The 283,279-nt window shown below is 39.8% G+C and overlaps 23 protein-coding genes across 45 annotated transcripts in view; 8 read left to right on the forward strand and 15 right to left on the reverse strand.

The window, feature by feature from the left end:
- LOC104922979 (ADP-ribosylation factor-like protein 15) overlaps positions 1-5,481 on the forward strand; it is a 94,188-nt gene extending 88,707 nt beyond the window's left edge. For both annotated transcript variants that reach the window (XM_010735947.3, XM_010735946.3), the window contains exon 5: positions 3,510-5,481. In XM_010735947.3, the coding sequence (XP_010734249.1) occupies positions 3,510-3,662 (153 nt within the window). In that variant the 3' untranslated portion in view covers positions 3,663-5,481. The remainder of the gene's footprint in view (positions 1-3,509) is intronic.
- A 14,500-nt stretch (positions 5,482-19,981) lies between these two features.
- Positions 19,982-35,852, reverse strand: ndufs4 (NADH:ubiquinone oxidoreductase subunit S4). Its single transcript, XM_010735945.3, has 5 exons — positions 35,685-35,852; positions 32,175-32,253; positions 21,472-21,644; positions 21,179-21,252; positions 19,982-20,189 (listed from the first exon to the last, which is right to left on the reverse strand). The coding sequence occupies exons 1-5, from the start codon at positions 35,768-35,770 to the stop codon at positions 20,086-20,088; spliced, it is 516 nt and encodes a 171-aa protein (XP_010734247.1). The 5' UTR covers positions 35,771-35,852; the 3' UTR covers positions 19,982-20,085.
- Positions 35,853-39,726: 3,874 nt separating this feature from the next.
- On the reverse strand, positions 39,727-42,919 carry fsta (follistatin a; the record flags this gene model as incomplete). The annotated part of the gene is given in 5 exon segments (NM_001303338.1): positions 39,727-39,980; positions 40,610-40,834; positions 40,966-41,184; positions 41,381-41,578; positions 42,744-42,919. Coding segments are annotated over 5 exon segments (972 nt in total). The 3' UTR covers positions 39,727-39,741.
- A 3,251-nt stretch (positions 42,920-46,170) lies between these two features.
- On the reverse strand, positions 46,171-61,504 carry itga2.2 (integrin, alpha 2 (CD49B, alpha 2 subunit of VLA-2 receptor), tandem duplicate 2). The gene is made up of 30 exons (XM_010735942.3): positions 61,291-61,504; positions 59,930-60,053; positions 58,246-58,355; positions 57,892-57,983; positions 57,299-57,413; positions 56,709-56,836; positions 56,464-56,612; positions 56,157-56,307; positions 55,619-55,784; positions 55,406-55,482; positions 54,809-54,947; positions 54,264-54,409; positions 54,000-54,143; positions 53,547-53,750; positions 53,247-53,377; positions 52,925-53,088; positions 52,418-52,569; positions 52,170-52,280; positions 51,745-51,830; positions 50,284-50,425; positions 49,874-49,957; positions 49,695-49,771; positions 49,520-49,603; positions 49,305-49,407; positions 49,101-49,208; positions 48,859-48,969; positions 48,294-48,407; positions 48,111-48,200; positions 47,752-47,868; positions 46,171-47,614 (listed from the first exon to the last, which is right to left on the reverse strand). The coding sequence occupies exons 1-30, from the start codon at positions 61,334-61,336 to the stop codon at positions 47,525-47,527; spliced, it is 3,555 nt and encodes a 1,184-aa protein (XP_010734244.3). The 5' UTR covers positions 61,337-61,504; the 3' UTR covers positions 46,171-47,524.
- A 6,984-nt stretch (positions 61,505-68,488) lies between these two features.
- On the reverse strand, positions 68,489-75,021 carry paip1 (poly(A) binding protein interacting protein 1). Its single transcript, XM_010735941.3, has 11 exons — positions 74,621-75,021; positions 73,172-73,314; positions 72,867-73,064; positions 72,610-72,722; positions 72,290-72,401; positions 71,767-71,892; positions 71,573-71,679; positions 71,089-71,206; positions 70,935-70,989; positions 70,300-70,378; positions 68,489-69,562 (listed from the first exon to the last, which is right to left on the reverse strand). The coding sequence occupies exons 1-11, from the start codon at positions 74,817-74,819 to the stop codon at positions 69,457-69,459; spliced, it is 1,356 nt and encodes a 451-aa protein (XP_010734243.2). The 5' UTR covers positions 74,820-75,021; the 3' UTR covers positions 68,489-69,456.
- A 3,818-nt stretch (positions 75,022-78,839) lies between these two features.
- fgf10b (fibroblast growth factor 10b) lies at positions 78,840-86,343 on the reverse strand. The gene is made up of 3 exons (XM_010735975.3): positions 84,963-86,343; positions 79,973-80,076; positions 78,840-79,616 (listed from the first exon to the last, which is right to left on the reverse strand). Exons 1-3 carry the CDS (start codon positions 85,420-85,422, stop codon positions 79,425-79,427), a joined length of 756 nt encoding a protein of 251 aa, XP_010734277.3. The 5' UTR covers positions 85,423-86,343; the 3' UTR covers positions 78,840-79,424.
- Positions 86,344-92,004: 5,661 nt separating this feature from the next.
- Positions 92,005-109,979, reverse strand: adamts12 (ADAM metallopeptidase with thrombospondin type 1 motif, 12). The gene is made up of 24 exons (XM_010735974.3): positions 109,586-109,979; positions 109,093-109,451; positions 104,082-104,259; positions 103,736-103,944; positions 103,544-103,627; positions 102,795-102,919; positions 102,515-102,664; positions 101,491-101,634; positions 100,445-100,589; positions 100,269-100,361; positions 99,952-100,097; positions 99,629-99,798; positions 99,091-99,224; positions 98,766-98,886; positions 97,602-97,846; positions 97,086-97,227; positions 96,875-97,001; positions 96,396-96,606; positions 95,081-96,283; positions 94,253-94,405; positions 93,912-94,088; positions 93,537-93,683; positions 93,251-93,404; positions 92,005-93,120 (listed from the first exon to the last, which is right to left on the reverse strand). Exons 1-24 carry the CDS (start codon positions 109,701-109,703, stop codon positions 93,005-93,007), a joined length of 4,851 nt encoding a protein of 1,616 aa, XP_010734276.3. The 5' UTR covers positions 109,704-109,979; the 3' UTR covers positions 92,005-93,004.
- A 3,035-nt stretch (positions 109,980-113,014) lies between these two features.
- agpat9l (1-acylglycerol-3-phosphate O-acyltransferase 9, like) lies at positions 113,015-120,811 on the forward strand. 3 transcript variants are annotated; one of them, XR_003462321.1, is made up of 16 exons: positions 113,015-113,111; positions 113,444-113,646; positions 113,735-113,801; positions 115,066-115,214; positions 115,362-115,507; positions 115,816-115,890; positions 115,991-116,080; positions 116,170-116,263; positions 116,481-116,596; positions 116,975-117,030; positions 117,255-117,340; positions 117,438-117,566; positions 117,694-117,773; positions 118,451-118,891; positions 119,909-119,949; positions 120,641-120,811. XR_003462321.1 is itself a non-coding variant. In XM_027278257.1 (14 exons), the coding sequence occupies exons 2-14, from the start codon at positions 113,503-113,505 to the stop codon at positions 118,557-118,559; spliced, it is 1,341 nt and encodes a 446-aa protein (XP_027134058.1). In that variant the 5' UTR covers positions 113,015-113,111; positions 113,444-113,502; the 3' UTR covers positions 118,560-119,026. The 3 variants fall into 3 exon arrangements, 1 of the variants encoding a protein (XP_027134058.1); XR_003462322.1 differs by lacking the exon at positions 119,909-119,949; XM_027278257.1 differs by lacking the exons at positions 119,909-119,949; positions 120,641-120,811 and having other exon boundaries at positions 118,451-119,026.
- Positions 120,812-122,041: 1,230 nt separating this feature from the next.
- Positions 122,042-124,013, reverse strand: myl7 (myosin, light chain 7, regulatory). The gene is made up of 7 exons (XM_010735935.1): positions 123,927-124,013; positions 123,626-123,727; positions 123,022-123,097; positions 122,821-122,925; positions 122,657-122,735; positions 122,497-122,545; positions 122,042-122,407 (listed from the first exon to the last, which is right to left on the reverse strand). The coding sequence occupies exons 1-7, from the start codon at positions 123,927-123,929 to the stop codon at positions 122,303-122,305; spliced, it is 519 nt and encodes a 172-aa protein (XP_010734237.1). The 5' UTR covers positions 123,930-124,013; the 3' UTR covers positions 122,042-122,302.
- An 875-nt stretch (positions 124,014-124,888) lies between these two features.
- On the reverse strand, positions 124,889-131,893 carry gck (glucokinase (hexokinase 4)). 2 transcript variants are annotated; one of them, XM_010735934.3, is made up of 10 exons: positions 129,096-129,176; positions 128,538-128,700; positions 128,281-128,435; positions 128,002-128,121; positions 127,793-127,888; positions 127,571-127,670; positions 127,298-127,481; positions 126,557-126,712; positions 125,899-126,132; positions 124,889-125,560 (listed from the first exon to the last, which is right to left on the reverse strand). In XM_010735934.3, the coding sequence occupies exons 1-10, from the start codon at positions 129,174-129,176 to the stop codon at positions 125,413-125,415; spliced, it is 1,437 nt and encodes a 478-aa protein (XP_010734236.1). In that variant the 3' UTR covers positions 124,889-125,412. The 2 variants fall into 2 exon arrangements, with proteins under 2 accessions (XP_010734236.1, XP_019120025.1); XM_019264480.2 differs by lacking the exon at positions 129,096-129,176 and adding an exon at positions 131,283-131,893 and having other exon boundaries at positions 125,413-125,560.
- Positions 131,894-132,365: 472 nt separating this feature from the next.
- Positions 132,366-137,690, forward strand: ykt6 (YKT6 v-SNARE homolog (S. cerevisiae)). 2 transcript variants are annotated; one of them, XM_019264526.2, is made up of 8 exons: positions 132,366-132,603; positions 132,932-133,101; positions 133,549-133,631; positions 134,226-134,326; positions 134,427-134,531; positions 135,259-135,324; positions 135,592-135,693; positions 135,798-137,690. In XM_019264526.2, exons 2-8 carry the CDS (start codon positions 132,998-133,000, stop codon positions 135,831-135,833), a joined length of 597 nt encoding a protein of 198 aa, XP_019120071.1. In that variant the 5' UTR covers positions 132,366-132,603; positions 132,932-132,997; the 3' UTR covers positions 135,834-137,690. The 2 variants fall into 2 exon arrangements, with proteins under 2 accessions (XP_019120071.1, XP_027133366.1); XM_027277565.1 differs by lacking the exon at positions 132,366-132,603 and adding an exon at positions 132,665-132,812.
- Positions 137,691-141,626: 3,936 nt separating this feature from the next.
- Positions 141,627-153,146, reverse strand: osmr (oncostatin M receptor). Of its 5 annotated transcripts, none has more exons than XM_027277554.1 (17): positions 153,009-153,144; positions 152,775-152,932; positions 152,466-152,619; positions 151,040-151,312; positions 150,789-150,918; positions 150,259-150,407; positions 149,980-150,113; positions 149,728-149,869; positions 149,273-149,358; positions 148,915-149,128; positions 148,445-148,633; positions 148,271-148,372; positions 145,236-145,403; positions 144,951-145,103; positions 144,717-144,798; positions 144,555-144,639; positions 141,627-144,183 (listed from the first exon to the last, which is right to left on the reverse strand). In XM_027277554.1, the coding sequence occupies exons 1-17, from the start codon at positions 153,097-153,099 to the stop codon at positions 143,842-143,844; spliced, it is 2,652 nt and encodes an 883-aa protein (XP_027133355.1). In that variant the 5' UTR covers positions 153,100-153,144; the 3' UTR covers positions 141,627-143,841. The 5 variants fall into 5 exon arrangements, with proteins under 5 accessions (XP_027133355.1, XP_027133356.1, XP_027133359.1 ...); XM_027277555.1 differs by having other exon boundaries at positions 144,717-144,795; positions 153,009-153,143; XM_027277558.1 differs by having other exon boundaries at positions 152,775-152,926; positions 153,009-153,139.
- Positions 153,147-153,230: 84 nt separating this feature from the next.
- Positions 153,231-190,700, reverse strand: LOC104922999 (rho guanine nucleotide exchange factor 28-like). Of its 8 annotated transcripts, none has more exons than XM_027277550.1 (40): positions 190,412-190,700; positions 189,591-189,634; positions 185,654-185,795; positions 184,832-184,941; positions 184,281-184,467; positions 181,607-181,790; positions 180,558-180,759; positions 180,233-180,308; positions 179,044-179,090; positions 178,292-178,364; positions 169,934-170,055; positions 169,362-169,744; positions 168,513-168,687; positions 167,958-168,069; positions 167,646-167,726; positions 166,654-166,696; positions 165,685-165,774; positions 164,969-165,092; positions 164,060-164,204; positions 163,738-163,793; positions 162,814-162,871; positions 162,087-162,213; positions 161,707-161,837; positions 161,472-161,612; positions 160,670-160,920; positions 160,466-160,591; positions 160,250-160,367; positions 159,889-160,143; positions 159,739-159,815; positions 159,479-159,657; positions 159,289-159,386; positions 159,009-159,200; positions 157,765-157,896; positions 157,472-157,605; positions 157,335-157,382; positions 156,817-156,921; positions 156,409-156,573; positions 154,960-155,211; positions 154,456-154,750; positions 153,231-154,327 (listed from the first exon to the last, which is right to left on the reverse strand). In XM_027277550.1, exons 2-40 carry the CDS (start codon positions 189,621-189,623, stop codon positions 154,137-154,139), a joined length of 5,460 nt encoding a protein of 1,819 aa, XP_027133351.1. In that variant the 5' UTR covers positions 189,624-189,634; positions 190,412-190,700; the 3' UTR covers positions 153,231-154,136. The 8 variants fall into 8 exon arrangements, with proteins under 8 accessions (XP_027133351.1, XP_027133350.1, XP_027133349.1 ...); XM_027277549.1 differs by having other exon boundaries at positions 153,231-154,324; positions 154,456-154,834; positions 190,412-190,698; XM_027277548.1 differs by having other exon boundaries at positions 154,456-154,834; positions 157,765-157,893; positions 190,412-190,697.
- A 114-nt stretch (positions 190,701-190,814) lies between these two features.
- utp15 (UTP15 small subunit processome component) lies at positions 190,815-202,510 on the reverse strand. 3 transcript variants are annotated; one of them, XM_027277561.1, is made up of 12 exons: positions 202,327-202,510; positions 195,291-195,410; positions 195,089-195,181; positions 194,785-194,969; positions 193,843-194,021; positions 193,489-193,614; positions 193,183-193,318; positions 192,975-193,059; positions 192,274-192,429; positions 191,952-192,053; positions 191,708-191,841; positions 190,815-191,590 (listed from the first exon to the last, which is right to left on the reverse strand). In XM_027277561.1, the coding sequence occupies exons 1-12, from the start codon at positions 202,444-202,446 to the stop codon at positions 191,290-191,292; spliced, it is 1,737 nt and encodes a 578-aa protein (XP_027133362.1). In that variant the 5' UTR covers positions 202,447-202,510; the 3' UTR covers positions 190,815-191,289. The 3 variants fall into 3 exon arrangements, with proteins under 3 accessions (XP_027133362.1, XP_027133364.1, XP_027133363.1); XM_027277563.1 differs by lacking the exon at positions 202,327-202,510 and adding an exon at positions 196,366-196,620; XM_027277562.1 differs by lacking the exon at positions 202,327-202,510 and adding an exon at positions 196,434-196,619.
- On the forward strand, positions 196,933-199,532 carry LOC104922967 (transcription factor BTF3). Of its 2 annotated transcripts, none has more exons than XM_010735931.3 (6): positions 196,933-197,021; positions 197,731-197,799; positions 197,905-198,018; positions 198,492-198,693; positions 198,777-198,833; positions 199,159-199,532. In XM_010735931.3, exons 2-6 carry the CDS (start codon positions 197,731-197,733, stop codon positions 199,203-199,205), a joined length of 489 nt encoding a protein of 162 aa, XP_010734233.1. In that variant the 5' UTR covers positions 196,933-197,021; the 3' UTR covers positions 199,206-199,532. The 2 variants fall into 2 exon arrangements, with proteins under 2 accessions (XP_010734233.1, XP_027133369.1); XM_027277568.1 differs by lacking the exon at positions 196,933-197,021 and adding an exon at positions 197,054-197,134.
- il12b2 (interleukin 12B 2) lies at positions 202,445-203,987 on the forward strand. The gene is made up of 6 exons (XM_027273305.1): positions 202,445-202,532; positions 202,805-202,907; positions 202,993-203,180; positions 203,467-203,615; positions 203,738-203,848; positions 203,964-203,987. The coding sequence occupies exons 1-6, from the start codon at positions 202,445-202,447 to the stop codon at positions 203,985-203,987; spliced, it is 663 nt and encodes a 220-aa protein (XP_027129106.1).
- Positions 203,988-207,678: 3,691 nt separating this feature from the next.
- Positions 207,679-210,968, forward strand: LOC104921673 (protease-associated domain-containing protein 1). Of its 2 annotated transcripts, none has more exons than XM_010734277.3 (5): positions 207,679-207,906; positions 208,101-208,201; positions 208,306-208,415; positions 210,064-210,231; positions 210,334-210,968. In XM_010734277.3, exons 1-5 carry the CDS (start codon positions 207,837-207,839, stop codon positions 210,452-210,454), a joined length of 570 nt encoding a protein of 189 aa, XP_010732579.1. In that variant the 5' UTR covers positions 207,679-207,836; the 3' UTR covers positions 210,455-210,968. The 2 variants fall into 2 exon arrangements, with proteins under 2 accessions (XP_010732579.1, XP_027133368.1); XM_027277567.1 differs by lacking the exon at positions 207,679-207,906 and adding an exon at positions 207,981-208,026.
- Positions 210,969-215,023: 4,055 nt separating this feature from the next.
- LOC113745616 (eukaryotic translation initiation factor 3 subunit A-like) lies at positions 215,024-216,853 on the reverse strand. Its single transcript, XM_027277564.1, has 2 exons — positions 216,431-216,853; positions 215,024-216,390 (listed from the first exon to the last, which is right to left on the reverse strand). Exons 1-2 carry the CDS (start codon positions 216,765-216,767, stop codon positions 215,327-215,329), a joined length of 1,401 nt encoding a protein of 466 aa, XP_027133365.1. The 5' UTR covers positions 216,768-216,853; the 3' UTR covers positions 215,024-215,326.
- Positions 216,854-222,465: 5,612 nt separating this feature from the next.
- On the forward strand, positions 222,466-227,149 carry LOC109139790 (uncharacterized). The gene is made up of 10 exons (XM_027278246.1): positions 222,466-222,590; positions 223,036-223,119; positions 223,296-224,463; positions 224,558-224,777; positions 225,339-225,504; positions 225,600-225,682; positions 225,818-225,994; positions 226,345-226,452; positions 226,547-226,680; positions 226,985-227,149. Exons 3-9 carry the CDS (start codon positions 223,982-223,984, stop codon positions 226,652-226,654), a joined length of 1,344 nt encoding a protein of 447 aa, XP_027134047.1. The 5' UTR covers positions 222,466-222,590; positions 223,036-223,119; positions 223,296-223,981; the 3' UTR covers positions 226,655-226,680; positions 226,985-227,149.
- A 4,041-nt stretch (positions 227,150-231,190) lies between these two features.
- Positions 231,191-234,985, reverse strand: LOC104930139 (betaine--homocysteine S-methyltransferase 1). Its single transcript, XM_010744855.2, has 8 exons — positions 234,895-234,985; positions 233,808-233,940; positions 233,539-233,651; positions 233,100-233,291; positions 232,866-233,013; positions 232,244-232,426; positions 231,795-232,023; positions 231,191-231,688 (listed from the first exon to the last, which is right to left on the reverse strand). The coding sequence occupies exons 1-8, from the start codon at positions 234,910-234,912 to the stop codon at positions 231,511-231,513; spliced, it is 1,194 nt and encodes a 397-aa protein (XP_010743157.1). The 5' UTR covers positions 234,913-234,985; the 3' UTR covers positions 231,191-231,510.
- Positions 234,986-235,378: 393 nt separating this feature from the next.
- Positions 235,379-238,050, reverse strand: LOC104930138 (betaine--homocysteine S-methyltransferase 1). The gene is made up of 8 exons (XM_010744853.3): positions 237,943-238,050; positions 237,311-237,443; positions 237,073-237,185; positions 236,716-236,907; positions 236,453-236,600; positions 236,176-236,358; positions 235,844-236,072; positions 235,379-235,754 (listed from the first exon to the last, which is right to left on the reverse strand). The coding sequence occupies exons 1-8, from the start codon at positions 237,958-237,960 to the stop codon at positions 235,565-235,567; spliced, it is 1,206 nt and encodes a 401-aa protein (XP_010743155.1). The 5' UTR covers positions 237,961-238,050; the 3' UTR covers positions 235,379-235,564.
- Positions 238,051-247,979: 9,929 nt separating this feature from the next.
- Positions 247,980-259,865, forward strand: LOC104930137 (LHFPL tetraspan subfamily member 2a protein). 2 transcript variants are annotated; one of them, XM_010744852.3, is made up of 3 exons: positions 247,980-248,304; positions 256,436-257,175; positions 258,129-259,865. In XM_010744852.3, the coding sequence occupies exons 2-3, from the start codon at positions 256,764-256,766 to the stop codon at positions 258,383-258,385; spliced, it is 669 nt and encodes a 222-aa protein (XP_010743154.1). In that variant the 5' UTR covers positions 247,980-248,304; positions 256,436-256,763; the 3' UTR covers positions 258,386-259,865. The 2 variants fall into 2 exon arrangements, with proteins under 2 accessions (XP_010743154.1, XP_027133450.1); XM_027277649.1 differs by lacking the exon at positions 247,980-248,304 and adding an exon at positions 253,201-253,331.
- A 364-nt stretch (positions 259,866-260,229) lies between these two features.
- Positions 260,230-266,874, reverse strand: LOC104930136 (secretory carrier-associated membrane protein 1). Of its 2 annotated transcripts, XM_027277648.1 has the most exons (10): positions 266,674-266,874; positions 265,642-265,722; positions 265,290-265,400; positions 264,766-264,777; positions 264,329-264,440; positions 263,937-264,065; positions 263,652-263,811; positions 263,392-263,493; positions 263,185-263,302; positions 260,230-263,031 (listed from the first exon to the last, which is right to left on the reverse strand). In XM_027277648.1, the coding sequence occupies exons 1-10, from the start codon at positions 266,728-266,730 to the stop codon at positions 262,870-262,872; spliced, it is 1,044 nt and encodes a 347-aa protein (XP_027133449.1). In that variant the 5' UTR covers positions 266,731-266,874; the 3' UTR covers positions 260,230-262,869. The 2 variants fall into 2 exon arrangements, with proteins under 2 accessions (XP_027133449.1, XP_010743153.1); XM_010744851.3 differs by lacking the exon at positions 264,766-264,777.
- Between the last annotated feature and the right edge of the window lie 16,405 nt (positions 266,875-283,279).

A 283,279-nucleotide genomic window follows, 5' to 3' on the forward strand; every position in this document is an offset into this window, starting at 1 on the left:
AGGCAAAGACCAAGCAAGAGGCTGTCGGACAAGAGTAAATCTGGGACTGACTTTAAGTCACTGGTGAGAGCTTTGTGAAATGAAATCTGAAAGACAGACACCGTGCTGGGCTTCTTCCTGTTGGACTAGTAAATAATGTCAGCTGGCTGCTATGTCTTGCTTCAAGCAAAGTTGTTGATTCACTAGTTTTTGATTATAAGTAATGGAATCTTAAGAAATCTATGTACAGTTGTTTATATTTACAGCACTGGTATTGCACTCTGGAACTGTGGGTGCTAAATCTCAAAATACCAATTTCTGTGCAAGTTTCCTTTAAATAAATGTACCTAGAAATTGCGTATATATACACTTTACCACCCTGACTGATTCCCCCACCTTTCCTCCATTTAATAATTAAATCACTTGCATACTTGAACTCTAATTCATATCTTCCATCATAAATCAGTTTGTCAAATCGTACTTACAGCTTCGTGGAAATAATTGTTAAAACCAACTGCAAGCCATTCTGTGGAGAAATTATTCACCTTACATTCTTTGTGTGTGAACACATCAGATGTTTGCACCAGGGGCCAAGAGTCATAGTTTAATCCCAAGGTGGAACTCCTCGCTGGACCTCCTGCATAATTTTACAACATTGTTAGAAGCCGTCCACAAACACAGAGAATGGGTGTCATCTTTTTATATTCAGGAGGTGAGACCAGGATTTCACTGATGTAGTATGACAAATCTCAGATTAAACCTCAATTCAAAAAAAACTTATAAAACAATTTTTTATTTGTGTGTCTTTTGAAAGTGGACCAATAGGTGTGATTGAGCACTCTTCCACCTTGTTAAAATTGGTGATAAATTTCTGTTATTCGGTTATTCTTATTCTCTTATTCTTAGAATAAGACAATACATATAAAAACCATTCAAGTTATCAGTCTTTGCACTATACAATTTGCACATCTAGTCAGACTCAAAAGTCATTGAAAGTATTCAGGCCTGTTGCCAAAGAGTTCTTCTTTCCTGAGTTTTATGGCTCTCCCCACATTAGTATACCCTGGTGCCTAGCGTGGCTGGATTCCAGCAGCGGGAATACAGTTGACACAGACACAGGTGATTAAAGATTTTTTGACACCCTTATGCATCTATAAGCCGCTTTCTCCCATGCAAAATACATGGCCCCCAGTCTGTATGACCTAGAAGAAGCTAGACTGGATGACCCAGTGGTCATCCTAGGAGCCATCTGGCAACCCACGTCTTGTGTGGCTTACCCTTCCCACTGCCTCACGCAATTCCTTAAGCAAGCATAAGTGTGCTTAGGAGGACTTAATCTCAGAGAAACTGGTTTGGGCCACACTGTTGACTGCCAGTGTGGATGCTCCCGGCTGTTCATGGGTCATGGGGTTCCTTTGGTCATGTAACACTGAGACAGAGCATTTGGTGACGTATCCTGTCCAACTGTTGTATGATTAAAATCTCTGGATTGGATCTGCCCTGTCAATGTAATGTGGCCCGTAGGAAGGAGCTCATTCCAACTAGGTATTAAATAAATGGGGGATTCTTTGGTATGTAACAATCATACTCATGTCATCTTGACTGCACAACTGCAAAGCTGCAATGAAAACTTGATAAGTCATCTGGTATCAGACAACTGATCTGACCAACGATAGAAGGCATCTGCCACACTGTGAGAAGCCCCTGGGTGTGTTCTGTTGGCCCGTGAGGAAAGGAGGGGAAGTGAGAGAAGATTGAGCCTGTCTGCACTTGCACAGAGGTCACTGCTGGCCTTTTGACTGTCTGCCAGTGCAGGGGCCAGAGTCTTCCAGAAGAGGGCCTTGGCTACAGGCAGACAAGTGAGCCAGCCAGCCAGACAGGCAGCCAGCCGCATCGTCTGCAGTCTAGGTCTTGAGCTAGAGCCTGGACTAGGGCAGCTCAAGTTACCCAGACAGATTTGTTAACACTGTTTGGGTCCGCTCGGCTTTCTAGCCAGGCCTCTGAGCCAAACGTGGCTGAGGTGACTTAATCTGTCATTACACTCACATTACACCCGGACAGAGACTCTGCTCAGGGGCAGAGACACCGCTCGCTCTCCCACTCACTGGCATGGCTGGCTGGATTTGAGCAGACACAAAGAATACCCACCCTCCTCTCCTCCTCCTTCTCTTCCTCCACCCCCCTCCCCATCCTCTTCATGCCACACACCATGGCACAGCTAGACAGCCCAGCACGGTCTAGACAAAAGCAATTTCACTTGAAGTTGAAAAGTCATTTGACTGCGTGACGGGCACCTGTGTGGATCTGGTGGTGTTTACAGGGTGCACAGATGCATTTGTCTCTTGTATTGGAAAAGACAGAATACTGAGGCTGTCATTGTTTAATCATTAGTCTTTGTTTGCAGAAATATGCAGAGACATTATCTGAACAGATTGTGATTAAATTCATAACTGCCAGTCATCTAATGTTTTACAAGGCTTTCAGCACTGTTATTTCTGCAGTGATTCATGAATGTCCCCTTTCCAATACTCAATGTGAAATCCAGATTACAGTAATCAGTACAAGAAACCAGCAGGATTTCGAAATGCATCGTCAAGCTCCATATAATTTACCAGGTGAAGATGAGGAAATAGTTTGGATTTCAGTGTCTTCATCACCTTCTTAAAGGAGGAATACTTCTACTTAACACGTCCATATTCTTAATTCAACTGTTTATTGTCATGTATATGATAAAACATGAAACTGATAAATATAAATCAATATGCATGACATTGTACTTCTGTTGCATCAGAGACATTATTAGCATTGTGATTTTTTCTCAGAGCTGCTGACAGTACACATTTGTCTCTGTACATTCTTCACTGGCTATCAGACAAACAGGAGGAGATGGCTGAACTTTGTTCACATCGGGCAAACGAAATTGCTTCCATTACTCTCAGCTTGAAAATGTCAGAAACCCTAACAACCTGCAGTACCTTCAGTGGAGGTCTAAAACATCGTTTCCCTCTGTTGAGATTTGTTTTCACGTAACAGCTGGTTCTGGTTCTCTCCTCAACCGGACTGTCATGAGCTGCTAAAAGCCTGCATATGAACTTTATAACTATAACAAAGAAGTGTCATGCCAACAAAAGTTCTTAGATAAGAAGACTGTTTTCTTTGATTTCGTTTTATATATTTGTTTATTTCTTAACTTCGGATGTGTTCTGGACACAAAGCTGTTTTCGGACAACGTAATGGCTGTGCTTTCATGTATTTGTGAGTGATTATGTGAAGGGAACACATGGAAAACTGAAATGTTGGAAGTGATGATGCACAGAGCCCTTGCCAATAACATTACGAAGAGCCCGGCCTGTAAATACTTAAATGTCTTTTAAAACCAGGGCTTTTCTTCACTGATATTGCTGTTAATTTATTTGAACTTCATGAAAACGTAATTGCTGATATTTATTTTTTCCCACGTAAATACGATTAAACATATATATTTAATGTTAATGTTTTGACTGACTGCATTCTCGTTTTATTTGCGACAGGTCAAGAAGTACTTTGAGCTGGAGCCACTTGCTAGAGGGAAGCGGTGGATCCTGGAGGGCAGCACTGCTGACAACATGGAGGCAGTGAAGGAGATCTTTGGTCAATTCATTAGCCTGTTGGAGGACAAAGACACAGAGCCTGCAAGGATATGATGCTAACGCTGCTAATGCTAAAGAGACATCAGCGGCTGACGACGAAGAAACGCCACATCCTGCTGGTGCCCATGTACACACACTCATGCACAGACACAAACACACGAGAAAATACCGCAGCTGTTGTCCTCTCTCTTTGAGAAGTGTGTTGTCATTGTATGTTATCCTCCCTTCACTGCACACGCTCTCGTTTTTCAAAATTGTAAGAGTGTGCACAAGCAACGGTCAGCCACTACAACCTGACAGAGGAGAGCTGCCATTAAACCCACCTGATGTAACGCAGATTGTCAAGAAAAATCATCGAACTTTGCCAGAAATGGAAATCTTGTTTACTACTGTCTGTGCCATTGTGATTAAATCAGTGGCATGTGGGACATTTGGCATTCCTTCAGTCATGATTGGACACTAACACACACACACACACACACACACACACACACAAAGTGGAGCCCAGGTTGTCTGTAGATATGTTTAACATCTCTAGTAATTACTTTACAGGATGTTTGGGTGGGCACTGTTGATGTTCTTTCTGAGAAGTACTGTATGACTGTCAAGTGTGCTTCTCCTTTTGACTCGGTAACAACAAATGTCGTTGTGTGATTGAAGTGCTTAGTCCAAAGCCTTGTGTTATGTACGGTAGTTACATATCGGTGTGTCACACCGTGTCTGAATATCTAATCTGAATAGTATAGTCTGAGTATCTCCATGGAGTATTATGTACATGCAAACAAGCATACTGCTGTGTACCCTCCTGTGCAGCCATACACAAGTACTACTAATCCTGTGACTTAGTGCTATGTGATTTTATGGAGATGTGAGTCCGTTTGGAGAAAGTGGGAACAAGTCTGAATGCTTTTATAAATGTGCAACTTAGGATATATTTTATAGCTCTGTATGTTAACTCGTAGAGCTCCGTTCAGATTTTTTATATATCATACCACACTTATGAATTCTTTCAAATCAAAGACCAAAAAATCAAAAAAACAAAAAAACACAACCGCGATGATTGACCAGGCTGGATGTAGCCACAAGATAGAGAAATGTGATGGATTTAGTTTTATTTCAGTGTTAAGTAAATGTCTTTTTTTTGTTTGTTTGTTTTTCTACATTTCTTTTTTCTGTTGACATAATCTCAACGCTGGCAAGCGACTCCAGCCTCCCATCAGGGTGGAATACAAACTCTATCAATCAGCTGCAGCAACAGCTGCATCTGACAAGTCCCTGTCCGACACCCTAATGCCTTCCAACTGTCTGTGAAGACCCCTCCCTGTCTGCTGTTTATCGCAGACCCCCACCCCACCTCATCCAGCCAGTCCCAACCAACACTGCCCCTCCACTCCAGCTACACTCCCTGTCCTCATTACTGCATGAAGTTTTTATCCCACATCCCATCTTTCAAGCCCGGCTGGCCTTGTGTGGACTCCACACACCTCTAAAACAAGTCATACTGATTGTGCCACAGGTGTGTCGTCATCCTCGAGACGTGTTTTCCAGTAATGTACAATGTTCACACCTCCTGTCTTGTTTTGTTCAGCATATTGCCAGATTTTCTTTAGAGGTTTAATCACTTTTGTATCTGATGTGAGATCTGCCAGGTAGTTTTTTACAATCTGGATGAACAGAAGCATTCAGTGTCTTGAATGCAAACTAAGTCCATCAGCTACAAATTATACCAATGTTTTTGCATATCATCTCCTCGCACATAGGTTTTTGAAACATTCACTGCAGCCTGTTTTTTTTTTCTTTATGTATTTTTGTTTTGTTTTTTTGTTTTTCAATTATGTGCATTGTTTAAAATGGCAATTAAAGTTATAAAAATGTGAATATTGTCTTTGTTTTTTATATTTTGAATACTTGCTTGCTTGTTAAAATGACACTGAATGCCATAGTGGGTCTACTTTTTATGTGTAACCTTATCATGAGTATGGATTAAGGTTAGGTTAAACCATATTAAGGGTTTCTGTCTCCGCAGAATAATTAGTGAATTATGTAGCTCGTATCTGTGGCATTTTATCTCTTTGTGAAAGTAGAAATTCAGTCAGACCAGGTTTGAATTTCCAGGTATGACATGTATGACGAGTTAAGTGTTTGCATCCAGTTCTGGAAACATTTTTCTGACACTGTCTCTGATTTTGACCTGAAAGATAATCTGGAAAACCCAGATGAGCCAGTGAAGGTTGAGGCAAAAAAAAAAAAAAAGCTCTCATAGTCTAGCAGCTGAAGAAAGTTTTGAGTGGAAAGTTAACCGAGTGAGACAGGAGTTCCTGATAAATATACTCTACTCTGTGCTACCTCTACCTCCCCTTTTCTTCTCCTTTTGCCCTTCTTCCATCTCTTTCAAATTAACCGTGTGGCTTTAATACAATGTGTGTCATGCAGGTTGCCCTGGCGACTCTTTGATCCTGTTTTCCAGTCTCTGCCTCTGGGGCAGACGTGCTTCTCTTCAGTCTGCTGCACACCAGCTCTGGAAGCTGCTGCAGCCCTGAGACAAACCATGGGCTGCTGCGCTCGTCTCGCTCCCCCCTTCTTCTTCCTGTCGCTCTCACTTTCTCTCTGTTATTTTATTTTTTTTTTTTTTTGGAGTCCTCTCTATCTTTCTCTCTTCTTACTGTTTCTTTTTTCCTCAGGTTCTCTCCTTCTCTCTGTCTCTCTCTTACTCGCTCTGCTTCCCTTTGGTCACGCCAAAGCAGCCCTCCCTCAGCATGGGCATCCAGGATGCCCAAGGGAAGGGAAGAGGCCAGGACCTCAGTGAAGCAGCGAGAGAGAGACGGGACCGTCTTCCACTCTGCCACCCCCACCCCCTCCCCCCTTCTCTCTCTCTCTCTCTCTCTCTCTCTCTCTCTCTCTCTCTCTCTCTCTCTCTCTCTCTCTGCCTGTACAGTTGATTTTATTTCCCCTGAAAAGATGCAGCCAGTCCTCTCCTCCCACGCTGAACCTTTACCTGCTCTACCTGTTTAATTGCTGATGTCTGGCTGTGGTGTTGAGGGAGTTTTTTCTCCTTTTCATGTTGGCGGCAGATCCTCTGTGTGGCTTACAGATAAGAAGAAAGTTATACTGTTGTTGTTGTTGTGTGGTAATACAGTCCAGACTTTTCCAATCTGCCTGCGCTCAGTTTCATTACCAAGCAACAGTAATGGAGACTTGATGTTTACTGTGATGGATACAGTATCTCAAGAAACTTTCAAGTCTCAGCAAGTTGATTTTTATAATTCACTGAAATGAATGGTAATTAATGACTGCCTGGAAGGGAGGAAAAACACTACGAGGAATATAGAAAACTATGGCAAGTCTAATTGTCGTCAGCAATATAAAGTGTGATTTGTTTAAAAAAAAACATGCAGATATCCCAGAGCGGTGCTTTTTAAGATTCTGCATGTACAGAATGACCCCACACTAAAAGCAAACTAAACTTACAGCAGCAGAGTTCAAACCTGCCAACCACAAACGGTTCCTCCAACATTCAAAGCTGCAGCCTCCAGCATAGTTTTTTTAATCGTTTGTGTTTTTGGTTTTGATTTTCTGACAAAGAGTTCTGCATTCACGTCATAACTGATCTTTGTTTCACAATCTAGTTACAGTGTGTGCACATGTCGCTGAGAGCACGGGGGAATCGTATTTAAACATGGTCTGTGTTCATTTTAGGATTAAAACTAACAGAATGAATGAAGCCATGTGCGATTTTTTATATCTTATTCTCGTACATATTTCCACTGTTTATCTTTTCACTCTCTGCATGCCTCCTTAAAAAGTAAAGTAGTAGATGCCTGTGTGTGTGTTGTCACTGCTGTTTGCATTTATGTCCCCCAATAATCACAAAATGGATGCATTATGTATTATCTGCTATCTGATAGCTGTATTTCAAGCCGTATGTGATGATCAACCAAAGCAAATAGAAGAATAGTGTGTGAGACCAGACCTGACCTGCCAGAAACAATAACCATCTATCAACAAAAACTAGTATTATTGTATTGGCAGTATCAAACTGTTCTATGACAGACTTGTGGAAACATTTCTTAAGTAAATATTAACACATTCAAAAAGTTGCAGTTGTAGCTGTGCAAACGACAAATGTCCAAATATTTAGCATTTTTTAAATATTTGACAGAAGGTTTAATTTAACTGACTTGACTTCACTTTAAATTTGTATTGGCCCCGCTGTTGTGTGAGCATTAATGAAAAGATGATGTAGCACAACAACCTACCAGAAGCATAAACAAATGTGATCACACACAATGAAATGAACCCTGTGAGCTTTGTGAAATGCAAATGCGCGACCCGACAGGGAACCTAACTTTCGTTTACATGACAAACAAAAGCAGGCATGTTTTCTTAAACTCTGCAAAGAATGCCATTTTCCCTCTGTCTTCTCTCTTCTCCCGTCCAGTGTGTGTGGCAGCACTTCTGCTGATAAGACCCAGCCAGGAGGTGGAACAGATGTTGCCCTGACATCCATCTGGGCCTTGTACCCCTGCTCTGCCTCCCGCGGCCGATGCTCCATGCAGGGCACCCCAAGTTCCCGGCCCCTTACAGCGAGGGGCTGCTCCCCTCCTTGAGGTCCTCGAGCAGTGACACAGGACAGACATCGATGCTGCTTTCATTCATGTTACATGTGTGTGTGTGTGTGTCAGAGAGAGAGAGAGATACCAGGCAGTTATCAGACGGGACCACTGGGTTCATTCAAGGTGTTTCCTCTTTGTTTCAACACATCCCTGACTTCATGACTCTCTCACACACGCACACCCCTTTTCAAAACAAACACAAATGGCGGAAATGCATTGATATGTTGTAAGCTAGTGAAGAAATGTTCCCTGGACCAAAATTATTTCCAGATATGTGAGGCCATGATTCCAACAAGTCACAAAATGTGCAGCACTCCTTTGACATCCTGACGTGGGTCACTCCATGTGTTTTAATTTATTTGAATTGACCAGAAAACTGGTAGTTTTGTTTATGCTGAAAGTGTGAGAGCGAAGTTGTCCAGTTAGTGTCAACCTCAAATGTCAAACTTACTTTAATTTGATGGATTAATACAAAGCAGCTGTGGATAAACAGTTTTCTTCACTCTTTGGAGTGCCACATTATTAGGATCTTCTACTTAAATGGGCAGTTTGTGTTATTAATATAAATCTACTTTTATTAGATGATTAGACGGTGATTCAACTTTCAAAGCACTCACGAAAGCCAAACACATATGAGGCTCAAAGTAATAAAAGTAAAATGTTTTGTTTAATGTTGTAAATAATTGATTTTTTTCTTCTCACCACAGCAAAAAAAAAAAAACTTATGCAAATATTAAGTCATCACCAGTCTTGTTGTTGCTTGTAAATCCCAGTAACTTACAGGTGTTTTTTTCCACCAGCTTTGTGTTTTCAGATGTGCAGCAGGAGATTCCTCAGAGCTGACGCCCCTGACGCTGAGTGTATAGGCAGCATGTGATCCTGCAGGTTTGTGGTCAAGCTGTAAAACTAATGAACGTCTCAAACCTGATAGAATCTTAACAGGTTTCTCTCCTGCCAAGCGGTGAGCGATTGCACTTTACAGCGACATGCCACAATCATTCTTAACCACTAATTAATATTCCACTTGATTTTTCCTTCATGAGTCACTAATGTTTTGTTTTTTTCCCCTTGTGAACCAAACCCTTCAGTCTAACCTTAATTACACTTTGGTTCACCTAAGGTTATACCTGCTGTAAACTTCAATGTTTTACTTGTCCCTGCATACTTTTTCAGCATCATTATGTCTGATATGAAGATCATGATACACGAGAACATTCGAGAAAATAAAATTAGTCTGAATATATTCAAGTAATTTAATCAGAAGTGGAAATTGAGGATATTGGTCACTGAACCAGACAGCTGCCACAGTCATTTCTTTCTAATCAATCCCATTAGTCTAGTAGTCTGGTAGCACAGACTTTCCTATTATTACTTAACGTAACATTTTTCTCAGTGCATAATGCATAAAACATTTGTCTACTTCTAAAACAGATTTTTTGTAGAACTTCTGGATTTATCTGTTTTTCTGGTCCTACATGAGCGCAATGAAAACTTTTTATTATCGAACTTTAAACAGGCAGGAGAAGTATTCAGATCGTGAGTAAAAATATCAACACCACAAGGTAAAATCACTCCTCTAGAAGAGAAAGACCTTAAGTAGAAGTACAGACATGCCAAGCTGCTAAACATACTGACAGAGTTATTAGTAAAAGTCATTAGATAGCAGAATGATCCCTGTATATAATTACTGGATTATTAATATAGATGCATTATTGTTTATGCAGCATTTAATGCTGTGGCTATTTAAAGTAAATATAATTTAAACTATTTAATATATTGTTATTAATGTTATAATATGTATGTCAAATCTTATGAGGTATATATTTTAAACGTTAAGTTTTAAAGTAACTATAGCTCTCAAATGAAAGTAGTGGACTAGCAAGTATACTATTTGCACCTGAATTGTTGTGATGTAGCGTAAAAAAGTAAAAATATTTGAGTAAATGTCTTTTAAGAACCTTGGTAATTTTCAACATAGGATCAGTTTTTGACTCTTTGTGATTTTGAGATGATGTGAATATGATGCCTTTGGGTACGTTTGGATATGATGGGACTTTTGTTGTTTGTTGGGTGACTTCCGTGGGATTCCAGCAGGCTTGTCACTCAGATTGTTTGTCCTGGGGACGAGATCCGTGTGAGTCCTGTTTCTCTTCCTCTCTCCTCGACCCGAGTGCTGATGGAGACCCGCATCCCAGGTGGCCCACACATCAAAACAAGAGGGATCGCAGCTCTTGGTTTTCAGACAAACATCACTCACTTTCTTTGTTGTCTGAGGGACAGGGGGCATGGCGGTTTATCTCCAGAGGATCTCCCCCGCTATCGCCTTCCACCAGCCCACCGCCCCATCCCACAGGAGCCGCTAAAAGCAAATGTCAGTCAAGGAGAAGGCGTTGCATTCCTTCAAGAGGTCAATTAGTGGTGGCCACTGGCAGATCTGTTGCATGTTTAAGAAGACTATTTAAAAAAAATCTTAGATTTATTTCCATGCCACCGGGTAATCTGTCTTCTCTATTTGAAAGCCTGCTATATGATGACACCTCTGTCACATTGCAGTCCATGTTTTGAAGATAACTCCCTGCATACCTACCGCACACACCCCGGTTTACAGTTTACACCACAGTCTACTGTGAGTTGTTTGAAGCTCAGCCTGATTCACGATGTGCCGCATATGAAACCTATTGCTCTCCCAGGCCGTGTGATGGGGGCCCAGTAGCAGCTTGCAGAGGAGTGGCTCCTGACGCATCTGTGCAGGTGATTCCTGCTCTGGCTCTTGCCCTCCAGGCCTATAAGGAGCAACCGTGTCTAGGGGACTTTTATGAGCGTGACCTTAACATGCCCGTCTCGAGTGGTCTAGACTCAGTGCTCTGTTTACTAGAGTCCCCTGATGTCCACTGATGGCTATCAGACTTTTACCAGTGATTCTCTCTTGTCATAACTCTTTGAAGATAGTCCGACGTGAAGCCTTGACCATCCATTTTGTGGATCTTTGTAGAATTTACCTCCACAGAGTTAGATGAACATATGCAGGGTACAGCTGACAAGGTGGTGAGGCTTTCACGTAGTGCAGCTTTGAATTGATGAAGTGCGAGCATCAGGAAGAACGAATCTGGGTGGAAAAGTGTGGATTACACTACGTTACCATTACACAAGTGATATGTCTCTTAGCGTTTTTAATCATGGTTTTTCTGAACCTTGGCCTTTGATAACGAGGTGACGCAGTGAATGTTTCGTAAGAAGTGATTAATGTAGTAAATATTTTAATGTTGTCCATAAATGTTGGCTTTTATACATTATGGTCTGTTTGGTGTGCTGCGTGGCACCAAGCCAAACACTGTAGGTGGATTAGCTCATTGAATCCAAACAGTTTACGCGGAAAGCAGCTCCAGTGACGACACTATGTGGGCAGCTTGCAGCTCTCAAAATACAAACGTTCCGTGTGAAAGCGAAAAAAAGGAGAAAAAGTGAGTCTTTCACAGGAACAATCTAGTAAACACGGTCAGCGCGCAGAGAGAGAACACCTGTGTTTTACCAAAGTTTTGGGATGGAGCAGTTTGATCACTGCCAGAGCCATATTTGGTCGAGTGCAAATTTAATGTTGCCCTTACAGCGATGACAAAACGCACCCTGAGTCACGCAGGAAACTGCAAAGTCAGTCACAAATAAGATCTGAGTGGACAACAGAAACAGGAGAAGGTGAACAGCGTGGTGCTGAGATGATTCAGCTTTGCAGGAATAGCAGGCTGCAGAAACAAACACAGGTTAGATAAGCTTAGAGCTGATGCCAGAAATAGTGTTTAAGGTGTGGAGGATTAGGGTTAAATGTCAGAAAGGTCAAGTAAGAGACCAGTTTAGATTGGCTTAGAGTGGTCAGCTGCCAGCTATGCTAACCAATGGTATACAGTGCATTTTCCATGTAATGACCCCGTCCTCCTTTTTTACAATTCCCAAACAAAATTCAATGTAGCTTTTTTTGCCTCAATGTAAATATAAATTCAGCAAGTCAAATATATTAAACATATTTATCTAAACACTTACAAAACCGATAAAGCGCATCACAAAATAAACCTTTAAAAAGCTTCAAAGCATCAGATGTATAGTAATAAACGGTCTCCACATGACATCGGGTTCTTCAGTCAGTCAGTTTGAGAATTGACTGGTGTTTTGGGATCACGTGGGACTGCTTCCTTTCTGTTTACTGTTGAGGATTAAGCCTCAACATCCTCTAAATGGATTAGCCAACAGGAGAAACCCTCAAGAAGAAACTATGTTTACCTGCCAAAAAGTAACCCACTGACCAACAACTGTGTCGACAAAACAAGTTCATAGTTTAACCCCAAACCATTCATTTTCAATACAATCCAGTGATATTTTCACAATAAAAGGATTTATTATTTTAGATCTATAATATATTAAATATATTTTTAACAAATTATTTTTGGTTCTTTTCAATCTTTAATTTAAAGATTAGACTAAATAACTGGACATAATAAGGGATGCACATAGTCCATATGTATATTTTTGTATGTATATTTTTTAGAACCATATGTTCTTCATCCTCAGAGTTTATTCGATTCTGTGGACATAATAAGGGATGCACATAGTCCATATGTATATTTTTGTATGTATATTTTTTAGAACCATATGTTCTTCATCCTCAGAGTTTATTCGATTCTGTTTATACTGTCTCACCATTTTTACCTCATGCCTGTATATAGTGTTCTGTGCTACTGTGTTACTTGTAATGATGCTGCAACAAAAGAATTTCTCTTCAGGGATCAATAAAGTACTTGATCTAATATATCTAATGAAACGTCCAGCCAACAGCTTCAAAGTTCAGGTTTAAAAATGTTAGATTGTTTTTTCAATTTAGTCACAAGCAAACACCAGGAAGTAAAAGTCTTTAGATTAAACTCTAAACATCAAATCTCCAAACATTAAACATTCATTAATACATTTGTGACAATCAAAGTAAATCAAATTTCTTAAGGTAGGTTTTATTAAGAGGACTGTGTGTAGAATTTTATTGAAATATTGTGAAATCGTGATTGGTTCGAAGACATTTGTGACATAAGTTGGGGTTTTTTTTACATCATAGTCCCACCTACATAAAACCAATAAAAAGAGCCCAGAGAAAAACAGAAATCGTCCTGACACACAAATGTTCTGACTTTGTCAGAACATTTGTGTGTTCGCGTAGAACTTCATCACTCATAGTAATAAGCAGATTGAGAAAACAAGTTTTCTTTAATTTCACATTTCAAAGTTGCTTTAAGGTTGGAAAAATCATCTTATTCCACGCTGTCTGACAGAATCACATATCACAGTTCTTCATTTAGCCTTTTTAACATTTACACTAATTGAAAAACTCAAACCCAAGACTCCATGTTTTTTTATGGTTGCATCATCCATCATATATTATTCTGGATGTTTTGTGCATCAGTTTATACACATTTCCCCAGAATTCAGCCTTTTATTGTGATAGGAGAGGATAAAAAGAATACTATCTGTAAATGTAGGTATTTGTACTTGTGGTTAGCAACAGTGGTGTAATGTAAGTACATTTACTCACTGTATTGTAGTACTGTACTTAAGTACAACGTTGAGGTATTTAAAATACCATTATAGAATAAACTGACCATATATAGTATTTAAAGTATCAGCTAAACTACAGCAGTATACTGTTACTGTTACATTAATGCATCAGTAATCCCAAAATATGGTACGTTTCTACATTATTACTACTTTAGTTTTGATACTTTCAGTATATTTAGCTAATAATACTTACACATTTTTACTTAATATTTTACATCTAGACTTTTACATGTAATGGAGTATTTTTACTTGTGTAGGATCTGAATATTTAGTGGAGGAACAGTAAAATATTTACTGTACATTATATTTTAGTCACTTCAGACCAAGGAATTTACCATGATTTCGTTCCAGAAATTCTTGCAGGTTATTTACAGTATATAACTCACATAACTGATTCATGCTAACAGTCATTAATAACCTGCCAGGTCAACCACATAACTGAATATTATATTAGATCCAAACAAACTGTAAAATCAGTTCTAAATGTGCAACAAGCAACACAACAAAGTTCTACAAAGAATTAAAATAAACTGAATTGAATTTAATACGTTTCTTCTTTTTTTTCTCCACCTGGACAAAATAAAAAGAAATGAGCTGCCGAAGGAGTGACATTCTTGCATTCTTCTCAGTCTGTCTCTCCTGTTGCTGCCAAGCGGACAGCCCCCCAGCCCCTCTGAATCTGCCTGGTTCACATACACAAGATTAAGTAGCAAAAGTGACATCCAAGACCAATCGGGCCACCCAAGAGAACCGCAACCAGCGGAGAGGCTGTCAGAGCCCCCTTTTGCAACATTAATCTTCAAGCCTCTCCTGCACTGCCAACTCACATCTCCTTCAAACAGGACAGGGAGGTAGAAAACTGAACTTTTCCCTCCCTGAAGGTTTTCTCCTCTCCATCAATTAACTCTTTGGGGGACAATTCATCGTCACCCGCCATGTGCCAGACAACTTCAAACACAGGCAAAATGAATTACTTTTCCAGACATTTTTAAAACTTGTCTTTAATTTGGCAACAAGGAGATTAGTGTGGACGTTAGTTCAATTTGTAATCGCCCTAAATGCCTTCACAAAGACATATGAGGTAGAAATTACACAAGAAATCGTGCTTTAAAGTGATTTGTGCCTTGGAAAACTACATTTAACTTGTCTGTTTAGGACTGTAGAGACATTTCTATGGTCTGTTCCCCCCATTAATAAGATGTTAACATCCAGTAATGGAATTTGTCTTAGACGCCAGCGGGCCGTTAAAATAGACATCGAGGGATCAGCATGCTAACTGAGCTGCAGCTAACCCTTTTGTCTTCTTTGCTGACCAATAGCATCTTTGATCTCTTTCAGGAAGATAACTCTATAGTGTGTGTGTGTGTGGTGGGGGTTAGGCTGACCTTCTGAGGGGTTGGTGTCACGTCCAACCTGATAGCGGTGTGAATGGGAAAACAGAAAAGATGAATACAGCAATTGCTAAATAGCGGAACATGAGTGTGTTATGCTGTGGATGCCTTCAGTCCCAGGAGAGGGCCTTCCTAACCCCAACCTTTCTTCTGGCCGAGACCTGAGAAGCAAAGGGGGACGTCGCGCCATCTAACAGCGTCCCTTTGAAGAGAGCAACGCTGAAATCAAGCAGCATGCCTCAAATACTTTCTGCAAGTTTTTGTTGAGACTCTTTGCACATGGCTGGAAACCTAATCTATTGAAATATATCTACTTTAAAGGAGGGGTGGTGTTTTTTTATTTTTCTTATTGTCAACAAAGTTCATGAAAAGACCAAATGAATTAGTCCTACTATCAAATATTATCTGTGCACCCGAAGCCTGTTGCATGTGGTGACATGTTCCTTTATTATGTTGAACACATGTTATGTTGTAGGTTATTTTGATTCAATCCCCCATACACCCTCCTGCCGCTCATTTGTGCAGCTGAAAATAGTTCCCGGCAAAATGCACTTTTTACCCCAGTTTGAGTAACATGTCCTAAAAACTAAAAAATTTTATTTTTGAAAAAAACATCAGTGACAACCTTTTTAAAGAATTAGTCTTCAAGTGAAACCAGATAGAGAAGAAGGGATTAATACATCGCTGGATTGTCGGCAATAAGAAAGATATAAAATATCGTCAGACTGTAACACCTGTTTGACAACTTTGTTCTGTGTAACTGGATCATCATTTGCGTACCACAAATTAAACTTTGTTGACGTCCGCTGTTTTGTAATGGGAGCAGAAAGATGAAATTAAAGACGAGAGCAAATAAAACCACAATCATCTACGCGAATAGATACCACCAGACAGGAATATCTGTTTTTGTTTAATCTAAATTAAATACCTGTCACGTTAGAAACATCACCTTGTTGTGAAACCAAATGTGAATCCAAATAAATCAGTCCTGCGCAATGATTTAAAGAGCTCATACACCCAGATATCTTTCAGTAAAAGGCACCACGTTATAAACCGACTGTAAGAAAATGTTAGCTTTTAGGTGTCATCTGTGGTTACTTTTTAAAAGCTTCATTATATAAAAAATTAAGATTTAAAGATAATACTGACTCACTGTACAGAGGGTAATAAATGATACAAGAATGATAAACAGTACAGTTTAGGTAAACAGGTTCTTTTTGGTGTTGGTTGCTATGAGCTTTTGCTTGGATAACCAGAAGTCATCATCAATCTGTGATCTCTCCCCTTCAAAACAAGCTCCAGTCCACAAACACACAAACACACACCCACCCACCCACACACACACACAGGGGAAGCAGGTCTTTGGCTGCAGACATGCAGGGTTGCGTGCCTCATCGCCCAGGTTGGGGAGTTCACAGTAGTGAGCAACCACAGACAGCAGTGTGCATTAGGTCATCGTGGGCCAGTAAGCAGTTTGCGTGAGTGAAGGTATGTGTGTGTTATTTAGAGAAGCACATTTAACAAACATCTAATCATCTTGGTACGTGTTCAAGGTAAAACTTTCATGTTAGGTCTTCTTTCCAGCTGCTGAGTCAAAGCAGGATTCACAGCTTGATAACGTGTTCCAGTGTTGGAGTGTGTAGGAATAGTTTTAATAACACACAAGGCTGAACTCTCTTTTCAACTAAATAAAATGATGGATTAAGATTTCTTCCTCAGTGAGAAACATTATTTGTAGACCCAGAACCTACTACAGGAACTCCTGTGCTAAATGGACTATGCTGCTTTTTTTTTTTTTTTTTAAATAAGAGAATTTTTTGCAAAAACATTTTACTCCTGGGAACTACATTTCTCTGTCAGCTCTATAAAATCTGAATGCATAATTGAATGACATGCAATACTGCTCAACTGAGTTTATTGTATCTTCCAGATGGTGAGGCTAATTATTACTTAACCCATAAAACAATAAAACATTATGACACTCGTAGTGACTGAAAGTGCTATAAAACACTGTAGTAACGAGCAGGTGCTGCACTGTATTTTGCACGTATCAGTTGTGGCAAATCCTACAAGTACAGTCTCCGAATCTACTCCGCACACATGAAATCTATAGTATGTGCTATATGTAAGTATGTTAAAGCAAATAAACAAACAACCTGGTAAAAGCAACACAGTGCTTGTCAAACACACTTTTCTCATAGGAACTTGTTCCGTACAATGTTGTAAGAGCAGTTTGGTAGTGAAAGCTATTTTTCTACACTGAGGGGGCACCAAGGGCTGTCTGACAGCAGAGTACAGTGGTAAGAATATGTTCACTATTCTACCAACTACCAAGCGTCAACCTCTGTGGCTGTGAAATGAAGCCAAAAGCTGCAGTTCATTGAAAAGTCCACTTGAGGCTGGCTACAGAACATGTCAATCTCCATAAGCGTCCATCTTAAAATTCCCAACTTCACAGCAGAAATAAACATATTTCCCTGTTAATGACAACTGTACTGAGTCTACATTCCTGCTTAAAATATGTTAAGGCTTAAGTTCTGCATAAACAACAGATAGCTTGATGATAATCCACGTCTTTGCTGATTTTTTAAATCAGCCAGGAGGCGGCAGAGGCAGGACTGCCAAGATGACAGCATCCATTCTTTATACTTTCAATATCACTAACCGTCTTTAATCCTCTTTATAGTGTTAAATTTCTTGTTGCTCAGCGTTAATTTTAAAACACTTTAGCAGCGACAACTCTTTTCAGAATCACTGTCTCCGTTGAAGAGCTTTCACACCCAAAGTGCAGGTACAACATTGTGCAGGAAAAGTCCATTATTTCCAATGTTAAGGATAACTCTGTGAGCCACAGTGGTAAGCACTATGTTGATTTTCTACCAGGTTGTGCAACAAAAGTTCAGCAACTTGAACTCTGACCCTGAACACGCTGACCTCCACAGCACGCTTCTGATTGGATTCTGGCATTGAAAGTAGGCAGCAGTTACGGCAGTGACAATTAAACTGGCCAGGGCAAAAGAGGAAAAGTTCATTTGTTCATCCCTGAATATCCAGAGTTATGTAAATCACTGCTTTTCATATTGAGCTCAAACCATTACCGCTGAGCACACACAGTCTTTTTGTAGTTAAAGTGACCCTTTACATACACTGAACTCGTTACCAGTAAATTGTCAAAAAGTGATGCATGCTTTATAAGTGATATATGTATTGCAATAATGATGTTTTTAGATAGCATCACTGCTATGGCCATTAAACCATCAGGTTACCAAACACTCAAAGTCGGGTGTGTATGTCCTGACTGATCACAGCAGTTGATCACTGACGTTCACCTTAACGATGATTTTGAACAATGCCATTGCCACAATTCTCATTTCACATACATAACTGAGCTTATACGCCAAGACGGGCGGAATGCTTTTAACTTTTATGATACAAAGTTGTGCCAAGGGTGTTTTTTTCCCTGCTGCATTTTTCTGAGGGAATTTCAAAGGGGAAAGGCAACACATGCTGTCATTCATGTCCTGCCGTTCAGATGCACCATTACGCTCATATCAGATGGGCTCTTTTGATGTGCCGAGTGACACAACAAAATAAATAGCGAGCGCAAGGCTGTGAAAGCTTTGCAATGCAGTGCGTTAATTAACAAAGGGCTATACCAATTAGGCACCCATGATTAGTGTGTGAATATCAGCGCAGTCACGCAGTTTGGGACTCAGGGCAGAGTAACACCACTGTTTACTGAACACAAAGAACATAAACAAGCACTGGCAACAAGTACACTGCCAAGTGTGAATAGATGGAATTTTCAAAGAGTTTATGTCTTTTTTGCAACGATCGGAAAATCGTGTAAAATTGTTTCATCCACTTACTGGGAAATGTAGGACAATACGATTTGGAGTCTTGCTTCATATTAAACATGCCCACATTAAAGCAGACTAATTCTGATTAATAGCCTCACAGTTTTCTTCATTTAACTTGGAATTCAACTATAAACGTATGTGGAAAAAAAACAAAAAAACATCTAGACTTTTAAACTTGGCCCCAATGAGCTAAAACTGACTAGAACATTTAAAAAGAACCGGTAACATTTAAGTATTTCAGAAATTGTCACTTGAGAGGATTTACATATTTTCTGTGTTGTATGTAATAATTAACATAATATTTTTTTTTATTTGGGACTGTTGGTCGGACAACACAAACAATATGAAGATGTTAAGTTGGCATTTTTTTCTTTTTTTAGATTTTACAGACGAAACAATAAATTGATTATTCAAGAAAATAATTAGCAGATTAAAGAGTTGTGGAAGTAATCGTTGCAGCTCATGTATTAGTGTTGCTCAATTTAAAACATCCAGTACTTCCTGATAAAAAAGGTACCAAAGTGTTACTAAACAAATGAAAATCACATGTTAATGTCACGTCTCACTAAAGAAAAGGTAGTGAAGGTTGACATGTCAGGATACCACTCATAAAAAAAAAAACACTAACCTCACCTCACAGATGTTTCAGTTGTTCTTATATAAACTTTCCACATTTCCAGTTAGCTCTCCAAACAACAATAAACAAAAAACACTCACGTAGGAAAAATGGTACTGGTTTTGGCCAACAGATATATTTACCCTGTGTTTAAACAGGTTCCAATTGTAATAATATGTTCCCTTTTGTTTTTCTGTTGCACAGAGAACAGCGAACAAACACTTCATTAATCGAGGAGACCACATTAGGTAGTCAGTAATGAGGTGAGTGCTTGAAGAATAAAGTGATAATGACTCAAATGTTTTGGTTCATACGTATATAATTAAGTATTTATTCACAAGAACGATACAGGTCTTCCGTGGGACAAACTGAGGTCAAGCCAACTAACAGATGGGCGTCTTCAGTTTACTTAGCAGACCTCCTGGTCCTCTTGTCCCAGGAGAAGTTTGCTCCGTAGGATTTCACCCGGGGCTTTGAGGTCCTCTTCTCCGTTACGTCATAGCTCCAACCTGAAGGACAAACATCAGAGTAAGTGATGGGGGCGAGAACGTCACGTATATTCACTTTGGATGAGTTCCAACCTCAATGAGGTGTTTTGGAGACATCAACAGGCTGTGTGTAGTCAGAACTGCACTAATCACTTTCATGGTGCAATAAACAGAGTAAGCCAGTTTCCTTTGCTTAGTTTCAACAAACTCTCCCAGATGGTTCAGTTCTCTGAGTGAAGTGAACTTTCTGTTCGACTGATCATCAGATCAGCTTACACTGGACTGTTTTGAATTATCTAATGATCAAAAGTATTCGCTTCATGTTTTATTACTAGTTTAGTTAGGAGGCCAGTATGTTGCCATAAAGGTATTTTAACAAGTGTTGTTCACCAATGCTGTAATCAACTGTTTACATACGAAGTCGATACACAGACGTGAATCCCAAAACCCGGAGGATTCTGCTTCAGAACCAGGAGGACAGCTCAGAGTTTAGTTTTTGAACTTTTGGGATTAAAACGTGGATTTATAATCAATCAGGTTTATTAACCTGTGTGCAGCAGCAAGCAACGAAAATGTCAACCGCCTGTTAGAGGGCTCTGGGCTCCCAGAGCTCTATGAAGATACTAAAAAACAGTAGACTGCTTGGAGAAAAGTAAGCAAGGAAGTTTAACTACCTGATCATTTCTCACAATATCTGCTGTGACTTGATTTCAGCTATCAGTTACACTTTACTGTGAACCGTGTTAGCATACAGCCCTGATCGCTCTGAACTTTCAAAAAAAAAAAAAAAAAAAAAAATCGGTCTCTGTGCCAAGAGTCTGATTACTGATGAATCTTTCCTGAGGATAAACTGAAGCACATCGCATTTGTTTAAACTGACTGGCTAGTGATTAGTGGAGGCATGAGTTAAATTTTGTTTCATACAAAAGTCTTGCTTCAAATGGTAAGACTGATGTTCCATTTAAAAGCTTGGAAAAGTCTTTTTATTTTGATTTTATTAATTGTCTTACCATTTTTCTCAGCAAAAGCAATGGCGTCTTCCTTGGAGGAGAAACTGAGCATCATGTTGGATAAGGGGTCAGCACTGAAAGACAGAAAAAAGTCACAATAGTCATTTGAGTGGAAGCAAATATCGGAGAATAAGAGATACTTTATGAGGAAGTATGCAGATACAGAATAAGTATGCAGATTTATTAATCCCCCTTAATATAATCATGAAAAAAAGTCTTTTCATGACAGAAAAGTAATCTGATTTCAGTTTCGGTGCTTTATAAATTGGCAGGTACAGGTAGGCGGTTCTTACGTTGAGGCCCAGCCCATCAGTGGGTTCTCCCAGCGCTCTCTGGTATCAAAGTCCATCTTCCACTTTTTGGTGCTGTTGATTCCGGACTGCATGGCCGATTTGGCGGGCACAAAGATGTGGACTTTACGCGTTTTGATGTGCTCCTCTGGGACCCCTGTCAGAGAAGTGATGTCCTAAGAGACAGACAGAAATAAAAGCAGTTAATATGCATTTCAGACTGGAGAATGCCATGAATTTAAAACCTATGTATACTGCAGCTATCATAACCACCACCTCAAAGTCTTTAAAGTAACCATTCTTCCAGAAACATTCTGACTTTCATTTGACTTTGTGACCGATGTCACTTTTTCCCCTGCAGAGATCATGCAAAGATATATGTGTGTGCTTGTTGAGAAAGGTCATCCGAAAGTTACTGTAGCACGCAGGTGTTAAAAAAAATACAACCTTAAGCTCTGACAACATGTTCTCAGTGGCAGAAAAATGGGATTAAGAAAATTACTTCACTTTTTTGTACCTCACATTAAACTGTGGAGATTTATCTTCTCTTTTAAATATCGGGGTCAAAGAAAAGCTCCAATACATCTTCAGTGTCAAAGAACAATAAAATATGAAACATTTAAATAGTGAGCACTCTTCACAGACACAATAAAATGAACTCAAAGTTTGGATTGTGTTTTTATTGTTTCTATGATCTGATGTCCGCTCAGTGGGCATTTCTGTCTCTTCCAGCACAACTATGAATCTTTCCAGTGCAGAATTGTTCTGTGATTTCTTATTTTGTGATATATAACTCATAAATGTCCAACAGCATTCAATGGACCTCCCTTATGCAAGAGTTTAAACGTGTAAATTTTTAGTAAAACTGAATAACAGCATTATAAAAACAAAACCATAGCTCACATATGTGAAAGGTTCAATACTGGATTTACAGGACAAAAAGAAAAGATGACTGTAACAGCCATCTTTATACTGGTTTTCATACTCTTTTCTCATACTCTACTTTTGCATCGATGTGGATGAAATTAATGCCCAATACTTGAGGTGATTTATTCCAGACCATCAGAAAGTAGGCCAGTGCGACAAGAGAAGGAGGAGGGGCCTTTGGGTGTACTAAATGCATATTCCTGAGCAACTGGAGCCCCTTCAAGCTCCTATCAAGGATCTGGTCCAATTCTTCAGGGAATTAGCAAACAAGCAATGGGAAGTCGGCGACAAAACACAGACGAACCTCCCAGCACGCAGGCACCAGCCACCCAAGACTGAGGACTTTCCAGGGTGCTCTCCTTTCAATACAAGAATTTTACACATTTCAATGGCCATTACAACTTCAAAGAATCAAATTTTCATCATTGTCTGTCATCTCCCAGTTGATTTGTAGAAAGGGGGTCGTTTTGCATGAACTCCACACAAAAGCCCGCCTTTCCTTTGGCAAAGGAGCTTCAAATGGTATTTAAGCCTAGCAAATTACAGGTCCAACTGCTAAACTACTGCTTGTTCCAGTGAAACATCTTTTGCCATGCTCAGAGGCAAGACCGGTCTGAATTTAATCATAAACAAGATCTGCACATTAAAAAGATTGTTAAAATGAAAGGGAAAAGACGAACAAAGGGGGTGGAGGGGGGTGTTGGGGGACTTCACAAGTGCTTGGTAATTATTTCCGGCTGCCCTATCTACTTAACCTTAACAATTCCTTCTTGTCACAGAGAGGAAGAAAACATGTTCTTTCACCCAAAGGGGGTAATGGTGGATGGTTCATGACACAATAACACACAAGACAGTGTGAGAAAGAGAGAGCACCAAAATAAGATACCAGGGTTTGTTTTCATCCTGGAGCCTGCAGCAGGTGAGACAATGTTTTAAAATGTTGCCGCGTTCTTAATTTTTCGATGCGAAGTGTTCCAAAAGAATGGAAAGAAACTCCAGAAGCAAGAGATAAGAAATAAAAAAAAATAAAAAAAACTTCATGGCAGTTTTGGAGAAAACACAAAAATGATTAAAATGCTTTGTACACAGTGAAGCACAACACACTTGGGAGTGAGAATTAAGAGAAAGATGTACAAAAAGTATCTTTTGAGTTGAAGTAAATCAAATTTGCAGTCCAAAACATTTAGCAGTTGGTCCGGTCTGTTCTGTTCTGGGGTATAGATGCATGAAAATCCGTCTCCAAGACGCATTACAAATTATGCCCTTGGGATTAGCAGGCCAGACTATGGTTACGCGCATGTACGTTACATAAACCATAACTGACACATGAGGCCCATGTATGGTAAACTGGTGCAATAATTTGTCCAGATGTAGCAGACCTTAAATCACATCTTAGGCGTGGATGAGCACAAAAGGTCCTTCATGAATGAGGGAGGATGTGTCAAAACAAAAGCTCTGCCAAATCACTGAAAACACTCTGCTCATTATCTGGCATTGTTTGCAAAAATACGAGTCTAGACTTCTATGATACGTGCATGCATTACACTGAAAGCTAAGAGGGTTATCGGCATAACAGACTCACCCACAATACCCGAATTCACAAAGGGAATGATTGTGGCTGGAATGTGGTGTGTTCCCAGGAAGACTAGAGAGGGCCATCACAAAAGGAAAACCCACACGGTGGGCACTTTTTCTTCTACCATGTACAGGAAGCAAAATGAGAACTATCAAGTTTGACACTATTCACAGGGCCTTCACGGGGCCCTACAATACCTGGCTGGGCAGGCAGAATGCCGGGCTTAAGAAAGGGGGGAAAAAGGCTGGCAAAGTCTCCGTCACGTGAAAGCGTGTCGATATTTCTGACACCTCCAGGCTACGAGCCAAATAAAGAGCATAGAGGCTGCTGGGCCCACCAGAATGCTGAAAGCTGGTACCCCTAATGCTCCAACAGAGACCTGGGATGGAAGACTTCTTTGTAAACAAGATTCAAAGATTCAAAGATCTCGATATGCTGAAATGGCAAAAACCAAACGTAAATAATGAGATATGAAAAACAAGAACAGAAAAAAAAGAATAGTAGGAAAGACAGATAAGGTGTGAAATGGCTTTAAATTCAAACATTTGTCGACTAAACTGAAATAAAATCATGTGTCGATCAGAAAAGTATTTTTATGTTGGCAAGATGTGATGCCTGTAACGATGATAATTCCCTTTTGTGTCACATCAGTATTCAAACATTTTCTTCATGTCAGCATGACCTTCTGTTCAGGCTGTTTTTCCACCCTAACGAATAAACAGTGAGGAACATTTTTACCCATGATATGATTTACAACGTTAAAGAAATGTGAATGATTTAACGGCACAGTTGGACATTTTGTAAAATGTGCTTACTGCCTTTCGAAGCTGGAGTTAGATGAGAAGATGTCTCTCTGTTAAATGTGAAATTAGAGTCAGGAAACAAAGCTTGGCGTAAAGTCTGGAAACAGCTGTCCAAAAAAAAAAAAAAAAAAAAAAAAAAAAACTTTAACACTTTAAAGTTTTTAATCGTTTTATCCCGTCTCATTTAAAAATCAATGAAAAGTTGTGGTTTTGTGTCGACCTACTTCTTGCCCGGGAGCAGTGACTTCCTAGGGTCTTGTTGTCACGTTGAGGTTGCCAGGCAACCAGCGAACAGCGTAGTCGTTATTTTTGTAAGTCAAACAACCTGTATAACTGGGTCAATCTCATTTATGCTTGTCAAAAATATCGTAGTCATTTCTCTGGTTATGGCACACGGGGGGGGGTGACGTCCTTATTCTTAACTCCACCTACGAGGCTGTGATTGGATCGCAGCCGTCAGTGAGCACCACACCAAACTGAATCAGTGAAAGAAACTGGAGATGTGTCTGGCTTATTCAATAACTCTAAATGTTCTTTGCTGGCTCTTAAACTGTCTTCCAGCCACAACTGTCCCTATATCATTTAACACGTCTTGTCAGTTTTAGATGATTTGCAGGTGAATGTTGACATTCCCTGCAGTCCAAAAGTGATTTGCCAGTAAAGAAAAAAAATATTGCTAAATAATGAAATTCAGACATCACTTTTGGATGCATGTTTGAGAAAATGATTAAGTAATGCAACACAAATCACATGAATGTTTTTAAGCAGACCGTTTTGATGAAAATATCACTTGCATGGGGAGGTTTGAACGGCATTCATAGCGGGGGGCTCAAAGCATCCTGGGGTTTGGCAAAAATGTAGAGGACTTAAAAAGAGATAAGTATAGGGACCTTGTCTTCTGAACACATTACTGTTCATTCACTTAGTGAACTGAATAGCTCTGTCTTTTTCCACTCAATCACTTGATACTCCCTTTGTGCTTTTTTTAAGAAAAAAAGAGGATTATTTTAAACCTAAAAAGGAAATTTACATCTGTTCTCACAATGATCCTGGACGGCTCAATTATTAGTCATGAAACTGATCAACTCTCTATTAAACCACATCTAAGGGACATTTTTTTCACTATTTCCTGACATTTTGTAGACAAACTAAAATATTTATAATAAAAAAAACAAAAAAACAATGAACACACGCATCGATACTAAAAATCATTAGTTGCGTACAAGAGTCTTCCAATCGTGAACACATTGTTACTGGCGGTCCTATTTTTAAGACTTGTTAGGATTTACAAATGTAAACTGAGACAGAGTGTGTTTTCCTGTTAGTACAGTAACCAAACAGACAAACAAATAAACAAAGGATGTCTGTGCATGACTGGTTCAGACAAAACATTTCTAGTAATGGCGGACACTGTGACAGCCATGACACAAGTACGGTCCAGCCTATCATAGCACGAATGCCCGTTTGCCAAAACTGCAGCTCGGCAGCCAGGAGAGGTCACAAGGTCGGCCGAGCTGAATCATGTTGAGTCAGCATGTGGTGAAAGCCCAAACACATCACCCTTAACCCCCCACTGTCCAGCCCACACCCAGACCAAGAGCCTCACTCATCGGCCTCCGCCGGTTCCCACCTTCAGACGTCTTTGAAGTGGAGAAAGCGTGCCAATTACTGATTGGACATAGGAGGCGTCTCTAATAGAAACAAATATTATGTTGCTTGCTCATGTGTGGGAGTGGTTCAACACTGGAGAACGAGAAGCAGCTGGAATGAGGGTCATCTCGAATCTCACATTACACATACCGGTGAGGATCGGAAGGAGAGGATAGAGGAGGGGGGTCATTTATGAATATGCCGGATGCAGACACGTCTGTTTGTGTACGGCATCTCAAAAATAAATGTCTTTATAAATAACACAAAACTAAGTTATTAAGCAGAAATGATGTGCTCATTTTCTCTGTTTTACATCACTGGAACCTGAATATCTTTGAGCTTTGGACTGCTGGTCGGACTAAACAGAAGCTCTGGGGACTTGTACCTGCCATTTGTGGTTTAATTTTATACAATTTTATATTGTGCAATTTTTCCCCACACATACATGTCAAGTATCTGTCCATCTAATCCAAATATAGTCAATAGATTAATTAGACAGCCCAGAATCAGTACAACAGGCTGTAAATAATGGTTATTTTTATTAGCCATTTTTTTTCTTTATTAGTTCATTCATTGTTAAGTCCACGGGATGTCAGAAAATGCCCATAACAACTTCCCGAAGCCCCCCGGTGATGTCAACAAATGTCTGGTTTTGTCTGGCCAACAGTCAAAAACCAAAGTGATATTCGGTGTACGTCATAGATGATGTGATTAAGAAAAATAAAACACAATAAACAACAATTAACAATTATGCTTGTTGTTATGGTAAACAGACTAAAGAGACAAAAAGAACATTAGGAACCAGACGTATAGCGACACCAAAACTAGTTTGTAAAATTTCAAAAACAACTGCCAGCTCACAATGATGAATAAACGGAAGTGCAGACAAACAGGAGGACCCTTTTTTTTTTATCCGCTCTGCAAATACAACACTTAGCAGCTAGACACTTCCTAAAACTACCCAGCACTGACAGGGCTGAGGAGTCCTCTTAAGAGGCTTAGTCTCTATGGAAGAGAGTGTTAATGAATGAAATACTATTTAGTGGATGATACATAATAAAGCCTCTTGTCTGGCACTCTTCAAAGACCAACATCCTCTGACCCACTACTCCAAACTTGAGCTGCGAGATTTTTTGCATAAGCACGCCGTATGAGAGGGCAACCAGACAAAACAGACACTTAAGTTGTCTATGTGTGAGGGAGGGAGGAAGGGTGGGAGAGGAGGATGAGAGGCAGAGGAAGGGGGGTGGGGTGGTGAATGTGGTTTGCTCCACTGTAGGTCACTGTGTGTCTGAGGCTAGACAGGCTTAGAGAATATACACCCCTGTACTGCAGACTTAAACTGCTTGTGCTAAATATATCCTCATAGTTTGGATGGCTGGATTTTTATTGCGATCTGTGTCTTCGTTGTCCTACATGCCGACCGTCTTGCGATCTCAAAATGTGAAAGCAAATAGCTTGTTCGAGGTCGCAGTGGTTGAAGATACTCTGCCCAATGACACTCTGAAACACGTGTTCAATTCTGCGGAAATTGAGATCTCGAGTGTCAAAAGCAACTGCTGTGTCCAATTGAATAGCCTGAACGGTGCAGTGAGATGATCTTGCGTTAACCAGCTGCCTTTGAGTGCCCTCTGTATCGAAAATGTTTCCGATATCTCTGTATGACAAATCTTGACCTACAGTCTCAGAGTCTTTGGATCTGGCTTCAACTTAGGTCTTTCAAAACAACCAACAACCTGCCTTTAGTCTCAGCTACAGCAATCAAACACCACATCTTTTGTCCAGATGTGACATTAGCTGCCAAGCGAGCCATGTGCTCTAATTTCGCAAGAAACCAAAGATTTCAAATTAGCAAACTTAACATGCCAAGCATCAAATGGTCCTACCAATTTAATACTCTCTTCCTCTCCCCGTCTTCCTCCCTCCTTCCCCATCAATTCCCCACACTCTAATAACTGTCCTCCTCTGTCTCGTAAAACCCTAGTGCCTTTAGAGAACTCTATAACAAGGCTTCACAAGCGCTTTAAGATTATGGTGTTGTCTTTATGTGGAGAGAGGGAGCGCACTTGGCCCCAGCTACAGCTGGAGCAGACACTCAGGCATAAGTGGGAGATATTGTATTATCGTATATTGAAGCAGCTGCTAAGGTTATAACCGCAGTTGTTTCTGCTAAGGGTTAGAGAGTACAGGACTGACTCTAATTGATGGAGGTCGCAGACATTCCGTGTAAAGCTGCGTATCAGTGGCCAGCCAGCCGGACCCTGGGAGCTGCCCAGCATGCTTAATCAAACAGTAATTACAAACAAAAGCAGGTCGGCATGGGCACTGCAGGGAACACTGGAGCTCCATCACGCAGGTCCTTTTATTTGGCATGATTTCTGAAATTCAGACGCCTTCAAAGAGTTTGCTCATAAAAAGCTCAAACTTTATGCAGGCTTTCCTTTTGTGTGAACGAGAGATTCACAGCAGGGCTGCAACAAATGATTTCATTTCATTATTTAATCTGCGGATTAGGGTCAAAATAGTTGCTCGGCCCAAAAAGAAAATAGTAAAACGATACAGGTGACATCATCGTATTGTGTTTTTTGTCCGTCCAACAGTCCAAAAAATTACACTCAATTTATTATCACCTGAGACAAACAAAAAGGAGGAAATCTTCACACTTTGGAAGCAAGAACGAGGAAATGTTTGGCATTAAAAACAAACACTGACTGATATTGCCACTTGGGGGCAGTGAAAAAAAAAAGCTGTTTAAAATCAAACCCGATGAGAGCTGTGAAAGTGAACCGACACATTTGCAAATCGGAAAAAACGAAACAATGAGCAAGGCGCTTTAAAGCTCAGAAATGTAGCGCCGGGTGACATTTGTCGTTGCGAGCGACACCTGTCACATTACACGTGGTCCAATGTGACATTTTGTTATTAGTTTTAATGACGCATAAGTTCAGATCAAAACAGCATCATTTGTCTGTCTGCAGCTTCCGGCAAATTCTTCACAAATGCCATTAAAAATCTCTCTCCCCGGGATGGGTTCATATATTTGACCTGCACGAGATTCTTGCCCTTCCTCGCCTAAATTTGCCTGTAATGGAGATGGCCAAACAAACTGCAGAGACGCAAGTTCCTGTAAGGTTTGCATTTTTTGGACAGACGAGAACTAAGGACAAGATAATGAGTGTCACACAAACATTCAGACAGAGTTTTTGGAGTGCGTTCAAAATATCATTTGCAAAAATGCAACCTCATCTACACGAGGTTATTCGGAAATGTTCACTACAGAACAAGCAGCACACCACTTTCTCCTCAGGCTGCGAGAGCGGGGGGAGAGGGGGATAGAGAGAGAGAGAGAGAGAGGGGGAGAGACAGCGTGCGAACCCAACATAACCTCTCAGTGGATCGAGACCTTTGTTTGATTGGTCTAACCAGAAAGCAATTCACACTTATTGACAGCCTGATGAATGACTAGCGTGCTGATATATGCTGAATGCCCAAAAGGGAGAGTGCTCTCATTGCCCTCTTCCATGTGAGACGGAGGCCACTGTACTGTAAACAGCTGAGGGCCTCTCTTTTTGGCCTGTCTGGGTGAGCATTAGAGTACTTCCCGCCGTCGCCAGCAACAGCATGCCACAAAGGAAGCTCTGTGGCCGACAACACTGAAGTGGCCACTGTCTTTTTCGTGAGTCTCAGGGTGTCTCACAAACTTTTTTCCATGCAAGCTTCTTTTCTTTCACCCCCTCCCCATTTTTTAGAGGCCCTTATTTTCCTCTCCTCTGCTGTTCCTCTCAGTGGCCCCTACTGAGAGGACAGAGACAGACACTCCGCCCAGCCAAAGGTTTGTCTGCCAGTATGGTCAGCTTGGTCTGGAACAAAAGCGCACTGACGCTGCCCACACACAGCAAACCCCCCCAAACAAGTCCACAACAGACTCCCACATTCTCCCCAAACTCCCTCTTTCTCCGTTATCTACTATCTCCTTCGTCTTTTAATGACAAAGCATTCACTTCAAAAGATCCTTCTTTGTTTTGTACAGTTGGTACATTGCTAACCTTGGCCACTTTAAACGCATGCTTATTGCTGTTTAGGCTATGCTACAGCACCAAAGACTCTGTCTGATGAAATATAAAGCTAAATACAGCTGTACCACATACTTAAACATAGAACAGGTCATTCTGAACAATGACTTCATAGTCACCCGTTGACCTGTGAACTAGTTTTGATTATACATTTTTACTGCTCTAACCTGCTCTTCAAGTGCTTTTGGAGCTACGTTGTGTGCCCAAACCACACCAGCTGCGTACAGAATGTCATGAAATAAAGTCGTAGATGTATTCTGCAACTGCTAAATGGAGAGAAATAAGCCATTATAGCTCAACAGAGATTTTATTATAGAGTACATTTACATGCACATAACTGGGTTTTTGCAGTTGCCTTCATCAACATAATGCACATGAGTAACTGAGAAACCTGGTTTCCATAATTGGTGTTGGGGATTAGAGAAACCTGATTCTCCGAGCAAAATCTTCCTGGAGAAAGTTGATTTCTCTGCCATGTTTCCAGTTATGCAGCAGAGCTTTTTTTTTATCATTGATTAATCAGGCAATCATATTATTAATTGTTATTGTTTGCAGAATTTTTTGATAGCCCAAATGTCAAAAAAAAGAAAATACCCATCACAATTGAATGTTTTTTAAATGCTTGTTTTCTGTTGACCTGCTCCAAAATCCAAAGACAAAAAAATAAAAAATCGCAATGAAAGTGCAGGACCTGACTTTGATTTAGGGATGCACAATATGCGATACCGATAATTGATAATGACCTGCTCCTTATGGCTGATAGAGGCAAGATAACAGATAAGGATGAAGCTAAGCTGTAGTGAGCAAAGAAGGTTTTTTCTGAGCCAAAACAGAGTTAGATTAAAAAAAAACTCTAAAGTATGCAAGGTGTGTCATGTCAACAGACGCAATACAACTAAAATGCAAATCAACCTTGTTACAGACGCCAAACTGAGAACCCTCAAGTGTTTAAGTGTCAAAGTTTCACGCTTGAGAAAAAGAGAGAAATAAATCACCAGTGGAACTGAAAATGATAACTGTAAGTATTTTATCACCAATAATTTTGGTTCACCACTGGGGCTAAGATACAACACGCCTGTCAAACTAAACTGGAAATAATGTGACCTCAACTGATTTATTAATGCTGCTCGGAAAAAGCATGCATTTAATTGGCAAATCAAAAGCAGCACAAGCTTGAAAATGTTTTTTTTTTTTGTTGAAAATGTTGACAGGGTGGACAGAATATTAGAAAATGTAACTTTAACTGGTGGATCTGGTCAGTGGAGATAATTCTTTAAAAGTACAATATGCAAATCTATTAACTATGATCGTATCCTTTGTTGGTCCATACCCCTCAAATTATGTTGTTTGTTTGAGTTTCCTTATAAATCAATGCAGCATCACACACTGTCATATCAAAATATTTTAGGTAGTAAGTTCTACAATACCTCAAAATCAAAAGTTAGAAGGAGTGCTAAGAGCGGATTAATGGAAGCTGTGAGCGTGCACACAGAACTACCGGTGATAACATTTGGCGTTATTATCATATTGTTACAAAAGCCTACTGTCTAATACGAGCTCAGTTTGGCAGCGGAATAGAAGAGTTTTTTTAAACATTTTTCCAGGAAAATAATTGGAAGACAGCAGATCAGACAAACACCAATCCGTGTGTCACGTTGAACAGGGAGGGATCCTTACCAATTTCTCATCAACTGTAATAAGTTGCGTGTCTTGTCCTGTTTTCTCTGCCAGCCTCGATGTTGATGTGCTCGCAGACCTGAAAACCATTAGGTACACATTATATGCAAAGTAGAACCCACTAAAGTCAGACAATCAACAAAGAGGTCAATTTTACAAGCAAGTTACACTGACTATCTTGGAGGAAGTGTTGCAGCAAGGATACAGTGCAAAGGAAGAGACAAGGAGGGAATCCCCCCCGCCACCTATTAGTTCTGTCTGGTGCATCTCTGGCAGACTCTCGCTCTCATCCTAATGACAGGACGTGCTTAATGTTGGCTGTGGTCAACTGTCAGGCGAGGACTGTGTAGCTCTTTGTGAATGTGCAGCCGTGTTCGGTTACAAAACAGCAATGTGCCATCATGGCTCAGCCAGGGAACGACTTCTCCAGATTGTCCAGATTGAATTTTACATTTATTTCAGTTATATGATTTGTACAGTAAGAACACTGTCTCATATTTCAATTAAAGATAAAGAAGAAACCAACGGTTTCAAATGTTCAAGGTAGATGTATTTATATAAATAAATAAATAAATAAATAAATAAATTTTTATCTTATGTAATTTAATTTTTCTTTTGTCTTTCTTTCTGGACCTTATGTTTCCATGTTTCTGTGCTTAAATGGGGACAACAATTTTTGTAATTGCTCCAGTATTGAATGAGAGCGCTGCATCCTTATGGCCAATAGCACACCGTCCACTGGGCTCAGAGTGCTATTACGAGTGACGACGTTATGGATAGGACCCTGCAGAAATAGATCTTTTTGTATCTAAGAGTAAGATCCTTTCTGTTAAACTAGAAACGACAGTTAGATCTGTGTGCAAAGCTGAAGCTAAAGACAAAAACAGTCATTTATACTCGTAACATTGTTAAACATCAATCGAACTTGACAGAGTTCACTGAGTCCATGTCAATGAAGTCTGGTCCCTTTCAGCACAGTGATATAACTGTTGTTTCTGGTAAAAGGTCTATACCTGTAGGGATACTTTCCATAATGTTATTTCAACAATCAGTGGCACAAAAAGCACTTTAACGGACGTACTTTGAAGGTGCAAAGCGGCCATAAGGATTATGTTGCAGCTAGTTCCACTTTTGCTGGCTGCAGCGCTCTCGCTCAATACTGGGACAGTTTCAAAAAATTCCTGTTCCCTCTAGTCACTTAGATACAAAAACATAGAAAAATAGGGTGCAGGTTGAAAAATACTCAAGTTACCCTTTATGTAATCACTTAAATGAGGCTCTGCAGACTGCGGTCACTTGCTTCATGAAACAGATTAGTCAATGTATTAAAAATAAATAGATAACTGATTATTATTTTTAGTAATTTTTCAAGTGAAAGTGCCAAAACTTGGTTGATTTCAGCTTCATAAACAAGAGTTCAATTTCAACATATCATAAATTAAATACTTGGACGGAAGTGCATCTAAATTTAGAAAGATATTTATAACATTTGACAAAGCACACATTTACATCTACAGTCGACTGATCAGTAAATAATAAATCGTTTTTTGGGGGGGCGAGCCTCACTAAAGAATTTTTGTTTCATGAGCCAAATTTCTTATCCAACAAAATGTCTTAGCAATCAAAGGCAAGTATTTCTTATCTTCAGTATTTTTGTTAAATTGTGTTTAGGTCATAAAATGAAGTCCCAAGTTAACAACTCAACTTTCACTTGGACAACATTGTTTATCTTCTGGTTAAGCAATGCAATCAAACCTGTCATCTATTATTTAGTGACCTCATTGTGTGCATGGTGAAGCCAGTGTCTAAAAGCTAAGCTGTCCATCACGTGCACTGTGAATATCTCACATCTTTTCATTCTGTAAAGTAAAACACTTAAACCTGCTCTAGGTTAACATGCTCTACCTAAAGAACAGCAAACACCGAACGCTTAAGCATAAATCCATGAATATAAATCACGTCATGTGATGTCTCCTTGGGCACATGCTTAATTAGAGATACTGAGAAAATAAAATTCTTGCGTCAGTGCCTCCAACAAACATGGTTAACGTCATCGCTATAGTGTTTGTGTCAACATTTCATTAAGATTAAACGCTAATTATGTGAACGGCAACTAAACTCATTCATGAAGCTTGTAAAATGGGAAAATCTGAATTTAACTTCAGACCTCACTGGCAGTAAAACATAACATTGCTCACAATGACAGATAGTGTCTGTCATATTGGAAGATCCAGGGGCAAAGCAGTTGATACAAAGTGATTAATTGATGAGTAATGTAAATGGTAAATGGACTGTACTTATATAGCGCCTTTCGAGTCTTCCGACCACTCAAAGCGCTTACACTACATATCTCATTCACCCCATTCACACACTGATGGCATTGGCTACCATGCAAGGTGCCAACTGCTCATCAGTTTGAGGATCTAACCATTCATACACATTCACACACCGATGGCACAGCCTTCGGGAGCAATTTGGGGTTCAGTTCTTGCCCAAGGACACTCGACATGCAGACCGGAGGAGCCGGGGATCGAACCGTCGTCTGATTAGTGGACGACCCGCTCTGCCTGTGAGCCACAGCCGCCATCATTTAAAAAAGGAGATTTTACCCAGATTAACCTGCCACTGCACCCATGTTGTATGTAATGTAAAGGTGCATCTCTGGGCTCTGCTCTTTACAGCAGCTGATTACTGGGTGTATTGATGAAAAAACGTTGTTTATGACATTATAGAAGATTGGATAAGATTTTACTGAATGAACACTGTGGTGGAAAGGGAATGGGGGACAAGTCAAAACAACAACAACAAAAAAATCAACTCATTTGTGCAGGAAAAATAAAATCAGATTTGTGCAGAGATCACACACATCTTGTGTGTGCAGTGCAAAGCAGCTCACAAAGCAGCATAATGCAGATTAAATGCACATTGTGAACGTGAAGAGAGCAGCGTGTGTCCAGTGATGTGACGTTTAAACTTATGATGCTGAGGTTTGTCTAAATTAGCTGACTGTGCGCTTTAGCTCAGTCAGTGATGTTGCCTTTTTTTTTTTTTTTACAGTGAGGTCTGTTAAATCAAATCAAGATCCCGTCTCGCCGAGTATTATCAGTGGCATGCAGCAGAGATGTCGTGTGATCCGGTGAGCAGCGTTTAATTGCGTTAGCTCTTAAACTGATTTCTAGCTAGACTTGCTAAAATTAGCTAATTAACTGGCTAGCCGTGTGCTGAGAGGACACCGGATAACATTGACATTATCTACCAACCCAAACACTTTGAAGGTTACATGTCTGAGCAGGGGTGTGGTTAAGTGTGTAAACTCACGTAGCATGTCCAATAAATTACTAAAATCCTTGAACAGACTGTTTTTAAGACGTGTTGCCTCACGCTGGCTAGCTCACTATCCGGCCTCCTGCCTTCGTCTTTAGTCGACTTGGAGTTGAATATTTCAAACAAAAAGAAACTCACAGCACCACGCCTGAAGAGTTAACTACTAAACAATGAATTTGCAGTTACCTGATGGGGTTCAGGGCCAGTTTAGAGGCCGCATTGATGACAGACAGACGTCCCAAGCCGAGCAGTGACATTGAGGCCGCCATCATTGTTGTCAACAATGTCGTACGGCGTCCGCGAAGGAACAAACCGCACGGACAGAGCAGGTGACGGAGACAGCTGGCCAAAGAGATGGAGGACTGATGCCAGCGACTAAAATTACTGTACAGGGATGTGTTACACAGAGAGAGACATGTCCAGACATATCTAGCGTCTATTTACGCCGCTGATGTTTGTTTCATGTCACAAATAACGATGCTGATGGTGTTAATGGAAAGAAACTCAGCACATCCAGAGGAACTTGCCTTTCCTTTTGGCGTCTAGTAATTGCTGCATACTCATAGAGGATTATATTTCCCGTCTTTATTTCCTTTCTTCCGTTTTACTTGACAGGATTATAAATATCAGGTGTATTATGTAGCTATCACATTCACATTTGGCTAAACTGTTCTTAAAATATGATCCAATGGTTTTATTAAACTTGTTATTCAAATGATGATGAGCTATCCCATATTGTTGTGACTGTTTCAATGGGTTTAATTGTTTGTAACAAGTTTCTACAATTTCAAATGCATATTCACAGTTTATGGAGTGACTTTCGTGGTTTAAACGTAAAAGTTACATGTGTGTTCAGTCGGTGTTTTAATTGAACTTATTTGAGGTAGGCATGTAGTTTTCTCTTGAAATATTGTACATCATGATATGGAAAAGTTTCTGGCAAATCATTTCAGAAACCAAGAGGAATGTTTGTTTTTGGCTTATCAAACAATCCAAAAATCATATAGAAGTCTATGTCTACCTACACCAGCCTAATACCCCCAGAGATATTAAACAGATTTGTTGACAGATAATGGTGTCTTATCTCACATATAGTATATATATTATTCAATTGCCCAACACTATACTCTATGTAAGAACTTATTTTAGATCCAACTTCTCCTTTGAATTAAACACATGCATTGATGTCTAATGTTTAACTCGATGTTACTCACAAATCAGTGATACAGCAGAGTCAGAAGTATAAGGAAAAAAAAACTTTTATTGTTTCACTCTTCATATCTGTACAAATACCATCAAACTTTGTATGTACATATGACATTTACATAAAAAATACAAAACTATATATTCATAACAGAATTTTGTATTTCTCTTGTGATGTTTGAAAATAAAAATGCATTCTGAGAAAAAAAAAAAAAAAGAAAACAAACAAAAAGAAACAAAGTGATGAAGTCTGATATAGTGTTGAGTACTGCGGTACGTTAGTCCTGTTTTAGCTCTGCGAGAGCAATATGGAGCACATTGGCAAAAAGACAGCACAAATGTTAATGGCACATTGTTTCCAAAATAATCAAGTATCGTCCAAAACTTACCTCTGCTCTAATGTGGTGAGACAAAGTAAATGCTATTGAATATTGTCTAGAGTTGTCATCTCCATGTGGAATCAAATATAAAGGGCTAAAACTGAAGAGTAACCAAAAAATAAGAAAAGAAAAACAAATGGCTCTTTTTTTCTCTTCCATTTCATCACTGCTGTGTTGCAAATTTTACAATGCTCTTTTGTAAAACCATTGAGAGAATCCCTTTGGTCAGTTATTATGAGTTGTAAACAAACCAGAAACACTTCTGTACATAAAATGATTGATATATTCCCAATAAATAAACACACAGCCTAAACATGCATTTACGTATGTGTGACATAAACATCTGTGATAGAGATTTAACAGAAACAAGCAGATTTTTACAGCTCAGGGAATGCAATTTACAGCTTGTAGAGGACTTATACTTACACGGTAACAGGACAAATAAATAACACTGCTTCTCTTTGGACAAATATATTTCTTCATGATAAAAAAAGAAAGTAAAAGGGACAACAACAAAAGGGGGAAAATGAGTGGTAACACAATATATCATGGTAGATAGTAAGCCTGACATTGTAAATGTATAAATTATAAAACACAAAATAGTATAAATAAACATCTAGCAGACTGAACTATATGTATACTTCCTTTTTCTTTAAAAAATAAATAAGCATACACATAATGTACAGTATGGACATGATTCCTTGCCCTAGGACTGTTCCCCTAGTGATGGGGGCCTATCCGTCCAGTATAGAAGATATATGGACATAGGCCATGTAGTCTGAGTCCTCATCTTCCTCATCCTCCTCCTGGTCTTCTGTAATGGCTATGTGGGAGAATATATGGTAGCTGTTGTATGAATATGGACCACAAAGGCGCAGAATATCACTGAATATTCTCAAAAAAAAAGAAAGAAAATTTAAAAAAAAGCTCACAGCAAAGCCACTGGCACACAGCCTCCCTTTTCTTTTCTTTCTTTTTTTTGTGTGTGTACATGTTAATGTTTGTGTGTATGCATCTGTATGTGTGTGAGGAAGGGTCTGTGTCACTTGGCATCAACTATTACTGTAGCATCCCCAATTATGGGGGTGGGGGGTGTAGGAGGGGATCACAAGGTAGGTTAGAGGTGGGGTGGCAAGGGAGGGGCTCTAGGGGCACTGATGGTTCCAGTGGCTCAGGTCTCTTTTGGGCAGATTCCTGAAAGCAGACACACATAACACTAAAAAGTGCTCTTGTGTTTTCGGATTTTCTTTGTTCTGATTATTATTTTAGTTTCTGGCTCAAACATACAGGGAGGGAGGACTCTGTGTCACAGCCTGGCCTTAGCAAGCAGGTCAGAGATCATCAACACAGTTCTGAGGTATTTTCTTTTTACAGAAGAGATTTACGTCGGACACGTAATTTAAAAAAAAAGCACACAAGAGCAAGAGTGACAATACAAAAAAAAAAAGAAAAAAAAAGACAGGCAGCCCCTCATCAATCCGAGTGGATTTGTAATTTCTGATACATATTCTGGTAGATAACACATTCACTGGAAACAGCACGAACAATAAAGGTTAGCTGATAAATGTTAACTTTTCTTCTAATGATGAGATGAGAAGTAAGAGAGCGCAGTTCTACAAGTCTCGTACGCTTATGCTGCACACTGTGAAGTAGCACATTTATATTTAGCTCATGAGGTGATCATAAAGTTGGTCCCTTGGATTCCATTGCATACCTTAGGCACATCACATTAAGGTATTCAGTCAGGAGAAAGAAACTAACAAGGAGACACTCTTCTTCTTGGAATGTAAATTTGATACTTCCTTGAGGGTATTGTTCAATTTGACAGATTTGTGCACACATGAATGGCTCTACAGAGTAGTCTACATGAATATCAGCGTTAAAATCCTCGTCATTATCACTAACATGGCACCAATGTTACAATCACCTTATGCACATCATATGAGTAAAAGTATTTTGTTCTTATAGACATGTTGGCAGTGTGGTGTATGTCACAAGAGGCAGTGCATTTTGAATTGATTGATTACAGCCAAAAGCAACAAAAAGAAAAATAATACAAAAACACAAATATACCAATAACTTGAAATCAGCAACGTGACCATGGAATTTACATGCTGTAAAGATATGACCACTGTCATAGAAAATAAACTGATTACAATAAAAACTGCATGAGATTTAAGGCAACCTGCTCCTGCAGGTCACTAGCATGACCATAAACTTAACTATACTTTTAAATATCAGGATTGTTCCGCTGCAAACAAAATTAGTCTCCTTTATTATTTGTGTTAGTTTAATGGAGTTAGCTTTTCCCAGACTCTTAGATGGAGTCTGCTGATGTATACTGATGCTTCTTTCTGTTATTTTGCTTTGCAGAAGAATTGAAAAAAGTAAAGTAAAAAAGAAAAAAAAAGAAGAACACAGGAACAAAAGCCAGCGACAAAGACAACGTCATGCAAGTTCTTCTATTCCCAAGTCCTTTTTGCTTGCTTAAGCTGTGCTTGGTGGTGTGGCTAGGGTGGGAGTTTGGGGAAAGTTGGGGTGGGGGGGCTTTTAGGGGAGGTTTTTGTTTGGGAAGCAACAAGGAATATTGTCTTTTGCTTGGAGAGGGAGGAGGGTGTTTTGTTTTTTGTTATTTTTTTTTCATATTTTGCTTTTGTTGTTTACTTACAGTTGCAAGATCCTGAGTGCTTGACTTCCAGCAGCACCCCCATAGAACAAGCAGCTTGTTTCATGGCACATTCGCTGGGATATGTGGTGTTGTCGCTGGCACACACCGCCTCATCCGTCCTGCTCTCCGGACAGGTCTCATCACACAGCGAGCAGCGGCCCCGACTCATCCTTGCATCCCAGAGACACTTTTTCCCTGCGCTGCACTGGATGTCCTCACACGACTTGGCCTCTAGAAGGAGAGGGAAGAAATCAGCACAGGGGAAATCTTTGATTAGATGGATTATCATGAATGCTTTTCAAGCAGGATCAGATGGCCTGTGAGTTTTAGGAGAACCAAGCTAGGAATAGAAAGTAAATCCTGTTTTATGGTGTTAGATCTTGGCCGGAAAAGAAAAAAGTCATGTTTTAATTAGAATTTTTAAGACTACATGACTTATATTGACTGCTTTCTGGATAAGAATCCATCTGACTCAAATATTAACTTGAAGCATGCCTTCATGGCCCCCAGCACTTCCCTGTTTCGCTCTTTTTCTCCCTCCCCCTCTCCTTCCCCTTTTCCCATATGGGATAGTGCTGCCAACATCAGGAAATAATAAGATGTCTATCATTTCTTGAGCAAACACAAGCAACTACCAAACACACACACACACTCTCTCTCTCTCTCTCTCTCTCCCTCTCTCTCTCTCTCTCTCTCTCTCTCTAAGACCCCCTCCTCAGTGGAATGTTGGCAAAAATGAGCAGTGAATAACTGCAGAGCTGGCCAGGAAGAAAATGCACTCAAACAATATTCAGAGTCAGTGGCTGGAGGCACTCTCAAAGTAAAGTCACACACTCTCACGTCTCTAGTTGCAGACTTACTGATGCATTTTCCCTCATATGCCACTCCAATAGACCTGCCGAGGAGACATGTAGCTCTTCTCAGGTGACACGCACTGGCATAGATGATCCCGTCGTTTCCACACAGGTACTGCTCAGGCGACGTCACCTCAGGGCAAATCCGATTACACGTCACACAATATGCGTTATTTGTCTGGTCCACGACGCATGTGGAGCTGCCGGGGCACAAGACGTCACGGCACGTTTCTGTCGAAACAAAGAAATTTGAAGATTTGGTGAAAAATGACACGAAAAATTAGAACAACCCTGTGGTTTCTTGGCACATGCAGCCTTGAGAAACGTGAAAACAGGGCAGATTTGAAATAATATTTACTTACTCTTGCACTTTCCCTGGTACTGCACGTCCAGGTCGGGGTGGCCTTTGCATTTAGCCTTCAGCAGTGCGCATTCGTCTTTGTAGGTCTTTCCATCTGAGCCGCAGACCGGTCCCTTCCAGGTGATGTTTGAGCAGTCTGGTGCGCACACGCAGCGCGGCTTACTTCTTCTGTTCATCTTGCACCTCTTCCCAGGCCCACAGTCAACATTATCGCAGGTTTCTAAAATAAAAGGTCTGTGTTATGTGATGCTGGTGAAAATGTTGGCCTTGTGCGTAAAATTACTCTTACGCAGAAAGTACACATTAGAGGGATCGTTTACGCACTTCGGTTTGCGTAAATCAGGTCAACACTAGGATTTATGAAACGAAACGACTGAGGATATGTATTATGAGAAAACGAAGGGAAATGAGTGCACCTCCACCTTTGCAAGGTATGCAATTGGGGGCTCCGCCATTGAAGATCATCCACCTAAAGAGCGTGCTATTGGGGACGTCCTCCTCGGTCCAGGACGTCCCCAGTCTTCCACTCCGACAGCACTCCTCCCTGCTCATCCCGGGCATGTAGAGCACCTGGCACCTCCCGTTCTTCCCCTGCTGCAACCAGCAGTTCCCAGCTGTAAACAGACAAACAAAAAAAAGCTCGAATGTCGCATGTTGAACGTCTAAAACCGCTGACCCAGACGCACTAGACACACACGCAGCCTGTATTATCTGAGACGCCCCCTCCCCTTTCGCCCTCCCGGCAGTATTTTGTCTGATTTTTTTTTCTTTTTTTTTGTTTTGTTGCGAGACTGTTAACAGTTGCCTATCCCATCTGTGACTGACAGTCCTTACAATGCGGCCACAAACCAAAAAAGTAAGAAAAATCTTTACAGGGGGGTTGTTCTTTATTCCGAGAGCCTCCTTGTTATCACTGGTCAGAAAGTGGAGCGTCTAGACAGTGTTAAATAGCAGCCAATCTCCTTCAGAAAACCACGGTCTTTAGCAAAACACACCACCGTCTTCAACGCCTCAGAACAATATCCTAGACATGCACTCACCAGACAACGTCTTGATTATTGACAAACCAGTGAAAAGTTGATTTTAAACATATAGAAATAAAAAACAGAATAGTTATCCACAAAAAATATCCCTTGCTCCAGACAACAGCAGGATGTCTACAGCGACTCAGACACACATGAAGTGTTTGAACTGGTGTGTTTGTTCAATTAAAGACACATTTCTATTGGAACTATAAGCTCTCAATCAAAAACTGTCTCTAGCTTTATTTTTTGTCATAACTACAGACGTAAAATTGCAAAAATAAAAATCTATTTTTTTTCTTCTTTTTTTTGGACACAATGGGTGCGTGCGGGAAATATATAAATAACACGCCCATAAACTCACAGTGGATATTGTGAAGTTTGTTACAGGTTTGACGCCAACATCGTGAGACGCGACACGCTCATACAAAAGTATCAGAATATGCTCAGGTATTATGGAAAGCTGAGGCTGCCACCAACCAACACGGCGTGGCGGCTTAAGTGTGTGCGCCTGGCGAGGGCTGCAAAACTTGCCATATAGTCTCACTTTGAAGTGTCCCATACGGCACCTGTTTTATGGACGCTTTACGCACGCACTGTCTGATGCAGAGAGAGAGTTTTATCAGCGGGGAAACAATAAAAGAAACTGACTTTGAAAAGTTTCTCGGTTGCAGCAAGTATTCGACACTCGGTCTGACAGCAGTCGAAGTTTTTCAAAAACGGAAAGAATAAAAGAAAACTGATGAAGAGAGCTTACCTTGAACTTTTTGATGTTCCATGAGGTGACAAAGCCATATGAACAAGAGAAAAATGCCCGGGTGCAGATGGTGTTTCAGCATCCTAAACATGATGGAGAGGCAAAGTGAACTACGTATTTGACACGGGCAGCGCAAAAGTAATCTGCTTACGGTGGCAGTGTTGAATAAGTGTCAGTCTGAGAATGCAGCCTCTCTTTTTAAATCTATAAGGGGTCTGAGGTTGACTGTCTCTGGTGGGCGGTCTCCTCTTCTGTGGGGGTGGGGAGATTTTTTTTTTCTTACCAAAGTTCTTTCAATCCTAATCAGGTGACATCGTTCCAAGCAACTTTCTCTCGCCACAGTAATCAAAGAATATGAAAATATGACTATATTTGTGATAAACTTCAGAAATGTGCAGTCAAAACAAAACGCAAACAGCAGATCAGACCAAATGTGTCAGCTGATATGAATTTGGTTTGATGGAGAATATGAATGTTAATGTTTCATTTTAACCCTTTTAGATTTCTCAACACATCATACCAGTGCGTTTTTACGCAGGGCTCCTTTAGACACAGAGCTTCTTTAAATTAGTAACAACAACAATAATAACAACAACAACAATAATAATAATATTAATAATAATAATAATTATTATTATTATCATTATTATAATGGCCACTGTTGCTCATGTATGAAGGCCTTTATTGCTGTATAATCAAACAGGCCCACAGCCAACATACCTATCCGGACATACCATCAGTCCTTCAAATTAAGGGTACTACTTGGTGGTAACTGATATTTTTTCCACCAACTGCAGACAAAAGTGTAAATCTTTTGATGAGAGTTGCCTTTTGGAACATATCCGAGCCCAGACAATAATAGAATTCATAGTAGTCCGCAGCCGCACTGCTAATATTAGAACAGACAGTTGTTTGGGTTTCTCTCCCGGGTCAAGCTTTTAAATATAATCAAACCTGTTTGAGAGGCTTCAGACAGAGGAGCGGGGTGTTGCGTTTCATTGAATGAAACGCACACACACACCAACTCTCTCTCTCTCTCTCTCTCTCTCTCTCTCTCTCTCTCACACACACACACACACACACACACACACACACACACACGCACAGCCCTCCACTCACTGACGCACTAGACTCCCTCAGAAGTCCTTGCGCGACCTCTTCAGCGGAACTCTGGTTACAGCTCTCCAGAGCAAAGAGCAAAGTGTCCACTGTGTGTGAATCAGACACCAGGGAGTTAATCATCTTTCGTCCAGGAAAAGGACACTGTAATCTTTTCTTTAATTCCAGTAAAATACCACTTATAAGTATCCAGATATCCAGATATTTTGTATCCAGAAAATATGACATATCCCATATCCAGAGCTGAAAGTGTGGCTGAAACAGTGTGTGCATTTGCCTTCTATTAATGTATGTCTTATGACAACTACAAGCTGTTTTTACGGTTATAATATGATCATACTATTAATCATATTTTTCTTCTCATTTTTTGAGGTTCATGTTCCTACTTTTATTATTCTTTTACAACTTTTGCATTTCTATAACATACACAGAATTTACTCTGCCAAAGATCATCTTCATCAGGTTCTTATAGTATTATTTATGACATGCCCCTTTTTTGTGGATCAGTGATGAAGTTCTTGCTAAACAGCTGTATTCAAAAAGAGGAGAAAGAATGGTCACATGTTACCTGCATTAAATTATAACCAGCAGTCAGTTGGAAGTCTTAAAGGATTCAATAACATTTTTTAAATGGTGCTAAATACCCAGAATATGAAACTAATATGACACATTCTGTATTTATGAGCATTATTTCCTGGTCTTATCACAGTGACAACATGCAGTCACCACATACTGTACTTCTAGTATTGCGGAGTGATTATTCTACTGGCTGATCACTATGATTTCTAGCTTATGATGATAATGATTATATGAGTCAATTAAACAATGTAAAATCACGAAATTTAAGTTGTTTTTTATTTTTATTTTAGTCCAGTCTGAACATTTTACCCAGTTTTCATGAGATGAAAGGCAAAGTGAGATAGTAAACCTGCCTGAGGGGCACATTAAGATGGTCTTCCCTTATATTTAGCTATTTGCAATTTTAATGAGCAGAGTAAACAACTTGGTTATAAAAACTGAAAGATTTGTAGTGAATCAAGAGTCTGATTAATTTCACAACGATCTACTGCGGTCATATTAGTAGATACGGCCATTTAGACTATTTTTATTTGAAATGAGCCAAAGTTGAAAGTTGCATATAAACCTTAAAGTATACCACTTGTTTAGTGCACAAGAATAAAAGTGCAAAAGCAGCATTTGAGACTTCTTTCAACAAATCTGAATATGTTCCGGATATTGAGTTATGTTTGGCAAATCATTCAGTGTCTGGTGTGCGTGATTTGTGAGATCAGAGTCTTTGAAGACTTGAAGCTACCAAAACTTTTCCTGACATGCAAGTACATTTCTGCCCTGCTGTATCAACTTTAAAGTGCTGGCTGTTGTCCTGAAGACATTAATGGCATCAGCAGAGGGGAGACCAGTGCTCCTTGTCCCAGGCTCTTAGCTGAATCTGGTTGAAACAGACTCAAGCAGCTGAACTAAAATCATCACTGTCATAGTATGCGGCATGCCAGCTCATCAGTGATTTGTAGAAGTAAATGAAAACCCTCTTCTTAAAAGTAGTTACAGTGAAACTAACAAGGATTACAGCCAATACTTATGTAACACTCAAAGACCTACAAAGTCCAAAAAAGGCCAGCAGTTATCGAATAATTTGCTATGACATCATTTTTGATTTACAACAACATTGCAGCAATTTGTGAGCAATCCTGCAGGGTCAGTTGTTTGCCTGTAGCTGCCAATCAACTGCAGGAATTCCTAGAGGGATGGATTTACAAAGGTGTTCAAACACTTTCACTGTATCTCATTTCATCAACTATTTCCACATAGCTCCCTGCACACATATACATATAATCCAAAGGCTGTTTCACAACACCGTAGCGAATGAGTAATGGTGTAACAGAGCAGTTCGATCATTTATCAAACTCAATATATCCCCTCCAACAAGAAAAGCTTGAGCCCAGGCTCTCAAAAAATATGCTACTTATTAGAGACAAATAGCATATTCCACCTTGCCAAATCCAAAGAAATGAATGCTAAAAACTCTGCTGGGTGCTGGAGTTGGCCCATTCGATAGGAAAACAGTCAGAAACACATTCCAAAACAGTCCAGGGACAGAGTAACCTATGAGTGGGAGAACATGGCAGTCAAGAATGTGAGAGGAAATTAATTGAGTTTGAGGGAGAATTTCAATTGTACTGATATTTGGAGGGAAGTGAGCCAAGTAAGGCTGCCTGCAAGGTCAGGTTTTCTAAAGGTTTTCCAACAAGAGAGGAGAGATAACACATGACAAGAGAGGACAACAATCCAAAATGGGTCATAAATTATGATGTATTAATTGATATTGGAGTATTCAAGTCATCAACAGAACAGAGTGAGAAAATTAAGACCAGTGCCAACATGTATATCATGCTGCCATCTTGTGGCAAAATTGTGCCAATACACATTCAGCTCCCACGGGATTAGCTTTGATCAAACCTCAAAGGTTCTTACTGCAAGTAAAAAACAAAGGAGTGGACTGAGTGTATTCATGAACCATCTCAGCTGCATTTCTGAGTGCTTTGTTGATGTAGGGCATTGTGTTATTTTGCCCTACAGATGAACAACACTAGAGCTAGTAATCAGCCAATTAATCAATTAGCTGATCAATAGAAAATGTGCAATTATTTTGATAATCGGTTTAACAGTTTGAACAGAAAAAAAAATTAAAAAACATTGCTGGTTCAAGCTTTTTTGTCTTATATGACAGTAATGTGAATATCTTTCAGTTTTGGATTGTATATTGGACAAATCCAACTATTTGAAAACACCACACTGGAACCTGGGAACTATTTTCTAAAAAACACTAATCAATCTATTAATTGATCAATCGAGAAAATAATCAAAAGATTATTCTTTTGAAAATAATGGACATTTGCAGACATAAGAAATATGCTATTGGATATTCATACCTGACAAGATGTGCTAAGAGTGGTGAAAAACAAAATATCATCGTCACAAATATCACAAATATCAACACAAGTAGCTACTCCATGGACCCATATTGCCATAAATGTTTTCATAAAACCAAATATGAAAGATCATATGTTTATCTTACAGTATTTACAGTACAAACAGAGTAATGACAGATTTAATCTTTTCCAAGATATCTCATGTTTCCCGAATCTTAACCACTGATCTCAAAAGTCCAAGAAAAGTCCTGAGTGCCAGAGGTGAAAGAGGATGTCAAGGGAGTTTATGCTAGAGACTGACGGGCTACCGGGTATGTCAGTGTTTTGACAAATGAGCTATATTCATGATTTGTCAACTATGTTGCCCAGAATTTGTAAAAACAAAAGGCTATGCATAACTTGATGTCTTTACAGTGTAAAACTCATGATGGCAAAGCCAAAGAAACGCTTTGTTAAATGTTCTGTCATATTTACATTATTCAAAGTCAGTGCATAATAACAAACAGTCAATGTACAATTCACACAGCTCGAAAATAAAGACTCATCTGTAAAACGTTATCCAAAAACTGAACAGCTTCTCTTTGATTAAAATGCTAGACTTCCAGTGATTGAGCCAAAGTCCATTTGCACTTTACAAGAACCAGTGACAAGTACCAGTATCCGTACTGGGAACAATCCAGTGAAGAAAGAAAAGTGTTTTTTCTCTTCAGTTCACAGCACTTCATCGATGTGTGCGTGACTCTGCCCGTCTTCATCATCCTCCCTCTGAAGCTGCTTGTATTTTCTTTTGAAAAACCCAAACTAGAAAGAGAGATTATTAGGTACAGTATTATTATGGTACATATTCTACATTCAGATGTATAGTAGGTAAAGTATCGATATTTCCTTTAAATCTCTTATACAAAGCTGCACATTTCCATGAAAGTACAGACACTTACCTTCCACAGGAGTCCAACAGCTAGAGCCAATAGCAGCAGTCCAGCAATGACGCTGCCAGCTATCACTCCCACTGGAACATCACCTTTCTCTCCAGGTTTACTGATTGTCACCTCCACCTGGACAGCAGGAGGACAGGAGAGGTCATTTTATGGTCGGTCTTACTTGGATATGGTATGACAAAAATAAATAAAAAAGCATGCTCTTGACACGTGAGACTATGCTTTACATACAAAGATTCAACAATGGAAACTGGGATTTGGTTACAGATAAAATCTGTTTAGTAAAAGATATAAACTCTCTTCTACCTCCAATTTCTTTACACGAGGCATCAAATCAAAATATTGATATGTGATCTTACTGGAAGCTGTTTGAGGCCGATAATGAGCAGATCAGGGTCGGAGGTCTTGACATCAACAGTGGAGGTCAGCACAATGGCTTGATAGGTGGCCTATCATGACAAATATATAAAATTTAAAGCATCAGAAAAGAAATGGTAATAAAAGCAGACAACAAGTATACAAAATTCTTTATTTATGTTTACCGAAATAAACGTGCCGCTCCAGATCCTTGTTTTAACTTTGACAAAGTAGTCGCTCTTAACTTCAGTGTCTTTGAGGATACATGTGATATACTTGCAATTTGCACTCTTGCAGTCCTGTCAGTTAAAACAACAACATTAACAAAAAGAGATCAGCAACACAGAATATCAGTTCAAATTCAAATTTAATTTACCTAAATTTCTTTTGCATCTGGGTTATTTCTCAAAACAAACGTGTATGTTAGTTACAACTTGAGTTGAGCTGTTAAATTTAAAGAGTAAATTCAGAGATATAAAGCACAGTACAATATAAATATAAAACAAAATATATTATTCAAAAATACAAAATAGATAAAACATTAAATTCTAAATATCATCTGAATATGTAGTTTGTAGCTTCATAAAAGATAATAAGCTACATGAATGAAGTCACAAATACACACACACACACACACACACACATATATATATATAGCTTTCTTAGATGCAAGTGGAAATGCTACACATCCTATGAAACATCTAAGAAAGTTGACATACAGTGTCCAAAGAGAAAAAAGAGCTGACTGACCAGTTTATCCGTGCCTCGGAGGTTCTCCTCAGAGAACGATACTACATGGCTCTTCACACCGATCTTCAGTGGATCAACCAGGTCGGTAGTATCACAGGTGACAGACCCTCCCTGCAGGTGAAGAAGATTTGGTTCAATTTATTGATTATTATATTAATTTATTCTTTGATTATCATACCCAAAATCATACAGTAAGAATCAAAAAAGAAATTTGCCCTACTACGTGATAACTGAGTACTCACTTGTGTGTCCACTTTGGTAACATAGAGGAGCTTGTTTCCACCTTTAGTGGTCATTGGCAGAGCAATGGTCAGATACAGGAGGTTGACAGGGAAGTTACCAGTTGAAACCTTTAAATACAATTTGTTTTGATAAGTATTTTTTTAGAATCAACAGAATGAGAAAATAGAAAATGATATTTTAAGAGAAAGATTCATCAATTGCACCTTCATTGTAAAGTTAAACTCTGGGCCGATGTCATCTAGAGTTTTCACTGTTGTTACCACTGGAGTGGCGGTGTCTGCCACGTAGAAATTTATATTCGACTGCCTAGGACAAAGAAACCACAAAACTTGATGCATTTGTCATCATTAACTGTAAATCTCACACTGCACGATCAAACTTAAAAACATCATGTTAAAGTAACAAAAATTTAAATCACCTAGATAGAACAACCCCTGAATCATATTGAATGGGAATGGATAAGTCCACCTTGTTGTCTGCAGGTCTTTCCTCTTTACCATCACTGTAAAGACGAAAAGGGTCCAGAACAATAAAACACATCATTCATTTTCATTAAGAGTCATAAATTTAAGTTTCTAATTAATTCAGCATACCTCTTGGCCTCAAATTTCACCACAGCTTGGTTTTGCAGTTGTTCAAAATTGTAATCAAAATTGATCTGAAATTTCATCTGTAATAAAATAACATGATGTTTTGCATTACTTACTATAACTAGCCAAACAAAGAGATTTGTATTGACAGTAGAGAAATGGATTTCTTCTCTTGTGCTTACCTCTTCGTCTTTTTTTAATGCTGGGTATCCCACTTGGCAGGTGACAGTTTGAGTTTGTGTTGAAGTACATTTGACTCCATCTGTCTGTAAATGTATACATAATTCAGAATAGTAGATCACTGCTATTGGGCTTCATCACACTGACATTACATAATTAAATATCAGATTATTCAGCAGCACAGAGATTAAAATAAAGAAAACATTCATAGAGCTCACACTTTTTGTGTCAATAAATGTAATAAATGTTGGGGTTGCTAATTGAAATAAATGTATTTAATGATTTTATGACGTTGATGATAGTGACCATTATGTTAAAATATCAAAAAAGTGTATTCAGAAAAGAGTATATGGCTTTTTCACATAAGCATCATGTCAATATAAACAGCCTTCAGTTGACTTTTGTCACTCACAGGAGGGAAGACGGAAGAGTAGTAGAGGTTGCTGGAGTACGTGACCAACACCTGTGTGTTGTATGCATTTTCCTTTTTGTTCTTCACAACAACTTCGAATGACAGTTCTCGGTTATTAGCGCTGACCAGAACGGGAGCAGAGCTGCAACACAAGAGCTCAGATTAGTTAGAAGTGATCCTTCCCATATTTTAACTAAAATATGGGAACTACTGTAAGTTGTGGGTGTTTCTCATTGTTCCTTAAGATTTATAAATACCTAGTATGTTGTAACCATCTCCACCTTAAAATGCACAATACATTGTTTATATAGGAATGAATCACAGTGCCCTCATCAAGATTAAGAAGCGCAAAAAGCGGCATGCATCTCAGCCAAGTCTGCAGAAATAAAAATCAATAGCATCTGTATGTAATCAAATGTGTCTGAATATGGGAAAGTATTTTAAAAAGTGTTGTATGGTCTCTGTAAAAGCCTTGTTAATATACTTTCATCTGAGTTAAGTCAGTGAGCGTGTAGCACCAACACTTTGTTGTTGTTTTTTTCCAAGCTCACAAGTCTGACCCAACCATTTTATGGGCTATGAAGTTTCTGTATACACTGAAGAACTCTAATTTGTGCAGCTATTAGCAATTAAACTAGACTAATAAAACAGAAAATAGAAAATGGTGTAATGGTTGTTAGGAGTTACCAGGGCATAACATTAAACAGAGAATGAGCCATTTTGCCAAATTTGGTCGGATCTTAACACAAATCTTTCTTCTCTGTTGTATAAATGTATACACCACTAAAGGCTGCCTTTATGTGGCAGCATAACTATTTCACTGTCACGGTGAAAAAAATAAAAAATACAGGTAGGTACATGTCAGTAGGTGAGTTCAGTGCAGCCTCCAGGGGCTGCTAGAGACACCTTCACATAGTCCTGTTTACAGATATGACACATGGATATATACCACAATGTACCATAACAGCAGAAGTATGTGAGAAACGCAGTGTCATTGAGAATTAATCATTATAGTCACTGAATAGGCTGTAAAAATATTTTCCACATGTTCACATCACAGGATTAAAGCCCCAGAAAAAAAGTCACAACATTAAATATTCATCATTAAGAGACAAAAGTCAAAAGTTTAAGTTCAGAAAGAACTTGTTTAACTGGCAAAAATGTGTTTCTCTTTGTGTACTGTAAGGCACCATTACTTATAGTAAGAAGCTGAATAAAAGAATTGGTCTACAAGGCCTTTCAGATTGCTCAATTTACAAATGACTCATAATAAGGGAAGACTCGCCCAAGCTTGTTCTGACAGTATTATTTTGACTTTAAGCTTTAAGTCTAAATTAACAACAAATGTCTTTATCCTGAGCATACCATCACATGTCAAGTGAAAACATGAAACAGAGGTTTTATAAAAAATTCTAAAAAATTCTGTACTATACAATGACAAGACAGATCAGTGATTCTTACCTGGACGCCTTTGTGTCTGTCTTCACACTCAGCACCAGATCACTGACACACACGTCATCAGAGCCACAGTCTTTTGTGAAGGGTATCTGAAACAATAACAGAGCAGGATGCAGCTTTTTTCTACTCTTCTCTCTTAATATATACATTTATTACATTTTTACTGCATTGTATGAACTTTAATCTTGTTGTTGGGAAAACATGGAGCGTGTAAATCTGAGAACTTGCGTGACTTAGTAAAACACTTGAGTTTTAAAAGCCAGTAATCATCCCACGCACACACACTGTCATTTTAAATGACTGTACGGTGCAAACAGCTCTGCAAAATAACATGTATGTCTAACCTCTTCTGTTACCTTATCTGTTTCCTGTAAATCTTTGAAGACCAAAGGCTAAAAAACACAGATTCAGAGGTATTAGTCACTTACAAAGAACTCCCAGGCACTTGGAGAAAATGTATCGAGGACAGGGTTCACATCGGCATTCTGCTGCTCAATTTCTACTTTCAGACTAAGGGAATTGACGAAATCTGGGGCCTCCTGTTGAAGAAAACACATATGGACAAATCAGATCATTTTCAAAATACTTAGTATGAAATACTTTTAGAAAAAAACATGTACAAAACAATACGAAGTAATCTCTACAAGCCTTATCACATCAAGGCAAAGTTTTTTACCTGAACATAAACCTGAAAGTCTTTACACAGGGGTGCAGATGATATTTTTGCCTTTTCTGTGAGAAAGCGTTCGTTGTTTTTAGTGAAAAGTCCTCTTGACGTCACTCGTGAAGCTTGCAAGTCAGCATCCAGAGTCAAATTGTAGGATATAGCTGAAAGAAGTGGAGACAGAACTTTATATGACACACTCTCACTCTGACATCTGGGTACAATATGATATGGATGGGATTTTAATATTTCTGAGAATTAGATAAGAAGAATGATACCACTCAAGTTTGCACGTTAAATATAGGGCTACAGCCAGCAGCCAGTTGACTTAGCTTATGCATAAAAACTGGAAGCACCTAAAGACACAGTTTTGTCCACTTTTTTGTGTGAAGCTAAGCTAACTACTGGCTGTAGCTTCATATTTACCATACGGACATAGTATTTTCTTATGTAACTATCAGCAGGAGGCTCCAAATTCAGTTTAAGTAACAGCTCGAGAACAACAGGTAATCAATTTACCAATGGGTCCAACAGGATTCTTTGGCCTAAATGCAGCATTGAAACAGAGGTTGATGTTGAAACATGTAAGCTTGCGTCCATTAATGTCACAGGGTTTGTTGAAAATATTGATTTTATTGGGGTTGAAAGAAGCTTTAGCACTGACAGACGCCACACCTCTGGACCTGAAAAACAAGTGCAACACTTTTAAATTATTACTAGCCTTGTTGAATTCATAAATAATGGGTTTATTTACTGAAATTGCCAATCATTGTGCAATTTACTCAATTTTTTATCATTCATAGCGTTTATCATTCCCACATATTGTGATGGTTAAACTTACCAGAGCTGCACCACTTTGCCGTATGCACCAATTGAGATGTCGGGGAGTGAATCATCATTCAGATCCTTAAAGCTATCTAGGGACCTTCCAAAATACTGCAACTGAGGATCCAGTTTGGAGCCGAGGATCCTCTAAAAAAGATAATCAGCATTGCTCTTATTATTTCAGTTTAAAGAACTACATGATATATTTATTTGTCATATGAAAGACAAAAAATAATTCAGCTAAAACTAACACCAACAACTTCCAAAACAACTTTCTCTCTCAGCTAGATATTTAACATAACAATTTAGTTAGTACCTGTGAGAACTCCTTGTTTAATGTCTTCTTGTCCCCGTTGTAGATGTAGATGACACCTTTTCCTTTGTCCTCTAGCGGGGCTCCAACTACAACATCATTGTAACCGTCAAGGTCTAAGTCTGGAATGGCAGAGATGGCCATCCCAAAACGTGCGTTCTCAGCTGAGTACGGACCACTGAGGAATCCCTGCTCGTTCAGTATACCCTACACATCATAAGACAGAGAATGTACTGTATGTGGTGAGTTCCTCTAAATTTAAGAAACTTTCTACTAGAAAAGCTTATTTTCAATGCTTTAAGGGTTGTTTTGGAGTTTAGAAATGAAATATATAACAGAATATCTGTGCATTTCTGGTTTCCCATCTTTATCTTTATGCCTCAGTGTGATGATCATATCCTTGTTCACTATTCCTCAGAAAATCCAGAGCACTCAATGTTGTGACATTTGTTTTACCTTTGTGACAGAGAAGAGGTAGACCTTGCCTTCTTCTCTCTTCTGCTCACTCATGAACATTGGTGCACCGACCAGTAGGAGGTCTGTCACCCCGTCTTTATCCACATCCAGGGAGCACAGGACGCTTCCAAAGTATGACCCAATCTAGGAAAAAAGCTGGCAGCTGTTTACCGATGATCAATACATTTGTTTAGGCTACACATTACATGTATACAATAGGTTTCTGCGGCAAAATGTCAATACCATATCTTCTAATCTCAGTACCTGTTTCCCTCTTTCTGAATCTATGATAGTAGATTGCTTCTGGGCATTGACAGTGTAGACAATAACTTGTCCGGAGTGGTTGGAGCGAGGTGCACCAGCCACAAAGTATTCTGTAGGCCCATCGCTCAGTGTGGTGACAGAGTAACCTGGAAATGACCACAAGTAACACATTTACTAGTTAACATCTGAGCTCATCCAAGCTGACATTGGCCGAGAAGCCAGGTACATCCTGGATAGGTCGAGACATTCACGCTCACATTCACACCTATGTTCAATTTAGAGTCACCAATTAACCTGCATATCTTGAACTATTAGAGGAATCCAGATCTTCTCGAGAGATCTTCCCAGCCAGCTGGCAGATTTGAACCACAGGCCAGAGGACATCTATTATGGCAGTCAAAGCAGGGAACCTGCAGTGTTTACATCTCAGTGAACAACTATGTTACACTCACATTCCTGTACTGTTTCATGCAAAGATCGAAAGTAACAGAATCAAAACTTAATATAGGGTTGGTCAGAGTTAGCAGGAAACTGTAAATACCTACCCAGTAATGAGCTGTGGTTTCTGTCTTGAAGTGTTCTCTCAAAGGCTGAGAAAGGTAGAATATCTGCATTTGACCCTTTTTGATGGACGACGGTCCCGCTCCAAGCATAGGCTCCCACTGCTCCCAGCATCATCACACCCTTAGGCAGCACAGGCCAAAGACCAGTCAAAAGATAGCATAGAAATACTACAAAGCATTTACATCTTTGCCCTGTCTTGCAGACTTGAAACACAAAGGGCATATAGTGTGAGACATATTTAAGAGTGGTTGAAATTGTGGTCGGACTGTTGCAGTAAACAGTGTTGCTTCTTCCCTTTCAGTGAGAACACTGTGTTGGTACAGCAGAAGGGCTGTTGCCAAGGGTTCAGTGACCAGCATTACTGTCACATATTACTCTATATTTTCACTGCTTTGACTGCAAAACTGCTGCTGTCATAACAGCAACATCATTCTGTCTCAAAGTAGTACAATGCCTTCCTTTAGACTTGCTTTATATTTCACACATCCCATGCAATGCATAGCCCCTAAGTGTAAAAAACAGGCAATCCTGAACCTGCTTTGTCACAATTATGAGGCGTACACGGCAGGACTCTGTACCTGTTGGCTGGCATAGTGAGCGCTGAATCCAACCTGGGACATCTCCATCTTGAAGTTATCGCCCCCTTTGCCAGTGCCTTATAGGGACAGAGCATTGTGTAAACGGCAGAATCAAAAACAGAAGAGCAGATCATGAATCATGTACCTGGATTAGTTTCTTTGCGTATGAATGAACATGCAGTGTCAAGTGAAAAAGTAAAAATAAATAAGCACCTTCGATGTTAAAGATGCGGTTTCCCAACGTTCCAGCAATGGTGGAGAGGGCTGCCTCTTCTGACACATTGAAGAAGTACTTCTCTGTGGGTAAACTGGCAATGGATTTGATTTCTTCTATCAGGTTCTTTGTGTCGATGTTGTTTCTGATGTAGTAACCCAGGACCTAGAAAAAAGAGAAAACACCACAAATTCAGGATTGCAAAGAGAAAAAAGAGGTCTAGGTAATAACACCGACACATTCAAAAGAATCAGAAACGTTAGAAAATTTTAAGTTTTGGAACAGGAATTTAACAATGCACATTCACATGTACAATGACAACTATAAAGATAACATAAAGTATAAATTATAACTATAAGTAGTTGAAAGACTATATTTGTGGCTCCACCTGAGCATCAACGGACAGTGTGATTAAAATTTGAGTAGTTAAGTTTAAATCTCTGACTTGGTTTATCAAGTATTAAACTATTGATTGGTAAATTATTATTAACTATTACTGTAGGACATGACGAGAGTAAATGATAGTGGATCACTCACAGCGATACCGAAGCGGGTGATGCCTTGTCTCTCACAGTCTGCAATGACTGTGTCTCTGAAAGCCTTATCGTGAGACTCCCCATCTGTGACGACAACTAATACCTTGGCAGCGCCTGGTCGTCCGCCATTGACTTGTCTGAAACCATGCTCACTGATGGGAGCAGACACAGGGGACACTTTTATGTTACAAATAAAAAATTAAAAAGTAAAAATAAAACAAGTACAACAAATAAGCAAGCAATCAAACATATAAGTAAATAAATACATAACTGTATACATAGATAAACATATAAAAGGCAACACCAACCTGGCATACTGAATGGCATGGAAGGTATTAGTAGAGTGACCATACATTTGTGTGATTCTGGATGCTGCAGCTATCACTTCATCTTTTGTTCTATACTGGTTCAGTCTGAATTCAAACTTGGGATAAACGGCATACTGAACGACGCTGACCTGGCATTATAAAAAAACAGCCACAAGACCAAAAATTATCACCTGCTTCATCTCTTACTTTAATTTTCTATTAAGGCTGATAAAACACGGTGTCACCTGTGTGCTTTGGGGCCCGATATCGAGCGCAGGTATTAAATTCTGGAGGAATAAGGTCATTGGACCCCAAGGATAAATGCTGTTGGATCCATCCAGAACAATCACGATGTCCATAGGACCTCCACATGCTGGAAAGACATGAGAAGAGACGTATAAAAATACATCCAAGCAGCAGTGATGAATGGAGCTGTTTTTACATTTTGCTCATTTCACAGACTTTGTGTGTGTATCAGGTATGTCAGCTGTCACTTCTGTGCAAAATCATTGCATTTCTCATTTTTACCTTGCACATGTCAATAAATATATTTGTTAATTCGAAAGTTTGTCCTGATTGGACTAACATTGGAGACAATAATGCAAACCTGACCATGTTTTGCATTAAAATGGTCAGCTAAGTCTAAAATCTATAATGTTACAGCTTCCCACAAACAAAATAGTACTCAACAGCATCACCACGTACAGATGTAAAAGATTGTATGTCACTGTGGTGGATTTATACTATTCTGATATGAACTAAATCTTGTCTTGAAAGATATCTTACTATACACAGCTCAAAATATCCAGAATCATATAAATATGAGAGATCTTACTCTGGACAGCAGGAGAGAAAGCAGATTGAGGCTGAAAGAGTGCGTTCATTTTTGCGCATATTCCTGGGTAGAAGTCCTGATTGCCGCACTGCTGTCCCCAAATAGGGCCGCACATCTGTATAAGATGACCACAGAAGAAGAAGAGAAGACTCTGCCTTTGAGCACTCCAAGTAAGCTTAGATGAGTCTGAGTTCAATTATGAATTAAATAGGTTTTTATTTGTAAATTCAACTCATGTACTCAAGTGTAATAAGCAAATAATGAAAAAGGGAAATGCAACATAAATAGTTTTGCAGCAGCCTGCACTACTTCCCGCTGCAGTAATCAAATAACTTAAAGACCACAAGTACACTTCTTTCCACTTGACTTGACATGGCACATGTTTGTGTCATCCAAGCATGCTCACCTTGTGATTTTGTTTCAAATAGCACTTAAAGGCTGCATTACTAATCATGCAACAAAATTAGAACTATTCCATCAATGCACAAACACAAGAAATATATATTTTTAAGAAAAATATACCAGTACCATTTTAGCACTTTTGCAAATCTCTTATTTATCCATCTAACACACACAAATGCGAACTTACATACCATCAAGTCATTGACTCCAGGCATTCGGGTAAGAGTCAAACCCAGGCTCATGTTGATGTTGACATTTTTAACATCTGGAATACTAAGAGAATCTGTGGATAAACAAATTAGCTCTTACATTAAAGTTCGGATTATAGTTGTGACACCTGGAATTTACATAATCTTTATAATAATCAGAAGCTCGTGGTATGAATATAATACATAGTTTGCTGCTATCATTCATATCAAAACAGAAAAGTCAAAATGTCTCAAGGATGTTTGAGGGTGATGCATCAGTCAGTTCTGTTTAGGCCTTTTAATGACAGGGTCAATGTTTGGTAGAGAGGTTAAACAAAAAAAAACACCAAGTCTTACCTTGAAGATTCAGCTTGTCGCAGCTGTTTCTGGACCCTGAGACTGGACATTTGTAAACATCCCCCTTCCTGTTTCGACTGAAACCACTCCATGGAGCACCAACCAGGAGCCTCCAGAAAACAACAATATTCATCACTTCCCCAAACATGCACCATAAAAGTCATCTCTGAATGTATTTGTGTGTCTGAAGTATTTAAGCATTATTTAAGTTTGCTGCAGTAACCTAAATGTAACACAAAAACACACAAGATAATCATAAATATAAGTCTGTATCACTGAAGCAGTACATTGGTGTAATCTTGTTCTGGGCAAGTGGCAACAATTGACACAGTGGAATTCACACAGATAATATCCACTTCAGATATATTTATCTGATTATCTCCAACGAACAACATTCAAGTGCTGCTTGTTGTTGTTAAAGGCCAAACTGCAATTCTGAATAACTTCACCATAGTGTCATTTTCCATAGTGTCAAAGGAAGCTTTACATAGGTGAGACACAGTGGTTTTTTAGGGGACAGAAAACAGGATGTATCATTGTTGCATCATCACAGAGAAATATATAGTCAGAGACCACTATCAGTTATGGCGCACCTCCTCAGTTACGCAAACGGGACACACTTCCAGACACTTAATTACTCTATGGGACTGTGACTCACTGTGACATCAATGAGATGTCTAGTTACAGTTCTACATGTTACAAATGAGAAGGGAAAATGTAAGTTTAAACATGGTGTAACAGATTGTAGCAGTGTTACAGTTTCTAACATTTTGCAGGAATTTACCCAGGATGGTGCTATAACTCACTATCCACTTATCAGACATTTAAACTCCCAAATGTCTCTATCATCTCAAAATCTAGTATTAGTCGTGTTATACTTAGTCTGCCAAGTATAACATGAGTCTACAGACAAGTATAGAGCCATGCTAGCATCTCTGTGAGATTGTGGGCACAGTGGTGCTTTGACATAAATGCTTGGTAAAAACCACAAATGCCAACCTTATAGTGTTGCTCAAAGAAGAGTCAAGGGAGAAATATCTGCACAGATCTTTGTGCCAATCCATCTAGTAGGTCCTTAGATAATTTCGTCTAGACCAAAGTAGTGGACTGAGCAGCAAAACAACACACTGACATTACCATCCTGTGAACCATGCCACTACAAAACAGGTGGTTGTACAACGGCATTGAGCAGAGGAGTGTTTCACAACACAAACTCTTAAAACATTGCAGTGCATCAAGCAAAAAAAACACAGCAAATTTCAGTCCCATCAGTTACAAACAAAAAGATACAGCTGAACTGAATTGAAGTTTTTCTTTTTTCTTTTTTGTTTTTATCAGTGTCTGTTGTATCTGGTGTCAAGAGTTAAGGCTAGGGCCGGAAGTGTATTTACACGCCAGCTTCTTTTTTTTTACATGGCAGAGCATAGCTAGACATTTGTGATAAGCAACCCGCATCTCTGTACAGGCTTTCATTTGCAAAATGGATACTTCTCTATATTGTGATGAAAAGCACATATCAGTTTAAAGATTCAGAAAATATTGCACCAACAACTTGGGCAGCCTTGAAATGTCAACCTTGTCTTTTGGATTATATATATTAGCACAACAGTTTGAAACCAAGGAAATTACTCTCTTTCTATTGGACAAAATCATCAAGTGATTTAAACAGGACTTAAATTCATACCATTTGCCTTCATGGTTTGTCGCTTGTTGTACTGTGTAGCCAAACTCTTCCACTGCTGGTCCGCTGAAAATCTTAGCACCTGCCGTGCCGACGTTGAAGGACTGTGAGTGCCAGATTCTGTCAGCTGGTGGAAAGATGGGGATGCATGATGGTGATAGTTTATAACAGCACATCAGCTACATCATATAGGTCTCTTTATGTGTAATAATGGCTCTGTCAAAGCAGTCATACCTATTATAAGTACTAAAAATGATCTTATTACAATTATTTTGACTTGTTGAATTCAAAGTTCTTCACTAAATTATCTTGAGCTTTAATGTGCCATCTGTGTCAACAGTTTCCGACATCCTGACTTCCTCCTTAGTGAGTACTAGGTGGTTTTTGATGCTGAATCACAGGCATTTAAAAAAAACACATCAGCTTGAGTCACGACAGCAGTGCAATCCACTAAAAAAGTTTCACAACACATACAGTAGATATGTAACACTATTCACAAAGTGCAGGATTGCATTAATAGATATTGCCTGCCTGGAACATTTTTTCATAAACACAATCCATCTTCGAACACACACGCCTATACCCCCTCAGGACAGGAATTTGCTTGACTAGAGTGAGTCTTGCTTCAGAAACACAAGCCTATACAGGCAGAGCTCAGCAATCAGCCTGCCTTCCCTTCAATCAGCAGGCAGGAGGAATGTGAATGGATTCTGGACTCAGGAGACCTTCACTAGCACGGGCTCCTGCCACGCCTGTTTACCTGCAGCACAAAGTAGCACTTTGCTTCCTCTTGGGGGTCTGCAAAGCCCATAATATTAATATTTCCTTTCAGTTCATAAATAAAGAATGTGCAAATAGGAAAATGATTAAAAGCGTCTTGTCTGGCTGTTTCTTGGAAGCTTCAACAGGTTATAAAGCAGACAACAAACGTGATGTGACTTGTCTCCACTATAAGCCATATGGTGCACAGTAAAACAGCGAATCTGGTCTTATTTAATCCATGTGGGTTGACTATGGATCATGCTTTTGATAGCAGAGGACGAAACGCTGCAGGGTGTGAAATCTAATTCAAAACAAAAGCACTTCCCAGCAGATTCATTCAGTAAAAGAGACTGCATACTGAGCGTGCAACCCTCTGCTGCTCTTCAGATGTGTTTAACGTGTATGAAAACAATTTTAAAAGCACATTCAAAGCCGTAACTATTAATAAACACTGCTGACTCGAATCTTATGAAACGATTATGATTAAAAACCTCTCGCCATTCGTGGCGAAAACATTTTTTTTTTTTTAAAGATCGTTTTACTCTTTGGTTGAGAGGATTAAGAGAAGAGGTTCAAAGTCCAAAAACAAGTTCAGTACTTACTGATGACAACTATAAAGAGGAAGATATTCCCACAGGAGAACTCCATCGTCGTCTTTATTCCATTAGTGATTAAATGAAGCCGCCGCACTTGACAAAGTTGGGGTTGGAGAGTCAGCAGTGACGCGCCGGATAGGCTTTCTAAATAAGGACTTGAGCTCTCCCTCCGTTACCTGCCAACCCAAACTTTGAACCTGCTGTTATCAAAGGGTGTGATGTGAAATGTGCAATAAAGTCTGACTGAGTAAAGACGGTTTGGACACTGTGGTGCTGCTTGAAACCTAGTTATGAAGAACAGAGGGACGCCATAAAGTCATTTAAGTGGTGAGTGTCTTCAAATTTATGTTTTGGAGCAAAAAAAAAAAAAAAAAAAGTCCCATCAGCCTTCATTTAAATCTCTTTTAATCGTCATGCCAGAGCCACATCACGAGTGGACAAACAACACTTAAATCAACAGACGTCAAATTAAATAAATAAATAAACATCATCAATAGGCTACTCTCACGAACCCTGTAATTTGAGTTATGGCTGACACAAAAATATCTTAAGAAATTTAAACTATCTATAAACTGAAGCCCAAACAATAGACCGTCTATAATGAGATCTACTAGAAGAATGGCCAAAGCATTGTTTCCTTTCATGAAAAACAATGATGTAAGACTGGATCATGTGTTAGAGACTGTAAAGTTACAGGGCAGGGTGGTGAAACAGTTGAAAGACATTTCATTTTCAATTAGTGGTTTCTTTCCAAAATGCTGTTTTGGAAAGAATGTTAGTTGGTGCTTGTTGCTTAATACCAGAATTACACCAACTGATGTTATGTTGTAAGACGTCAGTGTGATACAAATCTCAGTGTCACTATTACAGAGGGAGCTGATTTGGCACAATGAGTTAGTTGGAATTGGAAGTGGTCCGTCTCTGACTGTCTCCTGTGGCTTTGCAGGAAGTCTGAGAAAACAACCCTGATGACATCATCTCGGCTACAGATCTTTAACAGAAAGCCTGCATTGTGAACCGGGGTTGTGGAATTTGAAAGATGTGGGCATTTTCCAGGCAGGGAGAGTCAAATTAAATGATACTTCTGGTTGCATTATGGGAAATGTATAATCCAGTGTTCCATAGTAAAAGCCATCTCAGTCTCCGCTGCTTCGATTTTTGGCCATTTTCATCACTGAGAGTCAAGCCTGCCTCTTGCAGGTGCCATGATCACACCTGGATGCAGCCTAGTATAACCTCAATCTGATCTGTTGGCCAATGAGCAGCTGGGTGTGAAAGGCCTTGCTCAAGAGCACCTCAGTGGTAATGAGGAAGGGGAAAGAAACACTCTTTTACCTTCCCCACCCAGATGTATTGGCCAGACCTTCCAGTCAAAACTCTACTTCTCTAACCTTTAAACCACCAATTGAATATCTTGTGAATCCACAAACTGTAAAAAAGTACTAAATCAAAAAAGAACCTCTTTAACCACTTTTATCAGACAACACCCACGGTTACAATTAAGCCATTTAGCTATTGAACACGGGCTGGTCTTGCTTTGAAAGGCTGCTGTTGTCCTAACAGAATGACACTTACTAATCCTCCCACAGCAGCAGTTCTCAGTCTAAAGATTTGACCGAATTCATATCAAATGTGGGATCCAGGAGTAGACAGATTACTTCATTATTTTGTCTAATTAGATAACTCTTATTTCATATAGTAAGGTTACAATAGTAGTATACAGTCCTTCTCTGTTGCCGGCATAGTTGACGCCAATGAACTTAATGCCTCGTAAAAAAAAAGACGAGTTGGACATCATAAGCTATCTCCACCCTTCTAAGTAGGTCATGGCAAACTTTAAATCATATGAAGATAGGCGGACCCTATAAATTGTCAAACTTTAGGCTTTCATATTAAACAACCACAAAAATTCATTAAAGGCTCTCACTCTAGTCTTTAAAATGAATTTAATATAAACCCTGTAGAGACTTGTTCAGATGTTAAAAAACATTGCTCGGATTCCTCATACCACTGAAGCTTAACTCGCTGGCTGATCTGTTTTCAGCTGAAACACACTAACTGTAAATGATCTGTATCAGACTTCAGTGTCCAGACACGCTGTAATCTTTGGGGAGGCAGGTAGGCCTCAGACCCCATGACCGTCAGCAGTGTGATTCAGCTAAGTTTATTCAGTACGTTTGGGCAGGCTTGAAGAAACAATGACCAACTTTATTCAGTGTCACCCGGACACCCACTCGTCTTTTTATGTAGTCATGATTTGTGTGTAAGTCATCCGGTGAGCTGGAGCACCTTGAGAATTCCAAATGAGCAAGTTCAAGCATTTGTGTGGTAAGGAAGAGCAGTTCCTGGAAAATGTTTAGTCTTCTTTACTGATATCTGTGTTGACAAGGCTTGCTTTGAAAAACTAAATCATGTACTTCACACACAAGTGGGGAAAGTAATAATAACACAAGCAAAGGCATCTGTTAAATCCCCTTCATCTGTATACATTCAGTCCTGAGAGTTTTAGACAGCATAAGATGTTAAAGCATGTTGAACAATCTAAGGAAGAAAAAAAGGAAGGAATCTAAGGAAGAGGCCTGTGGCCTATTTTCCTGTCAGACCCTTACATAGTGGAGCAATGTGGGCATATCATTACAAATCCATGAACCCAGGAATAATGAATCATTGGAAGTTAGTCTGGATGCCATTTATATTTATATCACAGGATAGATGTTTGTTATTATATAAAGAAGGGGGATTTCTCACTTGCCTCTGTTGGCATCTAAGTAGTTTTGGTTTTCCTGTATTTCTCCAAGACAATAGATGTGAAATGGATTTTCCATATTACTTTGGATCCATAAAAAGACTTTTCATCTGACTGTTTTTTGTTTTGTGGAGTTTCTTTTGTAAATTTGTTTCTACACTAAGTTGAATCAACACCTCTTTGGCACAGTCAAGTTCATAAAGCTGTTGTTCATTGCAGGGCTATATTTTTACAGATATTGATGTTAATGTCCACTCTCTGTACTGAATGTTACAGTATTTTTCCGATATATCATTTACTGTTGACAGAGCAAATTTAATGGCCAATGCAAATATTGAAAATGTGATTTTATAAATACTACTTTCATTTCCTCAAACCAAAAACATTCAATCAGTACTTTCACTGCCTCACTATTATGTAGGGAATAATCTCAAGCACTTCCTCTGTCTCATGCTCTATTTCAACAACACACATTCATCACACATCTACAAACTTTATAAAAATGGTCACAGAGTTTGTCACAAGAGCAGACAACCTCAGTGCTGACAGACAAGTAAGGCGTCTCAAAATTCTCAGTCTTAAGGACCAAAGAAAGACCTTGCAAGAACTGACAAGGTCGACACAGTGACTAATGGTGCAATAGTGTCTTCAAGAACTGTGTGTCAGAAACTGGGTTGGTAAGGACTTGTTTGCAGTATAGCAACAAAGAAACCATTACTGAAAGAGAAACATAGAGTGAAACACTTGGAAAAAAAAGAACACAAGAAATGGAGGGAGATTGGTATAAAGTGTTGTGGACTGATGAGTCCAAGTTTGAACAGTTTGGCAACAAGTGAAGAGTGTATGTTGGACAGAGGGAGGGGGAGAGATATAAAAAATGAGCGTCTCTTGCCAACATCTTAACATGGAGGGGGTACTATTATGGTGTGGGGTGCCATTTCAACCTCAGGAACAGTTGACTTAGTGAAAATTGATGGCATCATGGATAAGAAAGTATACCACAACATTCTTGTGAGACACAGAATACCATCTGAGAGTTATCTTATAAGGCCTGGATTTATTTTCCAAGAGGACAATGACCATAAACATTAATCTAACCATTGTCTGAACTACCTCTGACAGAAGGAATCTGCTGAAACATGAAAATGATGGACTGGCCCCCTCAGAGTTCAGACCTCAACCCCACAGAGCAAATTTGGGGCGAGTTGGAAAGTAAACTGGATAGATCTACTGTACATTCACAGGAAAGCCTTTGGCTTGAGTTGCAGAAGGCATGGGATAACATTAGTGTTGAAGTTCTTGGTAAATAAATTGACACAATGTCAGAGAGATGTGCTGCTTAAATTGCTGCAAAAGGTGGACATACTAAATATTAAAGTTAAAAGAGGATAAAATCAGTAGGACTCAATGCATCTGATATTTGTTGTGCTCAGAGTAATCATCTGCAAGTTTCATGAACATTATGAAATAAAATCATGTTTTGGAGGCAAAAAAAAAGGTCAGTATTTTCTGATTTGCCAGGTGTTCTAATAATTTTGGCCACCACCCTTTATATATACACATATATATGCAGAGACATGGCTAGAGTACAGAACCTACACACAGTTCTGGATGAGTGAATTGTAGCATGGAGCTAATCCCTTTCACACCCATCTGCTGACCAATGGGAATCTAAGGCCCCTGATTTTCCCTGTTGCATTGTGAGCCACATCCAGCAGGCTCAGAGGGGCTCACGAGTCAATGACTGCACACAGACACGGTGGTAATGTGACATGTTACTGTCCAGTCACATGACCAGAAAAGACCAAAGACTTAAAAAAAAAAATTCTTACAGGTGTCTTTTCCAACAATCTTCAAGAGATGCACAAAAAAGTGAAGAATCTGGCATCAGCTGAGTTGGCAACATGTGGTTTGCAGATAAAGATATCAGCAATGTGCTTCCTCAGTATCCTCATGGATGACACACATTCAAAATGCACTCACAGGAAAATGAACATCGCTCTTGTTTACAGCAAAACTACATGCAAGGATCATTCCTTGGTTTAGATAAGTGCCCCAGCTCCTTGTTGGTGATAAATTGGAGACAGACTTTGAGAACAGCCTTTCGTCAACAGTAGTCAGTGGTCGTAGGCAGATGCTAACAATTTACTTGAACTCACTGCAAGCCATTGTGCTCTAAAGTGCAGTATGCTAAGAACATGATATCTAACATTAAAGATATGATAGGGCAACCACATTAAAGCATGCTACCTAGCTTTAAATGACTTTTATTTCTGACACCCGGAGTGTGAGAAAGGGTGACATGCAACAAAGGTCACAAGCACGGCTGGAACCAGGATTGTTGTGGTCATATGGCATGCATCTTGGGTCTCCATAATGGCCCAGTCTACTGGACCCCTGACAGACATGAAAGAAGTATTTACTGTGTCAAGAGAGCAGAATGTAATTTTCTGAGATGTGAGTCTTACAATTTCAACATAATGCTTGGTGCTGAGAGCTACAAAGCACAAAAGAGCAATTTCATTGGAGCAAGGAAAAATAATTGTGGTGTGTCATTGAGGTTACAGGAATTTTATGGTATGACTGCCTGTCATTTTCTTCGGAACTCAGCCGACCGCTAAGAATTTTTACGGCCATTCTAAACACACATGACAAATTTCTAATAAGACAACAAAGATACTGTTTATCTTTTCTTTATATGGAAAAGGTATTTGTATTTACCAAGGAAAGTGCTGATGATTAACTATGGTGGCAATAAAGACTGGGAGGTTGTCGTAGTCTTTAATGTTTGGACTCTCAGCAGTTCACCAACCTTTTTTCTTTGCTACAACAGACCTATGATGTGATTGTTTTAGTTATAATGGTGTAAAGTATAGGGCTGCTTAGCCCTTCACAATACAACAATGTAATAATGCTTCATTCAAAGTCCATCAGACCTTTACTTGATAAGATACTAACAAAGGTAAATAGTTGTTAAGTACCAAATGTCTGACTTAAATCATTGATGCAGCTTCTTTGAACTGAATCGCTGCTGATTTTCAGTTACTCGACTTGCTCACCAGGGGGTGGCAAAAGCTTAAATATAATCTACAGATAGACAGACATCATGATCTTCCATTATAACTGATGTCGATTTGTTGGAACTTTTATTACATTACCAGTTACCATAGTCATTTTATTATGCAGTTTAATCCTTTCTGTGATCTAAAAAAAAAAAGTCTTTGCAAACTGGAAAATTTTATTTTATTAAAACACTGCCCACTATACCGAATATATATGCTCAAGCTGAACAGCTACAAATGGTACAGTTAAGTAAAAAAAATGTAGCATGTGGAATTAAGAAAATAATTCAGTAACATAAATGATTACAGTAATGTATGTACACTGATTATTACAATCAACAATGTAAAGGCACAAGGTCACCAACTATGTTATCAACATAAATTTAAATTAAGACTTATTAGTTTAAATAAAAAGGCCTCACTAAAAGAATTTAGTGTAGTCGTGGATTATTTTACATTATTAGGCTATAACGCTGTTATTTCACGTGTCTCTCCCTGAAAACCGTGATTCATATTGTATGGGATCACAAAAAAAAGAGATGACAAATTTATCACTTAAAGCTACTAAATTGTATTATTTGTATTGTTTGTGGTTTTTGTTTTGTTGTTTTCTGTTACTCTTAACCCTAATTATCAACATATCATTAACATAGTCCAGCTGTTATTATTTCTGATGAACGATAAAACACATAATGTATGAAACATCGTGTAACAGGCCTGTTTGACAATATGAGACCTGTGAATTACATCACCATTCTATTTCCATGTACTAGTTAACTGTAAATCAGCGTCTAACTCTAATATTATCAGACTGATACTGAAACGATGTGATGTTTATTCACGTATCCTCAGGACAAAGAATACATTTTGAAATATTCAAATTTTAGTGCTTGACTGAAACAATAAGCTGCAACCTGATTACAAGTGAGGTGAGATAGGTGATGTGGTGATGTTTGTACCAGATTTGTACAAATGCAACACGATCAATAAAAGAGTTGCACAGACATAAAGTCACCAGATGATGGCAGAGTTTCTTCATCAGTTGGTTTCTAGCTTGGAAATAGTTCTGTACTCAATATACAGCAGAGAAGTAGAGCAGGACTTTTCAGATTATTTTATTTTATTATTATTATTATTATTATTATTAACAGCTAAATGTTAACCTGGGTTTTGATTCAACCCTATAATGGTGTTTTTGTAATTGACATCAGTGTTAAAAAAAATATTATTTTCTTAACAAAAATGACTGTACTGTGTACTATGTTGTTTTTGTATCTAAGACAGCGGTAACTCACAATCACATCTCTGGAACATTAGTGTGGCCATACCAAATACCTCACTGTATATATCCTTTAACTTCAAAAAGGCTCAAACACAAAATCAATCAAATAAAATCTGACATTATAAAGAATTTATTGCAGGCAAACAACACCATAAATAATATTTACAAACTATAAAACAACATTCCTTTTTATGGGTTCTTGCTGGTAAACAGTCTGTCAGTCTTGGATAAGAACGAATCCTTTTTGCAGTTATGACAAACTGATCACTGCTAACTGCAAAATGTGTAGATATTTAAAGCTACATTCAGAAAATAACTGAATTAAGATGCACCGCATTCTCACAATTTTGTTTGGCTTTAACCCCAAAAAACATATTAAAAAGGGGGCTTTGCCTATATCCACTTTCCGGTTTGTGACTGAATTTACAGAAAGTATTGCATCTACCAAACTGCACAGCCTTTCACAGAATTCCTGCCCACTTAGGTTAACTACAGTCAGATTAACAGTTGAATAGCTTTAAATATAGCGCTCAATATTGGCAACCTGACAAGAGACACAAGTCCAAAATGGTGGTGATCAAAGTCACCACACCCATCTACAATGCTTTTTACATAAGGGTTTTGCATTTCTGATGAATAATTAAGTTTTGGCCTGCAGTTTATGCATGGGACATTAATTAATATTCAACAAATTATGCACACATCTTATCTGCCTTTAAAAAAAGGAACTCTAAGAAAATCCACAGCACACCGTTTCCCTCTTGGCTTTTAGTCTAGGCATGAAGGAAAGAAGTCTCTGAAAGAAATCAAAACAAGAAAAAGAGAGCTTCCATATCCAAAAACATCTTAATACCTTAACATTCCAAACGTGTTGATTGTCCCCACTTTCTAATCAACACTGACTGAAAAAAGTGTCAGAAGTGCAACTATTAACAGCTGTTTTTGTTAAAATGCTTGTTTGCAGTAAAATAAATGTTTAAACCTATCTGGTGCTAGTTTTCTTTGTGTTTCAACATTCCAGAAAGTTGAGTGGGAAAAGTACAGTATGTGCCTGTTGAGTTTCACAGATTCTCACTCTTGTATCATTGTTGTCGTTTCCTCTCGGATTCTAAACAAAAACTCTCAAAAGCTGCTTCTATCTCAGGCCCCATCTCGTCTTCAGAGTCGTCGTCGTCGTCATCATCGTATCTGTAAGTGAGTTAGAGCGACAGACTTTACTTTGCAGATCTTTAAGACAAATGTGTTCCTGAATGTGTTGATCGTTCGTGTGACTGATATTGACATGACCGGAAATATGTGCACTTAACTGCCATTTACACAACACACAAAAACACAAGCTTACAGAGCACACACACACAATTTGGAGAGAGAGGACAGGAGCGAGCTAAGCCCTCTTTCAGACCCAACTGCTGACTACACTGAATCTGAAGCCATGGTTGAACCTGTTGCATTGTGGGCCAGTCAAACACATTCGCCAAGCTCAGGGGCCCACAAGTCAGTGGTCGTCATATGATCTGCCATAATAATGCAGTCACGTGACAGAAGATGTGCCAGCACAGGGGTACTGTAAAACAGATGTGAGTCTAAATAAAACCATGAACTAGTGATGAATAAACCAGATAATTACTGTAACATTAGTCTGTTAACAGAAAATCTCATCTACACCCTTTACTTGTTGGTGGAATTATTTTGAAGGTGCAGGTCAGGGTACCACCTGAAGCACCACTGAATGGACAAAGCACATAAAGATACTAAATTGAAGTAAATACATTACACACATTGTCGCTGCCTGCTTACTCTGTTTCCACTATATGACCAATGTAAAGAAACATCACAAAGATGTGACTTACATTGATTAGAGATATTTTGATTGTGTAGTAGTAATAATGACCTAAAAGAAAGGCATGTATGACTGTTGTACTTACATTTCATTTCCATTTTCTCCATAAATATCATGGAAATAGTGCTGCCTGTCCATGATCTCTTGGTATTTCTCAGCATATTCTGTGAAAGCAGAGAGACCGACAGTCAATCACAAAAAAGGTTTTAAACCTATTTAAAAAGGACACTTGGCAGAGGAGAGTGTGTAAGTGTACAGGTGCAGAAACATCTATTCGCTCTGATTTCCTTACCAGCATACTAATGATAATGTTTAAAAGAAACAGCAGTCGTGTAATTGGGGAAAGTTGCAACACATTTTAATATACTTAAAGAACACTTGAGAAACACTGATCAACCACCTTTCTTATTAATATAACATTATGTCTGCATAACACACCCCTAAAATTAAAAGGTGTGCATCTTACATTAAATGTTCTAACACTGATTAATTCTTCCACTTCACAGCTCCACTGTTTTATATAGACATAGACAAAATTACAAAAATTAAATGTTATGCAAAACCACTTTCTCCAGTGTCTGCCTAAATGCCTTTTTTATATTTACTACAGACACTAGGGAATGATGTGGCATATCCCTGGTGCCTGTGATTGACAGAACGGAGCTGATAGACTATGTTGCCGTCTCCTGATCTATCATGCACATGTTCACATAGCCTCACCTGGGTCTGCTGCTGTAAAAGGAGTTCCGTCTTCTGTGTAGAACGTGGGTTCATTCTGAGAGGAAAGAGACAAATCCATGACAAACAGGAATACAGAAAACAACAGAGATTCAAATAAAGGAAGAAAGGGTAGTATGGTACAGTTGACACTCACCATGAAGTAGTTGGGGTCATTGTCTGGCGTGGCGTTGCTGGCTGCTGCAGCAGCACGGACTCTACCCCAATCACTAGATCTCAACTCCACAAGTTTCAGAAGCATCTGTCTGACATCCCTGAGGAGAAATTATATCAGAACACTTTACCGAGGGTGTCTTTGTGGTACATGTTCCTGATGATTTCCTGATGGTTTCATTTTAATCGTTTATAAAATTCTGCAACTGAAATCTCCTATAAAAATACACAAATAGTTTTTGGTGAAATCTATTCTTCTAAAAATTTTGATGATGGATAATTGTCTTTAACACCACCACCTGGAACAGACATGATCATAAGGTACAACTATGTTGGCAGACACCTCTGCAAATATCTCTGCATCCATTTGCAGTGTTTCAGATGCAGAGGCATGTTTGAAGCTTTTTAAATCTAAGGTTACTTAGAGTAGCAGCTGCACATAAAAAAAAACATATTGATATACATACCTGCTGCAGGTGGCATCCAGTAGAATATTTTCTATTCTTTTGATCAGTTCTTCCATGTGTCGTTTTCCGCTCTCTTTCCACGCATCATCCAAAACAGAGCCTGTCAGCTGTAAATTTAAAACACATTCTCATTACCTCTTTAATCAACAGGACTACCTGTAAATCTATAAATGTATCTAATTAAGATTTAAAACCTTGAGCAGTTTGACAGCACAGATGAGATTTGCATCCACAGGATGGTTGAACAGACTGTTCATCAGGTCATTCAGCGCAGACAGAAGGATATCTGCTCGATTTGGAGGTCCTTTTCCACTCTTAACCTAAACAAGCAAAAAACAGATTGGCACAAATGACAATGAAAAAGGTTGAAGGCATGCCGAGTAGTATTCTGGCATTGGTAGTTTATGAAACCAACTTGTAAGTCACCTCTCATCTGAGATCTATAACAAATATGAAAAGGTGGACTGTTTAGCCGGTCTGTTTTTTATGAACAGAAATTGGTCTGTTGAATTAGCACACACGCTTAGTAAGTTCAGCATAGTATTTTCCTCAGTGCCACTAAGACTAAAAGCGATATGTGTGGTAAAGTATGGTCAAAATAAAGACGCAATTATGTGATTCAAAAAGTCCATATTGATTTTACATGATGATTAAATAAATGCATTTATACATCTTTAGATAAGATAATCTAAAGCTATCTGAAAGACAACATCCTACCTCCAGGTTAAGATAGAGCTCTCCCAGAAAGAGCACAAAGGAGTGGAGTTTCTTCTGAGTCTCCCCATCTCCTCGGACAGCTACATCCCTCTGCTGAAACTCTGTTTGACATCTACGGAAAACAACATTCTTCCTTTTAATGACAATACAATGATGAGTCAATATCAATAAGTCAGACTGTAGCACTAAATCACAACACTTGTGTGATACAAACATTTTTTACTGCTTTATCATATGTATGTATTACTTCTGTATATGTATGTAATAAAAAAGGTTCATAGGATTTTAAAATTAAAAAACAAAAAACAGAAATAAATCACCTTTTCAGGAGCAGCTGACGAAAGTTGCCACTTGGTGGGCTGGTAGTTAGGTGATGGGACAAGTAGTTACAGAGCCTGGCACCAGTGTAAGCGAAATTAGGAATGGTAGTAGACTGCAATGAAAAGAAATACACACAGGGGTAAGAAAACATGCATGCATGTTTATATTCATTGCGTAAGCTGTATTTAGACAGGTTGAGTTTGATCATGCTATCAAATATTTATTCAGAATAAGGGCTGAATGTGTCTCTACAAACCTGTGTGTAGATCAGTTCCACCAACTCAACCAACAACTCTTCAGTAGTAACCCAGGAATTGAGCACGCTAGTCATGTATTCAATATCTGAATCAAACGACCCAGGTGAGGAGCTCAGGTGGCCAAGGAAGTCTGTGACCGTATCAGCCAGGGTTGGTTCACCGTAATAGCTTCCACTGTCATCATAAAAAGCGGGTTCCTAAACAAAAATCATAATAAAAACATTAAAAACAAACCCAGAAAACGGAATAGTAATAGTATCAGGACAAAAGGCAGTGATGTTGATGGTGTAATAATTCCTTTTACCTCATATGAGGTAATTCCAGAGGGGACAAACTCGGGGGCATTGGCTGAAAGCTTTGATGACTTGACCACAGAATCCACTTCATTGCACGTCCTGGAGGCAGACGTACTGTTGGCATTTGCATTTTGTTGGGGTCTTTTAAAATCTGAAAGAGTAAGATGAAAGATCGGTCTTTGTTATACTTGATACTACTTATCACACATGGCAAAAACAATCTTTAAACAAAATTTATTTCCTAAAACAGCTGAGCCCTGGCTTATAACAAATGTTCCTCAAACAGGAGCACATTATGCTTTTGTTGGCATTTTCAGCCACACATGTGGTGAACTAGCACCACTAGTATTTATGACAAAAGGATGCTACAGTCTATAAGCTACATCAGACTTTGGATATAAAGGCCGTATGATTGATTGGTTGGTTGTAGTCTTAAAAAGTAGGACTACATTTGATTTATTTCAGAGACAAATTGTGTTGCAGTGTGGCTACGAAATCTAACATATGGTGTAAAACAACAATCAACTGTAGATCTAAAACATAGTACTACACAGCCAATATTACCAAAAATGGTATGTGGTACCAACTATGATGCAATACTAAGAGTTAGATTATGGCAAGTGTGTGTGTGTGTGTGTGTGTGTGTGTGTGTTACAGTAGGTGATGGCTGAGGGGATAACTTTTACAATAGTGGTCCCAGGGAGGTCAACCCGATGGATGGACCTGAAGCTGACTGGACAAGCGGTGTTGTGCACAAACACACCTCCAACTACCAGACTTGTGTTTTTTTACGGTCAGACTGCAGGGGCAGCTAAAGGACAGTATGAGCACCAACCTAATGAAGCAATATATTATGTTGCTGATTAACCTATAATTTCATACTGGACCATGATGGCTACACTTAAAAGGGCATTTTAAGGTTATTTTGTATGGTTTTATAACATTAGACTCACTCTAACAGAGTCTTATTGACACATTCACACTGTTAACTAGCTCCCTGCTACTTAAGTAACCTCCTGTCAGCTGCTGACTTAAAGAGGAACTCCTCCTTCCTCTTAGCTCTGCGCTGCTAACTCAACATGTTAAGAGAAAAGCGAGTGGCAGCTCCATAAGCTCAAGGTTTGTCTGTGTCACACAGCCTTAACTGTGGCGCGCAGCTAGTCAACTATGTGATATCCGAGTGGGAGCTTTATTTAGATGCTGCGTTATCTCACATGAAACAACAATCCGACAGGTGCATGTCGCAACGCCAAAATGCTAACGCTAGCTACGTATTTAGCATCCGCCTAAGCTAATGACAGCGACTAGCTCAGCTAGCTCAGCCAGAGGAAAGTGCGTGGCCACTGTTAACACCAGCTGAACACAGTTTTGGTCCGTCAGTGATCGTGTGATTTGACACTTTCACGCAAAACGAATCTGAAAGCAACCCCCCCGTTAGCCCCGTTAGCTCCCCCTACCTCCAGCACTGACGTCGCTGGCTGTGCTAATGTTGTTCTCGGCAAAAGGCGGGGATGTTCGCGGCTGTCTCAGCGGCTCCCTTTGGTTAAAAATCGCGGTCTGTGCGTCACCGTCACCGGCGACAGCCATGAGCCAGGAGTCTCCTGGAAGATTTCGGTATCTCCCCGCTCCGGGAGCTCGGTCGAAATTGTCGTTCATGCTGGTTTGTCCTCCGGGACTCTCAGAGGAGCATCAGACGCGCTGTCCCCCGCGACAACGGCTCGTTTCTTTGTCTCCGTAGTAACAGCGTGTTTCCTCACAGCGCAGCGTCCTATCTCTCTTTCATGGTGCCTTTTTCTCTATCGTACAGTATCACAGTGGTATACACACAACTTTTCTTTTTTTTTTTTGGGCCACTTCCTTTAACAACAAACTCGTTGCCACCTGATTATCCTTCACAATCTTTGATATTTAAAAAAAATAGTTCCGCCTAGTGGCGTGGAGCGGGAGCGGACGATATAGCCTTAAATAAATGGAGGAATACTGTACCACAGTATAATAATTTAATACATCTTTGGGAAAGCAGGTAAGGTCTTTTAGATAGATAGATGACACTAAGAAAAAATATTCAAGCAGAAGATGTTTTGTACTGATGCAACATTACATATATATACATATATTCTCGCTTTATACACAGAGCCATGGGCCTATTCTACTGACACTAACACAATAACTTGTGCTTACTTACTTACCTTTTTATGTGTTTACTTGATTAGTTGTTAGTTATTTAACTGATTAGTTAGAATTTTTACTTACTTCCAAAATGGTAATCTATCTAGTACTCAAATACCATTATTCAGCAATAGTGTGTGTCACTTATGCTTTGCTTTGGCTCAAAAATAACTCATTAGATAGATAGATAGATAGATAGATAGATAGATAGATAGATAGATAGATAGATAGATAGATAGATAGACAACATTTGACAACTTCGAGTATCTTCAAGGTATTTAAATAAAGCTAGATGACACTGAGAAAAAATATTCAAGCAGAAGATGTTTTGTGCTGATGCAACATTACACCAAATATTCTTGATGCCTTGTCCATCACTTTATACACAACAGAGCTGAGATCCCCACTGCAGCCATGGGCCTATTCTACTGACAAACACAATAACTTGTGCTTACTTACCTCCTTTTTATGTATTTACTTGATTAGTTGTTAGTTATTTAACTGATTAGTTACAATTTTTTACTTACTTGAAAAATTATCTATCTAGTACTCCAATAACTCATTAGATAGATAGATAGATAGATAGATAGATAGATAGATAGATAGATAGATAGATAGAAGATAAGATAGATTTAATTGTTGATGATACTCTAAGTAATTTTTTCTACTGTATACTCTGTATTAGAATGTAAACACAATTATTATTATTATTATTATTATTATTATTGTTGTTGTTGTTAAATTATTGCACTGGATGTTCCTAACTGTTTTACTATAAATTTCAAAAATGAAAGAACGAATCTGGGAGGAAATACAGTAGGTAGGTATTTGGATAATGGACATCATCATCACTCATTCTCTAAATAAAAATTAATAATACATGTTTTATTGCACAAGTTTATTAGACATATACACTGATTCAGTCCGAGCAAGTTATCTATTACATGTCCGTAGTCCTAATATCTACTTTTTTTCTTCTCTAGATTTTTTTTCAAAAACAGTTATGTGTGTGTGTGTGTGTATAATGATCATTTTATACAATGGATAACTGTTTATTTTGTTTTTTGTTATTAATATTACAGATTCTTACACATGTAATGCATTTTGCTGATGTAGTTGTGGATGCAGTGCAAATTTTAATCATTATTCAGGATGACAAGATGATATGTAAAATGCAGTGGAGGAAAAGGTGCAGTATTTTTGTCCTTGATTTGGTTTCAGAGTAATTTAATATAACATGGGGAGCAAAACCCCAACCTTCTATGAAAATGAACCTCCTCAAATTATATTTTCTCAATTGAACTGTTGAGGTAAATTCATACTTCATGATCTGTACTTAATGCTGTTTTAGAAGAATCTCCCCAATTCTAGGAATGGTGGAGAAATACTAAATTCTTAATTTGAATTCAATCTAACTAATTTTGTCTTTAGAGAAAAAAATCAAAAGCCGATTGTGAAAATTTTGATTTTAACTTTTTGCTTAGGTTGTCTAAAATCCTCAAATTTCCAGATATCGTATTGAGGACATGACCTCTGTGTCTGCAGTGTTAGCTCCTGCCCTGTTTGTGGGTTTAGGCAGTGGTTGTCTGCACAAAATGAGGGCATAATGATGGACCTGTTAAAGGGTATGTGGTATCCAACCAAGGGTTGGATAATTACATTTAAACGATATAACACACATTCATGCATCACAGAGGAGATTCTGGACCTGTGCAACCCCTCAGAAGTGCCTCTCTCCCTGAGCTCACTCAGTAGCTGCCCACTACAAACATGTGTTGCACCAGACCTCTCAGTGTAAGTATTCATTAGTTGTTTTAGCCTCCAGTCATTTTCCACTTGTTTCCCAAAGCTGGCTCACATTATGCCACAGAGAATTCCCATGCCAGAAATGCGTAGACCCACTTTGATAAAAGATTGCTGCCCCTATTTTCTGTTATTGCTGTTTCTCCCCCCCCCCATGCCAGTGTCTTGGAGGGAGTTCAAACATTCACAAGTCTCGGGAATGCACAAGATGACAAATAGGACTGGATTTTGGGGGAGATCACTTGCATACAAAAAAGTTTCATGATTCATCAGTACACATTATCCAGGTTATATGTTGATTTATTGACTGCAACATTAGGTCACATACAGAGTGACAAATTAAGAAAAATACAGTACTACTGTATGTGGTGTAATTTCATAGCAGAGACTAACCGTCCTATTGTGTACTCTTTTTTTTCTTCTTTTTTTTTTGTAACTTTAGAAAACAAAACACTTCTGAAACACTTGCAGTCATTCATTTTATTCATTCATAAATTGAACCCAACACCCCTCAGCTGAACATCCAATCTTAGGTAACATCTAAAGGGTTATCCTCTTGTGAATCCAACCTGTGGCTTAGTGTTAGGGTTAAGGTTAGGGCAAAATGTTGTGCAACAGCTGCACTATTTTGCACAAATTGCTTGAGAGAGCAGAAAAAATGCAATAGACGGTGCTGTGTATGGTGCAGAGATGGTCATGAAATAATATTCCATATGTTGCCTTGACTGTCATGGTGGAATGCACAGCAGCATTCCTCGGTATTAATCATTCGTTGCAGAGATTCCTTAAATAACCCTTAAAGGGCAATATACTATTGCTGAGAGCAAATGCTTTCCTGTCCTCTGGATTCTGCCTTTGTTGTTTTTGCTCTCCACAATCTGGAGTCGCAATCATGGGCCAACTTTTTAGAGTCTCTTGCAGTCCATCTCTCACCTTCCTGTCTTAGTCTGCACTCCTAATTTTTCATGCCTTTGCTGCGATGGATGTTCAGAGAAGGCAGGATAAGAGAACATGAGGCCCGGAAGCCTGTGGTGTTAATGTTCTCCCCGTGGCCTTTTGATCTGGCATCAAGGCAGCTGCCATTGATTAGTGTGTTTGTGGATGATTACTGAGGGAAGTGGGTGGTCAGACACAGGTCACATCTCTCCTTCTCTCTCATTCACATTTCTGCATCTATAGACACACACACACACATTCAGATCCACTTTCAAGGCCTAACTAGTGATGCAGGCCAACATGGCAAAGCTGTTGTCATATTTTTGCTAGTATTATCAGCAGGTGCTTTAGCAGTTATCTTTAATATTCAAGCCCTGCTGCATTCGGGGAATGTTGTAGCCCCACAGTAATGAGGTGATATTAGGAAATGATGTCACCATCAACAAGCCATACAAGTTACCTCCCTCCCATTTTGTTGTGGTCGGTCTGTATGTTTCCCGTTTGTTTGGGAACTAATCATTAGTGCAATGGTTGCCACATGGAATATCTGGCTAGGCATTAATAGTTGCCTTTTGTCCCTTCCTACCTCAGAGGGCCAGATAAGAATAGACTTGCCATGACCCCAACGTTCACCAGTATTTCTCACTATACTTGTGAGAAAAGTTTTTGGTTTATGGAGGAAGTAAGATGACTGCATTGCAGAGGAGAAAATTGTATTTTATTTTCACATAATAGAGATCCTATAAAAACTAAAGAATGCAAAGGAATATTGCCTTGTAAGTGTTCCCCTCCAGTTAAATATTTCACAAAATAAATAAATCATTACAATACAGTCAAAACACAGTGGTTAAGTATCAAACATTTGCTTTAAATGTGTTGTATCCTCTATTATTTAATGCTGTCGTGAAAAAACTGACCGATCGTTTCCCTCATCTTATCCATATCCTATCCCTCTCCTCCAGATTATCTAGTGTCTCACAGGAGAATATGGAATATAAATAACATATTGAGATACTTCTGCATCTACCACAGTTCATTAGCTGGGACAGTATCTCCTGTGTTGTCCACATTACACACAAACTCCAGTTGCAAACTGTTTGGCACAGAAAAAAAAAGGATAAATATTGCATCCCGTGCCACAGAAAACACAGATCATCTCCTCCCACCAAATAAAGTACATGAGCTCAGTCAAAGTCAGGAGCAAAGATGATATTTTTGTGTAACAGTGTTAGTGCCTTGTTTCCAATTGAGAGATTTCTCAGTGAATGTCTTAATTTTACAGCTTTTTTTTCAGTATTAAAAACCTCTCAGTCCAGTGCTGCATATCCTCCTTCTCCAGTTGAGTTCTTCACTTCACACCACAATTGGGAGGAAGTGGGTGGCCATGTTCTTCCTGCGGGTTTTCTTCCCTCTCAGTGGCTTTCCATGGACATTCAAACCCACAAACATCTGCCTCTTCTTGTTCCTCCACTTTGAAGATGCGTACGTGTTGTAGCCATTCTCCTCAATCCGCTCTTTCAGGGTGCAGTCGACATTGAACTCTCTCTGGAAAAACAGTAGGTATCATGTTTCAGTGTTATAACCCTGACATGTGAGGTTAAGGCAAAACACAAATCATTTTCTTGTGCAAATCCATTGTGGTTGCACATGGTACCTTCTTTATTTACTACTCCTTAATCTACATTGCTTATTTTGCTTAGTGTGCTATGTGCAGAAACTATTGTGCATTTTGAAAATTGCACAGTTCTCATGGAGGTTTACGTGTCTGCACTGGTCTGCTTGTGATTCAGAGTTGACCCAGCAGTTAGATAAGTAAAGATAAAGACAAGACTTTGACACAAGAATCTAAGACTATCTCTGTCTCTTGAGCATCCAGATTGACCCCTGACTCGGATACTAACCGCTCCGTACAGTTCTCCCTTCCTGCTGATAGCCAGATAGTAGTTGCTGTTCAGCCCTTTGATGGCCACCACTCCCACGGCCACCGATGTGATTTCCAGAATACCTAGGATTCAGCAAAAAACACAGTTATATCAATATGCGTCAATAGTCAAAGGAAGTATAAGAATCATATGTCTTTTGAGCGTGTGAAATTACTTTTCAAGTATACGTTCTTTTGCTCAGACAAATGTAAAACTCAGATAATGCAGGAAGTAAAGGTAATAAAAAATATTTTCTGACCCCTGGTTGCTGTACATAAGAGTATAGGAAATACTCTGGCAGCAGTAAAAGGCCAACCTCTTGAGAAGACAAATCCATACAGTTCTACGGCGAGTAACTAATGGATAACAACGTATTCATGCTCGTTTCTGGACGTTTACAAGTGGGAACACACCGTGTGGGAATTCTGTGTAAGGGCACAATTATTCTTTGAGCACATTTATCATTTCAGTGATATTATAAAGTTGCTTTACAACCTACACCTGTGTAACAGGTTCCAGCTGTGCAGGCCATTTAGTTTGAAAATTAATGGGTGGATACCGCAGAGATTCTCAGGTTGTTTATGTTCTGTTTTGTATTTAGGTTTCTAAGTCCCTATACAAGTAATTCAGGTTTCTCATAGGCTATTAGAGGGGCTAATTTATACCCCAGTTAACAAGGGCATGCTTTTACCGCAGACAGCTGTGGTTATTTGTGTGGTCTCAGTATCAGAGGTCAGAGAGATATAACTTCCTAATGTGTCCTTTGACCACAGAACCCACTTGTCTCGTCTTATGCCGGTGTAAGTGAACCTCCCCGGGTTCCCATGGTATGTTTGATTTCATGCCTCCCTCCCTAACTTCCTTTCCCCACTTCCTGTGAGCTGTCTTTATTTTATCCTGATAAGCACACATATGTGTACGCACACACTTTCAGACACACACTTCAGCGTGGGGGTGTGAACTCCAGAGAGTCAACGACAACCTTTGATCAGATCAGGAGCCCCTCCTCTGTCTGATGACTGTTTGTGCGGCAGCCTGCTCTACTGTCAGACCCACTCTCCGGTGGCTGGGGGGCCTCTGAAGCTGGCAGCCTTGTACATGAGTGGACAGTGGAGGATGCAGGTGTGCACCCAAAGAACAATCCCTCTCATAAAAATACAGCAGTTTTTTTCCTCGTCCGTGAGGTCTTGACTGTATCAATTTCTAGTTCAAACAGTGGCACCTCGGGGCAATGAGGTCTGGAGCAGCAAGGCAGTGGTGGGGACTGTGACACAACGGCCATTGAAGATCTGAGAGGAGCTGGTTTTTGTATGGGATCGGGTGTCGGGTATGGAGTGAGGCTGTAAGACAATCTATGGCAGTCTCTGGCTGCTCTGTAAACATGGGAGGGATGAAAGGAAGGAGAACAGAGGAGGACAGAGGAGCCATGACAGTGAGACTGGGGGTGGAGTGAGGATTAGTAAGGCTGTAATGATCACTGATCAAAGTCAGCCACCGGAGGCAGGGGCGAGACAGATTGTATATACACACATACACACATGCACTAATGCACTCGCATTTACACACATTCACACACAGTTTATATTGTAGCAGGTGAATGTGCACTTGCACATAACTTGCACATTCAACCTGGCTATGAAACTACAAAAATCTCCATTCACTGTTCTCCACTGAATGCTTAGTTTGACCCACAAATGGAGAGTAATGAACTTATGGCTGCAGGTTATTGGAAAATACAATGAGACAAAACATGCTCTTCATTTAACTTCCTCCAGATTACAACACTAAGCCTTAAATGTGACAATACTGCTCTGTGTGAGGCAAATTTTACAAACCACACATGTAAAATGTATAGTCAGCCAGCCAGGTTCAGCTGTTTACGCGCAGCAGTTTTCCTTTTGCATGCTTTCTCCTAATGTGTGGCTTATTTGATACGCTCTGTTTGGAGTTACAACAGTAAATGGTGCGTTGGTTATGGAATGGAGGCACACAATGCCAGTGAGAATTAAAGGTGGTTTTTCCACAGTAGGATGCCAAAAAAACAAAACAAAAAAACGATGTGCTTTGCAGCTTGTATTGTTATTCTTTCTCACTCTTTCTTTCTTTATTTTTTTTTTTCCTAAATTAATGTTCAGTCACTGCACAAAATAACATTTGGGCAGGATATAAATTTTGATTGGTACCATTCCTTTGCAGACAAATGGTGTGGAGTGAGGCATAAATCAGGATATATAGTAATAACACTTGATAAGGACCACACTGAGTGTATTTACATAGAAGGGATATCCATCCTCTTCCTCGCCGCAGAGAAAACCTATACATCTCTCTCCTTGAACCTCCATAAGAGCACCATCTGTTTTTTTCCCACGCAAAAGGCCACTGCTTTGATTAAAGGAGATGAATGTGCACAAAGACACACACACTTACACACACACACACATTCACATATGTCATATACACACACTTCTTGAGCCATGTCAAAAAGCATCTTGCACACATGGTTTGGTCCCTATAGCACAGAAACACAAATGGTGGCTTGACACAAATACACATTTGCACAGATCTTGAAAGGCTCACTCTCTAACACATTCACAGCCGTGGATAATTAACTAAAACTCTGAGATTTTGCTTAGGTCTTATTTAGCAATATATCGCTAGTCACTCTGAGCTGCAAGTTGTCCATAAATTTAAGAGAACTCAGCTGTGACTCATAGATATTTTAATTACGTACTTAGGCCATGCAGATAGCTACTTAGCTGACTTTAACATAATCTCCCTCTCTTTTTCTCTGCCTCTCTGTAACCTCAGCACAGGCTCCCAGCGGGTTGGAAAGCCATGTGGGACAGTTTTGCGCTGGCATCCCCATAAATCTGTGGGAGGCTGGATACTGGCTCTTTAACAGACAGTGAGCCGGGTCCTTGCAGGGCCACAGGCAGCACCCAAAACCAAAGCCTTCACATGCCAAACACCTCTTACTAAAATATGATAAATATTTAAATTTGTCTGTCGTTCTGAATGCAGTGTGTCTTTGCCTTGCAACTTCTGGTTTAGGAAAAGGCAAGCTGTCCTCCACTCAATGCAAAAAAAAAAAAAAAAAAAAAAAAAAAAAAAAGTCACTTCAAGGGACCATCGAGGGTCTACAAAGGACGTCAGCCCTGGGATCATGTCTAGCCCCAGGGGCCAGAGCAAAGACTGAGGCTGCTGTTGTGTAGTATCCTTTACCGTGAGAACCTGATATGAGGGCACATAATCCACACACAGTGTCCCCAGACCCCCTCAGGACACAGCTTTTTGATGGCACCACCATTGATACTGAAGACGCGCGGCTTTGATGTGGCCACAATGATGTTCAGCCATGTCATTCATGAACTTGTACCTCTAGAGAGTCCCCTGTGCTCCCTTTCACCGGCCTTCCCATTGCGCAATCTGCACTAACTCACTGACTTTTGAAAGAGACACATGAAACAAGCTCCTAAAAATGAGTAGTTGTAAGTCAGTAAATAAAGACGACAGAGGGATAAATCATCACTCAAACATACATAAAATTTAGGATAAATTCACACACCACTATTGATAAACTGAGTGAGGACTTCCTTATGCCGTTTCCGTTTTACAATTTAAAAGAGACACTAAAAGCAGCAGTAAAGGCATCACGATGTAATACGGTCAGTAAATAAAGTTGCCTCTGTCGTGACCTTGTCAAAACAAACATCTTCCCTGACATTCTGCCATTTCCCCCAAGTCACTTTGATTGAATGTGTGGTTTAGCTCTCCCAAGAGGAACATTAAAAGCTTCCATATAGACTCACTAAGGGGTTGGGGGACATAGGAGAGGGAGAAAAAGAGCATATGAGAAGGACAGTCGTGTGTGTGTGTGTGTGTGTCAGTAATAATAAGCAAGCACATGTGTCGTCGTTGGCTGCTATATGATCACACACCCACTGGAGCATGTGAGTGCCCGCTGGCTGATACACACACGTAGCTCAGTGGGAAAGCCGGGAAACTAATGAGAATGCTATTTTACTGACTGATATGCCGAAAACATACAACATGTAATCACTTTAAAGACGTGTTTCTTTTCGAGTGAACACGTCAAACTGTTTTAAACAAATGTCTGATCTGTGACTGAGGGTATGTAATTTGCTCAACGCTGGCTGGCAGGCGAACAATCTGAGTGGGAGAGTGAAAGAGACAGACACACAGAGAGGCAGAAAGAATCTAAAAGCATCAATGAGACTGACAACCATATCCTCCACCCCTCCCCAAAGCCCTGCTTCTTCTGTGGTTGTTATCAGTGCTGTTTACCCTGGGCTGTGAAGACTGCCTGATAATGGCTAGGTTATCTGTCCCTGCTTCTTTTTAAGCCATCTGAGCTACCATTATTGTGCTGAGTGTTTGGACAGGAGAGATATCAGTGGGATGTCTGGTTTTAAACAAAAAGACGGCACTAATCAGGGATTGCTTCATCAAAACTACCAGCCATTGGGCAAGCTGGCAGCCTTTGAAAATGAACAAATACATTTTTTATTTAAATTCAATGGTTTGCATCAAGTTGTTTGTTAATTTATTTACCTATGTGTGTTTATGTTACGTAACTTTTGAAGGGGTTAGAAGGTTTTTTTTCTCAAAGAATGAACACCTGATTTTTCAAATTGGGTATAAACAAACATTTAAGAGGATTTCTTGTTGCCAGCAATGTCCCTGACTAAAAGCAGTCAACAGGTGCTTTTTGTTATGTGTAATACGTCAGTGTCTCAAAATCCAAACAAGTTCAGAAGTTTTGGTTGCAGAGGTTGACAGCATTCACGTTACACTGGCAGTTTGAAAAGTTAAAATTGACATGTTTTAACCAAATGAACCTTGGCTCAAGTCACTTTGAACATTTTCTACCCCCACTGAGACTCAGATCATCTTTAGGGTCTGATTGGCTCTTTTTTTGTCTGCTTTTGTAAGTTAGCTAGTTACTTACTGAGGGGGTCGTCCTTGCTCTTGGTTCCATTGACCTTTCCATTCTTATCGATCCTCAGGAAAAACTTCTGGAAAGAGAACAGCTTCCTCCTCCGTATGTCCCCCTGGAGATGAGTGTAGCTGCGCACATGCCTACCCTGCGGTCCCCCAGTCCGACCCAGGGGGCCCCCAGTGGCCCTTGGCCTAGAGACGACCTCAGTCTCAGAAATGTTCAGTGGGGCCCTCAGAGTTTGTGGGTTGGTGAGCCTCAGTCTGTCTCTACGGGGCTGATGACAGGCCACCCCAGGTAGGCAGAAAAAGAAAACCACCAGGGAAACCAGAAGAGGCAAAGACAGGGAGGAAAGCAGCGTTGATGACCTTAGTCTGGAGCTGGTCCCAGAACCAGAACGAGCCCCTAACCCAGCCCTGGAGCAGGACGAGGCAGAGGCAGCCTTACTCCCTCCAGCAGCCCATCTGATCATGGTAGTGTGCTGTGTGGAGGACTAGAGGCATGGTCCCCCTGCAGAGTCCAAATTATTTAGCACCTGTATGAATTTTGTAGATTTCCCTCTGAATTATTTTTGACTGTTCAACAAGTCACAGTGTTTCACACTGATATTCCACCAAATTCTCTTGTCCTCTGTTAAAAAGGTTTTAGGCAGATTATCAGAAAATCTGCAGTCCAAGTCTGTTTTGGAAAATAAATACAGTCTGAGTGAACAAAGATTACGTAAAAAAAACAAACAAACAACAACAATACACCAATTACTATGTGTGTATTCCAGTAACAAACCTGTTTTTCCACTTTCTATTTATTTCTAAATAGTAAAATTATGACTAATATGCTTGGCTGCTCCAGTGGGACCTTTGTATTTCCAGGCAGTTGCTCAATTTAAGAAAAAAGAAAGGAAAAGAGAAAGAAAATCCAAAAAATATAAAGTTCACTGATATCCAGGTAGAAACTTTGCCATGTGTAAAACTCCTTAGTTCCAGTGAAATAAAAAACGGTGCACCACACAATCTACCTGTCTGATAGCTGCTACGCTCCACATGTGAAGGAAAGCACTTTCAGATTTCACTCTGAGGAGCAAAAACAAGATTCAAGACTTAAAAAGGGAACGTTGGTCAATCCAGGCGCATGTCAGATAATCCATCTGTCTTCTGTTGCCCTGCTCCTCTCGCTCTCTCCTCATCTCTCTCTCTCTACTCCCAAATGACTCCACCTTCATACAGCATCGAGGTAACGGTCTGGGGAGGTCTTTCTCCCTCGTCTGAGGGTTGAGTCAGAGTTGTTCGCCTCCTCTCTGTTAGCTCCTTGATATGAGGATTCCTGGTGTGATCTCCTTACCTGAAGGGTGATCACAGAAAATGACTGTGTGTTGTGTTGTGTGTAGCTGTGTGACTCTGTTAGTTATTTGATCCCTCCCTCCTTTACTCAACTTCCCCTCTCACATATGGGAGCAAGTACTGCTCTGCATGTGTGTGTGTGTGTGTGTGTGTGTGTGTGTGTGTGTGTGTGTGTGTGTGTGTGTGTGTGCCTACATACAAGCAAATCTAACTTGTGAGAGTGGGTGATAGCAGAGTTTATCTGAGTAAATGCCGCAGAACAGAAAGAAGCATTCTGGTAGTTTTGGATCAGTCCCTATAGGGTACAGATTGTGCTGCTGATTGCTTTATTGGCTAATCAAAGAGTGTACTTGCTTTTACTGTGTACAGCTGCAAAAAAAAAAAGTTGTATTTTCCACTCAGCATGTCTTTTTTTTTCTTATTCAGTACATACATGTGTCCGTATGGCTATGAGTGTGAAAGGGATAAGTATCACAGACTGAAATGCAACCACTTATTACTCATTAGGATGTGATAATCCTGACAAGTGGCCACCCTCCTTTATCTCCTTTATATTAAGTTACTATTGCCGGTTCCAGTCTGGATGCTGCCTTATCACACCCATCTTGCTAAGGCCTCTCTCTTTCCCTCAAGGCACTTTATCGTAGTGTGTTATTTCTCCTGCGGCGATGTAATGCAATGAAGCTCTCAAGTTTCACTCACCAGACCTGAGCCTTCCTCTGTGACTCAGGTGTCTGAGTGGCCCTCAGCCAATGAGACTCTCTTTTACTGACCATGCATCATTTTGTCCTCATGGCAAGGCAGGCACAGGATGAACAATGTCATAGCGGACTAGACAGCAATATACAGTATGCGCAGTGAGTGTGCAAAATATTATGGAAGTCACTATTTTTATGAAGCTGAGGTAAATAAATCGTTATCTCTTATTAGTTTTACTGATATATAGTTACACATGAGGTGAAGCAGCAGAGTTAGAGGAAACAGTTTGCGACTTTTCTAGCAGTCCACTGGGATAAACAAAACTTGTGCTGGCGGTCTTATCTATTCTCCCTGACTTTATTGTGAGGGTCTGTCCTGTTCCTTGCTTTTCTTCCCTTAAGTCCTAGTTTTTAGTGCACGCTTTAATGTCTGTCAACGATCTATGGCCAGAGAAGTCTGGTCTTGGCATGGCTTTATCTGGGGATACAAACAAAGCAATCTTATCAGCACTTCCTTTGTGGTGTCCCTTCCCACTGTGATAACATGAATCAGTGCACAGGAAACAGAGCTGGGAGGAGCAGGCCTTATTTATATTGATTATTGTTGCAGCAATAATGGTGGAGCAATAGTTTTCTGGATTTACTTGCATCACTTAAAATGGCGTCCTCCTAATATGAATGGTAAATAGACTATGAATTACTGAATAAGAATGTTCATTTCTTCGACTGGGTTTAAAACTTCTTTTTAACATGTTGCAGTTCAGTAAGAACCTTTCCTAATTTTCCCACTGAGGTTGAATACTTTCAAATTCCAGTGACTTAGTGACCAAGTGATCATAGGTCAAGATCCTCTGGGTAAAGCAAATTTATAAAACAGGTTTAAGACATATATTTTGGTATAAATAGTACATTAAATACCTTGTTACAGTGGAGAGTCATATCCAAAGCTATGTACTTGCATAAGCAGTATGAGCTAAATTACTTGAACATTCCTGAACTGACAGCTTGGAGCAGCGTGTTGCACACTTTAATACATCAGGATTGCATTTGAAATTATATCACATTGAAGGCATGTGTCAGATTCTCAGATCAGGGTTCAGAGACTGGAGAGTCTAAACTGTCTCCTTCCACTGAGACAGTAATGTCCTCTGTAGGTGCCTGCAGATGCTGAAAGACTCGCGAGATTTGCAGGATTTCTTTGGAAGCCAAGGAGCAAATTCTTTGTAAACGTAACCATGCCTTATTTTTTTCCTCCTAAACGCAATATAAGTGAGATTTGCAGGCTCTGGAGAAGGTCTCATCTTTCTCCCTGTGCTACAGCTTTAGCATTTAGTTTATCTTTATAGATCTATCTCCCTGAATTGCATTTTAAAGTTCAAAACAATAGGCAATAGAACAGGCAAATGTGCTACTGATCCCTCCCTACAGGCTGTGGCTCTAGCTGGGTTCTTATGCTCAGAATTCTCAAAAACAAAAACATAATTACAATAAAGGCAATGAAAAGTTAAATACAGGAAATTTATACGCATCAGCGAAGATTTTATTTCACACAGCACCAATTGCCAAAAAGGAAAATGAATCAAGGTGAAACACGTGCAAAAATTCCTTTTATTCTTTTAGTGTGTAATGTTAGTGAGTTTCACAAAAGCAAACTCCACATTTTTTTCAAAGAAGCTGTATTCAGATTAGCAATCTGCTACAGTCATAAATCAATATTTGTGTGATGACACTTTTTAGTTTTTTTTTATTTTAATCACATTCAAACAAAGGAACAAGGTGAAATTTGTTGATCATTTTGGTGAATGTGTATTTCATTTTGAATGTAAAAGGCCGGTAGCAGAAATATGATCCACAAAAACTATGACTTATTGGTAACTTACTTAATCCACCTAGTCTAATTGTTTTATCGATGATTACTTCAATGTTTGTATGCAAAAAAAAAAGCAAATATATGTATAAAAATCACTATAGAAATAAATAAAGTTTATCTTCTTAATGTCAAGGTTGTCCAATTATGTCACAAAAACTAAATGCAATTTTTTTTGTCAAATCAGAAGTGATAACCGACTATGTTGATGATCTATGTTGTCAGAGTCTCTGTGTGTCTTTGACTGGCATTACTTATCTCTTTTGCTATGAAGTTATGATGACCTAGGAGTAGGTTCAGTTATTATATATTATCATTATTAGTGAATGTGAGTGTGAATGGTTGTCTCTATGTGCCCTGCAATAAGCTGGTGACTTGTCCAGGGTGTACCCCGCCTCTTGCCCAAAGTCAACTGGGATAGGCTCCAGCCTCACAGTGACCCTGATGAGGACAAGTGCTTACAGACAATGGATGGATCGATTATTATTATCATCATTATTATTATTATTTTGTGCTCTTTAGGATAGTGACAGCTTGAGACAGTGAGCAAAGTGGGGAGAGAGAGTAGACAGAATGTAGTAAAGGCTCATGGGTTGGAATCAAACCCAGGCCTCTGCAGTAAGGACTCAGCCTTAGTATGCGCTGTGCACTATACAAGGACACCTTGGAAATATTGGATTGAATTTTTGATTTTTTCTCAAATATAAGTCATTTTGCATGCAGAATCTTATATCTGAAGCTCTCATTTAAGTGTAACTACTAAGTGAATCCATAGTTTTGGTTTTGCTTAATCCTCATCCATGTGGCAGCAGGTGGATCCAGCACTGAGTACCATGTAATCTGTTGTTCTGTCTGTTCAACGTACTGTAACACATTAGCAAGTTGAACTGTGGAAATTCACCTTATTCATGTCATGTGTCTCTGATTTTGCCTGGCCTCATTGTGAGTATATTAGCCCCTCCCTTTTTGGTACACTATCATTAAGCAGATGTTTTACAAAGAAAAGCACCTCACTCCAAGTTGCTCAAGCTCAAATCCATATGTGGTCTATGAGAGAGTCAAACGCACAACTCACAAACAACCAAACTGACCTATGGGAACCATGTGTGTGTCTGTCTGCGTTCCCTGGGGCCCGCTCTGTGTGTGCTGGGTCAGAAGAGGCTTTAATAAAGAAACAGGCCTGGTACAGGGATGCCAGTCTGACTGCCTGGGGACATCCAACCTGATGGGGTCCAGATGAGAGCCACCAGACTGGACTTCTTCCTCCAAACCAACAGCCAGTTGGTGCACAGATTACGTTCCACTGCCTTCTTCCTTGAGCCTCTGGTTTGGTTTTCTTTTGGATTTAAGGGGTAAACTGCCAGATTAAAGTGACATTTTCCCTTGATCTTAGTTTAAAGCTTTTCATATATCACAGGAAGATGTGTTACCTCATGCTCCAAAGACAAAACTTGCAAACATATGGCTTGGCTCATTCTGTTAGTCATCAAATGTAAATATTTAATATGTTCTTGGCCGTTGTGTTGGGGGTGTCTGGTAACCTACAAGATGAGGTTGCTGTTTCCTGCTTTACGGTGATCACTAGATGTTTGTCATGTTATCTTCTACGTCCTGAACAGGCACTTACATCATCCTCCAGTGTCAGTTTCAGCAGGGCAGAGGAATTTACTTACAGGTCAGACACTGGATCAGCTGAACGGTCCTCTGTCTTACTCAGGGCAATATGAGGTGACACAGCAGTAAATTTTACAACAAAATGTTTTATTTGTATAAGGCAATGTGATCATAACTGAACTTTAAACCTTGATATATACACAGAGAGAATATGTCAATCAGTTGTGAAAAATCAATGTTTAGAACTGCTTTATGGCAATAGTTGATTTCTAATATTTCTTGACCATGTCATATATGTCATTTTCTAGATTAGTAGAAATTCATGTCTGTTCTTTTTTTTACCTGGTTTTCTAGAAAATGTAACATCATGATGTACATTACATTATTATATTTCGATATAAAAATAACTTACTGTGATATATGGTTTGCATCCACATCATCCATCCCTAATAATAAGCATCAGATATCTGTCCTATCAGACAAATGTCATATTTTGTATTTTCCACTTACCTGCCAATCAGACATGCTCTAACCATTATTACAATACGTCCTTAAGCTTGGAGCCAACATCTATTTGCTACTGTTGGCTGTGTGCAAAAAAACATTGACTGTTGGATCCAAAACCACAATTGTTTGGCTTTAGAACACTTAAATTCTGTTGCACAAGCTGTTAAAAGTAATTTTATGGCCATGTTTGCCCTTTTTAGAGAACAACCAGTCAATAGCCACTTATGTTGTTTTGAAACACATTGGTTCTGCTCAGTCTCTATGTCTAGAACATTGGTGGGAAAATTCTATATAATAATTAAGATATAAACTATATATATTTATAATATTGCCTTAAAGTCGAAAGTCAGAATATTTTGATATTTTTCAGCATTTCCTAATTATTTTCTTTTGTGCAACTCTGCAAAGACAATGACATAATAGAATGAGATGTGGTTAGGTAATACAACTGGACGGTGTTTGCTTCGTCATGATAAGACACGCACACACGCACGCACACACACACACACACACACACGCGTACCCTGCTGGTTTTTAGGACATCATGCTCCACACTGACCTAGTATTGTGTTACTCCTTCCATTACTGCTGACTAACTCTTAGTCTCTGACTTGAATGATAGCACATGCATGGAGTGGGCCAACGTCCGTCCGTGTCAAGTTATCTGGCACAGAGGAACCTGGGCCAGCTAAACCCGATCTCTGAAACAGAGCCTGGTGCTGCTGATTGTGATGTTACACATCCAGCAGCATCTGGCACTCTCAGGCGAGAATGACCTTGTTGGCATGAAAGGTCATAATGTCTATGATGCAAAGACAGGTATGGTATTCTAGCTAACATGGTGTTTTAATACTCTTTTTTAAAATTATTTATTTAATCTACACTGTTTGCATGTTATAGTGTCATTTTATACCAGGAAGTTTGTGGTTTCAAACCTGAACAGGATAATCAGACATAAATAAATCAGACAGACTAGCCATGCATCATACCAACACATTAAAAATATTCAAAGAAAGTTTTATTTATGTCTCAGTTACAAAGCACTTTTGTCACAAACATCTTTGATCATCACATTTACTGATGGAGACATGTGAAGTACAAATAAGTCAAGGTGATGTACCATATGCATGACAGCGGTAATACCTCTACATCATACAAAAAAAGTGGCCATCTTTAGAGGGACCTGAGAGGGATGACCTGCAACACCTCTTTCTCATCGGTCAGTCTCACACCAGAGGAGGAGCACCACAGGTTCGACCGCAGAACTGTGCAGGTTCTACAGCTGATTTAATTATTTAATTATTGACAATCGTGACAAAAACAACTAAAGCAGGAACTTGTACCCAGAATTATATAAACACACAGTGCTAGCTCTGAGAACAAAACCACATTTCAAGCAGGAAAAAGCAAAATATGTGAGTAAAAAAACAGAGATTATCATTACTATTAACAATTTAATAAAGAGGTCACAAGAAATATTTATTTACATTTTGGTTGTACCAGTTTACTCTGAAATAAAAATATAACTGCTAAATTGGCTGAATCATCAGCATCACGGTTATGAAAGCACCTTTGACCCAGAGAGATCAGTACTCATAACTGAATATTTTTACTGAAATGTTTTGGTTGCATTATTCTTTTTGTACCAATTAAGGCACATTTATTTTATGTCAGATTTAAGCTTCAGGAAATATTAATATATTCCCTAAAGTTCTTTAATAAAATAAATATCTCAGTTCTGGTGAGAATGTCTGCTCATCTCGACATGACTCGATGAACATTAAGCTCACTTTTGTAACAGATCAAATGTGTAATCACTGTCAGTGTTTTGTTCTCTTGTTCACTTTTGTAAAAAAAAGTCGACGCATGTGTGTTTGTGTTGATTTAGATATGCTTGCTGTAGTGCTGCGGCACTTTGGTTTGGACGTGTCAGTCTCTGGATGGAATGGCTTAATGCCAGTGTTGCATGAGGATACAGTAAGTATTACTGTATTCGAGTCCATTTTAATATATGTGAGTGTGTAACCCCGGCTATGACCCACAGGTCACACAACACTGTCTTTGGACCGACCTGAGAGAGCAGCGACCCAACAGCTTCAGCTTGTCACAGAAGCGAGAGGACATCGTGTTCTTCCTGCAAACTGGACCTGCACAAGAAAGACTGATGAAACACTGCAGTACAGATAATAGGTAAAGTAACGTTTATTTAGAGAGATTTGTCACAAAAAAAACAAAAAAAGACATATTGTCACGGTCGGATGTGTGTTGCATACCAACCTGTGCTGATCTTGCATTCCTGCATATTGCACTTCCTGAGTGTTTCTGGTTTAGAAATCTTCTCACACAGGCTGTTTGGCATTACAGCTAAATCCTGCTCACTCACACAGTTTGCTTCTCGCTGCTGCTGACCTCCACCACAAGTCACAGAGCACTGCAAAGTCACAAACAGTCAACATTTAGTCCACTTCTATGGCAAACACAATTGCCAGCCTAATTATTTATTACAAACAATATTCCAAATGCCATCAATGCCTTGAGTAAATCTCGATCATGTGTGGCTGACCTCCTCCCAGTCTTCAGCCTTCCAATGAGTGCAAGGCTTTAGACTGCACGCCTCTGTGCTGTTTGGCCTCAGCGTGGTGCTACAGCGATGAGGTGCAGGACAGTACACGAGCCGCTCCCTGAGGCCTTCGCCACAGCTGCCTGAGCACTGATGAAAATACAAAGATTTAAGGCAGGTGTATGCTTTTTGCAGAAATAATAACACAATTATTTATTATTAGTTATCAAAAGGTTGCATTAATTAACCGATTTAGCTAACATTCAACAGCTATGATCTATGATAATGACCCCAAATTACAGGAATACCAGAGAACTTTTAAGGATGTATATCTTTAATAGGTAACACACAGAGATTTGATGTGTATAATGCTCATACCGGTCCCCATGGTGATATACTCCAGGTCATACAGGGCTTGTGGGGGCAAGTCAAGGTGCTGACAGGTCTGCTGGACATGGCTTGACAGTGGAAAGGTCTGAGGGGACGTTTACTCTGAGAGTCTACACACTGGACATCACGGTATCTCCTTCCCACTACAGCACAGCTATCTGGACACTGTGGAAAATATCACAGTGCAATAAATGTCACATGTCAAGTAAAAACTGTAATTTGGATATGTAACAGCTAATAAGTGGCATTATAATTAAGTAATAAGTGTAATTAACAAGTAATAAATGTAATTTAACTTCAGGTAGTGGAGGAAATCTAACGTTACTCACCTTGCTCCAGCTGCCACTTTGCCAGGTGGCACAGGGCTGCAGGTGACATGTGCGTGCAGGCTCAGGTCTCTTTATGCTGGCACAGTCCTCATCATTTTGCGAGCTGCACACGACTGTCCTCCATATCGCTCCAATCCCACATGTTGTTGAACACTGGAGTAGGAAGGGTATTTGTCATTAAAACCTGGCTTGGGTATATGTTTATACTTGAGTGACAGACTGAGTAAAGTGACATGTGGCAATCATGTTTTAAAGTAAAACACTTTGGGAATGTCAAAAACAACAACCAGAAATTCTGAACTCCACCTGTGGTTTTGCATGTTTTAGCCTGAAAAAAGCAAATCCTCAAACTATTTTCTAAATCATTTGATTTATGGGCCCCAAAGAGACATTAGGAATAATTTTTCACTAGACCAGTGAAGGTTCACATGCAGCTAAAGAAATTTTTTTGTTTTGTTTTTTAAAACACTTTGAAACCGCAAAACTAACCCTTTTTGTGAATTCAAGGATGATCCAACATCAAAGCCAGCTGCTAAACAGCTATTATACTTTTCACATACTATATATTATATTTTAAACATCCACATTCTCTCCAAATTGTTGATTAAAATATTTATATTAAAGTTTCATGGAGGGAGTTTTCTGTCCCTTTCTAACAAGTTAATGTACATGCAAGACAAATTTATCAAAATTAAAAAATGTTCATTGTGAAAGATAAATTTCAAGTCACTTTCAAAGTTTTCAATTTTATAGCAGTCATAGCATACCTGGAATAAAAAGTTAGAAATGGGCCAGCAGACAATAAAGTTATAAAATGTTTGCACCCACCTCGCTCCAGTTTCCTACAACCCAGAATATATCCATGCTGATAGGCTGTTTGACCATCAGGTTTTCTTGGTCACCGGTGGAGCTGCTCAAAGGATTTTCTAGTTGATGGTTATGGCTCTCGGAGTGACTGCCTTTAGACCAGGTAGAGGGCTTTTTACCTCGAGAGACAGAGCTGTTTTTCTTGGGTGTCACAGCAGACTTCTTTAGTTTAACAATCTTCACTGTGGATTGGGGTGATGCTACAGTGGTGAATGGTTTTCTTGCAGTTGTAGAAGGAGCATGTGTCGTGTGGACTCCAGCTTTCGATGGGACTGAATGGTTCTTGTATATGGGAGTGGTGAGGGCAACCGTGTTCGTCCAGTGGCTGTATGCACTGATACGATGGGTGGTGTGGGGGTTGGTGAAGGGATAGTGGTGAGTGGTCTTTGCCCATGTTTTAGTACTTGTGTGTGGGGTGGAGTAGGTGGTGCTGGGTACTTTGGTTGTGTGCATTGTAGGTGGACTTGTTTGTGAAGTGGTTGTTATGAGTGTATGCAGTGTTGGTGTTGTTGATTTAAGAAGGTTTTTGAGTGATGTAGATGTGGTAACATCCAGGTCAATAATGCCCTCCTCCTCCATCGTCCTGTCCTCAACAACATAATCATATCCTGGAGTATACATCACCACATTTGGCGTACTTCCATCCTCTCCCTCCTCCCTCTCTTCTACCTTTTCCTTTTCCACACCAGATGCTTTCTTGTTCTTTTTAGCAGAATTGGCTTTAGATGGGAAACCTTTTCCTCTCTTATCATTATTTTTCTTCACTTTAACATTGAACTCATCATCATCTGTGTCTATGATTTTAGGGATTGTGGTTTTAGGGGTTGAAAGGGATGTGGTGGTCGGGATGAAAGCAGTTGTAGTTTCTTTGGTGGTTGTTTTCTTCCTCACAGTGATAGAAACTGTGGGTCCTGCTGTGGTGGTGGTGTTCATGGGAGCCCAGGTGGTTGTACTTGGATGCCTGGTGGGGTGGCTCTTAGGTGGATTGATGCGGCGGTACTTAGGAGGAGGCCCGGGTCTTCTACGAAGACCTGAGTTAGGGCAGCTCTGTAGGGCACACAGTGATCTGGTCCGAGGTTTGGTTGAGAGGTCGCAGGTCTTCTTGGGTGCTAATGTACAGGTGACTGTACGTGAGCGAACACCTCCTCCACATGTGACTGGGCACTGCATGGGTGGAAGAACACAAATGATCAGTTAAATCAGAGAAGTCATAAATAGAAAGGTTTAAGAGAAATAAAGAAGCAAGAAAACTGAATGACAAAAGAGTAAAACATACTTCTTCCCAGTTACCGACAGCCCAGTCCTGTCCACAGTGCACATCTCTGTTGCACGGGACTACAGGCTTGGGCTTAAGAAGATGCTTGCACTCAACAGGATGGAGCACCCTTTCCTCTCCTGACACAGTACGAACACAGAGCACTGTTCGCTTCCGTATTCCTTCTGATCCGCAGGTGGCTGTACACTGCTGCCAGCCACCCACCCACCACCTGAGGAAGAGGGGAAGGAAAGGAAGAGAGAGAGACTGCTGATTGAAGTGATTTGATGGGATTCAATAAGTAAATGTGGAGAACATGATAAATGGGACAATGATGGACAATGATGTCTCAGACTGAGGTAAAGGAAAAGAAGGCAGTATTACTCAACTGAAACATCTAGATTAGGCAGTGTAATGACTGCCTAACTGAAACCACAGTACAAAATGTTTTGAGGCCATAGTGCTGGCAGAAAAATTAAGATTTATTTGAGAGTAAGGACCTTGCAGGACAATCCATAGTCTTGCATTTTCGGTGTCTGTCTTCTGGACGGTTCTCTGGGTCACACAGTGCCTCGTCCACTACACCCTCGTCCATCTCAAAACAGCGCACAGGTTGGTGCTGCTCACCTAAAACAGGCAAAAAATTATTACTTAAAACCTTCAAACTACCACAAAGCTTTATAATAATACGTTTTACTGTTGAACACCAACCTAAGCCACAGGTGGTGCTACAGTCTGTCCATGCCCCATATCTCCACCTGTAAATCGGTTCGATGACCTCATTTCCTGTCACTTTGGTCTTTTTGATGATGTACTCATACTTAATACCTGGATTCTTCTCCTGAAACAACAACTGAAGAACCACATAGATTACAGTTAGTTCATAGAAATTCACGACTCACTACACAGTGAAAATAAAATATTTTACATACGTAAAAACAGATTTTTCATTTTTGTTACAGTATCTGGTGTCTTTGAACGAAGTCTTCTTTTGAGAGAACAATTGGTTAGAGAACTCTTATCCTCCTTTGTATGCTCTGATTGGATGGTTATCCTTGAAGCCTGTCTGTCTCTATCTCTTATTGGCTGAAATCACTTAATTTAGACAGTGGGAAAAATTCGAATTACATCTCTCCATCTCAGAATAATGAAATATTTAAAAACTGTGAAAATAAATACCCTGCTCTCCCTTCAAACACGTGCAACATCTGTAGTTTGATAGCCTACCTGCAGCATGACTGGCTGTTTGGTGGGTCCAGGAGCGGTGAGGTTCTCCATGTTCCCGCTGCGTTCGTAGTAGAAAGTCGTCCCACCAGCCTCGTACTCCCCATTCCACTGGATGATGAAGTTGCCGTTGAGGAAGTACTCCTCTGACGCCTCGCTCCTCAGTGCCAGGAAGTTACCTGCCTCCTCCACTTCCTTTACCAGGATGTCCCGCGCCCCCTCAGGTATCACACCCACGTCCGTATACCCTGGGAGAGTCGGGAGGGGAGTCAGAGTCACAGCAAGGTAATGGATGGCCCACCATGGCTGCTACCACACTCACATCCAGACTACCAGACAGTCTCTCTCTGATCTTTAATAGAGGGTGGGCTCAGTCTGTGGGGGTGGCTGGCATGTGTGTGTGAGTGTACGTGTGCGTATTCGGCGTGGGGGGCACTGCCCTGTCTCTGTTTTTTATTGTGTTTGGATGGGGGGGGGTGGGGGTTGGATTGGCAGGACGAAAGCAGCTATGAGTGGGTCTCTGGAGTTTAATGATGTTTGTGGGAAGGTGTGTGTGTTTCTGTGTTTGTGCAAAAGAGGGGGAGGTTTGCCCTTGGTCTAAGCCTTTTGAAGTCTTACACATCTGGGCTGGTTATCTGGAAAGGATGCTGTGTGCGGCAAACACACACACAGACAGAGAGAATGAGAGAAGGAATGACGAAGGGACGCTTTTATTGTTTTATTGCCTCTTTTACTATTAATCTGTCTTTGCCAGTTGTTGATTCTGCGTGAGTTATAGTTTTCAAGGCACAGTATTATCAGATCATAAGACACGTCTCTCTTTGGCCAAATGCAAACATGGGTCTGCAGACACATACACATACACACACATAACATCAGCCAAGTATAGCAGGACAAACAACTGCACAGTGTGGACAAGAAGGCTGCCATGACAACAAAGAAACAACACAATGGCGTAATGCTAATGAACTGTCCTGAAATGACTTTCTGCCTGTAGGCATAAATTTGAATTGTGCACTTTTTCACACTCTTCTGGTCCATACATCAAAGCTTTTCCTCATTATTAGGCTGCCTGTTTTGCATTACTACGATTTAATAATTGTATAAATTCTTATGTCTAATTCAATTTGTTTCCAGCTGCTCAAATATCCTTTGTGTTCAACTCACCAAAGCCTTCTCCTTTATCAAACGACTTATAGACCGTCTCACAGCTTGTGCCATCGCCCAAACAGACTCCACAACGATCCTCCACTGCGTTTGAGTCAATGCCAAAGTCACAGCCTACCTCCTACAGACAAAACACACACAAACACATAAAAAATCCAACCACAGACACATTTCAGACACACGTCACTTAAGATGATAAGTTTGCACAGAAAAACTCTTCCCTCTATTATACTGTAGTTACACTGCAGCTTGTCTCATATATCCTGCTCCACTATAACCACCCTCTTTTCTCTTCCTCTTTTAATCTCTTACCCAGCCACACTACCTTGCACACTCCGTTAACACAGATGCTCCTGGAGTTGTTGTTCATGAAGCATGGCGTTCCGTCTGTGACAGCATCAAGCATCTTCTCCGAAAAATACTCACTGACTGGCCGACAGTGCAGCTCACAGGGATGTACTAAAGATGGTTGGGGAAAAGAGGAGTTTAATTTATTTTCATTCCCATGAAATTCTGAGTCTGGTCAACTAATCTCAGCTATCAGGGATGAATGATGAAGCATACTTTAAATTGATGACAAGGCGTCATGAACCCAATAAAATAACATTTATTATGTATAAACAGTGATTTGAAAATATCAGACTGTACAAAAAGAATACACTAAACTGTACTGAACACTGTTTTCTCTTGCTGAGAAGCAGTCCGTGCATCAATGAGGGCTTTCCAGTGTAAATGCTGCCCCCTGTTGGGTGACATGCACAATCACATCTACACATCTTCTGTATGCAAAAAAGGGCTACTAGCTTATGTTTGTCAGTCTATCTGTAGTATCTGATTGTATAATTGTGTCTTTCATCTCTTACATGGGTTTGCCACAGGAATCCACTGGTAGAGCTCGTTGTGGTAGGGCACAGTGTCAAACTCACTGCACAGCATCTCTCGAAAGGTTGGTGTATTCTTTTGACAGGGTTTTGTGTTACAGGTCCGATAACGCTTCCTTTCCCCTGTGCAGTACTTGCCCCCGAACTCTGGTCTGTGGAAAACAGGTGCACACTTTGAATCAGCCGTACGATCAGTATCTTTTAAGGATGTCATCTGTTGTAGAAGACATGCCACTGAACTGCAAGAAAGGTTTATGGTATGAGGCAGATGAGTTGTGGTCGGAGGCAGGTGCATTAGTTCTTACTTAGGGTTGTTACATTCCCTTTCTGCTGACTGAACTCCAGTCCCACAGGTCCTCGAGCAGTAAGACCATGTACTCCACTGTCCCCAGCCTCCATTCACTGTCTCTGGGAGTTTACCCACAATTACACACTCTCCTGAGATACACCACTGAAGGGACAAAATGCTGGTTAGATCACTCAAATGACACTTGTAATATAACACATTTAATAGTCAAGGCTCTGCGCCAGTACCACCCTCATATCCGTAGAACTAACCATCTCCATCCCCAGGCTAATGAAATCCAAACCCCAACAAGACAAAGAAACTGCCACCGCCCACCTTCTCTGGTCCACATCGAGTGCCGTCTATGGGTGAGTCCAATTTGGAGCGACATGAGCCGTTCACAGAACACCAAAGGATCTGGCAAACGTTCTGAAAGAAAGACATAATCCAAAAACAATGAGAAAAAAAAACTCGTCTACAAGATTTCTGACATTCAGGTGCATAATACTTACATCAACCTCATGGCAGAAAGTAGCGTTTGGGCCATACTGGAGCTGGCACTGGTGGTGTGTGGTGTAGCGGACACCCAGGCGAGCCAGTGGGGTGGTCAGGTCCCTCTTGGAAGGACGATCATCCAGACAGAAACCCCAACCACGACTAAGGTAGACACACAAAGATATGACAGTTCATCTGTGACCTTTTGAAAGAGATGAAAAAAGAAAAAGGGAACAAGGTGTGGTGTTTGAGAGACACAGCTGACAGAGCAAGAGAAAGACTTCAGCAGGGGGATAGTTTGTTTAAGAGTAATCCTTCCTTGCGGCTTCTAGCATGCTTTTTACATTTGTACATTTGTAAAATGATAAAAATGTGTTCTATGTCAACATACAAGTGAACACTACTCACCACTTCCCTTTATAACGCACTTTGCAGTCTCCTAGTCGAGTGTTAAATGAAATACGGTGATGGAAAAACACCACCAGAGAACCAGAAACAATCATTATAGGAGAACATGCCGACTTAAAGGTCAACAAAAATGAACTGTGACCTCTGACTTTGCAGGAGCTTAAGGTGAAAAAAGGAATTATTGAATTCATCATTGACACAGATTTCGACAGAAAATGACAAGGGTCAAAGCAAACAGGGTGTGACCACCCTCTAATGTTCCTTTAGGCTCCTCTTGCTTTTCTTTGCCTTGCTGGATTTTCTGGCTTCAGATGAAGTGTGCTTGTTCAGCATATCTGCACTTATTGTTTTTGTTGCTCTTTGAAATAACTTGGTCTATGACGGTTTGCTACACATCAGTGCTTGTATAACTTAGATTTGTTCCAACACACACCCATTACAGTTTCTGGATCATTATCACCGCTTACATGCAAATCTGCTCCACCATCCAGGAAGAGTCACTGTGGTTTGGAATTACTCTTCTTTTTACCATAATTTCACAACCTTGGCATTTCACACAAGTGTTCCCCTCAAAGGAAAATAGTAATAAAGTTGAGGAAATCATGTCATTTTATATGATTAATGGCTTTAGAGGGAAGTATGAATTCAGCCTTACTCAAGAAAGCGTGTGATGTATTCTTTGGAGCAGGAAGACCAAGTGAGAGGCGAGCTGTCATACATCAGCTGTCTGGACATGATGAACGGGTGCCTCCCCTCCAGCTCACAGTCATTACCCTGGCCGTCATGATGGATCCCAAAGCTGTGTTTCAACATGACCAACACAAAGAAATGTTTTACAGGGAAAGTGTTCATGCTCTGCTCTAGTGCCATGGTGGAGATCTTCAGCTCTTAAATCTTTGTTTTTGTCTTAAATCATTTGCTGACAGTACAAAGTATCATTCATATTATTATTATATTCATTTCTTGTCCAAACAGAATTTTGCGATTATGGTAGATCATTTACACATTATATTAGCAACACATGGTGTGGGACATGAATGAAGCTTGCAGAAGGTTCCATTGGGAAAAGCACTTTTTAATAATTTGCCTGTTTTTCTTCATTAATTACTGAATCTAAACCATATGCCTGTTGCCTCTTTCATATATTTTCCTTCTGCTCTCAATTAAAAATTCAAAGGATATCAGTCATACAGTCATCATTAGACGTTGATAAAACAGAGTCTGTACCAACTCACATTTCATCAGCAATACTTGATATTCAGAAATATATCCATAAATTGATTTCTTCTGATCGAACTAACACTGAAGCTACAACTCAACAATGCTCTGGGGTAGGAATATGGGATTACGTCAAATATTGGTTTCTGTGTCACGGTAATCCAAAGCTGAAAACAAATCTAACTTCTCTGTGACTTCCTAAATGATCTACACCCACACCACATCAATCTTCTCAGGTATCAGTCTTTCTTCACGTCTGGTTATTAGATACTAGTCATTATTTGCATACAAACAATTCACTAAGGGGCAAAGGCGCTGATGCTAGGAGATTTAATAACACAACCATATATTCTTCTACAGTAAGGGATGATAGGAACAAGATTCTTTCTTTGTCATATGGCTCATTGTTATTATACTTAATTATTCATAACAATTACAAATCTACAGACACACACACAGACCTGTGGCCCATCTCATGAGCGACTGTGAAGGCGACAGGTAGGCCTGAATCCTCATTGATGTTGCAGCTGCGGTGTGGTTGACACATCCCAGACAGATGAGACAGACCCAGGGTCTCACAGGGCTCATTCATTCCAGCACAGATGTCTTTCCTTGGTGGGGTGTGGGGGGCACAGGCAAATTGTGTTTATACATGCCACATTTCCAGAGTGTATGATTTATCCACTTAATTTAAGTTACCTACTGACAGTGCTGACAAATGCTTATGTGTGTATCACTTGCCTGGTAACCAACACAGCCACATCATGATGAGCTGGGTGTGTGTCACTTTGTGGATTTAGGTTTTTCTGCCAAGCACAGAAACTGGCCAGAGTTGTGTCTGCATGGTGAACAATCTTCAACCCTTTCTGCAACAAACAGCAGAGATTGAAACATCATTCTGCACATTTTTGGCATCATTTGGATTATTTACATTCTGTCATTTAAGAAGAGCTTCAGATTTGTTTTGGCCCTGAAGTAAAATATTTGTTTTCATTCTTTCATGGGGACTTTAGAGCAGTGTAAGTTACAGTGCAGTAAACTGCAGATGTATAGTAGGGCCACGAAGGACATGATTTTAGTTTGCGTTTTCTTTCAACGCAGATGTTAACTATACTAGTGATGACAGTTTTAAAGTTCTGCAAATAGGGCTTTCTGTGTAATCACAGACCTTTTATTTAGTTACAGACAAGATTTTGATTGTTTTCATGGTCGGTTTTGTTTGTCACACTTTCAGCCATATGCAGATGTCTTATGTAAATCAAGGTGACCACATAATGTTCAGTGGGGCTTGAATCTGGATACTCAAGACGTTTGAACCACGGCCAAGTGAATGTGAGTCTCGCAGTTCACTTCACCTACTAACAACCCCAGTAAGGAATGCCTCATAGATGTACTGTATGTGTGCTTTTCTTGTTCCAACTTTTATATACGTGTTGCCAAAGCAAGACTCGAATTAAAGTTTATTGAGAAAACTTTCAGGTGAGTGTTACCTCCTCTCCCTGCAGTAGAATGAGACGAACCAGGATGACGTGAATGGCATTCCCAATACTGGCATCATGAAAGATTCCAGCCACCTGTCAACACAGAAATCTTTCACGACTTAAAGTATTTAAAAACCTCTGGACAGATACTTTTAGAACAAATGTATAGAGTGAAATAAAAAGTTAATTCCAACTCCTAACCATGTTCATGATGGTGAAGATGTAGGACTCCACATTATCGCTGCCATGGTATTCTATGAGTTTGGAGTCAGCCACCACCATCGTCTCCACCCACCGCTCTCTGCTGACTGAGCGCTGCGAGCGAGAACGAACCTGATCCTCCCCCTTCTGCTGCTCCCTCTCCCATTCTTCCCTCTCTTTCTCCACCTGGACAAAGTCGCTTGGAGCATCTACAGCATGGAAAATTGAAGACATCACTTGCAGTACACTTGTGGTTTATCCTTGCTTGACACAGAAGAATACTCACTCGTGTACAATTACACAAACATCTGCAGTATTATATAGATACACACATTCAGATACACACCCTGAACTCCACATGGGCTGGGTGTTTCTTTGGATTTAACACTGCGTTTTTTTCTATGACTTTCTGCAGTAACTCTTGGATAGACAACGTGAGGCTCTGGAGTCCCTGCAGGATCATCAGGAGATTTCTGGACAGGTTCAATAAAATAGTGTCCTTCTGGCAGGGAGAAGAAGCCTCTCTAAGGAAAATAGAAATTACATACATTATTATTATTATGCACTTGATTTGATTGACTGACTTCCTGTGCACTGAAAAAGACGTCCATACCCAAATCTGAAAGACCAATCTACATTGTCTTACTTATTATGGACATGACATTTACTCAGTCTCAGCTCATGCATTCCTCGACAGTGACTACAACAGAGGTACTACAAAAGGTACAGCCTAGTAATTATCATGCCTGTGCGATGCAATATTTATGAGTGCAACAACAAATCACCAAAATTGTAGAGTTTCAATAATTCCCACACTTAAAGGTGAGAGGTTGGACTTTCTCTTGAGAGGCCTACAGAAAAGGTCATTCCTCAGTAATTTCCATCATTAGTCACCAGATCTTTATATGAACCTTTCTCCTTCCCTGAGGCACATTCTCTGTCTGCTGCAGAAGCAGTACAGCCTTTTTTTTCCTCAAGTATGCCATGCATGTTCTTACTGGTACGGACTATTTACCTGATGATCGTTGAGGTCTGCTGGTGAACACACACATAGACAATACACCGAAACACGCCCTCATGCACAAATATACCATACATGCTTGCAAACACACAAAAGAGGCTTCTGTCAAATCTCTCTGACTTTTCCTTGTAAACACACGTATTATGAATGTTCCACCTCCAGCTCACTGTTTGTGAGTGCCATTCATTAAGGTGATAGTGTGTGTATGTGTGTGTGTGTATGTGTGGGTTTTATGTCAAGCTGAGTCCAAACAAGCCCAGACTGTTCCAGGATAAACGCCTCCCTCTCCCCTTAAACCAACTCGCAAAAGACAGAGTGAGAGCAGGATGCATAATTCTTTTAATAGTCAAACAGATAAGTACAACTGAGTGAAAGAATTTTTATTATTTTGATTTTCTTTTGCTTCAGCTGTAATCATTGCTTAATATTAAAATGTTCATGCACATGAATAATTGCACGCAATTTTCTCACTCAACTGAGAAAAATCAAATAGGAAAATCAAGAATTCTGATTCTTGGCTGTCTTTTCTGTGTTTGAAGAGCCAAAGGCAGATGTAAAAAATTAGGCCATGCACCACTTACAGTTTGGACAGTCTGGGTTCCAAGGGTCTACCCCGCAGTTTGCTGCAGTTACGCGATGTTCAGCTTTCTGGGTCATCCTGACAAGTTTATATGTGTTTCTTGGGACATGTGTTGAAACCACATTCATTCAGCAGTCTGCAGAGTGCTGACTGGGTATCCTGTTTCACCACTCAGAGGGTTCAGAAAGTACAAAACCAGAGGAGCACTCCCTTTTGAAAGACTATAACACTCCACCTGTTACACTGAACCCAGTAAAATTAGATCCACAAACTTTGTAAGAAACAGCTGATCAGGCTTGTTATTCCATGTGAAACCACCAGAAGAACAACAATAACGTTGCAAATGATAAACAAAAATCCTCTGTATATGTCTGAGGTTTAGTTACTTTTTTTCCAAACTCAAATTAAAGAATTGAAAAAGGGTTTTCCAGTCACCCACAAAACATTCAGGCTGATATGTCTACAGTCAGCTGGGAAAGCCTCTCACAGGCCGTGTGCAGAAAACACTGATTTAACCCCTGCTCCATGTTTCATACTCTTTGACATGATTTTATCAGAAATTTATTTTCGCATATTTAAAACACATACATAAATATGATAAGAGTTGTCTTCGTTATCATGCCTCCTTGTTGTCTCGTATATGTTTTCCCTCTAAGTGAGTCCCAGCAGAAAAAAGCAGGTGGTGGAGATCAACCAGGAAGGAATGCTACCAAGAGGCCCATCCAAACATTCAGACCATTGCTCTGCATGATCTGTATTATCTGCACACTGAATGCAGTCCTGCTGTGCAGTCTGCAAGGCTTTGCTTGTATGGTGTGGTTATGGTGTTACTTGTGATCCTTAAATTACCATCTACAGATCCTGTGTGATGTCTGCGCTCAACAAAGAAAGAGACAAGCTTGAAAAGATACCAACTAGGACTTTGTTTTCCGTTTTGACAAAAACAGGGGATTATTCTGGAACAGTTTTTGCCCTTTTTTGCTCTGCCAGCTCAAACAACTTTGCACTGGATTTCCCTTTACACTTTCGCCACCTCTTCTCCCTCTGCCACCTCCTGCCCTTCTCCTCCTCTTCTCCATTAATCCCCCTCCTCTGACCTAGAGGAAGCATGTTTGGGTGTGAGGTGCCAGAGCCAAGGGAGGTTACCATAACACGGGTCTGTGTTCTAAATACATCGGCCATGTGGAACTGCTTTACTAGTGTTTCCTGCTTCTGTGGGTTTTGTAGTGTTGGCCAACTGGGTCTGGAATAAAGTCTCTGCTGTTACACAGCCTGTGGCCTCTGCAGTGATTAGTGGGACACAAGGAGAGGTGGGGGCGGATGGTGCTTATTACTGCAATATGATTAATCACAATAATTTACTACCAAACAAAGTTGCATTTATTCTTAGACAGCTGTTTTCTTGATAATTACAGGTTTCACTACACTTATATACCTTCCGTTGTTTTTATTTTTTCACTTCAAAAGATAATTCTGCCTGTGAGCTGATTTCTGCCCCGGAGGTCAAAGACATTATCATTTTTCATCTGAAGAGTGCGAAGAAACATGCATTTAAGTGAGGGAAATATTTACATAATCGGTTTGAACTTGCATGTTCTTGCTTTGTGTTGCGCCTCAGGGATTAGTGTGAAGCCTCTATATAGGAAGCTTTAGCATTGCTTGAATTCAGTGTTTTCCCACAGAAACAAAAAAGGACAGTGATAGCCACCAACGTTTCACATGTAATGTGAAAAGAAAATGTGAAGGGGGACCTGAACTTTGTATAGACATGACCACCTGTAAAGTGAATATGGCTCACAGCAACTATGCCAAATCTTGGTATGTAAATCAAAGATACAGTCATTTGGGGGAGTCAGAAACTCAGAAATACCCAAGGACAGATCTTTTTGATGTCTTTTATGTTTTTTGGATATTTTATGTATATTTTATTTGGTGTGAAATTATGTTGAACAGCAATATTGGGCTATCTTGGTTTAATTGTTCATTGATCAAATAATATAATCAAGATCCCAAAGGCATCCAGGAACTGAGCAAAAACTAAGAAGTAAACTAAGTAAAAAAGTAAGCTTTTTCCATGCTATTTCTTTTGCTACTTGGTCTGCTTTTTCAAGCAAAATGCCAACAATTATCTGGTTCCCAAATGAGAAGATTTGCTGCTTTTCTTTGTCCTATACTTGTAAAAGTAAGTTGAATCTCTTTATGTTTTGGGCAGTCTGCGAAAACAAGAAAATGTCATCCCCACGGGCTCTAGGAAATTTTGAGGGGCATTTTTCATTTCATTTAAAAAAATATTTCACAACATTACTGACAACAATGAGGAGTCAAACCAATAGTAAATGTTTGACATGTCTTTGTTAACTTCATTCTTGCGCAACATAAATGATTATCATGAATTTATATGTTGAAACAGTCCATCTTTCCTTGCATGATCTCCACATGAGCTGGCAGGGTTTCCCTCCCACATCTGTCTGCCTGAGTTTTGCTCTTTAGTGGTCTCTCTCTGTGGTTTTAGCTGCTATAAACCTTCTTCCACTGCACAGAAAATCAGTGTAATAGATCATAGTGGTTTCCCTTGTAAGTTGGAGAGAAGGGACTAACTGGAGCATTCAGGATTGTAGGAAACTACTCCTAATGTGGTAGGTTGACGATAATTGGAATCTAGAGTGTCATAAAACACGTTTCTAATAAAGTGCACAAGATTTGTCAGGAAGAGGCAGTGCAACCCACACAAACATAACAGAAAGGCAGGAGGCAAGACCCTGCAGGATAGGCATTCCTGCTGTGAGACAATCAAACACGAACACAGAAACATTCTTCATGACTAAAACTGACACATCCCATCATTACCAGAGAAGTTCGGGAAGTTCGTCCTTTTCCATATCCTCCTTCTGTTTGGTTGTTTCAAGATATTGGTGTAAATTAATTAATCTGTTTTTATTTAAAAAATACTGAAGAGGTGTCTTTTGTATATTATTTTCTGAATAAAGGCCTTAAAAACTCAAATTCTCAACAGGGAGCACAGCATCGATTTCTCCAGAAATGTTCATATGGTGGATATATCTTTTAATAATTAAAATTCTCCTGTCTTTCTGCTGTCCAGCTGTCTTCTCTCCTTTGTGGTTGCACTACTTTTTGATTAGAAACACTAGCTGAAGTTAAAAAAAGAAGCACAAATTCTTTGAACAAAAAGTATGGCTCTATTTCCTGTCTCTCCATCTGTCAGATCTGATTGTCCAAGTCTATAAAAATGTGCCAAAATCTATTACTGAAGCCCTCTTTCAGCGTAGAACAAAGTAACAGTGCCGGTCTAAAGGGTGGGGGTTGCAAAAAGAGTTACTACAGGAACAGACATTGATGTGAATGAATGAATGAGAGTGAGAGTGAGAGGGTAGAGGAAAACATCTGAGAGACAAAGAAGACAGAAAGGGTCTCATGGCTGGCCGAGAAGCAGCAGCCGTCAGCGGGTCTGCAGCACACTCGTTCTGCAAATAGTGTCAGGAAGTCTTTGAAGGGCAGACTAACACACAGGGCATGGTCAGATGGAAGGGTTTGCTCAATAGTCTATGACTGCCTACACCACATACCAGCTTCCCCAGAGTGATGCCCCCCATTCTCCCAGAAGCAACTAAAGAGATTTGATCTTTAGTGCAGATTTAGAGAGGAAGATGCTGCAGAAGACTTAATTTAATGAATGAAGAAGAGGTTTAAATCCACTTCTTTGCCGTGTTATGCATGCAAAACAACATGATTCCTTACCAGTCCCTTGCATGTGCTGATGGCAGCAATTCCTCTCACATCAGAGGCTTCCACTGTGCCAAGAAGGTGACAGGAATTCCCCTCAGAGAGATGATGCTCAGTCTTGTTGGCACTGCCATTCCTCCTCTCCAGGATGTAGTCACTTGAGACGAGGTGATTGTTTTTGGTCAAATTGAACATTAAAGCCCGACCCTTGTAGTTGACCTTGTAGTAAACCTGTCCCTCCAAGCCGAGGGGTCGCAAGTCACGCCTGACTCGCTCACCCTTGAAGTGGTGAGACACAGAGTGGGAGATGAGCTCTCCATCAGCGGTGGTCTTCACTGGGTGAACGAGGGACAGATCAGACTGGGATAACTGACCTGCAGAATAGAGTTGAGGAAAATACAAACTTTTTACCTTTAGTGCATGATGATATCGACATGCACTTAACCACACAAACGTTTCCACTCATGCACTCACATGCACAGAAATGCAACTTCTGCAGCACACTAACCTTGCTCTGCAAAGAATGAGAGGAGTCTGCCAGAGTCGGAGAGCTCTTCGTGGCTGGCTGCCAGAATTAAAACAAAGTGTAGCAGAAAGAGAACCGTGCACTCCTGCGAACATCGCATATTTCATGTAACCAAACTCAAAACACTGCAAAAGAGTCCTGGACATTGGGGTTCCAGTGGCGTGACAAGCGACCACTTCGATCCTGCGCTGCACTTTGTCATGTCATGGACAAGCTCAGAAATCTGAAGGGAAACATGCATCGAGCTAGACTGGGAGCTAGATCATGGTTTAAAGAGGGAGAAAGCTCCGGCTCTGCCGAGGAAGGAGGGGAGGAGTGTTCTTTGGGATAGTGTCTACTTTCCTTGTGAGGAGCGAGGAGCGAGGGGGAGCGGGGAAGGATCACTGCTGCAGCTTCGACCTGAATAAAACAGCCGTCCTGTGTGTGTCCAGACTTGTCATTAAATCGTGAACCAACACGAGACAATGCATTGCAAAAAAGAAGGGAAAAAAAATGCTTGAACAAATTATTAATTGATAATAATCAGTCTGTAAATACAGCATCAAAACAAAACACCAGATTTACTCCAACCCCAACAATCAAAGTTGGTGTTGATTCAACACCTTACCAGTATTCAGCATAAGCAGTAAGCCCTCAGTGTTAAAGTAAACAGATAGGACTTTACTACTACCTATAACACACAGATATGAACTTCCTCAGTCCTTATGTAAGGCTCAGATTACATATTTTATAGCAGCTATTAAGACTACTCAAATATGAACTTATGAATGGAAACACTGCTGTGTAATGTGTGTAGATAGTGTGTGAAATCACACTGCTGTTCAGCTCAGGTACAGTTATGTCATTGTCTACCTACCTATCAGTCCTTCATGGTAAAATATTATGCATATGAGAAGGCATAGACATGTACTCCAAACTTAATTATATCTATGTGCATTTGTATTTTTTTTTATTTGCATGCCGTGCTGTCTGTGTCATGTTTGCAGAAAAAAAGGTCTAAAGTCAAACAAAAGACACATCCTGTGCAAACACCATTCATTCTTTACTTTTATTTGAGGGTAAGGAACAAATATTTGTTCATTACATATTGCTGCTGCAGCTTTTGAGCACTGACTTATATACGGGCATGTTTGAATTCAACCTTTTTGCCAACAGAGTTCATAAAAGTTTCTAGTGTGCAGGATTGTAGCAGATGCAAGGAAAGTGTTCCTTACAAAAAATGAACTGGCTCCTTCCAGCTTCCACTGATTTCCACTGTAAAAGTGAAAATCCCCAAGAGAGATGTTTGTGTTGGACTGAGGAATAACCCTGTGTAGGACATTATTTCCAGATAAGTCCCTGTGAACTATACTGTAGCTCAGGGTAAAATGCTTTTCTGGGGCGTATCCTCTGAAGACCTCTCTCAGTAAATACTGCTGTTGTTCAGTTGTCTAATATTCATCCCTGGAGCAGATTTACGTGTGACTAAATGGCTACGGAGACTTGACACATTCCCACCTGCTTTGTCTTGGTCAATGGAAGACAAAGGGGAGGCAGACAGTGCAGCAGTAAAAGAATCTTGTATACTGTATAGGCATATGGGGTCATGGACCACCAACAACTCTGCAGAGTTGTTCCAATCTTGGCAAAGGCCCAAAGACACAAACACATTTTGGAGTAGCGAGATTATAATTTTGGAAAGTTCAGTGCTCCACTTAAAATAACTAAGCAAAGCACTGATAGCATACAGTTCCTCCCCAGTACAGTATGGCCCATTAGTCATACTAAAGAGCTAAAGTTACCCTAACATGACCCAATAAAATCAGCATGCAACATAAGTAGTGAGCTCTTTATGTTGAGGTTTTAAGATAAATTTTTTAAAAAACAGCGATTTTAGAGCAAATAAGAGCTGCCTTACTGGAACCAACACACCCCTAAAAGTGCTTAGTGCTTTAGTGCTTTGCTACTCAAGGAATGTATACCTGCCATTCTGGGATGTTTGCCTGATTTATGAGGAACTTTAGTGCTCACAACGGTCTCAGTAAATCAAAGTGATCACACGTTTTTGGATGAGAAGATTGCTTTTTAGACATGAATTGCATCATCTTATGGCATGTATTGTTGTGGCGGGCAGCCAGTTTTCGTTGCATCTTTGCATCTGTATCCAGATTGTGGTCCAGTCCAGAAAGCTTTCTGGATTAGGTTAAATCCCAGAATAAATCACCGTCTTGTCATTCCCTGAGACATTACCCAAACTGACCCCCTGAAGTCCCCTGTTACTGTAATGTGCAACAGACTGTGAAATGTCTGAATCTGGGAAATAATCAGGACCCTTTGTTAGTCTTAGGTAGGTGGGAGAGAGAGAGACAGAGAGGCTTTTACATTCCACATTCCTCTTAAGGGCTTCCCTGTGTTGTTGTGAGTAACATGTCTGACAGGTTTGGTCATATTGCTGTTTCTCAAAATGTATCAAATCTCAGGTTAGCATTTAAATGTTTTAGCAGCTGGGTTAGTGGTTGATGTTCTACATGGACAAGAGGAACTGGAAATTAATATATGACTTTAAAAGAGGATAAATTAAATCAGTGAAATGAAGTTGACGCTCAGAGGAAAAGCAGAGGAAAGTGTAGCATACACTACAGAATTAGAAAAAAGTAGAAAAGGCAAAAGAAACACAATAAACAGACATAAATTAAACAGACAGAAATATCTATAACCTACACAATAAAAGTGACAATGATATAAATAGTAACTGCAAGGTATAAATTAAATTAAATAGAAATAAAATTGCATTGAGACATGAACAGGAGACTACAACATGATCAGGTGGTGCAGGTGTTGTAAAGTCTGACAGCAGCAGGGATGAAGGACCTGCTGAACTTCTCCTTCTTACCCCGTGGGTGTATCAGTCTGCTGCTGAAGGATCTGCTCAGGGACCCCACAGTGTCATGTAGGGGGTGAGAGGTGTTGTCCATGATGGATGTCAGCTTAGCTAACATCCTCCTCTCACCCACTTCCTCTTGATGGAGTCCAGAGGACAGTCCAGTACAGAGCTCGCTCTTCTAATAAGTCTGTTGAGCCTGCTCCTGTCCCTGTCCGTGCTGCCCCGTCTCCAGCAGACCACAGCATAAAAGATGGCTGAGTCATAGAAAGTCCTGAGGAGAGCCCTGCACACTCCGAATGACCTCAGTCTCCTCGGTCTCCTCATCCCTTTATCTAAACTTTTAAGTTGAGATAAAGGGATGAAAGACTTTCAAGTTTCTTTGTGCTTTGTTACTCTTTCAGGAAATATTGTACAAACCACTGGGGGGGAAAAAGGTCTTCCCATGGTCAGTACTCATGTGGTTAGGGTTGAACGACATAAGCCAAATCTGTTTTATTGTCCAGCGTCTGTACTCCCCTTTCTGCCCACAGGGGGCGCTGATGGACTCTGTCCTGTGAACTTTGTTCCAGTATATGGGCGTGTTTGCTCTCTGCGCTCAGGTCCTTGAGTTACTCTTCAGGAAGAAAGGGAATGGAAATTTGACAGGTAAGATGAGCTCGAAAATAATTCTTGTTGTAGCTGTAGAAAAGCAGAAATGATGCAGTCGTGTAGCCTAAATATAGAAGAGAGTCATAGTTTAGTTATTCATGTCTTTGTTTATATTGGCAGGAATACGCGATATGATCGCCAGTGTCTGTGTGTGTTCCTGCTCATGCTTCACTCCTGATCAAATGAACTCCACTGTTTATGTTGCTCTCCTTGTCAGTGTGGTTGTTGTTGACCTTCATGCGATTGTGTCTTACACGGGATGGATCTATTTTGTTTGTATTACTTTGGTGACATTTAATGTGTAAATAGCACTTTTTCCCCTCATACAGGACTGCAGTACCTCTGAGCCACAGGGCTGCTCTTGTACATCTCAGGGAATAAGGTGGAGATGGAGGAATTCTGGGAAGGGGCCCTTTGGGCACTGAAGATCTGGCTGTCCATGATTATCAGCTTGATCATGATCCCAGCTATGTTTGGCTTCTCGCTGGGCATCTCCGAGACCTACATGAACATCCTAGTCAAAACCTTAGAGGTACTGTTGTTTGCAAATGCAGATTTTCTCATCCACTGCTCCACATAAGACATAGCCATGCATGTGTCCTGTCTGTCCTCATCTACAGTGGGCCACTCTAAAGATACAGAAGGCAAACACAGATGAGCGTACACTCAAAGCCTCTCCATCTAATGGTGAGTAGAAAACTGTGTCTGGAAGGTTGATCAACATACTAGATTGTGTCTGTCATGGGTAACGGCACTCGTAACGTAAACTTGGTGTCATATCCTTTATTGTGAAAGATGGGGTTTGGTGACAGATATTTTATGTGCTGCAATGCTGGATTTCATAAGATATTTTATGACATGTCTGGGCAAGCATGTTGCAATGCTATTGCCCAGCTTTGAGAGAGCAATTGATTTACCTGTGCAGTTCAGAATGCTTTTTGTTACAGATATATTTCTCATGTGATGGTAGCTCTGTGACTCTTGGCATGTTTAAATGGTTTTATTTTGGGCTGCAGGACTGTCTGTCTGTCACTCTGACTGTGGTAACTTGAGAACTTTTACAACTGTCATGAAGGCGAAGTTGCTTTGGGAACTCTGCTTATCTCACAAGAGGCGATTAGTCAACTCTTTTATCAGCTGCACAGGGTGATATCCCTCCTGCTGTAACACGCTGAGACGTTTGTCATGTCAGCAGAATGTAGCCTCTGCAGACAAGTCCAACATATGTTAGTGTCACATTTATAAATTTGGATGATGAATAAGAGAAGTGAAAGTGCTTCACGAGTAGAGATAAAGCAGACTGAAAGCTTTGATTGAATATTGAATTCAGGGTTTGTTACTCCAGGTTTTGGACTTTGCTCACTGGGTTATCAGATAATGTGGAAACTGAGCTGAGGTTAACTATTCAACTTTCATTACTTAAGACTGCTCTCTGAACAGCGTTGTTCTCCTGTTGTCATTAATATTATGTAGGTCAAAATGTGAAAGGCCATGGTTTAGGTGGGTTGTTGAAATATATTGTCGTGTATGGTTTTCTTGAAAGTTGTCTGCTGCGATGAGAAACTTATATCATCTGGGCTCTTACTGCAGAGCCAGTATTTCATGTAGCTTGTCCTGCCAAATGACACGTTGTACATTCCCAGATGATGCATGAGTTGCTGTGGATGGTTTTATGCTTGGATTTATCTTAATCATTTAGTTTATTTTTATATAGTTCTTGCCAAGTACCAAATGAAACACCCTTCCAAGAAACACATTTTCAAATGAACTTTGATTTATTTTTTTTCTTCTGTTGACTTGAATCATTTCATGGTCTAGCACTATCAACACAATCTGTAAAAATGTAGCAAGGCTATCTTACCGTCTAGATTGCCTCTAAGATAATCATTTCTATCAGATGATTCACTTTGACTGCGTGTATGTTTTTTTTGTGTGTGTATGTGTGTGTTAGGTCTCATCCAGAGGGAAGACGGCTCTATGGAGAAAGAGTTAGAGGAGCTTAGACGCAGTCGCCCCAAACCACCAGTGGGTGGTGATTTTACACTTAGTGACTGTTTCTATTTTACCCGGAGAGGAATTGAGAGCATAGTAGAGGATGAGGTACATTGTAACTTTATTAGCAAGTACACACTTTGTTATGCAACTGTTAAAAAGTCATTTGTAATCCCTTGTTTACATTTTAGATTTTAGATAATCTAGTCTGGTTAAACTCGTCTGATATTTAAATGTATTCATATGTAAATTTAGGTGACCCAGCGGTTCAGTTCAGAGGAGCTGGTTTCCTGGAACTTGCTGACTCGCACCAACAATGACTTCCAGTACATCAGTCTGAGGCTGACGCTGGTCTACGGCATTGGCATCTTTGTGAGATACTGCATCCTCGCCCCTCTCAGGTACACAAATACTAAATAGAGTCTGCTTACTGTGAATTTAGGCAGCAGTGATACAAATGAAAGAGTAATGGATTTTACCCTTCAGGAAAAAACAATGTCAGAGCTCCATGCTGGAGTTTAAGAACCGTCTGTGCTTGTAAAGATTATGTATGAACTCACATTAAAGCCTATTGAAACATGAAGGTGGAAAAAGGGATTTCTTTTTTCTGTTTTGTTTAAAACTCGACAAGCTTCTTTTTTATTATGTGTGGGAGTTTTTATTATTTCTGTTTAAAAATTGAGAAATAATTGTGTTCCACTTTCTCCAGGATATTGCTTGCATGCATTGGCCTCACATGGTTGGTCATAGGAACATCTGCAGTTGGATTACTTCCAAACTCGAGGTGACTACAAACTATAATCAAGCTGTACTAGTCATATTCAACATCTACTTTTTTCTCATGTAAATGGTTCTCTCATCATTTGTTGTTGTGTTTTTTTTAGGATGAAGTTCTGGCTCAGTGAATGGGTCCATGTGATGTGCTATAGGATCTGTGCTCGAGGACTCTCTGCCACCATCCGCTATCACAACAGGTGAGTGAGCGTCCTCACCGTGTCATTTTCTAACAAAGATCAGGAATGTCTTCTAACACTGACTTCATGTCTTCATCTCACATCAATAGGGAAAATAAACCCCAAAAAGGTGGAATCTGTGTCGCCAATCACACCTCTCCTATCGACATTGTGATTCTTTGCAACGATGGCTGTTATGCAATGGTACAGCCGTCCCCCCACTTGTCATATTACATGTATTATATGTATGGACAGACTGATGTTGCAATTCTGTTGTACTGTACTTGTACTGTAACAATGACAAATAAAGCCTTTATCCATCCATCTATCCATCCATCCATCTATCCAACTTCCATTATTTTCACATCTACACACTGATACTGTAGGTACCTTTTCATAATTAATTTAATGTGTTTGTCAGGTGGGTCAGATACATGGAGGTTTGATGGGAGTCGTCCAGAGAGCCATGGTGAGGTCCTGTCCTCATGTCTGGTTTGAGAGGGCAGAGATGAAAGATCGCCACCTAGTGACCAAAAGGTTAGTTTTCCACTCCTCAACTCCAGCATGTCTTCTTAGGCTTGTCTTTGCATGTCTTTCTCGCCTGTATTTTTCTCTCTGTGGCTGCTCTGGTGCTAGGAGAGGTTGGCATTTTCCTGGCAGTAAAGTCTTCTGGTAGTTCTGTATCTCTCATTATCCAAACAAGAGCATGTTTTTTGGAAAGTTGCTACTGAACAGTGACTCATACAGTTTGGATTCCAGTGTCTCATTATATCACATCTTCACTCCAGACCCTCCAGACACCAGATGTTTGATGTATTGTCCCAAATGTGAAAAAAAAAACTCTTCAAAGGTGCAATATGTAGATATTTATACAGCCAGGAAATGGTTTCCATTACCTCTTTGTGTTGCTTCCAGGTTGAGGGATCATGTGAATGACAAGACAAAGCTTCCCATATTGATATTTCCAGAGGGTAAGTGTGACCACGTATACAGATAAAGTTACTCTATCCACGCCACTTTTATGTTTGACTTTGTATCATCAAAGATAAGACTCAGTGAGTTTGTTGTTTTAGCTCAGTGCCTGGTGGCAGTCTGACCCCAGAGCTGTGACAAATGAGCAGCTATTTTCTGTGGGTTTGGACAGAGCTCACACGACTCTGTCCCCCTTAAATCTCCTGATGTCTGGTTTCCACAGGAACCTGTGTCAACAACACATCTGTCATGATGTTTAAAAAGGGAAGTTTTGAAATTGGAGCAACCATATACCCAGTAGCCATTAAGGTAGTTCAGTTAGTCAAACTCCATCCCTCATTCATATTTTTTCTGCATTACTACAGTTCCTCACTGCACTTCTGTGTATTTTTTGCACTTTTCTTAGTATGACCCACAGTTTGGAGATGCTTTCTGGAACAGCTCCAAGTACAGCATGGTCAACTACCTGCTGAGGATGATGACCAGCTGGGCCCTCGTCTGTAATGTCTGGTACCTGCCAGCCATGCACCAAAAGGTGTGTATGACGTGCTGAAGCATGTGAGCACACAGAGGAATAAAGCAACCCTTCAGTATATGCACACACAGACAAACATCAGGCGTCAGAGTTTTCTTTTTTGTTTCTTTTTATTTGAAAATGGCAGGAAGGGGAAGATGCTGTGCAGTTTGCCAACAGAGTTAAGTCAGCCATCGCTCACCAGGGAGGGCTGGTAGATCTACAGTGGTAAGATTCACTTCACATCACTTTCCCCAGTTGCTATTTAATTGTTCTGGAGTATTTTTCTCTTTTTACCTGGAAACAAACTGAGATGTGTTCTTTATGTGTGACTAAGAAGCCAACTTTTAGTGTTTTAACACACATGTAATTGTACCATTATATTAGAGCTGGCAGGTGAACAAAAGTTTTGAATACACCTAATAGGTTTTTGTAAATGTTTCCAAAGAAATTACATTTCTTAAATCCTTAGAGGAACATGGTATCCTTTAAATGTCCAGTGTGTTAGGAGGATTAGGGGGCTCTCTTTATGTGGCAGAAATTAAACTTAATATGTATAAATATGTTTTAATTAGTGTATAATCACCTCAAAATAAATTTAAAATCATCATGTTTTTACACTAGCCCAGAACAGACAAACTAAACACTGGCTCTTTTAACATTTTTTGCACATTTAGCAGCCACCGTAGTTTCACCTTCACACAAGGAAGGAGAAGCTGAGGATTGCAATCAGCAACTACACCACTAGATGTCATTAAATCCTGAGCGTTAACTGAATGTCATACATGAAAAACACTACAAAAATAGTCCATTTTTAGCTTGACAGTGATATTTATTGACATTGAACAGTGGTAAAATGATTAGCATCACCCTCATTCTCAATCTCCACCTATCTGTCTCTGTAGGGATGGAGGCCTGAAGAGAGCAAAAGTCAAGGAGTCGTTTAAAGAGCAGCAGCAGAAGCAGTACAGCAACATGGTGGTGGGGGACGACAGCAGCAGCAACAGTGACTGAGACCCCCAAACAGTACGCTGCACAAATCCCTGTCTTTGGAGTATACACACTGGATGCAGGCCTCTCTCCTCTAATATATTATCATTAGCTGGATCTGACAGGCAATACTGCCAAGTGGACTCTTAAACACACTGTGAAACTGTAGGTACATTTAAAAGGAGTCTTGAGGTTTCACAGAAAACACAAGTGCAATATTGAACTGAATATGAGAAGCAGGGCTCTCTGTTTTTACTGCTGCTGAAGATAGTTTAGCTTGTGATTAAATAATAATGCTCTGAATGAAATGTGTGTTTGCAGACAAGCCAGTGGATTTATGAATGTATCTACTCACAGTGAGTTGACTCATTCATGTGCTTTTCATTTTGTTTTGTTTTTTAATGAATTTTAGTTTACTTACTCATGGTGTGATATGTAATGGTAAAATGCAGAGGTAGTTGTACTGTTTTAAACATCACCAGACATATTATTTAATGCTGGATTCAAAGATAATAATACTGAAATAATTATGATTTATGCATTTAAATACAGGTTTTTGTTAAATGTAGATGTTGCAATGTTTTTACTGCAACTTATTTAACACTGATAAGCACCCGTAAAACAGTTTTTAGACACCCAGTTTAAACACTCTTCTGTTATTTAATTTAACACTGATAGGAAAGGTAACTTGCACAGTCCTTTTGGTAACCTTCAACCCTTTTTCACAGCAAAGGTAAAGTAGGGACACAAGAGACACAAGGGTTTGGCACTTAAATAATACATGACATCATCACATTGAGTGTGAAAGCTGAGTACATTAAACATCCACACGACATGTAACACCCTTAAAGAAGAACACACATTACAGATTTTTTGGATCCCTCTCCACTGGTTGGTTTTCCTGAAGTGGGATCGTCACTGGTGTCATTTTCCTGTGGGTTTTCTTCTTTGGCCCCTTAAAGCAAATTAAAGAGGGATTTCACACACTTTAACTGTGCCAGTGTTGTTGCTATCCTGATGTTATGTTTGTTTGAAATTGTCAGAGTTCTCACCATCATTCTGATCACTCTGATCTGTGTTGTTCTGCACGCCCTGTGTGAACACAAATATCACTTCATCACATGAATGACAGTCACATCACCACATTGTGTCTGGTAGCCTCTAAACCAATCAGGACAGTACTTACCTGTAACAAGTGACTTTTCTGTTCCTGTTCCTGATATCTGCAGATATTATCAACGCTGAAGAGAAATTTACAAGTGATTGCCAAGAAACTTAGTTAAGCCAGATTTATCCACACTGATGTCTAAGTGGACAATAGTCAGTATGTCACAGCTTTGTTTAAAATGTGACTTCCTCTCTTTTTCTTTTAGTGAACTGGCCAGGACAAAGTAATTTAACACTGATAGGAAAGGTAACTTGCACAGTGCTTTTGGTAACCTTCACCCCGTTTTCACAGCAAAGGTAAAGCAAGGACATAAGAGACACAAGGGTTTGGCACTTAAATAATACATGATCACATTGAGTGTGAAAGCTGAGTACATTAAACATCCACACGATATATAACACCCTTAAAGAAGAACACACATTACAGATTTTTTGGATCCCTCTCCACTGGTTGGTTTTCCTGAAGTGGGATCGTCACTGGTGTCATTTTCCTGTGGGTTTTCTTCTTTGGCCCCTTAAAGCAAATTAAAGAGGGATTTCACACACTTTAACTGTGCCAGTGTTGTTGCTATCCTGATGTTATGTTTGTTTGAAATTGTCAGAGTTCTCACCATCATTCTGATCACTCTGATCTGTGCTGTTCTGCACGCCCTATGTGAACACAAATATCACTTCATCACATGAACGACAGTCACATCATCACATTGTGTCTGGTAGCCTCTAAACCAATCAGGACACCACTTACCTGCAACAAGTGACTTTTATTTCTCTTTTTCTGTTCCTGATATCTGCAGATATTATCAACAGTCAAGAGAAATTTACATGTGATTGCCAAGAAACTTAGTTAAGCCAGATTTATCTACACTGATGTCTAAGTGGACAATAGTCAGTATGTCACAGCTTTGTTTAAAATGTGACTTCCTCTCTCTTTCTTTTAGTGAACTGGCTGGGACAAACTGATGGTCCAGTGAAATATTTATGAGCGAGATTAGTGCCTCACATCTGTGTCTGTGCACAGTTCAAATGACAAACAGGTTGCTATTGGTTCAGACGGGCAGCGTTTAGATTAGCCTGCTTTTATCTCTTAGCAATAAAAGACAATAAATCTGCTTTGTGGCAACTCCTGTGTTTCTGTTTTATATGGTTTGTACGTTCAGAGCAGTTCTGGCTCTAACAATCATGCTGTCTTGTGTTTCTTGGAGACTATGATTTTAATTTTAGCTAACTAATTAGTTATGTAAGTTTTCATAATTTATGTGTAGCCATTATTTAATTAGCTGCTAGAAAAACTGGGGAATTGGCTGTTGATAACATTAGTCTGTGATTACACACAAAATGCAGATTTTTTTATGTGCTTGGGAAACATTTGAATTATTTGTGAATATATTTAAGCTCTAACAGTTACACAGTTACAGAATGGTCCTTTGACAACAACTTTTTATCATCTCCATTACTAAAAGAAACCAGATGATGTATTTCCTGCATTGACATCCCTATAATGTGCTCCCTCTATAGCAAAGATGTTATTTATCTATCAATCAGTTCAAAACAATGCAAATCTTCCACTGTTAAATTCTATGTACACATGGGCAGTAATCTACTCACCGTTGCAGATAGGAGTTACAATTCCTGTTGGGAGGTTTGGTCCCTCTCTTCAGTCCATCTCTTGTCCATGTTGAGCTTGCATCTACTCCTACATCCACCCTGCCTACAGCTCCAGATGCAGTAGGCATCTCTGCCAGTAGGACTACAGATTTCAGAAATCAAAAATAAATTCACAGTAATTTGGATGCATCTCTGCCCATTGCAAATGTGCTGAGAGTGGGGCTCGCCTTACAGAGTTTCACAAACCCCTCGTCCTCTTGTTGTTGACTGGGTGTTTTCTGTGTGAGCAGGAAAATGTGGCCTTGGCGTTTGTTGTTGTATCCATGGTAACGGTGTCCAAAGAAAATTAAACAGCTCTGTGGTGAGGCCTCTGTGAATGTGAGCCACAGATATCTTCTTTACTTTGCTATAAAATATTTATTTGAAATAGATAAATGTTCCTATATGCCTTTACATGTTGTCTGTATCACAAAACAAGAAAAATCTATTTTATCCTAGTTTGGTGTTTTAAAGTTTCTCCACTTGGGTTTTTCTCAATATTCAAATGTACAAAAATCACCAGTATTGAATTTTGTATTAAACCATTAACCATTCATTCTCTCTGGTCTTTATTTAATTTTACTTTATTTGCAATTGTAAACGTGTATGGTGTAGCTATGTAGTCAAGTTACATATTTCTTCATGAGTTAAGTTAAATGTTATTTTTTGGAATAATCAAAGACAGGACATTTCCGGTGTGTGATGTTCGGATCTTTTATTTTGCAAATCAAATCACAGCAGTTTATATTTGATATTCAGTGTTGCTTAACAAAATGAGAATTCGTAATCAACAAAGAAGCATTTGGCAGCCCAACACTACATAGAAACAAATTAGACAATTTTTAATACCACCAGAACATCAGCATTTATAACCATTCAACGACATTATTCCATCAATCATTCACGTCTGGCCAGCGTAGAAACAGTTATTAACATGTTTAGATATAGAGCCCTATTTAGGATTCTTCCTTCTCATCTCCATGCGTGATGATGTAGCAGAGTGACTTGTAGTCGATGTTGCCGGTGGGGTCAATGGGAGCAAGAGCAAAGGCCTGATCCACCTAAAGGATTATGAAGTGACAATTTGCCTGGTGATTATCTTGAAGAATAGCTTTTGAGTCTGTCACTATAAAAATAAAAAAATACGAACCTCCTCTGCTGTGAATTTATCAGCTTGGTTCATCAGTAACCGTCTAAACCTGGATACACAAGACAGAAGACATAAGCGTAAAAGGAGAGATTAAATAAGATACTGTAATGTTACAGGTCATAAGAATAATGTGAAAGCTAATTAATAACATTTGTCTTACTCATCCTTATTGACAAAGCCTGTCGCATTGGGGTCAAAAAGTTTGAAGGCAGCAAGTATGGTGTCTTCAGGATCGGTACCTGGATGAAAACAGTGCATCGTCAAGCATCTTCTAAAAGAAGAAAAATTTTAAGATTTGTTTGAACATCTGTGAAAGTTTCTCACCATTCAGTTTCTCCCCAAAAAGACTCAGGAACACTGTGAAGTTGATGGGACCTTTCCCCTCATTCAACATCTCATCCAGTTCCTCATCTTTGACATTAAGCTTCCCTGGTACACACACACAGATAGATAACATCAATACAGCATATCCTTTTTATTTTTAGGTATATGTTAATAAAAACATAAAGAGTTAAAAAAAAATACCCAGCTGTCCATAGGTCTCCTTCAGGTCCTGTTTTTTGATAACACCATCTCTGTCTTGGTCAATGCAGCCAAAGGCCTGTAGGATGAAGCACAAACAATAATGATGGAGAATTAAAATAGCGTATTAATTTAAAAAAAAAATCTTTTGAGTTTTTCACAAGTGCAGTGACAATCATTCACTGCAATTGGTCATACAACCATCAGTGGTTAACACACACACATTTGCTCTTAATCTGTTCTTCAAAGTTGCATTTAGTGCATCTACAAGGGAAGTTCTCTCATTATACTTGTGCTGAATTTTTATATGTCATGTTGTACAAGTTGTTGTTTTCTAAAAAGAGGTTAGGTTAATTATGGCAGGTGGAATACTGGTATCAAAATGTATTTTTATTTTTTATCTCTCTTGCATGAAATGAAATATTTTGCAATGAGCACATACTCATCCTTACAGTTTATTTTACAAGGCCGCTCCAGTCATTCCAGTAGTTAACTAATGAAGATTTGAATGCAATTCCTTGAATTCAAAAATCACAGGTTCTTATGCAAAGAATTTAGAGAGATTTTAAAGAACTGTGTTGAGGCAGGAGAAGACACCGTACTGTACCTCCTTGAACTCCTGAATTTGGGACTGCTCAAACATGGAGAAGACATTGGAGCAAGACTTCTGTCCTCCCCTCTGTCTCTTATTGGAGGCTTTCTTACTTGCCTGAGAACACAAACACAAACTCATCCAGTTTACACACTAATATTTTCTTTACTGCAAACTCTGTGTGATTGCATACAAATCAGTCAAAAGTATACACAAATGCAAATTAACCTAAATACAAAACAATAATAGGTTTCCAAAATTATGTTTTCTTTAAAAAAAAAAAAAGAAAGTATCAAAAGTACACTGAGTGACTTACCATGTCTGTGTGATCGTACGTGGACTCCCAGCCGAGGTGTGATGCTGGGGTGGGTTTTATGTATGACCCATCTTATCTTCTACCCTCCTATAATAGCCTGTGGTGGGCAACACAGTCCCTTACATGGTCACAGCTGCTCTTTGTGTGTCACTGAAGTGACCTGATAAGAGGTGAAGCAGCCTGGATTCCTCTGTGCTGGAAAATAGAGATATGAAGAGCAGAGATGGAGAGAGAAGACAGGGGAAAGTGACCTCTGACGTTTGATAGTCACTCAATCAAATAAAGTCGATCTCCAGAGGTTAAATTGAGCTCTAAATGTAACTTAAATGTACGTTTTATGTGTACTATCATTAAGACTTTAGTAGTAACATTGTGTAAGGATATACAGTTGAGCCTGATTTTTGCAGCTAGTACATTATCTAGTTCCAAGTTAAATAAGTCATAAAGCTTATCTTAATTTAGACTAAGCTAAGATCTTTTCCTTTTGCAAGCTAAATTAAAAATGTCCTCCTCAGTGAATTACTGGTGAGAATAGAAGTATGAGGCAAACCCAACAATTTCAATTAGAGATGCGTTTGATCATTTATGACTTGGTGAATGTTGAGGATATGTTGTAGTTACTAAATAATGGGGTAATGGACCAAATCACATCCTAGGAAATCCATACTTCCTAGCAGCACCACTGGTTTCATAACATAATGTAATTATAATCAGTGATCTTATTCTATTTTTTATATAACAATAATTACCCCATTAATAACCAGGTACACTGATTTTATTTGTATGAACAGATTAATGCACGAATAGATGTTATGGATCTATAACCTAAAAAACATTTGCTGATCCAGCTGCAGCATTAAGTCAGTCATATGTGTGAATAATAATAAAAAGAACAATAGCATGCATTTAAAGAACAATAGTTTATTTTATTTACAGTTTATGTTATTCACATCCATCCCATTTTTATCATGACATATGAAAAACTACAACCTACTGGCTAACATATATAAGGTTGTAAACATATAATTTAAATATACAAAGAAAGAAATGTTTTATTGTTTACATACAGGAATTACTACACAAAAAAGCAATACATTTGATTTACTCCTAGTTTACAACAACATTTACAAAGTTCTTCTGTTGTGCATCAACCAGTTTACACTGGTATTGTAATGCAATAATACATCAGCCATTTTTGAAATGGCCCAGTCTATCAAAGTAAACAAATACTTAAAGTTCAGAAATATTCAAACTCTTGCAAGTTGGTCTAATACTATCAAATATATATAATACAAGTTGTTTGCTGCTTTCTTTTCAGTACATCTTCCAGCAGTGATATCCACTTTGCTGACCTTTGCATCTCTCCAAGCCTGAAAAAGGCTAGCGCTCCCAACTGTAGACGAAATGTCACCAGCATCCTCAGATTCAGAGTTCATGCTTATTTCATTGCTGTCCTGCTGGGAGACAGATAAGTGCACACGTCCCTTTACTGATTCAGCATGCATGCAGCCATCTTACAGGCCACTGCTGAGATAAGAGCAGCTCCACGACCACTCCCCTCCTCTGACTGGATGAAGTTGATCTCACAGTGAGGTGTAAGGTCCCTGACGATTTTGTGGAACCTGTCACGGAAACTGAGATGAAGAAACAACTTTAGTGTCATTTTTTCATCTAATGTCTCCAATAAATTGGATTTGGAGAGTTTAGTTTAAGGATACCAAACATTGGCAGAGTCCCTTTTAGTTACTTTTATATGTTTTAATGTAGGAAACAAAAAGCACAGTAAGATTTAGTCTTTTAAGGCTGGATCATACAGTTGTTAAATACTGGTGCTGTTCTATTTGATTCTTGTTTTCAGTTAGTCATGAGGAATTAGAAAATGAATGAGGATACAATACCACATTTCCTTGCTTTAATGTAATCTGAAAACTATTAAAAGTCTAGATAGACATAGAAATAGAGGATTCCTCACCATGGGTGTAGCTTGTAGACAGATCCATCAACACCCACTGTGATCTCCAGGAATTCCTGGCTGCGTCGCTCCCGCATCTGGTTGATCACTCCAGCGAGTCCTGCGCCGCACATATGAGCAGAGCGAGTGGAAACACTCTCACAGACCAGATGCACAATGTCACAGTCCAGCTCTGACGGCAGAACACCGAGCGAAGACAGGATGTTGTAGATTTGTTTTCTGTCCCCAGAGTCACTGATAGTAAATGGCAAAAGACAAAATTAAAAATTGATATCACTCATTGTTACATCCCACATTTATTCTGTTCCATTATGTTCATACATTTTTTATACATTTAATATTCAAAAATTAAACCAAGCTTCTACAAATACTACAGTACAGTAGGTAACAGCTGTAAGTGAAGATAACCAACAGACTGATCTAATTACTTCCCTCCATCATCACTGTTATATAAGATTATGTCATCAGCATATGGTTATACAACACATTTTCCCTCTCCACTTATACAAATGCAATGATTGCCTACACCATACCATCATATTTTATCTTCTGTAGATAATATTTTTATAGATAATATTCATTTTTAAAACATTTAAAAACATTAGTTGTCTTAAGCTGGTGGATAAGTGCAGCCAGGTTATGATTCACTGATTCTCACCTCTCCACCTGTGAGACATAGCGTGTCTCAAAGCTGCCACGTGTCTTCAGCATCTCTGAGGCTTCACCATTAAACAGCAGGTCTTCATTCACTAGCTTCATCAGAACAAGCCTGACCAGCTCACCCATATACTTCCCGCTGATCAGCTTCTCATAACTACAGGAGGCAAGAACAAGAGAAGAGACAAGTAACTTTAATAAACAAAAATATTGACAGGAAGGATGGGAAAAATTAACTTAAGAGAGAATGTTGAAATGGTGTAAGAAACAGGTCCTGTACAAAACACATAAGCAAACAAACTTTCATTCTCTACACTGGTTGGGGCTGAAGGAGGCTGGGCTCAGCAGTTGTCTATGTGAAGGGGCTGCCAGTACCAAGGTAAACAGCCATTAGGCCAACAGGCACTATGGCAAGCAGCGGAGAGGGATCATTAATCTCACACCCCCATCCGTTTACTGGACGCTGACGTATGAGGGCTCTTGCCATTTACAAACATCCTCGGTAAAAACAGCGGGTAGCTTAGCAACTACACAGACATCTCAGATGAGAGTCCAGTAAGTATTGCCACAGAAGGATGAATAATTGAGAAAAACAATAAGAGAATGAGTGTGTTGCACATTTTCAACTTCAGTATGAATCTCTCACTCCAAACATCTTTACTGACATATCACTCTGAACATGAATGTACACCTCAGTGCATGTGCATACAGCAGATGAACTGCATGTGAATGCATGACTTACAGCTGATGTCCGGGGTTAATCGAGGACTCGTCCACCACTCTGTCATACTCCAGTCTGAACTCCTCCAGCTCTCCGTTGTCTCCAAATGCTCCCCACTCTGTGTTCACACACATCCGGCCCTCCTCCCCTTCTACCAGCTCCACAGTCCTCATCTCCTCCATGTAACATGCATTACAACCAGTACCTGGTTATAAAAAAAAAAAACAGATGTGCTGGAGCCTGTATGTCTCAGTGTTTATGAGTGTTTATCAGTAGTGCATTCATGCTACTTACCAACAATCATTCCCACTTCACAGCTGCGATCCTCATAATAGCAGGAAATCATGGTGGCTACTGTGTCATTCACCATGGCAACAACATCCATCTCAAAGTCCTAAGTGACAACACCAAATCACAATCCATTTGGAGTCAGTCAGCTGTGTGCACATGTTAGAAATCATTAACTTGCTGTGTGTTTATTAAGATAGTAAATAATTATAATATACAGCAACTCACCCCTCGTCTCTTGATAGCGTCTCTGAGTAAACCCACAACATTGTTCCCTTCTGCCCCAGATGCCTTGAAGCCTTTGGTCCAGTTAAGCAGGATACCCTGTGTACAGAAAAAAAAAACTTTATAATACAAAATATATGGCGGTGGAGTGATGGAGGTTACTGTTACCCATCTTAGTATTGTTTTAAGATATGTATAAGACAACATCCTACCTTGTCAATGTCCTCATGTCGTACAGGAAAGGAAAAGGTGAAACCCAGAGGAAGCTTCTTGTGCTTGATGTGATGTTTGTCCAAAAAGTCTGACATACACTCTGCTATGTAGTCAAACAGCTGCAGAAAAAGAGAAAAAGTGGATATGTGACATGAGGGAAAAACACAGACTTTTAAGTCAAAACTAGGCACTTACAGAGAACCACAGAAAAATGTTTGGCACTATCTCACTTATTGATAATACAGAAGAATTGCCATATAAATACTAGAATCACTAACCATTTCAGCAGTGCCTGTCATGGCATTCTCAGGAATAGAGTACATCTGGTTCTTGGTCTCCACCTTAAAGCTCCTCTCGTCATCTTCACCCACCTTCACCAACATCACACGGAAGTTCGTACCCCCAAGATCCAAAGCCAGGAAATCACCCACCTCTGTCAGAGTACACATTACATCTGAATACACATAGCGGCTTTACTGGTTTTATGATTTTTGAACTACCAAAAAAGCGTTAGGATTAAAGAGTGAGTATCTACCTGATCCCTCAGGGGTGGAGCAGACGTAAGTTGGAAGCATTTTGACACTGGCCTCTTCATGCGTCTCCACACGCAGTCCTCTCTCCATCTCACGCTGCATCCTCTTCATGACTTCTTTTAGTTCTTCCTTATTCAGCCTGAACTCTGACAGGATCTGCTCTACCTGCAACAAGAGGAGAGAATAGTGGGTTAGCAGTAGCACACAGACCAATTACCTATTTATTTTATTGTAGATTGTATGCACTGAAACCATGCTTGTAAACCACACTTTTCACTTTTGAAAAAAAAAACAGAGAAGTAAAAGGGGAATCAGAGCACAGACAAGTGAGATGCTATAGAAAGAATAGATAAATCTATAAAAATGAGATAAAGTGCAGAGGACTCCTAAAGTAAAGTCCTGCTAAAGTACAGGACAATGTAGCATCTGAACGTCTCAACCAAGCTCCTCACAGAATTTCTTCTGAAACAGTCACATGAAATAAAAACACAAAGCAATACTAAAGTAAAAAAAAAAAAAAAAGACTTAAACCTCTCATCAAACAGAAAAGTGACTCTTACCGCGAAGATCTTATCAACCACAGAGCTGTAGCTACAAGGCATCTTCACCATCTGGTCAAGTTGAGAGCTGACACAAGGCATGTTCACAGGCTTAATTAAATGATCTTCTGTGTTTGTTCCTAGGTGTGTTTTAAGTGTATGTCTAGCCTGTGTGTGTGTGTGTGCAGAGTCAGTGAAGTGTGAGTACCACTGAATGAGAACCTCAGCTGTTTTTATGCTCAAGTGATGTGGGCTGACCACACCAGATGCAAAAAAGCCCACCCCCTATCCGTATCTCACCCCATCAGGCAATCAGGGTTCAAACACATACACGTGTGCACACACACATACACGTGTGCACACACACACACACACACACACACACACACACATGCTGTGTGAGCTGAGCCAAAAATCTTTGTAACCCAATTTATTGCAAAGTCAAGATTAAGCTCTATGGAGAGTTGTTTTATTGCATAGAGGCAACTTCAAACATATCATCGTTTGAATTGACCATTTCAGTGGATTTATATGACATATACTCATATATACTTACTATAATACTACTAATAATACTATAATATATTTATATATATATAATACACTGTTGCACATAAAATTTGAATAAAATATTTTTGCATCTTCTCATGAAATGATTGTGACAACATGATTCATTCTTGATAAATATAACTAGTTATTAATGTATAATAGGATAAAAAGAGGAATTTGTCTGAAAACAAAATTATTCTAAATTTATGGCAGCAGTATGTAATATAATAAAAATATTGTTATTATTATTATTATTGCTGTTATTATTATTATAAAATGTATGAATGATGAATAATGAATGAATATAATGTATTGTATATTGTAAATAAGTAGGGTATTTAATAACCAATGCAGCATCTCTGTGTATCTTGTGTTTCTGTGGTGAATTTGTTTTTTCAACAAAATAATATAATAACTATAATAATAATATACAATAAATTATATTCATTCATTATTCATCATTCATACATTTTATAAATCCTGTTTTTATGTTGATAATTAAACCTACCACAAAATATGTATGTCTCGAGTACTCTGCTGTATGATGTTTGTCTGTAATTCAGACTGCTGCTATCTTTGCCAGAACAGCACTTTAAAAAGAGACTTTTCATCCCAGTGAGGAACTCTTTGTTTTAAGATTATATGAATGAATTAATGAAAAAAAAATCATAATCTCACAATGATCACAGTGGTTTGTCAGTTACTGTGAGGATATATAAACTGGCCTTTAAAGCAAAAAATGATGGAACAAAATTTTCCCAATCTCATGTGGCAGGCTGTGACCTAGAACCTAGAGATCGCCCACACGAACAAGATTTTACAACATGACAAATCAAGTAAATTTGAACATGAAGCCTATGATCTGAACTTGTGTTAGTTTAGAAAAAGCAATGTGCAAGGCTAGAGAGTTGCTCCATGATGGAATTTCAGACAGAGATACGCATCTACTTGTAAAATTAGAAACATGTCTAAAATTAGCAACAGTGAGGGATGAACGACCTCTAAAGCTAACAATAGTATGCTGCAGGTGAAGGCCTCTGGTGTTTATCAGCTTCAATAGTTTACCTAGTCAGAGGTCAGAGCTAAAAAAAGCTCTGACCTCTCACTCTGAGGTAACTGTGACCCTCTCCCCCAGTGCCCTGGCTGTAGGATTTCTATAGCCACACTGACCTTAAGACATACATATGAAAAGTAGCATGTAATACACCTCTTAAAATTTGCTTTGATTCAATGTGCTCTTAAATTCTTCCATCATTTTTTGACAACATCGAGTATCTTCAAGTTATTTAAATAAAGCTAGATGACACTGAGAAAAAATATTCAAGCAGAAGATGTTTTGTGCTGATGCAACATTACACCAAATATTCTCGCTTTATACACAGAGCTGAGATCCACACTGCAGCCATGGGGCCTATTCTACTGACACTAACACAATAACTTGTGCTTACTTACTTACCTTTTTTATGTATTTACTTGATTAGTTGTTAGTTATTTAACTGATTAGTTAGAATTTTTACTTACTTCCAAAATGGTAATCTATCTAGTACTCCAATACCATTATTCAGCAATAGTGTGTGTGACTTATGCTTTGCTTTGGCTCAAAAATAGATAGATAGATAGATAGATAGATAGATAGATAGATAGATAGAAACGTTTTACCTTATCCATCGTATAACGACGAGGATTAAAGTGTCCTGCCAACCATCAGTGCTCTGGAGTGGAGGTTCACAGACGTTTCTGCTGTTATAATGTTACTTGGTCCGTATATGACGCGTAAATGATATATCTTGATGGGAAGCTGCACAAACGTTATATTATATTCCCAACACGTTTGAACTACATCATGTTCAGCAGCAGGTCTCGAACAGGTTTACATATCTGCAGTATTTCCCAGGAGTAGAACTGTGAAATGAAAAGTTTTGGAAAGCAGGCAAAAAACCGGTCGATTCGCATCCGAGCACTGGATGTGCCATCAGCTCCATCCAATCCTTCATTCAATCATTACATTTTACGGCAAAAAAAAAAAAAAGAAAAATATTAAGAAAACCTCCTGTATGTAACTGTCATTATTACTGACCGTTTTAGGATACTTCAGTATCTGAAGACAAAACTAGAAGGCACTAGAGTTCCTGGAAATAAAAATCATTTCTTCCCCTGGTGCACCTGACCTGTCAACAGATGCACCTGAAAGCTTAGTGGTTTCCACTTCTGCCATGGAAAACACTTACTACTGAGTTAAGTGGCCAGGACGAAATTGTTAAATGGAGCAAGATCACCAGTAAAAACATCAATTGAGAGGGCGCCATGTTTTTGGTAGACAAAGGCCACAAAGCTGTTTAAAACTAAACTAAAGACAAATAATTATTATTATTATAATATTATTATTATTAGTATATTATAGTAATAGTAGTAGTAGTAGTAGTAGTAGTAGTAGTAGTAGTAGTAGTAGTGGACTATTGATTATCTATTTGATCTATCTGCTTAATACCAATTAATACTAAAACCAATTAGTATTCAATTCAACAATTCAAATGTCGTTTTTTGTATCCTGTGTATTTCTCCAAAATAATTCAGAGACTGACTATAATGAGACAATTATACTGGGTTCAATATTACGATGGGGGATCGCTGTAAGCCAACAGTTATTTGACAATTGGCAATTCGATTAATGTAATTATTTAATTAATTGATTATTTAATTAATTAATTAATTAGACTTCCTTTAACTTTGGAGCCGGTTTCCAACTTTCTGTCTTCAAACGGAACAACAGCGGCTGTGTTTGTTTCCACCGGAGCCTCTATCCCGTTGGACTGTTTGAGGATCGTGACGTGGTGAACTGCGCCTTGAAAAAACTACAATTAGCGTCAATAACATCGCAATTAAACCCGCCGGACGTCTGTCACGCACATGTACGAGTCTTAGTTTGTGCGGGATAAGAAGGTTTGTGCGGTGGTTTCTCCGGGAGTCGACAGTTTGCGCGGTAAGTTTGCGGAGGCCTCGCGTGAGTTAAAGCAGGTAGCATCTAGAGCTAGCTCTGCGCCGGACTCGGTGTCAGACATGAAGCTGTTTTAATCTGCGTGTCACGATCAGCTGCCTGTGCTGGGTTTGTCCTACTCACAGCCAGCTCACCGAAGTGTCTCTGCCTGGAGACAAACATGTAGTCAACCCGCAGTGAGCGGATCATACTCGGTTAGCTCGGCGGCTAATAACAAAGCGGCTGAACTTCGCTCAACTTTATTGTTAGCACGGACGCTAGCTGCCTGAGCTGGATAAAGCTCACGTGACTGTGATTTCTTTCTCCAAACCAGATTATCAGGGCGGTGTGTGAGAGTGTTTGCTGTGACTGACTGAGCAGACCGGAGCGGAGCGGCAGCATGAAGCTCTACAGCCTCAGCGTCATCCACAAAGGAGCGACCAAAGCCAACCTGCTCAAGGCGGCCTACGACCTCTCCTCCTTCAGCTTCTTCCAGCGCTCCAGGTGGGTCCGACTCATCCAGACCAGCATCTGCTCGATCACACAGTTTTAATCCGCATTATAAGTACATATAAATTAAATATACAAATAGTGACAGTGCTCTGATTTGACAACAAGGATTACAAGCCTTGATACAGTGATCAGTATAAATGATGACTGTGTACAATTTGTTTGTGTTGATCTGTCCTGTACACGTGACATCTGTCTGTCCTGGGAGAGGGATCCCTCCTGTGGCTCTTCCTGAGGTTTCTTTCAGCCTTTTCCCCTGTTTTAAAAAAGTTTTTTGTGGGAAAGTTTTTCCTCACTTGAACCGAGGGTCTAAGGACAGAGGGTGTCACTCCCTGTACAGATTGTGAAGCCCTCCGAGGCAAATGTACTTTATGACTTGGGGCTTGATTTGACTATACTTGGATACTTTTCCACCAGTGACACAGTTTTTTGTCTGTTTAGTATTCAAGAGTTCATGACCTTCACCAGTGCCTTGATTGTTGAACGGACATCCCAAGGAAGCCGTGCCTCTGTCAAAGAACAAGGTAAAAAAAAAAGAAAGAGCAGCCTCAGCCCCGGCTTGTCAAATAAATGACATTTTTATGAACTGGTCACATTATAGTTTGCTCTTAATTTCAAGCATATGCTGCTCTTTCGTTCTGCTGTTATGTTATGTCATGTGAACGCTCGTGGCTGAGATGCTGAGTTGATAACCGCTGTGGGTGACCGCTTAGTAAGATCATGGTTGTTGGTTAGTGAAGTCATGTAATGAAGAGAGAGCCTGGGTATGTTGAACTTGTTTTGTCGTACAGGATCCCAGTGGCAGAGTGGTTAAGATCAAGAAGATAAAACGAGTTACGCTGTTACCTGATCTGCTCTAACTATCGTCACCATTTTAACAAACACAGCATGAAACAAGCTGAATGTGGAATGACAGAGTCGAAGCACAGCTGCAATGCTTAAAGACTGCGTGTCAGTCAGCAGATGCAGGACTTTGTGCTAACACTTATTTAAAAGTCTTATCCGTTTTAACTTCTGCTTTTCTTAACAAAGTGTGCCAGCTGGCTCTGGGTTTGTCTGTACCATAAGACTATTTTTAAGGCAGTTTTTAATCACACTTCTGTTTTCTTTTCTTTCAGAGTACCTCTGCCATGTGTATGTAAGAAACGACAATCTGAGTGCTGTGGTCATTGCAGATACCGAATACCCACAGAGAGTCTGTTTCACATTGCTAGACAAGGTGGGCGCAAAAACTTGCAAATAAAGATGCATAATTACTGCACTTTGCTGTCAACTTTAACAATGAGATTGCTGTCTCTGTTTTGTTTTGTTTTTTTTAGGTATTAGAGGAGTTCTCTAGACAAGTGGACAGTATAGACTGGCCATCTGGTAGTCCTGAAACCATAACTTACAAAGCCCTGGATATTCACCTTTCTAAATACCAGGTCAGTTTTAAATATGTTTATGAGGAATTATGTCAAATGAATCACCGACTGTTTGTTTCAACAGTATTGTCGTCTGCGTCTAAAACAAACCGTGCAAAGTTACAAGTTGCTATATTTGTTCTGGGCTGCTGTATTAGAACCAGCACTGGAAAGTTACACTCCAGCGTCTTTTGGCTCTCCATTGAGCAAAGGATTTCCCCAAGAATGGCCACATTGTTCAGCTGCACCATTCAACTCAAAAGTGCCAACATTTCTATTTGAATACGTAACTGTAATAACACACACAATCACAGCAGTGGCAGATTAGCCTGTACAGGTTATATTGTCGTACTAAACCCAAGTACCAATGCAATGATTAAAAAAATGTAATTTACAGAACTACAAGAATCTGGGATACCTTAACCCTTAACATCTGCCTGATCAAAAATAATTCATCTTTTGCATTGTGTCTTTTTAAAATTAGTAAACTATCTAGAAGTTTTAAATATATCTAAAGTTATGCACAGTTAATGTTTATTATATAATGTGTCGTGTATTGTATGTTTGGTGTTGACCCCAGGAAGATGAACTTGTTTGTCATGGCATCGGCCAATGGGGATTCTTAAATATACGAGACAGATGCATTAGGATTAAATTCATGAATCTCTTTGTGCTTGTTCATTAAAACCTGCAGAATGATCAGTATGCGACGGCAGTGTAACTAACAACTTGTTGTTTCCCCCCCCAGAACCCCAGAGAAGCAGATGCAATGACTAAAGTTCAGGCAGAACTGGATGAGACAAAGATCATTTTGGTAAATATGTACACAATAGAAGTTTTTTTTTTTTTTTTTTCCCATTATAGCAGAACACACATGTAGGCTGTGGAAAGCACACAAACTACTAGTTGTAAAACTAGAGTCCTAAACTTTCTTTTCAGGGTCCCACAAATGCATCTACAAACCATTGTGTTTATCTGTGCATCAGCTTTTTGACCAAATTGAGGTTCTGTCTCTCGGGTCGTTGTCCAGTTAAATTCTACACTGCAGACTATTTCATAAACAAATGTTTTGTTTCTGTAGCACAACACCATGGAAAGTCTGTTGGAGAGAGGAGAGAAACTGGATGATCTTGTGGCAAAGTCCGAGCACCTGGGAAACCAGTCCAAAGCCTTCTACAAGACTGTAAGTGCTCACGACTCGCCTCATCGACGCTATACTGACGGACTAATGGCCATTCACTGTTTTAGATGCCTGACTGTGTGCGTGTGTTTATGTTTAACCTGCAGGCACGGAAACAGAACTCATGCTGTGAAATCATGTGATGTCGCTGCCTCGTCCTCTTGGACACGCCTCTCTCTGCCTTTCTGCTTTTCCTACAACTCCCATCATGCACCTGCCACCAGCTCTCGACACAATGGACAGAACGGGCGCTGTCTAAACCGGGATGGGACGCCAGGATAAGAGCAAGAGAGGGTGGATGGTGGCGGCCAGTTGAAGCATAACCTTTTCCGGATTGTGGCTGATGGGGGCTGAAGGAGTGATGGGGTTTGGTCGGGGGAAGTAACATTTGAATTATTTTTAACCTTCTCAAAGGGTAAACATCTGTGTGGTGTTTCAATACCAGCTGAGGACATAATAGTGTGACGTGTATTGGTGATGTATTGTTGAATTGTCTTCAAACCATTTAATGTTACTCAGATTCAATCAAATCTTAATAGTTTGATTTCAGAGAGTATTAACCACAGATGTGCTTCTGCTTCAAGGCAACTCTGACAATCTCGCAGTCTTGTGAATTCATAAAATACGTCACCATTTCGGTTCACGTCTTGTTTTTCTTGCAGGCATAACTTTAGTTGCCCACTAGGTGGCCCTCTTAATTACTTTATCACTTCAGTGAGCCTCAATGTTGAAGTCATTCTAAAAACTCTAAAGACAGCAAGTGGCTGCTTGGACATGTGATATCAAAATCTCACAGAATTTTACGGTGAATTTGAAAGATTTTTCTTAGACTGGATTATCAGGCTGGTTACTTCTTTTGCTTTTCTTTGTCTCATAGTGTTAAATGATATCTTAAACATTCCCGCTTTGGGTGAGTGATGGTGGCATCTTTAAAGCTAATGATAAGTGGGAGAATAGATGTAAAATGTACAAAGATGTATCTTCATAGACACAGCCTTATTTGCAATGTGACCCCTCCCTGTCCTATTTAAACGTTCTCTTTCACTTTGTGTACTGCAGCTTTTCACACACGACACTTAAGCAGGTTTTTAAAGTTAAAAAAAAGAGAGCCCACTCGGGCCTCTGCAGTCTGGGGCTCGTCTGTACCTCTCAAACCTGGGATCACTGACATTTTACCATCATTTATTGTGACTGAGGTGATTACAGGAATCCTCAGGTGCTGTTGCATTCCCTGGCCTCAAGTCTCTCGTTAAATGGGTGTAATGTTTGAAGAGAACAAACGTATGTTGAGTGATTATAAACTTAGTGATCTCAGATCCCAGTCTTATTTTAAGACACTCCACGGCTGATGTGTTTTTTTTTTTTTCTCACTGTCAGCAGTTTGCTTTGTATTTAGGTCTGACTGGGTAGATTTTTTTTTTTTCTCTCTCTCTTCAGGAACTGCTGAACAGTTTGAGATAAAGAGATGCCTTCGGTTGTGTTTCTCTGCTCGCTTTCCGCTGTATGAGTGTATGATTTGCTGATATACAACATCTGCAGGCTGCATCGATGTTGAGTGCCTGTGTGTGAGGAGTGTTTGTGTGTGTGTGGGAGAGCTGAAATGCTCTCTCTGCTTTTACGGTGTAAACTTTGTGCAATATCTCTGCAGACTGTTGGCGTGTGTCTCTCTTTTAAAGTAGAGAGAATGAATTTAACTATTTCTCCTGGAGCACAGTTAATTGACTTTGTATATGCTATTCTTATGACTAATTCCCATGTGAAGCGTGTCCAGGGTTGTTTCTGACATGTTTGTTTAATTTGTTCTTTTTAAAATCTCCAAATTAATGTGCTGAATTTAAAACTCTTGTGAAATCTATGGAGTTATGCTGTATCTATTCGCAGGTCATGTCTCACTGACCAGTGTGTTAAACAGTCTGCATTAAACATTTTGATCCGGGTGTGGTTTGCAAATTTAAAACACAAACTTCAGATAATAAACTTCTGTTCTGTCTGTATGAACATTTTGTCTCTGATTTGTTCAAACAATGATTGTTTACAGAACATATAATCTTAGATAAACAAAATAATGGCTTCCAGTGAACTGGTGGCATTTTCAGGCTTTGATGTGGAAACTATTAAATTTTCCAAGACACTGAGGTGTTTCAGGAAATCCTGTAAAACAATGTAAAGGTAAACCTCTCCTTATCTTTAATTTCCTTTTAATCAGCAAACTGGGAGCTGTGTGGCCTCTCATGTCTGCCTTTCTTCAGGAAGGTCAGCTGAGAAGCTTATGTACCCTTAAGGGGTTGTAGGAAATGTCAAATCCTAATTAAATCCACGAAGACATAAGTGTACCTGCGTAAATAATGTAAATGATCACAAAGGAGGTGTTTAGCTTCAAAAATTCAATCTGTAAACCTACACCAACTATTGTCAATTCTTTTTTTAGCATTATTTTGTGTAGTATGAGTGAAACATTTTTAAAAAGCTATAGTTTTAAATCAACATTTAAATACCCCTGCCTCCAATTTAAACAAGTAATGCATCATGGGCCGAGGTTACACTGTAAAATACGAGCTCAAAAGAAGGGCGTGAACGCGGCACCAGAGGCGCGTCTGAGCGCACAGCTGAGGTGAGAAGAAAACAGCATGAGCTGATGAAGTCAGACCGCACAGCCTCAAAAATGTGGACGGAGGTGAAAAACAAGAGCGGGACAGACACCAGCAACGGGACCAACTTGAAGGTAAGAAGTTAGAAGAGAGAACAGACTCTTTTTTTTGTTGTTGTTGTTTCTAAAGTATCGCGATGTACCAAAAACAAGTCTGTTGATCCAAGAGTGAGCCTCTCTCCTCCGTCCTACTTCACGCGACACACTGTGTAACTGATTTACTTGTTTACAAGCCTTCAACGAGGAGTATTTAATGTATCACCATGAACCCAAAGCTGTGTTATCACCCTGTTACAGGACTACATGTGGTATTTTGGAAATACGTGGGGTACATGTTCGTTCTTATCTCGCATGCTTGTCTTATCTTTGTGCCTGTCGTTGCCTGAAGCGCTCTGATTTTCCACATCGCAAGACTTCCTGCAGAGAGTTTCCTACTCCTGCTGAAGGCAGCGTGACTTGTTTGCCTGCACCACGTTTTCCTCCTGTCTTTCTCTTTGTATCCCTCTGTCATGTTATGTGATCTGTAGGGGCAGTGTGCCTGTGACTGACCTGCTCTACAACTATTCAAACACAAATGTTTTGCTGCATTTTCAGATGGTTGACCCAGATCTTCTTACATGGCAACTTTTACACACAGTTCAGCAGAGAAATGGTGAGCTTAATCTCTTCTTCTTCTTCTGGTGTAGTCATAAACTCACCAGAGAGGTCCAAACTGAGTATCTGCATCCATAGTATGTGATATTGCAACTATTTTAAGGGCCTTAACTTTGATGACCTCAGATTTTAGTTCCGGATAAACAGGGGAATCAACTTTAGGTGAATTGTAATCAGTAGTATGTCATCTTTCAGTGTCTGCCAATCAAAACAACACACACAAATAGCAACATTTCAAAGAAGCTGAGTAGTTCTCGCACAAGGTGAAAATGCAGTAGTCACAAAGATGCAAATTATTCAATGTGGCAAGAGGTAAATAATGAAAACATACCATGAAACACAGGTCAGTGCTCACAGACTGAACTGAAGAAACAGGTGTTACGTGAATGCATTAGATGCACAGGAAACACACTAAATTTAGGTTAAAAGAGAAAAGGGAGAGGTATGAAACTTCATAACAAGCATGTCAGTGCCTGCTGACAAAGAAGTGTCTGTAGTGCACTGCAGTCCTGTGCAGAACTGTAATATTCAAAAATGACCACAGATTTGAATCAACAACTCTTGAGAGACACAGTGTCAACAAACACTGTGCATCATGAGCTAAAGTTGTCTTAGAATAAAAAATAAAATACAAAATAGTCAAATATTTCTATTTTTATTTCCCCATCAAGGCTCAACTGCAGAAGCCACTCGTCCTTCTAGCACAGAGGACTCTTTATCAAGGAGCAGTGGACTCATACCCGGTAAGTCCTGCTTTGACCAGAATTTGAAGTCTTATCAGACTCTAAGACCTGTTTTTGAGAAAAACAAGATGTAGCACCCCAAGCTACCAACGGCTGCCTGTTTGACTCATGGAGCCAAGAACCACAAAGAGAAGGAAAAAAAAAAAAGGAAATAAGTTTAACAGCTAAGCAAAACTTTAAAAACAGAAACATTTTATTTGGCAGTTTTTTGTTTTTTTGGAGTATGACTGCACAGAAATGGGCTTCTTGTCATTTTAATCAAATTGCTTGTGGTTATTTTTATTGGCTGCTCCAGAAACCAAAAATGCTCCTTTTATGTTACTGTTATTTTATTGTCACACAAATCCGAAAAATATAACACTTTCATAACTCATACTTATGTCTCTGTGGCGATATGTATCTGCAGTGTTTTTGGTTACTTCCCTGTTCTGCTTCCTGCTTATTGTATGAACCTTGTACTAGATAACTTTTGCACTTTAGTGACCCCTTGTGTTTCCCTGCCTCTCTTTGCATTAGAAAGGTATAGACTACCATGTGGCCCTATTAATATGTATAGACAGTGTTTTACTGTGAAAGAAACCAGATGTGAGCGAACATTTCTGAGGGTTGAAGATGAAAGTGAATGTTCTACCTTTTTAAAAAGTTAAAACATTTTATGCAATCTTGATGCGTGTTTTGAAGCACAATTCATCACTAGTCAGGATAAAGTTTTGCCTTTCAGTGTCAGTTCATCAGAACCTGACTAGACATTTGGAAAGGGCAGTGAAATTCCTCTGGTCTCAGCAGTATTATGAATGCAGGATAGTAGTCTGCAGACATTCATGCCAGCCTATGATAGGAATGGAGAAATTCCCAAAGCACTCAACGGATACTTCAACTGTAGAACTGGATAGTAAAATCAGTGTGAATATGCATATGAGCATACACTGTCATGCTAATACATGAGGATACATGCATGCAATAAGTGTACCATGATTCACTGTATGTATAGGTTTGTTTTTAACATGCAATTTAATATATGTTTGTATGCTTTTAGGTGCAATTGCAGCCACAGTGTTCATTGCCTTTTTGCTTGCTCTCTACGCTGTCCTCTGGAAGTGCATGGTGTCACCACCACAACGGTAAAGATCAGACACAAGCCCTAACTTGATTTTGCTGGAGCTACAATTGGATTTTGTTGACACAGCGATCTTGCAAACTGCCATGTGTTCACCTGCCTTTTAGTGTCACATGTCTGAACTTTGTTTCCCCCGCTCATCAGAGAAAGACAAATCACCTCACATGATCGGCATTTTTTCCACTTCATATTAAATTGTGTTGCTGTTTTTATTGCGGTTGTCATGTAAACACACTTTTATGTTGTCTTTCAGAAAGCACAGCAAGGTGAGGGTAAGAGTACAACAGAGGAATTCTGTGTGAAGACTGGCTTCTGTTCAGCAAGTCATTTTGGATCTTAATGGTGCGGACTAAAATCTGAGAGCAGACTTTGCTCCCAGTCACAAAGAGAACACCCGAGAATACGACACAGATCAAGATCTTTCCATTAATCCTTCTAAAGAAACTGACTCAACTGCGTGGATGCGTCACCAGTTTTACTGTGTGCTGGTGGCTCGTGTTGGCTCAAAGCTCCATGTTGATGTGAAACAAACATTATTTGGCAGGTCATATTGTGCTGCTGTTTTAGTTTTTTTCCCCCCCTGTGAACTCTGCACTACTGAGGGACGAGGCCACAACTCGCTCCAATGACCAATAAGCTGTGTATACTTGTATGTGTGACTGAGAGGGAGATTTTTGGTGATTTTAGCATGTTTTATACTGGCACCAAATGGAAAGTCACCCTTTAGACATGTCCTTTATTCTGGCATAGTATTTCTTAATATTTTTGCAATGCAACATCCATTTTAATGTGTTTTTCTTCCTTAAAGATTTTTTGGGGAAAAAAGCTGCTAGGATGTTCAGGACAAATAGCCAATCACAGCTCAACATTCTCGAGTCATCATTCAACATTTTGGTGTGGAAATCTAGAAAGGTAATTTTTATTTTGTTTTTATATTTATCCTTTGTTTGTAAAATCCACATGACTTATTCACTTTACTCAGGATGTTGTAACTACTGTATGACATTTGACCCTTTGTAATTAAAGATGTGATTCTTTTTTTTTTTTTTTTTTTTTTTTTTTGTGGAACATGAATAAAAATAAATGATAACCAAACTGCGACTCACTCACCGAATTTTATTCTTATTTTTTTCTTATTTGTGTGTATCACATGCATCAATAATATCAGGTCACAGTCATACAACTTGCTCAATCCCAGAATCTATGCTGTCAATATGACTTAAAAACTGTCAAACCAGTCTTTTATGTGCCAAACATGTTTGTGGATGCAGACCAGTAGCTACTGAGCTACCCTGCTTAATAAGTTACATGCTATTTAACTAGCTGGCTTTGTCACATCAGAGGTCTGGCACTTTGTTGTTTCAAAACCAGTTCTGCAACTTATAAAATACACAGAGTGGAGTTAACTGAACCAAGTATTGAGCAGCGAATATGTGTTACGGTAACTGGGAAGAGTGTTGAAGGAAATTCAGCTGAATTCTCAAGAGCTGATTCAAAACTGATAAAGTACAAATCAAGTGACCTGTGCAATCAACATCTAAGCAGCTATGCGGGTAGTTTTGCTTGAACAGAAAAAGTGGATGGGAGCTGCATTTGGCAAAAGATAATATCACATATGGTGTGGAAATTGTGATTAAAACACTGAAGATGTGCTGTAGCCTAAATGTAATATTATGAACTTTTTATACTTAAATAAGACACAATTTGTTTAAGATCAATGATCGGTTATAAATGATATTCTAAATAAGATGAAAATTTGGTGCTGTCACCTGTCAAAATAGTTAAACAAACAAATCTGGCTGCATATCAGATTCCTCTTCTTGCACTATAACCAGGTAACCAGTAATGAATGCTGGATGAGACGGGTCATCCTCATTGTAATGTCATTCCAGTGTCACTGATGAGGACGTACACCGAACACCGAACAGGGTCAACCAGACTCGGGACAGTACAGATTAGAAGAAAAGGAGGTGGTTTTGTGGAAGACAGAGTTAGAGTAAATTCAAACAAAACACAACTTCCCCAACTGATGTGAACCTTCAAGGACCTTTTTATCTGATGCCCACATTTTTGTGCTGATGTCAGAAACGGCTGTTATTTCTTTCCTTTTTTCTTTCTTTTTCTTTTTCTTTTTTTTACTTATTTGGTGGTTAAATTGTATCTCAGTGTCAAAGAAATACATTTTTTATACTTATATAAGACACAATTTGTTTAAAATCAATGATCGGTTATAAATGATATTCTAAATGAAATGAGTAAATACATGGACAAAATTTGGTGCTGTTGCCTGTCAAAATCTGATTTCTGCAGTAGCACACCAGATAAATTCACTTCATTTGAAATGACATTATTAGTTCTAAAAAATCTAGATTTCAATATTTAAATCATCCGCTTAACAGTAAAAACATGTTTCTTACTCTTTTGTCACTGCTTCAAGTTTACCAAAAATAGAGATCACATCTTCTTTAAACAGTAGTTTATGATGTTCAGAAATACTTCTTCATAATATCATACAAGTAATAAAAGCATTTTTTTTTTTAAATCTTTGAAGATATTTTTTGGGCCTTTTTTAAGCTTCATTGTACAGATGCAGCTGAAGAGTGACAGGAATGCAGGGAGAGAGATGAGGAATGACACATAGCAAAGGGCCACAGGTCCGACTCAAACCCCGGGCCGCCGCAGCAAGGACTGAGCCCCTGCACATGGGGCAGCTGCTCTACCAAGAAGACCCCAGAATTTTATTTTTTAAACGTTTGGTAGCCTTATCAGCACTAGCAGTTGCAACATGCAGATAACATAACATAAGTTTACAGTTTACAGAGTTCTTTACAGAGGGCCAGATTATTATTTTTTACAGTTTTCTAAGGAGTTTGAAATACTGTCAGATATTACTGAGATGAAATACTCTTTAGTTTACCTGCTCTATACACAGTATCAGAAACTCTGCAAGCTTCCTTTTTGAAAATCACAAATCACATGCATATAGTATATTAGAATTTAGATTCCTGCAGACTCTCAGAAGGCTCATTGATCTCACTGAGCGTGACTTCTTGTGTCTCGCACAAGTCCTCCATGGCTTCAAAATAAGTCTTGTTGGTGACGTATGCGATTTGTTGAAAGGCTGGTTTATCCTCAACTGACTGTACACAGTAGTCTTCTTGAAACGACACACAGGCCAGTGACAAGACCAAAGGAGAGGGCTGGGAACCAGGCAGTGTGTCCAAAGGTTCAGGATCAGTCAATGTTGTTTCATTCAAAGGTCTGGTATTCAGACACTCAATGTCACAGGTGCTGCACTCCTTCACCTCCTGAGACTGCAGCCACACACTGGTCTGTACAAACACACAGGAGGAATAATAACAATGTAAACTAGATTCAAGTAACTGAGATAATAGGAAAGTCCACATCTAGACACAAATAGATCTTGTCTGATAATGTGGTTTGCCACAAGGGGGATCCTGTGTTTTATTTTGCTGAATTTGTGTTGTGTTTTCTTGAGTCAGATTTGAAACAGCATTTTTATTCAGCTTTGTCTTGGTTTTAAGACGACAAATGTGGGGATATCGAAAAGGTTCATCTGCAAAACAGCATCCACGAGAAAACACACAGAATGTCAACTGCAATGCAACACTTGCTGAGATGGCCTCACCCAAAGTGATGTGGTAAATATTAGCTACCTAGTAGCCACATAGTAGTTTTTTACCTCATATAGGAAGTCGTCTAACTCCAAAGTTTTGATATTCATGCCAGTAGGATAATAAAAAAAACCTGTCAGCCCACTCTTAAGCCTGGAGGAGACAGAAAATAAAGTCAGGTGGTCTTCTGCAGGAATAAATATTTAATACAAGAAGAAGAAGTTACTTACAATTTTCTTTGATGCCACAGGGGAACAGAACAGCACAGCAGTAAGATGGGAGTCAGTATCTTGGCCAAATGAGCAGAGTCTACCGGAAGAAACAGAAGATGAGCTGTTTAGATAATCAGCTAGTAAAATTCAAGCCTGTGTCCTGGAATTATAGAATTTCAAGAGATAAACAATTAAAAAACAATTGACATTGCTGACTACCATTATGATTGCATGGAATATCATGGAGCTCACAGTTAGTTCTGGTCCTCATGGTGATACTGGCTGTTTGCCCAGGCCCCTCTTTAGTTAGAGCGCTCACAAAGAAAGAATACTCTTGGTTTGGCTGCAGACCCTCTATGGTCACAGACTTGCTCCGAGGGTCTTCCACCAGCACATTGAACAGATCTGGATGTACACAAGATTATAAATGCTTTGTTTCTTCATAATGTAAGAGTGAGTCAAACCAGCATTTGGTTGTTTCTAATAACCAAATAAATTCTTATCATACTTTGTCTTAAAAATAGAATGAGATCTCACTTGTCGTGTGATCTGGCAGAATATCAGATTCCTCTTCCTGCACTATAACCAGGTAACCAGTAATGAATGCTGGATGAGACGGGTCATCCTCATTGTAATGCCATTCCAGTGTCACTGATGAGGAAGTACACTGAACAGGCTCAACCAGACTCGGGGACAGTACAGATTCTGAGAAAAGGAGGTGTTTTTTTGGAAGACAGAGTTAGAGTAAATTCAAACAAAACACAACTTCCCCAACTGATGTGAACCTACAGGGACCTTTTTATCTGATGCCCACATTTTTGTGCTAACGTCAGAAACGGGGTTTGTGATTTAAACAGTGGTTAAATTGTATCTCAGTGTCAAAGAAATACATTGTTATGATTTACATTTACATCAGATTATATTTCTTTTACATCACCCAGGTTTCCTCATATTTGGTTTGTTTGCAATAAAATGTCCACATATTTTGGCATCATTGGCACAAGTCTGGTTCATCAGAAGTGTTTATTAACTCTTTATTATAGCTCAACCTCATATATTGCAATATTTAGCAGCTATTTATCCCAGTCATCTTCGTGAGCTTTATATTTTACACATTAAAGGTCCAGTGTGTAGGATTTAGTGGCACCTAGTGGTGACAGATTGCAACAAAATGAACACTCTCCCACGTCTCACTCTCTCCTTCAAAGCAAGGGCAGACAAAGTCACATAAAAAGCAAAATGTCATATCTAGATCAGAGTTTGGTTTGTTAGTTCTGGGCTACTGTAGAAAAACGGCGGTTCAAAATGGCAGACTCCATGGAAGAGGACTCTCAATGTAGATATAAAGGGCTTATGTAAGTAAACGAAAACTCAGCGATTCGTAATTTCAGGTGATTGAAATTAATTTCTACAAATACATTTTTATAAATTAAAAATTACACACTGGACCTTTAACCACTTAACACAGAGCCTCTCTTTAAACAACTTTTAACTTAATAATAAATTAATACATGCACTCACACATAAACCAGACATACTCTCACTACATTTTATCTGTTTTTGTTTTTGCTTGATTTATGTTGTTTACTTTATGTTTGTTTTTGTTTACTCTTTATGACTTTTGATTCACATAAGGTCCCTTTATAAGCTTCCAGTGTTTTTTAAATCTCATCTACACAATCCAATTCCTCTTTTCTCTCACCCTTGTTGTCATGTTTCTGCTGAACATTAAATCTGCTGTTCTGCTCACAGACATCAGTGAATGGATATACAGTAGTTTGTATTGCTCTCTATATCTGACAAACAGGAAAGATGGTGTATTGCATAAAGATAACATATTGAGGATGTCCTCACTGATCAAGACATCCTGTGTCAAAACTTTACCGTTCCACGCCTCATTAAAAGTTTAATTTTTAACCAAGATATTATCTCTCCTGCAGTGTGTCTCACTGGCCTGCCTGTTCAGTTGACATATTTTAAACCCATCTATGATGTGCCTTAGGCATTTGAGACCGGCAACCACCTAATCAACCTCATGAGGAGTTGTCAAATGTACAGTACTGTTGGACCTTTTTTTCTATATTTTTGCTACTTTCTACATTGTAAATTATTACATAAGACATCCAAACTATGAAATAACACATACGGAACTAATTAACAGGATCTCAGATTAGAGCTCACATAAATGCTTCAGAGTTCAAGAAGCAGACACATCTCAACATCAACTGCTCAGAGGCAGAGATGTATAGTAACGAAGTGGAACTACTTAAGTACTGTACTTAAGTACTAAAATGCAGTATCTGTACTTTTTTGGAGTATTATTTTTTTCCCCAACTTCTACTTTTACTGCACTACATATTTTTGATGGATTTAATACTTTTACTCCGATACATTTTTCATGTGCTGAATCGTTACTCGTTACTATTGTAGCGTCCAGCAAGACGCTTGATGAATGACGAGACGTATTCATTCAGCATTCACGCATTCACAGACCATGGGAAATCACAGAACTCTACCATGAACATTGTAACACTGTAACATTAGAAGCTGTGCCTTAATAAATATTTGAAATTATATAAACAACAGTACTTCTACTTTTACTTTTATTTGTACTTTTACTTTCAGTACTTTTTTAACATACTTCTACTTGCAATACTTAAGTACAAAACATTTTGAATACTTTTGTACTTTTACTTAAGTATGGTGTTTAAAGAACACTTCAGCTTCTACTCAAGTCAGTTTTTTGATATAGCACTTGTACTTCTACTACACTACTTTACTCCAGTACTTCATACATCTCTGCTCAGAGGAGAATGAATCAGAACTTAATGGCAAAGAAACTACTAGTGAGGAAGAAGAAAGAGAATTGCTTGGGCCAAGAAACACAATTAATGGACATTAGACCAGTGGAAATCTGTACTTTGATCTGACAAGTACGAATCTGAGAGTTTTCATTCTAACCGTGTCTTGTAAAACACAGAGAAAGTGAGCGGATGGTATCTGCATGTGTGGTTCCCACCGTGAAACATGGAGCCTCCCCCATACTTCAAGTGCAATGATGTGGAGGTACTTTACTGGTGACACTGTTGGCAATTTATTAAAAATTGAAGCCATTATTAACCAGTGCATTCTGCAGCAACATGCCATCATATTTGGACAGGGCAACAACCCAAAACACACCTCCAGGCTATGTAAGGGCTATGTATTTCAAGAAGGTGTTGCATCAGGTGATTGGCTTTCTCAATCACTTGACCTAAACCCAGCTGAGATGGTTTGGGATTAATTGTACCACAGAATGAAGGAAAAGCAGCCAACAATGTCTCAGCATATATGGGAACCCCTTCATGTTGGACCACCTCATGAAGCTGATCAAGAGAATATCAAGAGTGTGTAAAGCTGTCATCAAAGCAACTACTTGCATTGACTACAACCACTGGCTGCTTTGAATAATCTATAATATATTACCCCATAATTCCATATATGTTATTTCATGTTTTAATCAATCTGCAACATAGAAAGAGACATACTGTACATATTTCCAATACAACTCATTAATCAGTAATATAACTTACTGAGCTCTTGTGAGTATCCAGTCTGTGTCTCCAGCAGTTTGTATCCATTTTCTGTGCATCCATATATATTAAATGTATACCTGCAACCTTCTTTGAAATCTCCTGCAAAATGAAAGCCAAAATAAGAAAAACTGTAAGGATGCACATATGGTGACTACTAAAGGAAAAACTTACTAGCATGTAGGAACAATGTGTTGTTTCCCTCTGGCACCTTAATCCATCGCAGAGTACAAGGCTCTACATTTCCCAGAACGCACCACTCCACAATATAGCCACAGGTGGCAGTATCCTGCTTATCCCAGGACAGACTAAAACCAGTAGCAGTAGTGTTACTGCTGAACCGCTTCTCTACTGGGAGGTTTTCTGGACAGAGACAGACATTTCAGACTGTGGTGTTGCAACCAGAAAAACAAAAAGAACATACATATGAACAAAAAAATCAGATGATCATTAGAACAGAAATCCATCCATCTAATCATCCACTACATTTTGCAAATGTCTGCTTATGATTTTTGAGACATCCAGCTGAGAGCAAGATAGACACACATAGCAAAACTGTTGTTGGAAGATGTGACATTTTCAGGAAAGTTAGTATTATACTTTAGGGGTGTTGTCACTTAGCTGATTCTACACATTTTGCTCACCTCCATCGTCCCTCTGTGGGATGGTGATGTGAGCAGGGATAGAGAGACCAGTGTGGAGAACAGCCTGGACAGTGACGTTATACTGTCCTGGACCAATAAAGATATTTGCCTGGGTTTGTCTTGTGACATTCTTCGATGTCCAGTTTTGGTCTTCACGCCACCACTGAACTATGTAGCCTTGAATGTTCACCATTGTTGCTGAGCCAGGAGCATACTAAGAAGGAAGGTAGTCATAAAAGTTGGGAAAAGCTCATGCAGTAGTTGCATATATTCCCTTAACTAAATCAAACAAAAAGTTTGTGTGCTATCACAACAATATTTTTGCCAAAGTAAAACAATTGGAGGAAAACAGTCTTACTGGTGTCCACAATAGAGTAACTTGGCGGCTGTTCAGGTCAGAGAGCTGGTTTATTCTCCTCCATATATCCAAAGTCACCAACACATCTGAGAAAAGCACATGAAGATTATTTGTTTAAAGCCACATAATGCTATATCAGCATCAGTATATGTTTGTATTGTATATTGTGGTAAAACTATCTTGGCCTTGAACCAACTTTGTGATGTGCAGGACTTTATGTAGAAGTTTTACTGCATATGTTGGCTGAACTCTTCTTTATCTGCTTAAAATAAAGTATATATAAAGAAAAGGACTTGTGAGAGGAAACCTTTTGGTGGTTGTGTAGTCAAAGTTTATATTATGCAACCATGATGTTCTGAGTTTATGAATGTTGAAGAGTAATCTAATGTAGTCTTGCCCTGGAAACAGACTTAAAACACACCCTGCATACACCATACTATCTTGGTAATACTTACCAGTTGCAAAGGATTTGGGCTGAGTCCATTCTCCCCAGAGCTTGCCATTGACAGAGCAGCGCACCCTGATAGAGTAGTAAGTGTTGGGAAGCAGATGTTCCAGTTTAGTTTTGCAGAGCCCACTCACACTATTGCAACTCAGCTGTTACAAACACACAGATGGAAGGTAAACAAACAAACAAATAAATAAATAAAATGTCCAACTTTCAATTCTGCAGCATGACTGATGTACTTAAACAGGACTGAAGTCACCTCTGCAGAGCTGCCGGGGTCTGTAGCAACCTGACAGAGGAGGTTCAGTTGAGTCAAGTTCCCCTTTATGATCCAAAACACAGTGACATCTGTCACGCCAGGGCTCAGTCTGTCCAATTCCACAACAGGAAACACTAAAGGCAACACACACGTGAAATCCACATATTTGACAAACACAGTATTATCAGAGACTCATTAAGGGAATGTTAAATTCATTTTCATGCTGCTTGAGTCTTTAGAGACACAGTGCTATAGCAACAATAATGTGTGAACTCTGACCCCGGTCAGAGATGTTGAAGCTATAGCAAGCTGTCTCCTCTCCCAGCTGGTCCTTCACCACCAGGCTGATGTTGTATTCTTCCAACTGTGGGACGGCGGGGAAAGTACATAACAACTGGTCACAGCTGATGGGAGCCTGGACTGAGTTTCTGTATTTTAGAGAACAAAGAAGGGACATCCAGTAATAGTCTGTTTGGAAAGAACAAACAAGCTTTTCTGCCCTGTAACCCGCTTTACTTAGAGTGTTGTCAAGCTGAGTAGAGTCTAGTTTGAAGTACATGGAAGCAGCTGCAAATTAATTTAACATAATGCACAATAAGCCTGTGACAGTGAGGCTGAGGAGCTAATTACGAACAGATTGAAACAGAAATGTGTCTTACTAGGGATACCAAACTGAGCTCGAACATGTTACATGAGAAAATGAACACATGAAAGTATAAAAGACGGAGCTGTACATAAAGGATCAGTATTTACATAAACACTTCCATCTATGCCAACATTTTAAATGTTTGGTTAATGTGCACTCTTACTGTATGTGGAGAATATATGCTTGGTTGTTGCGATCGTGCGGGTATCGTTTTCTGCCTGCAGACCAGGTGCAAGTGACAGTTATCATGTCTGAAGTCACACAGCTGAGGTTTCTGGGCTTCTGGGGAGGAACTACAGCACACACACACACACACACACACACACACACACACACATATATATATGTATATGTGTTCTTGGGGAAAAAAATATTAAAATGATGTATATAAAATCAATGACAATGCAAACTTACAACTGATGAAGTTCCAGACATAACTGCTCTTGCCTGTTGTATCTTTGCAGATGAGTGTAAGACGTCTAATTAAATCGTTTGGGATAGTCAAGTTGTTCACAGCAATAGCCTTGACTCTGTCTCCAATGCTGATAAGAGGGTATTCGTTGTTGTTTAAGGTAACACTGGTAATACTGACTCCTTTTGGGGGAACACAGCAGAACATAGCATTGGCGCCCTCTCTCATCATCCGCTGTTTAGGGAATATCTCGGTCCTACCATTTGCCTGGGTTCCTACAGGTCAAAGAATATAGTACAGTATCATGAGGATCTTTCCAGTAGTGTATACAAGCAGGGTTACTGCTAAAAATATCTATAATAATATAATAAGTTTTATGTGCCACTGAACTCTCATTTAGATTAGCTGTCAGTAGAGGACATTTGTAAAAACTGTATCATTTAAACAAAAAGAGAGAACATTATGTTGCCTCCTCAAATTAAATCATCATACTCACATGCATTTAAGCATGGTGTGTATTGCAACAGACATTTGCAATGACTGCAATACTTGAAAAACACTTAGTGCTTATTTGATGTCATGATCTTATCAGTGAAACAGTGCACACATGAAACTGTAAGCCTGGAAGGGACATGCAGGAAAAAAAAAACGTGTAGGGGTACTTTTGCATTATCTAGATCTCTCAAAGTTTGCGTTATCTCGCAAAGTTTTACAATATTTCACAAGATCTCGTCAGACCTGGTCTGGTTGCCGGTCTGTTTTTACTAACTGTTAGGTGTTAGCTGCTCAATGATCGCTGCAGCAAGGGCTGGCTCACTTGCTTAATTGATTAATTAAATAAAAGCAAATAAAAAAATAAATAAAAACAGATGCCCATAACAGCAGCAGCTGCCGTGGCAGGGCAGCAGCATTTCAGTGGCAGCTGCCACTTACGGGGTGCCATTTTACACATTTACAACAATATTTGTCAACTTAAAGATATTTGAAATATCTAAATCTAAATGTTAAATCTAAATGTTATATCTAAATGTTAAATCTAAATCTAAATGTTAAATCTAAATGTTAAATCTAAATCGAAATGTTGTATCTAAATGTTGTATCTAAATCTAAATGTTAAATCTAAATGTTAAATCTAAATCTAAATGTTAAATCTAAATGTTAAATCTAAATCTAAATGTTGAATCTAAATCTGCGGGGCACAGTGGCAGATTAATGCAGCACTGACAGCTGTTTTATGAAATAAAAACTAAAAACAAATACCCATAACAGCAGCAGTTGCTGCGGACACCGCCAAGGCAGTGGCAGCCTCAGCTGCAAAACTTTGCGAGATAACGCAAAACTACACTGCTACTGGTTTCTGTAAGTTTGGCTCGGTTTTACTCATGTAAATTGACAAGTAAGAATTAAAGTAGTGTAGCATCATCTCACCATTATTGGTCATCCAATTGCTCCATGGACTCGGGACAGAGGGATTGTAGAAATGTCGCATCCTGACTGAGTGATCGACACACTCCAGAGGCAGATCAGAGGTCCACGTCCATGTGTAGACATTTGAATCCACCGGAATAAAACTTATATTTCTCTAGATTAACAAAAACAGGAATATGAACTTGAGTATTATCAATAACATTGCTATAATACATTCAGTTTAAAGAGTGATCATCAATAACTTATAAGTGCTGGGATGCAGCTATAAAGAGTTTCGAAACAGCACGAAATCCAGACAGCTGTACTCACGTTGTAAATAATGGCGCGGTTTTCAGTGCGACCGATCTGGATCTCATAAATATCGCCCACTAAGCCACTGTGGTTTACCAGCCAGCTTACCAAGAGGAGCTGCTTGTCTCTGATAGCCTGCAGATTGATGCTTGGCTTTGGTGGCTGCCCAACTGCAACTCAATGTATATACTTGTCATATTTAATGAGTTTTAAAAAATGTGATCTTAGAGAATTTAAGTAAATCAAACTCACCAGTGTCCGAGCAGAATCCACTGTAAACCTCAGAAAATATTAGATATAAACCAAGCAGGTTAATGATGGATGTTCTGAAACTTCTCATCATTGTGAGAAAAGGGAAACCAAAGTGAAGGGCTGATTGTTCACTGCACGCAGCAAACGCCTTTTGGATTGTGTAATAACTCTTGAGAGGTGTGAAAAAAAATAAACCGTTGTCAAAACACACCACCAACAAAGTTGTTTGCCACAATAATTTTATGTACAGCACAAGATTAATATGGCACATCACAGTTCTGACTACAGAGATTACAAGAGAACACATATCAAACAAAATATCATTAATGTCGACAGTGCATGAAGCAATTTACATACAATAAATTATCAGAAAAGCATGTGAACAGAAAACATATATCCATTCTTTACAGAAATCACTTACAGTATCAGAAGATTTTTGGCACTTAAGTGAGAAAAACAATAATAGGAATTTCCTTCTCCAACATAGTGTGCATAGGTAGCCTTTCCATAAAACTATACATATATTTAATATTTATACAATAATGTCAGTATATTTCTATGTTTTTAGATGCTTACAATCCCTTATAAATATTATTGAAGATCACATGGATAAATAATAAAAGCACTCATATACATAGTTTGGGGAAGGGCTCAATTGGCCCCTGAAATATTTTCATTTTCTTCTAAGTGCTCATGGGAAAATAACATCGATACTTCTGTACTTGAGGTCCCAGTATTTGGGGCACAAAGATACTTCTGCCATCAAACAAGTGCAACGGATACTAAAAAGAATTTAATCTGAAGTAAAAACACGGGGAGTACAAACGCTGATTTACGAATAATTTGTTCGCTAAAAGGCACAATGGTTTCATCGTGCAGGAAGAGAATGATTAATGGCTGCCACATACACTGATAAAGGCACATATACTATGTCTGTGTATACTTCCTCCCTGCAGCTGTTCCTTTGTTTGAATATTAAGTTTTTAAAAAAGAAAATCAATTTAAATCCATCACATTTACATCGGTGCAAAGGCACACATACACAAACACATGTAAGCAACAGATATATCATTATCGGTCCAGTTATATTTCAGGCAGCCTGCAGCACTCATTTCTCGCTCATGATTCTCAGAGATAAACAATGTTCTCCTCCCCTGCCTCCTCCCCGTTCTGTCCTTCTAGGGAAAGGTAAGCCTGGGGGGGAAGCAGGGGGGTAAGAGAGGGAGACGAGGAGTAGTCTTCCTTATAAAGTCTGTGACCCGTGACCTCTGACCTCCAGGGACCCAGGGATTGCCTGTCCAACAGTGGGCTAAAGTCTGCTGGAAGGAGAACAACAGTAATGCTTAAAGCCTATATGATGGACATATACAGTGCAGTATACTACATGACAAATGGCTTCATGTCTTTGCTGTCCAGAACTACATACAAAGAATACAGTCACACTTACTGTTGTTGGTCCTTTGTGACGGTGCAGTGACCCTGCTGCTGAAGGGGTGTATGGAGTCATTGGGAGGCCGTGGGCAGCCGTGGTTGTTACTGTAGTCTGGGTATGTGACACCGTCAGGAGGCTGTTTGCTGTGTGCCTGGCTCAGAAGGGTGTTGAGGCTGTTGTAGAGGCTGGCACTGAGGCCAAGGTTGGCGGTGTAGGCGGAACTGTGCAGAGGGGCGTCATGGTTCTTCCTTGGTGCAGAGAACAGACACTGGTGCTGGTTGTTGTTGGCAGGCTGGTGGACGTGGTTCTGCTGTAGGGAGGCAAATAAAGCCGCCTCATTCTCGTATACTGAGCAGTTACCATCCAGGCTACCTGAGCGGCTGTGGCTGGACACCTGGGACATTAATACAACAGCAAAAGAAAAAAAGCAGAGGTGATGTTTTCATCTCCACATCACCCATTCCCCTTCTCTCTTCTTCATTTGTGTACCTTCACCATTGTGCCTTTCCTCTCACTTACCTTGTAACCATCCAGTGGTATCGTGACAGGCAGGCTACTCTGGCGGTTGTGTCTCCAGCTCTGCAGCAGCCTCTGCTGGGCTTCGATCTTCTCTTTCTCCCTCTCCACACTCCTCTGACCCTCCCTCAGTCGGTCCAGATTTTGCTGATACTCCAGCAGCTGGGCCTCCAGCTCCTCGCGTTCACAACGCAGACGCTCGGCCTCCAAGAGGCATTGCTGCTCTCGCTGCTCCAGCACACTCTCCTGCTCACTCTAAAAACACATTGTGAACAACACCAGAGAGCTACTTATTATCCCTTCCTGTGGTCAAGAGAGAGTTTCTAGGTTACTGTTAATGTGATTGAGACTTCAAAGTGCCATTAAGTAACTTTTTGAATCATTCTGTCTTGTAGCAGGGCCACCCTCTCGCCCTGTGTCAGATTTAGTGGCATCTAGCAGTGAAGTTGCATATTGTAATCCTCTGGCCTCACTCTCTCCTTTCTGGCTTAAAGGAGAAACTACTGTGGCCACCAAATGCACAAAAGATGCCATCTAGAGCTAGTGTTTAGTTTGTCCATTCTGGGCTACTGTAGAAACATGGCGATTGACATAGTGGTCTCTGTGGAAGACCACCCACAGTAATTGTAGATAAAGGCTCATTCTAAGGTAACAAAATGATTATACTATTGGCCCCTGTGGACCTTTAAAGGATCAATCCACCCAAAAATAATTTTTGTATTGTATTGTAAAATCTATAAGTGGTTATGATACACCTCCACTGTGAGATGATCACAAAAAGCCACGTGTGAATTTATATGTTGAAACAGATTAGCTACAGGCAGGAACTCTCATCTGGCTTAAAAAGAAAAGGGAAGTTACAACATTTCACCGCAAAATGTCTCTACTGCACATGAAGTACTGTGTACCTTAAAAATGATCTGAACAGTGGGGCTTAAAGTTAACAGGTTCTGCTTATGTGTGTGGCTCGGAGGCAGAGCGGGTCATCCAGTAATCAAAAGATCAGCGATTTAATCCCCAGTTCAATCCCCTCCAATCTGCATGTCGAAGTGTCCTTGTGCAAGATACTGAACCCCAAATTGCTCCCGAAGGCTGTGCCATCGGTGTGTGAATGCGTATGAATGCCTAGCTCCTAAAACTGATGAGCAGTTGGCACCTTGCATGGCAGCCAATGCCATCAGTGTATGAATGTGTGTGAATGGGTGAATGAGATGCGTACTGTAAAGCGCTTTGAGTGGTCGGAACACTAGAAAGGCGCTATATAAGTACATTATACAAGTCCATTTACCATGTGACAGTCTTTGCTCTTTATTTTCAGGAAATTAGATAAAAAATTGATCAGATGGTTTGTGTCTCATGGGTTTAAAACTGCCATGGGGGGAAAAAAGAGCAAAAGACGTCAGACAAATGTAAATGAGTACATGCAACTCAGAACATCAGCATGAGGCTTACCTGTTGTTTCTCTCTGGCCAAACACTCTTTGTCCCAGCGCTGCTGCTCCTGTTTCAGCTTCACATGAAGTTTCTGCACCTCATCCACCTCTTCTTTCTTCCTCTCTAAACCCTTCTTTTCTACTTCCTCTTTTTTCTTGTCAATACTCCTGTGCTTCTCCTGCTCCTGCATAGCAACAGAGACCAGTTTAATATTATTATGCCTCATTATTTCGAAAAGAGGTCACTCTAGTTTAACTTCATCAAAACAATGATACACTGGTATCGGCCCACATGTTGTAAAGATTTTTAATTTGACATGAATATTATAGAATAGAATAGAATAGAATATCTTTATTGTCATTGTCACCTGTACAACGAAATTAAAAGTGCCATCCAGTCAGTGCAAAGATTATTATGTGACTAATACCAGACTGTTTTGGAGAGAAGTGAGGGTCCGGAGCTGAGGTCTTTCTCCCTCCTGGAGAAGAAGTTTCTGGACTTCATGGCAGCTGTCCTGGAGGGTTACGACAGCCTGAAAACACAAGGATCAAACTCCAGTCACTACATGTGTATAATAACCATTGTCACTTTAGAGCTGTGGTAGTTTTTGATCAACCAGTATGTATCTTTCTAAGCTATTTTAAGTCATAAATAAGCCATTAAAACCAACTTAAAAACTGACATTCAAAGGACTATAAATAGAAGATTTTCCAGATTGATTACACATTTTCTAATGAGCTAAATGACAACCCAAGTGTTTTGTTCTTTAGTACATTTTAAAATAGATTTTATAGGACCCCAAACTGTCTATCAGACACCAAGTCTAATCCAGGCCATTCAGTCATATTTATTATCATTTTGTATTTACTTACAAAATACTCAATGCTACGTAAATATACACTTGTGCATTCAGTCACAGATACTAAAACTTGTTTCTTCTCTCACCTGCAGACTATAGAGAAGCTGAGTCAGACTCTGGACACTCTCTGCCACCTACAGAAAACTGTGTTATTACAGGGGAACAGTAATGCATCTTTATTTTATGAACAGCCATTACTCATAGGAAATTACAGTAGTTGAACCTTTAACAACGTAGCTTTGGTGTCTCCTCTTCTCAGCTCGACAGCAGAGCTCCACAACACGCTGTCCAGCCCTGTCAGTTCGTTGTCTGATCCAAGAGAGGTGGAGCTCATACTGAGCGTGCTCAGATAATCTGCTGTAGCAGCAAGAAGAGAAGAAAGGCCCAGGTAAATGTCACTGCCTGCACATACAGTATTTAGCGATATGGATCCCCCACACTGGTCAAGTAGTACTTAACTCAAGGACAAACATCACAAAATGACATTCGGGTTTTCAGCGTATATCTGTAACTCACGCTCAGAGGGAGACTCCTGGACACTGCTGCCGTGGCTGTTATAGCTGCAGCCCTCTGGTCCTCGGACAGGAGAGGTTTGACTTTGTGCAGAAAGGCTGTCTCGGGCCTGCAGAATGGCCATCAGGTTCTCTGCTGCAGAAGAAACAATTATCTGTCACTGTTATTATTCCGTGAACAAGTCTGCCATGACAACAACAGAAAACAACAGTATACTATATCACATTTCCTAAATTCACTTTCATGTTGTTTTCTGAAGATATTATTTTTTATATTGATAGTTTACACTATATATATCATTCTGATGTATTAATACACAACAAATGTTCTATTACATATTTGTTACAATGCAGTAGATCTATTATTGTATTAACTTATTATTTCATCTATTAAAGCCTGGCATACAGTAGTTTTCTCTTATTTTGGCAGATTAGAGTTCAGGCTGAGTTTAGGCTGAGCTGCGTCCTCAAACTAAATCTAAACTCAGAGTAATAAATTTGCAAGTTGTCCAGACACAAGCTTTTTTTGTAGCAGACATTTTGACTTTGCCATAACAGGAAACACATAATAATATGATCTAATAAAATTAATGACTGCATCAATTAGATTAAGTGTCCCAATATTTATTCACATAAGCACAGCTCTGTAAATGGCAAGACTAAAATTGGGATACAGCCAATGTTTCTAATAATAGCCAAATGTCAGCTGGGATTCGCTGCTGTCTGCAGCGACCCTGTAAAGTATAAGCAGTTGTAGATAATGAATGGATGGATTGATAATAATAGCTGTGCTTTTTTTCTGCTATGACCTGTCAAAATGTCTACTGTGAAAAATGTCTACAGGATCAGTATAACCAACAGGGAGATGTCAGTAACATATGGCCTGCACACAGCAATAGAATCCTGAAAAGAGCCAAAATAAGCAAAAACAGCAGTGTTACTGTACGGTGGCTGTGTACAAGGGGATTTAAAAGATGTATGCAGTTTAAAGACGAATACAAAGAGGAAGCCCTTTGTGTAAAAGTGTTAGATGAAATGTTTTCCATATACAGTTTTTATTTAAGCTGCTATTTTAGATATGCCACCGTTTTTGTATGTTAAAGTTTGGAAACACAGTTGAAAGTGTATTCATGATGGTTAGTCATAATTATTAGCCATCATTAGGCCAGTTAATCATGTTCTCATCCTGATGCATGACTGAAGCACAATGCACCATTTAGTAGCAACTGAGCAGCTTTTTTTCTTTACCCTCTCTGAGTGCAGCTGTGAGCAGTGAGGAGGCCTGTCGTGGCGTCTCACTGTCTGTGTCTGATTGTACCAGCAGGTGGCGATGTGGTGCAGGTTCTGGTGAGTGGAGTGTTAACTCTGTTAGCTCAGCGTAAAGCTGTAACTTCTCCTCCAGACTCTTGCAGATTCGCTGGTCCTGATCCAACAGTGTCTCTACACAAAACAAACAAGGATTATGACTTGTTGCTGATGTTGCCGATGAACAGATATAATGTGCACACAACTACAAATGTTTTCCTACCTTGAAACTTGGTGATCTTTTGAGCTCTCACTTCTGCTGCTCGCCTTGCCTCCTCTGTCTCAGGACTTCGCTCCTCCTCCTCCTCTTCCTCCGGACAACTGCCAGCCGGACGAGTATGTTAAATAACGCGCACATACACACATTAACTGGGCAAACACTGTTGACTTGACACTCATACACACACACATACCTCTCTGCAGCTTGCCGTATGTGTTTCATCCATGCATTCCTCTCATCTCTGCTGGTTGTGTGAACTTCATACATCTCTGGTCCTACTGAGGAGGCAGAGATAAGGAACATGCCTCTCTCCTCATTGGCTACTTCTCTAACAATTAGCTTCTGCAGAGGGATTACAGGGGGCTTCTGGTCCTAAAAAGAAACAGATAAAATCCATGAACAAAATGGACAAGGTGTCACTGATTTTAAAGCATTCCTCCAGTCAAGACTTACCACAGCAGCAAATATAAAGCGCTGATCTTTCTCTTGTAGGAAAACCAGAACGTCTGTGAGCAGGAGAACCAAAGTATCTGAAAACAAAAGAATAAAGTTATAGATTGGTTGTCTATTACACTCAAAATATCTTGTGGTACTAATACACACCTTTTAGACGTCCCGTGGCAGTCTTCCAGTAGACCAGCCCTTTATGCTGCAGATCCCTGTGTTTGCTATGCAGGTCCTGTTTGCGAAACACCTTGCCGTTCTTTAGCTTGGCGAAGCTCTTGTTCTCCAGCCGAGCAAGCACTTCCTGCAACTCCTGACACTTCTCATACTTACTAACAGTCAAGTCCACTGTAGCAATGATGTCGCGAATCTGAGCCAGGGCACTTGACAGGTCAGAGTGTTCCTGACTCCCCTCTGTGGGGACAAAGAGGTAACAGAGAGGTCACATTTTGCCTCGACATATTTCAAAGCAGTAGTATTTAGCACAAAGAAGAATGTAAATTAGTTGGAGCTGACGTACCCTGAGTGTACTGTAATATCCTCTCCAGCAGCACTGGATACTTGGTGATGCGCTGAGTGACCAGCAGGATGAATTCTGGCACCTCTCTCCGTCTGACTAACGAGTTATTGCTCTGTTGCTGTGAGCAGAGAGGTAAACACCAAAATCATCAGTCGAAACATTTTACTGTAAAACCTTTATTTATAACACATAAGAGGTCTGGTTGCAGCAGCTTACTTTGACAAAGTTTTGGAGTTTTTTGTTTTGTTGCTGCAGCTCTTTGAAGACATTGACAGCTTCGGTGTGATGACTGCAGAACTCTCCGTATACCTGCTTCATCTTCTCTGCATTTTCATCTGAGAACTGAGGAAAAAGCCATGAGAGTCTCACTTTAGACAAGTATCAGTGTGTATTTTAGTTTATGAATGCATCTTCACCAACCTGCTGAAGCAGTACATCTCCAATCTGTCGGATGAGGTAATTTCGAGGGTTGTCAGGTTGCATTGCAGCCTGTCGGCATTCTTGCAGTGCTCCAAAGAGGTTTCTGTGAAAGACTAGCAGGAGGTCCAAGCAGGGGAAGATCCGGGCCACACAGTCCCAGTCGAGCTGCAGCTCCTCCAGCATGCCTCTCCTGAACACCTCCGACATGACCGTCAGGGTTTGAATGTGGTGCAGCTCTGTCTGCATCAGCTCTACATGGGGGCAGTGAGAGTGGATTATGGGCACTGACATAAATGTGCATGTTTAGGAGGTGCAGATGGCTGAAATAATCGCATTGATTGAAACAAACCTCTGTAAACAACTTTTGTAGTGTATATTACACTTTCTGCTGCTGTAACAAGTGAATCTTCCCGTTGTGGGATAAATAAAGTATAATCTAATCTAATCTAATCTAATCTAATCTAATCTAATCTAATCTAATTACTTTGCCAAACTAATGTTTTAGTTCAAAGAATTAGTGTCTGTAACTAATTTCCTCCAAAAAAATGACATTTGTGTAATAAATCTGTTTTGTGGGTTTCGAATTTGGCTGTTTGCACGGTGTACACCAATTTGTTGCCAATTATCAGAGCTTTTTAAGTGATTTAGATCAATTCCAAGCCAAGTCTCAAGTCTGTACTTCTGCCAAAAAGCTAGTAGCTTTGTAGAAGTGTGATGTGTCTTTGCTGCACCCACTGAGGTCTGACCCAACCATACGCATAAGGGCTCATATAAAATACTGCATTAAGAAGAATTGTCCCACCATAAATAACATCCTGTCGTTTAATGGTGCGCCTGTCGTGTTGCCTGCAAAACTCCGGACTGACCGCCAGACTCCACGACTCCACCTCCAGTCCCAGCAGGTCAGCTGACAGGTCACTCAGTAGAGAAGCATCAACAGCATCTGCAGGGACAAAAACACAATCAAATCTACCTCCAATCTCTATGTTATGTGTTTGTAGGTTTGACAGATTATGACCTGAGCTTGTCTTTCTCACCTTGTGCGGTGATTGGCGGCTCTGTCGACGGGGGAGTCACTGTGACTGGAGTTCCCTCATCAGACAATGAACTGTTAGTGCAAGCTGTCACACTGCACTCACTGTCGCCTCCTGCTGCGTCACTCAGCCGCCTGTGCAGAAACAAAATAAGTGTTTAGAGTGTTTGAATGGGGGATGACATGACTATGAACTGAGGTTTTTGTTAGTCAGGGTTAGCACCACCTTAAAGCAATTTTGCTACCCAACTCATTTAATGGAAACATTAAAGAATATATATGTTTAAAAATATAAAAATAAAAAGTTAGGCTGTAGTTATAAATGTTTTTTTGTTATATAACAAATTCTAATATCATTCTCATGTATTAGTTGATGTACCCTACCTGCTGTCTATAGAGATAGAGAGACTTTTGGAGAGAGGGGCGACTGTTTCTCTCTTTTCTCTGGCCATCGTGGGAAGTGAAGTGGAAGAAGAGAAAACACAGGCTGGGGAGTTGTCTTTTACAGAGTCTGGAGGAAACATCACAAAGAACAGGTCACACCTTGGAAGCTTTCCCTTTCAAAATTAAAAAAATAAATGCTTTAAATGTCTGGTTTGTGTTTAGACACTTTGTTTATAACTATGTAGTCACTGATTGTTACAGTAACTGGATTATAAAGCTGTGAGGAGGTCTGTATTTCATATCCCTTATTGTTTAAATGGGCATTAAGCCTAGAGTTGTGACGATATGTTAAAGTAACTGAAGATTAATATGTTTGACCTTGACACCTTTATCGGACATCAAACACTCTGTGATGACACACAACCTCACATCAAGAAATGAAATGAAATCCTGTCATTGCAAGAGAAACACTCTTCCCCTGTGCTCATGCGTAAACACAATCCAGACCAGATCCCCCACTGAGACGGGTTAAAATGTAACTTTTTTTTTAAACCAGGGAAAGAACAACAGGGAAGAAGAGAGCGTGGGGGGGTGAGGAGCATTGGCTTTCTATGTCTACTACAAGAGGAACAAGGGAGGACAGGTAAGAAGTTAATCAAAGACCAAGGGAGGACACTTTGGGAGTGTGGGGGGGAAGGGGGGGGACATGCTGTAATTTCTGACTCACTCTGTGGGAGAGACAAGGTCTTGCTTTTTATCAGCAGTGCATTCCTCTCCTGTGGCTTCTGTGGAAACACATAATCATATTAACATCAACAGCTGTAAATCATTTTGTTTGTGCTTTAAATATCAGGTTATTGTGGCCCTGACACAAGAAATTCAGTCACTATTTAAGACAATTTATGCCAAAACAAAAACATTAAAGACACCCCCTGCACAGATATGATTGTTATGCATCATCAGACACATTCCAGGAGTTCCTTTGTCACTAAGTGTTGGAATTTACTCATTCTGTTATACCCGCTTCCTCTCAACCTGCCTCTGCCACAGTAACTTATTTATATCCTTCTTTGGCATTTTGCCTTTATCAGACAACAAAGTGTGACACAGGAAGGGACCACACAGCACAGCATCTCAGACCACAGACCTGACAGTTACATATTTCTAACATTTCCCAAGAAGGATTTCGAAACCCCATGACCTCATATGTGCTTACTGGATTCAGAGCATTGAGGGGACAGTTAAACAAAACTAAAAGCTGTAGCATAGTAACAACATGAGAGTGACACATTTTCAGTTCAGGAAATGTGAGTTTTGTTTTTAAAGGCAACCTGTGGAGTTTTTGAGCACTCGTAGTGCTATGGAGCAATATTGGTACGAGTTTGTGCGTAACATGTTTGTGACACACAAAATGTGTTTTAGTGAGAATCACTAAATGTAAACGTAACTTTTGTATTTTACAAGAACACTCCACAGGACACCTTTAATTCAAAGTACAACACGTCTGTCTAGTGAGGCAGTCAATGGTTCTCCAGAAATGAGGTAGTAAACATCTAAAGGTTTGGAGGATTTCCAAAAGACATTTTTTAAACAATGTTCAAAATCATTCATTATCTTGCTTAGTTTTGAGGTGTGTGGTGTTTGTGGTTACCTTTCCACAGGCTGTGACAGACTCTCGACAGTTTTTATGTACATTCAGGAAACAGTCTACAGACAAAGGCAGATGAAATATCAGTTAATCAGTTAATTTCATCAGTTAAATGATAATAAACAAAATGATCACATCTCTGGATTCAATGCCCAGATGGCTGTCAAACCACCCTGCTCCTTGTGATAGATGTTGACTTTGTGAGAGGAAGAAAATTACTAAACAAAACATCAAGGCAACACGTGCAAGGAGATTTCCACAAACCCTAAACAGTTCAGCCACCACAGACATAAAACAACAACAGTACTGACAGTACAGCACTTACTGGAGCACTGCAGCAGCTCTTTCCCAGAAACAGGCTTATCACAGGCCACACAGGGAGCGGGACCAGATGGAGACACTGGAACAAACTGGTGTCCATTAGCGGCTCCTGACTTCTCTTTTCCCTCCTTCACCTCTTTCCCCTTCACCTGAAACATGAGTCGTAAACATTTTAAACTCAGCTGACATTTACTGCAGTTAATTCCACAATATCATGTAAACTACCAAAGTACAAATAACATGACTCTGAGCAGCAGGCAGAAAGAGGTCGTCCTCTTGCTGAAACACACCTGTTAAAGTGGAGCTAGCTGAGATAAAGAGGCCTCTGAGTAAGCTTTTCTGTTTACTTTGTTAAGGTCCATGGAGACTTGCTGCTGTTGTGGTGCTTCATGCTTGGGGGGAGCATTTGGGGGATTCCTTTGTGTATGTGTGTGATAGTGTAATGTTTATTTTCTTATCAAACTTTACAAGGAAGTCTAAGAGAGCATGTTTGTTTTTTTAACTCTTCATGTACATCATTTGTCTGTAAACGCATGGATGTTCTTGAGCACATGTGCACGTGTTTATAATATTAAAAGTATACTATGGAATGTGTTTTGGATCTTCACGCTGTGTGGAGGGGGGGTCTACACATTATGTAAGAGGATATTTTCACTGTGTCCCGTTGCTAAGACCTGAGGAGAGGGAATTTTCTCCCTCACCAAATAAAGGCACGTTGCACAGACAATGGTTCTCCAGCACAGGAATCCTGGCCAGTCTAAAAGGTGGTAAACCTTTTACTACACTACTTTGGGAGGCCTTTCAGCTCTGGTCTTTTTTTTTTTAAAAAACAAAGTTCAACTATAGGGATCTCTTAGCTATGTAGGTAAAGTCTTAGCCAGCAGGAATCATATTTTCCACTGCGTTGCCTCACCTTGGTCTTGTTGCGAGTGCTGGACATCCTGCTCTTGAGGAAGCTAAAGGTCCGACTGACTTTGTACTTCTCTGACTCGACTTTAGACGGGATTATGTATTTGTCCCACTCCTCGTCCTCGATCCTGTTTAAGTGTGAACATTTCAGTCAACAATTAATCACAACTTCTCCAATTGAATTGGCCCGTGGAGGACTGCAGCATTCAAGCTAAACATGCAGACTCTTTATGAAACGAATCATTATTTTACTACTTTAAATATACTAAGCGGAGTTGCACAATCAGATGTATTGGTGTCATGCTGGAATGAAAGAATGCCCAGACAGTCTTCCAGGACCCCAGGTCTACAGACTATTACTCTTAACAACATGCTTGGCATGCTTGGAAGTCACTATGGACTCTAGTGGATACTATTTATAGAGTGACCTTGCCAAGATGCAATTAATAACGTGTCAACTACTGACAGTAACTATGTTGGTTACATTACACATTCTAGGTGAAAGGCAACAATGACAGAATGTAAACATGCAATGTCATAGCAAACTTATACTGTATAGGTGTTAATGTAATCTATTTGTCAGGGTTCATACATGACCAAATACAGCTGCAAGGAATCCATGTGGTTAATGGATGAGTTGGGGAATGGTTTTTACGGCGGGAGTTAGAATGAGTTAAGCCACTCATGCATGACTATGAGGTCATTTTGGTGAAAACATACTCTTTGAGGAACTCAGTGAGGGTGAGATGTTGGAGTGATGCGCTGCTCTCCTCCTCTGCTGACTGGGCCCGCTTACGGAAACCCAAAACCCTGCATGGATATAACACACCTCAGACTCATCCGGAGACTCAGTATGTTAATAATGTGTTCACAGATCATCTAAGATTAGAGTCTAAGACAGAAAACTGTGGGTTTTACACATGGACAGTCACATTGTTGTTTGACTGGCTGTTAATAAAATATAATGTATTAGCCAATGCTTAAAGCCGAGGCAACATCCACATTATGTTAATATTGGATGGATACTGATATACAAATATGGTCAGTGACACTGTTCGGGCTGGTGTTGTGAATTTGTAGTATTAAAATGATCTATACTAATACAATAAACCGATAATCTAACATGATAATCTAATTGCCTAATATGATATTGTGTTGATATATGTTTCCTCTGTTAGCAATGCATGGTTATTAGCAAACAAAACGTATTAGCGCATGATACATTTATGAGGCAGTGAGATGAAATCAGCTATAAAATGAATATGGATCGTGGCATTTATGAAATTAATGATGAAAATAAATCAATGTCCGGAATATATATATATATATGATACAATATGTGCATGCAACAGGTTATTCATCACTGATGTGTTTAAACATTAGCTTGATGTTTCTGAGGTCTGGAGTTCAGGAAAGTCCTGAGATTTGCTGTTTACTCAAGGTTATTTTGAGGTTGCCATCAGAGCGTATTCTGGCCCTAGCCTTGCAACAGGAAGTATGTCACATCCTGCACACTCAAACCCCAACCACAGGTTTTTATATTGGAGATACACATACACACATGCAGGCCCAATCTCTAAGTGCTGGTCAACACTGATGCCTAAAAAAGGGAGGAATATGTGAGCAATGGGTGCTGAGCACGGATAACTGTATTGCTTCTGATTTCAAGAAATGACAAAGTGATTTTACCTCTTTTCTCTGGAAGTATCAGTCAGGCTAAATGCTCTCTGCTCTGTAAAGTAGAATAACAAGGACAGGAAAATGCGTAAGCTAGAAGTACGTGTCAAAAGTGAAGACATTATTACGGATTATAAGTGAATCAGCCGAGGGCGTTAAAAACCATTATCCCTGATCAGGAGTTAGAAAAACAAATACAAGAATGCCAAAAACAACCTGGATCCAGAAGACACCTACAGAGTTAGAAGAAACAAAGGACAAGAGTTTTGCCTGGAAAACCAGATGACACAGAAGATGGAAAATAAAACCAAAAGGGAAACAAAATATGTACCCAAATTGAAGCAAAACAGAACCCTCAGCTTAGAAACAAGTCCGCCTTCAGATGATCTATGAGAGTTACATCCAGAGTATTTTTTCCAAAGCCTCAGGATATTAAAAAATACACAGCCTTAAAGATTCAGACCTCTGCTTGTCAGTCATTATACAAATGAATGTTTGGACGACTATTGTTTTATTGCTCAGAAAAAAAAGTCTTGACATCAAGCTTTGGAGAAAGTCTGCTCTTGATCTCCAAACGATTCAGAATAATAATGTTCCTTCTGAGTCAGTGGTTTTGCGCATTGCACATTATGAGTGCTGCACTCGCCACCAAAAACAAAATGTTACCACAGATATAGGGCTTCACAATTTGAGCCACAATTAGAAACATCATTGTTTTGCAGAATTGTCTGATCAAAATATCTGGGGAAATCATTTTACAGTAAAATGATTTGGTTTTTCCATAAAGGGAAGTCATTTTTAATCATTTTCTTCACTTTTTCCAGCATGTGGAAATAGAATTTTAAATTACACTGCGTCATGAAAAGTTTTAAAAATACCATATATGCCTTTTAATTGTGATAACCACCAGCTTACCCCACGGTTCACCAGAAAGAGCGAAAGGCGCACCGAAAACGTATTCTCAGGCCAACCAGCAGTTTAGAAGATGCTGTTCTTGTACTTACTAACTTGGTTGAGACGGGAGAGGGATTTAGAGAGAGATAACGCTTGAAGTAGAGAACGACTGCCGCCGCTGAATGCACCATCTACACAGGACAAAGCATGGCCTTAATGCTGTGCACACATGTACTCATAAACAGATGAGTAGCGGAATGGTATTAAAGCGGAGCTGACACTCAAACACACAGGTTAGAGGTTCAGCTTATTTATGACACCTGTCTGGTCTTCCCCCCTATTAGACATGTGGCACATGTGTCCATTCAGCTGGCTCCTGGGAAAAGAAAGGTCACGGAGCAAAGGGGTCAAAGTTCACTCACCTTCTGCCAGGTCACTGATGGCTGCGTCTCGGTTTAGCAACGGCCGTGACGGCTTCGCTTTGGGGGATGAGTAGGAGTAAGAGCGCAGACGAACTTCCGCTTCTTCTGGGTTCTGGGTGAGAAAGGGACGGATCAGGCAGAGCAGACGACAGAGAAGATGACAGTCTTAGTTTATCAACTGGTGATTGTTTGTAAGCCAGGATGAGTCTGTTGCAGTGCTCTCCCATTTTACTGTGCTTGTACTGCATATTTACTATAAAACCTGCTGCCAGAAATGTTTCATGACTGCATGAAAGAATGATACAATAGGTCCACTCAGACACAGCTGACCTGCTCATCTATCAACTGAAGATTAAAGTGTGTATTTACTATTTACAAACTGTGCCTATTTATAGAACTAGGCATTCAGTAAGAGTCTCTTGTCTTGAGAGAATTGCAGTCATAAGTTTTAATTGATTGTTTGGAATAAAGAAGTGAGAGAACCAGGCCATCCCCGTCCACATGCATGGAAAAAAACACTGGATAATTAATAAAACACATTTAATAAGGGTGTACCTTGGTGGACGGGTACGTGCTGTCAGAGTGTGTGCGGTTAAAGTCTGGTGATGTGTCGAAAGAGTCCCTCTCCTCTCCTGAGCTGGATCGCAGGATTGACTGCTGTTTTAAAGACGAGCAGGGGTACGAATGTCCCAGTATGTCCTCTTCTCCACTGTCACACTCGAGACTAGGACTATTTAGACCAACACATGAAAACAGAAACAGGTTTTAAAAAATCCAGCTGACTGTAAAGAATGTAAATACGATTATGATGCCTCCAACTGGTCTATTGGGGAGCTGTCAGATTTATACTCTAAGTTACAAGATAATGTGCTGACTCTGTGTCTGTGATGACCTCAACCATTTTGTACAGATAAGTGCATATGATCTTGATCTTAAAGATTACCATGGACAGTCACTGTGACCAAATTCAGGCTTTAAACCGCGCAGCATTTTGCCGGCATCCGTGGTCACAGATCCTGCAGCATTGAGGAAACTGGAAGGAATGTTCAGTAACTTCCACACACAAACAGCTCAATTGTGTCCACACTTCCTGTCACTTTCCGCACCTTCACTGATTACAATCACTGCATCAAATATCAAGAAATGTTGTTGCTGAAATTCCAAACAGATGGTGCTTAGTGAGTGTCTTAGTCAGGATTACACACAGGAATGTTTTCGATTCGTATCAACAAGCTCACACAGCAAGTCTCTAGTTGAGTGCATGAAGTTTTTACTCTCTCACTTTAACAGAAAAACTCAATCAGCTGAGGCAGTCACATTTAAAGTTCTATAATTACATATAAAAGTCCACACTTTGAGTGTCTCTGATTTTTTTGTTCAAAATTAATAACGATATCGCCGTACCTCAATCCCCGGCTCGTCTCCGTTAAGCTGCATCCTCTGCGATTCAAAGCAGGAGAAACTGGCAGGCACGAGTGCGCCTGACGCCTATGTGCTCCCTCGAACAAACGGAAGGGGGAAGCCAGCGGGGAGGAAGGAAAAGACGGGGAGGAAGCAAAGGGAGAGGGGGGAGAGACGCAAGAGGATGGCTCCCTGTGATTCTCCAGGCTGGGGCCTCGGATTCCCCTCTCCCCGTTGCGCGGTGAGGATGGGTGCCGATTCTGGGAGCAGTTCCTTAAGTCAGGGGGAGTCATGGAGAAGGAGTCCCAGTGGTGGCTGCCAACACAGGGCTCAGGGCTCACCTCATCCTCCCCTGGAGAGCGGTATTTAATGTCAGCGCCATCCACCTGGAACAGAAAAGCGAGAAACTGAAAGAACCATTCCACAGGCTGATATGTAGCTCTTTTAAAACAACACTTTACGTCATATGAGCCAAGTCTGTTTTTGGCTTAAAGTAATAAACTATATAACTGATTCACATTAGATGTTATTACTTACGCTGCAAAGAAAGAATCACTCATTTCAGCCCGACTCACCTGATCCACCAGCATGGTGTTGGCATACACTCGGTCTTTGCCATGTATCATCGCTGACAGTCTGGCAGCTGCCGCCAGAGTCGGAGACGAGGCCTGGCTCTCCCTTATGGACTGATTTTTCTCTACAGAGAGGCAGGAGGGTGGCCACGGGGAAAGAGAGAGAGAGAGGGGATTTTTCAATATTACATTTGGTTTCCACAGCAACACAAAATAGCTTCTCACAAACACGGGAAGTGACATAGACATCCTGGGCAGCCGCATGTCATTGTTCAGGACCAAGAGTCTCTGTATGAAATGTGTGTGTGTGTGTGTCTGTCTGGCTCTTTGCACACCCATGTGAATGAGTGTGCATGGAGTTGTGATTGGGCATCTGTAGGCATGTTTCTTCCCCACCCTGCCTTCAATGCAGCGGGTGAGTGGAAATAACTCCCGGTGAGCACACAGTAGCATTGAGAGGAACCCTTTCCACACAGTAGAGTCACTGTGAGCAGCAGCCTGGCTTTGCTGGTTAACAGGGGAAACACTCCTGCTCTCAAAACACACACAGCTCCCTCTGGGATGTTACTCTGCACAAAACACAGCCTCTCCACACAACACAATTTCTTGGAAAGTATTTCAGTTTAGAAAACAACCTACAGGCTGAATGTTATGAGCCACAGTGTTCACTACAGCAAACCTTTGATGAGACATTCATATTGTTCAAGCTTATTTGCACAATGTAATGAAATATAGTGAAATATACAATTTGTGTATGTGAGAAGGAAACAATATACTAAATGTCCAGCTGATAACATGTAAATGTAAAAGTCAGTGTGGATTTAAGCATGCACAAAAACATTAAAATAAAGACAGTACACACATTTTGTAATGCACACACAATATATACTGCATTTCTGTGTACCATATACGGTATATGTATAGGTAATTTGTTCAATTGAATGTTGCGCTGCCCTGAATAAAATAAAAGAAACAAAGGTAAATTTAATATAAAACTCCTAATGATTGATGTATGGGATCATGTGACATGACATGAAGGTCCATAACAGCAACTAAATTGATCTTAAAGTTTGATTAATTGATGTTTAAACATCGTTTCGAAACATTGTTTGAAACATGGACAAAAAGTTGTTTAAATGCTCAATAACAATGGAAATTTGAAAAATGTACATTTTAATGACAAGTCAGCAAAATCCATCTGCTGATGAAGATCATGTGATATAGAAAATGCCAAAAACAAGGCTACTAAATGAGGTATCTTGAGGTAAGATTATTTTGTGACTGGCTGTTTTCAGGCTCAAGAATGAGCTTTGAAACTCAAAGGCAACTCAGGAGGTTGAGCGGGGCATCCACTAATCTATGGGATAGGGGTTCAATCCCTCCTCCTCCTGTCTACATGTCCTTGTGACCTTGGGCAAGACACTGAACCCTAAATTGCTACCGATGGTGCAGCGGCTTGCACGGCAGCACCATCATCATTGGTGTATGAGTGTGTGTGAATGAAAGGCCAATTGTAAAGCCCTTTAGGGGGAAAGGATGTTGGAGGATGAAGTGTAGTCAAGGCTCCAGATATACAGCAGTTTAGAGTTTTCTGTCTCAACACCACACACACACACACTGACCGATATTAAATCACTAATTATCATGATTCATTCAGTCAAACATGAACATGGATTCTGGTTATCAGGATCACTGTATCACTGATACTACTCTACCATCAGTAAAGGAAAATATCCTCAATTCCTCACTGTATGACAAAAAATATGGGTAGGTAGGTACAATCCAGTCCAGAAAGAAGCCCTTTATCTTTGATTCTGAGGAACTGACCAATGTTTAAAGCTTACTGAAGGTATATCAGCATAATACATCTAAAGTGCAGCAACAAAAAGGAGATTTCACAATCTGTGAACCATTTGCTGAGAAAAAAATAACTTCTAACAACATTAGCAACCGGCACTAACAGCGCAGGACGCATCACATAAACCAGAAGAGGCAGCCTTATTAGCTCAGCTATATTATTACTGTCCTAATGACAGTCTCACCTTACACTGGCTAAAGCCTTGCCTGCAACAATGTCAGCGGTGCAACATGTTTTTGGCATCACTGTTTCCACCTAAACTTCTCAACAGACATTAAACGCACTTTAAAAAAAAAAAAGCTATCCATAGTTTATCCATAGTTTCCAAGCTGCCAGCACCACAGAGCAGGAGAAGAGAGGGCCAACATTTGTAGCAGAGAATAAATCAGACCAACAATTGGCTGTGCTTCCTGTAGGCGGTGAGTCCAATAAATCTGAGAGGCAACAGGGGGACATTGATGAGGACACCAGATGATCTCTGTTCCATCCAGACGTAAAGATACAGACTCAAGTTTAACCACTGCATGTGCAGAGTTCAAACTGCATCATATCTCCCAGAACTTAAATGTCCTTTTTTTTTCAAACTACAGCCTGAAATCATCATAAAATGGCAAAACATAAACATTACAACCTCTTCTGTTGTCAAAAAAACGTCTGGATCCACTCAGTTCCACATGAAGACATTATACTGCATCCAGACCTCAATCCAGATTCATCATACCTGCACAAAGTCATGTTAGACCTTCTACTCTGTATCGTAGGATTAGTTTTAGCGCAGGGTCAAATCTCGAATGAGGGTCAAACCACTGTTTGAAAGCTGATACTGTTTCATATAAGCCCACTTAAGGAGTTTGACAGACAGAACTAATAGTCAAGGTTCTGGGCCAGGTCCAAAGCCACAGCTGGCTACCATGGGCCCGATCATTCACACACCTCTGACCCATAAACATCGCCTCAGTGAACATTACTGTCAGGCACTGCGATCTGTGTTTAACATTAGTTAACTCTGGGAATAACAGAGAAGCAGCAAGTTGGTGCTGCACAAAATCAATCTTTCTACCGGAGAAGGTGTTTTTATCGTTGAGGCAGAGATTGCTGTCCACAGGTTGCCATTTCAGAAGGTTTTAAGGATCGCAGAGCAGTGTGTGGGGCTATTTGTATAAGATTTTGCTCACAGAAGGTATATTTGGATGTGATGTGATATTCAGAGCATGTCCCTGAGCGAGAGCCAACCCTATACAGTAGCGGTGCCTGGAGCAGCAGGAGAGAGAAAAAGAGAGAGCTCGAGCTTTACAGAGACGCAGACAAAGACCGCAGTCACTGCAAGGTTTCCAGACCAGGGCAGTTAAACACAGAGAGTGACCCTTCAACCCATGCACACCCCTGGGAGAGAGAGATCGAGGAAGGCAGGATGGTGGTGGGAGTGGGGGGGCTGGTTACAAGGACTCTTTCTCAAGGTTTTCTCTCTTTGGAAGCTGCTGGTGTGCTAAAATTGGCAAAAACAAAAAGTTCAAGATAAACAGAGTATCATGATTATTAACTGTCTAAACACCTACGCTTGTTTAGTATAAGTATTATTGGATTATTTGTCCATGCTGTCTATTCTTTTATGAAGTCCTTTTTAAGCACCGCACTAAACATTTTTCACTTTGGAGAGAGCTGGGAGAAATTAGAAGCGGAGTAAAACAACAAGCCAAGTTTAGAAGAATCATACCATTACGTCACAAAAGGAGAGAGGTAATTGTTTGACTTCAGTGCTCAGAGAGGGCCATTTAAATCATTAAAACAATTGTCCACCAAAATCCACAAACCCCAGTTATGACACCTGCGGTCAAACATCCTGGTCCAAGCATCACATTGTGCGTTCTCACTGTGTTTATATTTCAGTGTGTCACCTGGCCAATGAGATCCAGTAAGAGGTAAACTCAGAGTGAGTGTCGATCAGCACTCAGAGTGAAAAAATAAACTTGTGGCTCAGCACACCTGAAATTACATTTTACTTTGCAGGTGCATTATTACACCAGAACTGTTTCACTTTTGACTTCTGAAAATGTCTAAATCCAATTTGAGAATATATGGTCAGTTTAAAAAGGATTATATAGCATTGCTGTTTCTCCTCTGCAGCCCAATAACACAGACAAGCCAGTGTGTATAAAATTTACAGATGTCAATCACAATTAAGAAGTAATAACATGGATAATCTTGCAGAGGTTTATGGTGAAAGATGAGGAAAAGAGCACTGGAGTTGAGCCATGACACAGACATGGCAGTAACTTGATCTTCCTCTGTGTCTCTCCCTTACTCTCACTTTTCCCAAAAAACACACACAGTCACTTACACATAAGCAATGAGCTGTTTAACCATTCAGGTTGAATTTTACACTATTTTAAGCATTCTCCTCAGCTCTCCCATGACTAATGGTGAAGCAACAAGCTGGTATGCCAAGTTTAAGCTCCAGAATTCACTTGATTAAGTACGGATTCTCATAAAATGTCAATAAACTGTGGAAAACACTCAACTTGAGCTCCAAGGACACTTCAGTGACACATAAACAAACCTAGATTATGGCTATCGACTGCAGGTGCCTTAACACTGGTATGTTAAGGCTTCACTTTTGCATTTTACGGACCTCAGCAGTCACACGAGGTTCATTCACGCACACAACAGTGTGGCCCAAAGGATGTCAGAAGCCCCAAACTTCTCAATCAGCCTCGAGTAGACATATGACATTCCCCAACATACTGTCAGATATCAGGTTACATCACTGGCAAACATGCAGTTATCTCACTCTGATTGACTCGCTGCTGCAGAGGAGGCCTGTGAATAAGCATGTGTAATGGGAACAGTCTAATTTTAACTGTATTGTTCCACAGTGAGCAGTGAGACGTGTCTGCCAGGAGGGCATCTGTAACGCTAGTCTGTGTGTACAAGTTCTTTCTGAGATTAATCCACATGCATTGAATGTCAGTCACACAGTTAACAGACCAGACACTTGTCTATAACTCTATATTTGACTATCTGTGACATTAAAAGTGACCTTGTTGACTTTAATCTATCAGTCCAGTCAGTGTTACCTTTTTTGCCTGTCTTCCTGCGCATCCTCATCTTTGGAAACGAGGGCCATGAGTAGTTGAAAGGAGAGTCAGAGTCAGAATCCATGATTTGTAGTCTTCAAGAAACTCTTCATCCAAACAGCTCAATGTGTTTGATAAATAAACGAACAGCGCCTCAGTTTACATCCATTTTTCCCAATGGCTGAACAGACTGCGAAAAGCAGCAGTATTCACTCTCCTTTTTCCAGAGGCTTGCTGTAGACACTCATGACACTTCGGGATTGAGCCAGCATGTTCCCCTCTGTCTCCCCCAGCCACCCCTCCCCCTAAAATCCACCCCTTCCCCCTCCACAACTCTGCACCAACTGTCCCGACAGAGCCGGCACCGAACCCTGTCCTCTCCCTCGGCTTCTTTTCTTTCTTCTTGAGTTTCCTCCCTATCTACTACTTTCCCCTGTTTTATCTGACTGTTCCTCTCAAATCTGTGCCATCCACTTGGTCTCCAAGTTTTTCCTTAGTCCCCCCTCAGTCACTCATCTACCACGCACAGTACGGAGGGAGAGGGGAGAGAGATCAACACATGCTGACAGGAGCAGGGGGAGGAGTATATTGACGGCCGGAAAGAATGACTGAAGGAGGGAGAGAAACAGAAAGAGACAAAGTCAAACATAGGAGTGACTTCAGAACCTACAACGAAGACAAACATGAGGGCAGACAGCTTAGTGGAGGTGAGTCTCAGACATGGGAGAAATCATTAACCCTGTGAGTTCATGATTGCCTCGGAGATATTTCAGGCTGCAGAGCTGAACAGTCCACACACTGAAACCATTCACCCCAAATATGCCTGATGCCACGTCTGAAGAGAGTCCCTCTCGAACGCTCTGTTCTCCCTGTCTCTTTCTCTATATTTTAGCATGTCAAAGACAAGCTGAGGGGGAAAAGGGTTTTGAGCATAAGGGAGGGGGGGGACTGCCAGGTCAGCAGCCTCACCATGGAGACAGCAGTGAGAGCCGCTGCTGTTTTCTTCTTCCATGCCACCCCCCCTGTTTCCTCCTCTTGCCAACTTGCAGGAGTACAGTGCTCCATTTGCAGCAACAAGGATACAAGTACGTTTTGCTGGAGGTGGTAAAAGTGAGAGAATGGGATGGTGAAGGACGTTTAAGAGACAAATCAGACAAAAGCATTCTGGAGAGAGGCCAAACATGGGTTTATAAATGCACATAAATGAAGGAATGTGATAAAGGAAGAGAAAAAGAAAAGGGGATGAGAAGGGTTTTATAGGCAGAATATGTGCAAGAGGAGCTACACTGAGACTATAGAAAGTAGTTTCTGTGAGTGTGCATGGGGAGGGGTGATGGAGGGTGTTGGCACTGTACTAGTGAACATTAATGCTGTCTTTGTGGGGTCTGTGTGAGGTTTAATCCTTTTTTCCGTTCTCCAATTAGATCCCTCAGCCGGGGTTGGAGACTCTTGTTAGCGTTCCTGGCGTTGCGCTCATCGTCTGTTGTCACCCTGCCAAACTATCCATATCATAAATCCCTCCTTTTGCCCTATTACACACACACACAGAGTCACAGACACACACCATTCTCACACTGCTCCACTCTCCTCTCCTTGGGGATCTCAACAAGCTGCTGGAAAACTGCATTCAGCAAAGCCCTGGCAACCCATATTCAGCCACAAACACCCTCTTTTTCACTTCCCCATACCCCTTGCCCCTTTCGAAGTGCTCTTCTCCACTGCATTCTCTCTCCCAAACACACTACTGCACACACACACACAGTCCTCCTTGTCTTCTTCAGCTGTGGAGAGCAGAGCTCCTCAGGATAAAGTGGCCTTTGCTGTTTGTTCACTAAACTCACATTAAAATGCTGACCTGGAAGGGTGGGACCCAGGGAGGAAAGGGTGCATGTGTGTTTGTGTGTCTGTGTGTGTGTGTGTGTGTGTGTGTGTATAGGTATTTGGGTGCAAGTGTGTGTTTAGGGTGGGGTATTTGAATTTTGGGGGCATTAGGAGGGCAGAGGTGGGGGAAAGAGGAGGGGGTCGGAAATGACAGAAGACAAGAAAGAAAACCTTTTTTTCTTTCAAAGTTTGAACTATTATACTTACAATGCAAACTTTATACAACCTGCTGTGGCAATACTGTTTTCATTCCAGCCATGCCAATAAAGTTACAGTAATTCGAAGTGCAGAGAGGAAAGAGCTGACATCAAGAAGACAGTGGGAACATGACAGCTACGCTCAAAATTCCTCATCCCTTCCTGAAGCTCCGGGTACAGAAGTTGTGTCTGTCTATGCGATGACGCATTAGCTGAAGTCGAGTGGTCGTATCGCATGTGATAAAAACAGGACTGGAATCCCGTAACGTGCTTCACTTCTTTGTTAAAAAAATGAAAACCTGCCAGTCACTTGTAAAAATCTGTAATGAAGAACTGAAATTCCTCAAGGGTCAAATAAGCATTGCAATCCTGGAAGAATTTTATGTATAAACCTGAGTCATTTTCAGTCTGAGCTGTTTTTTTTATTCAAACATAGCACTGAGAAGAAACTTGGATCAAACAGGACCAGTGTTATTCATCTGAACCACAAAAAGCATTTGTAGGGATCAGTCGAGGTCACAGGCAGGGAGTCTTCAAAGCTAAAACTAAACAGAAAATATGACGGCCCTTAGCCAGTCAACAAATACACACACTCACAAATACACATATGCATACAGTGTACAAAATCGCTAAACCATATAGCATGGAAAACAACACCAGCCACAGGAAGTTAGGATTGCAAATGTCCAGTGCCAAGTGTTATAAAGCCTGAAGCCTCAGTTTGTAACCACAGCATTCTTACACTGAGGCATCAGTCTGCTCTGCAGCAAGACAGCCAATTATTAACCCGCAGGATGTTCCCAATCGCAAATCCTTCTCTTCCCGTCCAGAGGCAGATCAGAGTGAAAACACCTTCAGCCACCTAGTTAAGATTCATTTCTGTTCCCCTGTCACTGCTGGCAGGAATAAGATGACACATGATTTGCTACGGCAGACTTCTCTGTATGTCGTATTAAAAAGAATCCTTCTCGGTGCCACAATCACTGCAAACACAGAGTGACAAGACTCCAGAAACTCCAGAGAGGGGGGGCGAGACAAGCTGAGGGGCTGAAATGTGATCCTATAGTCCATGGGGATGGTAGACAGCCATAACTGAGGATTAGAGTTGAGTTCCAAGTTCTGTTCAGGAAAGGAAATGTTTCCTGCAGTTGGACTCAATTAAGCTACTTGGATAACTTCTTATAAATGTAACACCACCTAAAACAACAGCAATCGGTTTCAGTCTGGACAAAACATGATCTACAGCTGAGGAACCACAAACACCAACATCAAAACCATATCTAAAAAAAGGCTTCTGAGAAAGTAAGCTTGCTTTGGAGGAAGTTTAAAAATAAAAAATAAAAATCCTTACCAGAGTCAGGCTGTGGTGGATCGTCCTCTTCATCCTCCCCATTCAGACAAAACATCAGCGGCTCCTCGTAGTCCTGAGTGAAGAAACAGGGAACTGTTCACCAAACAACTGTGAGACTTTCTCTTCAGGCTACAAGCATACCACAGAAACTAAGTACAAAAACACAAGTGTTAGGTGTGTTACAGAAAGTAACCATCTGTATCACCTAAAACAAGTCCTATCGGATGACCAGAATCATGTGCACACGCAACACCTCCAAACATGAAACACACACTTGACCATTCACAAAGTCAGCTATTCAGTGGTGCGTGCAAGGTGCCAACTCCAACACCTTGACAATAAAAGTTAAACAATGTGGCACATTGAGGGGCAGCCATGGCCTTTTTTGAACCCTGACCACAGTTTGCCACTGGCTGATGCAGATGTTCAAGGAGACTGAATGTAGCTTTGATAGCTTTAATATTTGAAATAAGATATTTTTTTTGGCCTTTTTCAAGCTTTTCTTTTTTTTTTGACTGAGACAGCTGAAGAGTAACAGGAATGTGGGGAGAGAGAGCGAGATGGGGAACGACATGCAGCAAAGGGCTGCAGGTTGGACCTAGGCTGCTTTTGTTCATGTTTAATCACATAAAGCTCGTTAAACTTCTAAGGAGATTTACAGTATGAGTAAAATATATGACTGTCTACAGCTCACTGCGCATGTACATTTTTATCATAAAAAAATACATTACTGTCCTTAATCAAATACTCACATTTTCCTCTACAGCAGAGGTTCCTCCATTGATATCAGGATACAGTGCTGAAAGAAGAGGAAACGTACTCAGACGTAGCCATACAGCAGCCATTAAACTTCAAAAGAGGCTGAAGTAAGCACAGATGTTTGTCAGTTTTAACGATGTATGTACCATGTAAAGTCTTATTTTTCTTTTCTTTTCATAACCTGGGGAGATTCTTTACTGTGTGGCCTTCATCTCCTTCCTTTTCATTTAACTACCATGTGCATCCCAGATCAAAGGAGGTGGCGTGTATGATTGCTTACCAGAAACAAAGCAGCAACATGAAGAAATTACTGTTCAAGTGTGTTTGATATGAGCCCTGGAGTCACATAAATATATAGAAGCAGGAAATGTAGGGGAAGGAAGTGGCAGTGACCCATAAAGTATGTATTGTGAGAGAAAGTCAGAGAGAAATGCATAAAACAATTTTTAAAAAGGTGAAACTAAGAAAGGAGATTGTGTAAAAATAAAGAACAACCTTATTTTGACAAAAGTCTCAAAGATTTGCCTCAGCATGACGCCATGACACATTCACATAAGTCTGATACAGTGATACACACACAGCAAGAGCAAGAGACAGCAAGAGACAGACAGAGACAGAGGGTAAAAGGATGAAATCTTGTAAAAAAAAAAAGACTGTGACCTTCTAAATCTCATCCTGGTAACTCTAGATTTTTTATTTACAGTTTAACTGCTTGTCTTAGGATAAACAACATATCCATGAAAACACAGACAGAAATAAAAACATAGCACAATTTATGATTGCTGTCATCATCGATTAATTGCACAAAGAAAACGCCCAGAGCCAAAGGTGACATCTTCAAATTGCCAGTTGGTTTTGTTGTTTGCCAACTGTTGTTTGGCAAGAGTTGTTGAATAGATGTTAAATTTGCAATAATATAAAGCAGAGTCTGCTTCCTAGTTTCATCGTCATCATCTCCTCTTTTTCTTTCACACTTGCAATACCTCAAAACCTCACAGGAGGGCAGTCATTGTCTATTCATATTGTAGCCTGACTCAAGCCACAGTATCTCCAACCTGATAAACCACCAGAACAAAAAACAAAACACTAAAACATAAAAGAGAAGAGTTAAGACTGGATGGTTTAGTTTAACCAGGCCTCTAAATCCTGCAAAAAGCCAACAGATTAAGGAGAGCATGATACCATTCTCTGTAGGATCATCCACCAGTTCTTCCTTCTCTAAGATTGTCTCCACATGTTCCCTTCGTAGTGCTTTGATCTGTGGGAGGAAAGGTAATGTTTTGAGAGAGGACGCAGCAGACCAGGGATGGACTGATTCTGACTCCATGCTTATTTAATATGTATATGAAATCACACAATTTTCTACTGGCTGTATTTTTATGTCCCTTTGAGGTTATTTTCAAGGACCCAAGAAACACCTTAATCATTAATTAAATTACAGATTTATCTTAATTCTGTGTTTATGTATCATTACCAGCACGAGACAAAATTGATCACCCAGATTCACCTCTCTGAGGAAGTCATCATCTCTGAGGCGGTCTCTGAGAAGCAGTATGTCGGCATGCCGGCTCTCCTCCGAACTCCACCTCAGGTTTTGACGTACGGTTAGAGTGAGGTTCCCCGTATCATGACAGAACCTTAGCAAGCGGGACCGGTCTGCCCACACCTGGGACAGACCTGCTGGAGGTGTTGCTAGAGGGTTGGGTGGGCTGCAGCACAACAGGTGGTTTAGTTTAATAAGACACACACTCCACTAAAAATCCACTATAGATAATTCTGATAATTCTGATAATGGATGATTTTTAGAATACTGTTTTATCAGAAAAAAGGTGGATAGAAAGACTTTCCAAGCCAGTAAGTAATAAAATATCCAAAAGTACTGTCAGTCAGAGCAGGTGATGACAGGCTGACAGACCTATGATCTGTACTAAAGATTTATGGATCCAGAGTGAGTACAAAACATTCCTGAGTTTGACAGGTAATACTAACAGGTGTTTAACATTTTATCTCTTCATAAAATGTATGTCAACCGGTATATTTACAGTACTTTAGAAATCTAAAGAATGAAAATTATTGTAGGTAATAGCTGGGAAGCACGGTGGTCCAGCTTCTGGGTTTCAAACCTGCAGGCCAGCAGGCAGCTTTCTGTGCAGAGTTTAGATATTGTGGGTCCCACAGCCCAAAGACAGACAAGCAGGTTATGGTCAATTTATGACTCTAAACTGCCCGTAGGTGCTAATGTGAGCATGAATGGTTCCTGTCTGTTCCTGTATGAGTTAGCCTTGTGATTGACTGGCAACCTGTCCAGAGTGTACCCGCCTCCCACCCACTGTCAGCTGGGATTGGCTCCAGCCCTCTGTGACCCTCTAAAAAGGAAAGTTGGGTCCAGCTAACAGATGCATGTGGTAAAGCTGGGTTATTTGTACATTCGAAGGCACTTCAAACCTTACTGTGTGTGGGAAAGCTCCGCACTGATCGCATAATGTTACAGCAAAACAGTGATTCAATTGTTAATGTCTTTTCCTTTAAGTGCCCTATTGGAACTGATAATCTTACTGGGTGAGCAGCTCCAGGAGCTCGGTGTTGCCTGCTGTCCGTGCCAGCTGCAGCGGCGTGACTCCCTCTTCGTTTGGCAGACTGACAGCCATCAGACCCCCTGGCTGACAAAGCAGCAGCTCTGCCAACCAATACAGACCCCATCGCACTGCCAGGTGGAGGGGAGATTCTCTGAGAGTGTGCTCTGGAGATAAGAAAAAAATATATAATAACATAAAAGATCGAACTGCAGAGATAAAGGTAGGCAGTGGGATCTGCCTGAGCTGCTGAATGAAAGAGGGAGTGAGGATAGAAAAAAAAAAACTATGTGAGGAAAATAGGAGGAAACTAACGTGTCAAGAATCTCTTCTCGATATCCACCTTCCCATGATAATTAACCTAAATGTCAATGATTGATTTCTTCTCTTGGACAGCACTAGATCCCTCTGCTCCACTAACCCATTTTAAGGTAATAAAAGCTTCTGAACAAAGTGGCAACAGTTTCTTATTTCTGTGCCTGCCACTCAATGCAGTCCAACAAGATCTGTATCCAGGTAACTGGCTTGTATCAAATAGGCTACAGTCGAGCAACTGGCAAGCTTGGAAATGCAACTGTTGTATTTTTAAAAATGCCGCATGAATTCATCTATAAATAATTTTAAGCTTTGGAAGCTCTTCAAAAGGGAAAAAAGAGACAATGATAATACAAGCTCAATTTAGTGAAACTTTTTTTGACTGTTACCACTGTTCCTGTCTACTCATGTGGTTTTGTTTTAATTGGGATCATGATTTTCGGGACCTCCACCCATAATATTGCAGCATTTGTGACTAATTCATCAGCAGTTTAGACTATTGCTATAATAAGTAACAATTATACAGGCAACTGCAGAAGTGAGTCACATTAACTTGAATAACAATAAGCAGTGTGTGACAGCTTTCACCAAGATCTGACAGTCACCATTTTCAGAGTTTTTTCAAGGTGACACGAGGTAACTTACAGAGGTACAAAGACACCAGACAGATGCCGTCTGAAATGATGCGTCAGTCACAAGCGCTACAAAAAAAATCGTGGTGAATCACAGGGAAAATGCACTCATCAGACGGTCTACACTGACAACACTGAAGATTTATTTTTTGGGATTTTTGTGGGACAGCTAAAGAGGGGCCGGAAGGTAGGGGGAGAGAGGGGGATGCCCTTGCACATAGGGCGCATGCTCTACCAGGTGAGCGACCAGGGCGCCCCAACAACACTGAAATGAAAGAATAAATGGACCTTTTCATGTGACATCATAAACTACTACATATTAGGGTTGATATGGGATCTTTCAAATAGAAACTAAACGGTAAGTTATTTGATTTTATTTAATCAAAAATACCATTTTTGTCCTGTTTTCCTTTGTTTTATAGTGGTCAGTAGAAAGTGTGTGTAGAAAGGAGACATAAGGATGACAGGCGATAGAAGACATTTTTCTTCCACGTACTGTAGTATTGTGCTGATCAAAACTGGTGCAGAAATACTTTTACTGACTTTTACAAGTGATTTAGTTTTCTCTTCAAACTGAGGTTACGTAACAGGAACTGGTGAAACCAAACCCAGATCTAAAAAGGGCCACTTCACTTCTAAAAAATTCAGTTGCTCGATTTTTTCAACAATAGTGTGCATCCAAAAGTCATGGGGCTGCAGGCCTTGTTGAGCTATAAAGACAGATTTCACAAGATAACACTTTTTCCAGCTGAATGTCAAAATTATGATGCTCAATTTTTATAGCTACACTCCAGTCCAGAGAGCACATAATAATTCCAAGAACCAACAAAGTCTCTTGATTTTGTGCCACAATGACGTTTTTCCATTGCCTTTAAAAATGCCCCATAAATAAATGGTAGCCACCAAATTAAAGTTAAGGATTGACCATTTAGTCGCATGCAACATCTGCAATACAGTGATGTCATAAGCAGTGTTATCAAATTAACTGCAGACATTTAGAGGGAGACGCTGCGATGAAACAGACTGCCATAACTATATTAACGCTAAATCTAGTTTGTTATTTATGTAGGTGGTCCTACACAAACACTCGGATCACACAAACAGATAGTGGCATTTAGTAAATATGGTGGTCAGCACACACACACACACACACACACATGAACACACTTGCCGTCAGATTTATTGATCTCTGCCTCGGGCTACTTCCAGATGGAAAGGCTCTATTAACCACATTACATGCTGCTTAATTGGCTTTGATGAATTCAACAGAAGCTCACATGTGACCATGTTCACTTCCGATTTGAGCCGAGTGAGCATGGAAAATGGGAATGATGGCAGAGGAGAAGGGGAGTGAAGGGAAGCAGAGTTGAACAGTTCACCTTCCCTGGAGAGCACCGAGTCCAAGTTTCCACCACAATGCCGAGAGATGAGGTTATAACTGTGACTGACTGATCTTTGCTCACTAACTGCACTTCAGGAATTTTTGTTCATGAACTGACATGTAAATAATAATGTAATAAATCCCTCTATAGACAAACTGTCATTCCTTAACCTTCCTCATCTGTCAGTTTGTCTAAATCTAATGTGATCTTTTAAACATTTTAGAATGCTTCAGAAGTTATGATAATAAAAACCAAATATAATGTGCTTTCAATCAACATATCTGTGCAAAAATGCCCGTTCAGCAAGATACCATAATCCTGCTCTCACCGTCTCCACTTTGGCTTCCCAGTACATTCCAGTTTTGGGGGATATCCAGGTTGGCCATGGCCAGGGCCACACGACGATCCATAGCCCAGCGAGAGCTTTCCTGGCCCAAGTTGAAGAGGCTGCTCAGCTCCTTGTGATCCGTGGAAGTCAGACAATGTCCATGGATTACCAGGTGCTCTGCCAGGTCCTGAGAAGAAAGCATCAGGAATAAGATACAATCTGTGATAACTGGTGCACACTGCACAAAAAACAGTGAAAACTACCAGTGCAACTGAGGTAACATAAGTTTACATCTGTTTGGAGAATCAGGTAAGTGTTTCACTTCACATAAATGTAACAGTGTATGTAATGATTGCATCCTTACTTAATATTACAAACTTTGTCGTGCTAATATGGACATTTTTTTGCACAACATGAAGAATATCTGTACATATGTAACAGATATGTAACATGTAATATCTGTTCTACAAGAATCTGTGTTATTTGTACCTCAGAGATGCACAAACCTGTATGCAGTGTATAGGATCATGCAGTATGTGTCCTTTCCCTACCTGAGCATCATCTTGGACATACTCCAATGAAGCCCCGCCCACCCAGGTGAGGGGTGTGGTTGCAGAGCACAGGTAGGCCTGGACCGAGACCACCTCAGCCAGGTTATGTCCTAAAGAGGGAGGCAATCAAAAAAACAGACTCCACACCAGACAGACACACTATGTATCCTTTATTCTATCTAATTTCCATCCTAATTATACAAAGGCGCTGCCTGCAACTGTATTCTCAAGCAATGAAAATAGAAAAAATGCACAAGTTAAAATCTGCACAGTGAATGATTAAACATCTCAAACCGCTTTTGGGTCTAAAAATATTTACATATGTTGTAAGTAACGAGCTAAAAACGCAAAACCACTGGTATGAGCCTCAAATATATTAAAACCTTATTTTATTATTTCGCTTTTAAAGAAGAAGGAGACCTGGTTTCAATGGTCCAGCTATTGTAGAGAGTGTACAAGTCTGCAGGACTGCCTGCTGTCTGTGTCAGCCTACACAGAGGCTCAGTAATGTTGACATATTGTTTATGGAGCTGTTTCCCTCCTGAGAGGAAGCTGATAAGATTCTGTGTCTTTCCAGACCACTAGTCACAACCTGTGTGTGTGTGTGTGTGTGTGTGTGTGTGTGTGTGTGTGTGTGTGTGAAGATTCAAGTAGTGATATAGCCTACTGTTCCTGAGTATATCACAGACAGGGGTGGAAAACTTGGGATTGTCACGATGTGCAGTTTTTTGTCTGAACTGTCTTTCTAACATAGACATGAAGATTTACATACAGTAGCGCAGCAAAACGGTACACATCATGTAGACATACACATGCACATACCAGGCACTATAAAGCAGAGCATGACATCACTCTGGGCCCTGGTTACATGGACCAATGTGGATCCTTCCAAAACAATGTAGACCTCTGCATCTTCTGGCACCGAGTCTAAACCCTCCAGCAACGCAAATACCTTTGCCTGGCCCTGAGATAAAGAAAGGTGAGAGAGTTTGAGAGGGGAACTAAAGAAGAATATGCTACAGAGCAGCAAATATTTTTATTCCTAAAGATGTTACAGGCTAATTTCAGAGAAAGACTCTTTTTTGATGCAGTGTTCTACATTTCTGTAAAGTACACCAAATCCCTTGACAGCATACCTCTTGAGGGTACAATAAAACATTCCCCCCTCAATAAAAACAGGAATGTCTTAGTGTCTACTGCAAAGACCTGCCCTGATCCCAACAGGCAAGAACACTTTAGACTTCTGATCTGAGGCAGAAGAAGGTGAAATAGGTCAGAATACACACTGATATGATACACTGATATGTACACTGATTGGCAGCCTTTAAAAAATGTGCAGGTCAGATGCGGCATGTTAAATATCACCCTCACTTGACTGTAAATCCTCACTAAGAGGAGCCGATACAGTACCTGAGTTTTGATTCTGGGACCAGAATGATTCTTTTTGATGAAAAAGAGGATGACATACTTAAATGTAGCCGTACGTGAACTTCACCTAAATAAATTAGTAATAAAGATTACCAAATCTAACGAGACATTCATCCCTGCTTTTAATATTTTTTACACGCTGGGCTTCAGGCATATTTTAATTGTTAATAGAAAAAGGATTGAGGACACCCAGCCATAGAAATATGCATTAAAAAAACCCACCAGAGAGAACCACAAAACTACAGAGGTTGGGGAGAACTGGCACAATAGTATCATTTTTTAGGGATATTAGTCACAACAACAGTAACAGCATTTTAAATAGAACCCCCCCACAAAGTATACAGAGAGGCAAGTTGCAAATACAACACTAACATATTATCACCTTATGAAGCTGACATGTTGAACTTGGTAGCAAACAGTTGCCTATTTACACAACCGCAGCAGATGTAAGGAACATTAGCATGCATTTAGAGTCATCCATCTGTTGAATGTAATCCAATATATGCTCTCTTTTTGCTCTGTTTTGGTCTCCTGGGGGAAATATTAGGCTCTTAAGCAGCTAAATGCTTCACTATGTTCACAAGCTAGTCGCTGACGCAGCCAGTCTGCTGTTTGTTGCTGAGAAGGTAGTGTACCATAGGGGTTATAGCAGTTTTTTGGGTTGAAAAGCATGGTTTAGTGGGAGCTGTGAGACTCAACTGAGTTGTAAAAACAAAACAATTATCTTTCTGAGGCTCAAAAGCTTCGCAGAGTTGAGAAACTTCATCAATCTATTACCTATGTCACTATGAGCAACCCCTTTGACTCTAGAAAAGAGTAACCAATTGTTAATATAAAAATACTGATACAGCTTCAAACATTTCTGGGCCCGTGCTCTTTGTTCAGTTATGAACTGTTTTACTGTGGATAAATGACTGCAGTTTCTGTAGATCTACTGCAACTGAGATTGATAGCTGAACTTTTAAATATCAAGACAAAGCATCTGCTTTTAGTTTCAGTCCTTCAGAATGAATGAATAAAATCTTCCATTAGCCTGCTTTTTAGAGCTGCTGCTTTCTACCAACATCCAAAAAGAAATCTATTGTATGAGATATCAATTTGTCTCGATAGACCAGACAGCAATGCAGCCACAAAAAACACTGTGCAGGTTATTCTGGGAAACATATCAAAAGACTGACTGAGGTAGGAGTAGAGGAGACAGGTTGAAGGAAAGAAGGTACAGCAAAAATGTGAATTATAATGTTTAACTTGAAAAACAATGAACATCCCAGATTAGTGTTGGATGCTATAAGAGTTTAAGAGTGAGCACGTTTTTAAAGCAATCTCTCTCTTTCTATTTTTCTCATGAGAGTTTATCTATTAGCCTTGTATCACCTCAGCAGCTGACCTGATTTCTCACACTGTAAAACTAAGAGGCTTCTCTCTTTACTTCTCTCGCCATCTCATAGAGACACTGTGAGTAATACTGCCTCCATGTCTCTCCGTCTCACCTAATCCCACCTTCAGGTTCACACTCCATTTCTTTATCCCTAGTTGTCTATCCAGTGGCAGAGTGGACATGTGGTTCAATGTCTTCACAGCTTCTTTTAGGCCCTCATTAAGACTCCTCACTGTTGTGTGATTGGTCATATGTTGACCACTAATGGTGCTGTGTCCACTGCATTAAATACTGGACATAACACAGGGGGCTACCAAAGGCAGAGAATGAAGGGATAGGAAATTTGAAACTTTAAACAGTTTTGTATTAGGGATATGGTATAGTTTTGTCCTCCATGTTGGAACAGTGGCCCATAAACTTCTGTGTAGGTGCGTGCACATACACCAGAGGATACTTAAGCCTACTTAACTTTTCCTTTTTGTGTAGTTAATGTTTTAGTTTTTTAGTAAAATGTCTCGACAAATATTAGATGGGTAGCCTTAGCTGCATTCTGGTGTAGATATGCTGTAAATAGTGCACAGAGGTTGAATCCGAATGCCTTTGGTAAACCTCTGTCTTTTCATTAGTTTCCAGTTATCTAGTAAAGCATCTCAGCATCTGCTGGCACAACATTTTGTACTGACATTCGTTGTTCCCAGATCCTAATGACTTAAGTGAATCCTTGAATTTCCCTTCTAGTGCTAGGAGTTGTTTAATATGTGGTTTTGAGTGAAATATCTCAACAACCTATTGCATGGATCGTCATGAAACTTTCATGTCCACCTCAGAAAGAAACATAATAACTGGTGTTAACTTTGTGTTCCAGATAGAAAATGTTAGCATGATAAGTAACATGGTTAGCATTACATCAGCATATTAGCATCGTCATTGTGGGCGTCTTTGCATGCTCATGTTAGCATTTTGCTCCAAGCTTCAGAGTTAAAATGAATTCTTCCATAAATGTATTCATTCATCAACTTGTGGACCTCTTTAGAAAACAGGCACAGCATCTGAAGAGAAGGTGTTTCATTACATGAAATGGGCAAGATGCTTCTACATTAAAGGTTGCCTAATCTTAAGTAACCTATAGTAAAAGGAAAAGGGCATTAAACCATGTCAAATTAGAAAGGATTCAATTGACTGAATACAGTGTGAGCAATATACTCCCTCTTTGATCTGCAGAGAATATTTTTTTCTCATTGACTGTGTACATAAGAGTCCAAACTGAAACCAGTGAAACAATATTTGACCTCAGTCCTGTTTGATTAAAGCTTAACCTCACAGACAACAGATTCATTCAAAGGTTTCACACAACCAGAGGCATCACAAATCAAACTGATTGCAAATACAAGTGGAGTACAGTAAAAAACAAAAAAAAAACACACACTTTGAATGAATCACAGAGTTACTGATTTGCTAGTTATACACACAAATGACAGGCTTCTTTTGTCACAGTTGTGCTGATGAATAAGATTATTTTCCTTCTCAGAAACTATGATTCAGTCCTCAAATAAACAGCAAAACCCAGAAATGTTTCATTCAAAGACCAATGAAGTCCTTGTTTGATCAAAGTCCAAAAGAACATCAGTCTCCTGTCATCATGGCACCCTCGTCGACCCTACTGCCAGTCCCATTTTTAAAAAATCATACATGGAGTAACTTGTGTACTGTATGTATGAACAAAATACAGTTGTATCCTTTCAGCTGTGGCATTTGATTCATTTTCATTGAACATAATATTCGGTCATGAGTACAAAACCTCTGCCAGACTTTTGTTTTTTGTAAATGAGGCTGCTGATCTCTCACTGTGTTTCAAACTCAATTTGTAGAGATTTTCCAGACGGATAAGTAACTCTTGAAATTCATTAGAGAAGCTGGCCTCAAACTTGACTGTGAACTGGAGCACATACTCACATACAGAGGCACTTTCCTCCTGCTCAGCTCCATCTGCACGGTGACTGCAGGCAAACATGGACATTAAACAGACAGTTAAGAAACAAAAGGGAAAGTCTCAGTGTAGCCATGTGACTCCTCATTACATCTTTGGTTGTTTTGGTTATTCCGCTTGCTCCACTGATCCTGAAGAGATTATCAAACCATATCTGTGCCAAACATCGGAGACAGGATCATCTTTTGATCTCAAGTATGTGAATAATGATTTTAATGATTTGACTTTCTACCTCGCTGTGTGTATTAGAGACAGTACCAGAACACCAAATATGCCCAAACCTGATATGCATGCAGTGTGTGTGCATGTGTGTGTGTCTCTGTGTGTTAAAGTAATCGATTGAGTTTGAGAGCTGCAGGGTTCAGATCTGTTCTTTATCAGTGGTCACTTTCCTAAACTGGACACAACAGCCATAAATCCAGAAACTCATCATATATTTATATAATTTATATATTTAATAACTACCAAATGTTACACTGAGCAAAGGCAAAGCATGAACAAACCCATTGCTCATCATATTATTGACACTATATTGCATATTAATTATTAAACACCACAAACACAAGAGTCTGACGTTTATGTGGCTTTTCCAAATGACTGAATTCAAATTATAATTTCATGTTGACCTATTTAGCTGCAGGATAAATTTGAGGCTTTTAACAGTGCCACATTTCTCCATTGTAAACAGACATTTTAGCAAAGCTTGGAAAACATCATTGGAAACGGACACGCTGAAGAAAGTCAGCAGCTAGTAGAAAGGGCTATTTAACATTATTCGTGCACCTACCTTGACAGGAGTCCAAACTCCCGACAGAAGAAGGCTGACAGTCGGCTTACATTCAGCGCACACACAAAAAGAAACACCTAACTCATCCTCCTACAGCTAACTGCTAATTCAAGTGTCGGTGTTAAAGCTACAAGTTGAGAGAAATGGCGTTCAGTCGGTGCAGCTGCTTTTCCAGTCTGAGCTGCAGCCTCCACTGACACAGCATCCTCCTTTCTGTCAGTGTTGATGCTGTCTGTCTTCCGTCTGGTGAAATGCAAATTCCTCCTTATGTGTGTGAAAGTTAACTGTTTCTTTGAGGTTACAGCGACCTCTAATGGAAGGCGATAAAACAGTGAAGAGGGTGATAATACCTACATGTATCATCAACAGTGGAGACCATTTGAACGCAATGATTAGCCATTTTCAATGTTACAAAGATTTATTTTTTTATCCGCTTATAAAACATTTGTCAAATGCCAAATATTATGAAAACACAAAGCAGACATTCACTGTGAAATCAAACACACACTGCGTTTACAACTTAAAGTGGATTTACAAGACTTCCAATAAAAACACTTTACATTCACACACACACACACACACACACACACACACACACACACACACACACACACACACACACACACACACACACACACTCTCTTCATACAATAAACGCATGTTCTTTGCTGCCTGGCGTGTTTTCAGTCACGCTGAGTTAAAACACCAGAGTGACACAATGGGTTTGTCAGTCTCTCAAAATCTGTAGGACGCCAAAATGTTTCTGCTCGGTGTCTGTGACATGTATTCATGTCAGGAAATTTGTGTCGGAGGTTTCAAAACGAGGTTTTAGAGTTGGAAAGGCACCAGTCTAAAAGCTGTCGTAGCTCCGACAAGCCTCAGGTGGCTTGAAGCTGCGGTCTTGAGGTACTCGCTTCTCCTTGACCCAGGCCATTAGACCTGCTGATGCCAGAGCAGGGCACCTCCTTCCTGGGGATGGAGGAGGCGAACATTGTGTCCAACATGCCCAGCACCTCCAGGAGGTCCTTCTGGTAGTCGATCTCTCTCTCAAGCAGGTCCTGCAGGCGCAGCAGCTGTCGATCCACGACTGGTGACTGGCCGATTACTGACCGATAGATGTCCAGGATCATCTCAGCCGTTGTTACTAGGACAGGAGCAAACCTGGGGTCAACCAAGTTCCTGAAAAAGAAACGGAAAAAGGTATAAGTTTTCATGCTGCTAAATACTTTTGCACTATTTCATGTACAGGCACATCATGTCTACACTAAAGTCTACTTAGGTAGTGAAGTTTCGTACCCGATAAGAAAGTTGAGCAAGTGAAAGAGACTTTGTTCATCTCTTCCTGCAAGAGCATTCTTCAATGTTCCTCTTCGATCCAGCTCCTTTATAACAGCTACTGTGATCTCTGGCTTTCTCCGTCTTAGCCATGTCTATAATTAAAATGTAAAATACTTTATCAATAAAAGTAAAATCATAACGGCCTTTTGAACCTGATTTCACCTTATTGCTAAGGTTATATATACACATATGGAATGTCTACCTCCAGAGCTGTATCCAAAGCCTTCGATACGTTAAATCTCTTGAGCTGCTTGTCATATTTGGCCAAATGCTGTTTCACTGGCTTACTGACGAGATAATCATCCTGTAAAAAAAGATGGTGAGATAGTTAGAAATAGGAAAACAGCCTCATGAGCCTCATATAATAAGTTAGTGTGCTGCAATAAAAAGGCATTAGCTGCTATCAGAGAGTTTGGCCTTGTCTTTTGTAGAAGTCCAAGCATCTCTGAGGGAATATTCACTCAACAGACCACTTCATGTCTCAGACTTGACTTCAGCTACTGCATGTTACTAAATGTACATACCTGTTTAGGGACATAGTTCTTCCCCTTCACAAAAACACGATATGATGGTTTCCGCCTCTGTTGGCCAGAGGTTTCCTTTGACTCTTCAGGGCTTTTCCTGTGTTTGACACTCAGAATACCATTGGTCATACCCACGACAATGGACTCATCATCAGGCTGTGAAGAAAGACATAGTTTTAGTGTCAAGAACTCAGGCTCTCTTTTGTTACATAGCTCTTAAATATATTCATATTTATTTTACTTTTTTGGCATAGACATTGGCTTTAGTCTGTGGTGGTTACTGAAAAACAAAATCCAAAAGAACAAAGTAAAAAAAAATGCCTTGTCAGTTCACTCTCTGAGGTTGCACACTGTGTTCTGGAAACCCTACACCCTCATGCCAACACTAAGAGGAGAGGATGTACCGTTTCATCTCATTTCGATTGACATTTCTGGCAATACTAGATATTTCTGTCAGCTGGTGCAGAAACTGAATCTCTCTCTTCGTGGTCTCAGAATGGGTCTCTCAAACGTGACTCCCTCTTAGGGGGCATCTCAGACACAAGCTACCGTCAGCTTAATCAGAGTTTATCCCATCTTTGGTGATTGTAATCAACTATCATACATTTTCCCTCACTTTTTTGGATACACTTTTCTATATTTAATTCACCTTCAAACACGAAAAAACTAACAATAAAAACATGATCAATGTAATTTCTTACAGCTAAGCCCAGACTGAGGATGGAGGCTGCATAGTCAAAGTTGTGGACCACTTTATAGTTGGTTGTGTTGTACACCTTTACATGCCTGAAAGACAAACAGAAGTAATATGTTAGATAAGGTTCATAACAAATACAGCTGCTTTTTCCTTTGCTTGCTGTGCATACTGTACGTACACCATGCATACTGTACGTACACCTGTCCCCGTACCTGTCCAAAGAAGCTGACAGCAGTCTCTGTCCATTGCTGCCAAGAGACAAACAGGTGACAGTTTTGTGATGGTTCTTCATTGACACCAGAGGCTGCCCTCCTTTTAGCAGATCCCACACTTTCACATAGCGACCACCTAAAGAAAGTGATAGAGAAACTTTTTAAATGCACTGAATAAACATCTGTATATATATAATGTAGTTATGTCTTGCACAACAACCCGTTTCCACTTGAACAAGGCTGACACTCCAGTAAATTAATTTTCTGGATGCCCTGACTGAACATGATGATTATGCTGCTAGCTACCTGCAGAGACTAAAAGTCCCTCAGAAGGATAGAGAAGCAGATTCTCCACTGGATGGCCGTGGTCCATGGTCATCACACTCTTATCCAATCTGGCATCAAACATTTTCAATGTGTGGTCATAAGATCCTAGGAAAGAAAAAACAAACAAAAAAACAAAAGACAAAGGTGAGTGTTAGGAAACAAAACAGCAGTCAAAAGCCAAAACTTGGGAGAAACTAGCTGTCCCTGTTAAACTTATTTCAAAAAAACATGTCAAAATATATAGATAATTCCATATGAACCGAAACACCAATTTCCTGTCCTCCGTTTTACTTTTCCTTCACATACTAAAAAAACTGAAAGTTTCCATCTCACCAGTAATGAAGAGATCTCTGTTGAGTTTGCTTGTGACACCACAGCGAATGTAATCTGTGTGTTCTTGGTAGGTGTTGAGCTCAGTGGCATTTGGGATGTCCCAAAGTCGACAGGTGTAGTCATCCGAACCTGTGAGGATCTGGTAACTGTCTGAGGTGAAGTCTGTGACGTGGACAGCCCTGGGCAGAAGAAAAATGAAATTCACATCAGTTCACTTTCATGACTGGAAGTTTATATATCAGTGACGCAGTTTACTGGTTGTCAGAATGCTTGAGATCATCAGAAAATTCAGTCGATGGATCACTCAAGAAATCATCATTCAACCTTTATTACACGAGAACTCTACAAGACACAATGAGCTAGTCAAAAGCCTTTTGTGTGCCTGAACAGCTTAGAGTGATGGGTGGATGTGCTTTTTGGTTTTGATGCTGTAAATATAAAAAGAATATTATGCTGATAGCGATCCATGCAGTGTGTAGACTTTTTAAGCTGTCAGGGACTGGTTCTGCCATTTTACTGAAGATTTGAAAACTCAAATTGTATTATGGGGTAGGAATTAGGCTACAAGTCAGTAGCTCAATAAAATTGTCACATTGTTAATCTTATCACAGGATTATTAATCTGTCTAAGTTTTCTTTACTGAAAACTACCACTACAGGCCAGAAATCCTTACTTGTGCATGAAAAATTGTACAAAAGTACAAAATTGTACTTGAAGGAGTCGACAGAGGACATGTTCTCACCCCACGAGCAACATGTGACACATTTCCCTTCCACAGGGACTCCACCTAACTTTTCCAACATAACCTCTGCAAGGACCGCCAAAAATCTAGTAAGAGGGCCACCTTAAAATGTAGCAGGATTCATCCTCTTTTTACTCTGAACTGCACATCTAAAACTACAAAAAACAAAACTATCAGACAGTGACATGTGGAATACTTACTTTGTGTGCCCTTTGAACATCCTGAGTGCCACCTTGCCGCTGACATCAAACAGCCGGACCACAGAGTCCTCACATCCCGCAACAAGCAGCTGACCATCTGACCTGAACCTCCCACTGTATGCAGTGTCTTTAAACCTTGTAAATGTCTTTACAGGCTCCTGGGAGAACGGCCCATAAATGTGAACCTGTAGAAAAAAAAAAGACAGTGTCAGAATGCTAAGAAATCTCAAGCAAATGTTGTACACTCAGTACTTTATTTAGATTTCTGATTTCTAAACACAATTAAGCCAAGAAGCCAACATACTCTTGTAAATGCTGTCACAGCAAAGTTATGCGGAGCCACTGGGGAGAAGTCTATGTTTGTGATTGCTCCAAATTCTTTTATCTGGACCGGAGCCTGTGAGGAGGGAAACAAAGATGCATTATTAAGATTGAGAAACAAAATTACGGATACGCTTTTCTTGCTTCAATAATATTAAAGACAGGTTATAGCACAATAGACTCACCTTGTAGTTTTTCCAGTACAATGTGTCTTGTGTGACTTTCTCTCCAAGTTTTGGATAGACTTGGATTTTCGTAGGTTTAAATGAAGCCATTTCTGTGCTGGTCACGGAAATACTCTTAGTCTAGTAAGATACAGGGAAAAAAACATGGATGTTAACATATAACAAGGGCGGTTAGTTAACCTCTAAAACTCCCGTTGCTCGTCGCTACTTGTATTCAAACTCATGCTGTGCTGCCCAACAATGTTGAAAACCCACAAAAGTGTATTTTAAATCTAGTGGAGATGCAAAAGTTTGAAAAGATATCAAACATGTCAGGCTGAATCTGAAGGGATTTGAATGAAATGATGCACAATACATCTATAATACTTCAACAATACTACAATCAGATGAATAGGTGCAGCATAAAAAAACTCAGTGTAAGCAAGATGTAGCTTTAACACGGAACTGGAACAAGCTTAGACAAAACGTGATACTGTCATACAGAGTAAACTAAGATGTTGTTTACAGTCTTAAGGCTGGTTAAGGGAAATTACCCGTGGTAAACGGGACTGTTAGGACTTAATTAGATTCACCAAAGTTGTATGGATTAACATGAACACAACCAGCAAAAAAAAAATGAAGTCAACAAAGTTCACATTGACACGTTTCACCAAATACTCTTACAACAATATTATTATTTGTATCATGGTCACTTTCTTTGCAATATTTCTTACACTATGGCCACTTTACATTACAATACTCTTTGTATATATCATGCCACTTTTATCCTCAGTACTTTTCTGTTTTGAAGGTTGATTGTTTTTCGTGTTTATTGTGAAGGTTATAGATATTTCTGTCTGTTTATGAATTAAGTATATCTAATTGAATCTAATCCGCATCACGTCCTATTAAACTGTGCAGTTCTTGAAGGCTAAGCTAACGAGTTCACAGTTTCGAGACGGTTTCTCGGTGAGTGAGACTAAAATACAATCTTTAAAATATATATATAAATGTCTACAGTCACTATTTTCTTGATGGATAAAGTCACACTTGATGTTGCCGGTCTGAAAACAAAAGCGGATAATTGGACGGATACCTGAGCCAACGTGTTCAGCGCGGCACGCTGCGCTTCAGCCGGACAAACTACGTTCAGGTTTTTCTCACCTCTGACAGAAAACGTCCAGGAGCGAAGACGTGTTTTTTTTTTTCAAATATGACGTGTAGAAATTAGATGACACTGGTGTTAGTTTTCCAAGTAAACCAAAAGTTTCTCATTTTAAGGAGTTATCACGTTGCCTCTCGGGGCACTGGAGGACGCCATGATTACAAACGTGACCACTTCCGTTATGAATAAAGGCAAAACTTTATTGTTCACAGTTTACTCAAACGCTTTCCTCATATTTTGAATATTAAAAAAATAAAATTAAATAGCCCCTAATGTTTTAATTTTAAACAGGCCTACGAATTAATAATAAATAAATATAATTAAACAATTGTCATTTTCAAACTAAATATCTTCAATTTTCAGTGGAATCTGAACTGAATCTTTATTTTTTCTTACTGATTTTACCTCTCCACATTATGATGTTTAATGTCTTAAATCGTAGTTTATTGGTAATATTTTTATTATTTAAAAAAAAAAACTGCGGCCACATCCGGCAAGTTATCGATCTCACTGCGTCACTTCCGGCCCTCGCTCCTTTTCTCCGATCCTGTCCCGTCTGTGTGGCCCGCGTGTTTACACACTCCCAGGTCAGTTCACCTCTCTGTAGCCTTTTAAGCCGCCTCAGCCTCATGTAGTGTTTACTCTGACAAGAGGCAACAGTTCCCCGCGCCACACTGCGTGTTAAAGTGCGATGAAAAAGGTGAATTACGCTTGAACGTCAGCATGAATTTGAAGAGGCCTAAGCGAGCTGTTTAGCTTGGCTCGCTAACTAGCCGGCAGTCCAGTTGTCATGTATTCTCAGAAACAGTGTTTTATAAGTATGCTTACGTTTCACAGTCTCAAGGCTGAAAGGGCAAACATGAGCTCACATCACACCTTCTCATAAAGGAAACTTTGCATTAAAACAGTGAGCTGTTAAAGGTTCACCTAACTCATCTCTGCTTGCTTTGGGGAGCGTTCCCAGCCTAACTTGGGCACATGCATGACTAAAATGTATGCAGCTATTCTGGGGCTTTATGGGCATTCTTGTTAATTTTGTTGTGAAACTACATGGAGGGAGATTTAGGGGAGTTTTGGGTTTGACACTTCCTGTGAACTGTTCACACATTAGGTGCTAATATTGACACTTATGAAATATTTGAGATATTAATCTGTCCCCGATTCTCATCTCAAGATCAGACTATTAATGTGCAATGACGTGAGTGTAATGACTTCATATGTTAAATGGGCTTTTGTTTTGTGCAAATAACTGAAATGATGTGATTATTAACGAGTCTACTGTGTCTTTTTTTTTAGATGAAGGAGTCGATAATGAACCAGGAGAAGCTTGCCAAACTGCAGGCGCAGGTCCGCATAGGCGGCAAAGTGAGTTGAAGTACATACTAGCAAATGACTTGGAGTGAATGTTTTATTATAAGTCCTGTTGTTGGGTTAATAATATATGTTATTGCTCATTGTTGTGCACTGTAGGGGTCAGCCCGCAGAAAGAAGAAGGTGGTGCACAGAACAGCTACAGCAGATGACAAGAAGCTGCAGTTCTCCCTCAAGAAACTGGGAGTCAACAACATCTCTGGCATCGAGGAGGTATAACAAGCTCTTTCTGAAATGCGCAGCGATAAGTAAACATAGGTCTTCTTCATGACGCTGATGCTCTTAGGTTGAGGTTCTCCACTTTATAAAAGAGTAATAAATATACCATGACATACAGGAAGTTAAATCTGACATAAATGGGACTGAAATAAATGAAGAAAAACAGATTCTCATCAAATAAATCTCCTTAATCACTGTATTTTAATGCTGAAACAATTAGTTAAATACATAATTGGCAAAGAAAAGATGACAACATAAGTGTATGTTATGATGGTTCAGTTGGTCATCTTGGTATTAATTACAGTCCAAATGAAGTCCTTTTGTCGCTTTGCCTATAGCTTACAAGGATTGGTCCAAATGTAATTGCATTTTAAAAGAGCATGTTTTTAATCTATTCGTTGTTGGACAAAGTCTTACCAGCTATTTTTTCATCCTCTTTTGACAATTCCTTTTATATCCTACTGTAGGTGAACATGTTCACAAACCAGGGAACAGTGATCCACTTCAATAACCCAAAGGTTCAGGCCTCCTTGGCAGCCAACACTTTTACGATCACAGGGCACGCTGAGAACAAGCAGCTCACAGAGATGCTCCCAGGAATCTTAAACCAGCTGGGAGCCGACAGTCTTACCAGCCTCAGGAGATTAGCGGAGACCCTGCCCAAACCAGGTACGTACAACACTAATCTGTTCACATGTATCAGTAGTTTTGTGTGCTCCTTATATGCTATTTTTTCTTCTTCCTCCTCATAGCTGGAGACAACAAAGCCCCCATGGTTGCTGCTGAGGAGGAGGACGATGAGGTTCCAGGTAAGCACATTTGCACATCCCCTTTTTAAAACAAAGATTTGCTACAGGCTACAGTGTGCTGTGGCATCAATATAACCACATTAGTAACAGTTCAGAACACGCTGTACTTGATGTTTGTCCTATTGTATGGAACATGTATAATCGTATTAGATCAAATAAGTTTCGGTCTCTGAAAGAACTTAATTTAGGTTGAGATTAAGGTTTATATCTAGTTTGTATCTAGTCAAGTTTTATTTGTATGCCAAATAAATCTTTTGCTTATTGAGATATTTTCCTATCTTTATCTGTTCCTTACACTTTTTTACCCTTCTGTTTCTGTTTTTAGACCTTGTTGAAAACTTTGACGAGGCTTCAAAGGACGAGGCAAACTAACTAACATCAGTAAAATTTTTAAAGCTCCTTCTGACTCACCGTACTTTGACAGCAGCATTTTGTAATTGTTAATGTATGTGGCTACAAAGAAAAGTTGCTTTTTAATTGTGACCTCGACAATTGGGCTAAAACAAGTAAAAATGACTTTTTATGGCAACTGTTACCCACCCTGTGTTTGATTTGCCTCGTTCTGTACAAGTGAAACGATTTAATTCAGCGGAATGTGCAAACCTTTGTCTTTCTAACACTGCCTCTCCTGCATCGTGATGGCCACACATCAAAAATGTATTGATGGAACTGATGTAATAAAGATTACATTTAAATGTATCAGTTTGTTTTTTTAATGTCCCGCCTGTTCTTTGCAAATTTGAATGAAAATGTTTACTTTGTTGATTTTATTACATTGAAACTCATGGACCCAGTTTTATAAATTTTTACAGATGATTTGTTTATGGAAATCATTGCTAAAAGGAATATAACAGAAAATATTGAGTTTGTTATCACTGACTGTGCGGCAATAGCAGAGGCCTACACTGGGCCACAGCAGTTCTGCTTTTTGCAAGAAGATACAAGATAAACACTTGTTAATAACCCTCAATTAAATATAAGTGCAAGCCATCAGGCGGCTTGTGTACACAGCAGCATTGGTCTGTTACATGATACTGATGGCTGAAAAACACTGTGGAATTACATCCATTGTAAAAGAAAAAGATATATTTTATATACACTAGAGCTGTAAGTTTCTCTGCTTACATACTGTATATCAAATATTACAGGTGTAAGAATGTTCAACTATTGGTGCCACAGAATATTAGTTGGCAGTATCTGTGATACACCTGTGGGTTTCATGCATAAAATGGTCCAAAAAGGTTTTCTGAATCAGGAGCACAAAATAAGCCATATACACAGAGATACTCTGTACACAGTATATGCCAGTAATCAAATGTGTTTTTGTAGGGTGGAATATGAGACTGCCTACGAGACCATTTTTGGGCAGCCTTGATGGGTTCCCCATTTGTTATATCGACCGAAGTGACCTCAGTGTTTGTCATGATGAAAAATGTGTGAACTAAAAGATTAAACTGCAAGTAATGTGAATTATGTGAGATCATGTGGTCTTGATCAAATTCATCAGACTTAGGGAAAATAAGTTATGTGACTCAAAGGAATCTTTGGTAACAGTCCACCTACAGATATCTTTTTTTTTTTCTGCAGATAACAGATTCTCTAAATCATCACCGTCATGATTCATAAACATGCCCTAACTCAACATGTTTTGTGCTTAAATCTCACAATGACAACAGTGGTGTAATAGCAGAAAATTGTTATTTGGATCTCACCCAATAAGTTTTGAAATGTAAAAAAATACAAAACATATCAAAATATCATTCACCTAGTCTTTGAGTTTCAAAATTTAAATCACTTTAAATAACTTGAGACTGTTTCAGAGACTCATTTCAGAGAACATGGGAGTGCTTTATGAAAACACTTACTTGCAGCTAAATTGCAACTCAATAATTACAGGATATAAACACATGAAAATATATTTAATATGCTTACCATGAGAGCATTGACAATCCACATGTAGTACCTGTATGACACATTACGTCTCTCATACATAGATCAACCTGTATATTTACCTGCTCTGCATTCATTTGTATGACTATGATCATTTATTTGAATGTGAACATTTCAAATGGCTGTACCTTTTGTATACATAGATTATTATCAATAATGCACCACAGTGACTGTACTTCAGTAAATACACACAGGGCAGAGGTTATTCAAGAATAATGCTATTTAAGATTTAAGGAACTGAAAGCTGAAGCTGAAACCATCTATTTCTGTTCAAGTGACCTAATGGTTTCCAAGAATGTTTAGCATTAATATACATGTCATACTTAAGAAGGTATATTAAATATACAGTATGAAGTACTTACCTTCCAAATTTGTGAAAGGACAAGGAAGGATTAAAACACCAAATACTAACATTACAGCCTAGCCCTTTAGCAAGGCATTGTTTACTATGGAAGTACTTCATACACAGATTAACATGACAGAATCAGATGGTTTACATGACATTTGGCAGAAAAAAATGGATTGTCCCCACACATGAAATCAGTCATGTGTGGGGACAAGTCATGGACAGGGAAAGTAGTGCCTCTGTCTTTTTCTCTGTGAAGTTTTGCGTGCTGGTACATGCTCTCAAACATTCGCAGAATTAAAGGTCCTCATAATGATGATCATATGATTTTTTTTTTTTTAGGGTTTTTTTTTTTTAGGGTTTTTTTTTTTTTCAGGTTTGTTTATCAGATTTTTCAGCTTAAAGGTTGAGGGCAACCCCCACCCCACTGCATGATGCTCACCCACACACTTCTTATCATCATCTGTCAGTCCCAATCGAAACTCAGACACAATCTATTCACAAATTTGACATGCAAAACAGTATCGAGGAAATGCACTACTGCGCTTTCAGCCTCCAGAGGTGTCATGACGGTAATGACGATGCACGCTGTATATAAAAATGATGCTCAGTGGACAGTTTGAACATACAATCATCTGGGTTGCAACGACTGAACTTCTGCTCTTGATTTTTTTATAGCGTCACTTTATCCAAATGGTAAGAAACAACTACTGGGAGTCAATGCAAGGAGTTAGATGCTTGAATAGATGTCAGAATAGGGAGTAAATTACAAACTTTGCTATTTTGGTCATTTTTACATGATCAAAAAACATCTGCCAGTTCAAATGTATTAAGGACAGATTTTATTTTGCTTCTTAATTGAAGATGAAAAATATATAATATTCACTAGCAAAGCAAGAGTTTTAGTGCAAATAATGATTTATTTTCTTTTGCTTTCATACATTCTTTCAGAGGACTTTGTGGATATTTGGGCTTCTGTTCATCAGCCTCACAGAAGCATATGGACTCAAATATTTTCCAGAAAACTGTAAGTCCTAAAATATATTTTTTTCTAATACTAATTTTTCCACATCTTGAACGGCTAATATATGTGATTTTGTACATGTGTATGTCTCTATGTGGACTAACGTGTGTACCTGTCTGTTTGCATGTTTGTGTAGTTGTGGTGGCAAAAAGGGGTGATCCAGTCACACTGACCTGCACTACAAAGACCGATGGAGCAGTCACATGGAAGTTTGAAGATGATGAGATTGATATCGACGACAACATCCAGGCGGATGGTAAAAACCTGGCTGTGTCTGAAGTAGCTGATATCATGCTGGGAGAATACACCTGCTGGAGAGGAAATCAGAAGTTATCATCAACCCATCTGCTGATGGAGGCTGATGAGGGCGAGGAGTTTGGTAAGATATTTTTAATTTATTCTACTGTTTGTACATTATATATGGTGGGAACCTTTCAAATAGATAAGTCTTGAAAACTCCCTGTATGTCTGCCTGGGTCTAATATTTCTCTCTTTAAAGGACGACACTCAAAGTTAACACATACTAACCGATCTGTGATGGAACATTAATGTCCCACGTTTAGTTATATTTTTTCCAATATTTTTTAGAGTGAAAAAATCTAAACTTACTTCATTAAAACTTGTACTTACCTACATCCTGTATCTTTATAGATTCTCTCATCAAATGCCGGGCAAAGTCTTATGATTGTAACTTCAGCTGCAAGTGGACAAACAGTAGATACACAGCAGTGCGCCTTGGACTGGGACCTGACTGGTAAGGGGGGAAAAAAACAGTAAAGAGGCCAAAAGAATATGCATAATGGGATATACGGTTTCAGTTTTACTGTTTTTCTCTGTAGCAGTGAAGGTGGGAAGTCATGTCACTGGGTCAGCAGTGGTGTTTGGCAGGATGGGGGATTCCAGCTTGAGTTGTCCCACACCCTCTCACCCTACACCGAGGAAAGCACCATGCTTGAACTCACCGCTGAGGCCATCAGTGACCATCAAATAATCAGGAGAACCAAGAGATTTTATCTCAGAGACATTGGTAATTAGAGTGAAACTGAGCTACATTAAATGCATTCAACACAAGATTATCAAGATTCAAACACTAGACAGCATCTTTTACAAAATGATTTCACAAAGGCCAAAAAATAAACATGAGGAAATTAAATGATATGGAAACTTGAAAGATAAAATCCTTTTTGTAAATACATTTAATTATTTCTGCCAAATATTTGTTAATTTACATATACACTATAATGATTCCTCACTGATACTGATATTTTTATTTTATTTTCAAATATTTTTACTGTCCTTTTTCTCCTGTCCAGTTCAACCCGATAGTCCCCAGATTGTCAACTGTCAGGAGGTGGAGCAGGATCTGAACGTGACTATTGATCCACCATCCAGCTGGTCGACTCCTCACAGCTTCTTCAGTCTGGAGCACGAGATTGAATACACGTTGAAAGATGATGGCGAGGTAAACACAAGCTTGCACTGAAACTAATTCTAAAGACCTCTCCATTTCTGTCATTCTATTGTCATTGTATCTCATTGTATTTAGTTTTCTTACTTACTTTCTTATGACCTGTCTCACTTTAGACTAGACGTTCTCTATCTGCTCTGATACCGAAGAGGATCAGCAAGCTAAGGGTTCGCTCCAGAGACTCTCTGGTGCAGTCTACCTGGAGCCAGTGGACTCCTTGGAAAAATGTAACCTATTGATAATATTTGAAGCCAAAACTATCTGCTCCTGCTTTTTCTTTGTTCTAACAAGTCCTCTAATGTGTCTCTCACCAACTGTTTTATGTGTTTTATGTGTTTCGAGGCTGTCACAGACTCACTCACCTGAAGCTCAGTTTTGTTTAATCAGTACTTTATTTATTTATTTATTTTATTTATGACTCAATTGAAATTATTTATTTGTGTGTATATTTATTATTTATTTTACATCGCACACACATAAAGTAAAGCTAATATCATTATGGACATACTGTGAAATGAGAAAATAATTTAATGTCTTTCTTGATAGCAAAAGCACTACTTTAGGGGTCCTTATAAGAACTAATGAATGTCCCTGGGAAATGCAGACACTAGACACTGTTATACACTCTCAGTTTTGTCTATTTGAGGATCCTTGACATTACATAGGTCATCTAATGTGAATCTCATTCAACTGGGGGAGTTCAGTTCAGTCTGGCCTTTGCGAGGACATTCACACCTTGTTTCTTGTCACTGTTATTTCTGTAAATGTGTTGGCGTTTCTGTGTATTTTGGTGGTTTTGTGCTGTGCAAAACAAGTGGCTATTAAAAGAGCTTTGTGCTTCCTTCTTTATATATGTTCCTTCTTTTTTCATGTCATGTTTACAGTTACTGTAGTGTCAACCCACATGTCTATGCTTGATGTGGACAAATTATTAGAAAGATTAGTCACTGGGTGTGTGAGTATGTGTGTGTGTGTGTGTGTGTGTGTGTGTGTGTGTGTGTACTGTATGTTCCTTGACTAGATTTAATTTCTGAGGTCACTTATAATTTCACTTATTACTTCTCTTAAAGAAGTACTTTAAGAAAGAAAAGATATTATGTATATGATTGACAGAAACAGAAACAAAACTAGATGCTGGGTCTTTTAAATTTAACCACTATTATGAGTTACAATACTCCAGTAACAATCATAATGGGTTTCTTTTATAATAATGACTATTTATTTATTAGCTCTTTATATATTTTATATTAACTGTTATATCAACTGTTAGTTGATAATGAATGAATAGTACTGTAGTTTTTCCACCATTAATACTTTTTATTTCATTTGATTCTTTCCCCTAAACCTTACAATTACAGTCTGGCATCTATTAAATAAAACAATTCAACATTTCTTTTGAAGAAGAAGAGAGCAAACAGTAGACAGTAAAGGCTAACAACGAGACACTCTTTCTCAGTGAGTGTCAGCTACAATTTATTGCTAATATATATTTTTTAATTTTTACATGTTAATATCATAATTATTCAGTGATAAGCTTGTGTGAACATTAAAGACCATCTAAGGCACCAAAGAAAAAAAAAAGCAAAATGCAGCAAATGTTTATCATAGCTGCTTCTGCTTTCCCAGACAGATTTAGATAGAGATTATTAGATAGATTATAGTATCAGTTCCTATTTCAATTTCTTTATTTCCTTCATTTTTAATGTACTTTAACATCTAACATTTGAAATTTTCACATTAGCAGGTCAATCCTGCCACCTGTTATTCGGCCAAAAATAGAAAAGAAAAAACAAGAAACATTTGGCTCAGATTGTCTCTAAACTTAAAAATTAAATTTGCTGACAGCTCATTAACAGAGAAAAGATTGTGGCCCTATATGCATTATGTGTTGTAATGTCTTTGCACTTTAATGTAGTCCTATCTGCACTATGTTTTATGTTTCAAGACTCAAAGCATGTTTATTCTTGCTGCTGTTGTTATCATTTCAGGCTCTAATCTGTCATTAATGTATTACAGGTGAGAAGTGGGAAAAAGGACCTTTGTAGATGCAAAAACAAAGAAAAATTTTGCTGTCCGGAGTTACCAGCTGGGTTCTTGGATGGCTGCAAGACAAAAAGGAAGAAAAAAAGAAGCAAAGATGCTACGATTAACCTGATATCTAACAATGTTTAATAAAAACACGCACTGTGAGTGGGATTATTGCCGATGTATAAAAGTGCTTTATTTGGGAATTAAATGGGACTATTTGGATATTAAGTAGTTAGATTGTACATCTGATTTAATTTGCCAAACACAAAAAAGATTCAACATTGGGAGTGGTGAGAATTTAAAAATTTATTTCGAAAATCTTTTAATTGAAGAAAGTATTTCCTGTGACACCTAGCTAAATTCAAAGCATTGTAATGCAACAGCTGTGTAATAAATTTTGGCTTAAAGTTTTTTTTGTATTGCATTTCATTTGTATGAAAAACTTAGAAGAGATTAGAAATGCATGCCCTTATGACACATAAGCATTGAATCTTTATATTACAATTACATTGAACTTTTATACTAATAACTTACTGGTTTGTGACAATTTAATTGCAAAGCGGTTCAGAACAAAATATTAGAAAACATAATTCATCAGATCACCTTCTTTTATTTCTCCCTGGTCCAGTTCTGATGCTTACGTGCCCATTGTTGGTGCCTTTGGCAGTAGACAACATGTGCACCATGTCTACAATTACCCCATATGCAAAAAAATGCAATGCAGTGTGTGTCCTGACACCTTTCCATCAGAGCCAGCTTTAACCTTTTCAGCAATTTGAGCTACATTAGCTCATCTGTTGGTTTTTCCTGCTTCTGGCACATCACCTTTGAGCACAAAAGGTTTATTGATGTCTACTACTTTCCACCCACTGACAGATGCCATGATAAGGAGATGATGTTATTCACTTTATGTTAGTAATCAACAGTGATGTATAAAAACACCACATGAACGTATTAATAAGGTTAAAAACTTGATTTTCTTCAAGTATTCTACATACAGTGCCGTGAAAATGTATTTGCCCCCTTTTTGATTTCTTACTTTTTTGCATATTAATCACAACTTGTTTAAGATCATCCAATAAATGTTAATATTAGACAAAGATAACCCAAGTAAATATAAAATGCAGTTTTTAAATGATAATTTCATTTATTAAGAGAATTTTTTTTTGAAAGATAAGTTCAATTACACTGTCCACACCCAGGCCTGATCACTGCCAGACCTGTTGAATCCAGAAATCACTTCAATAGAACCTGTTTGAGTGAAGTAGGCTGAGAGATCTCAAACAGCAGCACATCACGCTGTGATCTCAAAAAGTTCAACAAAAGATGAACAAAATCATTGACAACTGTCAGTTTGGAAAGAGTTATAGAGCCATTTCTAAAGCTTTGGACTCAAGCGAACCACGATGAGAGCCATTATGAGCAAATGCAGAAATCTTAGAACAGTGGATTCAAGAATGACTCAAAAATAAGAAAGAGACAGGGGAGAAACTGGAAACCACTGCTGACCAGAAAACAACAAATGTAACTACTTTTTTTATGTTTTGTTACAATGATGGCTGAAATATGCTATTTCTAAAAGTTTTTACATTTTATTTAGCAAAAGCACTACTTTTGGGGTCCTTATAAGAACTAATGGATGTCCCTAGGAAAAACAGACACTAGACACTGTTATATCCCATCTCACAACACAGACAGTTCCACAATTAAATATAAAATTGACCGTAGGACCTCTTTCTCACTTTTGTCTACTTGAGGATCCTTGACATTACATAGGTCATCTCATGTGAATCTCACTGGGGGCGTTCAGTGCAGTCTGGCCTTTGCGAGGACATTCACACCTTGTTTCTTGTCACTGTTATTTCTGTAAATGAGTCTTGGTGGGTTGGTGCTGTGCAAAACAAGTATTAAAAGAGCTTTGTGCTTCCTTCTTGTTTTCACGATCTCACGACCCCCCCGAGGGTCCCGACCCCCACTTTGGAAACCAGTGCCCGAGCCTGGCAGATGAATTTCAGCTTTGCAAAAAAATACGCATGCGCATGAGAAGAAGCGCGGAAGTGGTGATTGCTAAGCTGCTGCTGTGACAACACAGCTGCTACTTATGGACAAAAGAGCGGTCTGACATGTACACAGCCACACTGAAGGCTCGTCTATGTAACGTTCAGGAGCTCTGCAAATGTCCTGAAAATGGCAAAGGTTGTTCGGGCTTTAGTTTTATACCTGTGGAGTGTTTTCCTGCAGCTCAGTGGCGTGTCAGGTGAGCGTGGGTGACGGAGGTGGATGCTAGTAAGCGGCTAATGAAGCTAACGTCACCATGGTTACTCATGTGTGCGCGTGTCCTGTGTCATGCGCCCTGTACATTTCCACCACGCGTCCTGTAGGTTACTAACGCCGAGTTCATGATGACCGTGCTGTTACTCACATGTCTGAAATGAGATGTTTCTGCTTTAGGTCACGGGATCAATGAACTGCTGTACTTCAGGGTCATCAGTCCAGAGGATATAGGGTATATCTTCAGTGCAGCTCCTGCTAAAGACTTCGGAGGAGATTTTGTTAGTACCCACATCTGAATTTCATCTGTTCGTCTCAAGCCTGATGTACCATTTAATTTAACACACCCCTCTCCTCTCCTCTCCTCATCTCCTTTGGTGCTCAGACATCATCTTATGATGAGATCTTTCTCGTGCCAGCAGACCCAGCAGATGGCTGCTCAGATCTGGAGGACACAGAAATCATCCAGGGACAAGTAATCCTGGTGGAAAGGGGGTATGTGCACACACCTCAGCACGTTTCTAGCTTAATAAATATATAAGCTGTAGAGGATGTGAACACAAACCAGGTGTAAGAAACTGGGGCGCTTTAAGCTCAAGTTGCAAGTCACACCCTTGTAACACCCTTAAGCAATAGCAGAAAAGCCATGTTTAACATTTGAGGGTCCACACATGGGTTATATACTGCTTGGCACACACAAGTTAATGACTTTGTCATCTAGCCCTCAGTTGTGAAACTATTTGAACATAATTATTGGCATAATTGCCGTCAGAGCATGTACTGACTTTTCAGGAAATACCAGAAAAATGTGCCAGATGGTTTTCTTACACACTACCATCCCGGTAGTCAGCATTAGAAACACTACAAGGAAAAACTACAGGCCAAGGGCCAGGTGGTGATCCTGATATGACCAGTTATGGATTTCAAATCTCTAGTCCCAGCCCCTGGATCTGATCAGGGGCCAAAAAGGAGAGGACCAGCTGAGGAAACAAAATCCAAAATGTGAAGTTTGTACTGAAATACAGTTTACCTTTATGGATATATCGATGCCAACGTGTCAAAAGAGGACTGACTGTGTTTCTAGAGTAATGTGTTTTTACACGTAAGGAAATGGTTAATATCTTATATTTCTTAAAGGGAGTTTGGTATCATATTTCCCCAGAAAACGCAGGAAGCTTCTAGTTGAATTCAGATTGCTACGTATGCAGTAAATGGTTGTCCTTTGTGTGTGTGTGTGTGTGTGTGTGTCTCTTGCCGAAACTTGATTGCTCAGCTTTTACAATGCCGTTTAGGTTCTCTTTTTATTTTCAGGTCACATGAACACTTATTCACCAAGGAAAATATTTCTAATATTGCAAAACTCCTAATATTTCTACTATTTTCCTCAGTGTAATATAACCACATCTTTCTGTCAGGTGCTGTGTGTCTTTTGAATATTTGTGGCCTAACCATAATTTCCAATGCTTTACATTATTTATTTATTTATTTTTATCACTTGGTTCTGTTAGCATTAAAATGCGTTCACATTTGAAGGGCTCATCCGATATAATGAACATCTGTCAAATCCCTGAGGTGGGGTTAAAATCATCCTGATTTCGTGCATCAAACCGATCTGAAAAAAATAACTAAAATACTCAAATGTAGAGGTGGGAATGAATTAATTTGGATTTGGATTATTTGAATCCAAAATTTCATGATCAGAAATTTTTGGAGTATTCAGATCAGGATTTAATATAATCCAAGAAATATAATCTTCTGAAATTATTTTAAAATGCAAGCCCGGGTGATTTTAATGAACCATCCATCTATCACCATCAACTTCAACCAATCACAAAACTCCTTGTGAGCTGCTGTAACAAGTGAATTTCCCTGGTGTGCGACCGTTGAAGTCTAATTTATCTTGAAATTCTTACTGAAGCCAGTCAGAATAAGCGCAAAAATATCTTTTCCAATGAGAAAGCCTCCTGTGGCGTTCTTTGCTCTTTTTTTCAAGCCGCCTCACAAGAATAATGTAAAGACTCACAGTGAATTACCCTTTAATCACCCTGGGTCTTTTTAAAGGTGACTATCGGGTGTTTTCCCATAATGCTGACACATTAAAATGGTTTCTTCCCTTTTCTTTTTGTTTTTGTTTGCCCTCCAGAGGTTGCTCCTTTGTACAAAAAGCCCGACACGTAGAGGAAGCAGGAGGCAAAGCTGTTCTGATTGCTGATAATGCAGAGGATAATGACAGTCAGTACCTTGATATGATCACTGATGGCAGCACTGCCAAACCAAGCATACCTGCACTATTCCTGCTGGGGCGTGACGGGTAGGACATATGCAGACACACAAACAATCTGTCTTGTTTTCTTTACTGTATTAATGCATCACATTTTGACATGAATGATTTCCCCTTTTTCATGTAACCTAGGATGATGATCAGACGATCTCTTCAGAGACAAGCTCTGCCGTGGGCGGTCATTTCCATTCCTGTCAATGTTTCCTCTTTGGCTTCATTCCCACTCAAGCAGCCCCCGTGGACACTGTGGTAGAAATGACGCACACCCACAACTCCATGTACTTCCTCACTCAATAAACGCTCTTTCATCAGTTCGTATCCTGTTAGCAGTGAAGACACTCACAGGGAAATTCTTCTACGGTGGTTAAACAAACTCACATGCAGTAGTGGTGTACCAATGAAATTAACATACATACACATGATTATCTAAATACACAGCCAAGGGAATGTGAGTCAAACCTTTGATCTCTTCGGAAGAGCTGTTGGATGGGGTGAGGACAGACAAACTCAGCAAGAAACATGCGTGCTTATTCTCAGTGATCAGCTGAAGTTGACTGAATTAGCAAGTTTTTTGGAAGATAATGAATTTTTCACTCGAGTAATCTCCAGAAAGTTCTGTACAGATGATTTGTTGGTCACTAGTTGCTGTTTGAATTTGATACTTCCTTACAAACAGAAGCGCACTGTTTTTTTTTTGGTTTGTTTTGTTTTTTGCCTTGTCTAATAGTAAAACATTGTTGTGTAGTCCTCTGAGGGGGAAAAACCAACCCATGACAACATAAGCTATACGTCACTACAGTACAGCGTACCAGGAACAAACGTCATGTCACTGTAGAAATGTTAATGCCTATTTGCATGAATGTAAACAGGGTGCCCAAAAGTGACCACTGTTTCTCTTATGGTTAATAAAAATTAAATGATTTTTTTTATAAGACTATCATTTATTGCCTTCCCAAGATGATCTACACAACTTATACAGATCTACAGAGTATACAGATCTGTTGTCCTCTTGTGCCAGAAACCTTATCAGCCAGACTGTTGTAAGTAGTATAACATATACATTAACTTTGTATTTATATCCACTTTTCAGTATGTAAGAGCCTAAATCTGTCAAGAGCAGTTTGTGTACACAAAGTAAAGATAAAGAATAACGATACATGGAAATAGCCTTTAGTGAAAATTACATAAAACAAATCATGAACATATTATAAAAGACAAATCGTTTAAAGATCTATTTTTCCCTGCCCAGCCTGATGAAAGTCATTTTTATGAACAGTAAAAGTAATATTTGGTTTTAAATTTCCTTGTAAAGATTGAAGAAATAAAATAATTTATTTTAATTTAATAAGAGCATATTTTCTACATTTGGTTGTGTCCCCTTTGATTCTGTGCTAGAAATCCAAGTTGCTGCTTTTTGCAAAGATGTTTTCATCTTCTAGCACCTTCTTCTGAAATTAGCACTTGGTTTAGATGTTAAATTGGTTGCTTTGTGTTTAGTCCATTCTATTGATGGGAGTTTTCCCTTTTTATTGCCAACACAATATATCTAGTTTGAGTCCAACTTAAGTCTGTGGCTCATGAACTGATTCTGTATTGATCCATAAAGTCTGTATGACTGGAGAAATGTCAGAATATAATTAATAATATAAATAAGGTAGGGGCCTTAAAACTCCATGAGAGTGAACACAATTGCTGTTAGGAGCTTCATACAGTACCTGCCCTATTACTGTTATGGACCAGGAAGTCACTGGGCCTTAATGTTCCCCCAATTTTTCTGTATTCTGATGACTAAAGGGACTAATTCAGTTTTATAAACTGCATGCATTAGTGTCCTGGAAAGCATCACATTGTTGGTGGTGGCTGAAAGGTGTTCTTTGCTTACATCAGGCCAAATTTCTTATTTATATTTGCTGAAAGTGACTTCAGAACAGATGTTTGAGATTCTTATGTCGTTTATCATAATTTTTTTTGTAAAAGTTTGAATCGTGAGGTTCATGTACTATCTGAGGTTAACGCCAGCTGCTAGATATCAGCACAAAAATAAAATCCTGCAATCCTTTTTAATACCTTTACAACAAACATTTCAATCATGTGTATGGATAAAACATGGATTTAAAGTAGAAACTCCTATCAGAAATGTTTAAGGCCTTTATATTTGTCTTTCACTTGACCTTTGGGGATCATAGAAATAGTAATTTTGGATTGAAAAGTTATTACCTTTTGGACTTTCAGTTATTTTTTCTATACAAAAGGGACATAAGCATTTTAAATATAAAAAATACAAATGCCTAACAGATCTTAGTTATTAACATAGTCTGTGGCCTCTCTCTCTCTCTATATATATACACATACACAACATAACCTCAGAAAACAGCACAAAAGCCAAACGTGCATGATGCGTGCGCTCAGCACATTATCGCGTTTAAAAATGGGCATAAATGCGCTTCAGCACCAGACAGCGACCCATTAAAGAAACGTAGAAATGAACCTGTATGTTGTTTAACTTCACTGAAAACACAATGGAAACGTCAGGGATAAAATATCGTTTCTTTTACCTAATGCTTAGTACATCGATATGTCCACATGTCGTGTCAATCTGGAGAGATATCACCTGGATAAAAATGAGTGAGCATTCCCACTCTGCCCACCTGTAACTCCCCGACACACACCATTAGAGGTTAAATTCAAACTTAAAAAAAACTTTTCTAGCCGCTCTACACCGTTAGGGTCTTTTTGAAGAAATACTGCTCCTGCCCCTACATCACTCACGTCCACTTGGAACTCAAAGGGATGATCCATCCGAGGAGCTGCAAGGACAGGAGACGAGCACAACAGATTTAACATTTTTCAAAAGCTCTCTGGCACAAGGATGACCAAATAAAATGGGTGTTTCCCTTTAACAGGTCGGTGAGAGGGGCTACCACAGTAGAAAAGTTCTTACAAAAATTTCGATAGTACCCTACCAGGCCGAGGAAACGCTGCAGCTCTTTTTTCGTGGTGGGGGCTGGATACTCCTCCACAGCACTCACCTTGGCCTGCACAGCACACACTTCCCCCTGCCCCACAACTTTCCCCAGGTAGATGACAGTAGCCTTAGCGAACTCACACTTTGCTAGGTTTACTGTCAACCGGGCATCACTCAACCGAACAAACAAACTGTCAATACGGCCGACTTAGACTCACGACGATAATACGGCTTTAGCAGATTAATGTGGCAGAGTTGTGTTGCTTTCCTGCGGTTCGGGGTCGACAGAATATAATTTTGGTCGGTCTCCTGACGCAACACAGTATACAGACCACAAAACCTAGCCTGGAACGGCGAATGAATCAAGGGCAGCAATGCCAGAACTTGGTCACCAGGACTAACGCGCTGTTCTGCCTTCCAGTCATACAACCGTTTCATCTTTCCCTGGGACGTGGACAACTTACCCTTGGCCATCGCCCCCGCTGAATACAAACGGTGTCTGAAACCATTTACATAATCAATTATGTTCGATGGAGGTTGTAACGACACGAGTGCAATGGCATCACGCAACACTGCGAGTGGTCCACGCACTGAATGACCGAACACCAATTCATTAGGGCTAAACCCTGTGCTATCCTGCACCACTTCCCTGGCAGTTAGCAGGAGCCACGCCAGCCCGCCCCCCTGCGCCCTGGGCGGCCGCCCACATTGCCCATATCTAAGACCGGCCCTGATTAAATCCTATTAAAAATGGGGGACAGCCTTGTTTAACTGATGGGTTTTTATCATGCCTGATTTTGGGGGGTGCAGCCCACTCACATATAACATCCTTGACTTACAGCTATCACACATTATTAGTACTGCTGAAAAATATGTCTAAGCTAACAGAACCTGACAGAGATAACTTTTTAAAATTCGTATATTAAGTACCACTTATCACTACATTGCCATGGATGATGATTTGTTTATTTTACCCACAAACACCACTTGATGGTGCTGTGTGCTCTGAAAAGCAGGAGGAAGCAGCATAATTTCATAATGTCAGTGACCTTGTGTCAGACGGTGTGCACGAGGCACAATAGCATGTGGCACAGTAATGCTGTCACCGCATTAAAAGTATTGATTAGGATATTATACAAGGTCAGCTCAGTTTCATTAGGTGGACTCTTCGTTGCGCAGTATCTGAAATGTACAGTGCTTAAAAGTTTAAAAGTTGTAATCTATCTCAGTTGTAAAGAAAACTCACAGTATACATTTGGAGGCCAAAACAAAGTTTGACGTTGTCAGAGCTCACAATGACAGCATTTATGTTTTTATTATTTTATTGTTTTTAGAATATGCGTGTGGAAATGAGTTAATTGATCTCTTTAGCTCAACAGATTAAAGAGTAAAGTCCAGCTGCAATATCAAACATATCGGCTTGCCTTCTGATTACAGTGAAGCCCAGTTTATACATCGCACACATTTTCATTTTCAAAGCACTTTACAAACAACATCATTTTACCAAGACAAAGTTTTTTTCCTATGTAATAAATTACAATGTCTGCTGATATTTTTAATAATATTGTTATTATGATTGTCATTATTTTTATTATTAATGACAAAATATCCAGCTGCATGAACATCGATTGGTTCTTAGAATATTTCTAATCACTTTTATTGTTTCACTGCTGTGATTAAAAGATGAAAACTGGTCCATATGTAAATGTGTGATTTATTTTTATTTTTTTTCAAATATGTTTTTTGTGGGGGGGGGGTTGGGCAAATTAGTTGTTTTTTAACTTGACAAAAGGGACCATTTAGGATATTTGGGGGAAATTCTGTGAAGGTTCTCAGTCGACCATGTCATATTCATAATTTTTTTTTTTTTTTTTTGAGGGGCAATTTAGTTGTTGTTTTTCAACTTGCCTCAAAAAAGTGGGAGAAACCGAAGCACTCGGCGGAAACCCTTGTGGACATGGACGTTTTAGATGTAAACTGGGACTAGAGCTGGGGCAATTTCATTAGATTTCCGTCTTAACCAATCTATGGCCCATTGCTTCTTTGGTGTTACAGTTTTTTTTTTTTTTGAGGGGCAATTTAGTTGTTGTTTTTCAACTTACCTCAAAAAAGTGGGAGAAACCGAAGCACTCGGCGGAAACCCTTGTGGACATGGACATTTTAGATGTCAACTGGGACTAGAGCTGTGGCAATTTTATTAGATTTCCGTCCTAACCAATCTATGGCCCGTTGCTTATTTGGTGTTATAGTGACTGTTTGAGTTTTCTTTTCATTACCAGTTCGTCTATACTCCATCAGCTCCATCAGAGTGCTGTTGTAATCCTGGTGGAGCTTGTCATACTTGTGATGACACGCTGTAATCTCTTTTTCTTTCTCCTTTTTATATTTTTTCGCTGACTTTTCAACCTCAATTTTGCAGGTGTTGAGAAGTGCAATACTATTTTCAAACTCTGTCCTAGTTTTCTTATCAACAACAATATTCACCTCATTGTCTATATGACGTCTTTTAAGAGCCATTAGGTTATCCTTGAGTTTTCTGTAGTCACTTATATGTTCCATACAGGCCAGTAAATCCTCCTTGAATACTCTCTCTTTTTTCTTCTGCTGTTTGAATTGGTCATTCAGTTTCTTTAATGTTGGTCGAGATACAGTGTCGGTCCTTTCCAGTAATTTGATCGTCTCAAGATGTTCTGACACTTTTAGCTCAAGGTCTTTTACATGCTTGAGCGTTTTGTGGTGAGTGGATTGATTCTCGTTTAATTTGTTATTCAGCTCAACTATTGTTTTCTGTTTTTCTTGTAAATGCGCACCCAAAGCTACGTTTCTTCGCTGGCAGTTTTCCAGGTATCTTAGACTCTCATCTCGATTTTCTTTTAGTGCAGAATATTCAGTTTTCATTCTTTCAATTGTACGATTTAGTTTCTCTATTTTCTTCTGGAAATCCTCCTTTTTTGCGTCCTCTTTACGAAAATCTTCCAGCAAGAGCTGATTTCTCCAATATTCTTTATCCACACGGACCATCGCTTCTATTACCTGCTTTTTAAGCTTGCCGTTCTCAATCGTAAGCTGAATTTCCCTCTCAGATATTACTGGGGTGGTATCGATCACATCCTGTAATGTCTTCATTGTTTTATAACACTTCACCTCGTCCTCATGATATTTTCTTAGTTTTTCTATATCGTCTTGGTGTTTTTTTATAAGTGTTTCTTGCTCTCGTGATTTGAGTTGGTGTTTTTTTATAAGTGTTTCTTGCTCTCGTGATTTGAGACAGTTTTTTCTCGTACTCTTTTCTTATTTTTTTTTCTCGAGCTTCGCGATCAGCCACCTCCTGTGTGTAGGTGTTGCCTGCCTGTGAGCCGACGGATCTGCACTTCTTTAGAGTTTCCAAGTACTTAATCCTTTTTGCTTGGCTGGTTACTGTTGCCTCGAGTTCGGAAATTGTACGTTCATTAACGTGTATCCACTTTGTATAAGACTCACTTATTCCAGCTATTTGTTTAAGATACTCTTGCTGCATCTCTTCAAATTCTTCTTTGAGGCGCCGAATCTGCGCTGCATCAGTTATACGTTGGTCTTCCATTGGACTTAATGTTTTTTCCATAATAGACTAAATAACTTACCAGTACTTCACACGGGTTTGTTGTGGAAGGGCAGATGACCTGCTGTAAAGAAATCAATTTCCCCAGGGTGGGAGTCTCTCTTATAGTATGAAACACAGTGACGTCATCACACCCGCCTTTGATATGAACTTAGGCCCCGCCCACAGCGCCTACGCTGCGGGCCCCGCCCACAGCGTAGGCCCACAACTTAGGCCCCGCCCCCGCCGCACTTGATTTATTTATTTGGTCAACCTTGTGTCATAATATATATATATTTTAATCAATCGATTAAAAAAAATTAACTAATTAATCGCAAAAATTTCTGTAATTAATTGATTAATTAATCAATCAATAAATGTATCAATAAATTAAATGCATTTTTCTGAGCAATCAATAAATGTATCAATAAATTAAATGCATTTTTCTGAGAATGAAGCTTATAATGAATATTTATTCATGTAAAATGATCAAATTAATGTAGAATAAACACAGAGAAAGTATATTTAAATTCATTCATTTTATTGGCTTAAGGTGCACATATGCACAGTGCAAACAGAAAAAAGCCAGAATGAGGAAATATACTGACGAGTGCCACACTCCTGTAGTGTAGACAGGGTTGTGTTTTGCTTTGAGGTGAGGTGATATAAGTCGGTTTACTTCTGTGGAATTTAAATTCGGCTTTGCAAACTGTGCAAATTGCCTTGTTTTTGTCCAACGAGCCGTCGGGCAACTTTTTAAAATGAAATGTTCCCCCTAAAAGTCCTCCTTATCCATCTTTCCGCCATAGACTCTCCTTTAGTTAGGATAGATCATAGACATATACATAGACTCTCCTTTAGTTAGGATAGATCATAGACATATATACAGAATCCTTTATTAGTAGATCATAGAATATATACAGACTCTCCTTTAGTTAGGATAGATCATAGACATATACATGACTCTCCTTTAGTTGGATAGATCATAGAACATACATAGACTCTCCTTTAGTTAGGATAGATCATAGACATATATACATAGACTCTCCTTTAGTTAGGATAGATCATAGACATATACATAGACTCTCCTTTAGTTGGGATAGATCATAACATATATACATAGACTCTCCTTTATTAGGATAGATTGACATATATACATAGACTCTCCTTTAGTTAGGATAGATCATAGACATATTACATAGACGCTGCATTGAGCGGTTGGTCCGTTGCTGCGATACGTTAACGTCCCCAATTGGTGGCAGATCTGCCGTAAACTAAAACAAGCAGGGCGGTTGTTTAGCTGGGCAATGTGGGCGCCGCCCAGGGCGCAGTCTCCGTGAGGGCTTTAAGTTAATGCCTCTTATACACCTGTTCACACCACACTATATATCTGGGAAACAAAGCTCTACTTTGCCACATCCAAAATGGCGGCCGCCACCGGAAGTGAACAAAACCGCGTTAATTGCGTTAATTCTTTAACGCGTATTCTTTAAATTATCGACAACATTAACGCGTTAATTTTAAAAGCACTAATATATATATATAATATATATATATATATATATATATATATATATATATATAATATATCAAACATTATCTACTACTACATATACATATACATATACATATATATGACACAAGGTCAGGAAATTATGTCCAAACGCTACAGGGGTCCTCCAGAATTCAACAGTCTCACAGCTTCTGGGAAGAAGCTGTTTCTCAGTCTGGTGGTCCTGCTCTCAATGCTCCGCAGCCTCCTGCCCGAGGGGAGAGGGGCAAACAGAGCGTGTGCGGGGTGAGTGGGGTCCTTCATGATGCAGGAGGCACTTTTCCTGCATCTGGAGGTGTAAATGTCCGTGGTGGTGGATAGGCTGCGTCCCACAGTCCTCTGTGAGGCTTTAACCACCCTCTGCAGAGCCTTCTTCTCTGCCGCAGAGCAGTTGCCGTGCCACACGGTGATGCAGGTGCACATGACGCTTTCCACATCTGTAGAAGGAGGTCAGGACTGAGCTCCCCAGTCCAGCGCGCCGCAGCCTCCTGAGGAAGTAGAGGCACTGGTGTGCCTTCCTAACCAGATAGGAAGTGTTGGTGCTCCAGGTGAGGTTGTTGGAGATGTGCACGCCCAGGTACCTGAAGCTGGAGACCACTTCCACCGGTGTCCCTCCGATGTGCAGGGGAGGGGGGAGATGTCTGCCCCTTCTGAAGTCCACGATCATCTCCTTGGTCTTCTTCACGTTGATGCAGAGGTTGTTTTCTCTGCAACAACCCTCCAGGTGTTCCACTTCCTGCCTGTAGTCAGACACGTCGTTGTTAGCGATTCGCCCAACCACAGCTGTGTCATCCGTGAACTTCACGATTAGACAGCTCGGATGTCCCGCTGAGCAGTCGTGTGTGAGCAGAGCGAACAGAAGGGGGCTCAGCACACAACCCTGGGGGGAGCCTGTGCTGAGGGTGATGGCGGAGGAGGAGACGTCATGGAGTTCCAAGTTTGATTATACAAACAAGCTTATTATTCACATCAATGTTTTTCTAAGCTTAATTATTCTGGGCCTGATAATGATAACTAGAAAATTCCCGCAGAAATTTTGAGAGTGACGAGTGGGCTGTTGCCGGTGGTCTTAGCATGTTAGCATTAGCATGTTAGCAATTAACATGTATTCTTAGTTGCGTTCCGGGACCTCCCGCTTTACAAATTAAGCACTGGTGATAACAAATTAACATACCGAAAAAGGTCTTGATCTTGACAGAGATCAGATTATTTTTCTGGTACTGGAGATATTCTGGCACATGTACCCCAAGCAACTCTTGTACCCTCTTCTGACGCAGTTTGAATAAAATAAAAGGCAGGATTGGTCAATCTTTCACATGCTGGATGAAAGAAGACATGGGATTGGTTGGCTATTTTTTATGGTTTCCTTACGCAAGAAAAAGGCGGAACAGAGCAGACTCCGTCAATGGGCGGCCTCAGAGACCATCGGTAGTAACATGGCCTTAATGTTGCCGGAGGACAGCCAATGACGTTGGTTATTAAGGGGTGTGCTTGTCATTCTTTAGGCATTTCAGTATTACACCGTGACGGAGAGACAGCTCAGTGTGCTATTTATTTATTTATTGTAGTTTCTTTTAAAAATGTACAGAGCCAAACATGCTCGGTCTGTGCCTTTACGTCTCTGTGTCTAACTCGGACCCCATTGAAGTGGAATATTTCGAGTCCATCGGAGCGGAAGTTTCTCTTCAACAAACTGAACGTCTTCCTGCCGTCCCAGGAGTTTTCAGACTGCGGTCAAGTGAGCAGACGTTCGGTCTTTTCCTGATTTCAAGTGCGCCCGTATTACAGAATGTGTGGCAAATGCATGTAGTCCATGATATGGAGCGAGCAAACATATTACGCCACTGTAAAATCCCTTTGATCAATAATTTCTGACAAATGCTGATACAGTTGTCCTCAGGACCACCCTGACTGTTCAATCACTCAGTATCAAGCATATTTACTGTATCATTTTGGAGAAATTCAGCCTCAAAGTTCATTATTTTTTCGTTGAAAAAGGCATTATGTACAGTATTTACTCTACTGTAAAATCTCTTTGATCCATAATTTCTGACAAAGGCTGATACACTTGAACTTAGGACCATCTTGACTGTTCAATCACTCAGTATCAAGCATATTTACTGTATCATTTTGGAGAAATTCAGCCTCAAAGTTCATTATTTTGACTAACTAACTTATTTTGACTAACTGCGATTATGTTACTGCATGGGGAAGTCATATATGATATTTTACTATTTTCCAGTAGTTAGGTCTACATAGCTCATCCGCCGCTTGATGCGTAGCCTACAGCACGCAGAAACTCAGTCGCTACCTGCAGGCCAGTGATTGACAGAGACATATGGGGGTGACAGCCAGACCCCGCTAGTTTATAGTTTAAAACTATTACTGTGGTTATTATTAGGGAATTTATTTATTTTCTGATTTTCTGGGAAGCAATTCACCGACACAAAATAAGGATCTTGAATCAATCAATTGGTCTTTAAAGGTTTTGTCATTTTATTCTTGCAAGAGGAACAGTTCTACAAACGCACAAGACAGTCTGCAGAAAATGTTCAGGGTGGGGCAGTCCCACACTGATTCTTATACATTTCTAAGGAGTATTCGTCATTATTATGATTTACTTATCTAACTGTACCAGGTGGTTACAATGGAGTGTGTTCACCCCTATCAAACCTCACTAACAAGCTCTGCTGGACCGTGAGAACCAAGGTCAAGTTTATACATCAAAAAACTACTTCTTCAAACAACTTGCATAAATGAGAGAAAGATTTCTAAGTGCAAGGTACTGAGTGAAACTAAACAAGATTATAAGGCACACAGTGTTATACACATGGAGCACCGCACACACATATGCAAACGATCACAAATAAACGTCATTACAATGTAAAAGGTTATTATTGTGTACACATTAAAACCTTTTATATAATACGAGTCAGACTATAGGCCCATTTGTATTGTTGCAATCATTTTTGTTTTATGGTTGGGGAGTAACAGATTAGATGTAACGGCGTTACGTATTTAAAATAAAAAACATTAGTAACTATATTACGTTGTAGTTACAGTTTAAATTGGTGTATTTACTTTCTTTCCCGAGAGCTCCCGCTGGCGGGGTCAACAGCGCCCCCTATAAATGAAAACTTCTCAGGGCAGTTAAACCATAGACATATACATAAACGCCTCATTGAGCAGGTTGACCCCTTGCTACGTTACATTAACGCCTCCGCCATATTGGATGTGGCAGATCTGCCCGTAAACTAATAAAAGGAAACGGACTGAACTTCATAAAGCGCCTTCCTACAAAGTTAATCTCTCTTATACACCCATTCACACACACACTAATACACAAATAGGCCCCAAAAACAACGTATGCAACTTTTAAAGTGATGATTATAAATATTTACTCTTTTACTCCCACGGGGGGGGGGGGTGCACATTGATGGACATACATATCTGTACAGCTATACAATTGCAGTCTGTGTGTGTGTTTCCAAGTTAAAAACCTTGGAAAAGAATACTCTTGTTGCCACACTCCAACTTAAGGGTTGCGCTCCACTTTGCCACATCCAATATGGCGGCGACGTTGACATACGATTCAGTGCTCAATGGGGCGTCTACTTATATATGTCTATGAGTTAAACAAGCACAAATATAGTCATATGACACAGATGAGTAGATTCAAGCCAATTTTTTTTTGTTTTTTATTTCCCTAATTTCTGAGCTGTGGAAAAGAGTTAAAAGAAATTGAAGAATGTTGACCCTTGGATGTCATTATAGTATCAGTTGCAGGACAAAACGTACCACATTGTGTTTTGTGTATTTGTATAACTTATTCTCTGAAGACAGTAATAAGATCGCTCTCTAAAGCAAGTAACTAAAATAAGTGTCCCAGATAAATAAGTTCAAATAGAAAACTTTGAAGTAAGCTTAAAGTAATCCAAAAGTATTTAGAATACATTACTTTATTTGAGAAGTCCAAGGGAATACACTACAGATAACATTTTAGGACATGTAACCTGTAGGGGAATACATTTTAAAAGTAACCCTCCCAACACTATGGAGATTTATGCTGTCCCTCATGTGTTAATGACTTATTGGGAAAATGACATATTGTCTTTTGTTTTACAGTCCAGAAAACTTTTGAGGAAACAATTGAGGATATAGTGACGGTCATTGACAAGCGTCATGCCTCGAGCCATGATGAGACTTTTTGGGGTGAAATCTGCCATGACCTTGGTATTACAAATTCCAAGATAAACAGGACAAGGCTCAAACATGGCTATCTTTGATATAAAAAGGTGGTGGTTTCACATTCCCACTTTGACATTTCTAAAAGCCTGTGGACATGAACCTTTAAATAGTAAAATTCATAGTGTATTGTCATTATTTGTCCATACATTTTTTAGAGAAAGAAAATGTTTATAAAATGAGAAACTAAGTTGACAAACAGCTGTGTTGCTTGGTCCATACTCAGTAGGCAGAGTGAGTAGCAATAGAACAGAAATTGATGAACAGAACAATTTTCTTTACACTCCCACTCAGCAAGTAACATTACTTATTTATGACCTTTTTGGAATTAATTGCATAATACAGGCACATGTTGCATGTGAGTTTCCAGAGGCTCTAATATTATTAATATAAATGAAATCTGCCAGTAAAAGTCCTTTTGCCCTTGACTGTACTAGCTGTTTTTCAAGGTAATGTAATGTGTTATGACTGACTGACTGTTTCATCTTTCTTCAGTTAAATGTGTCAACTAACGTGACCCTGCCCACACCTGAGCCACATGTCCAGAGTCCTTCAAAAGAGACCACACCACCTGTGGAGGTAACACAAGAATTAAATCTGTCACTGGTAAAGACAGAAATATGGAGATGGGTGTTATGATACATGAAAAATAACTGAATGTCTTACATTATTTAACATTCAAAGTCCAGTAATATAAATGATCAGCTTTCAAAAAAATAACTAATATTTTAATTGTGTTTCATTGCTATTTGCAGATTGGATCCACAGTTGTTTCAGATGAAGAAAAATCATCTAGTACTTCACCCATTCATTACCACCACCACCTTGTTTTTTCTTCATTGACCAGAAGGATTGGCCCAAACTGCACAAAAAACAACACTGCCGTAGATTTCAAACACTGAACTGGACCTCTGTAATGGCCAAAGGAATACGGAGTGTTCATCCTTACTGCAGTTTTGGATTTAAGTGCCACATTGTGAAATCCATCAGCTCTAAAAGAAGTGGTCCAGTCTTCACATGTTATGGCTATTGTACTTTTGATGACTGCCCTGTAGAGGTGGAAATAAACCTTCAAGAAGAGTCGTCTATGAAGGCTGAGGTCATCTTCAGTGATGATTTTGTCTGCCACCGATGGGACCAAATAAAAAGATGGCCGGTGCGAGGTGAGGAAAGGGATGCCCTGTCCCATACCCTTTCAACCAAACTGCAGAGGACTGTCTTCTTGGAGAGTATCGAGAGGCTGGATGACACTGTTGTAGCATCAGGGTGCCCGGACAACGTCCCTGCAACTGGTGTCATGAAAACGGTGTCATGGAGCAAGAAAAAACAAAAAAGAAGACACAGAAATGAGATGATCAGCCTCCAGAAGATGGTGGCTGAGTAGGAGGCAGAGGCAGAAGGAAGGGTGATCCAAAACATCGGTCTTTACCCTAAAAGTGTGATGCTGTACTCTTTAGAAACACTTAATATTTTCTTTGACCGGTGCAAAGAAGATATTGTGTATTTAGATGCAACAGGCAGCATTGTACGGAAGGGAAAAGGACAGATGTCACCCTTCTACGTCTATGAGTTGGTCGTGAGACACCCAACTAAAGGATCTTCCCCTCTCCCTGTGGCAACATATATCACAAGTGACCACACCACAGCATCAGTCTCACATTTCCTAGGGTCAGTGGTCACAGACTTAATAAAACATCATGGCCGTCAAGCCAAATCAAGGCCAGTGATGTTAATTTGTGACGGTTCAGTGGTTCTGCTGCATTCACTTGCATATAATTTCTGTGGAGTGAGTCTGCAGGAACTGCTCTGCAGATATTTTTCAGTTGTGACTGGACAAGCAACAAATGATGCCATAGGTCTGCCTATACTCCACCGATGCTTGAGCCACATCATGAAAAATGCTAAGGAGCTTTGCAGAAAACAGTACGTGGTGTCTGTATATAAATATGCTTAAGATTTCAGACATAACAGCATTATGACATCTCTGATAATGTTTTTTTTTAATTATCCTTTGTAGTGCCTCCAAGCATTACCACCTGACAATGCATGTGTTTGGAGTCATGACCCGAGCATCGACCCTTAAGGAACTGAATGAAGTTGTCATCAGCGCTAACGTGGTCTTCTCCAGTTCTCACAGCGGTCAAAATGTTGAGAAACATTTTAAAAATCTACAAATGCTTCTGACCAAAGCAGGACCATGTGCTGAGGATACGTCCATCAAAGAAGAAAACTATGAGGTATCATTTCCTTAACTGCAACTGTTACATTCTTGCTTTGGATTTAGGTTTTTGCTGTACCTGACAAAAAAATTTGTCAGTTCAAACACATGGCTTTCTAAATTCAAGCTCTAAAGGGCACAACACTGGACACGGATACAGCTGTGAACAGCTTAACTCAAAAGTGTATGATGTATACACAGCTGGTTGTAAAAAATATGCTCCACGACACTCCATTCATCAGCTGTTTGGGTCAGATTCTTGCAGTGTGTGGACCCAGCGTTATGTCTGACTTGTGGAGAGGAGAGAGCTGTCAACTACAGATATAGTGTATAATTAGGGGGTCATTAGGGCCTCAGACAACCACACTTAAAAACTTAACTATCCCTTTAAAGCTTTGTTCTTTTTTACTTCTTTGCTAAACTAAACTCTTGTGTAGGCATGCATAAATGTTTTATGTTTCATCTGTGATGTGTGAAAAACATATTTCCACACACTCCACTACAGCCAGTGTAGTATGTCACCTGCCCTGCACACACTCTTTCTAAAACAGTCTTACAGATTAGTTAATTTTTTTTCTAGAACAATGTTGGAACAACGCCTTTCACACAGCACTTTCAGGAAGTCATTGAGACGGAAGAATGTGACCAGGAAGGTGATGCAAACATCTACTTTTGTCCAACCTTTATCCCGACGTTGATGAAGTATTTTCTACCTCAGGCTGCCCTATGGTCTGGCTTACTCCTGGGTTAGTCCTGTTTAATTGTTGTTATTAATCTATATCCTTATTTTAATATATTTAAGTTAATAAAATAAAAAAATGAATATTCCATCTTCTGCCAGGTGATCTAGGTCGTCATGGATCAGGCCCAGTATATGACAGCCTGACAACGAAGTACAGTAGAGCTGCCTGTAAATCACAGCAGGTACAATAAAGCTGAGCATCTGTTAATGAAACTGAATATTACTTGCACGTTTTCATGCTGGATGTTACACATCATAAAATAAACCAAATGAATGAAGACATTTAGATTTGATGCAATGTTTATGTTGAACCCTAGAATTACACTCTGGACAACAAAACCCAGGGAATAATGGAAAAAAGCCAGTGGGACCTCAAACAGATCCGTTTCCAGCATAAGAACATGACCAGACTCGATGACTTTGTGGACACCTACAAAGTCACACTCAAGGCCCTATTGAGGGAGTATGCTGACTCCCAGAGGAGAAAGAAGAAGGTAAGAAGTGCATATGCTGATCATAAATACTTCAATTACTAGTATTTTAGAAATTTGTGATTGTGCACCAGCCATTGCTATACCAATTTCTAATTAAAGTAACCCCACCCTCATGTCAAACAACCACACAAAAAGTACAATCCACAAAATTTAATGCTTACACTCCGGCTATAAAATTCAAAATCAAGATAATTTTCCATTCAAAGTCACATGAAAAATAAGTAAATTTTTGTTAGTAGTTAACTCTAATAATGTAGCATGGAACAATGCAAAATTGTGCTTCAAGAATACTACTATTAAAAAAAATAATAATAATTTGATATTGACAATATTTTGTTGATTTACTTTAGACACATCGGGTGGACGTGGAACGCTGGAAGAGCAGGAAACAGTCAAAACGAGGGGTGTATGTGTCTCCACTGAACAAGCCTTTTATTTATAAACAACAGAAGAAGAAGGTAAGTGTTTTTGAGAGATTCATTGGAATTTCACAAGTGGATACAGAATATGGTCATATTCCAAAAAAAAGTCATAGCTTTTTATGATTTGCAGGTCACAGAACTGTGGGGGAAAAAGAGACACAGAAGTGGTCGTTTCTGTGGTGCCCTCTCAATTAGGGAACAACTTTGTTTATCCACCACAGTGAGTTCAACACACTAAGACCTCACCAGTGGCTTGTAGGCGAGGTAAGTAGATTAATTAAAAGAACAGAACCACTTATCATAAAGACATAAAAACTATGAAAGATGCAGCCAGTGATGACCGAGCAGACTATTACAGTCCAAGCAGTTTGAACAATGTGTGATTCAAATGTCATTGAAGAACAGCTCCATTAGCCACAACAATGGATATAAGTATGTGATTTACATGTTTTTTGTTGACTTTGTGTCATACATAACAGAGTAATCCATAAGGATCATATTTTCAGCATTTTAACTAAATGTATGACTTCACAACACTTTGTGTGTGTTCATAAAAAATTCTCTAAAGGTCATCGAGTCCCTACTTCACCACACTGCCAGGAAATTGAATTTGGGAAGCATCATTTACGTTCTGAGCCATTATGTGGCTGGTGTGATCCTCTTTGGTAAGAGGGAAGAAGTGAGGAGACAAACTATGTCAAAGGTAATATTTTTCTCAGGTACAAAAACAGAGTAGAACACTATGTGAATTGTTTACAAGTTAGGTGGGTGTGGGTGTGGGTGTGGGTGTGGGTGGGTGGGTGGTTGGGTCTCTGTGAATTAAGATTAATCAAATAAAAACAATATTCCATTGAGCCTTTCAGTCAGTCATTCATTCATTTATTTGTAGTTGCAATGCATATCCATCTATAAATTACAGGAACACACACACACATACATGCACTCTTGCTTGCACGCCCTAGATTCTAGGAGATTCAATCTCATTTACGGGTGTCAAGAAGCCGCTATCAATATGTGGGAGAGTTTGGATGTTTGACTTTGTAGTAAAAACACACGTAAAACAGATGTTGCACAGTCAAAGCACTAGTAAAATTAAATAACTAATTTTGGGTTTTGTTACAGACCGACTTTGACAACTATAAGGCCATTGTGTCTTTTATCCTTTATTGGCAATGTATACTGGAAGTTTCTGGTAAGCCGTTACTTAATACATCACAACTGCCTTCAATTCTCTGTATGTCATTACTAACTTCTAAATTATATTTCATATTATCTATTTTGGTTACAGTACATCAGTGCTGTAGGTAGTACTGTCTATGTTGTTGATCCTGCACGCAGTGCTACCGAGCAGGCAGACTCAGACAACGCAGCAAAGAGATTACGGTAATTAAGCAGATCTATCTGAACAGTGTGACTCAAGCCATTTCAAAACTGAGTATTTCTTATATGTTTGCAAGATGTGTTTTCTGTCAATTAAAATATTTAAGTATGGATGCTATGTTGTGAGTCATGCTTTCAATAATCTGTTAAACAACATGTTAGAGGCCGCTTTACAAAACAGAAATAGGTAACAAGCAGAATTTATGCATTAGGCTGAACATAGGCAATACGGCAGAGAATATTTGTTCAATGTCCCACACATGTCCCACAATGTCACCCTTGCTAAACACCTAAAAAAGTTAGAAGAGACTTGTGACAACTTAAAGACATCATTACCAACATTATCATTTTTTTCATTCAAACTTGTTAACACCATTAGCCGAACAAGTGTTACATTACTTGTAATTCTGACCCCAAAATATTAACTCTGTCTAACTCTTTCTTTACTACGACATACATTGTTTTCTTGGGAATAATGTGTACATATTCCTTACATTAACCACTTTAAAAAATGTCCTTTCACAGTGAGTACTTCAACATGAAGAGGATCTGTCTGGGGAAAACTGACTGGGTCAGTCTTAAGTGGAAAGGTGGTGTTCTGGAACACCCATTTTAGAGAGATGGGAGTAGCTGCGGTGTGATTGTCATCAAAGTAATAAGAATATTTCTTGAAACATCAGCTTTATCTAAATGATCTACATTCATTAAGAATTTGGATCAATTTCTGTTTTGTTGCATTTCCACTTCCTTTATTTTGCTGACTAGGAAACTTATGCAAACAGATGCTTTCTTGTGTGTTTAGATGGCAAAGGCAGTCATGAAGGCTTTTCCAAAGAAAGCAGAAATGTCATTTGGGACATCTCCAAGACTGATGGCAGATGACAGAAAACACTTGGCTCTCGAGCTCCTGGAAGCCTCAAGTGTGTAACAACTTCTCTTAAATCTACAGTGACACGGTATTACAGAAAACACTTTGTAAACATATTCTCTATACACTAAAACAAGTCAATCATTATTTTATTTATTATAAAGTAAATATACGTACAATTGTTAGTGGTGGCAGTATTGGTAAATCTAATATTTTCAACTTTCTGTTAGTGTTTAACACAGAGACCAGCTGTGCCATGTGCTCAGCAGTAAAACCACCAATTAAAGGGCCTGACTTAACAAACTGGGTAAGTTGTTTAAAATGTTTTCTCTGCACATTTTGTATGCCTTGGTTCACTCCTCAGCCATAGGGATATGCATGTTTTCCTATCAAGAATTCCAAAAAGTGGGCATTAGATTGAGATTTCAACAATGACAACACTTTAAATAGGAGAATAATCAAATGAAGATAGTCATCAAAAGGTTGTAGAACAGTAGTACATAATTACTTTGTGATTTCCATGAAGAAAGCAAAAACAACAGCTAAGTCAACCCTGTAATTTCATGTCATTCACATTTATAATGTCCTGTTTTACATGCTGGAAATGCATTTCTACAGAGTGAAATATTATATTTGGATCAACCAAAATATCACACTGTGAAGCCATCACCATTTCTAGAGAAAGATCTACAAATATAAAAAAATGTCTCCACTGAACAAGCCTTTTATTTATAAACAACAGAAGAAGAAGGTAAGGTGTTTGAGAGATTCATTGGGAATTTCACAAGTGGATACAGAATATGGTCATATTCCAAAAAAAAGTCATAGCTTTTTATGATTTGCAGGTCACAGAACTGTGGGGAAAAAGAGACACAGAAGTGGTCGTTTCTGTGGTGCCCTCTCAATTAGGGAACAACTTTGTTTATCCACCACATGAGTTCAACACACTAAGACCTCACCAGTGCTTGTAGGCGAGGTAAGTAGATTAATAAAAGAACAGAACCACTTATCATAAAGACATAAAAACTTAGGAAAGATGCAGCAGTGATGACCAGCAGACTATTACAGTCCAAGCAGTTTTGAACAATGTGTGATTCAAATGTCATTGAAGACAGCTCCATTAGCCACAACAATGTAAAGTAGTGATTTAACAATGTTTTTAATGTTTATGTTGAACCCTAGAATTACACTCTGGACAACAAAACCCAGGGAATAATGGAAAAAAGCCAGTGGGACCTCAAACAGATCCGTTTCCAGCATAAGAACATGACCAGACTCGATGACTTTGTGGACACCTACAAAGTCACACTCAAGGCCCTATTGAGGGAGTATGCTGACTCCCAGAGGAGAAAGAAGAAGGTAAGAAGTGCATATGCTGATCATAAATACTTCAATTACTAGTATTTTAGAAATTTGTGATTGTGCACCAGCCATTGCTATACCAATTTCTAATTAAAGTAACCCCACCCTCATGTCAAACAACCACACAAAAAGTACAATCCACAAAATTTAATGCTTACACTCCGGCTATAAAATTCAAAATCAAGATAATTTTCCATTCAAAGTCACATGAAAAATAAGTAAATTTTTGTTAGTAGTTAACTCTAATAATGTAGCATGGAACAATGCAAAATTGTGCTTCAAGAATACTAAAATTAAAAAAAATAATAATAATTTGATATTGACAATATTTTGTTGATTTACTTTAGACACATCGGGTGGACGTGGAACGCTGGAAGAGCAGGAAACAGTCAAAACGAGGGGTGTATGTGTGTCTATTTTAAGTGAATTCAAAATGTCATGTCCCCCTAGTGTGTAACACAACAAACTTGCTGTTCAACTTTTTATAATGAGTAAACTGGTCTCGAGGTGAAAATCAGCAAAGAAAACACAAAACCTTTGAACAGAATAACGTCTTGTAGATTAGTTTGCCGAGTCAAAAGTTCTGATATCACTTGAAATAAGGGATCTTAAAAAAATAAAAAAAACACAGTCTAAACCTGTCATTGGTCCCACACAACTTGTTGCTGGTGGGCCATCTTTCCTGTAAGGTCTTTGTAGCCAATGTCAAGTATATGGGCTGTGATTTCATACCACTGCCATCTACTGGATTTGTCATTCATTGCATTTGTGTTTAAATTCTTGCAGTGTTGTCTTTACTCCTATGTAGTTCTGTATTTATAAATAATAAAGCCTACCTCAAACCCTTAAACTATAGTGTGGGACAAGATTTCCAAATGTTATTAGGAAATGTAATAAGGCATGCTTATTGTGCAGACTGCAGAGAACCACTTCAGTGTTTATGTGTGTGTGCTGTTTAATTTTCCCTGTGCTTGGAGAGCAACGGGTCTAGGATTGATCAGAGACTGAATAGACATTTCAGTCTCTGTAAATAATAATATTAAATCACAACAACAGCTACACAGCTCACAAGTGTAATCCTAATCATTAAAAATGTATATTATATTTGTCTGTGTAGTGCATGACCCACTCGCTCCAAGCAAGAAACTACATCTCACAATAAAGTGACCAATTACATTTTATTAGAGCTTATTTTTATTAAACAAACTGGTCCATGGAAAACAAAAAAGGTCCCAATCTTAACATGGGCCACCTCTTAACTTGAGACACCACTGTGGCTTCACAAAAACTACAGTTTTACAATCAAAGGATCCACAGAACAGCGCCAGTCTCAAGTGAAGATTCAGCCCCTGACATTTTGTTTGCTAGGTGCAGCACTGTAGAGCACAGTGTAGTTAAGGCACACCACTGTGCAGCATCAGTAGCTTCACGGCACGGCTGTTTTCACTCAGCTCTGCTGCCAGGTCTGAAGATGATAGACTGACTCAGTGGGTCTTTGACCTATCGAACAGCTGCTTGAGTTGATCCTGAGAGGTGGCCTCTTTCTGCTGCAAGAGATCAGTGTGGCCCTTGGTAACACCCCAGCCATCGGGGACAGACAAGGAGGGACACAGAGGACGACCAGAGGCTGGCTTGAGAGTCTCCCAGTAGTCACGACGGGCTCTAAAACAGACAAAAAGACAACAATACTCTATTTAGTCTAGGTGCATTTTGCATTTTTTTTTGCATATTTATGGTATTCAGTAACTGATAATAAGTCGCCTCTAACCTGGCTCTGACCCAGGGCTTAGTGTGCATCTCCAAACCAGCACCCCAGTTGCCGTGTTTCTCTGATGCAGCTGGGACGGAGCCTCTCTCAGGGGCCAGCTCCTCTGCCACAGCCCTGATGTGGTATGGCTCAAACCCACAGCAGCCGCCAATGAAACGAATGCCACAATTATAAGCCTCTCTGGCATACTTGTGCATGTCCCAGCGGGTCAGGATCCTTGGCTCCAGACCTGAAAAATGTTTAAATTTTATACACATTTAATTTCAGGTTGATTGCTTTTGGTGAAATAGTGTATTTCTGTTTATGGTTTAACTTGCTGCAGTGCAAGGTGGTACACCAGCAGAGGGTGTGTGCACACACTGAGAAAGGATTTATTATTAAGATGTAATATGATACATGATTATATTAACCATATGGTTAAATTCAGATGCAACACAGTATAATATTACCAAAGGGGAATTCTGGCAGATCAATGAATCCCTGGCAGCTGCAGTCAGGAGTGTGGTATGCAAGGGGCTGCACCATATAGTGAGCCTTCAGCCCGGCTTTCTCCACTCCCTCCTTCATCATCTTGACAGCTTTCACACAGGTCATTGGGTCAAAGTGGCAGTTGATTCCAACGATCTGGGCGCCTACAGAGGAAAATTCATTGGTGTGAGCTGACTGTTACAGATAAGCAAAGATGAAGACATGTAGCGGGGACAAGACTAACTGTGGTTTGTGGTTGCAAAGTTGGGGTTTAGACTATATGGTATTTTGAATTTGGCTGATTGTTTTTAATAGTCAACAGTTTAATGCTGTGACTCAACAGAACTACTAGAGACAGTTTTGACATGGTCCTAGTTATTTATTCACAACACCAGTAGACTATGTGTAGACATGTCAACCAGACAGGAATCTTGCCCTGTCATCTTAGAAAACACTGCATAGTTGCTCCACAGAGATGTCACGTGAGGACAAGATGAGCTATTATAAAATATTTCAGTTAGTGTTAGTGTGCTATTCCTTTTTGTTTGAGATAGACCAATAACATGTTATGTTCATGGGTATATTAGGGAACACTGTACCCACCGGCTTTGACCAGCCTGACTGCACACTCTCCAGGTGAGACACCGTGCATGTCTCCCTCTGGCCCGATACACAGAGAAGCGGCCACAGGTTTCCCTGTCTCCTTCAGCACCTCCACAGCCCACACGGCCTCTTCAACATGCTCAAAGTACTGCAGGACAAAAACATCAGCACTCAGTCAAACATCTACTAGAAAGTGCTAAAAAAAAAAAAGAGGAATACATTTAAAATCTCCACCTCAGCAATCAGGAAGTCCACATCTTTCTTGATGAACACATCCAGTTGTTTCTTGAAGATGGCCTTCACATCTGTCTCACTTTTACAGCTCAGGTAGGATGGAGTCTGAGATACTCCCCCTGCAACCAGAGCGTCACCCTCATTTGCAACCTCACGGGCCAAATCGCAGGCGGCCTCATTGATCTGAGCTCCCTGCAGGACAACAGAGAACAGTAATATGAATAACATTATAGTGAAACAAAGGTGAAAATCAAATAGACAACCCAGATATACAGTAGTGGAATTTGAGATTATCAGTTTATTGATACTCCTAATGAGCATTACTACATTGTTCACTTTGTGATTAAAATACATGGATAAAGGGATTGTTGATTTGAATAATTTCAGATTTAAATGTACATGTGATATTCTCTTTATTCATGTTAAAGTGGTCACTTACAGTGAAGCTGAGCTTGTTGCCTCTGTTCTCAAGTTTGTCATCACTGGCGTAGAAGGTGAAGGTCTGCATAACATTGGCCCCAGCCCTCAGGAACTCCCTGTGCAGCTGTCGCACTGAAAAGCAAACAGATCACACCATAAGGCAAACATACTGTTAGATCTAAATGGTGATACATAATGCATACATGTATGGTTTTTTGCAGGGAGCACCTACAGAAGATAACAAAGATGAGTTGAGCATTAAAGTTGGCAAAATAGCCTTTTTCTCACCTGCTTCAGGGTGCTCAGCGGCTGCTTCTGGTGTCCAGGGACCGGCCTTCACGTAGCCTCTCTTCTCCAGGGCAAACACAAAGCCTCCATCGCCGATCACAACTTCCCCAGCGTCAAGACGCTCCAAGACTCCCTGTGAAAATGTTAGCTCAGATATAGATTACTCAGGCTGGCGATGAGCCACTGAGGCCAGGGGGTTTCGTTCAGAGAACACTAGCTGACACCAGCTGACACCAGCATTATAGCCCACCTTACATTATAAACCCTCAACTGAAGAGCCAAAGATGTTTTTTTTTCATTTTTGGCCTGATGGCAAGTGGATATCACAAGCATTATATTTCAAGATAAGTTACAAAACGCAATGCCAATTATACAGGAGAAATATAGAAATGAATATAAATGTATGTCTATACATTATTCCTCATACATAGTGGTTTCCTAAACCCAGTGCCATGTTCCTCCTTCTCTCAATGACCATGAGTCATCAAGAAAGCAGCACATGTCTGAGAACAGCTGCAGTACTCATTCATTTATGCATGTATTTGAGTCTATATAATGCTCCATGTGCTGTGCACAAATGCCATGAGCCCTCAGTGACCCTCCCATAGGTTATATTACACTGAGAGTCAGATTTGACTGTTCCCGCAGTTTACAAAAAATATTTATATGGAACTTGACAAATCCTTGTAAAATAATAAAACAGTAATTAAAAGTAATGCCTCTGTTATTTAGTGGAAAGTGAAATCTTGAAAGGTTGAAAACATGGTCAAAAGTTAATCCACTTTTTCCAGTTATTTTTATTTCTTAAACTATAAATCAAAATGTATATTTATGCTTAAATGTAACTAATTTTAAGAATAGTTAATTTATCTCTAGTGCTCTGGAATGGAGGCAGAAATCTCAAATATCTCAAACTTAACTGCAGGGCTAAATTAACTACATTCAATTGTTCAACAGTATAGTTCAGTTTGGGGCTCAAGAGTCTTTTTTTCAAAACTACAAAACTACCAGTTGTAATTCCCCGCATGGATATTATGCAACACGGTCCTAATAGCATACCCCGCCTTTCCCAAATGTCCACACATACCTTCTTTCCTGGTGCCATAATCCTGCAGCTGTGTGGACCCCTGACTGCTCAGACTTTGAGATGCTGAAGCAACATTAGAGTGGAGCAGAGGGCCACTATAAATCTCTCTGAAGTAGGGGAGGGGTCTGAGTTAGAGCTGCTCTGATTGGCAAGAAGCAAGTTACACAACTGCAATGTTTACTTCTTCCCCTCCCCTCTTTTCCTGAATGAGAGTATTGTAAATGTGTGTTACTAGTTTAGTCCGGATTCATTATGGTTGTTGGTGTGTTTATCGGTCTTCTTAGTTAGTTTGTGGGTTTCTATTTTTCTGGACCTCAAATTGGCTTCAGTGTCACAGTCCAACTTAATAACAGGCTTTTAACAAACCACTTGAGTAAATCAGTGCATATGTGAATGTGTGAAATATTATAATTACAGATACTGTTTTATAAGTTTTTTGTGAATGGTTTGTGTTTGTAGCACTCAACCCACACTGACAAAGTAACAAAGTAACAAACTCAGGTTTATTGATTTGGGGTTTACATAGTAATACTCCACAACTGGAGCATCGCTGTTACAAGTGCTTTTCATCTCCAAATGTAACTGGGAAAGACTTTTCTCCTTCCCCCTCATCCCTCTCTTGATGACTGACTAAAGGAATGGGTGCCTCAGTTTCATTGCTCTGCCTCGCTCATGCAGAGGACTTGGCTTTCTTCTGCATCTCCAGCACGTGCTTCATTTCCTGGCTGCTGGTTGCTTCTCTGTGCTGCAGCAGGTCAGCGTGGCCCTTGGTAACACCCCAGCCCTCTGGTGTAGACATGGATGGGCACTTGGGACGACCGGATGCAGGCATGATAGTCTCCCAGTAGTCACGACGGGCCCTAGAGGAGATAAAGACAGACAAGATTAGACACAGAAGGAGAAGAAGAAGAAAAGATGCACCAAACAATAGTAGTTGCTAAAACTTTACCTGGCTCTGACCCAGGGTTTGGTGTGCATCTCCAGACCAGAACCCCACATTCCGTGTTTCTCTGATGCAGCTGGGAGGGAGCCTCTCTCAGCGGCCAGCTCTTCTGCCAAAGCCCTGATGTGGTAAGGCTCAAATCCGCAGCAGCCACCAATGAATCGGATACCACTCTTGTAGGCCTCTCTGGCATACTTGTGCATGTCCCAGCGGGTCAGGATCCTGGGCTCCAGGCCTGAGAGCAGAAGAATGAAGGAGACAATGATGAAAAGCTGTCACAAAACTGTCACCTGGTGATGTTTTTGTTTTTCTTTTAATGTACAAGCAAAACATTTTACCGAAGGGGAATTCTGGCAAGTCGATGAATCCCTGGCAGTTGCAGTCAGGGGTGTGGAATGCCAGGGGCTGCACCATGTAGTGAACCTTCAGCCCGGCCTTCTCCACTCCCTCCTTCATCTTCTTTACAGCTTCCACGCAGGTCATTGGGTCAAAGTGGCAGTTGACACCAATGATCTGGGCACCTGGGTGAACAGAGGGAAATTGTTATTGCCATATCTGATAACACAGCTAATTTTCGAGTAAAGAGCAATCATGCATATTAGATCAAATTCGTACCAGCCTTCACCAGCCTGACACCACACTCTGCAGGTGAGACACCATGCATGTCTCCCTCTGGTCCAATGCACAGACAAGCAGCCACAGGCTTTCCACTGGTCTTCAGCACCTGCACGGCCCACTCTGCCTCCTCAACGTGCTCAAAATACTGCAATGACAGAAACAACACAGTCACCACTGAGTGTTTATTCCATATGTTTCAGATTGAAGTAGTTTTGACACGACATGCAAAAGAAAAGAAAGAAAAAAAGACATGAACCGACCTCAGCAATCATGAAATCCACATTCTTCTTTACGAACACATCCAGCTGTTTCTTGAAGATAGCCTTCACCTCTGTCTCACTCTTGCAACTCAGGTAGGAAGGAGTCTGACACACTCCACCAGCTACCAGTGCATCTCCTTCATTAGCTACTTCTCGTGCCAGGTCACAGGCTGCCTCGTTGATTTGTACTCCCTGGAAGAATTATGCAGGCAACATGAGACTGTTGAGTGTGCTCTGTGCAATATACACGTTTGTTTACACTGATTGTGTGAAATCCACAAATAGTAAGTAGAATTTTTAAGATATGCACAATCTTACTAATGTTGGCTATAAAATGCTATAATAATGGGTACTCACAGTCAGTTTCAAGTTCTGACCCCTGTTCTCCAGTTTGTCATCACTAGCGTAGAATGTGAAAGTCTGCATGACATTAGCACCTGCCCTCAGGAACTCCCTGTGCAGCTGTCGCACTGTTTGAAACATACAGGTTTGTCATATTACAGGTAAAACAGCTAAAACTGCTACCAGAGAGGAGGCACTCATATCTAATGTGTATCTTCTCTCTGGGTTTCATGTGGTATGTTCTTTGTCTTACCAGCCTCAGGATGAGTGACAGCAGCCTCAGGAGTCCATGGTCCAGCCTTCACATACCCCCTCTTCTCCAGAGCAAACACGAAACCTCCATCGCCTATCACCACCTCCCCAGCATTCAGACGTTCAAGGATACCCTGTTTGAGTAGAGGGATCCATGTTCAAACATTATGTCTCCAGAAAAGCAACGAGGATGAAGGAAAAGCGTGGACAAAATGTATGTGACTTAAAGATACAAAGAAACAAAAGAGCACAGATGTCACAGCATATATTGCAGTTTGATGATGATAGAGACACAAATGTTTAGCTATATGATGAAAATTTTATGATTCTGTGTTCATGTAAGAGAAATTGCCGTTCAAGGACAAAGGTGCAAAGATAAAAGCAGTTTTTCCCCTGAAATTTTCCAGCATTGACCGCTTTGGCCTGGCTGTTTCATAAACCACATTCATAAAATCTGCACTAGCAACATTTTCCTTGCAACACCACAGTCCATTGACCATTAGGACAACTATTACCTAGTATGTAATTTTATGGTATAATTAAATGGCATAGTTAAAGCCGCATCAACAAAATCTCTGTTCTGTGCAGAGTAACATAGAAGATGTATTATTGTCTGAAGAGAAGTTATTTTACCTTCTTGACAGGTGCCATCTCTTTTCCCCAGTTTCTGTTGCAGCAAAAAGCACTTGGTAACAGCGAACCCCTCTTTTGGCTGAGAGAGTACCGAGAGTTGACTCTCCGCGGTTATATACTGCTGAGCGAAAATGGGAGTTTTTTTTGTCTGTGCAAATTTTTGTATAATTGCCACATGTCTGTTTGGAAATTGTGCAATACAGTTTGCCTCCCGGATCAATGAGGATGGCATGGGTTGTAACAGTCAGTTTAGGTAATACAGGGACATGTGAAAGGGAGATCTGCTGGTTTAATGATATATTATTATTATTATTATTATTATTATTATTATTATTATTATTATTATTATTATTATTTGTATAATAATAATAATTCTAGTTTAAACTTTAAATCCCCCTTGGGCAAATCGTGGATTTTTATTTATTCATTATTATGTAACACACACGATTCAGAATCAGTTCATTCCAGCTACATCTGCTGTTATTACTTTGGCCTTTGTACTAAAAACAAGATAATTAGAAGAAGAAGGATAAAACAAGACAATTATTTTTGGTATGTTTTTTAGAGCAGAATATTGTAAGTAGTAGTAAGAAGATAATAAACAGATTACTTGTTAATAAAAAGAATCATTGTTGCAGTCACAGTGACAGAAACCAGTCTTACTCTTACCTACTCATGTAGATCATTTATGGAGGTTAACCAGTAACACCTCATTCTAGGCCACAGTCTTCATTGCCTTGTCCTTATGTTTTACCATGCACTACACACACACAGACAGGCACACACACAAAGAGACAGGCACGCACACACACACACACACACACACACACACACACACACAGATACAGGGATATTGACCTTCAGTAGAGTGGTGTTGTGTAGTTCTGTCAGCTCTGGGCTGATCCAGTTTCAGGGGGAATTGTTGAAGATATGCCTCTCTGAGGTGTTTATCAACAAAGTCAAAGTTCAGAAAACCGCCTCTAATCTATAGTTCACCATAAGAATTCATCTGCTTGTATTGGAGTAACACAGATCAAATGACCCTCTGCTGATCTAAAAGCACTGTATTTACTGCATCAAGGTGTTACACGTCCCAAAAGTGAATTCTAGTATTAGTTTGTATATAGTATGCTGCCCACAGTGAACTCTTCTCATCAGTACTGTAGGTTGTGCCCAGCCAAAAGAAAAAGCCATGTTCATTTGTTCTTGCTGCATTTAGAAAGGAGTGGTCTGTTTACTATAAGGTGTAATAGTTTCACTTGCAAAGGGAACACCAGAAAAACCCTGTGAACTTCTTCCCTCAGGCACGAGGGAAGTTTAAATTTACACATGTTTTTTAGAGATCGTTTGTCAAGACACATACATATACACACGTGTGTAAGTCTGTGTCTTGATATAGCTCTAATGTGTCAAGTGTCACTGAAGTGCTGACTCAGACACAAGATCTTCACGTTGAAAGACACTAAAAATTCCAAGTGCACACCGTATTACAAAAGAGTGAAAAGAGTTTCAAACGTTGCTCACCATGCCCATTGTCATTTCGACTGACCTTACCTGGCTTATGCAACAAGCAATAATGGGACCAAAGAAACTTGGAATAAAAAAAAGTTTTTATAGTGATCACCTTGTTTTGAATACAATATTAAAACCTCCATGAAGCAACATCAACATCAGTTTGTGGGGGCTTGTGAGGTAGATTCAGTTCTATGAAATCTATTTAAATGGTGTATCTATACCATATCCCATTTCTTCCGAGTTATTCCAGGTATTCCAGTTGGTGTATCAGGCGTTGACCAGCAGCTGTACTGAGTGGCATTTTCTCTTTGCAGCCACAACTAGTTCTTGCAGGCTTAAGCTGGAACTGAGGCAGTCTGTGCAGTTGCAATGAGACCAAAGGCTGAAGCAGAGGGTGAAAGGACAAGAAACAGGGACTGGTTGAATGGGTCGAGGAGTGGGAGCAAGGCTAGTTTGGAAAAAGCCCAGATGAGAGTGGAGAAAGAGGGTGCACAAAATTGCAACTTTGTAGGCCCAGTTCTTTCTGTGGAGAGACACTTTTGAAATGACCTGGGCTGACACTGATAAAGCTGTGGTTAACTATTGACTGCTAATGAACTGATGACGTGTTAGACTTGTCAAATGCTCTTTTGACCAGATGACAACATACAATAGAACAGAGATGTTGTTGCAAGTTGTGATAATGTTGCTTCATGTTGGTTATTGATGAAGTTACCCAGTTGATGAGCACTGCACATTCAAGTTTGTGCTTGTGTACAGAGCTTGTGCTGAATGCAGTGAACCCGTACGAACGTTATGTGTATTAGAGCGTGTGGAGCCAACACTAACCCAGCTCTTGATGTCTTTTCTCCCATATAATTTAACACTTGTCCTGTTTTCTGTGTTACTTCACTCGCTCCTCTCCAGTTTTAGAGGGACTCTCTGTGCCATTGCCGCCCCATGTTTACCTCCACCCCTTCATCTGGTCCAATCACAGCTCAAGCTGAAGAAGACATTCTGCTGAAACTGTCCATTCTTTGTGGATTTGTAGGCCACAGAAAGATAAATAGGGAGAGAGACACTGAGTGAGTGAGTGAGTGAGTGAGAGTAAGAGTGTGAGAAAGAGAGAGAGAGCACTAGTGTGACCTAACAACAGTCTTTGAAGGCTTGTTTCTTATCTCTCTTATCTTGTATAAAGTCACTGGTTGCAAATTACCGTCTGGCTGCAGTACAGTCACGGTGACCCACTTCTTTTTAAGTTTTTAAAAATGTAAAAGTTTACCAACAAAAAATAAGGTATTAAAACGATACAATGTGATACCCCTTTCAGACACAAGATGGCAGAACAGTACACTTTCTTCATTACGTGCCCTTTTCTTATGTACAAACAACGAACTTGAAATGAGAACAAATGAGTGGATAAGCATTAGGTCACCGAGTTCACCGAATGGTTTTCTCAGGAATAAAAAGATGTGAATGATATGGTTAAGCCTTAGCAGTTCAAATTCCTATTGGACATTTCAGTCTAATAATAACTCCACATTTTTGTTCTGTGCCCTTTAATTTGTCAGCCATGTACAAATTTGTATTTGTATAATAGCAATCAGCAGTAAGAAGCCTAAATTTAAATGTTTAAAGTAAGTTTACATTTTTTCAGCATGTCAGCTATTGTGCAGAACACAGTTTAGTTTAGGTGTGAACATAAATTCTGTGACACACTTGAAGTAAAGAGCAGGATGGTTTGAACTGTAACAAAGTAGCTGCACACCTTTTCATTACAGCGTGGCGAGAAGACACTGTAAATGTAGTTAACTGTGTCAAAGGTTTACAGTAACTTATCTTTTAACTGCTCCTTCTAATCTCACATTTAAGTTCCACAGCATGACTGTACAGAAAACTGAACTGCTTCACCCTGCCATAACTTATTCAAGTACATTCAAGTACATCACAAGATAATCAGAATATATCATCAAATATTAGCCACACAAGTCCAATAAAATCTTGGACTTTTATACATCGTGTGAAGATTATGTAACTGTGAATCCTTGATCACAGATCAATGCTCTCTTTCTATTTATGTGTGCATTTATTTTAAATTGCATAAAACAAACTGCCTTTGGATTATGAAAGCATACCTTCATATATCAGACTGAATTAGCTGCTGAGTGTTTCTGCTTTGTTTGTTAGCAACCACAGACGTGTTGTCCAAACACAATTCATAAAGTCACCTGCATCCAAGATTTATGTTTATTCTGGAAGCAGTGTGAACACTGTTGATGCTGGTGAGGTTTTAATGCTTAATGTGATTTTACGGCAATGAGTCAGGAGATGTTAGAACATTTTAGCTCATTCCCTGTGGCTGCAGGTTGATTAATATGTTGGGATTATAAGAAGCATGTTTTGCCAGATAAATAAAATTGAAAAAAGTCAAAATATTTATAAAGCTAAAGGTGAGCCAAAGTGCCCAAAGTACAAAATCACCATATAAGATTATCTTCAGTTTATTACCTATTTGTGCGCACACTCATGAGTCAGACATTAAATATCCCTGCTGTTTTTGTTTTTCAGATAAAATTAGCTAATTATCCATCATGGTGAAACTGCGTCTTTGGCCACAGCAAAAATATAACTTGCTTATAAAGTCATGACTTTACTCATGCTTGGCTTGTCACAGGAGGGTTTGTGTGCTGTTTGGGTGACCTCACTCATCTGTTATGTTCCTCTTTGCTGTGTTTTTGTGGTGCAGAGTCTTGTATCACCTTTATGTCATACCTTATTTCTGTCTCCTGTGTGTCCCAGAGAGACCTAATTTCTAACATCAAACCGTGCTCTGCTGGGAAATCCCCAAAAACAAAAAACGGAAATGATTGATTCTCCTTTTTCCTAAATGTCAGGCCTCCAACCATACTGCTGCCTACTGTGTGTTTATGTTTACCTCACTGGACTGAGGAATTTTAACCCCTAATTAACTGGATTCCTTCCTCGAGGACTGTATGTGTATGTGAGAACAACATGAGCTGAAGGCATTTTAAAAGGTTAGGTTTAGGTTTGTAAAGTAAAAACAAGTTAGTTTTCACATTATGTTTTCTTTGCATTGCTATGTTAATATACATTCATGAAGGCAAAGCCTCACTCGATGTAAAGACTTTAAATTAAGTGATAGACAGTCTTGAGGAAACCCATTTACCAACATGTTTCTTAACTGCAGGTCTGTTATGTTAAATGTTATGAAAAATGTTTGTAATATTAAAGGTTCAGTGTGTAAGAATTAGGAAGCTCTATTTATAGTATATTGCAGAAACGGCCAAAAACTATGTTTATCTGATCTGATTTATCAGTCACCTGAAATTAAGAAAGCTCTCTTCCACATAGTCTACCATGTTGAACCACCATGTTTGTAAATATTGTACAGTAGCTCAGAACAACTCTATAAACACTGGCTCTATAGAATAGTTCACGTTTTTAGCAGCCATCGTAGTTTCTCCTTCAGAAAGCTGAGGGTAAAACCTTAGTGTTACATTCTGCAAATACACCACTAGAGGCCATTAAATCCTACACACTGAACCTTTAAGATCCATTTATACTGTAGATCACATGCAATGAAACGGAAGCATTGTGTCCATTCGTTATCAAATACATACCCCCCCCCCCAAAAAAAAAACCCCAAACATACATTAATACATTATCATCAAATCTTCTGACATTCACTATGACAGATTAGAGTACATCACTACATATGACCCTTTTCACACACAGTCATTTGACTTATTGTTTGTGTGTATATATATATATATATATATATTATATAATATATATATAACTATATATTATATATATATAATATATCTTATATATATATATATATATATAAACAAAAAGTCAAATGACAAAGTTATTGATCTGAACTTTTTAAAAGCCATATTTAGAGCATGACTTAAAGATCACAGTTAAGTTTACAAGTTTTGGCCTGTAAATGTTTTGCTTGATGACTGTTTCTCCTCCGATGAAGAATGACTTCCCCACCATCACATCAGCATCCATTAGAATCTGTAATAGCACACCTCTAATCCTGTTTTCAAAATAGACCTTTATTGCACACAACCTTTCTGGCTTGTAACCAGTGTCTACTTAAGAGATATGGTCACAGGTGTCATGAGTTATTGTTCCACCTAAGAGTTTTTGAGTGCCAAAGTTTGAAGAGTTAAAACTGCTAACACTGACTGACATACTTCGCAAAAAAATAGTAGATTAAAGAAAAATACAAACAAATGAACACAAGCCAAACGTCTTAATAATTTACTCCTGTTCCATTAATCATCTTGACACACACTTACGTTTGTATGTGTGACAAAGGAACGTATAAGTATGGTTTGTTTTCTGAAATAAACTAATAAACATATTCTCTAAATATATAGAATTATGTAAAATGAATATAATATATTGCCCTTTTTGCATTTCTTTTTAAAAAGTTAAACTCCGCTTACATCCTTATTTTAACATTATGTTATGATTAAGCTATTGGTAGTTTTTAAATGTGTGCAGTTACGTATTTAAAGCTTTACTGCAATTAACACAATTATACCAATCCTTATTTTCACATGCATGCACCAGGAATGGCATCATAGCATAATTTCTGCATGGAGACTAACTTCCTCCCCACAGCCACTAACCATCAAACCAAATCATCTCTCCCAGGGTCTCTTAAATCCTGTCTGTATTTCCCCTTGAGCAGCCCTGCAGCTAAGAACATCTTCCTGCTTCTGAGACCGGAGCGCTGTCTTGACCACACTTATCTATTTACAGACTTTGCTGCCTCCCACAGTGTTCTCACCAGGACGACACACACAGACAGATCTGGTGTGGAAAGAGGAAGTCCTGCAGGCAGGGCTCAACCAAATGACACAGTGGAGAAGTGAGGCGCCGTGTGAGCGAGGAGACAAACTGTAGGGTAGGCTATGTAAGTTTTAGGCTGTAAAGAATGTCAAAAGGGTGGCGTGAAAGCTTGCACTTAACAAACTCCCACTGTAGCATCCCAGAGAGGAAATGAGAGCTGGTGTCAACAGGCTGGGAAGAGGAGTTTGTGTTTTTTTAGGTTTTGTATATGGACTGTTCAAAGTAACAGAAACATCATGCAGTGAGAATGCAGTAAATACCAATGTGGTAAATCTCATAATGTTTGAGTTGCACAGTCACAAACATTGCGAAATATGGAGGCTATGATGACAGATGTCGAACACATAAAAGTGAATTGCGTCAGTGGTTGCAAGTAGACCCTCACTGATGCTGACAGTTTATGGGATCTTTGTTTACCATCATGTATGATAGTCTCAATAAAAGCTACAGTATATTGTGAAATATTTATATATGTTGTCCATCAACATACATACCATGTGTTTAATTAACAGAGGCATGTGAAGGAATACACTGAAAAGGAAAAAAATGTCCAACAAGCTGACTGGAATGATGACAGATTTATTGAAAAAGACTGGAAAGACTTTCCCCACAGTAACATCACATAACAGCTTCTCCATTGGCATTTAGCTTTTATTGGATTTGAACTGGAGACATGAAGATGAACATGTGCAAGACCTCATAAAATCAAGGCTTGGGGAACCCTCACACATTACTTTTCTTCTCATAAAAGAAAGGGTGTCACATATCTGTATCCATGTTTTAAGGCAAGGCTAGTTATAGGACATTTCATACACAAAGGCAAGTCTTAAAACACAACATAGAGAGCTTAAAACATGAATTAAAAGGATAAAAACGTGAAGGAAATTCAAAAAGATGAAAAATAAAAGATTAAATAAGAAAGGTTATTTAGCACAATGGGGAAAGTTCACGTATTTCATCTTGTTTTAAAGATAAGTCAGATTTCAGGTGAGTCATCATCAGCTACAGTTGTTGGACCGTATCAAGTGATGCTGCTCTTTCATGTTTAGTTTGGACTCTTGGAGCTGTTAACATACTTCTACATGATGTTCTTCAGGCTGATATCAGGTGATACAACATATGAATCAGATATGTTGAGGGTTACACGAATAGGATCTTCCTCCTGCAATTTATCATCATCACCATTTGACATTGCTTTCAAGCCATGCAATCCTTCAAAACATGCAGTTGGGGCCCAGTGTCATTCACTGTTCCTTCTGTACAGTATGTGCCCTCCTTAAAATGTTAATATAGTCCCAATGTGACAGTCTTCCCTGAGTTGTCACAGTTCCATAGACCACATTGTAATAAGTGTGGTTTATGTCTTGAGCTCAGCTCCATGAGTGAGAAAAGAGGAAAGAACAAGAGGAGACGCAGAGTGCAGAGGGAAGCTTATGGTCTGAAATCTTTCCTGGAGCCTTCAAAGAAGAAAACAACTATCGAATTCCACAACCAATAATCAGAGCTGTCAGGCCAAAGTTATTGCTAAAGAAATCTCAAGTCAAATCTCAATCCCTCACTTATATAGTAATTTAGACATTTGGTAAATATGTTTTTTTGCATTCTTTGCATGAGTTCAGTGAGATGATTGATACCACTCTTATGTCTCTGGTAAGTACTAAAGCCAGAACCTGGTTATCTTAGCTTAGCTTAAAGAATGGAACAGACTAACTTGGCTCAGTAGAAGATCACAAAATCCATCTACCAGCATCTCTAAAGCTCACTAATGAACAATTTATATCATGTTTGTTTAATCTGCACAAAAGCCAAAGTGCAAAAATTGTGGTTTTACAGGGTGTGACATGCCGGACTATTTCTTGGCATATTTTGTTAGCTTTGGACAGAACCAGTCCCCCCTCCAGCCTTTGTTCTTGGATTGATTTAAGCTAACTGGCAGCTGGCGGCTGCACATTTAATGAACAAACATAAGAGTGATATCAATCTTCTCATATAACTCTTGGCAAGAAAGCAAACAGGTTTGTTTCGCAAAATATCGATCCGTTTCTTGAAGGATTAATCCAAGTAAAACCACAAATCCTTCTAAGCAAATTAGTTGGAAAATGACACATTTTTTTTAACATAGCAGACGTCCGTCCATTGCAAAATGATTGAATACTTAAGTGCAGCTGTGCATGGCCACTATTTTATCATTATTTTAAGATTTCACCAAACACTTGATATTAGGATAGCAGCTAAAAGTAACAATAAATAATAAAGACATTTTTCCACATAAAACACTGTGGACTATGGGCAAAATATGGTCCTGGCAGCCTTATATAGACTTCTACTGGAAATGACCCCTTCCACAGTACAGGGGAATCACCTGACACCTGATATCAAAACATCACAACACAAAAAATACCTTAAAATGCATTTATGCTATTCTACTGGCAATTAGTGCATGGTCTTACTTTATGTTACACATTACAAAGGAATTATAGAAACCCTAATTGGCAGATTATATTACACTCCCACCTACACTAATTAACACACGGTATCTCCTGGAACCTTGGAGAAGAGACAGACGAGATTTTTTTGGTTTAAATTGACCACAATGAGCACATTATATTAAGGCTACCAAACAAGCCAAACTGAATGTTTGTCTTTACAGGCCCAGCCTTCAATTACTCCCAGCTGAGAGGCAGCCCAAAACCCACAAACACATTGTCAAGTCATACAACAATCTCAATAAAACATTAACCCCTTTGGTCTGTGCCTTTCTTTCTACCCGTTTCTACTCATTGTGCTACCAAATATTAGTACTACCATAACACTAACAATGAAAACTTTCACTGCATTTTCATCCTTTAAAGACTCAAGTGATCACCTTTAGAGTCACATCATAGCAAAATTTGAATCTCTTTTTTCATTTTTTTTTTTTACTTGAGTGATGTTTATGAAGTTGCATAATGACTGTACAGGTCTGGAAGAAGTGCTCAGAACTTAATTAAAAGTAGTAATACCACACTGTAGAAAGTTGTGCATTCAAATCTTATTTTGGAAATATACTTGAAAGTACACCCATTATGCAGACTGCTTCATTTATACTATTATAAATAAATCATTAAATCATAAATCATGTTTGTCACTTTGTTGTAGCTGTTAAAGGTGGACTCTACACAGACATGCAAGAAGTAAATAGACACCTTTAATTTGCATTTGAATGAAGGTGTCTATTTACTTCTTGCATGACTATGTACTTCATAGCTGCCAATTACCTTAATGTATAGACATATCATAAATGTATTTGTTACTTTAAAACCAGACTGTACATGTACAGGAAATATTGGCTGAATTTGGAGCAGAGCAAAGTGATATAAAGGTTGTTTAATTCATTTTAAAAATATGTTTGTTGTTCCCATATTGACTGGTAAATATGCGAGCCCTATTTAAAATGTCTCATAATTGTAGCTATTTAATATTGTATATTACAATGTGTCATTTCAATCTCTGAGTCTATCCAATTTATGCGTTTTTGTTGTTGTCTCATAAAAGAAAAAGCGAAAGCTTGTAATTTTACTTTCCAAACAGCAATTTCATCAAAGAGAGAAAGGGCGTGAATAAATCAGTCCCGACGCGTTTACGCAGAGAGAAGACGCGGAATCCAGGAACTCATCAGCATCTCTGCAACTTTCCTTCTTCTTTTTGTGACAAACGGAGTGGGGGAAGGGATAAAGGGGGGAGGGAGCAGAGAGAGAGAGAGAGAGAGAGAGAGAGAGAGAGAGAGAGAGAAAAGAGGAGAAAGGACGACGTCAGATGGTAGTGGGATGGCTTTATGTGAGGGAGAAGGAAAGAGAATACCGTCCTGAAGAAAGAGGACTCGGTGAATGAGCGTTTGCAAAGCTGCGCTGCAACCGGGAAACAAACCAGCGTTTCAAAAACAAAGGACAGCTTCTTCACTGGCGCCGGCCAAAATCTCCACACTTTTAACTTACCGTAAGTACAAGACAATGTAACAAGAAGGCATCATGCAGCTGTTTTAGACACTGATTTCACCCAACTTCTGTTTGCTGGATGTTTCATTGATTAAACTGTTACTCTTGGATTGATTTGCAGCTGCACACACACCCACACACACACACACAATGCAAGAAGTCTTGCTTAGGTAATATTCCTCTAAATATCTAAATGTCAGTAAAAGCTCACGTTTACATTGGCAGCTGTTGCATTTTGCATGCTTCATTGATTCTTCATACGTATACATTATGCTGAAGCAGCCACCTGAAGACAATTTGTATATTTTAACATTTTCTGAAGGGATATCTTCAGCTACAGCTGGTTATACTCTGTCCACTTTGTGTGTTCAGATACAACATCTGGTAGCAGTTGGACATCTTAGAGAAATCACCTCCATGAGAAGCCAAACTACTTATTTTCCATCTCTATTTTGTGTTTTTATTTCTTAATCTGTCTTTCACACATGTCCACACAGCAGCCCTTCTCTTTCCACCACAGCCCCTGTGTCCTTGAAGTGCAGGGAGGAGGTCCAGTTTATGTGAGAGCCACCCATGGAGCTCTCCGCTTGATACACACTGCACTGAGAGGGGAAGTGGTACTACATCATAAACTAAACTAAACCAGGAAAACGTTCACTGTTTATTCTAGCTGAGTTCAAGGACAAGTGAAATGATGAGAAGAAGGAAGAAAAGCAGGAATTACTTCTATCTTTCAGAAAGTGTTTTTCACCAACCTACAAATTAATATTTAACCATTAAAATCATTTTTTTTAATGTTCAATAGATTCCAGGACATTGTTTATAGTGTGACTCTATGTCATGATCTATTGGGGAAACTCCGGTTTTCCTTCGGTGACTGATTTCATCCTGTGCATGTGTTTTTTTTTTTTTTTTTTTTTTACGTGAGCATAAAGTGATGAGTCCAGGAAGAAGTTCAGTGGTTTGTCAGTAGAAGCAGTTAGGTTTTTATATCTACCTTGTTGGAGGCCACTGTTTTTCACTGAATTCATTAGAGTACTAAATTAATTGATTCTCTGACATGTAAAATCACTGCACATCTCCTGATGTAAAATCAGTGAAGTGCCAGTTTACTGCAAGAAAGCTCCTATTTTTTGTATTAACGTTCGTGTTTACTTGTGATTTTCTGCCAAATTATTGCAGTGATCGTTGGCAATTGACTCTCATCTCAAATTGGGGAACATCTGTGAATGAATGAACAAGATTTTGTATCTGCTCACAAATGTATTACCCCTCTATGGTAACATAATGTTGACAAAATGTTTGTTGGTTAGTTTGTGTACGGTTTCATTGTAGAGAAATTAATGTAAACCAGCAGCTGTCTGAAACATAGAAACCAATCTAAAAAACTAATGTAATAAGTATAATAAACTAGCTAACATGCAAAAAACACTCCTAAGGTTCTTTAAATACCAGTGTAAAGGGGACAGATGGTTTAAGAAAAAGAAGTTTATTTGTGCATCTATCATCTTTTTAGAAATTAAACAAGACAGCTGAAGAAGTGAGGAGGGAGTAGAGGGAGGCCATGTCATTCCTATCTTTGTGTAAGTGAAATGTGTGGGTCACTGAGGGGCTTTGTGCGTCAGAAAACTGTGGGGCCACTACAGAGTCTGCGTGGGGAGTGAGGGGCCGGAGTGTTGCACAGATTGAATAGGTTAGGGGCCACAGTGGCCTGTCTTCAAGAATGAGGGAGTGCATTCTGGGCCAACGGTGGCATGTCTTTGAGCGCTAAGGAGTGAGTGAGGGGGCCGTTGTCGGCAGGTCTTTGTGCAGCCTTTGTTGAGTTGAGTTGCTCCAGATGAAGAGGGCCGATTTTTATTCAGGCTTTTTGGCTCATGCGCGCACACACACACACACACACACACACACACACACACACAAGCAAGCTTGGCTGATACTTTTCTCTGGGGAAGTCATGCGTTTTGATGCAATTATTCCCTGGACGAGTGAGCACTGGCTGGCACCTTTCACAGTTTATGGGTGTGTATTTGTTTTTGTGTTTGTGCATCAGTAAAGTGGGCTGTATTGTTTCTGCACACTGTTGGAGGGCTCCTCACTGTTGACTTGTTGTTTACATTTTTGGGGCCTCTTATTGTCATCGAAACCTCAGGCCCCCCTGGTTGTATTTGAAAGCTAGAACTGCTGGTGTTTCTTCACTCATCATATACAGTCGGGGAATAACATTTAATGGCTTTTTACAGCTTGAATTGTTTTATAGTGTTTAATCTGGGTCTGTTGAATAAATCTAAACTAACTCTGTAGCACTAAACATGCACTTGATGGACGCCATCACTCACTGGCTGAAGTTATGAGACACAAGTTATGCTAAATGCCTATCCATGGGAAACATTTTCTCCTTCTCTTTCATTCGCTGGTCTACAAAAGCCGTGGCTCACATGGTTATAGTTAGCAAGAAAGAGTTCTTGAGGAAAGCAGCTTGGGTTATTTCATAATATCTGGGAGGACTGAGGAAGTTTCATGGAAACCAAAGAAACTGAACTGATCTTTGTGCATGTTCTCTTTGGTTCTTTGTATGTTTTACATGACTCACTCTTTTGCTATCTGCGCTCTGTCTGGAGCATGAAGCATGCTGTGAAAGCAGGTGGATGTTCCCTAAGGCTACAGGTTTAGGTGTGACAGTCAAAGTGAGCCATAATGTACAACTCATTAGTGTTGTGTGTTAGTTCTGTCATGTCTCTTTTTGTTTGAAAAGGCTTTGTTCTCTCTCCACCTCTGATGGTAGAAGTGGTTTGGGTTTCACAAGTTCCCAAAATTGCTGTTCAGTAGATACAAACTGGCTGTGATGAAAATTTACGAGTCAACACTGCAGGGCATGGGTGTCTCTATTTCGGCTAATGTTTCGACTTGCCTGCAGTACTTGCGTCATTTCTGCCGTGCCACAGCAGATCTTGTTGAAGAACTGAGCATGAAGCCTTTCCTCGCAAATCAATCGTAAATTGATTGAGAAATGAAGAGTTGATGCTGTGATGCTTTCTCAGTGTGTGGGTGGTGTACGTTCAGTATTGGAGCTATTGCTTCATTCTCTGCAACTTCACCTAGAGCTCAGCTGCTTGCATACTTTCATTAAAGAGGGATATGTTTGGTCCTGCCCAACTCTGACTGGTATCATACTTGTTTCATATCTCTTTGGTTTTTTATTTTCCTGACTCATGCAGGGAAAATTAGATCCTCATCAGTGGCCTGTGATTTTCTTACTGTCCACATCTTGTTTGAGTAGCTGTGATGGTGAAACAGCCTCTTTATGTGGTTTTGGTTTGAGGGCCTTCCTCCTGGCTGGTCCAGATGCATGACCAGACCAAGTGCAGCAGCTTAGGGAACAGATTGCCTTGGTTTGAGGTTTTTTGGTTCAGAAAAATTAGCTAATGGAGACCTCCCAGTCTATATCAACTAGGGGGTCATCTGATCTGGGTGGGTGATCCACCAACTGAAACACTCTCTTCTAAACAGGGACCAGCTCATGCCCATTATAGAGAAACAAAAGCATTGCCATTCTCTGTCGGTTTTAAATTAATGTCCATGAATGGAATTGTTTCGTACAAATTCTGTATCTAACCTCCCCTTTATGGACCAATCTGGGTCAACTGTGCTTCAGATCGCTCAACCACCCTCCTTCAGTCCTCATTTCACTCTCACCCTCTACAGCCAGCACTCATTACCTCAGCACCTTGGCATGCTACCAGAGGCTTTGCTGATAACTCAGACAATTACTCTAGATGTACTACTCAGCGACCTCCACCAACGGCCAACTGACTGACCCAAATATACCTCGTATCCAGTGCTTTGACTATAGTTTTGAAAGGGTTCAGCTCGAACTGATGTTACACTTCATTAGTAGAATTTTTTTATTGAGCATACATGCAGCTCGGCCAACAAGTTTTCACAGCCAAACTTGTAGTCCACATGGCTGGCTGTTGGCCAGTGGTTTGTATTTTTTGTAAATTCCATTAAACAAAGTTTGTCTCATAGCAGCATGGAGACTGTTCATGTTGGCTCGCTAAATGAAGGATTGGAAAACTGTGTGTAAGTTGGCTTCAGGCCGTCACTACATGTGCATAATTCTGCGAGGCTTGGTTTGAGTCAGGACAGGAGAGCATTGTGGGAAGGAGCAGGTTCAGATCAGATGCAGATGCAGTGTATCGACTGTATCATCAGTCAAACTCAGCATCATGCAGGACTCATGAAAGAAGCATAAGACTCCATGATCTGTCAGTGTTGGTGATGATACATATCTATGACAGTGACTCCACAGTCGCATGGAGAGCTGCAGTAACAAAGATCTGACAGATTCGAGATACGCATCTATCAAAAACAACTGGGAGGCAGAGACCTCTCACCCACAGCGCCTGGATCGCTGGGTTATGAATAAGTCATAATTCAGAGTGTCTCATGTGCCGTGAAGTGTAAAATACTCCTCCCTCAGCACTCGCGAAAAACACATAGAAAATCTTGACCTTGCCAAGGAAGTGCTGCTCAAGCACTTTCCCAGAAGTCTATTCAACAACCAGCAAACAAGCGGAAAGTATTCATCAGTTTCAGGATGTAGTGACCTATCTGCGCTTCAGTGTGCACACGCAACCACACACACACCACACACATGCTAATCACCACATGTGCAGAGTAGTATCTAAAACAAAAAATTTCTGTCTTTTGCTCAAGACATGATTGTTTAAATTAGCAGCCAATATGCACAATAAGTCTCTGCTAGAAATACATCTGTAAGCTCTTTCACTTCTAATCATAAATGTTAATAGCATCATCAAAAAGGGGTGAAGAAGCCCTACTGCACACTTCCTCAAATACTCTACTCTTTACCCTACTAGGAAAAAAAAAAAACCTTTTGAGTTTTCATCTCTCTCTGAGTGTAGTCCTTAGTGAGACTACAGAAAGCCAAGATGAGGTATGAGTGAAGAGATTTCCTGTAAGAACTTAGAGAGATCACACAAGGTGCCTGCTGGCTGCCTCAACAAGGTATGTTTGGACTCTATCCCTATAGTTTAAAACGGCAGAGCTGCTAATTTGAGGGGTTGTACTCTTAACAGGCAGTACCGTGCGCAGCCTGGATGGACTATAATCAGCTGACTCAAACACCACAGAGAAACTAAAAACTATAGCTTGGGTTGCTGAGAAGTAGAATCACAAATACAAACATGTTTCTTCAGACATTCTTCCTTTAATACTATTTGACAGAAACCTGTGTGAGGGGTCAATGGTTTAGATTGAAAACGGATCATCTTCACAATGGTTGACTGAGCCTCACAGGCTGTTGTATAGACACTGATGCTTCCTGTTTATTTCCTGTTAGCGTCTGCCATTTCCTTTTTGGCTGATAATGAATAGTCACGTTGTTGTAGTTTCTTTATCCTGTTACTTTACTCAGCTCAGTGGTAACTGAAATGCACGCTTTCGGTTTATCTTCAAGGTTGGTAATTATGTGTAGACAGTATATTCTGGCTGAGGGTTCATGTAATCTCTAATTAAGATGCAAAATTGTAGAAGGAGAATAAAGCAAATTGTATGTGGAGACGTGCCCCTAAAAAGATGTGCAGATAGAGTGAAATTACTAGGAATGTTACAGATAGGCATCACTGTCAAAGTCAAGACAAAACCTGTGCACAAACTATAAGCACAATCTTTCATACTTCAGCAGAACAACTTGAAAACACAACTGTGAACTGCAGACACGGCCGAATCCTGCTGAACTGAATCACACCCGCATCTTAAGTGTTTCAAGTCATTCATACCTCTTCCTCAGATGTCGTCATGCTTGTGACTTCAGGTCTGCTGGTTCTTAGTCAACCCTGCATTTAGATGAGTCTTTTTTAAGCTGCATGAGATAATTCTCTTATTTTTGTGGCCTGGGAAATGTCTGAAGTGTTTTGCCTTGAACAGACTCCGATCATATCAGACAATGTATAACATCAGTCTGCGTTTCCTACTGATGTGGTGTGGTGATTTACCATCTTAAATGGTGGCTGTCGAGGAGGTTATATGTAACCTAATTCCACATTTATTCCCCTCAGGGCATCAGAGTGACTTATAACTCTTAATGAATGTTCGTGTGCTGAACTTGTCTTCACAAACAAAATGACACAGTCAGTAAGAATTAGAGCGATAACATGAAGGAACAGCCTCTCTTCCCTTTAATGGGAAAGTTATGAATCTAATACACTAAAGTAATAAAGTAAGGCCTTATTTATACTTAATCTGATACAGACGTCACCCAAAATACATAACACAAATAACTTAGTTCTCACTATCGAGTCTTGGGGGAAAAAAAGTTTGGTTTTATGTGCCCAGAATTTGAGATATCAGTGTCTGAGATTTCTGGCCCCACTCTAGTCAATGAAATTTTGTTTTAATAATTCAGCAGTTACTCTTATTACTCTGGATAATCCACAAACCACTAGGGACTATTCCTTCAGTAGAAAGTTGTTCTAAAGAATGAAAATACTTGAATGACACGTTGAACTTTTTTAAACTTTTAATAGCCTGTCTTCAGAACTCTTAAATTGTTGCCAAAATCTCTGATTTGCTCATTGGTTCAAATTTCTGAAAGGTCTGGCCGCTGTTTCCCCCCTTTGAAATAATTGAACAAACAGCTTTGTAGGTGGGAGTGGAAACTGGGACACTGTCTTCCAATTACAGCGTCATAAAGATAGCTAAATGAAAAAACAGCAACAGGAATAGACACAAAAATGGAAAGGAGTGGAAAAAATGTATACAACTGTGCAGATGAAGTTACAGACATTAAACGAGGAGTTGACAGCTCCACTGCTACCACAAAATGATGCTGGTGTGATGGGTACATCACTTGTTGCTGATTTATTTGGGCAAAACAATACAAAATAATTCCCACCTGCAAAAGAGATATCTTCTAACATGAACACAGCATTAATGGGGTGGAGGCTGAAATTTTAGAGACAGATGTCTCAAAGCCAAATAAAAACAACGCTATGTCAGACTATAGATTTCGCAGTCGAGGTGAAAAGACTGTTTAAGCTTCTCACAACTTTTTTTGGAGGATGCACAGACTCCACCAGTGAGATCCATCATCCATTCTGAATTTAAACCAGATCCCACATATTTTCCTGTGTGCATCATAACGCTGGATCATGACATCAGACGGTTTCTGAGAAAAACTCCAAGCTCCCATGAGACCACGGCTGTGTCGAGGCCAATGTGGTCACAGCAACTAAATCATAACATAGCAACAGTATCACGATCGCTTTGATTGGGACTTATACACATTCAAAAACACACTTGAGCGCTGACTCACATATACAGAGGACTTAAGAGAATTGCTCTGAAAGTATCATCTGTTACAGGTTACAAGCTATTTGTAATCAAGTTTTGATTGCTGTTGAATAAAGAACAAAGACATTTTATTTCATTTTTTTTTTTTTTGCTGCAGCTTTAAAATTACATAATAAAATGCTATAATAAAGCCAATAACCACCCCTCTTATGTATTGAATTTATTCATGCTGTAATTTAAACAATGAACTGAATGATGAAGATCCAGTTCATATCATGTGTGCGCTTGCCACAGCAGTGAGGATCTGGCATGTGTTACTGTCAGATGCGGCATGCTGTAACAGAGCTCCGCACTGATCTGTGTTGACAGCTGCTCAGTGGTGAGACACACAAGGCTCCAGTCATTTTGCAGATAAAATCAAACACACAAAGGCATCGTAGTAATCATGAATAAAATGACAATTATATAAACTATGTTATGTGTGTAAGCGTGTGATTCATTTTTAACCATTAAACAGACATTTAGTTGTTGCTCACGGTACACACAGCTGTAAGATAGGGAATCTGAAGTAGCACCCTGTGGGAAGATGGTGGATGAGTAAGGGTGTATTTGATGACAATGGTACAATTTAGAAATCCTGTGGGGCATTCAGCAAACATGAGGGAGCTTGATGATTCATAGTGGTTGGGAAATCAGTTGCATGTTCATCCTTCTTACACTGTGCCTCTTTTTTCTCTCGCCCCTGCGTCAGCTACTCCGACTTCAAATGTATACAGATTTTGTGCGTCTCTGACCCTCTTGTGTCTCTGTGTCTGTAGGTGTGTCTTAAGGACGGTACCATGGCTGAGGGAAGCTGCTTTGGTGCATTATAGCCGCTTGGGATGACCAGAGCTGGACTTTGTCTCAGAGAAGAAGCAGGTAGAGCAAAGAAGAACAAGTTGTGAGAGGAGGGAAAACATCTGCTCCGAGAGGATAAGATCAGCAGCCCATCTGGATCTGAACAGGGAACTTACTGGACCTTTCTCTTTGTAAGGAAAGGAATTTAAATTCCCCAATATCAGTGCTCTGTCACTTGGAGGAGCTTTAAAAGATTTCAAGAATTTGTATTTTATTTCTTATCTTCGGCTGTTACCATTTCTTAACGCCATGTGTCATGTTATTGTAACATGCCGCTCCATGCTCTGGACACTGCTCAGTATTGTAGTGGCCTTCGCTGAGCTCATTGCTTTCATGAGCCCTGATTGGTTGCTGGGTTACCCTCGGTCAGACGCCAGTGCGAGCGGGGCAGGAGTGGACTCTGGGGAGTACCGCCCGTCTCTTGGCCTCTACAGCCGCTGCCTTCGTATCGGAAGCCGGGGTGTAGGGGTGAGCTGCGGGCCTTATGCTGGGACATTTGGAGAAGTGGCCAGTGGCTTCTGGCAGGCTGCGATGTTGTTTCTGGCAGCAGGGACGTTGGTGCTTGGAGGAGTGGCCTGTATCTCCATCTTCAGCCTGTGCTTCCAGAGCATCCTGAAGAAGAGTTTATTCAACATTTGTGGACTGCTCCAGGCTATTGCAGGTGAGACATACTGCATATCTGTGTGTGTGTGTGCATAACTGTCAGAAAAAGTATTCCTGTGTCCAGATCTTCCACACAAGAAATCAGTTTTACTACACAGGAAACATGGGAAGAGAACATGGAAACATCTAACAAAAAACACTCTGCACACTGTACTTACTCATAAACCTTTTTTAAAAAATGTTACATCATTTTTTAAGTCTTCTTTTCTAACGTACCATCTTATGTCTAATACTTGTTTCTGTTTAAATGATGGATGGTGGACTGTGAAAACACTCAACAATGGAAATAAGTCCAGGATTTATTGTTTTATCCCTGACCGTACTATGCTGTATGACTAATGAAAGTTAAACAAAAAAACCTGCTTGGTAACATAACATAGACACGATTTCTTAAAAAATAAATTAAAAATAAAAGTCTAAAGTAAAATATTGTAAAATGTATCATATTGTAATTGGAAAAAAAGAAAGCGTTCATACTGAAATATAATAAGTATATACAGTGATGTCACTTTAAAACCTCCCCAAAAAACAAACACCAGATTTACTTCCACTTTTTGTCTTTGACATGCTTCCAATCCAACGCATGTATGTTACTGTATGTTTTATAATTATGCCTTCAGGGACGTTCATGTTTCCTAGTTGGAGGTTGCAACCAAACTTCTCTAAGTCTCTTGAATGTTTCTTTCAACAACGGCCTCCCAAAGGTGTGTTTGGCTGGGCGCGTCTGTCGAGTAGGTAATTTATCATTGTGTGACATCACTGTCGGGACAGTCAAATGGGGCCTTTCCTCTCATCACAAATAAAATTCCTGTCAGTTGAAAAATAGATGTATTCTTCACCAGAGTTGAGTCACCACGTTCCCAGCTGCTCTGTGATCTGTTTGTGCTTTCAGCCCCGATGTTTACACGTACGTGACTAAACCCCTCGTCTCATCGTGTGCTCTCCCCCCAGGCCTGTTGCTGATGGTGGGCCTCATGCTGTACCCTGCCGGTTGGGGTTCAGAGAAGGTGATCCAGTACTGCGGCACAAACGCCTTGCCCTTTAGGCCGGCAATGTGCTCACTCGGCTGGGCGTTCTACGCAGCGATAGGTGGAACACTGGCAAGTTTCCTGTGTGCTGTTCTGTCCGCACAGGCTGAGATTGCCACCTCCAGTGACAAGGTTCAGGAGGAGATTGAAGAGGGGAAGAGTCTGATCTGCCTGCTCTGAGCCGTCAGAAACCTTGGAAAACTCCAGGAATTGGAAACCTGTACATGCCAGTGGAGGGAGAACAGACATTGCCAACTCTGATTGATTTTCTTCATGATAGCGTGCTTAAAACCAGCTAATTGTTGAATAGATAGCAGCCTTGGTAACAGTTTTTTAAGTTGTTATGCATGGTGTTCTCTTCTGAAAGTTGCTGAAGCTGACCTGATGATACCAAGATGGGATAAGGAACATTACCTGTATATTTATCCAAGTATTTTTGACCAAGATACTGTTTTTTTCTTTTGTAATTCTTGCCTTACCACTGTATTGAAATAGCAGCAGATTGTTAGTGGTAGTGGATATGCCATTAGTGTTATTGTGGACAGATTAAACACTGCCAGTAAAACAGTGTGTAGGACTGTAACGTTCATTCACATGGTTCACCTGCAAACCTCAACAAACCGCTGAATACTAGCAGATGTGTCCACTAAAACACCCAACAACAGCTTGCATATGTTCTCCGTGTGTGTGTGTGTGTGTGTGTGTGTGTGTGTGTGTTACAGACATTAATTGAGGTTTCTAAATGTCCATATGCTCTGAATCTGTGGCACAGCACGACAGTAAAACTCTCCAGCTACCTTTTTAAATGTGCCACTTTAAAGGGATCTCGTCTTATTAAATGGATTGTTTGTGGGTCTATTGCAGCTTATTAACTGGCAGAGTGTGTGCAGAAGAGAACCAGAGACTTTGCCATATGGTGCGCTTACATTAGCGGGTGTTTGCTCACAGCGAGATAAAGCAGCCGCCCCATAGCCTATCATGACTTACCTTATGGCACACCATACAGACAATATCTGGCTTTGTAAAGATGTCCAAGACACAAAAAAAGTGAGTCAAATGTCAAAAAGCTTTTTTTGAATGCAAAAAAGCTTCCAGTGGGTCATCCGTGTGATTTGGACTTTTTTTTTTTTTTTTTTAAAGCTGATTAGGGCAGTCATCTTTGTCTGTATGGTACATTTAGAGTATTCCTAAAGACCACCTGATATTGTGTCTTGCACTTGGTCCTTAATTCATTTCACATTGCTACACATTTTGTTCACTTGTTTCTATTTTATTTTTTTTCCAAGAATACTACAGTAAGTTGTGGTAAATGTAACACTGTGTGATTGCTTTTATTCTTTTGTAGGTGAGATGTGCAATAATTCAGCTATAGTGTGTTTGCTGTGGGAGTGAATGGACCGAGAGGATGAGACTATGGAGTGAAATCATGATATGGGTTTTAATATGTACAAAAAAAACAAAACATTTCTAGTCTGTCTGTACTTAAATTAATATGTTGACTGTTTTTGTTACATTAACAAAAGAGTAACAACATCTGTGGCACATTTGATGATCAGTTTGATGCTGCATGTATGAGAGGTTGATGTGTGTGAGAAGCGATACTGTCTGTACTTTGTACTCAAATAAAACAGGCCCGCTTTAGTAAATCTATCTGTGGCAAGTTTGTAAAGCTTATTTTACTCTTATACTGTCTAGGTTTCTACTTTTATATTCTGCGCCTGTTAAACCCAAACTTCCTGAGGAAACACTGACACCTAGTGATGGAAAGTAGACAAATAACTCTTTGGTTAAACTCTTTTGTAACAGCAAGTGTGACATGGTGTTGTGAGGAGACTTTGCTTCATTTTAAAGAGTCACATGCTGAAAAATATGAGAACCACTGGCTTAAAGCGCTGATCCTAAGCTAATGCTTGGTTAGATTTCAACAAAAAAACTTGATTCAGTCATATTTTTGACAATAATTTACACATAAGAAGCAGGTAAACGTTATGTAACGACATAATGGTTTTCTGAAAATCCACAAATGTTTCTTTCAAATTTTATTTCATGTTAATACCATAAATATACAAAACTCAAACTATTTCACATGCAACAAAGGCCAGACAAGAGTGCATTACGTTTTCTTTTTACATGTGATTGATAATGGGGATCAAATTTTCAACTTTACAAAATATACAAGTGTCCCTTTTTGAATGAGTTTCTTCTCTGATTCAGTGAAATAACATGGCCACAGGTCAAAAACACACTTCTGTGTCAGCAAACTACAATCACGTTGTTCTTTTCTGCAGACCAGCTCACCAAATACATCAAGAAATTACCCACTGTGGCATGGCATTCATACAACAACTGTTTAAAACTATAAATGCGTGGGAATCATGTGGGTGTTTGTAGCAAAGAAAAGTTGAAAAGTAAAACATGGCAAGGGAACACATTACAAACCAAGATTTAAAAACAAATCTATATGGACATTTGGTAGATTTCTCACAGCTTTTCAGGACATAGAATAACACTTGAGGGAGATTCATTTTTTATTTTACCTTTCATACTGATCATCCACGCGTCCTCATCCGCACAAGCACAACTCTTGCAGGGTCAAGTTGCAAAGTCATTAAAACACTTTTAAATCTAGCTGATGCTATGATCATGTCATTACAAAACCACAAAAGCATAAAACATAATGTAAAATCAAACCAAACAAAGTTGAAAAGCAAACTTAAATTACACCATAAATAAAAACATGTTTGTCTTTTGCACTAAGCTCAACGCGAAACAAGAAATGTGCATTGACATTTCAAACAAAAAGATTTCCAAACAAAAACAATACTGCCAAGATTTAGGCTGTTCATTTCACACTATTGACCTTCAACTTCTCACAGGAGTATTTTGTCCACCATGATTTCCAGTCCATACATTTGCAATAAAGCAGTAGCAGTCATCAGTAATCTATCATGCACATCTTCAGACACTCACCACCACTATGAGAGGACACAAATGTAACCCACGTCCATCCATATTTCACTCCAGTGACAGTAGATACATGTATAATGTACATGTACAACTTACTGCTGAATAACACTGTTATAAATTAATGTATCTTATTGATATCACTGACAAGTTCAGTACTCTGTTACCTTAATGTTCATTTTGGCTATAAAACGTGTGATGCCAGTAATCCAATACTGACAGAGGAAGAACCATCAAACTGACTTTTTTTTGTCTGTAAAAATGCAAACGGACTGTTAGTCTATGCAGTGTACATACACACAGTACCATTGTTTTTACTTTAAATGGTATGTGACCTTTTCAACAGGAAACATGACAGCAGGAAACTAAAAACAAGCAGCTCTCAGATTCATAGCAGCGTTAGTTTTTAACGAAGTGTGAGGGGCTACAAAAACAACAGAGGGAGAGCCGCGTAGTCTATTAATGTCACACAAACATAAGTGAAAATGTGAATAATTCTGACGTCTTTTGTCTCCCTTTAGTGCACCAGGCCGTGAAAGCGTTTGACTGAACCTCTTTTAGGTTAGTGGTGAGAACTGGTGACCTTGGGAACAGATCCAAACATCATCAACCAGTCAAACAGCCACTAGGACATGCAGTAACTTTTAACAGCTCACTTCTCACAGAAACCAAGGAGGAAAATAGGTAGGCAGACATTCCCCCTCAATAAAACAGCTACCACCTGTAGCCAGAGAAATGGCTGGCAGTGGACAGAATGCCGAATTAACAGCTACCTTGAGTGTGCTGAACATGCATGTTGTTATCATGCTGTCAGATCTTAGTAAGCCACAGAGATGCTGACCCAGCCCCACATTGCAAATCAAAGTAGCACACAAAGTGGGAATAATCATTCTACTGACAGGTGTCACTGAAGCACTGCTGGGTGCTGCAGGCATGTCCTTAAATAAGAACATACCGACATATTTCAGTTTATATGGATTACCGGGATGGTATTTGTCAAGAGTCTCAGAATAGAAGCACAGATATAGGACGAGGTGCAATTTACCTTTCAGATCTCAATGACCAAGCACTGGATTATAAAAAAAAAAAAAGTCGAGAACACACTCACACACAGGCCCAGCCATTCAAACATACACTGTACTTTCAGTATGTGACCAAGAAAAACAGAACTATGTGCAAAAACAGATCAGATTATCACTTCTCATGACTCTATACTGTATTAACCAGGCAGGAAGCTGTTTGTAGTTCATCACCACCATGACAAAAATAAGGTATGCTAGAACTGCCACCTCTGACTGACCTAGGAACACCTCAAGGTGACAGAAGAACAGGGAAAGCAAAGGAGTGAGATGAAATCCCACACACTCGGAGCAGACCTTGAGTCACTTAGTGGATGTTTCAAGGGATGTGAGCAGACAGTCATCTGACTGGAAAGCAGAAAGGAAGGATGTAGGAAAGTTTTTACTTGATTTTAAGTGGAGGCGGACAACTCTGGTCACTTTGTCTGACTAATTTCTCTTTTATTTCACTGACTCTGCACTTTTTTGTGTGCAGGGCAATCTTGCAAAAGCATAACAACAGAATCAATTTGATTTGAGAGCCTGCAGGGCCACAGCTGTGCACCTCCAACTTTTTAGTGTGTATGTGTATGTGTGTGCGTGTATGCTTGTATGTGCGAGCATGTGTTTGTCTGTGTCAGTTTATGGCTGAGGTTTGAAGGCCCCACGAGCAGCATTGGACGCAGCATTAGCTGCAGCGTTGGCGGCTGCAGTCTGAACGGTCTTGTTGGACATAACCCCGGTCGCAAACTCCTGCTGAGCCTTCTCAAAACTAGCACCGGTGGTACGATAGAGAGCGTGCACCTGGAAAGAGCAGAGAAGAAACTTAGCTGGAGTCAAGTCAAATGATTTTCATCTACCGCAAAGGTTTTAGCACAGTACTGATTGATTCAGTTCTCATTAAACTGATTAGATTCTATTAAACAGAGCAACCAGAGCTGACATTTTGGTTGTTACCTTTTTAAACATAATGAGCGAGCCCACGGACAGTGCAGTGAATAGAGCTGCAATCAGTAACATGATGATGCCCACTGGGATACTGGTGTTCAGACCAGTTAAAGCTGCAATCCAACCACTGGCAAAAAAAAACAATGACAACATGAGTGAACTTCGTTACACACCCCTCGTTGAGGTACAGAATCAGTAAAAGCACAAAATACTGACCATGTTCCCCAGCCAGTGATGCCAATAGTTTGTAGGACGTGAACTCCGAACTGACAGATATAGACGAAGAAGAAGACAAAGAAGCGGAACGAGCTGTCGCTCCTGTAGTGGAGACAGAGAACGAGGCAGTGAGAGATCAATGTGGTATTTTCAAATTCCCTTGACCACTTCTTTTTACTCCTGTCATACTTGGAGCAATTACTGCCTTTGCTTTATCCGCATTGCTTTAGCGACATGTCATTTTCCATGTATCCGCTTACCTGAAAGCTCCGTAAAGCGGTCTGTACCAGCAGACGAAAGAACAGGGGGTAAACAGCAGAAACCATAGCATGGCCAGGCCAAAATCTACACCACGAGATGGATCCACACAGAACCATGCCAGGCAGCCGAACATGTTCACAAAGAGCGTGCCCGCGTGAACTGGTAGAACAACAACAAAATGAAGACCTTTAGTGTCATGTGAGTAAATCATTTATTCTTTTCTTATGTCACTGGTTCACTGCAGGCAATGCTACCTCGATTTGGGATATCTCAGATCCACTTACACATCCAAAGGTTGTACATGATCTTGACGGTCTTTTGGAACTCTACAGGAATGTCCACTGCAATATCATGGTAGAAACACGGGCCAACAGGGAACTTCTCTGGCAGCGGAGGCCAGTTGTTCTTACGCCCTGTGTGGACAAAGGCAACAAGTGTGTGGATGATTAGCCATGTGCGGTATCAGAGTTTGCAGCCTTAGTTAGTTTAGTCACAGTGCAAAGATACTTTCCCACTATATCACATTTCTATGAGGCGGTGGTGGAAATGCCTATACTTTGGTGTGGTCTGAGGGAGGTCCCTGTACACTTAGGTGTGTCTTATGACCATTCAGACCCTGAGGTTAATGACGTAATTAAGTGAATAGTGTGAGTGAGTGACGGATGGACTGACTCACCTCCCGCGGCTCCGTGGGACTGTAACTCTCTCTCCCGGCGATCGAGCTCTGCTGCTTTCTTCTCCAACTCTTCCTGTCTTCTCAACAACTCAGCCTGAGCACGTGCTTGGTCCTAACACAGACACAGAAATGCTCTTAAGATGAACTACCCAACATCTGACAGGGGTTATAATATCCAGTCAGGTTAAGTAATGAAGATATTTTCCACTCAGGTAAGCTTAGGTGTGTTAGTTTGAGAAGGGGAAAAAGGAGTTAGGATTGGAAAAGCAATCAGCTACTGTTGTTCACTCACTTGTCTTCTTTAGTTAGTATTAAACCAGCACTAAAATTGTACTGCGAGAGGAAAGTTACAAGTGGGGAAAGGGAATTAAATGAATTCACACAATTCAAGACGGTGACATGAAGGGCTACGAAAAACATCAGATGAAAGACAGTACCTCATTACGCCGCTGCTGGGCCATCAGATAACAGATGAATATATGAAGAAGATATATGAGGAAAGAGAAAATGTGAACCAAAAGCCAAGAGACAGAGAGCGCCTTTATAATGTTACAACATGAACAAACATGTGGAGACTCTGTGTCTTCTATCGGACAAGGGTGAAGACTGCAACAGACTTCCAACCAAGTGGAAAGAAAACTATAAAATATTCAGTATGCTGTAAAACTTCAATTCAAAGCCGAGCCCCGGTTGAACACAGAGTCTGTTTTAGTGGGCTACGTGTTGTGACAAGTGACACGGTGCCTTGCTCAAGAGCACCACAGCCATGGCAAGGAGGTGGACTGCCACCTCACCAGCTGTCAGTTCACCTTCCAATCTTGGAGCAGCGAGAGCGGGAATCGAACCAATTAAGGCTTGTCTGTCCTAAATATAGTCCGGCTGAGTTTAGTGACTGAGGCAAATAAACACCCGGGCTGTTATTTGAAGTTTTACAGCATATAAATGTGTCTGTGTGTTGTACCTGAGTCTGTTGCTGTGAGTATGCCGGCGGCTCTTCTGTAGGCTTCATGATGGCAGGTTGTGTGTTCTGGGAAGGGGCAGGAGTAGATTTGGGGGCATTTCCAGGGGCCGCCTATAAACCAGTAGAGACCTGCTATGTTAATATTTGTGCAATCAAAAACACTATGAATCAAAACTGTAATTAGGCCACAATCATATTTTGGCAGTTAAATCCTCTGTGAATAACAGGAGGAAGAAAAGAGAGAGAGAGAGAGAGAGAGAGAGAGAGAGAGGGTAGTGGATAAAATGAGGTCACTGCCTCAGAAGCGCACAAACCCATGCATGCACACAATTTTGATGCTAGGTATGCTGACCGTTCTGGCGTCTGTGAAGGGGTTATACTCCTCCAGACCACCAGGAGGGGCAGACTGGGTCACCTGCGTCACTGAAGGATCCTATGAGACAGAGAGGTCCATGAAAAGTTACAGGGGTTAAACACTACAAGCACAAAATCACCACCTGTTCACTACGGGTCTATTCATTCCCATGTTCTGGACGGTTATCACTGATGCGTTGACGACAGGTAGGGTGGAAACAGGTAGCGGGATGTGCATGCAACACAACGGAAATGTCATGGTCTAGGACGGCCACTAATTACATGCTTGTGTGACAGGACAGGTCAATGCTGCACCTGTACCGTGAAGGGCCAGCAGCAGTTTGCAGGTGTTCACCCCGGTGACTCCACCCACCGAGCACACCTTCCAGGTGGGAGGGGCTCAGCAGATAAATCACCTGGGTGTTAAGTTGGGGTGAACTCCTTCAGACTGCTGGCAGCCTCTGGTCTTTGGTAAAAGGTAGGATAGTTTACACAAGAGAATAAACAGCATGTAGCAAACTAACATCAGTTTTTTTTTGGACATGTTACCAGAGGAATCTGTCTGAAAGACGAGCAGCCTGCTGTGGATTAAATCAACACAAACTTAAGTTTATGTCGGAGCATCGGTATCGCAATATAATATTTCAAATACGACTTGAATCCCAGCAAAACTTGGAAATAATTGCAGGCACATAATGTACCCAGCTGATCCCAGGCCAGCAGGTGTTTGCAGCAAATGTTTACTGGCGGTGGGTGAAGCTAGCCGGCTAACATCATGTGTCCTGGTGTGCACACAGCGTTGAAAACACCACAAACAACGGCGAGCAAATACAATGTCTGACAGCTTGTTAGACACAGTGAGCAGACATGTAACGCGTGTGCGGTGAGATAAATAACGTGAACGGCGGTTAGCATGCTCTGCTACCTAGCCGTGTGCCGAGGAAACCCGCTAGCTCGCTGTCTAACGCGGTTAGCACGGATGCTAAAGTCAGCCTCGGCCTAGGTTAGCCTGGCGAGCTAAGTGAGCTACCTGGAAGGGATTGCTGAAGTCCGGATCTGCAAACGGGTTGCTGTCAAAATCGGACATTGTTCAGCCTTTCTGATCACGGTTTCCTGTGTGTAAGCGCTCCCCGCTTCTCCAGGGAAGGTTCAGCCTCTCTCTCTCTCTCTCTCTCTGCAGCCTGCAGTCTTCTCCGCCTCTTTCTGATGGAGACCCCCCCTCGCTTAGCAAAGTTAGCTGGTAGCACACAACAAAAAATGGCAGCAGAGAGGATGCGTGATGAGCAGCAGCCTCCTACGTCACTGTCTTCAGCACCGCGGACAGCATGACGTCTGCACAGGTACATTGAACACACCGGTGCAGTGCACTGTGTGTTTGTGTCTAACATGACTGGAATAAAACAATTTGTCTTCATGGTGCGAAAAAAAAATCACATTGGGTCCCACATACACCCACTCACCTCCCCTTCTCTCACCACCTGTGCATTGCCCCCACATTTCCATCAAATACAATCTACACAACATTTGGCTTCCTCATCCACCTAAGAAACAGATCAGTCAGTACGCATGTGCTGCAACAGTAGATAAGATATAGATAAATTACTTTATTGATCTCCAAGGTAAGGGGGGAAGTGTTACAAACACAAAACAGGCACACACTATAACAAAAGGCAAGAGGTATATGCAGTATACATGGGATAAAAGATCAGGAAGAACATATAGTTCTGACCATGTAAAATAAATATGCAAAAGAACTATTTATTTATTGTAAGGTGTCCCTGGGTGACGGAAAGGCACCTATGAAATAAAATGTAATATTATATATATATATATATACACAAACTCTGCATTTAAAAACAAAAACATGCATTGTGCTGTCGTAATCAGAGAAAGGGTCTGTGCAAGTTATGTATTTGTGTCCATTATTCAAAATCCACTGTGACAGAATAAGTCTTCTCTCTGCACAGAGGGGAGTACTGTCTGGCCTCACATTTTCTGTGTCAGTTTATTTGTGGTACTGTAATTCATATTCTCTAACGAATGTGCATCCGCACCAGCCAAAAACTGACTGACACTGATTTGAGACCTGGCAGGTTGTCCCGTCAGCAGAGTTACACAGTACACAATGTACATGTACTGTAAGTATTACCATTTTTATTGCAACTGTATACTTGTTCTCTGCATTTCTGAGGCAATACTGTACTTTTTATTTGGCAGTTGCTATGAGTGTTCGCTTTAAATGTATGACACGGTCAACTTACAAAATGTGCATTGCTTTTAAATAAAAATGTAAAATTATACTTAGTAGTTACGTAGCCACTTTGGCCAGCAACAGCATTGCTGCTTACACAATACATTATGATTAGAAATAGACTGACAGGGATATTTCTGTCACCTCACTTTTGATATTTTATGTAACCTTTTGAATGCAGGTGTTTCATTTGTAATGCATAATTTTGACACTGAATAATTGCAAATAAGCTCTTAATACTTCCTTTAAAATTGTGTGCCTGTGCTCAATAAACCTTTTTCACAACAGCCATTTTGTCTGAAATAGTAGGGTTAACATAGGTGTTAATTAAGGTCCCGTTCCATTCAGGTCAAACAGAGTCGGGGTGCTGCTGTGGTGCATGTTGGCCTCACTGAAAAAGCTCTGCTGCGCTAAATGGAACAGGACCTTAATTAGTATCATTAGAAACACCTGTGTTGACCTACTATTTTATGCCCAAATGTCTGCTGTGAAAAAGGTCTTATTAAAATTTGGAACTGGATAAACTCCATCTTTCTCAGACACATCCTAAAAAAAGTCAAAGATAAAATTGTATTTCATTGCACACTGAATGAAATTTTACTTTTTTACAGATTAAGACTTAACCACCCCAAAACACACGGCTCTAAAAGGGGCAAACCCCACCCACTTGGGCTGTAAGTGTGACTGAAATAAAACAGAAGACAATCTTAAATTATCTCCCCAGGTCTTATTTATACATCATCTTGTTTACTCCTGCACATATACTGTATGCACACTACATATTATTTGATCTCCTGTAGGTCAAATACCACAGTAATCTCCTCCACTTGATGATTATGATAATTATGTTAATGATGATAATGATGATGAGGATTATGATGTATGGAAGTGTCTGCTGGATCAGTCGGTCTCGTACGCCTGTAAGGAAGAACTGGAGAGCCCAGACTATCTCTTTCATGATCTGTAACAGTGACCTCTTTCTCTGCAGCAATCCCAGACAATTTACTGGAAATCATTTTATTTCATTCATCCTCACAAGAAGTACCAGAGCTCATGTGCTGTGCGTGCTTTTTCCACATTGGCATTGAGTTTCTGTTAGTTTCCCAAAAATGTCCACTTGGGGGTGCTACAATCCAATAGGTCTCCTCGACTCCTTTTGCAGAATCCTTTCTCATTTGCCATCAATTTATTTTCATTCAAACAAAGGGTGACCATGTGAAGAACATCACATCAGTTGACAGCCTGTAAATGTGATTTAAACATTTAAGCACCATTTACTCGGATTAAGTTTCAATTGAAGAACAAATGCTATTAGGTGGAAATCTTACAGTATGTAGTGAATGATGGAGGTTGAAATATTCCTTTTTATTGTTTGAATCATTTTGCTCATTTTTTAAACAAAGGCACTGTGTTACTTTAGTTTTAAAGAAGCCTGACACAGAACACCTTTAACTCATAATACTAATGTGCTTTTGTTAATAAGTAGATAACACCCTCATTCCCTGCTACTGTGCTCCCTCTGCCTTACAGTATGTACTGTACCTATATAATGTTTTGCGTTGATAGACTCTAGATAAACACAAACTGTGGATTCATTACAATTCAACTCCTGTCCACAAACACACGCACAGAGACACACACACACACACACACACACACACATACACACAAAATGAGCATTGGTTCCTTCCCTAATCTCTTATTAATGGACCCAATCACAGACTCTATGAATAATCAATGGCCAGTGGTCTGCAACCACAGCGCTGAGACCTTGAGTGAAACTGAATTTTCCTAATAAGACGCAAACACACACAGACACACACACCTTGAGGCCCTAATAAGCACTAATGCACTGTGGGTTGAGAATACGTTGCATGGTTTGTTTGCTGCAGAATGTGAAAGATAAACATACTGTGCCAGGGCTCTGCTATGTGTCTGTATGTACTGTATATGTGAGTGCATGCTGAGAGGAATAGTATAAAAATGGGGACCTGTCTGTCCTTGTCCTCTCGCTCCTGCCTCTCTTATGCTGCTTTCCACAGATGACTCTGTGTGGAAACAACCTCTTTGGCTAATAGCTGCTACATTAGTCTCTTAACCAGCTGGTCATGGCCATTTAGAAATGTTCATTAGGTCGCGGACCAGAGTGGATAGGTGTGATAGTTCACTCCCCGCTGTTGACTGTGGAAAGACAGGAAAAGATACAGAGAGAGGCAGACGGACAGACAGCCAGACAGATGGAGAGGGAGAGAGAAGCAATTTACTGGCCAACATGACGACCAAGTGTTAAAAGCTGCAGATGCAATTATCATCATATTGCCCTGAATAAGAACCGTGTGCATAATTAGATCACATTAAGGTCTATGAGTGTTATTTTAGGGCTCTGAAAAGGTTGGATAAGCAGCACTTGATATTATGGGTTATTAATGCTGCAACATCTGGTGCCATTCTGGCAGTAGCCTGACAGTCATCTGAATGAAAATTCAATGGTGAACTGATGTTAATGACCATATAGTAAAATACAGTGTGTTACTTTTATAGAAATATATGGATGGAGATATAAAATACATATGTGGTAATGTATAGCTTTTATATCATAGACTGTATACAGTCTATATGTATGGTGAGTGTGCATGAGATCTGTTTGTGTTGTTGACCAGTCAGAGCACATTACACACTGCAGAGGGAAACAGCCCTCTGTCGCCGGAAAAGCGATTGATTCTCCATTTCCATATTAATGAGCAGATTTGTTAAGAGCCCGCAGGAGAGGAAGAAAATAACAGGGTCTTCATAGGGCACGACATTTATAAATAAAGCTGATGCAGAGAAAAATGGAAATTAAACCTTTTAGTTTAATAAATTTGAGGCGTCCGCAGCAAAGCGAGCGATTTGCATTTCCATTTGTGGCCAAATAATGAGAGTGCGGGTCCATGATGAGCCTGCTAGTGCTGCTTTTGGGTCTCAAACAGTCAGACAATCATTCCAGCGTGCAGCCCACCACATCAGTGTCATTAGCTGAGGCCTGTTAACTCAGCTACTTGGCTTTCTAAGATTATTTGGTGAACTAGAGATTCCTAATGTCACTCTGAATAAGTAGTGAAGTAAAATGCATTCATATCTATATTTCCTTTATTTTCCAACCTTTATATCTTTCCCTTTGAATATTCAGCATGCTCTATACATGCAGGTGTCACTTTAAAATGACCCGTTGTTGTTCTAAAACAACCCTGTGAGAGTCTGTCTTTCACTCTGCCTCTCTCATAAACACTTGCGCTTAGACACACACAACTCACTCTCACACATGCACACACAAAGCATCACTGATTGAATTTATTGGGGAATGGATGTTGACTAGACCACTCCAAGTAGGCTAGATTGTTGTTGTTCCCAGATTGACAGACAGACCCAGAGCGGCTGATTGAAAGTGCCTTTTAGCTTGCTCTCACTGTATATTTGATTTGGCAAAATGGAAGGGGAGTCCAGTCTTTTCCCAGGATGCAAACACAAGTCCCTGTGTTTGTGTGAGAGTATGCGTGTGTGTTTGTGTGCAATGCGTACATTGACGAGTGGATGCTTTAGCAAATGCTGCATAAAATGTACCCCTTTCAGGTATTAATTGAATAATGCAAGCACTCCTCTTGTCAGCCATCAAGTGGGCCATTGGCCTGTGCTGCTCTCCCTGCCAGTGAATTGACTAGATTTATCTGTGTTGTTCCAGCCAATGGATGCCATTTGTTCCAAATGTTTGACATAAACATGCAAAGAGCAGAGGCGTGCACTCATAAAATAAGCTTCTAGACTGTTGTTTTACAGCCCAAAGGGACCGATGGGGGGCCTCTCAGCCTATCAAATCATGTCGAGCTCTTGCTGAGCCAACGGCGTGTGTAAAGTTCTCTTTTTCAACCAATGATGTGATGAAAAGGAACAATTGCCGCCATAAAGAAAGATAGAGGAGAGGGGTAGAAAAAGAAAAAGAGAATGGAGGAGAGACGGAGTGCTCTGGGAGAAGTGAGGGTGCAGTTGGAGGATGTGCAGCGTTCTGCTAAATATGCATACTTATTTTCCATGCCTTTTAATGGGACACATCTCATTGGGCTCCTTATGTCCCCTTCTAAACTATAAAAGATATTTAGCTTTACACCTGCAGGAAATTCCCCATAATAAAGACAATATTGGCGTATGGAGTCTTTGCTGAATCTGCTCTACGCTTTCTAGTGCTGTCAAGACACCTATAGTGGTAATGCGGCTTGAAAAGAATAAAACAGATTACTGTAGAGGTTATATTTGACTTATTTTTGAGTGGAAGTGATGAGTGAATGAGACTGATCAGGATATCCCATAATTTTAAAATAGTTTTTGTAGCGATTGAGATTCCTCTCAGATGTTGTCTATATTGTGTGTATGGATTAGACTCAGGTGTGTGTGCATGGGTTTGTACGTGCACGCTGAGGTTCGATTTGCTGATTTAGCACCTCTCTAATTTTCCACAGGGTAATATTTGCCTTACCTACTGCCCATCTGTTTTTATTATCCAGGTGAATATGTTTGTCTAAGGATATCAATAATCATAAACAAAGCCATGACTCTTTCACCTCTCCCTCTGCATTCCCCTCTCGATATCCCTGACCGTCTCTCACACAAGACTGATCTCAGCTTGTACTGATTGCGCACAGTCTACATATTTCAGTGTGTAATTGGTGAAAAGCAAACATTATCAACTCTAGTTTCAGTCAAACTATGCACACACATACAGTACATAACCACACACACAAATTCACACACGCTGTGCCGTGGCTCATGCCTTGACTGAGTGTGTGCTCTCCTATTACAGACAGTAATTACCGTCAGTCACCCTGTGTGTCCATAACAAGCCAGCATAATGCCCTAATCAGGCCTGGATTAATTTAACCCTCTCTCTAATCACTCTAAAAGTGATTTATATTGTTTTTCCTGTTCGGAACAAATGAAATCTGTAGCCCAAATTAATACTGGCTTTTCATCACTGGGAAGTTAAAAAGCCAGTAGCCATCACATTCTTGTCATTAAGGCTGCATCTGAGGAAACGTGTACATGCACTCACACACAGAGACGCATGCACACACACACAAACACACACACATTCATATGTGTTTAAGTTGAAAGGAAAAAATATATAATGTAATATTCCATTAACTTGGCAAACTAATAACATTAGTCTTCTGCTGAGAAAGGCTTTCAGACCAAGTAAATGGGGTCATCAGAGGAATAAGTAAAATTTTATTGCTACTTCTTCATATTACATATCCCGCTTTGATTTAATAATTACAATCAGGATTCTTGCTGATAAATTATTCTTACATTGTATAATTGTGTCAGCTTTTTTTTTTTATTCAAGAACTTTTTCAGCTGTAAATGAATAAACTAAGTTTATTGGCCAGCCACACATATGTCAGCGCAGGAATATTTTTGCACTGTAATGGACATGAAATCATTTTTTTTTTTCATCCATCTACCAATTATTCTGATGAAAAATGCTCCATATCATTCTGTACAAGTCATTTGTCAAATTGTATCACCCACAATCTTGCAATTTCTTGGTCCCGAGCTTTCATTTAAGATGGCATGCCTCCTGTTTTGGTCCATGCCTCCTACTTTGTTTCATTTCCATTGTTAAACAAATCAATTCCAACCCTGACTCACTTCCTATTGTTTTTCATTATGAGGAACGAAGGCCGGACACAAATCATAACAGAAGCCTGAAATTTCCTGCTCACTACTCAGTTTGTGCTCAGAATACAAACCAACTCACAAGACGCACATTTAACAAATGCAAATTGTGAGCCAATCTGGTCAAGCTATCTGGGCTGCTGGTTCCATATTCATTTCCTCAAACCCACTGTTCACGAACTCCAAAAACAATCCAGGGGTTAACCTGAAAGGGATAGGAAATGGAGGTCTGGTAGTGTTCACTGTCTCGCTCTCTTCTCTTCTCCTTTATCTCTTTCTTTTCCACACGGTCTCTCACCTTTGCTCCCCTCTCCTTGCTCCCTTCTCCCCCACTTCTCCCCTCAGTCCCCTCTCCCCTGTTCTCTTCATGCTGTGTAATTCTCATCTTACACACTCTGTTGCTCTGGACTATGAATAATGCATGGTGTGTGAGAAATCCTCAATCTCATGCTTGGCTCCCAGCGAGCATTACGGAGCTTGCATCTCTATTACGGAGATGAATAGGAGAGAGGTGAATATCGCATAGGACACGCTTTAACTTCATTGTTTGTTTTTAGCATTAAAGCCTCAATCTAGAATTTCTTTAAGTATATATGAATTATGTATATAAATATACAAGGAGAGGCTTCCTGATGAAAAATAATATGGTCAAAACTTTTGTAATCCACCGTATCGTCACTGTAGCTCAATTTTTCTCCGGTGTCACAATACAAATAAATAATAAACAGTGAATAGATTTAAATTTCATTCTGCTTGTATGCTGCCAGCCCTTGAAAAATAATTTACTTTCATTTAAACTGCTTTGAATTCAATCAAATAATGCTATAAAAAGCAGCCGTATAACGTTTTTGTTGTGTGTTTCAATTCTTTAGGGTTTTTCATTTTTACTTTCTCTGTGATTTGATTTTATGGAAATGATAAGATGGCAACTGCAGGGACAATGCATTTAGAAATACAGGAGTCTGGTTGGGTGTGCGTGAACGTGAATCTTCTGTGCGAGTCCCATCATTTGGTACATATACAGATGGAGATAACAAAGCAGAAGCAGGTTTCTGCTCCCAGAGAAACAAGGTCAGGTACAACTCCATTATGCTCAATCCACAGTCATGACTACTTGAACCTGTGCAGACATTGTGGAAAGTGTAAACTTATTGTAGTGGCTGCCCATGATGTGAACTTTGAACAGTTTGATTTCCTTCTGTAGAGATGAGGCCACATCACGGGGAAACTTACAAGAAGACAAAGATTTTGGTTTCTTCTGACAACCAAGAGCTATGTTCACATAATGTGTGTGTGTGTTACTGTAGTGTGAGCCAGCTACGACATAGGCCCATGTTTTATGGGGTGTGTACACGTGATAAAAGCACTGAAGAGTTAAAGTGCTTTTCTACCATGCTCAAAGCCATGTGTCAGCACTAGACCACTAAATCCACACAATTCCCTTGAACAGTTTCCCTTCCTCTGATAGTCTATCATTCCTCTGTTTCAGGTGGCTGGCCACTGTGGCTGACGGGGCTGAGTCCTTGAGGAGATCATGTGTCTGTGGAAAGTACAGGACAAGCACTGATGTTTGAGCTTTCAAGCCAACGTCCCTGTTGTTGCCCCTCTTGTCTTTTCTGTGTTTCATTTCAAATGTCTCTATGACATGAGGATCTGTGGCTTGGCACACACGGCGACACATGAGTTTATATTGTTGGAGTGCTTTGAAGTATCATGTACTGTATGTGTAGGAGATCACACACCATCAATAACTATAGTTCTTTCCTCTTTTTGATGCTCTGTAATATGTTCCCTATATTAGACCAATTTTTATATTTTCTGTCTTTATGTTCTGCTTCACCCAGTATTTCACATCATTTGTAATATAAGGCAGGGATAGAGAATATTATAGATAAAAACCTCCCCATTATTCCATGGTGCTGAAATCTTACAGAAATATGCCTCCCATTTTTGTAGACATGGCTTACTCTTTCTACCTTTTTCATGCCCATTTTGGATGACGCCCAGATGAATCACACTAACGACCTGGGCCCTGTGCTGCAGCACTGCTCTGAAATTAATATCTAAGGAATGGAGATATAGGGCAAATAGATGAGAATAGGAACCCGATATTCACTACGGGCTACTACGTGCTCAGGCAAAGACACACACACACATACATGCACTCGCATATACTGCACACAGAGCCTGACAGGCAGGCTATTATCCCCCAGCCCGGGCTGCCGTAATTGGCTATCGCTTTTTACAAATGTGGCTCCGTCTGACTCGCATATCAGCTCCCGTCTCATCAACCGTGTAGGGGTCACAATGTCCATGCTTGTGTGTGCGTGTGTGGTGATGGTGTATGTATATGTGCGTGTGTGCGTGTGTGTGTGTGTGTGTATATATATATGTGTGTATATATATAGATAATATATATATAGGGGTCACTGGTGTGCACATCCCTCTCATGTCTCCATTCACATACTCATTTATGTCCATGCTAAACGAGCCAAGGGATGCTAAGTGTGTCAGTTGCGTGCTCCTCTTTAGCAGTGCAGGGATATTTGGCCATTAGTCTGCTAATAGCATCAAGATCATTCCAACACTGGGTACGGCTGATGATGAAATATTAGCTTAGCTCAGTCCTTAGTTAGTCTCGCCTTGCCTTGGAGGTCAGGTCCATCTTATTTCTCAGACACAGAGATCAAACCCATAACTGAATGTGCGGATTAATGTCTTAATTGTGTTAGTTTGTGTATAAAAAATAAAAAATTCAACCAGAGAGACATTTGCAGCTAAAATCATTCATTGTCAAAGCCATTGTCATCTTTTATCTGTTTGGATAGTCCTAATGTACTTATTTGGGGGGCATTATTCTGGCCTTTATTTGATAGTGGACAGCATGGCAGCATGGAGGTAGGCAGAGGTGACAGTATTTAGCAGCTTATTTTGTAGAGGTGTTTATCTTTACCAAACTGCTTTTCAGGATTCAGACACTGTAACATCATTTGTTACTACTTGCATCATAGAAAAAGCATGCTAAATTACACTTGTATTGAATTACCAGAATTAACGGGGCTTGACATGACCGTATGACACTTTTGACATTGGAAATTAGCGTTGTTTACTTGAGGGAACACACTACACTCTGTTGGTGTGAAAAAGTCTTTAGACACCTCATTTTATAGATTATTTTAAAATGTACCTGTTTAAATAGAATTTCTTTCATTTCCTACTTACTGTAAATGTAAGTATGTGTACCTGTAAGTATTATAATGGTGAAAGCCAAGTTACTAATATTAATAATCTGTATCAGTTACATTAGCCATGCATTACAATAATAAACAACCTAAATACAACATTGGGGTTTCACAATATTCTAGCATTGACAATAACTGATAATTAAAAAAATGGTAATAATACACATATGATAATATTGTGTAAATAAATGGTTTCTCTTTCTATTCTTGCTTTGTGGTTAGCACTCAGTGTACTTTTTGTACACTAACCTAATTAATTTGAGTGTAATTCATTTGCCAAAACAAAAACACAATCAAAGTTAAAGATTAATTTGGCTTATTGTATTACAATTGCTAATTTTCCATAAATGGTTAATTAATATTATTTTATTATATTTGTTTTCTTAATATTAGAAAACCAAGAGCTAAAAATCAGCAGCATTGCAGATTAAATCCCACTGATTATAAATTGCAGTTAGTAATAAATGATAGCCTGTATATAACCTGAATGCCATCCTGGATCTTCTACACCTTGATACACACATACAAGCAGTGAAATCACAAAGGTGATGGTGAGAATATGTTCACTCCTTGTGTGTGGCACGCATACTGTAAAGAATATTTAATTTGCAAACATTAGTGCATCTAATCCCCTGATGCAGTTTACTCACAGGGTTAAACAGCTTTCACACAGACTTAATTGCACACTGTGAGCTGTTGTCTGATAAGAAGTGATTGTTTAAAGGAAGACAAAGAAAAGGAGTGACTTATGAATGCACCACCTCTCACTTGTGTCAGTGCACCACAGGTTTGTAGTTTTACTTTAAGAAGAGCCCCTGAAGTCATGGCATAATTACTTTCCCTCTAGGCGGGGCTCTGGAGCTGAAATTACATCACGCATAATAGCGTTGATTTAAACCTATATTCGAGAAGGCAACTGCTTGCCTATCACACTCTTGCACCTTGTTAATCCTTAACCAATGAATTAACCCTCATTACCAGTGTTGGAATATAGATGAGTGCTCTCTGCTCTCCCACTCTCAGATTTTTCTCCCCTCTATCCCATTCCTTACCCTCCATCTAGCTTTCTGTGATGGGGGACGTCTGGGGTCAGTGATTCTGTCCTGTGTCGCCCCTGATAGTTCCTCTTGCATTCAAATTATTCTGACCTTAGATCAGCCCTATCAGCTGACCACTAAAGCACTTTAAACCCCAACCTATCCAACATCCAGCTGCTCCCCACAGTGTAAAGATTGCCTCATATCTCTCAGCTTGTTTGTCTATCTGTCTTGTAAGGATAGAGGGAACAGTGCAACTAAAAAGGAAGCCATGAGCAAATGCTCCTCGGCAATGCTTCAATTTCAAATGACAAAGTAGAGACAGAGAGCTGAGCACTGGTGTGAGATGAGCTTTATCCTCAGGTGTCATTTAAACCTGGCCTTCTCTAGTCTGTAAATAACATGCCTTAGCTCCACTTTGCACACAAGAGTCAAGTGCACTCAGCCAGGATTGGAGTAGAGGAGAGTGTGTATGTGATTGTGTGGGTTTTACCCAATGAGACGCCAGTACATCCACCGTTCAGGTGTTTTTATAAAGTACATGAATCAATACAGCTCTAAGAATTCGCCCCTGCCATGAATGTGTGAATTTGCTTTCTTAGTCTCAAAATCCAATATGTTTTAGAGCAAAATCCATTGGATCACAGTTTTATTGGCCCCGGTGTAACGGAGGTTATAATGATTGTATTTGATTGACACCTTGCACTCAGTTATCCTTTGCTGCAAACAATGTTTCAGACCACTGCTAAGAAGCAAAAAAAAAAAAAAAAAAAAAAAAAAGAAAATGTGGAGAACATTTCTTTCAGAAGAGATAAAAAAAATAGAATTTAAAGCCTGAATTTATGAATTTGATATTTTCTACAGAGAAGTGCATTGCACCGTTTCCTCGTCTTTTTGCCTGTGCATCCTGTGAAAGGTAGAGTGCCTGTGCTTGTACATTCAGATGAACGTCCGGTCTTATTGTGTGTGACCTCCGTCTCTCTGGCTGTTTGCTGTCTCAGATAACATTTTGACATTCCAGTCTCCTCTCTCAGACACTGCGATACCTCGGACCGAGGGTGGATGGGGGGCCCAATGATAAGGCTTCACTCACAATTAGCAGGCAGGAGCAGGGAGGCGAGAGGGGGAAATTGAACTGTCAGAGAGAGAAGAGAAGAGAGGAGGAGTGGAGGGGAGAGGAGGGTGGGGTGGAGGGGGGGTGACCCCATCCTGCAAAATGGAGCCCGTCATAATTTGTTCATTTGGTGCCCATCAGGCTCTACCTTCCTTCTCTAACACCGCTCTACTGACCTTCCTCCCTCTCTTTCACCCTGTCCCATTCCTCGTCTCTCTTCCATCTCTCTTCCACCATTTCACCTTCCTGCTTACCTTCACTCATCGCAGCATTCTCTCCTTATTTTTACACCCTGTTCATGGACTGTATGACTGTGTGATATGATTGTGCTCTCCCCTTTTGCCACACTCACACTGTTGCTATTAACAACATTATTCTTATTAAATGCATCAATTGGTAATTTAAGAAAAAAATTACCCAGAAGCTTCAAGAGCTTGGGAGTCAGGAGAAAGGGAGCTAACAAGACCAAGGCCCTATGCCTGCCCTGCCCCTCTGGAGGATGTGATGGATGGTAATGTTAATATTAAATAAGCAGAGAGGCTTTTAGCAGCTCTGTATTTAAATGTCAAATGCTGATGGGCCCTAATGAGATAATACTGTTGAGAGCAATTAGGCGCAGACTATTCACATCAACACAAGTAGACTCGCACACACTGTAGGTGTACACATACAATTGTATATTTGTATGCATATTGCTGAGTGGAGAAATTAAGATTGTGTTTAATGTATAACTTGATGATTTATTCGAGGGCTGTTTTGAAAACAAGGCCAAGCTGTTGCAGTACTGCACAGCCCTTCACCTGAGTGTCAGTAGATCTTAAAATCGTGTTATGACATTACAGAACCCATGACGCTACAGTTTGGTTACAATATTTAAACAGCTGACACCACAGTCCAGAAATTAGAAGCAACACATTCTGATTTCTTATCAGTCATAATTTTACACACATATAATGTAATTAGAGTCTGTGACCAACTTTTTATCCTGGGTTCAAAAGCCTTTTTTCTATCACATATATTTGACCCTGTATCTGTTGGAGATGCAGCAGGGACACCCTACTATATATAAATACATGCATATACATTGTAAAACTGTGTTGCATATTAAACTTGGTTTACAGTAATGTGTGTGGTGCTAGCTCACATGATTGCACAAGGATTTTTGGGTACTTTATCATTCTATCTAGTTTTTTATTTTATTTATTTTTTTACAAACAGATCAATTTATCTAATAATATGCTGGTCTAAAGGCAGAAGACAGTTAGTGTAACATATTTTTATTTGTTATTTTAGTAGTTTGCATCTAACAATGGTTGTTAAAGATTTTAACATTTAGTTTTTGTAATAAAAAAAAAAACCTTAAGTATTGCTGGAAATACTTTGCCCCCATAATTTTGTTGAAATCACTCATACTCAGAATCTGAATGTAAATGTTTTCTTTGGATGATCAAATATAAAAAGAGAAACCTTTGTTGAATTCCTTGAAATCTAATATCTCCAAATATTTGTGTTGTTGAACTTCTTTCTCCTTTATTTCCCAAATGTATTTTCAGTTATCAGTTATGGCTACAGGTTAAACTGAGCAGTCTCTGCTGATAAAACGGTATAGATTTTCATCTTTTTAAACATCTCTCCGTCTCTCACTATCTACACAGTACACTATGTGTGAATTGTTATATGTCAGCAAAAGAGTGCTGTGTGTGTATGTGTGTGTGACAGTGAGGATACAGGTGTTGTTAGCAAGCTCTGAAGGTGACTGCTGGTCTCATCCATCAAACAGGCTTTCCTCAGGCTGATCCCTAATGGATCCCCTCAATCAGAGCCGCTCACTGTCAGTCGCAGTGCAACAAAATGAGAAATCAGGCAACTGGTCGCGCAGCCAAGGTTGGGAGTCATATAAAGGGGACAAAGTGATAAAGACCAGCTCGTGTCCAGCCTGTTGATTAGTATTGAGTGATCCCAGCCTTCCATCCGGTCATGACGGAAGCAGGACATCAATCTGGACGAAGCTACTTCTTCAAAAACTATAATTCAGCTGCACGTTTGCTATATTCAAACCGGCTCACTGTGACATGTTGCCCATGTGGAGTGGCCGCTGTGCCATTAAATGCACTTAATGTCGCAAATTAACCAGTTTTAATAAATCAATATAATTTGATAACAGGCTACAGACTAGGTGTGCCAAAGGTTTTCATTTCATTCTGTGTCAATTTACAGCAGTAATGCAAATGGAGATGGTAAATGGGCTTAGCCCTCTCTGTACTACTAAAAAATAGTCCCAGGCTAATGTAGTTATCAAGTGTTAACGCACTTCACTTTACCATAGGCCATTAAAATCTATGAAGGGAGGACAGATTCAAAGAGAGCATTCACTTTATTCTTCTGTGTCCAGGACTCTTTACTATGTTAAATGCTGGTTCTGTCTTCCCTTCACAGTGATTTGATTTGAGAAGCTAATATACTGAAAGCCTCTTCCTACTGTTTGTCTCCAGCTCCGCATTCTCTCAGCTTTAAAAGCCCAAAGCCTTTATTACTGAAAGGGCCTCTATTTGGTTTTAGGGTCTAACAAAATTGTGTACCACGTTTTCCTCAGTGAACACAGAATGAAAAGGGTTTGAAGAGTGCAGCCGGTGCCTAAAACATATTCATTACATAGTATGTCTGTGTTTGCCTTCTAAATAGATGGGAAAGATGGAAGGTGATTCATAGACATATGGAGGTACAGTAAAGTAATTGCACTAAAAGCTCTGTGTCCTGCTGCAGGTTCTGCTTTGCTATCAACGCCACTCATAGTCTGCAGAAACCACAGTGTACCTTTAGACCTTGTGGACTAGTTGGATTACTGACAGATAAAGCTGTCCCAGCTCACTGTGTGTCATTTGGATTGCAGTAGTACATTTAGTTTTGAGTTTAGTAAATCACAAATTTGATTACACATGTCATATTGTCTCATATTGAATCTTGCAACATTTCCTCACCCTGATGTTGACAGGCAATATTGTCTTTACAAAGAGCATATTCTTACATTTAAAACCAACATATTTTAATTAATGAACATACATGTAGGTGGTACTGGGTCTCTTTCCCCCAGAACCACATAGTGGGTTAACCCAGCCCTACAGCAGTATACAGTATATGTATGTATGAATATATTATAGACTCTCTTAGGTGCCCAAAATGGTCTATAACCTCATACATAAACTACAAAGTTGTTGTTAACTGCTAAAAAAGGATCATATGATAATTGTATGTCTGCCATTTCTATGATTGAGACATAGTTAGCATTAGGCATCTAAAAGATTCAAAGATTGTGTTTATAGTTAAAATGAAAAATAAAAATAATTGGACACTCTAAAAGCTCCCAATTAAATGTATGAATGTAAATTTTAAATAATTATCTATTTAATGTATTAATTTATTTGAATACTGTTCTATTATCCATCCATATCATTATCTGTAACCGCTTAGACTCATCAGGGTCACAGAGGTACTGGAGCCTTTCCCAGCTGTTCGATTATGCTTTCTGTAAATACATTTTAGAACATGATGGTCCAAATTAAGTGTTATAAAATACCTACAATCTGTATGCTTTTATTTATAAAAAGTAAAGTGAATCCGGGTTGCTAAAAAAAAAAAAATCATTCACCACTGCTTGTCAGGAAAACAGAAATATGTGTAATTTGAAGTATTTTTTAATAAATTAATAAATTCTAAATCATTTTTCTGATAAGACCACAGGAAAAACAGAATTGCCACATATAATATTTTGTTCTGGTCTTGTTGTGAATGAAGTAATTTATAGTGTTAGTAAGCCATATCTATTATTTCCATTCATTATTTGTCCTTGTTGCAGGCAGAAAACTTGCCTGTTGGTGATATTAATATTGGTGGCAATATTGATTTGGAGGCCTGCACACAGTCACACATACAGCTGTCCGGTGGTGGGCTTACAAATCACCATAAGTCAGTGTCTGCCTGGGAACACCAGGGGTGGTGTGAGCAACCATCAGAAATTAATCAGGGAGATTTAATGCAGCCTTCGTCCCTACTTTTTCAGGACTTTGTACTGTTCACACATTATTTATACAGCATCATGTTTCAGGAGTTTGACTGCAGTTCTCAAGAGAAACTCAACATGAGAAAATTACAGTGCTCAGATTTGGTGCACATTTTCTTTAATGCCTCCACCAGCATTGACAGCACAGACTAGATTTATGAAGAGGACAGCTATCTTTACATCAGTTTGAAGTCTTACGGCTTGCTTTGTCTATCTCTTTGTTTTACCC

The sequence above is a fragment of the Larimichthys crocea genome, chromosome III (genome assembly GCF_000972845.2).
Source record: "Larimichthys crocea isolate SSNF chromosome III, L_crocea_2.0, whole genome shotgun sequence".
Taxonomy (NCBI): domain Eukaryota; kingdom Metazoa; phylum Chordata; class Actinopteri; family Sciaenidae; genus Larimichthys; species Larimichthys crocea.

Excerpts from the sequence above, each read along its gene's own strand:
- ndufs4 (XM_010735945.3), bottom strand. The coding sequence starts at position 35,770 with ATGATGGCGGCCTCAATGTCACTGCTCGGCTTGGGACGTCTGTCTGTC. Across the intron at positions 21,645-32,174 it reads TTACAGTTGATGAGAAATTG|GACATCACTTCTCTGACAGG; the intron begins GTAAGGATCCCT and ends TCTGTCTCTTAG. Across the intron at positions 21,253-21,471 it reads CTGATGGGCTGGGCCTCAAC|TGCTGACCCCTTATCCAACA; the intron begins GTAAGAACCGCC and ends TCTGTCTTTCAG.
- itga2.2 (XM_010735942.3), bottom strand. The coding sequence starts at position 61,336 with ATGGAGTTCTCCTGTGGGAATATCTTCCTCTTTATAGTTGTCATCA. Across the intron at positions 54,948-55,405 it reads CTCACTATGCCAGCCAACAG|GGTGTGATGATGCTGGGAGC; the intron begins GTACAGAGTCCT and ends GTGCTGCCTAAG. Across the intron at positions 49,408-49,519 it reads TCAGGGGTTGTTCTATCTAG|GCAGTCGAATATAAATTTCT; the intron begins GTGATTTAAATT and ends TCTTTGTCCTAG.
- paip1 (XM_010735941.3), bottom strand. The coding sequence starts at position 74,819 with ATGAACGACAATTTCGACCGAGCTCCCGGAGCGGGGAGATACCGAAAT. Across the intron at positions 73,065-73,171 it reads CTGGAATTACCTCATATGAG|GAACCCGCTTTTTATGATGA; the intron begins GTAAAAGGAATT and ends ATTTTTGTTTAG. Across the intron at positions 70,379-70,934 it reads TTTTACAGCAGCAGACCCAG|AATATGCTGAGAAATACCAA; the intron begins GTGAGGCTATGT and ends CTGCTTTCACAG.
- fgf10b (XM_010735975.3), bottom strand. The coding sequence starts at position 85,422 with ATGATCAGATGGGCTGCTGGAGGGAGTAAGGCTGCCTCTGCCTCGTCC. Across the intron at positions 80,077-84,962 it reads GAGCAAGGACGACCCCCTCA|GTATTCTGGAAATCACATCG; the intron begins GTAAGTAACTAG and ends GCTGAATCCTAG. Across the intron at positions 79,617-79,972 it reads AGGGAGAACTGTACGGAGCG|AGAGAGTTCAATGTCGACTG; the intron begins GTTAGTATCCGA and ends CTGTTTTTCCAG.
- adamts12 (XM_010735974.3), bottom strand. The coding sequence starts at position 109,703 with ATGCGATGTTCGCAGGAGTGCACGGTTCTCTTTCTGCTACACTTTGTT. Across the intron at positions 109,452-109,585 it reads CTCATTCTTTGCAGAGCAAG|GTCAGTTATCCCAGTCTGAT; the intron begins GTTAGTGTGCTG and ends TCTATTCTGCAG. Across the intron at positions 100,362-100,444 it reads CTTTCTGCCATGAGGTTGAT|AACGTTTGCCAGATCCTTTG; the intron begins GTAAGTATTATG and ends TCTTTCTTTCAG.
- agpat9l (XM_027278257.1), top strand. The coding sequence starts at position 113,503 with ATGGAGGAATTCTGGGAAGGGGCCCTTTGGGCACTGAAGATCTGGCTG. Across the intron at positions 116,264-116,480 it reads ACGATGGCTGTTATGCAATG|GTGGGTCAGATACATGGAGG; the intron begins GTACAGCCGTCC and ends TGTGTTTGTCAG. Across the intron at positions 117,567-117,693 it reads TGCCAGCCATGCACCAAAAG|GAAGGGGAAGATGCTGTGCA; the intron begins GTGTGTATGACG and ends TGAAAATGGCAG.
- myl7 (XM_010735935.1), bottom strand. Across the intron at positions 122,736-122,820 it reads TTTTGGGGAGAAACTGAATG|GTACCGATCCTGAAGACACC; the intron begins GTGAGAAACTTT and ends GTTTTCATCCAG. Across the intron at positions 122,408-122,496 it reads ATAAATTCACAGCAGAGGAG|GTGGATCAGGCCTTTGCTCT; the intron begins GTTCGTATTTTT and ends ATAATCCTTTAG.
- gck (XM_010735934.3), bottom strand. The coding sequence starts at position 129,176 with ATGCCTTGTGTCAGCTCTCAACTTGACCAGATGGTGAAGATGCCTTGT. Across the intron at positions 127,671-127,792 it reads ACGCTATCAAGAGACGAGGG|GACTTTGAGATGGATGTTGT; the intron begins GTGAGTTGCTGT and ends GTTGTCACTTAG. Across the intron at positions 125,561-125,898 it reads GTCTACAAGCTACACCCATG|TTTCCGTGACAGGTTCCACA; the intron begins GTGAGGAATCCT and ends TCTTCATCTCAG.
- ykt6 (XM_019264526.2), top strand. The coding sequence starts at position 132,998 with ATGAAGCTCTACAGCCTCAGCGTCATCCACAAAGGAGCGACCAAAGCC. Across the intron at positions 134,327-134,426 it reads GTTTCACATTGCTAGACAAG|GTATTAGAGGAGTTCTCTAG; the intron begins GTGGGCGCAAAA and ends TGTTTTTTTTAG. Across the intron at positions 135,325-135,591 it reads ATGAGACAAAGATCATTTTG|CACAACACCATGGAAAGTCT; the intron begins GTAAATATGTAC and ends TTGTTTCTGTAG.
- osmr (XM_027277554.1), bottom strand. The coding sequence starts at position 153,099 with ATGATGAGAAGTTTCAGAACATCCATCATTAACCTGCTTGGTTTATAT. Across the intron at positions 150,114-150,258 it reads CTTCAACATCTCTGACCGGG|TGTTTCCTGTTGTGGAATTG; the intron begins GTCAGAGTTCAC and ends TGTTGCCTTTAG. Across the intron at positions 145,404-148,270 it reads TGGATACTCACAAGAGCTCA|AATCTGTACTGTCCCCGAGT; the intron begins GTAAGTTATATT and ends TCCTTTTCTCAG.
- LOC104922999 (XM_027277546.1), bottom strand. The coding sequence starts at position 189,623 with ATGGAGCTGAGCAGGAGGAAAGTGCCTCTGTAT. Across the intron at positions 161,838-162,086 it reads TCTATCTCTATAGACAGCAG|GCGGCTGAGTGACGCAGCAG; the intron begins GTAGGGTACATC and ends GTTTCTGCACAG. Across the intron at positions 155,212-156,408 it reads TGGCCAGAGAGAAACAACAG|AGTGAGCAGGAGAGTGTGCT; the intron begins GTAAGCCTCATG and ends ATGTGTTTTTAG.
- LOC104922967 (XM_027277568.1), top strand. Across the intron at positions 197,800-197,904 it reads AGGTCCGCATAGGCGGCAAA|GGGTCAGCCCGCAGAAAGAA; the intron begins GTGAGTTGAAGT and ends TGTGCACTGTAG. Across the intron at positions 198,834-199,158 it reads GGAGGACGATGAGGTTCCAG|ACCTTGTTGAAAACTTTGAC; the intron begins GTAAGCACATTT and ends TTCTGTTTTTAG.
- il12b2 (XM_027273305.1), top strand. The coding sequence starts at position 202,445 with ATGCTGGGAGAATACACCTGCTGGAGAGGAAATCAGAAGTTATCATCA. Across the intron at positions 202,533-202,804 it reads TGATGAGGGCGAGGAGTTTG|ATTCTCTCATCAAATGCCGG; the intron begins GTAAGATATTTT and ends GTATCTTTATAG. Across the intron at positions 203,181-203,466 it reads ATTTTATCTCAGAGACATTG|TTCAACCCGATAGTCCCCAG; the intron begins GTAATTAGAGTG and ends TCTCCTGTCCAG.
- utp15 (XM_027277561.1), bottom strand. The coding sequence starts at position 202,446 with ATGATATCAGCTACTTCAGACACAGCCAGGTTTTTACCATCCGCCTGG. Across the intron at positions 193,060-193,182 it reads CTGTCAGCTTCTTTGGACAG|GCATGTAAAGGTGTACAACA; the intron begins GTACGGGGACAG and ends TTTGTCTTTCAG. Across the intron at positions 191,842-191,951 it reads CTTTGGATACAGCTCTGGAG|ACATGGCTAAGACGGAGAAA; the intron begins GTAGACATTCCA and ends TTTTAATTATAG.
- LOC104921673 (XM_010734277.3), top strand. The coding sequence starts at position 207,837 with ATGGCAAAGGTTGTTCGGGCTTTAGTTTTATACCTGTGGAGTGTTTTC. Across the intron at positions 207,907-208,100 it reads GCAGCTCAGTGGCGTGTCAG|GTCACGGGATCAATGAACTG; the intron begins GTGAGCGTGGGT and ends TTTCTGCTTTAG. Across the intron at positions 208,202-208,305 it reads AAGACTTCGGAGGAGATTTT|ACATCATCTTATGATGAGAT; the intron begins GTTAGTACCCAC and ends TTTGGTGCTCAG.
- LOC113745616 (XM_027277564.1), bottom strand. The coding sequence starts at position 216,767 with ATGGAAAAAACATTAAGTCCAATGGAAGACCAACGTATAACTGATGCA. Across the intron at positions 216,391-216,430 it reads GTACGAGAAAAAACTGTCTC|TCAAATCACGAGAGCAAGAA; the intron begins AAATCACGAGAG and ends AAAAACACCAAC.
- LOC109139790 (XM_027278246.1), top strand. The coding sequence starts at position 223,982 with ATGCTGTACTCTTTAGAAACACTTAATATTTTCTTTGACCGGTGCAAA. Across the intron at positions 224,778-225,338 it reads TCAAAGAAGAAAACTATGAG|AACAATGTTGGAACAACGCC; the intron begins GTATCATTTCCT and ends TTTTTTTTCTAG. Across the intron at positions 225,995-226,344 it reads CCCAGAGGAGAAAGAAGAAG|ACACATCGGGTGGACGTGGA; the intron begins GTAAGAAGTGCA and ends GATTTACTTTAG.
- LOC104930139 (XM_010744855.2), bottom strand. Across the intron at positions 233,292-233,538 it reads GCAACAAGCTCAGCTTCACT|GGAGCTCAGATCAATGAGGC; the intron begins GTAAGTGACCAC and ends GTTGTCCTGCAG. Across the intron at positions 232,024-232,243 it reads TCTGCCAGAATTCCCCTTTG|GTCTGGAGCCAAGGATCCTG; the intron begins GTAATATTATAC and ends AACATTTTTCAG.
- LOC104930138 (XM_010744853.3), bottom strand. Across the intron at positions 236,601-236,715 it reads TGGATTTCATGATTGCTGAG|TATTTTGAGCACGTTGAGGA; the intron begins GTCGGTTCATGT and ends CTGTCATTGCAG. Across the intron at positions 236,359-236,452 it reads TGTCAGGCTGGTGAAGGCTG|GTGCCCAGATCATTGGTGTC; the intron begins GTACGAATTTGA and ends CTGTTCACCCAG.
- LOC104930137 (XM_010744852.3), top strand. The coding sequence starts at position 256,764 with ATGTGTCATGTTATTGTAACATGCCGCTCCATGCTCTGGACACTGCTC. Across the intron at positions 257,176-258,128 it reads ACTGCTCCAGGCTATTGCAG|GCCTGTTGCTGATGGTGGGC; the intron begins GTGAGACATACT and ends CTCTCCCCCCAG.
- LOC104930136 (XM_027277648.1), bottom strand. The coding sequence starts at position 266,730 with ATGTCCGATTTTGACAGCAACCCGTTTGCAGATCCGGACTTCAGCAAT. Across the intron at positions 265,723-266,673 it reads ACTTCAGCAATCCCTTCCAG|GATCCTTCAGTGACGCAGGT; the intron begins GTAGCTCACTTA and ends TCTGTCTCATAG. Across the intron at positions 263,303-263,391 it reads ATCACTGGCTGGGGAACATG|TGGTTGGATTGCAGCTTTAA; the intron begins GTCAGTATTTTG and ends TTTTTTTGCCAG.